Source organism: Rattus norvegicus, chromosome 14 (genome assembly GCF_021556685.1).
Source record: "Rattus norvegicus strain SHRSP/BbbUtx chromosome 14, alternate assembly SHRSP_T2T, whole genome shotgun sequence".
Taxonomy (NCBI): domain Eukaryota; kingdom Metazoa; phylum Chordata; class Mammalia; order Rodentia; family Muridae; genus Rattus; species Rattus norvegicus.
Genome location: NC_141547.1, coordinates 6,013,830 through 6,302,187, shown reverse-complemented (window position 1 = coordinate 6,302,187; position 288,358 = coordinate 6,013,830). Strand labels below are relative to the sequence as shown.

Genomic DNA, 288,358 nt, shown 5'->3' with positions numbered 1-288,358 from the left:
TGCAACAGTGGTTACCTGAGGCTGGTGGGGATCTGAGTGGGGAATGGTTTAGCGGGGAGACTTTCACCACAGGAAGAAGACGGTTCTGGGAACAGCAAGCAGCAAGGATGACACAACAGTAAAGTGCGGAATGCCGCCGAACTGCTACCGTAAACATGGCTAACGTGGTAAGCTTTGCTATGAGTAGTTTATGATGAAAATAGATTTAAATGAATGATTCAGAACTACAGTTCAGTTTAGTGCAAGGCTAACATGGCGACCTCCATTTTGTTTTTCCTGAGATAAGCTCGCTAGCGGGCTCGATATCTCCAGTCCTGTTATTTCCCAACACGGAGTATTTGCTCTGTGTGTACCTTCACTCTTCCTCGTTCCTGGCTACGTTGTGGCCTGGCTCTGGTTGCTTCTTTAAAATCAAGTATTTAAGCAGTGGGAGCCAAGAGTTGTTAAATAAATAGATTTTACCAAAGTACTGTTTCCTTCTCACACCCCTGCTGTTTGATTTTCCCACCTCTGTGAACTTCACAGCGCATAGACTCAGCCTCCTGCTCTCCCTGGCTAGAGAGCATGGGAACAAACCTCCCTGCTGTCTCCCTGTTCCACAGAGGCACAATCAGGGAGCTCAGAAGCAGGAGTCCGATACCGATACCGTATAGCTCCCGGGGTTCTGCGCGATTACTCCTCTTTCCCACTGAGTAATATTCCCTTTGTTACCTGACTTCCCAGGACGCACAGATGGTGCAACCTCTTTCTGCTCTTTGCAGTGATTTTGACTGTGTATGCCACACTTGTTTTAGATGTAACCAGGAGTTCCTGAGGGATTTTAGGAATTGCACTAGCATTGCCAATCTAAGTGCAAATGTCTCACTTTTTCTTCTGCTTACCTGAGTTCTGACAAACTGTAGATGGACCGCTTTGGGAATCCACTGAAGTCCAGAAACGTCCAGATGTGTAAAGCAAAGAGACTTCATGTAAGACAATTTTGAGCATGCCTGCTCACTGAAATGGAAGTCTCCACGGTGACATCATCCGAGTACCATTCTTTAACCCCGTGATTCACATACCTTCCCCTGAGGACACACAGCTAGGCAGTGCACTGTGGAATTCCTAGACTGGGGGTCATACCATTGATCACTGCTGTGGAAATGGAGTGAACTCCTCCGCCCCAGATCTCCCAGGACTGAAATCCATTGATAGGACACCAGCATGCCTCCGCCCAATTAAAGGAAATGGGGTTTCCTCAGAGAAACTTCTTAGAAACGGAGCAGGATGAGTGTAATATGAACCCAGGGCTTCCTGTAGTATCACAAAAGCTTAGTCACAGGGCCTGGAGCACATCAGAGGGACACAGAAAGGGCTTGCAGTGGCTAAGGCTGGGTTAATTAGATTGGTAACAGAGACAGCAGAACCTGGGTTATCAGCCGGCATTTAAATAATTACCTATGAGCTCACAGCGTTGTAAATGAATAGGTAGGAAAGAAAGAAGTGAATTCCACCTGGTAAATACTTTGTCTTCCAGGAAGGTGGGGGTGAATTCCTCACAGGCCTCCTCCTGCTTCTGTGGCTTGATTCCAAAGAATGCAACTAGAAGCATGGTCGGGACTTCACTAAGAAGAAACCCGGCAAGCAACAGGGGAGATTCATATCACCCACACAAGCATGTCGGATGCCTGTATACCTGAGAGGCTGTGAGAGAAGGTGCTTCTTTCTAGAACTTTCTAATCACGAGGAAAAGATCAGGGAATCCCCAGATCAGAGGGCTTTTGTACAAAAGACCTACCCAGCTCAGTGCCTCACAGACAAGCTAGAAACTAGGACAGACCAACAGTCGTGAGAGCTTACGGTAATGCCATGTTCCAGCTTGGGCCTTGGGACAGGAAAGGGGTATTGCTAGGAAACAAAACAAACAAACAAACAACAACAAAAACAAAACCCTAGTGAAATCTAGAGTCTGAAATTTAGTTAATAGTGATTTTTCCAGAGCCAGCTCCCTTGGTTGTTTGTGTAAGTCATATTGTGTTTGCTTCTGCTTGCACACTTAAAAAGCCTTTAAGCCCAGCACTTGGCAGGCAGATCTCTGAGTTCAAGGCCAGCCTGGTCTACAGAGTGAGTTCTGGGGCAGCCTGGTGTTAGTATTCTGTCTAAGCTCCACCCACAGTTACCTGGCAACAGCCAGGTATGCCCGACACTATAAAAGGGGCTGCTAGCCCCCTCCTCACTCTCTTGCTCTCTTACCTTGGTCCCTGCTTTCCCTATTCCCTTCCCCCCTCTCTGTCCACATGCCCATGGCCAGCCTCTCTTCTCTTCTCTTCTCTTCTCTTCTCTTCTCTTCTCTTCTCTTCTCCTCTCCTCTCCCCTCCCCTCCCCTCTCCTCCCCTCACCACACTGCCATAGAATATATCCCCCCTCTCTTTATCTTTTATAAACACATCACCTACGATACACAGAGAAATCTTGTCTCAAAATACAATGAAAACAATTAAAAAAACTTGATTGAACTCATGCTCTACTCTAAACTGCGTCGTGGAAGCTCTTCAGTCCGGACAGGTGCACACTGGTCTCTGTCCATAGAGAATCATCGTGGGGCAGTGTGGGAAACCCTTGAGGCAGTGTGGGACCTCTCCGTGGGACACTGTGTGATCTCTCCTTGGGGCAGTGTAGGACCTCTCCGTGGAGCAGTGTGGAACCTCTCCGTGGTGTAGTGTGGGACCTCTCCGTGGTGTAGTGTGGGACCTCTCCGTGGGGCAGTGTGGGACCTCTCCGTGGAGCAGTGTGGAACCTCTCCGTGGTGTAGTGTGGGACCTCTCCGTGGGGCAGTGTGGGACCTCTCCGTGGAGCAGTGTGGAACCTCTCCGTGGTGTAGTGTGGAACCTCTCCGTCAGGCAGTGTGAGACCTCACCGTGGGGCAGTGTGGGACCTCTCCGTGGAGCAGTGTGGAACCTCTCCGTGGTGTAGTGTGGGACCTCTCCGTGGGGCAGTGTGGGACCTCTCTGTCAGGCAGTGTGAGACCTCACCGTGGGGCAGTGTGGGAACTCGCCAAGGGGCAATGTGGGACCCCTCTGTAGGGCAGTGTGGGAACATTGTACCACTGTCACAATCTTTCTGTGAGTAAAGTAATTCAAACGACAACAACAAGTTTTTTAAGACCATCTGTACTTAGCATTAGATGTAAAATATGGCTCCACTCCTACAGGAGGTGTTTTCTACCCTGGAATTTATAGACCAAAACCAGACTCGTGCCCACACAAATACCAGGCTCCTTCTTCAGGGTTGGGGTACAGCTCGGCGGTAGAGCTTATGATCACTATTTGTAGAGCATCAGGTTCTGTCCAGAACAAACAATGCTGTCCTCCCACAACGGGAATTCTAGGTCTTTCCTCAGTAGTGCTCTGTGGTGAGCAAGGGTGGGAGGGACGCTTGAAATTCACTCCTGAGAATGTCCGTCAGAAAGTTGTGCCCAAGCTAGAAGAAACCAGACCAGAGAAGTCTGGTTTGTTTGTTGTGTTTTTGTTTTGGTTTGGTTTTTTGTTTATTTTAATCCTAATGTTTACTACAACATAATACTATCAAAAGAGACAGACAAAATAAAAGAAAGGAAGAAAGGCCTAGCTAGCCAAGAGAAGCTTGAAGAGTCCAGCAATTGACTTAAAATGGACAACTCAAACATCACAGAAGACACAGCTAGGTTAACAATCCATTCTTATCAACAATATACTGGCCATATGTAGTGGCCCTTGGGGGAGGCAGGCAGGTCTCCGTGAGTTCAAGGAGTTCAAGGCCAGCCTGGCCTACATAGAGCGACTCTGTCTCAAAAAAAAAAAAAAAAAAAAAAGAAGACTATATATTGAACTATTTCAAGAAAACATTGGCACATAAGGACTCTTACGGTAGGAGATTTCTATAGCCCCATATCTCTCTTACTTTTACAATAAAGCAAATATCAAAGAGAATTAATGCAAAACAATCTAGCTTTTCATATTCAGTTAGGGGATGTCGGTGTTCTCCTTACAACACAGATACTTGAACACATTTTATTAGACGTGTTAGAGACAGTCCCAGAAAATTTCTCATGAGACCTCTCTCTATCTTCTCAGGGGGGGAAGGGGACCCAAGAGAATATTGAGAGGAAGCTCACAGTGACTCAAAAGTAAAGCAGGAAGTAAGAGGTGGAGCAGGAACATTTCATTTCTTCATGTGCCCAGAGAAGATTTTTCTTTCCTCCTTCCTTCCCCTCTCTCTCTCTCTCTCTCTCTCTCTCTCTCTCTCTCTCTCTCTCTCTCTCTCTCTCTCTCTCTATCTCTATCTCTCTCTCTCTCACCTTCTCTCTCTCCCTTCCTTCCTTTCTTCCTTCTCTTCCTTCCTTCCTTTTCTCTTCCTTCCTTCCTTCCTTTCTTTTTTTGGCAATTGGAAAACCAATGCAGGAAATCTGAAGAGACTGCCTGGGTCAAAAGCATCTGCCCAGCATCACGCTGCTGCGTAGAAGAATACCGTGTACCCTAGGAAACCACTTGAAATCTCTGCAGGCAGATTCTTACGTAATCCTCGCACCAGTGAACATGCTCATGAAAAACCACGCTTTCTTTGGACGGCTTTTGGGTTCCAGTGTTTAATTTTACTTGACACACTCCAAAGAAGTGGAGCCAAGGAAGCAGCTTTTTCGTTTATTTTTCCAGATAGAGTCAGATGTGCACACGAGAGCAATCATCTCTCTGCGGCTAATATCCTGCGGTCCCAGGACCCCGGCGCCACTACCCTGGTTCATCCTGAAGCTGCCTATTTAGTGAGGAGACTTTTTTAATTTAACTTTAGACAACCCTACATTGGACGTTATACACTACCGTCTTAAGAAAAATTCAGCCTTATTTAAATCAAGGTTCTTTTAGCGACAGATGAATATAAAAATTGTTTTCATTCCTTAGGGTTATCGTCCTTCCATTTGATTCGCAAGTGAAACTTACTCAAGTTTCACTCAAGTATTTCAGTGTTGTGTATCATTATCATGAAGCTACTTACATAAGAATATCAAGAATGCTTAATAAACGATGGCTTGTCACGTGTGATGTAAGTGCTGGGGAGCAAAGCCGGAGCGCGGTGCATGCTGGGAAAGCACTCTGCCGCTGACCTACACCGGCCGGGTCAAGAAACGGATACTTAAATCTCACCGTGTGTCCACTGATGAAACAAACGATAGAAAAAATGAAATTGTTAAGAAACAGAGGCTGGGGGTTGGGGATTTAGCTCAGTGGTGGAGCACTTGCCTAGCAAGCTCAAGGCCCTGGGTTCGGTCCCCAGCTCGGGGGGGGGGGGGGGGGGGAACAGAGGCAGCCCTTTCTCTTCTCCTTTTCCGGAGTAGCTCAGTTGTGAGGCCTTAGGCAGAGATTGGAAGGCAAGGCATTGATAAAGAAGCACGGGTGCTCTAGATGAAGGCGTGATGGGCAGCCCTTCTGTCTTAGGGTTTTACTGCTGTGAGCAGATTCCATGACCAAGGCAAGTCTGATAAAGAACAACATTGAATTGGGGCTGGCTTACAGGTTCTGAGGTTCAGTCCCTTATCATCAAGGTGGGAGCATGGCAGCATCCAGGCAGGGAGGAGGAGCTGAGAGAGTTCTACATCTTCATCTGAAGGATGCTAGGAGAAGACTGACATCCAGGTGGCTGGGAGGAGGGTCCTAAAGTCCACGCCCACACTGACACACTTCCTACAACAAGGCCACACCACCTTCAACAGGGCCACACCTCCTCAGGAGGGGAAAGCACAGCAAAATGGCGCGAGTCGGAAACTGCAGAAGGGGACAGGAACGGTCTAGCTCAGGATGCTGCAAGCTATGCAGGACGAAAAGGTAGTCCCCACGAAGGGTTTAGCAGCAGGAGCCCTGAGGAGGAGGACTAAACAGGTTAGTCCACACAAGAAAACTGATCAATGAAGTTAATGTAGCAAGACCAGTGAGATCCAGGAAGAAAGCAAAATTGAATTTTATAACAATGTATTGGGATTGAAGACTGAACACAGTGACGTTCAGTATTGCTGGTATCTATGAAAACAGATAGGCATATGGATACAAGTATCCCCTAGGTTCTATCCACAACGGACAAAGGAACAATGATAGAAACCAGACTTGGTGACACCTGCAATCCCAGCCCTTGGGAGGTAGAGGACTTTCTTTTCTTTTTTTTTTTTTTTTTTTCTTCTTCTTCTTCTTCTTTTTTCCGGAGCTGGGACCAACCCAGGGCCTTGTGCTCGCCAGGCAAGTGCTCTACCGCTGAGCTAAATCCCCAACCCCGGTAGAGGACTTTCACACTCAGCTACACAGTGAATTTCAGAGCAGCCTGGTTTCCATGAGCACCTATAAAAAAAGGGGGGACAGGGGAATGTTCTAATAGTGATACTGTACGTAGCATGCCCTAAAAGAAACCAAGGTTTCCTAGAGGCGTGGCTAGTTCTAGGGTTGGAGTATGAAATTCCAAGCAGGGACTAGAGAGATGGCTCTGATGTTAACAGCCCTGGCTGCTCTTCTAGGGAGCCTGGGTTCAATTCCTAGGACCCACACGGCAGCTCACAACCGACTGCAACTTCAGGAAAAGGATCCAGTGTCTTTTTTTTTTTTTTCCTGGTCTTCATTGGCATTTCATGTACAGGGTAGATGTAGGCAGGCAAACTTTTGAAAGCTCTTTTTAAAAAGACATCTATTATGTACACAGTGTTCTGTCTGCATACTAGAAGAAGCATCAGATCCCATTAGAGATGGTCGTGAGCCACCACGTGGTTGCTGGGAATTGAACTCAGGACCTCTGGAAGAGCAGTCAGTACTCTTAACCGCTGAACCATCCCTCCAGCCCTGAATTCTGCTTTTCTAAGTCAGTCACTCATCTGGCAAGTCGGTCTTCTCTAGACCACGTAAGTGGAAAGCACTCTCTACAACCGGGACCTCTCCAGTCACCACGCTTTGACATGTTATGTTTCCTACCGCTGTGCTGTCTCTCTGCCATTTCCTTCAGACTTTAAAACTGACATTTCTTTCCACACCATACATTACTATCAATAGATATTTATAGGCAAACATAAAGACTGTTCAGCCATTATTACCTTTAACGAGGCTAAATTTATCGATGCTTTTACTGTGTGGTTTATGCTTTATGGCTGTCTTCCAAAGATTTATTCTTGGGGTACCGGTTTCCAATGGACACAGGAACAACGTAGGTCCTGCAGTGAGGCTCAGGAAACATCGCAGAGGAGGGACTCAAAAGCATTTGAGAGACAGGATGACTGTGAAGCCTCACTGCATCCCCTAGAAACGACAGAGGAGCTGAGGCTTCCACGACATCTCGACAGTATGGCTGCCTAGACAAGTGAAACTCCATTAGATGCCCTAAGGTGGGAGGGAGAGTGGAGAATTCTTTCTTACAAGGGGAAAGGAGCTAAAGAAGGAGCTTCAGGCAATTGGAAAATGCCAGGACAGGACAGGAAGAATAGTTTTCCCCAGGGATGAGTACCCTAGGTGGTTTTTTTTCAATACCAAGTGGTCAGCCCCAAAATCATATACATACAAGCAAGATTTAGCAGGTTTTGTTTATATATTTATGCATCTCTACGTAAAAGGTAACAATAAAGAAAAATACATAGGGGAAACAGGGGGATGGAAAGAGCTGGAAGGTGAAAAGGGTTGGGAGGAAATGATGCAATTTTATTTATTTCAAAATAAAATATTTTCTTCACCTTATCTGCATAGGTATGCATGTCTGCGGGTGTGCAAACGTACCCATGGAGACTAGAAAGGGACAGCATGATCCCTTGGAGCTGGAGTCACAAGCATTTATCAGTTACACTCGTAACCAGTGAGCCATCTCTCCAGCACCTTCATGGTTTTGTCTTATTCATTTATCTCTACTCCTCTTTCACACAGAAAGAGATCGTTCTGGAATGCCTTCTAAAAAGCATTCAGGCCACTGAGATGATCCAGCAGGTAAAAAGTGCTTTGCTCCCAAGCCTGAAAACCTGAATTCAATCCCAGCAGTGGAAGGAGAGACGGAACTCTTACAAGTTGTCCTCTGACCTCCACATGCACAAGCCTGTGCAAGCACTGTGACCCAGGGGCTTGCCCACCATGGCCAGCATGAAATCGGATGACGTGAGCAGGGAGGCTGCAGGAAATAGTTGTGTGGCAAGGTCAAGTCCTTGCCGGGGAAGCAGGAAGACAGAAAACTCAGTTCTCCAGCTGCAGGAAATCGCCTGGGAAGAGAAGTAAAAGAGCCAGTGGTAGGAGATGTCCCTGGGGCATTGCCCCTCCCTGTCCCCCTCCCTTCCCTGAAAGGCTATAGAACTCCAATCAAGTAAGTGCCATGGTATTAAAAAAGAAAAGAGGGGGTTTTTTTTTTGTGTGTGTGTGTGGGGGGGGTTGTGCTTTTTTTTTTTTTTTTTTTTTTTTTTTGGTTTGGTTTGGTTTGGTTTTGCTTTGCTTTAAACCTTCCTCCACAAAACTTGGAAGGAGTGCTTTCAGAATACTTACAGACATAATAAAGTAGGCTCAGAATGCCTATGGCTAATGGTTAACTTATCCCTAGGCTGTGAACCAGCCCTACAGAGAGGGGGCCAGTAAGCCACACACACCCATAGTCTTCATGGATCATTGAGATGGGTGGGTGTGGAAGGGAGCCACAGCAGCCAGCTTACTGGGGAGGATCTGAAGCCATGCACGACTGGTTCTCAGCAGCAGGGAGAAGTCACCCACCCTGCAGTCATCAGAACAAACCCTCAGGCAAAGCCCACTGAAGGGGAGACTTTACCATCTTGGAGACACCACATACCCCTCCCTAATGGTATGCCCTGGAAGTGTTTTCTGTGTTCTAAAGACTCTGCAGGGGGAGTCTAGGAAAGACCTTGAGAGGGAGCCTGGTCTTTGAGCACAATCTAGAAGGACAACCTGGAAGGGACAGGGTTGCTGCTGCACTAGGGACACAATGGCTTCAGTTAAGGGACATTGAAGTCACTCAGCACAGTGAGGTTCAAGAGGAGGACATCTGTATGTGGCTAAGGCTGATGCAGCCCTGCCTTCCCCAGAAGAAAGCAACTTGAGTCTCTGCTCCAGAACAGACCCTGAGGCTTCCAGGACCCCATCCTCCCAAGGCCTGAGTGTTTGATTCTGCGTTCTGCCAATAAAATCCTTTCCCCTGTAAATGTAAAACGGAGGCAGTTTCTGTGCTTTGAACCAACTAAGACAGCTGACACAAAATATATAATCCCAATTTTACAAATGCACATGAGAACACTGGCATAAATATGTACACACACACACACACACACACACACACGCGCGCGCGCGCGCGCGCGCGAAACGTTGTTACTTTGTCTTATGTTTTGAGATCTTTCTCTCCTGTGGATGCCGCAGCTCCTGGATGGGGCCCAATGGATGTGGGAGAGGCTCCCATACCACTCTTATGAATGCCCCTGTCCACTGGCATACCGCGTGACACAAAATAGAGGATCCTGGCAGACTAGTGGAACCTCAGAATGAGCCCGGAACAGGGTGGTGGCAGCCTCCTGCATCTTTACGGAAGTCCCTTCGGGCGTTGGCAGCCTAGCACCTCCCATAGAGCCCATGGAATGGTTGGCTACTCCAGAGCTGTGTCAATTCCCCGTTGGCCCAAAGGCTTTATAAAAACGCTCGCTGCTGAACAATGAAATAGACCTCAACGCTGGTCTCTGGAGTCGGCTTCCTTGGTGGGTCTCTGCCTCCCTCACCGGATCCCGGATCCCGGTTCCCACACCCTTCTCCCCACTTCTTTCCCGTGGTGAGGATGGAACACGGGGTTTCACCGTGGTAAGACAAGTGCTGGACCACCAAGCCGCACCCCAGCCTGCGTTTCTGGGTTTTCTATTCTTCATAGGAGTTTACATTGTAGTTTTATTTGGAATATAAATATAGAAAAATACTTGAGGGAAGTTTACCTTAAAGTAATATGTCATAGGACCCTTTGTCTTCTGTCTTTAAGTTTAGTAAGTGATGGAGATTCTCCCACAGTATCACTAACCGGCAGCCACACCCAAGCTCAGCTTCCACCTTAACATTTCTGAGATACACGCGTGACGGGATGCGTCTCAATTACCCCAGCGGATCTCTTAACTTCAGAAGACGTCCAAGCAAACACGGCGGTGGCTGCTTGTTTTGCTCCGGAGCAACATTTAGCATCACTTCGATGTTTCCCATCTTGCTGTCCAACCATGCCTGTCAAAAGGAAGACATTACAATCTGGTGCTGCCTGTCGTCGAGACTAAGGCACAGCTGACACGGGTCACTACGATCTACAGCAGGAGTCCAGGCAGTGGGGTTGGGATGGCGCCCTAGCAGCAAGGGACAGGAAGGAGAAAGACCCTTCGTGTTTAATTTAACAGTGACCTGTGGGAAATGGGGGCACTTTATCCAGGATTAGAACATGAAATGGAAACTGGGCCTCAATGATAGAGCCTTTCCCCTGCATACAGAAGGCTCTGGGCTCAATCCTCAGCACCTCAGAGAAAGAAAGCTCCTGGAGGCATCCAGGTAAAGGACACCTGCTACTCAACCGCAGTCAGGAATCCCAGGAGGCCCCAGGGAAGAGTTGCATTATCTCCCTGCTCTGTGTGTTTGGGTGGGGCTGAAGGCTGGGGAAGTCTGTGCACATAGAGGAAGCAGGACCACTAATGACTAGACAAGCAACCATTACATCTGTTTAAAGCTAACCATGATCTCATCAGACTAACTTCCAGATATGTTTCTCTTTTCTATTCTTGTATCATCTCCTTGCTACTTCCTCTGGGAACTGTGGACGCTCTGTAATCCGTTTCTGAAGGTTTCCCCTGTTTTCTTAAACGCAAACTCACCACTTATCAGAGGGATGTGCTGTGTGAAACACTGCTCACATCTAAAGAGACACCTAATTCCTCATCTAAGGCAAAAAGAAACTCAAGCCTTTCTGTTTGTGTTGTGAAAATCCACCGCTGTTCATTGAATTCACCCTAACTTCTACAAAGGGGAGAGCTGGACGTAGATGAACTGAGTGATTCAATTCTAACAAAACGGAATCTCTTAAGCACTAAGAAGAAAGAGAAGAACTAAAGTTAAAAACTGAACATACAAAAAAGATACAATTTAGCTCGCTGCAACCTTGGCAAGCGCAACCAGGGGATTGAGGGGAGGCGAGTGTGTGGGAGTCAAGCTCCGGCCAAAGAAAAGAGCAACACGGTGCTTCAGGATGAGATCTGAAGAGAGCCAATGAGTCACCAATGAAGAGGAAACCAGAGCAGAAAACAAGAGACAGCCGTGCCACCAAAAAGACATTTTAAGAAGGAGGGAGAAGGCAAGGCGTCCCTTCCACAGAACTGCAGGGAAACCTCAGCAGACACCTCAAGATGAGACCGGGAGGCAGAGAAAGAAACGTTGTCTCCTTGCCCAGGTTAATGTTGCTAAAAGAGAGAAGAAGCTGGAGGTGTGGGAGGATGAAGGACTTCTAAGGTTATCGGCTCCAGAGAATGCCTCAGAAGGGCTTGTCCATGAGAGAGTAAATCATTATACTTAATCCAGTAATGGGCCGTGCCTTTCCGGTGTTTAGGATTCTAATCCCTTCGCAGAAAAACGTTTTCGAACACGAAGTGGGGAAGCAGGAGGCTTCACAGGATAAAGATCCCTCCTATTTTAAACAAAGCAGTTGATGATGGCTTTAGTGCTCGTTCGTACTGGGCCACAAATAACCTTCTCCGGGAGGGAGGGGGAAGGAAACTCCTTCCTTCCCCAGACTGATCGGAGACTACACTGTGGTCACTGTCCACTAACTACTCTCACCAGAAATATCTTATCTCTCCCGTTGCTTAGAGCCATAAATGTCATTTTAATTCAGTGACTTGAAGTGTCGCCTACTCGCATGCTCTTTCAAGTCTTTCACTGGGATCAGTAAACACCCGCAAGCCTATTTAATAAATCAACGAGGCTCAGGAAAGCTACTTCGAGATGAGTATACTTCAGTGAGCATTTTATTTCAAGCATGGTCATTTATATGCTGTTGCCAGTGGGAATTTCTGGGAGTCTACGTGATAAGCTCGGAGACAATCAGCCCCTTGAACTGTTGAGAGGAAGTTGTTCTGACCCGATTGCTTCCTGTGAGCAGAGAGAGACCTTTCGCTGACAAAGCAGCTTCAAAGTTACAGACACAAGCCCAGTGACTAGCTGAGGAGGAGGTAGGTCCGGGCACAGGGCAGGCGGTACTTCCCCATTTCAAGAGACAGAGTTTTTGGGCTTGCTTCCTGGGGAGTTTGAGAAGGAAGAGAAGTGGCCAGGAAGGGGATGCAAGAGAACAAAGGAGGACCATGACTCTGAATGTTGGCTTGTTGTTTTAGTTTTTGTCTTTTGTTTGTTTTTTTTGTTTAAGTTCTATCGTGAAAAAGACATTAGTCAATAAGGGAACCCGGCCCTTGTATGCATCCTAATGCTTGCTGCATTTTCTACAGTGGGCATGCGCGGCACCTGGGAGAGGCGGACTGTGAGAAGTGGGACGTTATCCGAGCAGCACAAGGGACAAGGTGGTGAAGAGCTCCCAGAACGGACACGTCAGCCCATCAGACATTCGTTCAACCTCCATTCAGGTCAGGGGTGTTTAGAATCTAAATAAATCCAAAGAGACTAATCACCTATTTCACACTTTAAAGGATGTAGCTTTAAAGGATATATATCAAACTACGGAGGATCTGTAGTTCTTCCTGAGGGCAAACCGCGCTCGCCACATCAGCAAAGCAACCGTTTCAGGGATCAGTACAAAGTGAAAAATGCAGGACTTTTGATCAGAAGTAACAGTTTCTTTCTTCATTTTCCTTTTTTTTTGTTGTTGTTGTTGTTGTTGTTGTTGTTTTTGTTTGTTTTGACATTTCTTAATTGTGTGGGCGGGTGTGTAGGCGAGCTCACACCAGCGCACACTTGTAGATCGGAAGACAAGTGGCAGGTGTTGGCTCTCACCTCCTACCTTTACCTCCAAAGTGCCTTTACTTTGCTAAGCCATCTCACCAACTCCTAGAAGTACTAAGAATCTCGAGTTGACAACAACAGAAGCCAGGGGCTGTCTTAGTCACGGTTTTCATTGCTGTGAAGAGACACTGCGATCAAGGCAACTCTTATAAAGGCAAACATTTCACTGGGGCTGGCTTACAGTTTCAGAGGTTCAGTCCATTATCGTCATAGCAAGAAACATGGCAGCATTCAGGCAGGGACGGTGCTGGAGAAGCAACTGAGAGTTCTACATTTTGATTTTAAAGCAACCAAGAGAGACTGTATTCCAGGCAGCTAGGAGGAGGGACTCAAAGCCCACTCCCACAGTGACACGCTTCCTCCAACAAGGTCACACCCACTTGCCACACCTCCTTGTAGTGCCACTCTCTGAGTCAAGCATGTTCAGACTACCACGGGGGACTTTCTGAGTCTTAGCCCTATGATCGTGCAGAATGACAAGGCTGTACCATGAGACCACATGTTAGTCACTGTCACCCTATGTAAGTGAAGGTCGTCCCACCAAGTGCTGAGGTAGCCGTTGAAGTTTTGAACACGGATGCCCTGAGACATCCGTAAGTGGTGCTGCACAGCCTCCACATCCCTTAAACAATAAAATAATTAGGGACAAAAACCATGCCGTGTAGAAGAACGTTGAGTTTCCCAGCACAGTTTCTGGAGTCACTATGGGTCTCCTGCTGTTTTAACCAGTCTCTTGTATAACACACAGAAGTGGATTTCATTTTGAACATTTCACAGTTTACTTGAGAAACTAGAGACCGTAGGACCAAAACCCTGAGTGGTGCAGTAACACACGCTCAACACCAGGACTGAAGAGGCTGAGGCTGAGGCTGAGGCAGGGGGATTATGAATTGAATGTCAACCTAGGCTGTATACAGATTTCCAGAGCAGCCTGGACTATGAGACCCAGTAAACCAGAAATACCTTGAGGTTAAAATGATCAGTTATAAAGTTTCAGATAAATGAAAAACTAGTAAATATTTCCACTTCATGGAAAAGTGTGACAAAGGGCTGTCCAGAAACAACTCTATATTCATTATAAATCTTTTTAAAAATTGTAATGGTTTATTTATTTATTTTTTATTGGTGTTTGGGTGGCACGTATGTGTGTGCGAGGGAGTCAGATACCTAGAACTGGAGTTACAGAAAGCTGCCGTGTGGGTGCTGGGGATTGAACCTGTGTCCTCTGGAAGAGCAGACCTAACCACTACGCCAACTCTACAGCCCTGATTTCTTATATTTGAGAGCAGCCAGCTTGCACAATGAGGTGTCCATAAGGATGGAGATTCACACACAGAGGTAGGTACAAGACTGCAGATCCTGACAGAGTAAAATGCAAATGCTGGCCTCGTGCTAACCACCATAGACAGCTGCAAAAGAGAAACATGTTATTTTTTCAGATAGGCTGACACTGAAAATCCAGTGGTTTTTGTCATAATCCAAAACTTACCACAAAGTAAGCTGTCTCACACTCAGAAGCAGGCAGTGTGCAGTGTGTCAAAGCAGTCGCAATGCTTCTTTAAGTGGGAAGGCAGAAACCCTCCTCACAGCTCGTGAAAATGTCACTGCAAGAGCTTTTAAGGCAGGTCGCTGTCTAATGAAGAGCTCGGGAGCTTGGGAAATGAGTGGAGAAAAATCAGAATCCTGGTACTTCCTGGTCAAGGCTGAATCCTTCCAACTGTGAACTGGGGCTAGCCAGACTTCAAACAAAGACTGAAACCCTTTAGATGTACCGAGAGAGGCCTGCTTTGCCTCTGGCTTTAACAGCTAAGCCTGCCTCCCCCAAACAGAAGAGCTGAAAACAAAGATAAGACCATCACAGCTGCGTGAATACCCTGCCTTACCCAAACCAACAGGGGTCAGATTTAAGACTGCCTTCTGAAAGGAACAACTTGCTTATGTTGAGTTCAGGACCAGCATTAGGCTGGAAGACGGATATGAACAGAATACCAAGGCGGATCAATGTCTGTGTGGAAAATTGGCTCTAGGCAAGCATTGTGGCTATCGTGACTTGCCGATCAAACCGACCAATTGCAAAGGGGCTGCATGCCTCGACGAATCTTTTGACAGGAAGTTACTAGCACTGCCACCAAACCCAGACAATATTGCTGATTCCAAGAAGTGCATGCTGACAGGAGCCTGATGTAGCTGTCTCCTGAGAGGCTCTGCCAGAACATGACAAAGACAGAGGTGGATTCTAGCAGCCAACCATTGAACTGAGAATGGGGTCCCCATTGGAGGAGTTAGAAAAAGGATTGAAGGAGCTGAAGGGGTTTACAACCCCATAAGAACAACAATACTGGGGTTGGGGATTTAGCTCAGTGGTAGAGCGCTTGCCTAGAAAGCACAAGGCCCTGGGGTTCGGTCCTCAGCTCCCGGGGGGAGGGGACTGGGGGGGGGGAGAAAATCAAAGAACAACAATACCAACCAACCAGGACTCCCAGGACTAAACCACTACCCAAAGAGTACACATGGACAGACCCATAGCTCCAGCTGCAAATGTAGCAGAGGATGGTCTTGTTGGGCACCAATGCGAGGAGAAGCCCTTGGTCCTGCCAAGGCTCAACTCCCCAGTGTAGGGGACTGTCAGGTCGGGGAGGCAGAGAGGGGTGAAAGGGTGGGTGGGTGGGGGAACACCCTCAGAAGAAGGATAGAGGGGGAATGGAATAGGGGGTTTATGGATGGGAAACAAGGAAAGGGGCTAACATTTGCAATGTAAATTAAAAAATATCCAATAAAAAAAGTTACTAGCACTGAATTCCCACAAGTACATTCCTGAAAGGGCTGTGAGTGTTCACCTCCGGGACAGCTGGACAGTAAAAGAGGAAGGGATGAAAAAGTACACGGGGAGGCCCATTTGCAAATACCTACTTCAGTTTTGATCCTGGAAGACAATGGGCAGGGAAGAATCTTCCAGAAGATGAGAAAGGGGCTACAGGGCCAGGAAACACGGGCATCCCTTTCTAATGGGAACTGGGTGAGGGGCTAGAGGCTACCCCATTCATTCTCTGTTGCAGGATATTTGATCGCACTGTGATCCCCGAGATTGTGTTGTTTACTGGAAAAACCTATTTGTAGCTGTGGTTGTGGCTCAGCCTTAGCGCACACCTATAATCCTTCTGGCTGGAATACAGACGTGCCCTTAGTACCCGTCCTTTCATCCCAAACAATGAAGGTAAAGTTTGTTTGAAAGTGGTGTCTACTCTCCATTGAATTTGTAAAGTACAGGTGAGGGGCAGGTACAGGATAGAAGGAGGCCTGTCATAGGAGGAGAAGGAAGGATGGGTGGGAGATAAGTTTGAAGGAAGAGGGGGAGACTGAGAGAAAGGAGGGAGAGAGGGGCGGAGAAGCCATGGTGGGACAAGATGGCAGGTGATGTTAAGATTCTGCTCTGTGTATTTACAGGTTGTTATTAATGTTCTTTTTTTTTTTTAAGATTTATTTTATGCATATGAGTACACTGCAGCTGTCTTCAGACACACCAGAAGAGGGCATCAGATCTCATTACAGATGGTTGTGAGCCACCATGTGGTTGCTGGGATTTGAACTCAGGACCTCTGGAAGAGCAGTCAGTGCTCTTAACCGCTGAGCCATCTCTCCAGCCCGTTATTAATGTTCTTAAGGAATGGGTGGTACCAGGCTTTGTATGTTTAAGTGGGCAATTATATCTTTATCAGTTGGATCTAAAAAAGAAAGAAAGAAAGAAAGAAAGAAAGAAAGAAAGAAAGAAAGAAAGAAAGAAAGAAAGTGGTGTCTAATTGAATGAATGACAAAGTAAAGAAACAGAGAAAGGTTTGACAGAATAGGAGATGCCCATGAGATGAGAGAGGAAAGGGAAGTTACTTAAGAGAGAGCAGTGCACAGCGGGGTAGGGGTGGAGGTGGGACAGTTTTACTGGACCAGTTATACAAAGCCAGATTGCAGAGAGAACGCGTTCTACACAGGTGAAGACCAAAGGAGACAGAAGGTCAGAATAGATTGCTAGAGTTAGTTTGAGGCCAAGCAGAACAATTCAGTCAGAGCCCAAGAGAGAATCCAGATTGAATCAGTCACCTCGGAGAGGAGTTTGAGCCAGCTGAGTTGAATCAGCCAGCCAGAGGTCAGAAAGAACAAGAAAAGGTGAGCTTAATCTGCAGCAAGTCACAGAGGCCGAAAAACACTCTAGGCCTAGATTAGATTGCATAGAAGCTAGGACCAGGCCTCGGTTAGCAGATGGGGGCAGTGAGCCTCCAAGAGGACAGTTATATCAGACGAATATTCTTCCTTTTCCAAAGAGGAATTTGTCCTTTAGTTGCCTTGTTCTCGTGCTGCCACAGTATGGGAAAGGAACAGAATTCTGTAGTTTATGGGTCGCTAGACAAAGGGGACGTCAGATTTGAACTGAGTGGGAAAGGTCACACATCACCTAGAGCCTAGGCTGTGAGGTTGATCTGACAAGACTCAGAAAAATTTTGTGCATTATACTTTTTAAAAAAGTAAATAGATCATAATATGATTCCTACAGCCTTTCCAGCCACGCTCATTGTTCTTACCTACCTCCCTCCCTCTATACATACCTCCTCTCGTCTCTAGAAGCATCCCCTTCAGCATGTCCCCCATCAGATCACTAACACCCTCTATTTCCCCCACATCCACCTCCCACCTTCTTCTGCCTTTGCCTTCCTCCTCCCTCCCCGAGGAGCCCCACCTTTTCCCATTTCTGTGATCAGATTTCTTGTACCCTGCCATCCCCCCACCATTAGTCCCCAAGACCCTTATCCCGGCAATGGTTCCATTTTACTTGCTGGGTTCCAGGGCATGTACTCACACCCGAAGCTTTGGAGGTAGGAGCCCCAGAGAGAGAGAACATGAGGGACTTGTCTTTCTGCGTCTTTCTGTGGCCTCGCTCCTCACCCGTTCTGATCTGTTCTAGTTCCATCCCCGTGTCTGCAAAGTTCATGATTTCATTTTTGTAACCACCGAAGAGGACACCGCTGTGTGCGCTCGCCGTGTCTGCGTCTTCTTTATCCATTTGTAGGTTTGGACGCTTAGGCTGTTTCCACTTGCTAGCTATTGTGGATAACAGAACAACGGTAAACACGACCAAGAGAGAGCTCTGGAGTAGGAGGCCATGTCCTTTGGACACATGCCAACGAGTGGTATAGGTCATTGATCCATTTGGAGTCAATAGAAGAAATTATATTTATATAAGTAATATGTAAAATCTAATTTATATAAGACTATAGATACGTCTAACGTAGATTTTTGTCCAGCCTTTTGAGAACGCACCTTAAATTCCATCATAGAATCAGTTTGCAATCCGACCAACTGTGAAGGAGGGTTCCCTTTCGCCCACATTCCTTTTGGCATTTATTGCCAAGTTCTTCATTGACCTCTGCCAGTCTGACTAAGGTAAAAAGAAACCTCACAGGTATTTTGATTAGCATTTTTTTCTAATTGCTAAGGATCATGAACATTTTTTTAAGATATTTCTTAGCCGTTTTTTTTTTCTTTTTTTTTTTCTTCTTTTGAGAATTGTCTATTCAGGTCCCAGGGCCATATTTCAAATGGCTCATTTATGCCCTTTCCCTCCATAACTCTTTGTTTTATGAATTCTTTGTGTACTCTAGATATTAAACCTCTCAGATGCACCCCTGGCAGACAGTCTCTCCCATTCTGTGGGCGTCCCCTTCACCTGGTTGATTCTTTAACTGTGCAGAAGCATTTCCATTTTACGAAGACTCACCTGTCAATGGCTGGCCTTCCTTCTTGGACAAATGGACCGCGGTCCAGGAAGTCTCTTCTTATGCCTACATCTTGAAGGGCACTGCTTATGTTTTCCTCTGGAAGTTCCAGTGTCCCAGGTTTCAGGTTAGGTCCATGATCCATTTGGAGTCAGTACAAGGATGTATATTTATACAAGTAACATATAAAAATCTAATGTAGGGCTGGGGATTTAGCTCAGTGGTAGAGCGCTTACCTAGGAAGCACAAGGTCCTGGGTTCGGTCCCCAGCTCCGAAAAAAAGAACCAAAAAAAAAAAATCTAATGTATATAAGACTAGATACGTCTAATTCCATTCTTCTACAGGCGGACCTCCAATTTCCCCAGCACCATTTGTTGAAGACTCTTTCTTTGTCAGCATATGTTGTCCCCATCTTTGCAAACTAGCAGGTGGCTACCGTTGTGCTTACTCACGTTTGGGTCTTTGATTTTGTTCCACTGGTCTACGTATCCGTTTTTGTATCAATAACGTATTGTTTTAGTTACTGTGGCTGTGTAACATCTCCAGCTTCGTTCCTTTTGCTCAGGATTGTTTTGGCTCTCCAGGGTCTTTGCAACAGAATTTCTAGTGTTTTTCAGACCGTGGCCATCTAGAATAAAAGGCCTCTTCCACAGACTCCTTTGACTTAAGTGCCTTCCTATTCTGTGGTAAAATGTTGACAAGAAGAATGTAGACCTTTCTAGGGAGTCGTCTCAAGGGCACAGGGCAGGCCTGTGTCTGTCTATATCTTCTTCCTGGTAACCTAACATGGCGAGTGGAGCTGACTCAGCTCTTCTGCAAGAGACGTGGACCTTTAAGTAGAGGCTACAGCAGAAGCCTGGGTCTCTTATTCCATGTAGTGCTATATAGCCCGTCCTGAACATCTAGACTTGACCATTTGAAATATGGCTAGCCCAAACTATGAGCTGAGCAAACGTGTATGATAACAGACACATCGGGCTGAAAGAACATCCCAGTGTCCATTACTAACGTCCCAGTGTCCATCACTGTTCTCAGGGCTGTGACAAAATGTCTTACAAAGCAACTTGAGGCAGGGTGTTTCTCTTGGCTCACAGTCTACATAGATTAGGGGCTGGTGTTTTAAGGCAATGGCAGAATAATGCTAACTTAGTATGTACCAGGCCCTTGAATCAAATCTCAATCACACACACACACACACACACACACACACACACACACACACACACACAGAGAGAGAGAGAAAGAGAGAGAGAGAGACAGAGAGAGAGACAGAGAGAGAGAGAGAGAGAGAGAGAGACAGAGAGAGAGAGTGAGAGAGAGAGAATTTGAAAAAGCAAGTTTGGTTGACATGCATGTGCTTGCGAGATCCCAAGACCATACTCGCTTAAAAAGATTGAGTAGAACTTTACGTTGGAAGTTGGAACTGGAGAGAGGTTTTGGAATCATGAAAAGGTTCTAGAATGATGTCTTAGTCACTGTTTGATTGCTGTGAAGAAACACCCCGTAACTGAGGCAACTCTTAGAAATCATTTAATCCGGGGTGGTTACAGCTTTAGAGGGTTGGTCGATGATCATCACAGCAGGAAGCAGGGGGGCAGGATGCTGGAGCTTTACATCCTAATCTGCAAGCAGCAACCAGGCCACACCTCCCAATCCTTCTGAGCAGTTCGTGAACCGAGGGCTAAGCTTGCAAATCCAGACGCCTGTGTTTGGCATTCTCCTTCAAACCCCACAGACGTGCATGAAATCATGTCTCTAAAACTGCAGAAGGAACAGGGAGTGAAAAGATGAGACCCTGAGGAGGGAAATAAAGAGCGGAGGGCACGTCAGAAGACAGTTCACGATAGCATCACATGCTACTATAAATACTGAGTTGCAAAAAGTTGTCTGGGGCTCCATTTGCCCTTAAGAAGCTGGGTAGAAGGGACAACGTCAGTGTCTGTGTCTAATAAAACACTGGGATTGGACAGATCGGTTACCTTCTATTCCACTGTGGGAAGGTGAGCTTGGGGTTTTTAGGTCCCTATGGCAACAGGAAAACCTTGACCTTGCTTCTAATCCCCTTCCTCTTTTGTACAGCTGAGGTATGACAGCAGTGCTCATCAAGTCTGAGGCAAGCAGGGCACAGTGGCTTTGTGCTGTTAGTGACACAGCAGCTACCCGTGGCTCAACCCAAACTCCATGTTGGTGGGCTTTGGAGCCACCCAACCCCTCAGCAGCTCTGAGACTTCTTCACCCTGGCATCTTCTCCCAGCAGGGAGTAAACAGCAGGCCCGACATCCTTGTGAGACTTGACTTAGCTCTTACCGTCCAGCCTAAATATTCACAGTCATCTGCCCATAACTACTTCCCTGCTGAGTCCCAGGCAGCCACTCAGCTCCCAAGAGGCCCTTGTCTGTCAACACCCCAAAGCTATCAAATTAGCTTGCTCCATTCAGTTCTGCACATGCTGGCATGAGACGAGGCTCTGGGCCTGGGAAGAAGGACTCTGTCCCTTGTAGGACAGCGGCATGTGGTTCATGCTCCTGCCATTTCGGTCCGCACATGTCTGGGGAGCGTGGTGTGTAGCATCAACCGGGAATTTTGCACCCGTAAGGTCTGCACAGCTGCTAAGAGACTGAGCACGGCAAACACCAGCCGCTTAGAGCCGCTGCCAGACCTGCAACCTTTGTCCTGGGATGGAACTTATCTTTGTGAAAGGGAGCAAACAAACCTGCCCTCTGCTCTAGCGACAGAGATGCTCCTCATCCAAGGTTGTTCTCTCTACAAACGCCCATGAAAAGAGAATCCCAAGGGCTCAGTCGCTCTTCCCAGGGCTGTGCAGCAAAGTGAGCTCCACGGAGAACTGTCTCCCATGAAGAAAGCTTGGGCAATCCTTCCTTTTCCCTCTCTGAAACTTCTTACACACTACTCCTTTTATAGGTATAGTATAAGCCACTCACATTGATTTTTTTTTAATAAATCAATATCCCTTAATGGCAGGTTTCTAATTTTAAACTCATAAGCGTAAAATGCTGGCCCAAACTCTCATAGTAACAAAGTATTGCAGGGGAGGGGAAGCCTCCCTGCATCTCATGGACAGGCAGGAAATAAAAAATTAAGACATTGGCATTACTTCTTCTGCCTGTATTATACGATCACTAAAGAGTAGAAAACATAGGTCTTTATGAAATACAAAATACTGATGTGATCATTATTGCCCTAAATCGTGCCATCATGGTAAATGAATCAATATGCCCAAATCTCCCCAGGTAAGGCACTAATTCTTAGAGTGCACTCACAATCCCAGCACCACATGGGAGATCTTGAGTTTAAGACCAGCCTGAGCTGTGTAGTAAGGCCCTGGTAAGGAAGAAAAGAAAAGAAAAAAGAAGGAGAGGAGGGACAGAGGGAAGGATAGAGGGAGGGAAGAAGGGAGGGAGAGAGGGGAGGAGGGAGGGAAGAAGGGATGGAGAGAGGGGAGGAAGGAGGAGGGAGGGAAGAGGGGAGGAAGGAGGGAGGGAGAGAGGGGAGGAGGGAGGGGAGGAAGGAGGGAAGGATGGAGGGAGGGAGGAAAAGAGGGAGGGGAGGAGGGAGGGAGGGGAGAGGGGAGGAGGGAGGGAAGGAAGGAGGGAGGGGAGGAGGGAGGGAAGAAGGGAAGGGAGAGAAGAGAGAGAAAGAAATCCCAAGAAACTCTAAATCCTATCCATTTTATTTCAGATTATATCCAAAAATCTCACCACTCCTCACCATTTCTACAGCCACTAATCCGATTGGTCCTTTTATGACTTCAGCCCTTACTAATGCCACATCGTCCTATGCAGGCTCTCTCCCATCAGTCTCCTGCAGTCCGTCCTCTAACATTCCTCTTACAATTTCCTTTCTTACCAAACAAATATGATTGTATCTTCCCCGTAGTCTCTGATTTCCCACTAGCTGCCCTACAGAAGCCAGCTCCTTTGTCTGGGTACAGTCCCCTCATGATGTACGTCTGTTCCAGTTTCACTTCCCTTCCACTTCCCACTGCAACCCTAAACTCAAACCACAGGGAGCCTCTCACATATCTCTCCAGATCTCCATGCCTCTGCACATTTTGTTCTCTTCGCCTGAAATGCCCTTTCTTCTTCTCTGTGCACAGCAAATTGCCATCGCTTCCAGGCCTTTCCACAGCCCGGCCCTCTGCAGCCATCTCGCTTGCTGCGTCTACTTTTACTTCTGTCTGTCTATTTATTCTCATGCCTGCCTCCTTTTCTAGATTAAATCGAGTGTGGGTATCATGATAGGTCTTCCGTACTTCTATCCTGAGCTCCTAGGCTGGAATTTTAAACATATCGGCAGAGTATATGCTGATTAGCTTAACGACTTAATTTCCTATATCAAGCATGCCTTAGCCTGAAACTAAATCTTGAACAACTGAATAATGGTATTTTATACATTTCCGTGCTCTATGTTGTATTAATTTAATCTCTACATCTTTCTTACCTGGTGTCCTTCCATTCTGGTCATTTAAACAACACACAGAACAAGACCCTGGGAAGATGGCTCAGTGAGTAAGGTTTTATATCACAGACCTAAGCTTGGATCCCTGAAATCAGACATGACACCACAGCGCCTGCCACCAAGCCTGGTAACCTGAGTTCTGTCCCCAAGACCTATATGGTGGAAAGAGACATACTATTTCTGCATGTTGTCCTTGGCTCTGTACACAGGCACACAAAACAGACGCACACAGACACAGGCGCATACACACTAAGTGTAATTAAAAAGATTTCAAAGCTGGGCATGGCAGCACATGTTCATAAACTCAGACTTGACGGGCTAATTCCTGGAAACTCATTGGCCAGCCAGCCTAGCTGAACCATGAGCTTCAGATTTAGTGAGAGGCTGACTCAAAAAAAAGTAAAAGCAGAGAATGATTGAGGAAAAAACACCTGACAAAAATCCTGGGCCTCCACACGCACGCGCGCACACACACACACACACACACACACACACACACACAAGCATATGCACACACATGCACATGGACACACATGCACATGGACACACATATGCATACATACACATACACACACATGGACACACATGCACATGAACACATGTGCATATATACACATACATGCACACACACACGTGCACACATACAAATAAACTAAAATAAATGTGGATGGTGAACTACCACATGGGCAGGAAATCAGGCTACATTTTATCCTGTTTTAAAAGTGTCAGAAACAATAAAAAATAGTGAAACTGTTACCTAAATTAAGTTTAAGGAGCATCTATGAATTATCCTTGCATATTTCATAGCCTTAAGAAGTTAAGCTCCTGGCTGTTTAACTAGATACAAATGCACCAACATCACCCTTTACTACTCCTGATGCTGTACAGATGCTGGGTTGAGGAAGGAGTTGTTTTCTGTGGTACTAGGAGCTCAGTACAAGCCCTGTGCCTGCTCCAATACTGAGTAAAACCAGGGGAAAATAAGCGATTTTTTAAAAAAAGATTTATTTATTTAATGTATGTGAGTACACTGTAGCTGTCTTCAGACACACCAGAAGAGGGCATCAGATCCCATTACAGATGGTTGTGAGCCACCATGTGTTTGCTGGGATTTGAACTCAGGACCTCTGGAAAAGCAGTCAGTGCTCTTAACCACTGAGCCATCTCTCCAGCCCCCAAACTAAACAATTTTAATTTCATGTTTTCAAGAGGTTATTCCAGCCACTAAGCTTGTGTAAAGTGGGGGTTCCAGTGATTTGAGCCACACATCTTTTCATAGTTCACTGCATTGAAAAAAATTGGTCATTCTATTAAACCAGTATACTTCTGTGCTGCCCCAGACAGTTAGGTAAGGAACAAGGGACCAGAAACAACTGATAATAAAGGATGAGAAAGAGAACAAGACTATGAATCATTCTTACTCTTGTTTTGACTTTGCCTTTTATTTAAATTTCTTCTTGGTTGTTTTTCAAGACAGGGTTCCTCTGTGTAGCCCTGGCCGTCCTAGAACTCACTGTGTAGACCAGGCTGGCCTAGAACTCACTGTGTAGACCAGGCTGGCCTAGAACTCACTGTGTAGACCAGGCTGGCATTGAACTCAGAGATCTGACTGTGTCTTCGTCTGGGTGCCGGGATTAAAGGCATGCACCACCTTACCCAACTATTTCAATTTCTCCTCTGTGGATTGATGTCCAGACGCAGGCGAGGACAGGCACAAGATAAGGCAAGGCCTGTGATTGGAGAGAGGGGGTTGGAGGGAGAGGGAGGGAGGAAGGAGAGGAAGAGGAAGAGGAAAAGAAGGAGGAGAAGGAGAAGGAGAGAGAAGGAGGAGGAGGAGGAGGAAGAGGAGGAGGAGGAAGAGGAGGAGGAGGAAGAGGAGGAGGAGGAGAAGGAGGAGGAAGAAGGAAGAAGAAAGAACCAAGATGGAGACAGAGAAGGATGACCCAGATCTGTGTGGCTTTAAATGGCCACAGGTAGCTATGACTATTTCATAAGGGATGGAATTTTATTGGACATTTTGTCTTATCTAGGTTGGCAGTTTATATCAATATCAATTCATTATGCTTTTTTTTTAAAGTGCTCATTTTTTTTTGAAGGTCGTGTGGTTTTTTTTTTTTTGTTTGTTTGTTTGGTTGGGGTTTTTTTTGTTTTTTAAAGATTTATTTATTATATATACAGCATTCTGCCTGCAAGTACACCTATACACCAGAAGAGGGCACCAGATCTCGTTACAGATGGTTGTGAGCCACCACGTGGTTGCTGGGAATTGAACTCAGGACCTCTGGAAGGGCAGTCGGGCGCTCTTAACCACTGAGCCATCTCTCCAGCCCTCAATTCATTATGAGTTTATTGTGTGGATGCCTTGTAGAGTGAGAATTTACTGATATAAAATGATTGATAAATTATAAGCCTCTAGAGTTTTGATTTTAACAGGTTACTGGGAGTTGTGACTGTAACCACAAGGGGCAGATGCTGGGAATGTGAGCAGAGTTCACAGCAGGGAGTCACAAAAGGGTGGCTGCTGCTGGGGCCAGGGAGTAGCCAGCGCTGCCAAGAGAGTTTCTGGTGGTGGCTTGTGATAGTAATTGGGAACTTAATGACGAGCTGGGTAGAGACATTTTGCTGAATGAGATGAAAATACCCAGCAGATGCCATGCAGACCGCCGGTGCCGGCAATAGCCTGGGTTGGTGCATCTTTTTATTACTTACCACAACAGCCCTGGCTGTCCTAGAGCTTAGCTCTTTGCAGGTCAGGCTGGTATCGAACTCAGAGATCGGCCTGCCTCTTCCTCCCGGTGCTGGGATTAAAGGCATGCACCACCATGCCCAACTATTCGATTTCTCCTCAACTGATAAAAGCATTTACAAAAAGTTCTAAGTAGTTAGAAGGTGTAGCATTAGCGTGTGATGTTCATGGGTACACACTGGGTACGGCTCAACTGAAAGCAAACGGGCCTCTCCTCAAACATTTTTCACTGCTTTATGCTGGGAGCATCATAATCCTTCTGAACTTTTGAAACACGTACAGCACAGTATTGTCACCTGTAGTCACAATGCTAAGCAATCTTACACCGGAAAGATCTGGTGATGACAACGCCCACTGCTGGACTTTTCTATCTGTTCCCTCTCCTCCCGGAAGCCTCTGCTGCTGTTCATTCTACTCGTCCGTCCGCAGAGATCGACCTTGAGTAGTACCCGTGTGACTGAGTTCAATTTGTATCCATCTCGTTTTCCTAGTAATGTTTTTCTTTCTTTGTTGGTTTTTTTTTTTTTTTTTTTTTTTTTTGCTTTTGTTTTTGTTTTTCAGGACAGGGTCTCTCTGTGTAACCTCGACTGCCCTGGAACTCACTCTGCAGACCAAACTGACCTTGAAATCGGAGAGTCACCTGCCTCAGCCTCCGGAGTACTGGAATTAAAGGCATGGGCCACACCTCCCGGCTTGTATTTATCATTTTATGTCTGGCTTATTTCCGTTTCAATGTCATGATCTCTCTTTTTTTTTTTTTTTTCTCCGAGCTGGGGACCGAACCCAGGGCCTTGCACTTGCTAGGCAAGTGCTCTACCACTGAGCTAAATCTCCAACCCCTTCTTATTTCATCCATCTTTCACAGATGACAGAAAAAAATTCATTTTTTAAAAAAAATCAAATGTGGTATTACATTATCCTCAGGTTGATGGGATGGTAGGAAACCTGAAATCTCTTCATCAGCCTTCCTAGTAAGCACAAGTTCCTTCTACATGAAGCCTCCTTCTTCTTGAACTAAGGTGTTCCTTTTTGAATATTAATTATCAAAATCCTTTGCTTTCCCTTCACAAAATACTAGACGATTCTCTAATAAGATCAAATGACTTCTGCAGGCCGTGGTCAATTCTAACCCCCAGCAACCTACAAGAATGAAAGTTGACTTTTACTCTTATTCCATAGTAAGCAAAAATGAATGCAGAGCGATCTCTGGACAGTCCTGGGGCAGAGAAACCCACAGAGTAACCACTGACTCCATCACTAGGATAGAAAAGATAATACACGACACAGACACTGGAGAAAAGAGACTCATTTTTGTTTCACAGAACTCAGAGCCGTGATCTCAAAGAACTAGATGCTGACCAAAGCGAAAATATGTTTATTCACTCACGGAGCCCTCTCAAGTCTGGAAAAAAGGGTAACCAAACAAAAAGATAACTTGGAAAATACCTCTTAGAGTCTTAAAAATCTTTGCAACTTTGAAGGAATGAGGAAAATCAGAACCACTTTTACGTCTCATTGGAGAGAAAATCAGTTTCTGAGTTGTCTTTAAAACAAACGCCATGCTCTGCCTGAACCCTGCTGTGACCTCCTTGGCTTTTATTTTTCTGAGTAGGCTGGGCAGTGAAACCCATAAGATTCGCCCCCTGGGACAGAGCCATTTTAAATACAGCGCCCTTCCTACTCATCAGACACAAGAAAGAAGTGACTCATTTCTCCTGACCAAAAATTAAGCCAAGTAATTGTGCAGCTGTCAACCTTGACAGTTAGTGTTCACACTCGAATTTGGGATAAAAGATGAATGGGTTTTTACAAAAGAAATAAAGAAGTGGACCATTAAATGAAATAAACTAAAGTGAAATACATTCTCTCTCTCTCTCTCTCTCTCTCTCTCTCTCTCTCTCTCTCCCTCCCTTCCTCCCTTCTCCCCCTCCCTCCACCCCACCCTTTCCCCTCCCTCCTCCTCTCCCTTCCTCCTCCCTCCTCTCCCTCCTCCCCTCCCTTCTCCCCCCTCCCCCTCCCTTCTCCTCCTCCCTTCCCCTCTCCCCTCCCGTCCCCTCTTCTCCCTCCCTCCCTACTTTTTGATGGCAGCAGTAAATGTTTTAAAGATGTCTTGGTGCTTGTTTCCCAATCTGCCTTTTTCTCAACCACAACCAGCATAGGATATAATAATTCTAAAATAACAGCCTTCTGAGTTATGTTATTGTGGACTAGTTTTACAGCTCAACCCGATGCAAAATAAACACCAGTAATGAATTGTTCCCATGACCTGACACAGGACAGCCGGCTGCTGACGGCCACGAAGAGCTAGCCTCGGAAGGTAGAGCTGAGACGTGAGAATCTCATGGTCAGTGCGCGGCACCAGAGCTGGCTCAGCAGGGAGATTGCTTCATTGGGAAATAATAGCTCAAGAGGGGGCCCTTGTAATCATTTAGAAACTACTGATCAATTTGACTTCTCAAAGGTCAAGGTGCATTCACCGAGCACCAGTTGTGGTCGTTAGCGAGACTGTCGTGGAAGGGCTGATTTGGCCCAGCGGGTTTTATTGTATTAGTCAGTCCGCATCCCAGACGCTCAGTGGGCCGCAAGGGGGAGGAGGTATGATAAGAATTGTATTTCTGAATATGAAATTTCTGTTTCTGTGTACTCCAAATTCAGAGACTTTAAATATTTCTCTCGTTTCGGTGTCCTGACCTAAGTATTTTGGGAGCATCTAGAGACCATTGGTGTTTGGGTGCTGAGTGGCTACTATGACTCATGTATTCCCAAGAAACTCTAGACTCCTTCATTCTGTTACGCATCTGATTATCGCACTGACATACATAGGACAGACAAGTCCATTGCTTGTATCTTCTGCATTCTAACTCTGGCTTCCTTATGCGTGAGCTGAGAAATGACCCCAGGTCCTCCCGCTTGCTAGGCAAACGTTCAGCTACACAGCTGCCACACTCCAGTCTACCTGGCTGCGGTTTTGACTTCCAGTTTGTTCCTCCATTTCCGGGTCATTTCTTTTATTATTAGCCAGGTCTGAAATTTTTAGGCACTGAACACTTAACCAAATCGTACTATGGATCAGTTTTTTTTTTTAATTTTTTTTAATTTAAAAAAATTTTTTTTATTTTTTTTAATTTTTTTTAATATTGTTTCTATGGATCAGTTTTTATATCTGTCATTTAAGTCCGTTGTCGGTGGCATCTGTGCCCCTGTGTCTTCTGTCCAGACACTTTGTTCCCTGAAATAATCACCCTGAGACAGAATTATTATGAGTAAATGTTGGCGTTTCAATCTCTACCAGTAAATTCTTACAGCCCATCATCTTGAGCATTAGTGGTGAGACCTTATATATAGGATGGTATCATTCTTCTGTAGTTTTTGAAACAGTTAGGGGCCTTGATTAGTCTTTTTGTTTTGTTTTGTTTGTTTGTTTGTTTTGCTTTGGGTGTTGTTTTTGATGTTGTTGTTGTTGTTATTGTTGCTTTTTTTTATTTATTCATTTATTATATATGAGTACACTGTAGCTGTTCAGACACACCAGCAGAGGGCATCAGATCTCATTACAGATGGTTGTAAGCCACCATGTGGTTGCTGGGATTTGAACTCAGGACCTTTGGAAGAGCAGTCGGTGCTCTTAACCACTAAGCCATCTCTCTAGCCCATTATTGTTGCTTTTTGAGACAGGGTTTCTCTGTGTAACCTTTGATGTCCTGGAACTTGCCCTGTACAGCAGGCTGACCTCCAGATTCAGAGATCTATCTGCCTCTGACTCAAAAGTGCGAAGATTAAAGAAGTGAGCCACCCCCACCTGGGGTGTGACCTTATTTAAAGCACGCCCCTTTGAGTCAATTCAGTAATGTTGTCCTCTTTGAATTATGAAGAGACCGGGATTTCAGAAATTTAATGCAAGATTTCCCCAGCGACACAGACTAACAGCATATGAGCTACAAATGGCTCAAGAGTTGGCGGGCTCCCCTGGGTTCCTCTCTCCATTCAGTGTCTTACCACCCGCAACGGGAAATCATTCTTGCTTAGAACTGCAGTAACCAGATTCAAAGTAGATCTCTTTGGAGATCTTGTTTGTCAGAGAACGGATTTCTGGCACACCGCCATTAGATGTACAGTCTGGCTTCAAGAGGGGAATTAGAATATGCACCTTACACATGGAAATGAAAGGCGTAAGATACAGCATGGAGTTCCAGATTGCTTATAGGGACGGTCCAGGGTCTACACATGGCCTAGAAATCCTGTGGCCGTATTATTATGATTCAGCCTGGTGCGGTGAGTCATGCTGGCTTGTTCAGGCCTGTGCTCTCTGTGAACTGCCATAAACCCTGTTACAACCAGTTTCCCTGCTTTTGCCTCATGCCTCACACTGACTACACCTAAAATAACCCTGCACGCCGTTTACTATCGGAGCGCAGTGGGAAGTGTCTGCTGCTGAGGCGGAATGGAGGGAACGGGGCTGCTTTACACTTGTCCCTTGCTACAGAGCTGCAGCCGAAACCACACACACTTAACACGTCTACACCAAAGAGCCCTGGGATGCTGCGTTTTCCGTCCCCTTTGCCCATTTATTTTCCTCTTGTTGTTGTTGAAATATTCCAAGAAAAAATTTACTCTTAAGCTTAACCTGATCCAAGTCTTGGCTGTTTCATCCCCCAGAGGTCTAACATCTCTTTTTAAGAAAGTGAATGTTATCTTTCCAAAATGATCAAAAGATACATGGTTAAAAAAAAAAACAAAAACAAAAAACGGGGTTGGGGATTTAGCTCAGCGGTAGAGCGCTTGTCCAGCGAGCGCAAGGCCCTGGGTTCGGTCCCCAGCTCCGAAAAAAAAGAAAAAAGAAAAAAGAAAAAAGAAAAAAAAAAAAACACTGTCAGGGTACATATGGCACTATGGTGTAATGCACGCGCGCACACAGGACCGCGGCGGGAATCCAGAACCAAAAACCATTTCCTCTGACCTTGTCGTGATGGAAATATCTGTGAGAAGAGAGCACTATGACGGACTTTACATCAAGCTTGGATTCCTGATTCATTTTATTTCACTCACAAACAATATAATACCTATTATATTGCATTATAATTGTATATTAGTGTACATAATTATATAATATACATTTATATTATCTCATTCACACACAATATGCCATAATATATAATATGCATATAGCGTAATATACTATATAATTGTGCAATATATTGTGCATGTGTCTGTGTGAGTGCATGTGCGTTTGTGCATGCATGTTTGTAGTTTCCCTCCCAGCCTTCTGTGAGTTTGTGGGTTTAAATTCCGGTCATCGGACTTACCCAGCAGAACTCCTTCTGCAGTGGTCCATCTCTTTGGTTTTCTTATCTATATATTTAAATTATATCCAATTCTGATATCCACAAGGATTTAAGTCTGTCTCTCCCTTGGTCCCTCCCTCCCTTCCTCTGTTCCTTAGATCCACTCTAATGCATTATATGTACTATGAAGAGAAGAAAAGCTGCTGAGAAGAAAGGTTGCAAACAATCCAGTTTATTTTTGAAACCTCGCTAGTCGATTTTTTAAAAAGTTCTTTATACTAACCTTCCTTACAGTTAATTTTTAGATAGACTATCATAAACACATGACTTCAGGAAGAAATACTTTGTTTTTAAATTCTGCTACACCGATTGAGGGTGAACATAAAAGCTTTTGTATAAAAGCACATGACATTCCGTAAGGAGCATGACGAGACGTTTTAATGTAACTCTCTCAACATTTCAGAGTCAGAGGAACCGAGGTCTGTTGTTATCCGATCTCCATTGGCATCAACGTTAAACATTTTCCCAAGTCCCCCACTGCCTACCTTCCATGGTACAAAATAACCCTTTCCTCTTGCTTTTCTTCAGCCACTTTGCAAAAAGAAGAGTCCATCTTCTTTCACTATTTATTCCTTAAAGAATGGAATTCTTGTTCAAAGATTCGGATCAAATCTGTTGCATTCGTTTGCTACATACTCCCAAATATTTATTTTAGGGAGTAGTTGATAAACCTGCCAGTTCTATCTGGAATCTTAAAACTAGGCCAGCTTTACCATTTGCAGCTAAGCACCATTCATCAGCCTTATCTCTCTAACAGCTAATCCGAAGGGCTTGAGCAGTGATGTATTTGCATTCCCCGCTTTTAACTGATACAACAAACTCTGAACAGTGTTGCAAAACTAGGCAGCCACTGGAATGATCCTGACTGCCTTTTAGAGAGAAACCTTGGAAATTAAGTATCAGCTCAAAATAAAGAGACTTAAAAGTTGTTCTCCTGCTGTTAGGACATCCTATTATGTCCTGTGCAGTCTCAGGACATATAGAAAGAGGTGCAGGGCCTTCTGGCCGCTTCTCAGATCTATACCAGAAACAGAGCAAAGCACCTGAAATCTCACTCACATGAAGGACGAAACCTGTTCGATTTCCTGCATAACTTGGTTGCTGTGAGTCTTTGTGATGTGATGTGAATGACAGGAGGCCTCTTGGCAGTTGTGGCAACATTTCTTTTTGTTTCTTGTTTTTTGTTTTTTTTCGGAGCTGGGGACCGAACACAGGGCCTTGCGCTTGCTAGGCAAGCGCTCTACCGCTGAGCTAAATCCCCAACCCGTGGCAACATTTCTTTTTTTTTTTTTTTTTTTTTTTTTTTTATTTTTTCCGGAGCTGGGGACCGAACCCAGGGCCTTGCGCTTCCTAGGCAAGCGCTCTACCACTGAGCTAAATCCCCAACCCCCCCCCCGTGGCAACATTTCTAATGGCCACTCCAGCATGCCTTAGCAGTTCAGGCTCTGCTGTGCTCCCGGCTCATTTGAACTCTGTTTCAAAAGCTCTTTCTTTCTTTCTTTTTTTTTTTTTTCACTGAGAGCCAGTTACCAGAACCTCCTCCCTCTATTCATTATCAATTCAATTCTCCGCATTGGCTGTCTTCATTGTTGATTTACAGGGAAAGAGCAACTGCCTTGGTGTTATCGGGATAGGCTCTTTTCATGGAAAACTCACTCGCTGTGCTGGCTGCCTAGACATTGAGAAGGGTGAGGCAAGACACTATACCTAATGGTCTATGCAAGGCAAGGTTACTTTAAACCAGACAGCCAGCCCGGAGGGAGGTCAAATACGTAATAGAGGAAGAAATGTTTTCATCATAAAATCCTTCTTTATGCCGGTAAAGAAAATGAGCTTCGTTGTCCTCAGGAAGCTGACATTCTACTTGGAAGAAATTCAAACCCCTTCAGTTCTTTCGTTTTTCCCTCCATTTTCCTTTGCTGGATTGGTTTGGGCATCCACCACTTTGTATCTGGGTCACTGTAGCCTTGGCCTGTAAGGTCTCAGAGTGAGAGACAGCCTCTCCCCTGGGTGTGATCCTTCCTGGACTGAGTCTTCTACCCTTTCACTGGATAACTATCCTTTCAAAACGCTCAGCCTGGGTAACTATCCTTTCAAAACGCTCAGCGATGAAAATCCATGCAACAGACTTTTAATTATCATTTGACTCTCAGTTCCAGAGTTTCTAAAGTCAGATGTCCATCCATGTGTCAACTCCCCTGCCTCAGTGGCCACACAGACACTGTGCATTAGATTCTACAGCACAAGCCTCATGTATGACCCCCTAGGATGGCGTGGCTCGTTGCCTTAGATTTCCCCCTGTTGAAGTCTTACGTAAGATCAAGTTCACAGATCACCTCTAGGATGCCTACCCAGACCTTCCTTTGACTGAAACCGTTCCCTGCATGGCCCTTGGCATTGATGTCGTAGACGCTTGCAAGGTGTTGCGAGGACAGAATGCTGGAAACAGGCAGGTATGCAGAAGTGACCGTGGGTGACAGTAGAGGTCAAGAGAAGCTTCTTAAACACAGAGAGCTAACATTTCATGTTGAAAAGGACATTTTGCCCGCTTCATACTAAGATCTAGATTTATACTTTCCTTACAGGAAGACTTTCAACTTCTCACACTTACCTTTAATTCATTTATAAAACGAGGCAGTGCCAAATGTAGGTGAAGGCCGATGGGTAGAACACTGTGGAAATTCTAGGGAGGGAGCGAAATCAGAATAGATGAAAGAGAACACGTTTAGCAGTCTGTAAGCCTCTGTGTATCCACTTTTAAAAGTCTTTCTAAGCCTGCAACATGGTCCAGTGGTTAAAGGGACCTGCTACCATATCTGCCAACGTGAACTCCATCCCCAGAACCCGCAGGGTAGTAAGAGAGAAGCAACTCCTATGTGTTGTCCTTGGATCTCTGCAAGTGGGAGTGGCATGTACGCAGGCACACAGATAAATTTTTAAAAATGAAATAAAATATTAAGTCTTATGTTGTAGCCAGACAATGAACCTACCAAATCTATGTGCAGAAATAGTTGGGGGCTGGGGATTTAGCTCAGGGGGCTGGGGATTTAGCTCAGGGGGCTGGGGATTTAGCTCAGGGGGCTGGGGATTTAGCTCAGTGGTAGAGCGCTTACCTAGGAAGCACAAGGCCCTGGGTTCGGTCCCCAGCTCCAAAAAAAAGAACCACAAAAAAAAAAAAAAAAAAAAAAAAATAGTTCGCTTTTTTTTTTTTTTTTTTTTTTTGTCTTCTGTGTTTATGACATCGTGGTCCTATGAGGACTGGAGTAGCTTCTCTGATTGCTTGATAGGGCGAGCCCACGGATTCCTTATTTGCATGGCTTTGAGGCAAGCCATCTCCTGACCACTGGGCAGGGTGGCATTTGTGTTGTTTTCAGGAGCACAAGGGAAGAAGGAAGGAGGGCTGCTGTTAGTACAGCAGACAGTCCCCTGCAGCAACTGAATGAGAGGTTCTCTGTGTCTCTTCGATGTCTCCCTCCCTCTTCCGCTCTAAGATAGGAATAAGGCTGAGAGGAATGTGACTCCAACCCGGAGATAGGAGTAGTTGTGCGAAGCACTTGCCTTGCTTGTGAACAGAATGAGGCAGGGCAGCACCAGATGCACGCCATTTTCCACACCCCGATGGAGAGAAGTGTAAGCCGGGTCCCATGCAGGGACGGAGCCACATAGAATTCCCGCTTCCTTTTCTGCCATCAGTATTTGTAGCTAGATAATTTAACCCAACAGATCTAAGCAAATATCACTTAGGCTTCATTGGCTTCAGGATTCTGAGGGGTGAATTTAGATCGGGCATGACAGTCTTGGAGAAGAATTTGTCCAAGTGTACAAGGTCAGACGAATCTGGAGAGAACACAATAGAGCCTTTGCCTAAGCCTGTGGAACAGACTGTATTCGTTCATGCCAGAGCCGAGGCACGAGAGGTTCAAGGGCCTCCCACACTGGAAACTGTGCATTCAGACTTGCCACCCTGAAGTCTTATCCAGAAGGTCGGGAGGAAGCCGAAACCTAAAGTGTGCTTCTGTACAACTCTTCCACTCCTGTTGAGAGGAATACATGAGGTCCCCTGTGTTCTCTCGGAACTTAAGGAGGTGGGGACAGGAGGGAAGATGGGTCGACCTCCTACCTGCACTGACATGTCCGTGAAGCCAACGCTTGTGTGTGATTTTGTTTCTAATAGCTCAGAGCAATACGTTTAATGACTATTTTCAGGGCATGCATGTCCACGTTTCTCACATGTGTCACAATGAATGCCTGTTAGATGATCTACAGGTTTTCAATTCTGACATTTTTTTACTGCTTTGTCATCTGGGTTTTGAAACAGTCTCAATATGTAACTCTGGCTCCGAACTTACCATCCTCCTGCCTCAGCCTCAGACATGCTGGAATCACAGGTCTGTCTCACCACATCTATCTGTATTGATTTTAGAAGTGTAGACATTATAATGAATCTTCAATGTCTAAGATTTTAAGATACTCCCTAATGACAGTGGACTTTGAAGATGTTCTCAAGCAGCAGATCTTTCTCTAATAGCTAAGCATTACAATTCACCCAATACACACACACACACACAAACACAACACACACAAACACACATACAACACACACACAACACTCACATGCAAACACACACAAACATACACACAAACACACAAACATACACGCACACAAACACATACACATGTGTGTATGTATATGTATATATATATATGTGTGTGTGTGTTTATATATATACACATGCAGATAAAAAGACAGACAGACAGGGTTTTAAATGTGTGGGAAGAGACAATTGTTTGCCAAATAGAAATAATCTTTTGGAATTTCTGGAGCTAAACTTCTGTTTGATTCTCTGAAAACAGCTCTAAGAAAAATAAAAGACAATGAAGGTAGTGTTTCTATGCAGCAAAAATGATTGTGGTATTCAGAGCTTCTGCCCGGGAGTGACTTACTTGCCTCTAGAGTCTTACGGCGGGTCCCTTCCTATCTTCTGTCTAAAGAAGCCCATTACTGCCTGCATCAACGGCAGGCTCTTCTCCTTGTTCTTAAGCGCCTTCCTCCCGCCATGCCACATGTATCTTCATCTATCTCTCTCCATAAGACTTCTGCTTCGGGGCTGAGAGATGGCTCAGTGGTTAAGAGCACCGACTGCTCTTCCAGAGGTCCTGAGTTCAATTCCCAGCAACCACATGGTGGCTCACAGCCATCTGTAATGAGATCCGATGCCCTCTTCTGGTGTGTCTGAAAACAGTGTCTGTGTGTACAAATACGTAAAATAAATAAATGAATCTTTAAAAAAAAAAAAAAAAAAAAAAAAAAAAAGACTTCTGCTTCGGGTGAACAAGTAAATCCATTGTTCCTAAACACAGCTACACATTTTGAGGCCTTTCTAGTGGTGCCTAAGCCGTTTCCCAAGTGTTTTGCCTAAACCGGATCCTTTTTTGAATATAGCTTAGCTCTTTCCTCTTCTGGGAGGTCTTTCCAGCCATCTTCCTACCAAAACATCCACACGCGTTCACGTACGGCAGAATGTGCTTACTCTGCCTCCTCGGCTACAGGCAGCTGCACTGCGTGGGCTGCCGCTCGCTATCGGCTTTCGTCCTTTGACCTTTCCTTGCTGGGCTGTGTATGTTTGCTGTCTTACTCTACCCAGAGTCAAAGATGAGGCCCACTTCTTCCACCCTTGGAAAATAGAACCGAAAAGTTCCCGATGGAGAGCGTTGCTATGGTAAACAGTGTTGACGTGGCGACCCGCGGATGAAATCTCTCAGAGCACCAAAAGACAAGCAGAAACCTAACTGATGCCTGAGAAAATGCTCATCTCTGGGCCCACCTCTCCCGCTGAGGGAGAGTTGTCTGCCACATCACACAGGCACACGCGCAGGCAGGCATCTGCTTTGTTTTGATTTGTTTTTTCTTTTTTCCCCGGAGCTGGACCGAACCCAGGGCCTTGCGCTTGCTAGGCAAGCGCTCTACCACTGAGCTAAATCCCCAATCCCGCAGGCAGGCATCTGCATCTGTCTCTTTACTCTCCGTCTGTAGATGCCCTTTCTTCCTCCGGCAAATCCTGCAGCAACGCGAGGCCTCCTGCCTTCTTCTTATTTTAAAATAGTTTCGCCTTTACCAGAGCCTTCACCTTTCCAAATAAAATTGAAAATGCACTGTTAATCGCTACCATCAAATCTGCTCAGGTTTTGACTGGATTGTATAGACTATGGGTACGCGTGAGTTAAATGGACATTGTCCAAAGAGAAACTTAGTTTATGAACGTAGCGTATCTCTGCCTAATCCACCAGCACTAGGCAGTTTGCAGTATAGAAACCTTCCACACGGCTTAGATTTGTCTTCAGTATTCCTGGTATTTGATGTCGTTTTTTCCGTCTTTGAAATTTCAATCTCTAATTATTTCTTACAAATATACAGAGATATAATACGGTAACCCTCCAGTCAATAACCTGGTACAACTAAATTGTACTTCTTTTGGGGGGGGGGGCTTGTGAGGAGGGACAGGAAGACAGCACACATTTAAGGACACTGACAGTCTGTCTTCTTTACAATCTGGATGCCTTTCATTTCCTTCTCTTGCTTTGTTGCTGACCAGGTTGCTCCTTGACGTACTCACTGGTCTCATGTTATTTTTTTTGTTGTTGCTGGATCAGGATACACGAGAGGGATGAACTGTAAGGGAAGATGTTTATTCTGCTCACAGGAAGGGCATGGTGCCCCACCAACGCTACAATCTGACATGTAGCGTGTCTTCCAGTGAGGGCCTCATGCAGAAGGGTAAGAAGGGATGTGCAAAGGAGAAAAAACAAGGCAGATCATCTTGCGTTGTAACGACCGGTTTTCATGGTGACTAGTCCAATCTCATGAGGCCTAGAGCTCACTGTGGGAGGAAGGTATGAATGCATTTACATTGGATCTTCTCATGACAGGAACATTTCCCAGTAGGCTGCAACTCCCAGCACTGCTACGCTAAGGACTTAAGGTCCCAGAGCATAGGTCTTCAGGGGACACACTCAGGATACAGCATTATGTAAATGGGACCATTAATTTTATGTATCTGTTTGGTTGTGTGATAGGAACATAAATTCAACAATATTCCTCCATGTGTCTGTGAGTGTGTTTCCAGATAAGACTAGCATTTGAACCTGTGGACTCAGTTGCTTACCCTCCCCAACATGCCGTCATTCAAACGTTGAAAGAATAGACAGACCTAAGGGTGGAAAAGGAGTTCCCTTTTCCTCAGCTTCCAGACCATGATTTATAGTTCTCATTTACCTTGTCACAGGCTGTTGGACTCAGGCCAAATTATACTGGAATTAAACTCTGTTGTCTCTAGTGTAGAGATGGCACTGTAGGACTTAACCTTCACAGCAACTATTGTCTCACCACTATGACAGAAAAATCATTCCAGCCTCTTAGTTCTGTTTCCATGAAGAACCTTGCCTGTATGCAGGGTGAGGATTTTACCCTTTGTTCTTGATTGGAGGAAGAAAGACATCTTTCACCATCAGGCTGGATGTTAGCTGGAGAGTTCTAGTTATCAGCACCAGCTCGTCTTTCATTACTGTAGCAAGATAACCAAAGGATCTGCTTATAAAGAAAGGAGGTTTGTTGGGGCTCAAGGTGGAGCTTTCTGAGAGGGTAAGTACATACTCTGGAACATGGGTGACGCTGGAGCTCACTCAGCCTCTGGTAAGACAGAGGGCACCATGAGGAGAGAGAGAGAGAGAGAGAGAGAGAGAGAGAGAGAGAGAGAGAGAGAGAGAGAGAGAGAGAGGCAGAGACAGACAAACAGAGAGGGGGAGGGGTAGGGAAGGGAGAAGGAGAGGGAGAGGGAGAGGGAGAGGAGGGACTGAGGGAGAGAGAGGAATGTCCCTTTTCAAAACAGGAAGTCAGCCAAGCACCCCCAGCTGTCCGGGAGACTGCACCAGTTCTTACAGGTCCACACTATTTCACAACTCTACTACGCTAAGCACCAAACTTTCAACACACCAAGCCACTGAGAAGTGGACACATTCAATATTCAAACAATACAATGTCTTTTCCCAGATTGAAAGTGTTACTTTCTGCACCTAATTTGTTGCCTTTTAAAAAATAATGAGTGGAAGGTGGTCTATTGCTCTAGATCCGGGGCATCTGACACTCTCCTCTGGCGTCTTTAGGCACTGGCCCCCAACAGGTGTGCACATCCATACACAAACACGTATACATGCGTATAATTTAAAACATACATCTTTAAAAATCGTGAACGGATATTAAATTGTTTAAAATTTGTTTTACATATATGATCGTGTATTATTATTTTTGTCTGTTAACGTGGTGAATTACACTGATTTCTTTTTCAAGTGACTAACTCTGCATTCCTGGAATACCTCACTTGGTTATGATGTAACTATCTCTCTCAAACAAGGACCCTAAGAACTCAGAAAGTTCTGTGTAATGAAACATAAGATGGCAATGAACAGAAAGAAGGGTGTGTGGAATAAAATGAATGGAACGGTTGGATAAAACCTTGACAAACACCACTGTGTGTCACACAGATGACACAGTCTATCTCATGTTTGGAAACAGAATGCCATAAGTTTTTACAGGATCAGTCAAATGACCAGCGAGAGACACCATACATTTAAGATACAAGCTATATCAGTCCTGGATGTATAACGAAGAAACAAAATCAGCAGGTAAAAGCAAAGCTGGCACATTCGTCTCTGTTGCGGTACTGTTCACGGTAGCTGAGTAGCTGAGTGACGGAATCAACGTGGGTGCACCTCAGCAGGTGAATTCATACAGAAAACATGGCGTGCGCGTGACACAAGTTTATTCAGCCACAAAGGACAACAAAGCTGTGTCATCTGTGGGAAAATGGATGGAACTGGAGACCATTGTGGTAACCAAAAGAAGCCAGACTTTAAAAGAGAAATAGGGAGGCAAAGCAAGCTACTCTCTTGTGAGTTTGAGGGCAGCTTGATCCAGACCTGCACAGTAAGACCCCGTCTCAAAACACACACACACACACACACACACACACACACACACACACACACACACACACACACACAGAGTCTCACACTCTCATTTAAGAAAAACAACTTTGAAAAGCAAGGAAGGACTGAGAGAGGGAGGGAGAAAGAAGGAGAGAGGGAAGGAAGAGAGACAGAGAGACAGAAAGACAGAGAGAGAGAGAGAGGTAGAGAGTGAGTCTTAGAGCAAGGGCCTGTAATTGAAGCTTCTCTGAGGTGGAGGAAGGAAGGCTCAAAGTTCAAGAACTGTCCCAGTACCTCAGAAAGATCCCAATTCAAAATAAAATGTAAGGCATGGGCTTGAGATGTAACTCAAGCTTTGGCCTAATGGGAGTGAAACCCTAGAGTCAGTTCCCAGAACTCAGGGAAATAAAGAGAGTTGAGGAAGGGATCTAGGAGGAAAGAGGAGAGAGGAGGGTTCTAGAGGGGTGGATACAAGCAAGGCTTACATGCAAGGAAATGTCACAATGGACACTACACGGTGACAGAGAAAATAGAGCACAGGTCACATAGCTGAATGATCTTTTTTTTTTTTGGTTTTTTTTTTCTTTTTTTTTTTTTTTTTTTTTCGGAGCTGGGGACCGAACCCAGGGCCTTGCGCTTCCTAGGTAAGCGCTCTACCACTGAGCTAAATCCCCAGCCCCTACAATTTTAAAAAAATGAGTAAAATGAACAGAAACCATGGCTGGGGGAGCAAATCAAAGCCTTAGCGACTCTCATGACCCTGCTCTTCTCTCCGTTGGAGTCATTTAAGGATGTTAGAAACAGGAAAGAAATTACCAGAAAAGAGAGCTGAAAAATCCAGACCTTCCCCTGATGGACAGATACCCTGGGCTGGGGAAGGAAATCCCGGGTTCTGAGGCCTTGCTTAATTTTTATGGGTTTTTGTTGCTGTTTTTTGGTTATTCTCTTAAAAGACCCCAAGAACTGTTAGTGTTTTATAAGATGCTCTAAGGATGCTATAAGAACGATAGCACACTATTACAAAATATCACTGTGAACATTCAGGTCACAAACCACTTTGGGCTCATCATTTCATACACTCAGGAGGGTTTATTAAAAATACAGTTTATAAGACTTATCCCTCCACAAATATTTGGGATAAATGCAAGAAAGGGGAAATGTTCGTGGAGAAGAGTGTACACACAAAAAAGAAATTCTTGTCTTGATTGACATCTCACCCGTCAGGTTCCAACTTGCAACATAATGAAGCAGTTCAGACACAAAGTCCTGGAGATCCGGCCTTGTGGAGAGCGGCTCCAACCGTGGAACAAAAAGCAGCCTCTGAGGTAATGACAGGTTACCAGCTCTATCATTACACGGCTGGAAACCTTCACACTGCAGGGACAAGGACATTGTTTCTAAAAAAAGACAACAGGGCAAACAAGTTAAACCTTTATTCTTAATAACTACTTTTAAACATGGAAATATAGCCTTCAAAGGTCTATAGAGAAAATACAAATCTAAGAAACTCTTGTCCAAACCCAATATTATCTACCTGTAACAATGTATCCTTAAGTAACAGGAAACATCAAATAGGAAAGCAGACACAGGTTCAAGGCCGTCCTAAGCAGTATGCCGTTTTATTCTTTATCCTCAGAGAAAATAACGAACCCCACCCCCCAGTCAATCTCCTGCTGTTGTTTCCATCCCTCTCTCCCTCTCTCCCTCTCTTTCCTATCTTTCTCTCTTGAACTACACCTTTATTGGTCAAGAACACAGTGACAGGGGTTGGGGATTTAGCTCAGTGGTAGAGCGCTTGCCTAGCAAACGCAAGGCCCTGGGTTTGGTCCCCAGCTCCGAAAAAAAAAAAAGGAAAAAAAAAAAAAAAAAAAAAAAACACAGTGACACACATTTTTTTTTTTTTCAGAGCTGGGAACCGAACCCAGGGCCTTGCGCTTGCTAGGAAGCCTTCCTTTACCTAGGAAGCGCAAGGCCCTGGGTTCGGTCCCCAGCTCCGAAAAAAAAAGAACCAAAAAAAAAAAAACAAAACAAAACAAAAACATCTCAATACAGTTTCCTTATGTTATAATAACTTGTTTAAAATATGCATATTAATAACATGTAGAGATAACACATAATAACCAATAAGGTTGTGTATGTAAATTCAGTAGTAGTTGAAAATTAAGTTGTTGGCTTTTGAGAATGTGATGGCTGTTCCCAGTCGCCAGCTTGACTGTATCTGGAATGAACTACAGGCCAGGAATGGAGGGCACACGGGTAATCCAGATCCTGAGGCACAGTGACCATGAAAAGTTTAGGCCAGGCAAGGTGGTGCACGCCTTTAATCCCAGGAGACTGAGGCAAGCAGATCTCTGAGTTCAAGGTCACCCTGGGGCAGAGCAAGTTCCAAGTAAAGAACAGTTTAAGTCCAGGCCTGGTGGTCACACCTTTAATCTGGGCCACACCTTCTGCTGGAGGCCTACATAAGGACAGTGGAGGAGGGAAGGCTCACTCTTCTCCTGCTTGCACTTGCTGCCAGCATCTCTGCTGGAACCTACTTCAGGATTCCAGCGTACACAGAAGAGCAGCTGAGACACCCAGCCTTGTGGGACAGAACAACTACTAGGTTCTTGGACTTCCCATTCACAGCTGCCCACTGCTGGTTAGTTGGCTTGCAGACTGTAAGTCATCACAATAAACTCCCTTACTATATAGAGACATTCCATAAGTTCTGTGACTTTAGGGAACCCTGAGTAATACAGAGAAAAAAAACTTTTAAAATATTTTTTCTGCATTCTTTTGTTTATTCACTTTACATAATGATCGTGGTCTCTCCTCATCTCCCAATCCCACCCACACTCTCCCTCTCCCCATTCGCTCCTTAGCTTCTCCTCAAAGAAGGGGAGGTTGGGGGTTGGGGATTTAGCTCAGTGGTAGAGCGCTTGCCTAGCAAGCACAAGGCCCTGGGTTCAGTCCCCAGCTCCGAAAAAAAAAAAAAAAAAAAAAGAAGGGGAGGCTGCCCACTTCCACGGGTACCCACCCACGATGGCACATCAAGACACAGCAGGACTAAGATCATCCCCACTGAGGCCACACTCAGCTCGGGAAAAGGGATCCAAAGGCCCACCACTGAGCCCCATTTAAGGCACACTGTGCACCGTCTATTTTTTTTTTTTTTTTTTTGGTTCTTTTTTTTGGAGCTGGGGACCGAACCCAGGGCCTTGCGCTTCCTAGGTAAGCGCTCTACCACTGAGCTAAATCCCCAGCCCCCTATTTTTTTTTTTTTTTTTTTTGGTTCTTTTTTTTTTTCTTCGGAGCTGGGGATCGAACCCAGGGCCTTGCGCTTCCTAGGTAAGCGCTCTACCACTGAGCTAAATCCCCAGCCCCTATTTTTTTTTTTTTTTTTTTTTTTAACTTGGTAATTGGACAGGCTCAGAAAGCAGGAAGGTATCACCTGGGTACAAAGGGAAGTCTTGTGACTGCTCTGTCCCCATTCTCTGCATCTCTCCTTGTCACTCACAGCCTTTGCTGCCCTCAAGGTGGTTGTGGGGGAGGGACTATGTCAAGCCCAGGGAGGACCGCAGGTTGTGAGCCACCATGTGGTTGCTGGGAATTGAACTCAGGACCGCTGGAAGAGCAGTCACTCTCTTAACCGCTGAACCATCTCTCCAGCCCTCATGTTTCTTTATATTAAAAAAACTGGGGATATAAATACATATTTTTCTTACATTTCTTGTAAACTATTCAATATCTTTCACATGATGTTTTAGAATGAATTCTAATATTAATTGGAGTCTGGTCACCTTAGAAATATTTATTGCTTATGTACCGAGAGATTATATCCATATTAAAATAATAATTATTTAATTAAAATGTCTTTGTTGGTTTATTTTAGATAACCTGAGAGATAAATTTTTAATATTTTAAAATACTTTTAGAATAAAGTTGCTGGACTTAGAGGCCTGTGTCTGTTCTCCCAGCTCTCAGGCGGTGGAGGCAGAAGGATCAGGATCAAGCCAGTCTGGGTGCCATCCCTCTGAAAAACAGTGGGGCATATGCCATGGTTTTTAGGATTTTAAAAAGTTACTAAACAAGGCAAACCTAGAGAAGAATTCTCACTTTTACAATAGTACATGTGGAAACAAACTCAAAACAAGACCTGAAGCTATCGCTTGTGTGAAATTAATCCAAGTCTTTATTTGGGTTGGTTTTGTATTGTTTTATTTCCAAATAGTAAATGCTTAAAATTTAAGATCGTAACCTCAAACTAGATTTTAATTTTTCACATTAGAAACTTACTGCTGGGGCTGACAAGCTGCTTGCATGGTTAGCAGGAGGACCTGACTGAGTGTGATCCCCAAATCCCTGTAAAGAGAAGCAGGAGGTGACGTTGTGCTCATGGAAGTTTGTTCTGGGGATGCAGAGACAGGTGGCAACTCGGGCTCACTGGACGACAACCTAACCTCCTTGGCGTTTGCAGGGCCAATGAGGGAGTCTGTCTCAAGAAACAGGCAATATGCCCTATGGTGTCTTCTGTCCTCCACACATACACACAAGTAGGCACAACATACAAATGCACATCACACACATGAATGCACACACACATGAATTCACACACACATGAAAACACACATGTACACACATAAGCACATCACACACACATGAATATACACACACATGCACACATACATCCACACACATAAGCACATCACACACACACATGAATACACACACACATGAATTCACACAGGAATGCACATGCACATGAATGCACACAAGCACACACTCACATATGCACACACTCACACACGCATGCACAACATGAAAACACATACACACACTCACACACACGTGCATATGCACATGAATACACACAAACACACACAAATATATATACACACATATACACGCATGCACATGCACATAAATACACAAAGACACACATGCACACACTCACATATGCACACACTCACACACACATGCACACACATGAAAATACACAAACACATACACACGCATGCATATGCACATGAATACACATATATACACACATACACACACATGCACATGCACATAAATACACACAAACATACACATTCTCAGGCACACACAAATTAACAAAATACACACAAACACACACACACACACACACACACACACACATGCTTCTGTCATTGTCAAGTTCATAAAGCAAATCTTTTGTTGTTGATTTTTGTCTTTTTTCCCCCTGAGACAGTGTTTCACTGGGACTGGATTTTTTACCAGGCTGGCCTTGGACTCAGATTCTCCTGTCTCATCCTCCCAAGTAAGTAAGGGATGAAAGGCACACTCCCCCACCTCCGGCATCCGTAAAGCAAATTTGCCAACTTAACCAAACTGAAATCAGTTTATTTCTGCAAGATTTTAACGGGAAGCTAGGAAGCTAGGTGTGGTGTTACCCAACTCGGATCCTAGCACACGGGATCTAGATACAAGGTCAGGAGTTTGAAGTCAACCATAGCAAAACACTGCCTGAGGGCGAAAAAAACAAAACCAAACACAAAACAAAGCAGAATGCAACATTCATTCTCTAAGTTAAAAGAAAAACTTTTTATATTGTTTTTTAAAATATATTTCTTATTTATTTATTTGTGATTGAGAGGTACATGTACGGGCACTGGGCACATGGGGAAGTCAATGGAAAACCTGAAGGGAGTCTTTTCACTCTGGGGATTATATCCAAGTCATCAGGCTTCCCAGCAAATCCCTTTAACCACTGAGCCATCTCACGAGCCCATTACTAAGTAATGTTTTAACTGGCACTATGGGGCTTGAGATTATGTGGATAATTAAACCTCTCCTTACTCCCACAACTTGGATAGCAGAGTTGGAACCCATCTCTCTGTGTGTAGTCCAGACTGAACATTTGACAGAGGAGAGGGAAGAAGAGAGAGAAAGCTCCAGCAAGCACGTGACAAACACCAAACACACACCAAGCTGACCCAGGAACTTCCCCTTCTATCTATCTATCTATCTATCTATCTATCTATCTATCTATCTATCTATCTATCTCAGAATTGACTTATTTCCTGAGGCACCAAGAGAAGACTTAGCTGATGAAGGGACACTGTGTCATGTGTGGTTTGATTTCTTAAGGCTTCTGAGCATGGCCTTATCTACAAAGGAGAACAAAGAAACAAACAGCATCAGTAACAAAAAAAAAATATTCTAAAACGAATTGGGAAAGCCAGCTCTACAAGGCAAGACAGAAAGAAATGATTTCCACATATGTGGAATATATTGAAGGAATTCAGTATGTATTGAAAATTATTACAACCAAAGTAAGATGATGAAGAACATCTCTTCAGACTTCTAGAGCCTGGGAAATACTGTGCTACCAGAGATAAGAATAAAGGGGACCAGTGAGATTGCTCAGTGGGTAAGGACGCTTGCCCCACAAGTCTGCTGACCTGAATTGAATCCCCAGAACTGACATTTCAACTCTTGAAATCTGACCTCCATGTGCACATGTACACACACACACACACACACACACACACACACACACACACACTAATAAAAATTCCCCTGATAAATTTATAAATAGCCAAGTGTCAGCTCTCAAGGATGTTAAATAAAGACTACTTCACAAAGGTCATTTGTGTTTACAAGCTTAAAGATTAAAAACAAAAGAAAAATACTTTGTCTAAACTTACTTGGTGGTACTTTAGCCACACTAAACTTTCCCAGGGGTGTTTGGTTAGAACAAACTTGCTTTGTTCATTCTTGTTCAGTTTTATGTAACCAAGTTGTTTCTCAGTTGTCTGTTAGGGGTGAATGCACGTGCACCACATTTTTTTGGTGAGCATTAGATGTAAGAACTAAAAACCCTTAAACATTTTTAAATGGACATTGTCCCTAAAGTAATAGCTAGCATTGTTCATGGAACTTTCTGAACGACTGTCAATCACTCATATGTATTATCAGGCACTTGAGGTAGCATGTGAATTATGTGGTCTGGACAACAGTTGTTCACTGGGGAATCACCAGGGTTGGAGATCAAACTCTTGACTTTATGCTTCACAAGTAATTATCCCACACTGAGTTATATTACACACACACACACACACACACACACACACACACACAGAGGCAGGAATTTATTTGCTGTTAAACCCTTATTTGTTCAGCTGGGCATAGTGGTTCAGCACTAGGGAGATTGAGGCAAGAGGATGACTGCAAGTTCAAGACCAGTCTGGGTTATATAGAAAGTTCCAGGCCAGCCTAGAACACAAAACGAATGAATGAGTGAATGAATGAATGAACCACCACTTGCATGCTAAGAGTGTTAAGAATTTTCTGGAACTTCAAAGTAACTGAATAGCACATGTGCATGGAAGTCCAGGGTGGGACTACTGGAGACATAAATGTTTAAGTGGGGACAGAGGCAAGGGTATGTGGAAATGAAGGGGCTGGGAAGAGAGAGTTCAGCAGATCTAAGGACTATGAAGGACATATGAAAAGATACCATTTTGTAAGCTCATTTTAAACCAGAACGTAATAAAAGAAGAGTTTGACTCCCCCTCCATGGGTGGATGATTCTGCATCCAGAGGTCAGAGAGTGTTAATCGTAAATCTTAGTGCTGGGATGAGCTACCTCCCTATTGGTTGTTGGCTGGGGAGGTCTAGAAAGCCCCCCAGAACAACACAGCACTGTTACTGCTCTTGGTCGTTCTCTAGAGCTAGACCATGAGACCCTGTCGCTGAGGACATCATACACTCTGGAGACAGGAGAAAGAAGTTGAGCAGGAACTAGACTGGAAGAATCACCTCCCTGATGGCTAGCCTTCACGACGCCAGAAAGCGCCAGGCAGGCAGCTGCTGGAGAAAAACCCTCAGCACCCTCACTCAGATACAGACCTCCCCCGTGTGCTGTAGTACCAACCTGCCAGGAACAAGTGCCCATGGTGCAGGGCTGCCACTCTAATATGAGGGTAGTCAGCTGGTCTCTGACTGGATCTGAGCTCTTCTCTCCTAGAGAGAATTTAGGTGGGTTCGGTCCCCAGCTCCGGAGGGGGGAAAAAAAAAGAGAGAGAATTTAGGAAGGGCTAGCACAACCTTCTTCCCTTTTCTTGCAGACGGAAGTGGCTACAGGATATAATATTAACAGTGACTAGGTGAGCATGCTTGAGAGAGGGCCTTGGGGAAAAGCTTTAACCTGCAGACAATTAGTGCCCAGAACCATGGCGTCCCTCCCACAGTCGTGAGAGGGACTCACGGTTTCCCCTCCCCCACCTCCTCCCAGATCCTCCCCACCTCCCTGCTCATCCCACCCCAAGCCTTCTTTCTCTTAGACAACAGGCAAACGAAGCAAACAAATCGGAATAAAACAAAACAAATAGAAAAAAGAAAAGAAAGCACAGAAGAAACACATACGGACGAGCCACCGCCCGCCCACCCACCCACCCTATGAACACAAAATCAGAAGCTACAGCATATAAGCAAAAGACCAGTAAGGTTTAAAAAAGAATCCTAACAAAGCACGAGACAAAAAAATTAATAGTAATAATAATCTCCGAAAATACCATGAGTTCGTTTCGGGTTGGCCGTCTACTGCTGCGCGTGGGCCTGCCCTTACGTGCACCACCTACCACCATTTTAAAGGTTAATTAATTTATTTACTTACTTTGCAACCAGACTGCAGCTTTCCCTTCCCTTCTTTCCTCTCAGTCCTCCCCCTTCCTCCCTTTCTCTTCAGGAAAGTGAGGGAGGGCTCCCATGAATATTAACCTACGTTGGCATTTCGAGTTGCTGTAAGACTGGGTGTATCTTCTAATGAGGCTAGACCAGGCAACCAGTAAGGGGAAGAGGTCCGTCCCAAACAAAGGCAGGCAACTGTGTCTGAGACAGCCCCTGCTCCTGCTGGTAGGAGTCCCCCAGGAGCTGCACAACTATAACATACGCAGAGGCCCTAAATCATCAGTTCCATGCAGGCTCCCTGGTTGGCAGTTCAGTCTCCGTGATCCCTTATGGGCCAAGGTTAGTTGATCCTGTCCGTTTTCTTGTGGTGTCCTTGACCCCCTGACTCTTAGGATCCTGATCCTTCCTCCCCTGCTTTCCGATGGATTCTGGAATGTCCGCCTAATGTTTGGCTGGCACCACCTATCTCTTACAAGAGACAAGGCCCCCTCTAGATAAGCCGGTACTCTGCAGACACCCCTACTGTGTTCAAAGAACTTGAATACTTGTGTGAAAAACACAATCAGGTGAACAAAGGTTACTATGTTTCAAATATATCCTCTCACCTTGTTTTCTCAGTAACAAGTCCTGGGGAAGTTCTCTGCTTCTGTCTACTTGGTGCTGTGTTCGACCTCCTGTACTTGGATGGGCGGCTCTTTTTCAGGACCTCCTGGTTAGGTTTTGTGTCCATTAGTCAGAGTCATCTGACAAGAGAAACCTCAACTGAGGAAATGCTTCTACCTGTATCAGTATATAAACTCGGCTTAGCATTATTTTACAGTTTTTATATGTGCTAAGCCGTACAGGTAAAAATTTCCCCAAAACAAAAAGGAAGTTCTATTAAGTGATCTCTTCTCAAACCAAGTTTAACCAATGCTCCCTAAAAAGCATCCAGACAGTTGCTATGGCCTCTTGTAGGACAGCGCACACTCCTGCTCGCTCCGGTTCAATCATCGGAGCCAAGGGCCCTTCGTTTATTTCCCAAAAATGTTCTGAAACTCATTGTGAACACCCTTCTGGGAGCTAGGGATCCAGCAATCAACAAAAAGATAAAATCCCCGTGTTTATGATGCTGAAATCAAAACCAGCACGTTTCCCAATAAAAAAAATCTAATAAAATCTAATAAAATCTTAAATTGTATTTTAGCTTCCCTCCCTTACATATGTGTGCATGTGCGTGTGTGTGCGTGTGTGTGCGTGTATGTGTGTACTCGCGTGTGTGCATGTGTGTGTGTTTATGTGTGTGCATGTGTGTGTATGTGTGTATGTGCATGTGTGTGCGTGTGCATGTGTGTGTGCATGCGTGTTTATGTGTGTTTTTGTATGTGCGTGGGTTACAGACAATTTTCAGGCGTCAGTTCTTTTGGTCAGTGGTTTGGGTCCTGCGTCAAATTCAGAAGACAACTCGTCAGGTTCAGTTCCTTCGTCTGGTGAAGCATCTCACTGGCCGTAATCTCTCTTACTCTGTTTTTCTTTGAAGATGTAGTGTTGGGGCTGGGGAGATGGCTCGGAGGTTAAGAGCAGTCAGTGCTTGTCCAGAGATCCTAAGTTCAATTTCCAGCAACCACACGGTGGCTCACAATGATCTGTAATGGGATCCTCTTCTGTGTCTCTGAAGACAGGGCCAGTGTACTCATGAACGTAAAATAAACAAATCTAGAAGAAAAAGATTTGTTTTTGATTTTTAAAAAGATTTATTTACTTATTTCATGTATGTGACTTTACTGTAGCTGTCTTCAGACACACCAGAAGAGGGCATCGGACCCCATTACAGATGGTTGTGAGCCACCATGTGGTTGCTGGGAATTGAACTCAGGACCTCTGGAAAAGCAGCTAGTACTCTTAACCGCTGAGCCATCTCTCCAGCCCTTGTTTTTGATTTTATGTCATATGTCTAAGTGCTTTTGCCTGCTTGTGCCTAGTACCTGTGGAAGCCAAAAGAGGATTAGAGATCCCCTGGAACTGCAGTTACAGAATGTTGTAAGCTACCATGTAGGTGCAGGGAACTGAACCCACGAGCCATGTCTTCCTCAAGAGAAGCAAGCGTTCTTGAGCCATCTCTCTTGCACCCGTATTCTTTTCTAATATAACATTTTAAATTTCTCGTTTGGTCATATTGACCAACCCCTCCCAACTTCTCCTAATTTTATCCCCCCCCCTTTTTTTTTAATTTTTAATAACCCTCTGAATCCAGTTAGTGGTTCCCATGTACACCTGGGGTGGGGCCGTCCACGGGAACTACCTTCCTAAAGAAAACTGACTTTTCCACTCCTCCCCAGTCTGTGATGGAATGCGGACTGGCTTGATCTGTGCAGGTAACCACAGCTGTCATGAGCTCAGCAGTACAATGGTCCTGTCTGTTATGTCTAGACGGCATGGTTTCATCTCAGTCTTCCTTAGTTTCTTGCTCTTACAATCTTCCCACCCGGGTGTTTCCTGAGCCTTATGGGAGGGGTCTAATGTGGATGTGCCTTTTATAGCCGAGCACTATAGACACTTTGTTCTCTGACCAGTTATGAGTCTCTTCGATAACCACCGTCCATTGCACAGTGAAACTTTTCTGACGAGGCCCGAGAGTTGCCCTGATTTATATGTATTTAGAAAGCGGTTAGATATTATGTCCATTTTTGCAAAATGATAGCAGTAGGTTTCCATGTGGAACCTATGAGGTACCTGGTCGTGGGCTCTTGGCCAGATTTACAGAGCCAGGCATGAGTTTCCTTCTGCAGATCAGGCCAATAAAAAGCTACCAGTTGCCCCTGTAACATTCATGCAGTATCCGTGGTTCTATCTTGCCAGGACGGTTGCTATAGCTGGCAGGGTCCATGGCCACGGGAGGCTGTCAATGACTGTTCTCTGGCAGAAGTGTCCATGTGCATGGTCACCATCATAAAAGTGGTCAGGGCGGATGCCTCCAGGTCACTACCAGCTTCTTTTTTTTCCAAATTCTGTCACCAACCTGTGTCTTCGGCAGTCGGATCTCACCAGCAGGTTGTGGTCACCCAGAGCAACTGGAGCAGTCTGCACTGATTTTTGGAGAGGTCCGAGGAACTAACAACAAACTAACTAACTAACCAGCCACTCAAGGAGCTGTGTCACACACCTGGCACTGAACTTCTTATTGGATGGCCTGTAGCTACTCCCTAAGTAGATTAGCTCCATTTAAATGTGTATGCGCACTTTCTGTAAAACAATCGCTTTCCATAGATCCCTCTTGCTATTTATTCCCTTTGCCATCCCCCATCTCCCACCCCCACCCCACCCCACCCCCGTTCCCCATAGTCAAAACAAGTTTTTCTTGCTAATGTAAACAGGTAATTTGATTAGTATGTACTTAAGTGAATGTTGGTGGGAAAGATAACATTTATTATAAATGATTAAAGTGGTAAAAAAAATATGTCCTGCATATTATTTTCTTGCAAGAAACCGACCACTGTGGAAAGGGTCCCTCCATCCATTAGCAAGGGCAAGAAAAGCGGGATGCATTCCTCAGGGTTAGAAGCATGCTAAGTCTCTTGTGCTCCAGAAGGTTATCCATTCCCTTTAGTAAAACCAAAACAGAACACAGTAGATTCTGCATTCTAGAAAGAAAGACAGCCTTTTCAGCACAGGGCCATGGCCACACGGCCTGGGTTAGAACCAGAAGGTTGGCTAATGAATGTTACGATGGGTTATTAACAAAAATAAAAATAGTTAAGCTGGGCATTGATTAATTTTAGCGTTCTCTCCATTTGTTTTTACCTGAAGGACCAGCTGTGGTAGCAATTTCAGCTCTCACTTACTTTGTTTCAAATAAACAATTGTTGTGTAAGAGTTTCCTCCAGGTTGAAACATTCCAACCTGCAGGAAACCTCCTTGAACAGACTTAACTCAAAATAGCTCCCAGACCCTGCAACTGATGGGATCCACGCGGCCCTCCTTGCCAGAGTTAGCACTAAAAGCTAAGACTTAGTTTGAGAGAAGCCAAGCTGCAAAGAGACCTGACCCTTAAGTGGTCAGCTACTGCCTGCCTGGGAGAGGCTCAGACCTGAGTTACTTGGACAGGACACTCTCCAACCTGTTGAACTGCCTGCAGGCTGTGTGCAGTTTGCTCCAGGTTTCCTAACTTTGTGAGCTGTCACCCATGCTGGGTGGCCCTTGGTGATTCAGCTGTACCAAGTCATTTCTGCTAATGTAGGTAACCCCTCACCATATTCCTGTAAGTAATCGGTCCCCTCCCCCACCAAAAGCCCACATAGTTCACCAAGTTGAACGTTGATTGTTAGCAAAGGGTTGGAGGTTGGTCTGTCTTGTTTCCTAGCTGAGTAGATGTGTGTTCCGTCTCCCCAGGAAAAGTTTTGTCACACAACGAACATTAATTTTCTCCACGTATGTGAATATCATAAGCCCAGGTTGGCCCTGAAATGTTAATCAGTCTCTATATGAGACAAGTTTCATTCTGAGTTTTTCACTAGACATTATTTATGGGGGAAATAGAAAAACCAAGACAATCAGCTTCATTTTTTCCCTAAGAAACCGACGCCTTGGTTTATTAAACCCCACCCAGCAAAGCCTTTAATGATCAGCTTTCTGCCGGGCCTTGCTCCCCTCACCATGTCTGTTTTAAAATAGATTGGAAACCAGAGAGCTTCCCTGTGTCTCTGTCTCCACTCGGGAGGACACCTGCATCCGAGATCAGTAGCCACGACCCATAAGGCTTTTCTGTACGGGTCCATGGCGATGACAGAATATTCACATTAGGTGGCTTTGTGTATGGTCTAGCCTTTTGTTTAAAACAAAAGTAGAAGGGCTGTGTTCCCTTGCCAGTGCTTCCTCCAACCAAACTGAAGGCGGTTGCATAACCTGCCAGGACGAGTTGTAGAATGAGTCAGGACGGGACCAACCCCAGGAAAAATTGTGAATCAGGCAGTTTGACTTCAGTGCCCCACCTATAGAACTACACACACCTCCTTGATCCCTTCCCATGGTATCATTAGCCCCCAAGGGCCACCAGCATACCACGGGCCTCTCCCCCAACACACCAAATTCCTGTCTCCCAGCTTCTCATCCCTGAAACCGACTTCCCCACCTGCCTCTGCACTAATTAAAATTTACTGCTCCAGTATCTCTCTCCCTCAGGGTTTAAAGTGACAACGACCTAATCTGATAATGCTATCCACACGAATGTACGGAGAGAAAGCTAGAAGAAGCTAAAGCAAATTTTAACCATGACCTAAAGATAACACCTTTACAGTTGAACTCATTAGCAGCTTGCAGTGAGAATCCCCTCCTCCCAGCCCCCCAAGGAGTGTGGGTGAGGAAAATGTTGGGGAGCAGGTACAGGCCCCAGCACTGGCAGGCCAAGTGGAAACAGAGGGGCCACATTAGCCAAACATATGGCCTGCACTAACCGAAGGTGAGCAATCCTTGATCGAGTGGCAAGTGAGGGACAAGCAGAAGAATTAAGTATCCAGAAGCAGCTTGAGGGTAAAGGGATGGTTGAATTTGAGGTGTGCCACAATTAAATTTTTCTTTCACAGGGCCCATCAGTCCTAGGACCTACTAGGCATTTTCTTCCAACGTTTTTCTTTAGGACCGAAACTTACTTCCAAAAAAGCATCTCCCGTAAAGCATTTATTCCCAAACCTTCTGGCTCCCGCTGTTGTCTGATGGTTTAAACCCCTCCTTACAGTTTACAAACAATTCTCAGACAGAGGAGTGTCTCCATTTGATCCTGTGGTATGTTTCCAATCTCCACGGGTTGATTTATTTCCTTCCCTTTCTAGTAGGAAAAGGAGGGTCCAAGAAGCCAGGTGTCTGGCCAGGATCTGTACAGGTCTTCTCAGTACAGGGCTGTGTTCTTTTCACCTCTGAGCTGACAGGCTGCCTCTCGGCATGTAGATTTATCTGTGCCTTTCTGTCATGTAATTCTTGCATCCTAGGGGGATTCTTGTATTTTAAAGAGAGTTCAGCTACTCCCCAGAAGAAAATAACCTGTGTGTTCAGTGGCCCCGAGGGTACTTGTCGTCCTATCTGATTTCCGTTACCACCCCACCCCCTCAGGTAATTCTTCATTCCCTTGGAAGTGTGAGTACCTGCATTTCACAAAGTCTTTCTTGAGCTCTGGTACTCCAGTTACCCGCTCATGTCTGGGTGGATTGCTTATCTTGCTTCTGCTGCTCACCTGGGCTGGCTTCCCATCACAGTTGTCTGTTTAGCAAGAAGGAACAATATGTTTCTGGGCTGAACAGGGAGAAAAAACACAGCTAGTTGGAGCCAGAATGCGAATGTTTCACACCGAGAAGAGCACAAGAAACCAGCTGGGAAAACAGATGAGTATGAACTCAGAATTCATTTCAGCCTTTAAGGTAAAACAAAAAAAAAGGGGGGGGGGGAGGAGGGCATGTGAAAGTGAAAGTGACTGATAGTTAAATCACTCCATCCTGTACAACAATGTCAAGCAACCAGAGCTTCCAGGGACTAAGCCACTACCTAAAGACTATACATGGACTGACCCTGGACTCTGACCTCATAGGTAGCAATGAATATCCTAGTAAGAGCACCAGTGGAAGGAGAAGCCCTGGGTCCTGCTAAGACTGAACCCCCAGTGAACTAGACTGGTGGGGGGAGGGCGGCAATGGGGGGAGGGTTGGGAGGGGAACACCCATAAGGAAGGGGAGGGGGGAGGGGGATGTTTGCCCGGATACCAGGAAAGGGAATAACACTCGAAATGTATATAAGAAATACTCAAGTTAATAAATAAAAAAAAAAATCACTCCATCCTAACATTTTAGAGAGATGGAGACCGCCTTTGTGGGTTGGTTGGAACGTGGAGATGATTTCCTCGGAAACAAAATTTAATCGGGTGCAAAATGTCATGTGGGCCTTGGGTTGTTTATCCCCCAGAGAACATGTTTGGGACACACCAAGTTCAGAATAGTCCAGGTGGAATGGGAAGACCACCCCTGCAGCAGACCCTCACACTACGTTTTAAGTACGAGTAATGATGGACGCAGAGAACTACTCCCACAGAGCTTTCCTTTGACTTCCACATGTATGTGCACACATGCACAATGTTGGGATGGAAATCTCGACTCGGGTCCAGACAAACCACACCAGTTCCTGATACCAACAAACAATAATAAATAAAAAGTTTTGAATGAAAAAGAATAAAGTCTGATTTAAAAAAAAAAGTCCACAGAAATTTTAGAAGAAAACATGAGAGACATTTTTTTTTTTTTTTTTTTTTTTTTTTTGGTAACAGGAGGTGAAGTAGCACTTGTAAGCACTTAGCCTGAAACCACATAAGAGAAATTCTGACTAACTTGCACTAGTCTATTCAATTTCTCAGTCACGTTTCCTATCTAAGGGCACTGGCTATCAGTCTCACTGTTGCTTGTCAGATGGGAGCGTTCTTGCCTTGTTCCTGTCTGTGGTGGGAATAAATACAGTGTTTCATTACAATGCACATTGCTGGCTTTGTGGTTGAACAGCCATTTCAAAATTATCTTTTCCAAAGTAAAACTTTTATTAAGAGTGATGCTGGATATTACAAAAATTATCAGCCTCACCTGAAGTATATTATTTATTTTCCTTTGACCTAAGCACATAGTCAACCATATAATTTTTTTTCTATTACTGGACTCTTTCTATATACCTGAAATAATTCCTCTTAAATTTGTTATGTCACTTGTAAGATGGTTCTAGGTCCCATTTGTTAATATTTCATTTCTTTGTTTAAAAAATACAAAGTACAATATGTTCAAACAGAGATTAGGTTGTAGGTTTCTCTTTTGTGTTTCTGGTTTTATTTTTAAGCAAGCTTTTCGGCTTCTCCCAAACAGGGGATTACTGTAGAAAGAAGCCTGAGGGCAGCCACCTGAAGTGGCTTCGTGCAAAAGGAAAAAGAAGCTCCCAACAGTAGAGCTTGTCTTTTTTTTTTTTTTTTTTTAGGAATTTTGCAGCCACTGTTCTCCCTGTACCGTTCTACCTTCTTTCTGACAGATCGCAAACCGGTCTCAAGCTTTACAGATGGTTCCTTTTTTTCCAATAAATGTATCAATTTTCTTTCAGTGGCAAGCAGGCAAATGTTCTCTGTTTTTGTTCTTCCAAACAGGCCTCTCCCTATCTTACCTCCCTGATAAATGAACCGGAACATTCAAAACTGGGGGAAGGGCTCCAAGTATTCGCTGTCTCCACTCCCACAGGCTGGCCCTGCTAACTGCTGTTTTCTGACCCGCTCCATTCCTCCTGCTGCTCTCTGGTTTTATGAGGTGGTTCCCCTCAGCTGCTTTCCCTCAACTTTGCTCCATTCATCCAGGTACTTAGCCTTTCAAGTCCAGATTAAGTTCCCTTCCTCCATTAGTATTCCTTTGCTGTTGTATGAAAACTGGCTAAGCCTTTTGGACCTAGTTTTCAGAATCTTCCTAGAATGCTAGCTTTCTCTCTCGGGTTCCATGTTCGACTCCTTGAGGACAGGGACTTGGATGTCTGCTGTCGTCTTCCAGGAAACTAGAGGGATGCCATTCAGTGCATACTTGCAAGGCATAGTTGAAGACATCCATCACAGCTATTCATTTAGTAAATGAGATAATGAAAACTCAAATAGTAGCCAAAGGTAAATCGTTAATTAATTCCCTCATTCATCACACCTGTACCAAAGCCTCAGGGGCTGGGGAACCTGGGATTGCAGCTGGCCTGGAGAAGCCAGATGAGCCTCCTCTCCATTCTGAGGAGATCCTTAAAGTAAATAAAGACCCATTTAGGATCTCAGACAAATTTAACCCTGTGTGCGTTACTGAGTGTATAGTGCCTAAGAGAACAACAACAAAAAACTCTTTAAAACTCAGATCACAAAATGCTATTCTGCTTTGAATTCTGCAAAGGCTTCCTTGCAGATAATTGGAGTTAAGATGTTTTAGCTTGCAGGAAAGAAATCGCTATGAGGATACACCTTCGCCCACCCGTGGTGTGTCCAGAAAAGTGGTTTATTAATTATGTGCTTTTACCGTAAAAATTTAAACGCTGGGGTTGCCAATTTCACGAAATTAACAGGACAAAAATCTTGTTTTCCACGAAAACACGAGTATTAGAGGTTTCCAGGGGACCTTTGAGGCTGTGCTGTCGCAGCACACCTTTGAAAGTCTCTTCGCAGCTGTGGGAACCTCGCGGGGCCGTTCCCCTGCCCACACCATTTCTCGGTTGCTCTGTAGCTGGGGTAGCTGGCAGGGCGACGCTCCCTGTCTCCACCTTCTTTCAAAGCCCGGGTCGCCGGGAGAGAATCTGGAAGCCAGGCTGCGAGGAGGGGGAGGGGCCTGCAGACTCTCGTCTGTCACTCTCCCGGCGCGCCTCGGAAAGTTCTGGGTCTGAAGTTGGGGGAGCCCTGGAGGCTTTATCTTCAAGCCGGTGCAGTGGAGAGTGCACACAGCAGAACCCTGCCCAGGCGCCAAGGACCCGAGCGCGGTGCTAAGCCAAAGAGTGAGGAGCCCGGGCCCAAGGCACCGGTTGTCAAGGCAACTAGGGCGCAGGTCTCCCCAGAGACTCCGTCCCCAGGGAGGGGGCGGGGCGGGGCTCCAGGCGGACCAATGGGGAGTGCAGAAGAACAGGGTCCGGGACCCGCGGTCCTGTCGGCGCGCGGGCGGGGTTGAGTGACAGGGCAGGAGGCGGGGTCGGCGCGTCTGTCCGAGGAGGAGCTGCGCGCCGCGAGGAGCTCGGCCGGGCGCGTCGCGGCGAGGGTGACACACCATGGTCACAGTTCTCGGAGGTCTCCGCGCCGCTGCCGAGCAGCGCTCCCCGGCTCTCCCGTCCGCCTCAGCCGCCTGGACAGCACCGCGCACCGGCGGCCGTCGTTGAGACGCTGCGGAGTCGCGGCGGGCCGGCGGGAGCTCGGCGGGGGTCGCCGCCCGGCGATGCTACTTCTGTCGCTGCCGACCCTCTCCGCGCACGCCCGAAGCAGCTCGGGGAAGAAGAAGCGGCGGCTCTCGGCGCCCGCGCGCTGCGCTCCGGTCGCCGTACCGGGACTCCCCACGAGCCGGTAAGAAGCACGCGTGGCCGGGCCTGGGTGGTGGGATGTGCCGGCCTCCCGGACGTCTCCTCGGCTCCCCTCGCTTTGGGTCGTGGAGTCTCTGGTGCGCCGAGGGTGGGGAGCACGAGCTGCACGCAGTCTCACCCTGGCTGAGACCCCCGACTGGGAGCGACGGGGTGTGGGTCACAGCGAGTGACACTGCCCGGTGGAGCTGGTGCGGACAACCCTACGCGGAGCGCGCGGTGGGAAGGGCTCCCGGAGTCTGTTTCTAATTTCTGTAAATGATTGTGGACATGGTGTGGTTTGAAGCCGCCCAGAAGAATGTGTCTGTGTAAGGGCTCGGAGAAGGGGGTAGGGACGGGGACAGGCCTTTTTTTTTTTTTTTTTTACTAGTTTGCTTCTCTTTGCTGCCGGCCAGGCTTCCTTTCTCCACTCTGCTCGATAACGTGAGCGCGGAGAGCTGCAAAGTTAAAAGTTAAGCCGAAGTCAAGGAACTTTGGAAATTTAATTTCCTTCTGTTTGTGTGTTGGAGAAGCGAGGATGGGGACACAGGAGCGAGTTACAGCAGTGCAGGTCTCTTTGGCCTTACCTGTGTGTAAGATCGACACCTCCCCATACTTGCGACCTAATCTTTTCGACAACCTTCTGTCATTTTCGCTTAATTGCATCTTTGAAATAACAAACGCGGTGACTTCATAGGTAGCTGCCTGGAGCTGAGTTTACCTCTCCGAAAATGGGGCAATCGGGTTTGTTTTCAAGGCGAGACCTACACAGAATGTGGGACACCTGATCTGTGGGTTGAAGGACGCAGCCTAACTAATTAGGAAGATTTAAAAAGGTCTATCTAGAGACCTGTATTAAAGTATGGAAGGGGAAAAAAAAGTACCTGTATTATGAACCAGGCGTTGGTATTTTCCTAAATTCTTGAACCGGGTTGGCAGGGTCGGAGTGAAAACCTGCTTCATTCTCATTGGCTGCATGTAGTGGTGACGAGGTACAAATTATTTTTTCACTTGCATTTTTTTTAAAACTAAGTTCATAAAGATAGTGACTCAATAAATCCATAAACTGTCAGATAAGTATCATATCATCCAGTCCCACGTGTTTTTGGAACATCATGTTCTAAATTTGTTGTTCTCCAGGTTTTCTGGGAGTAACCCATGGGGAGAAGGGAGATGCCTATTAGGATTTAAAGGTAGAAGCCATTAAGTCTTCATTAAGAAGGGTACATTTTATGGTGTGTTTCACTTTCAACATTAGAGAACTGTGGCCCCTTTTTACCATTACATAAATTTATCTTTGAATTTACCTCATCCCAACATTTTCCTTGTAGTATCCAAGCCCTCCTCTGCTACCTTTTGAAGATGATTATCAACATCCAAAAATAAACAGTTGCTTATAAACACACACACTCCACACATACACCCCATACTACACATATACACACATACCCCCCACACCACATACACACACATACCCTCCACACCTACACCCCCCAGACACGCACCACACATACCTCACACCACACATACACACAGCACACACACATACACCACCACACACACCACACACACCCCACACCACATATACACACACTTACCTCCCCCACACCACACACACCCACCCCACACCACACATACACACACACACACCCCCACACCACACACACCCCAGATACACACACCCCACACATACACACACATACCCCCCACACCACACACACACTATACACACACCCCACACACACCCCACACATACCCCACACACCACACATACACACCACACAGACACACACCACACAGACACATCACACAGACACACACACACACAAATACACACCACACACACCCCAGATACACACACACCCCACACACATACACACACCCCACACATACACACACATACCCCCCACACCACACACACACACCCCACACACCCCCACAAACCCTCCACACACACACACACACACACACACACACACACACACACACACACCACACACACCACACACACCACACCGCACACACACCAGGGTCAGTATGAAGAGCAGATTTGAATAACACAACAGGGTGTCCAAAGTTGTAAAACTCATTTTATCTTCTTTTTGTTTGTTTTTAGAGATGCCTCTTAAATGCAGGATTTCACCAGGAGAATTGGCCAGCCGATTGTTTGGGGGTATTTAATAGGTGTTCACATGGGGGAGGGAAAGGACTGGGGGTTGCTCAGGCTAGGTGGGTGCTCCACACAGCTGCATACCTGCCCCTAGGCCTTTGTCTTCCTTATCTTTTATTTAAGAGAAATGAGCGCAGCCACAGCTCACCTCCAACAGATTAAGAGCTGGGCGGGCGAGCACTGTTCGAGACTTCAATGGCTGGCTGCTTTTATATCTTATCTTCTTGCCTAGTCCCAGATCTACTGTAGAAAGGGAGTATCTGAGGAAACTTGTTCTTTTTCCTCTTTTTTCTTCCCCCTTTCTTTCTGCCGCTTAAAAGAAATAAGATGCAAATCGCTTTTATAGCGTAATCAAACGATAATCATATTTAAAATGGAAATGAGACACTAGCGTGGGCTAGTCAGAATTTCAGCTCTTTGGAGTGCGTCTTGGGAAGTCCTGCCTCTTTAGAATAGTATTGTTATGAGGCTTCGGATGGGACCGGATGACTCCTTTGGGTTCCTGTCACTTTAAAAGGCAGGAGCCTGGGAAAGGAGGAAAAAAATGCTGCAGCCTAGGGTAGAAAGCTCCTCTGTGGGGGGGGGGTGTGTGTGTGTGGAGGTGGAATATTTGCAACTCAGCTCTCGGTTCTCCCCACCCAGCCCTCTTCCTTTCCTGAAAGTTTTTCTCCATTTAAAACTTTAAGTGGGTCTTGCACATGGGAGCTATAGTTTTAAAAGATAGCTTTTCATCAGTAGGTGGCTGTCTGATTTTTAATGACCTAAATTAAAGTTACAAAGTTTTGTGTGCCGTAACAGAACTGTGTGCATCCTGCATCGGGAGAGGAGGCCTTAAAATAATTATTGACTCTGGGGGAGAGCGAGTGCTTTCTTAAAGATCCTCTGCCTGTTTTGCTTTGTTTGAGACAGGTTCTCTGCAGAGCCCCTGCTCTGAGACTCGATTTGTAGATCAGGCCAGCCTAGAATTGACAGCTTTAGGCAGCCTCTGTCTCCTGAGTGCTGGGACTAAAGGTGTGTGTCACCACGCCCAGCTCCAGATCTTTATTCCGGAGTCATGAGCAACTTCTCTCTTCTCCCTACCTACCCTCATTCCTGAATGCTTGGCCATCATTGATAGCTTGTGAAGCAGTAGGAAACTAATTGTTAAGTTATTTACAAGTTCCAACAAAACAAAATAGAAACTCAGAAACTCCTCAGCCAGATTGTATGAGCCACATCTTGTCGATGTGGCCCTTAGACTTAATGTATTTCCCTCTAGGTTTGATGTCTGACAAACAGGAGCTGGTCAGTTACTTGTTTAAATGCTCAGCCAAAGAAACGGGCCTTTCTATTGTTTTGTTTGCACAATGGAAATGTGTGAAATGCTTCCAGTCAGCTGGAGCAGAGTCCGTAGCCTGACTGACTGGCAGAGGTACCCAAATGCCAGAGACCTCCTGAGGTTTTTCATCTGTCAGATGTCAATAACCCGTGTCCACCATCAGCTTAGTCTGAAGGTGAGATGAAGATGTGCAGATGTGGGGAAGTGCAAGTCGTCGTAGTCTTGTTTAGCCTCTTTGCCTCCTTGTTAACCTTTTCAGAATGAAATAGCCTTCTTAACTTGAGAAGCTTGTGACCGTCATCTCAGGTCATCTCTGAATGTCTAGAGCGGTGGTTCTCAACCTTCCTAATGCCGTGACCCTTTACGGCAGATGTGGTGACTCCAGACCGTGAAATTGTTTCATTGTTACTGCATAAGTAATTTTGCTACTGTTCTGAATTGTAATGTAAATACCTGATAGGTAGGATATCATATATATGAACCCCCAGACCCACAGGTTGAGAACTGCTGTTCTAGACTCTTAAGTCATTGAGTTTAGCACCAGAGGTTTTTTTTTGTTTGTTTGTTTTTACTTGAATCTGAGTTGTGAAAAGGCCAGCAGTGTCTACCTCACGAGCACCCATGTTTCCCTTCTGATGTTCTTTCTAGCTTAGTGGCACCCAGCTGTGCTGTACCTTAGAGTCACTTAGATTTAAATACTTTGTATTCTCAGACATTGCCCATATTAAATAAAACAGTCCTTGGGGTAAAGTTCAGGCACCCGATTACACCTTACCAATACCTTGGGAACCAGTGCTCTGGCCTGGTTTCTATACCCAGTATAGAAAATCTGATTCTCGTAAAGGCAGTGGGATTTCAGTTCCATAGTCTTCTCTGTGTGTACGTGTGTCTGTTCATGAGAGCACCTGCGTGCACATGTACCCACTGGGAGTCATTCTTCCTCAGATCTATCATTTCAGCTGTGCAGTTGCTGTCTTCTCCATTGCTGGGGGTTACCCCGGGGGCTTGTTCATGCTAGGGAGCATGCTGCTACTGACTTCACCCTGGCCTTCAAGTGTTGTATTTTAACCTTAATTTTATTTGTGTGTGAGTGTTTTGCCCACATGTATGTATGTGTGCCATGTTGATGTCAGGTCCGTGGAGTCCACATGCAGACCCTGGATGCCATGAAACTGGGATCCCAGACACTTGTGAGCTTCTACATTAGTGCTTAGAACTGAACCTGGCCCTATGCCAGAGCAAGAAGTGCTGTAACCACCGAGCCACCTCCCTAGCCCTCCAGGATTGTTCCTTTTTTAGGGGGGTCAGGAATTGTCACTTTATGAGTACATCCTGTTCTCCGTTGATTCCGCTCGCTGTCTATAATGCGTTCCAGTTACGATTCCCTCCCACACCTGCCAACCTCTTCTTCCTTACCAACCTCTTTCCCGTATTTGTGACTTTTTGTTTTATATCTCTCAGAGTTTAAGCAGGGCGGTCCATGTGACCACGGGTTTTTATCTATCCACTGGAGCCCGGTGTGCCACCACTGTGCCTTCCCGGCTCCCCACAGGTTTTAACTTGACTACCTCTGGAGCTAACTAAGACCCAAATGAGGTGGGCACACCTTTAAGGGATGGTTTTTTTCCCCCTTGGTTAAATCATTTTAAGTGGGAAGACCCTATTCTAATCCAGATCTTTGAGGCGAGGAGATCCACCTTTCATCCTGGTCACATGTTCTGATGATAGTCTATATCAAGGATGTGGGGGGAGGGGTTTGCTCTCTTTGCTTGCTGTCAAGTCCCTTCCTTTACTAGCATTAGAACCTACTTCGTTAGACTGTTGTGTACTGAAGACCAGCTGAGACATTCAACCTAATAGACTGAGGAACTTCTGGATTCTTAGACCATTTGTTGGTAGATGCCAGTGTTGGATTAGCTGGACCACAGCCTGTAAGACGTTCTAATAAATCCTTCACATGTGTGTGTGTGGTGTGTATGTATATGTAGGTATATGTATATGTGTAATTTCTCATCTTTATGTTCTGTTACTCTAGAGAACCATGTTGCAGTAAAAAAAGAAAAAAACAATGGATTGGCGGCTACCGGTACCCTTGGGTTCCTACTCTGCATGGATCTCTGCCAGCCACATTCTTACACGGTCCCTTTGTCGGGCTGTTTCCATGCCTGAAACACACATCGTGTTCGGCAGCCATTCAAGCTTGGCACCACCACACCACGCTAGCCCCAAGCCTTGTATAGCTGCTCTCTCCAGGCTGTCTCTCTGCCTGCCAGGAACTTAGCTCACATCCCCGGTAGCCCAGTAAAGTCAAAGTTCTAGAAACTTGTAATTTATCAGTCAGATTTACATATTAAGTTCTTTTTTTTTTTTCTTTTCTTTTTTTTTTTTTTTTTTTGGAGCTGGGGACCGAACTCAGGGCCTTGCACTTGCTAGGCAAGCGCTCTACCACTGAGCTAAATCCCCAACCCACATATTAAGTTCTTTTTTTTTTAAAATATTTATTTATTATATTTACATGAGCACACTGTCGCTGTCTTCAGACACACCAGAAGAGGGCATCAGACCTCATTACAGATGGTTGTGAGCCACCATGTGGTTGCTGGGAATTGAACTCAGGACCTCTAGAAGAGCAGTCGGTGCTCTTAACCGCTGAGCCATCTCTCCAGCCCACATATTAAGTTCTTAACCCACAATACATCCACACAATAAATTCACTGCCAGTTAATAAAGATATAAACTGCCCTCCTAGACAAGGTAAAACTGACCTAGTCCACCTGGATCTGGATCCTCTCTGTCATCTCCATCTTGATTTTCTCCCTTCCCTCCTCTTCTCTCCTTTCTTGACTTTTTCTCCGTCAACCCTTCCTTCTCATCCAGTGATAGGCTCATCCTGGACCCGCCTTGCTGCCTGATGACATCATCCTCCAGAGCCATGCCTAATAGGTTCACAGTTAGCTTTAGGGCTGCGTTACTCTGTCCTCACCCACCGCTGACTGTCGGTGGCTGCACTTTGCGTGGGCCCAGTGTCAGTAGGTGCAGCTGCCATGCCATGGTTGCCTCGTGTGGAACTTCTCCTTATCTTCAGGATTCCCTATGCTTTGTCCCCTGTTATGCAATGTTCACTGGGCCTTGGATGGGTGGTGTAACTGTTTAAGCTGAGTCCTCAAGTGACCCTTATTATCAGCGTCCTGTGCAGCCATAGTTTTCTGCATTTCTCTCTTTTCATTGCAAGAAGAAATGACATCTGAACGAGACTGTCCTTGTATGCTCAGGTGTTTGGATATGTGCTTTCTGTTTGGTGCCGTTTGGGTCGGTATAGGAGGTGTGATTTTATTTGATGCTGTTTGTTTTGGGTAGCTATAGGAAGTATGACCTTGCAGGAGGAAGCATTCCCTGGGGAGCAGCCTCTGAGGTTTCAAAGTCATGCGCCATTTCCAGTGCTTTCTCTCTGCTTCCTGTTTAAGATTCAAGATGTGAACCCTCCTCAGCTTACTGCTCCAGCCACCAAGCCTCCCTTTGGCATGCCATGATGGACTCCCTCCCTTTCTGCAATTGTAAGCCAAAGCAGACTCTTTCTTTTTTTTTTTTTTTTTTTTTTTGGTTCTTTTTTTTCGGAGCTGGGGACCGAACCCAGGGCCTTGCGCTTCCTAGGCAAGAAAGCAGACTCTTTCTTAAGCTGCTGTGGCCTCCACAGTGTTTTGTCACAGCGATAGAAGAGTCACTAATACAGGACGTGTCTCTGATTAAGGCTGAATAGCCTTTGTAGGTATAAGCATTAATGTTTTGAATGTGATTTGAAGGTATTAAATTCAACTGATCAGCAATACTGGTTTCCCACCCAGGGCTTAAGGCCTCCATCATCATTGCTTTTGGACTGGGTGTATAATACTAGGGCATGGACTCCCTCTCGTGGAACAGGCCTCGGGTACGCTCATTAAACTGTGGACTACCCTGTAACAGCTGTACCACTATTGTATCCACGGGTACCCCTTGCCTGGTACCTCCCAGGCCGGTTTTGTACTGCCTAAGGTTCCTATCGGATACCACCACTGTAGCCTGTACAGTACAGCATCGTGCTGCTCTATGAAAACTAGCTGTAGGGAGAGAGTTTCTAGCTCAGTTCCAGCCTGACATCTCTGTACCTTACATCCAGGGTGTGCGCTCATCTCAACCACCCACAGGTTCGCACGAACCAGTTCTGGTGAGTAGCTTTCCTAGTGAGCTCTTTCCTGCTGTGGTGTAACAACACACTGACCAAAAATCCCACGTTGGAGGAAAGGGGTCATGTGACTTAGACCTTCCCAGTTCATCACTGAGGGAAGTCGAGGTAGGACTGAAGCAGAGGCCACAAAGGCATGCTGCTTAATTGCTTGTTCAGCAGGTTTCTCATACAACTCAAGGCCACTTGCTCAGGAGTGTACCACCCCCAGCACGCCCTCCTACAGAATTATTAACAAAAAAATGCCCCAAGACATGCCCACAGGTCAGATCCTTGATAGAGATACACTCTTCCCAGGTGACTCCAACTTGGGTTAAGTTGACAAAAATGAACCAGCGCAGTAACCAAGAGGAAAGGCGAGACTCTGTACTGCTTTCGGGAGTCTTTGGGACCCACTGGGGTATCCTGCATTCGGCACTGGGTATATTAGTGACTCATTACCTAGAACTAGCATTGCCTCTTCCTTCTCCTGCCTTCAAACTGCCTGTGTTTTTTAAATTGGGTTTCCAGCCTGAGGTTACTGAATGGTTTTTCATGCCCCTTCGTTTTGGTTAACCCTCCCAATCCTTTAGTTTCTCTACTTGACTCTTCCCCCAGCATTTTCTCTCTCCCCTCGTCTTACCTACTACTGCTGTGACTCTCCCTGGAGGCAACTCCCTACAACACGCATGTTGGACACCAGCATTTCCGCTGTATCTAGCTCTAATGATGGTTTTCTGAGTGCTCTAAATCCAACTGAATAGCTTAATTCCTCTCAGATGCTAAGCTTCACATGTGGAAATGCAGTGTCCCAAGCACCAAAAATAGAAACTGTCGTCATTCTGCTCCAGAACTGGGAACAGGGAACATTTAGAGATTTTCCTCTCTGTCTCTCTCTCTTTTTTCTAATCATGCCCAGGAAGACTCTTAGTTACCAAATGACATGATCAGATTTTCAAAAGGAGTCTCTCATTTGGTGTTAACATGAGCACACAGATTCACAGATTTAAGAGTGATTTTGTGCCCTACTCCAAGAGCCTTCCCTTTAGAGAAAAAAGATTCCCAAAGGACTTTAGGAAGTTGGAAGCAGACACCAAACCTTCGAATGTAATGGTGACTGCCACGTGTCCCCTGCTGATGCCCAGCTTGAAAGAAGCGGTTTCATTCAACCTCCTGCACATATACTTGGAACACCTAGAAGGATGTCCTTTTGTCAATGTTTCATTGTTTTAATGTGATCTCAGTGTAAGTGAAAATAAACTGAAACTCTGCTTTCTTGGTAGGCCATTCTTTTTTTCATATACTGGTAACTGCCACCCAGGTGATACAGTGTTGCACACAGAATATTGGGTCCCAGAGATAACTGTTTACAGTCTAGCCCACAGTGGCTACAAATTCAGTCTGTGTCCTCCACTGACCTTCACCTGGTGATTCACCTGCCTCAGTGATGGTGCTACAGTGTACATACACTGTACCCTAGTCATTGAATGAGAAAGACTCATTCTTTTTTTTTTTTTTTTTTTATCCTTTTTCTTTTTTTCGGAGCTGGGGACCGAACCCAGGGCCTTGCGCTTCCTAGGCAAGCGCTCTACCACTGAGCTAAATCCCCAACCCCCGAGAAAGACTCATTCTTAATGAACTGGGCTAGAACAGTTATGCACGTGACATTAGAGCACTTGACGTTGCATTTTGCTTTGTGTTTTGTTGAAAAAAATGATACGGGGATCATTTAAAATAAGAACTTTTTAAAAGAAGCATAGTTCCCCATTTACTGTGTTGTTCCCCTTCTACAGAAGTGTAACTTGGAGATCCTTCAGCTGTCCACGGAAGTGAATAGTTTAAAACATTTACCTGAAAGTCCAATGCCATCGAGCTTTTAAAGGAAGCGGATAATTAGTAACCTGCAAGAAGCATTTCAGCTTGGGTAACCCATGATCCTCTCTGCATCTTTCACATTCCTGACCTGTGAGCTGATTGTAATCACAGACTCATTTGAACACAGTATTGATTAAAGTCAGTTCTCACACAGGCTGCTTTATTTTTACGCTGCTTTTTATGTCTAGCTCAAGAAATGGGTTTACGGCAAGGATTCGTGAATAATATAGTCTGTTTTCTCAGACTATAAAAACGTATCAAAACTTTAAAAATCCCCCTTTTTCTGTAATTCATCTAATAGGTTGGAAAAAAAATTAACGTAACAAGTCAGGAAGCCTTAGTTCAGGGGGACCCAGATCTCAATGGAACAAACCACACTGTGACTTGAAGTGTTTAGCCGGGCTAAGTGGGTGTCCTATGTAAAAGTGAGTGACCGGTGTTACCACACAGTTCCCAGTTATGCTGGTTATAACTCAAGGCTGGTGTATTCTCCCATGTTTACAGCACAGAATTCCTAGAGTCACGGTGAACAAACGTCCACCCAGGGATTCTGAATAGACCCTCAATATTAAGGTACAAGTGGGAATTTACTTGAACTTTTTTCTTGAGACTGTCTCTGAGGCATGGTTGTCCTGGAACAAAAATATGTAAAAGACCAAGTTGGTCTTGAACTCACTGAGATCATCCTACCTCTGCCTCCAGAGTGCTTAAATTAAAGGCATGTGGGCTACCCAGGCCTAGCTACTTAAACTCTTAAGCCAAGTCTTTTAATGTTGTTACATAATACCCCAGTATACACTCTGTATACAACTAAGAAGCAAATGTAGCAATTTAAAAATAACATTTCCTATAAACCTTCCTTGAGGTTTACTTGAGCACACCAAACCTCCTACTTCAAAGGAATTCTCAGATCCAAGTAAGACACAATTCAGGTGTAATTCGTAAAGATTACATTGGAATAGGGGCATCGTCCTTCTGCCCAACTGGGTTCTAGACAGTGGATGAGTAGTAGCCTTTTAGGGTTCTCTAGAGCAGTCGCTGTGCTGTGCAAGGTGCTGGGCTAGCCGTGCAGTGGTCTCACAGTGCCCCACTGTTAAATGTTCCCTTGCGCATGGACCACTGTTCCTGTTAGGTGCCCTACCAGCCTCTGCTGATAGCCAGGAATGCTCTTACTGCTCTGTACTCCCTGTGCTCACTCTTCTCAAGATCCTTTTCAGTGAACTGCAGTGGGTAGCAAATGCAAGGAGCCTAAAGTAATAATGGGCTAGGGAGGCTGGGCTTTTTTCTTTATTAATCACAGAATCTGGGCATAATCCTTTGGACTGGGTTTGGCAGCTTCTGAATATGTCATCGACTCTCTTGACATCTGCTTTCCTCTCTGTTTCTGTACTGCATAGCTTTCATCTTCAAAATGGCCTCATGGCTGCAAAATGGCTGCCAGCATGCTACTGGAAATGTTAAATGTTAACCTTGCGGGCAGATGCTGTTCGGATGAAATGGGAAATCTTATGTACTATGCCTTTTCTCATCCAATGACTTCCATTTCATTTGATGACCTCTACCTGTTAGGGAAATGAAAAGTTGTAGTTTTTTTGGTAAAACATTTGGTTGTCCTAAAACAAATGATAGTAGCTATTCTCTCTGACTCAACATCCTGCATGCCTGTGTCTGTTTCGTTTTTGAGAGAGATCGTCTGGTAGCCCAGGCTTGCCTTGAATTCTTTGATCTTTGTGATCTCACCAGAGCTGGGATTACATGTGTGGGACCACACAGGTCTTCCAGGGGAGACCTTGAACCCTGCACCTCTCGGGGGTTTGGCTTGTGGCTGTAAGGCTGTTTGGCAACTTTGTCTCTTGCATTATTTGGCATCTCATTCATTTTTGGAAATGTCTCATTCATGCCTGCAGCTGATCAGTCAGCGCCGGGCCTACACTGCCCCACTGTATGAGTTAGTGCTAACATTTTAAGTCAGTGTCTACTTGTAGCCATCCATAAACGTTTAGTTCTTGTGGAGATGGAGGCTGGAGTGTAGCTGGGAGCTGTTTCTGAGTTTCTTTTGTAATGTGGAAAACATAGTATCTACTTTGGTAAAGTTTTGTAAGCTTTATTTTTGAATGACAAATCTAGAAATGGTTGGCCAAGCCCACCAGTCGGGCTTGTAAGACTGTACATTTCATTCTTCTGTATGCCTGAGGAAATGGAAGCCTAAGGGACCAGGCCACAGGGCTGAGCCCGAGCCTGGTTATCTCTGTCGCTCAGGGTTTAGATCTGGTTTACCTTGTTCTGAGCAGGCGTGCGTGTGCTTTTTCTATCAGATTGTTGGTCCTCCCCCCCCCCCCCCCGTCCCCTGTGTTTTTTTTTTTTTTTTTTTAAATTTTTTTCTTTTTTTTTTTGGAGCTGGGGACCGAACCAAGGGCCTTGCGCTTGCTAGGTAAGCGCTCTACCACTGAGCTAAATCCCCCCGCCCCCTTTTTTTAAATTGCCTTACAGCTGTACCTAAGCAACTTTAGGATTAGAAAGGAAACAAGATGTGCAAACTTTGAAAATGTGACTTAAGGCCTCCCAGACAGGAGAAAATGCTCACAGTGTCGTTTATAGCTAGGACAGCAACAGTTGTAAATGTTTCTGTAAACCATTTTGTTCTTTAGGTAATCAGTTTACAAGACTGAAGACTCTCATTGGCCACTTTGTCTTTAGGATTACTTTATTTTGAGAAATACTGGAGAGAGAGGGGTGGGGAGAGGGAGGGAGGGGAAGGAGAAAGAAAAAAAAATGACTTCTTTTTTTTTTTTTTTTTTGCCAAGAAAAGATAGGAAAGGAGAAAGAAAAAAAATGACTTCTATTCCAGGAGTGTAGTTTTTTTTTTTTTTTTTTTTTTTTTTTTTTTTGCCAAGAAAAGATAGGAAACCATTGTTTATTGTACAATCGTAAGCACAATAAAAGTTCTTCCCAATAAAGCGTGGGCTGATGAGAAGAGAGGACGCACGTGGGAAGTGGAGCTTGGGGAGCTGGTCCTTGAAAACAGCACTAGCCGCCCAGGAATGAGCTTGCTGTGTCCTAGGGCAAAGCAAGAGAATGTGAGAGAAAGGAAGTGTCAAACCGGAAGTGCTGGGGGCGGGGAGCTCTAGAAAGGGAAAGAAAAGGCCAGACCCTCTGGCCATAGTGCCTGTGCCTTGGGGAGTCGGGTAGGGCAGTGATTCCCCAGCCGGGGCTGCTTGTGAGGTCAGAGAGTGGAGACCAAGGACTGCGGTGGGCCGAGGCTGCCTCGGAAGAGGGAGGAAGCTGGAGGAAGCAGTGAAAGAGTGTGTGCCCCGAGGAGAGTTGAATGATCTGGGAAGTTGCAGTAGATAGGAACAGCCTTATCACAGAAGTGCTAGAAGAACAGATTCTGAGAGATTGCGGGGAGAAAGGCTCCTGTGCAGTCCGCCCCGCCCCGCCCCCAGGCTCTGTCTGGAAGGGAGGGAGATTTAGGTGCAGGATTCCTGTAGTCCGGACATCTTTCCGCTGTGAAGTGAAGGGAAGCCTGCCCGCGTAGGTGTTTTGAGCGAAGTAGAAAGTGCTTTATCCAGCACTTTGTAAATTTGCACAGTAAGCCAGCTATTGACTGAATTAAATTTATTTACCCTGGTCTTCTGTCTGCCAGTTGTCAGAACAGACTGGCAGAGGATCTGCACTCTTGATAAAATGTGTGAGGTATTTTGTTGCGTTGAAAATACTTTGTGATAGATAAATTACCGCTTAATTTACTTACTGTAGGCCCGGAGCTTGTGTTTAAAACGAGCCAGACAAGCTATAAATGCAGAAACAGTTAAAATGAAAACAAATTCCTCTCTGTTGTCCAACACCCTGCTATTGTAGCTGGGTTTAATTTGCCGTTAGGGCAATTGTCCTGTCAGCCTGTCTGCTTATTTATTGATGACGATAATCACTAGGATTCAAATCTTAAAAATGATCGATAATGCTTTCTGGAAATTGTTTTGACTGCAAGAGAATTTTCCTCCCTCTTAGAGATTAACATTGCCCTTGGCGTGAGTCTTCTAAAAGTTTTGAGGTGAATCCTAACTTTCAATCTAAATCCAGCTAAATGTTTTTTTCTGGTACATCATCAAATTTGATTCAATAAACACTTTGTTTGCTTTTAAAAAGCTTTTTAATTTATTGTGAGTGTGTATATATGAGTGTGAGTATGTATGTATGTTTGTGTGTGTGGACACAGCATGTGTGGAAAGTCAGCTTTATTGGAATTGATTCTTTTTTTTTTTTTTTTTTTTTTGGGTTCTTTTTTTCGGAGCTGGGGACCGAACCCAGGGCCTTGCGCTTCCTAGGTAAGCGCTCTACCACTGAGCTAAATCCCCAGCCCCCTTTTTTTTTCTTTTCTTTTTTTTTTTTTTCCGGAGCTGGGGACCGAACCCAGGGCCTTGTGCTCTACCACTGAGCTAAATCCCCAACCCCGATTCTTTTTTTTTTTTAAGACTTATTTTATTTATGAGTATACTGTAGCTGTCTTCAGACACACCAGAAGAGGGCATCGGACCCCATTACAGATGGTTTTAAAGCCACCATGTGGTTGCTGGGAATTGAACTCCGGACCTCTAGAAGAGCAGTCAGTGCTCTTAACAGCTGAGCCATCTCTCCAGCCCTGGAATTGCTTCTTTATACATGTTGTCACTCACACTCACACACACACATACACACACTCACACATACACACACTCACACACATTAACACAATCACACTCTTTTTTTTTTTTTTTTTCCGGAGCTGGGGACCGAACCCAGGGCCTTGCGCTCGCTAGGTAAGCGCTCTACCGCTGAGCTAAATCCCCAACCGCAACACAGTCACACTCACACACTCACACATACACACACTCACACATTCACACACTCACACATACACACACTCACACATACACACTCACACACATTAACACAATCACACTCACACTCACACACTCACACACACTCACTCCCATACACTCACACACATCACAAATGGACATCTGTTGACTTTGAAACTACCGCTGTTGAAATGGACACAGCAAAGGTTACAATGAGATTATGGTAAACGATGGGTAGGTACTGTGAGCCAAGCTCATCTGTGAGAACCTGAGCTAAGCATGTAATCTCGTGCTTGGGCAGAGGCAGGGGAATTCCAGCAATTCTGAAGCCATCTCCAACCAGGGTTACATGGGGAGTTTGAGGACAGTTGTGTGTGTTTGTGTGAATGACAGCAGGCTATTTTTGTACCTGTCTTGTGAGGTGGCTGCTTGGCCTGGTTAGAGTCATCTAGGAAGAGGAGCCTCAACTGAGACCGTGTCTTCATCAGGTTGCCTATAAGGAAGTGTGTAGAGCATTTTCTTGATAAATGATTGGTGTGGGAGGGCTCAACTTGTGGGCGGTGCCAACCGTGAGCAGGTGGTCATTGGTTGTATAAGAGCACGCTGAGCAACCAGTGGGGAGAAAGTCAGTAGTCCGCTGTGGTCTCCGTTTCAGTTCCTGCCTCCAGGTTTCTTCCTTGAGTTCCTGACTTGGCTTCTGCCGATGGACTGATCCGTAAGCCACCTCCCCCCCCCCCCAATCCTCCCCCCCCCAGGTTGCTTTTGCTCATGGCATTTTATCAGAGCAATAGAAACCAAGCTAAGATACTGCCGTTAATCCTATTTCATAGATGAGAACATAGGCTCAGAAGTGCTTAATTAGCCCCCACAGCCCATACTGCTCATTGACAGGGATTTGAACCCAAATCTCTCTGATTCCCCAGCCAAGTGTCTTTACCATAACTTATCTTATAATTAGTGTCTTGAATTGAGCAGTGTGATGGAGTAGGGTCAGAAAGTGATCTCAAAATTTGCAGAGATGGACGGGATCTGGGCGCTCTTAGAACCCACCTTTATGAAACATTTCGCCAGCCTTTCACCAGCTTGTTATCTGAGTCGTGTGTGGTGTGCTTTTCATGGTCTTGACCCACTACCACATCATGTGTGGTTGAATGCCTACACAGCTAGGAAAGCAAAAAAGCTGGTGAAGACGTTGCGAAAACAATAGATATCCAGGCGCTCCTTACAGTGCTTTTCAATAGGGGGTCTAAAATTAGCAACAACATAGTGTGCTTACAGGAAAGGAACCTTGGAAGAGTCTTTAAATTCTTACGTGAATTCTTGTGATCAGCAAGAATTAGTAATAAGGAACTTTGCTTAAATGGAAAGTTTCACGAAAAGGTTAGAGACTGGGGGAGATAATCAAGGTGGTGATTGTGTAAGAGAGTATTAGATTGTGAAGAATCTATTGAACCGAGAAACAGATTATAATATTTGACCCAAAGATTCCTTTTAATTGTGAAGTGGGGTAATTTATTCCTGTGTCTTGTATGATTCAGGCAAAGTATTTTTTTATTTCTTTTTTTTTTAAAGATTTATTCATTTTATTATATATAAGTACACTGTAGCTGTCTTCAGATACACCAGAAGAGGGCATTGGATCTCTTTACAGATGGTTGTGAGCCACCATGTGGTTGCTGGGAATTGAACTCAGGACCTCTGGAAGAGCAGTCGTGTGCTCTTAACCGCTGAGCCATCTCTCCAGCCCCCAAAGTATTTTACCATATAAAACAGGAAGTTATACTTGAGACTGGGCGACTGGGTGTAAGTTTAGACGGTAATATTATCATCGGCTTCTGAAATATACTACTTAACGTAAAACTTTCATCCCTCAAAGCAATGTGTGGCACGTGGTTCTGTCCTCCTTCTTACAGATATGGAAATCGAGATGTCACTATTAATTTATAAAAGCAATACAGAAAATAAGTGGGAAATCTCACACCGCGTGTCTGCGCAGTCTGGTTCCAAGCCTGTGCACATGAATACTGAACACGAAGGATTTCAAGGGAAAATCGTCTCTAACTGGGTCGGGGGCTGGAGATAAGGAACGAATCAAGATAACACCTAACAGCGTTGGCCAGCTCCCCACTGGGCACTTCATGCATCTAAAATGGCCCCTGGTTGGTTTGGCAGCTGTTTGCACTACAAACAAGTTTCCTTTCCTTTTGTGTCAGTTCTTCTGGGAGCTCAGCTTCTTTCTCTGTGCTTCCCTGGATGGAGAGGTGGAGCCTGCGTTGCTCCGAATCTCTCTTAACAGTTCCCTTCAGCCTTTCATTTCTGTTCTGAGGAATCATGTACACAGGCCGCTAGTTCACACGACCGTGCTGTTTCTCTCTCAGAGCAGCCGGCTCCCTTGCCCTCAGGAAGGCAGGAGCCGTGCAGACTTACGAGTGGCAGGCATTCATCCTGCAGCATCCTGACCTGTAGGCATCTCCAGAGTAGATGAGACCTGCGTACCGCACCACCCCTGGTGACAGCAGTGTCATCTTCTTCCTTTACCCTGAGCTCCCTCCCTGAGGTGACTTTCTGCTTCTAGGAGGAATCCTTGCTGCTGGGAAGGATTTCCGCATTGGAAGCCTTACTTCTGTTTTCTTCATGGGATATCATACATTTCTCTTTTCTCCCTGCACATTACATAATTAGTCAATTCCTGACACTTTTGAACTATTAACCACCACCCCCAATCTCAGTATTTAAGTTGGAGAATTCCTTTTACTGGTGTTGCTAAATACTGTTATAAAACTGAAGCTGGATCATTTATCTGAATATCCTTATAGAGAATTAGGGAGCAAAAAAAAAAAAAAACCAGATAATTCTCTCCTATTTATTTATTTATTTATTTATTTATTTATTTATTTCCTTCCTTCCTTCCACCTTACATATGCGTTCTCATTGCATTCTCACCCGGCTGGCCTGGAACTTGCTCTATAGACCGCACCCCAGTTCTCAGAGATTCTGTCTGCCCCTGCTGGTGTGCAGGGATCTAAGGCACACATGCCGCACCCAGGCTTTGTATTTTTGTATTAAAGATTAAAATGATATCACTGTTAGTGTGTGTATGATTCGGATTGTATGTATGTGCCTGTGTGCTTACTTGCCATAGTGTGCATGCTGAAATCAGACGACAGCTTAGGGTACTTGGTTCTCTCCTTCCATAGAGGATTCTGTGGATCAAACTCAGGTCAAAGGGCTTACCCGGTAGCCGCTTTCCACACAGAGCCTTCTCACCAGCCCTGCAATTTCTAACACCATGTTTGTTTTCCTACTTTTGCTGGTTTAAGCCTGAATGCCAGTACTGGAGACCGAGTCTGCACTTACCTTATTGTGTGCCCGATTGAGAAGGATACACCTCACCGTAATTTTCTGATAACATCATTTCAGGTTTTTCTACGTCCTCTCCATCGTGACCCTTCTAAACAGGCCTTATGGTTTCCAATTATAAGCCACATCCAAGTTACCTTTTCTGTTTAAACACTTTAGAATGCTCCCTGGAGTCAGGAAGCAGGTCTGCCATTTAAACCTGTGTTCCAGAGGCGGCTTCTCTAGACTGCCGGTGGTGTGTGGTTCAGTAGGCAGAACCTGCTGGGCATATCTGAGGCCCTGGGTTCCATCCCCAGCTCTGGGTTTAAAAAAAAAAAATCCATTTTAAAACCAAATGTGGCTTCCCTTTTCGTGTAGAAGCGCAGTACACACAGAGCACATCTTTCTAGGGATTGTCTATTTTGCTTATACTTTTGTGTAATTCTCTAAGTTAACAACGTATAGCTTAATGTGTTGGGACATTACCATGCAGTTGTTTTTCTCATAAATGTCATAAAGGCCTGGCACCTGAGTAGGACAATGCTACCAAGAGGTATCAATGACTGTGAACGTGGGCGCCCTGGCCGCAGCTCACCCTGGCCCTGGTTTTTCTTGAGGCTTACCATAACTCTGACTCTTCTCTGGGATGTTTGTATGAAATCTTTCTTAATCTGGGGAATCTTCTATTTATATTATATTAATATAATATATTATAATCTATTAACTTATATTTAAAAATATGAAGCTCTGTTAAATACGCGTGGCCAGTTGCCCTGCATGCGGACCACGGCAAGCCTGAAGGCCAAACCAAGGCTGAGGCTTGGCAGCGTGTGTAATATCATGTGTCCTGACCTCTCTCATGTGATTCACTGTGTATACATTTTTGGCATTTATCGGGGGGGGGGATAGTAGTGACAGTAATGATTCCAGATGGCTGATTAATATTTCTCCCTTCCATATCACTGAAGCAAATACCAGTTTTGTGTAGAAAAACCAGGATAGTCCTCAAACAAAAGGAAGCTATCTCAAGTGTACATGTATTAGGGACTTAGATCCCAGGATTTCTCTGTCGTCAGTCTTCCTCAAGGCCAGCCATCCTTCTGCCTGTACATTCTTCTGCCTGTACATATCTCCATGCTGTTTCTATGAATGTTCTTTTCATCGGCAAGAATTGTAAAAAAAAAAAAAATGCTTCTTAGAGAAACTGTGAAGAAGGAAAGTCACGTTGTAATTGACTTTAGCTGCACAAACTTCCAGACATTCTTCCTCACAGCATTAAAATTCCTTAGTCTTAATACTCTTCCTTTCAAATGTGCCTTTTAAACAGAAGAATGGCCGGCTTTAAGACCGTTCATGAAAAGACCCACAGACATAATCTAAAGGGCCAGCCCCTGAACCGTGTGAGATCTGACCCCAATCCATCAGGGGAGACTGAACTGAGAATGCCGTTTACCGTTCACCGTGACTTGGTTTAGAGCAATGAATACAATAATCCTGTGAGTTCTGCTTCTACCAAAGATGAAGTAGCAGGAGTGGGCTTTACCCAACTTCCTGCAAAAACTAGAGTCCAGACAAACTCCCGGAAAGAATCTTTCATACAGCGAGCATCAGGTAACACAGGGCGGGCGTCCCCAAGGCGAGGGTACAGCTCGGCCTGCGTGATTCTGCAGCTTACTACCTTGAGCGAGTTTCCAGGATGTGGCAGCAGGGAGGAGAAGCCTGGTACACAGTTGACTGTCTGGGTTCAGCAACCTGAGCATCAAGGCACTGACTCCTGGGGAGCCCCACAGGGGAACCTTTGAGTTTCCAGCTGAGTAACCAGAATCTCGTGTGTGTGAGGAAACTGCCCAAGGTTGAAAAGGGAACCAAATGAAAGAAGTAGAAGAAATAGCATTTGCCTCATATTAGGCCAGTGGTACCCATGTCCACAAGAAGCAACCTGGGAAATCTCAAGGCACACAGGTATGGGGCATGCAAGGGGCAAGTTGCCGGGTAGGAAACAGTTGTCCTCCCTCTCCCCCCTCAACTGAGCCTCGACCTGGATGAGCTTGAGTCATCTTTAAGGTGAGACCTAAAAGAATCAAACTTCCAGTTCCTCCAACAATTTCACTCACAATCAAACAGTATAACGACATAAAATTCATTAAAAATAATGCCAGAGCTGGAGAGATGGCTCAGTGGTTAAGAGCACTGACTGCTTTTCCAGAGATCCTGAGTTCAGTTCCCAGCAACCACATGGTGGCTCACAACCATCTGTAATGGGATATGATGCCCTCTTCTGGTGTGTCTGAGGACAGCTACAGTGCACTCATATACAATACATACATACATACATACATACATACATACATACATACATCAAATAATTCTTTAAAAAATGCCTGGGGAGTCAATAAGCAGAAAAATAATGAGAACGTAAATCAGTAATCAAGACTGACTTATAAATAACAAAAAATGGTTAGATAGATTAAAATATATTTTATGTATACCAGCTATGCTTCTGTATAAACGTTCAGAGATCCAACTGTTAGGGACATTAGGGTTTTGGTATAAAATGTCCCCAACTGACTGATTTTACTATTGAGATGACCACATTTTGAGGGTACTAAGTTCAGTGGTGCCCTAATCCAGGGTGCAATTCTGAGCAGAATTAGCTACTAGAGGGTGTGGCCTAGTTGGGGCTGTGGGAGCATAGGTCCTGAGTTCTCCCTCTCCCCCATTCTTACCTCGTCTCTTACCTGTTCTCCTCACCCCTCTCTCTTTCCCTTCATTCTCCTTCCTGCCCACTGTGAGGTGAGTCACATCGGCCCAGCCTGGCCTCCTTACCTGAGCTGTGCCTGACCACGAACTGAAACCATGAGCCAGAATCAGTCATTTCCTCCTTTACCTTGTTGTTTGTTGTTGTTTTTGTATTTTTGCCATAGCAACAAAAAGTTAACAGAACAACAATTTTACAAAGATTGAAAATGAACAGAATATCAGTGAATGTGAAAACTATGTGACCTAATAATTCATGTGGAATTTGATTCCTTGAGGGAGAGGGCATGAGGCATGAAATAAAATTTGAGAAGACACTGGCTAAAATTTTCTATGTATTGCTAAAAATTCAGAATCTTCATGTGTTAGTCAGGATTCTCTAGAGGAACACAACTATAGAATAGATGTATACATACATGTATACACATATGCATTATGCATGCATGTGTGGGGCATTTATTAGAATGGCTTGCAGGTCCAGCTAATCCAGCAATGGCCGTGACCATCCAAAAGTCCTTCCTCCCTGCCCTTTACATGACTGCCAGCAGAGGTGTGGCCCAGGTTAAAGGTGAGTCTTCCCACCTCAAAAGGTCTGGATTAAAGGTGGATCTCTCAGTTCAAATGATTTCTTTTTTTTTTTTTTTTTGGAAGCTTTTTTAGCTTATTTTACCCTCAGAAATTTGCATATCACAGCAGAACATCAAGTCACCGTAGAGCTACTCCTTTGGCTGTTCAAATGATTTCATTAGGAAAAATAATCCCTCACAGGTATACCCAGACACTTCAGTTTTCGTTGGTCCCAGATGTAGCCAGATTGACAGCCAAGAATAGCCATCATCCTCCATGAACCTAAAATATATGAAAACGAAAGGATCACTGAGGTACATCTCTGATTAAAAAGACAAGACAAAGAAGTCACCAGTGAGAAGATTTATAAATCACGCCCTGATTTATAGAGGAACAGTGGTAAGGATGACAGGGTACCTTCTGCTGGGGGGAATCCAAGAAGACAGTGAGGGGCTGGAGAGATGGCTCAGCGGTTAGGAGCACTGGCTGCTCTTCCAGAGGTCCTGAGTTCAGTTCCCAGCAATCGCATGGTGGCTCACAACCATCTGCAATGGGATCTGATGCCCTCTTATGTCCTGCAGGCAGAATGCTGTATGCATAATAAGTCTTAAAAAAAAAAAAGAAAGATCGCGCATCCAAACCTTTGAAGCACTAAAGAATTTCTGTCCATAGAAAATAGCTTCCATAAACAAAGCTCTAAGAAGCTGTTTTGCAGACACAGTAGCTTAAAAGAGTTAACCATAAGCATGTTGTTCAGAGAGAAGGGAGACAACAGTCCCAGATCGATATATGCCACAAAGTGAAGAACTGGAAATGATTACACTGACACGCATGCACACACACACCACCCACAATCAATAAAAAGAGAAGACAAGGAGAGAAAGTTATGGAAATCGAATTTTTTTTTTTAAAGAGTCTAATTTGCTTGCTTCCCTGCCCCACTGTTGCTCTGAAATGTTATCGTGAATTTGTTCTGTTCTATCCTCTGGTGGTTGCAGTAAATATGGATGCCACTTTTCAGGCATTGCCTATAGATATTATTCTAGCTAGCATTAAAGGTCCCCAAGGTTAACCTCCTGCTCCTTGGTTTACTGAGAGGAATCAGCACAAAAATTTAAAGGACAAAGAGCACAAGGGATTGGGAAGAGAAAAAGCAGCTGGGCGAAGTCTGCAGGAAATAGTCACAAACGTCTAGAATTCTCTCCCACAGGGAGTCCCACCGGATGTGTTTAATTCCCAGCAGTGAGTGGACAATGTGTGTAAATGTTCTGGGAATGTCACTGAGAATCAAACCCCAGGTTTCTACTCATAGTGGACTACGTGGGTGCACTTGGTCTAACACATTTTAAATCCTAGATTCCCAGGAGTGCTGGCGTCCAGCACAAACCACCTTGTTTCCACAAGCCATTTAGACACAGCAAACCTCAAAAGAGTTCCAGTATTGTGGAAGTGGTAAAGACCCCCCTGAACTCTTTCTTAAGTTCCCAGAAGACCGGCTTGCTTTTTGAGCTCTTTTTTGTGTTGCTGTTTGAGTAATAAATATTTTTCCTGTCATGTGTCTAATTAGCAGGAAGGTTTTTCACATTTTTTCCTTTACTAGATGCTATCTCACTACCATTAGTTAGAGGTAATGACTGTGGAATGTTTATTTGTTTATGTTTTGGGTTTTTTTGAGACATGGTTTCTCTGTATGGCCTTAGCTATCCTAGAACTCTCTCTCTGTAGACCAGGCTGGCCACAAACTCAGAGATCTGCCTGAGTCTGCCCCGAGTATCAGGATTATACCTGTGTGTCAGGCGTGCGTGCGTGCGTGCGTGCGTGCGTGCGTGCGTGTAAGACTCTGTGTGAATTACATGTGTGTAAGACTATGTGTGTGTATGTGTGTGTACAACTGTCTCTGTGTGAATTACATGTGTGCGTGTGTATAATAGAAGACCGTCTCTGTGTATGACATGTGTGCATGTGTATAGAAGACCGTCTCTGTGTATGACATGTGTGCATGTGTATAGAAGACCCTCTCTGTATATGATATGTGTGCATGTGTATAGAAGACCATCTCTGTATGAACGTAGGTCCTATGGAAGAGCAGTGAGTGCTTTCGTCTGCTGTCCAGCCATTTCCTCTGGAGACTTACTCTGAATGAAGGTAAATGTGGCCAACAAGAGAAGGGGTGTGGGAATATCTGTTAGGAAGTGTGTGTATGTATGTGTTTAGATATACGAGATAGATTATCCTGGGCTTGGCTTGCACTTCCCATGTAGCTGAGGATGACCGTGTACTCCTGATCTACGAGGCTGCACCATACTGACCTGATAGCGCGAGCCTGAACAACCATGCCTGGTTGATGTGGTGCTGGGGATTGAACCCATGGCCTTGTGCATTTTAGGCAAACCCCCTTCCAGGTCACCCCCTCCCACAATCCTCTGCCTCATCCTCTCTCCCCTTCTCTTCCCCTCTGGGTGTCTTCACTCTGGCAAGTCAAGTCTTTGTGAGGCTAGGTACCTCCTCTCCCACTGAGGCCAGACAAGGCAGCCTAGCTAGAAGAACATATTCTGCGTGTCTGTACTGCTTTTTAAATGACTATCTTTTGTTAACACAAGACATTCATGATCTCTAAGTCACTATTTCTTGGTTTGACCTTTAGGAATTATCTGTTCTGATAGATTACTTTTGGTATAGTCAGTTAAACAAGTAGTCAGTTAAAATTAAGCCAAAAACCAGTTGTGCTTGTCGGGTATGTCTGAAATGTCTAAAATTGCCAGAGATAACGTAAGTGATCAGAATCCACCCCTCACAGGAAAGTTATGCCCCTGCTGGTGAGTGTACACTCACTGTATTTCTCAGGTCCATGTGGGATGGCTTAAGGCTTCTGTTATTGATTTGATTTCATATCATTTAACCTAATACTTGGGTGACTCCTCTAACCGTGCAGATAAAGGAAAAACAGGTACCTGTCCTAATAAAAGCTACAGCTTGTTTTTTAAATAAAATCACGAACACAGACAGGTATTGTCAGTTTTCTAGGTCCGTCTGTTTATGTGGCCGGTTTTACAAGCACAGTTTCTGCTCGTTCCCAATTATTCCGTGGAGTATTTTTTTTTTTAATCTTTTTTTTTAAGATTTATTCATTTATTATATATAAGTACACTGTAGCTGTCTTCAGGTACACCAGAAGAGGGCATCGGATCTCTTTACAGATGGTTGTGAGCCACCATGTGGTTGCTGGGAATTGAACTCAGGACCTCTGGAAGAGTAGTCGGGTGCTCTTAACTGCTGAGCCATCTCTCCAGCCCCCGTGGAGTATTTTTTATTTAACCCCTTGCTTTCCTACTTTAGTTCCCTCTTGCCAAACTTGAGAATTCCTACCTGAAACAAGCAGAAAACAACTGGCCAGAAAATGACTGATGTATTATCAACTTGTATTAATTACAGCATTTTATGGATAATATAAAATTGCCTTGAAAAACCTGTTAGAGATCCTGCAGGAAAACCTCTGATAGTTCCTGCCCATGGTTTTCTCCCCTTTCTACTTCTCTGTCGGACAGCAGCTCCGGTTTCTCTGTGGTATAAGAAACTACACTGAGCTGAAGACACGGGCTCATCTCCACTCAGCAGTCTGTCAGGAAGGAGTGCATGGGACTCACCACTGTTTCTAAATGGAAGATGCTCTACCACACTAAAAGACACACCTCAAGCCAGGCACGGTGCCAGATGTCTCAGCCAGGCACGGGGCCACATACTCGTGACCATAAAACTCAGAGGCTGAGGCAAGAAGCCCAGGAGTTTAAGCCAGCCTGGGCTTACATGTTGGCATGCCAATTTCAAGGCTGCTTTTCTGTTTTAACTGAATTAATTCACGGTCTGAAGAACTCTCAGGGGAGTTCAGCGTTGATCTTCTTTATAAGGTCTAAGCTGTTTCAACCTCAGTTCCACACGATGTCTAACGTGGGCCCTTCAGATAGCACTGCCTGCGTACGCGTCATATGAATGCAGGAGTAAGCAATTACTGGTGTTTGAATTTATTACCATCCAATACATACGTACTAAGAATCTATACTAAGAACAGTCCTAGGCACACGGGGTCAGTGTTTAATGAAACAGACTGTGCACTCTGTGCTTGACACTTTGTCTTTTTTTTTTTTTTCCGGAGCTGGGGACCGAACCCAGGGCCTTGCGCTTCCTAGGTAAGCGCTCTACCACTGAGCTAAATCCCCAGCCTGTGCTTGACACTTTGATGTGAAAAACATTCAGTGAAGGGTCTGTAACATTCAGTGAAGGGTCAGGTATTGAAAATGCTGCGAAGCCCTAAGTAACTGGATAACAACGTGAGAGAGACCGGGGTTGGATAGTGCGGCTGCTTTAGACTGAAAGGCCTCTTTGTGAGGAACAGCGGATCTCACATTACTGAGTGAAGCAAGGGGGGCCCAGCCAATCTCTATGGCTAGAGTTGAGTGTGTCAGGACCAAAATGGAGAGAGCAGTGACTGGTTGCAGTGGAGAGAAGCCTGAGAACTGTACGAAGAACCATGTAGGGAGCTGTAAACTAAAGCAGGGACGAGACTTCACGGAGCAGAGACACATTGTGGTGAACCAACACTGATAGAGGATCCTATGGTGCGATGTGGGTGAGGTTGGTGAGAGGAGCAGAGGCCTGCAGTAGTCCTGGTACCATCATGTCTGCATTCTCAGTGGCCGCAGTCGCCTTTCAAAGGCTTACGAGCCATTCGTATCCTGGGCCTGTTCGAGCCGCACAGGCGCATGTCAGGCAGCTGCTCTAGACAGGTTAGAGTCAAGCACTTGGTAGTGTAGCATAGACGCATGGAGTTTTATCGAAGACAAATTTGGACGTCCAGCCAAGCAAAGATTCTAACAGACTGCTTGTGGAGTGCAAGGGAAAAGAACAGTTGAATGATGCCAAATAAATTACTTTAAATCCACCCAAAGCAGAGGAAGGCTTGGCAGTTGGTGCTAGAGACTTGATTTTGTTTTGTGTTTTGCGTGCTGCTGGAGGACGACCCTTTTACATAGGAGGCAGGTGCTTCCCCACTGAGTTAAATATCCAGATCTAATGCTGTGTTGGACCCACATCCCTGGATGCCCGCTCTTTTCTGAAGGGAGGAAGGATCTGGTAGGGCAGGGCTGTGGGGAGGGAAGGGAGGGGAAACTGTCGTTTTGCTATAATGTATGAGAGAAGAGTAAATTTAAGACAACCTCTACTTCGGGGTTTGATAAATGACATTTGTTAGACCGACTGTCAGATGAGTATCATTAGATTCAGCTACGCGGGACTTAGTGCTGTACAACTCTCAGTTACGGACTTTGCAGTGGCTGTGTTCACTGTAGCACGCCAGGGCTGCACATTATAGACTCTTCTGTCACCTGAGGATACAGCGATTCGGTCTGTAAATACATCCGAAAAGTCCCCAGACTTCCAGCCACCTAACAAGGTTGGGCAGATTTATAAGTGATAACGTAGAAACTCATAATTAAGAAGTGAATCAACTGTACTTTATCTAGACACTTTGAAAGCTTCCTCCGTGGGCATGAGGGGCAGCCAGGAGTAAAGTAGAGGGAACCAAGCACAGAACGTGCAGAGTGAGATTTTTGACGCATAGAGAATGAGAGAAAAGCAAAAACAAGCACAGAATCGCACCCACTTCGTTCACAAGAGGCTTTGATGAGCAGCATCAGGCATGAGGGACATCACGGGTGGCAGATGTTATTGGGAAAGCCTGGCATGGTAGCCAATACCTGTCGTCCCAGTTCTCAGGAGACGCAGACTGGAGGATAACTGTTAACATTGAGGCCAGCCTGCTGTGTGTAGGGCATGCTAGGCCAGCCAGAGCTACACAGTGAGACCCATCAAAACAAGAATTGCTTCTGTAAGGTTGTCCTGCGGTCATTTTGTGGGACATTTTCTTGATCAACAGTTGGTGTGGGGTGGTGCCACCCTGGGCAGGTGGTGCTGGGAGGTCTAAGAGAGCAGACTGCGAGCCAATCAGCAGTGCTCGTCCACAGACCCTGTTTCAGCTCCATCCTCCAGGTTAGGGGCCTGAGTTCCTGCCCCGACTTCCCTTAGCAATGGGGCTGCGATGTAAGCCACATAAATCCTCTCCTCCCAAGGCGCTTTCGGTCACAGTATTTTATCACAGCAGCAGGAAACCAAACTAAAACACCCCACCCCATTGGTGAGAATTATGGAAGAGGGAATTGCCATAAAATATTCAACATCAAAGTCGGTTCCAAGATTTCCCTCTGCTGCCTCCTAAGGAGCTGCCCGTGGGACCACATGGGACATCCGCTGTGACCCGTCATCTCCTTTTTCTTTTATTCTTTCTGTAATTCCCAGTGGGTGGGATAGGATAGCCTAAAATCCAACCGTTTAGGACCACCGGAAAGCAGGGCGACTTAGCGACAAGTGCACCATGACGTACTCTTTCATTTGTTAAGTAAGGAAGTAGAAAATGTACACAAATCAAGCAGACTTTGTGTAGGAAGTTGAAATTTAACTGTGGTTGAGGTCTGGGGCATATGTCCATGCTATTGGCAGCGTGGGCTGTATTTGGACGTGAGGTCTCGATTTAGTTCTGGGTCGTGACCCTTGGAGAAAGGATTCCCTGCACTCCTCTGCCTCAGCACACACGCTGCATCAGTGCACCATCCTGCCGTCTTTATCTGGTCTTAAGAATGGGGTTTTCTTAGGCTGTATTTCATGCACAAACAACATGTATTTGGTATTTTTGAAGTGACTCATTCATACACTTGAAATTACAGTAAAAGGACTTCATAGATGTTATTACTCTGAAGGCAAAGGAAGTAAAATGTTCCGTAAATAGACGGTAAGCGCACAGTCATTACCAACGCGATCCGTGAACATGCAGTCCCATAGGTAGATGTGAGCCTTGGGAGGGGAGCCTGTCTGTGCAGCACCACTCTGACCTGGACATGTCTGCATTTGTTCAAAGAGGAGATTAGCAACAGCAGCCGAAAACTGGGAGTTCCACTATTACCCAATCAGAAGACCCAGGAGGAATTAAGAGAGTAGCTTGCTTATTGTTGGCAAGCTTGTCTAGAATTTAGTAAGAAATGATCTCCCTTATCATTAGTATCACTCTTAAGAAAAATTTTAGTTTAAGCCAAAGGTGATAATCATACATGCTAGAAAAATGTAGTGTGGCGATAAGAATTTACATTTAGATTTTTCCCCTTTCCTCTGCTTCTTTTCATTCCGTAGCATAATAGTCTTCTCCCAGGAAGCTCCTTAAGCAGAAAGGTAAACAACTCAAAATAGCTTCAGGAAGTCCCCGAAGCTGAGCAGATTTACTACACCCTGACAGAGTAAGAAGTAAACGCTGAAAGTCTCTCTCAGACAAGCCAAGATGCAAAAACTCTGAGACCAGACCAGCTGCCTGGGAGAAGCAGAAACCTGCCGAGCTGTCTGGAAGAGTTGTGGGCACCTGGAAAGGATACTCTCCAACCCGTTGGGCTGCCTGCAGCCTATGCAGTGTGCTCCCCCTCCTCAAAGAAAACCCCCACAGTTTACCAAGTTGGACTTTGATGGTGTCTTAGTCACTGTTCTGTTATGTGAAGAGATACCACCTCCAGACAACTACTATAAGAAAAAGCATTTGATTGAGGACTCGCTTACAATTTGGCATTAGAGAAGCAAACAAGAGACTAGTGTATTAAGTTCTTATAACAGGACAGAGGAAATACAACTACTTCCTTTCCCTGTCCATGGCAGTACTGGGAAAAGAATCTTCATCAGCCTTTTGGAGTAGTTGGTTCTCTTTGTCTGCCTGTCTCTCTCTGTCTCTGTCTCTGTCTCTGTCTCTCTCTCTCTCTCACACACACACACACACACACGTATGAGTAAAGAGACCTAAAGTTTGGCAGTGGGCATCTTATGAGTTTCTGATTGTAACACAGGTATACATTTTCAAAAACCAATGTTAATAATTCTGTATATGATCCTTGATAAACCAACTAACAAAATTAAGACTAATAAATATGCCATTTCTTTCTTCCCCGTTTTTTTAATGTGTGCGTGTGATGTGTGAATGCATGTGTGTATGTGGAGACACGTTGTTCATGCATGGATCATGTGTGAAACAACCTTGGGCATCAGGCCTCACCTTCTTAAGGCTTGGTTTTAAGTGAAATGTTTGGATCTGAAATGGAGAGACCCTTGTATTGACACCCTTTCGCTTTTGCACGATTCCCCAAACTGCAAGTTAATCCACGACTCAGCATTTCATACATCTAGAATAAAGTCCCTGCTCGATGTGAACACGGGTGTGTCTCAGGCTGCTTCCTTCATGTAGGCTCTGCTGCTCACGTCGCATAGACTATAACGTGATTACTGGGAAGTCCACTTTCCTGGGTCACGTTTCTTTGTGCTCATCCATCAGATTCCGATGGGTAAGTTTATTTCCACAATCTAGAGCAGTAAAGAAGGGCTTGGAAATAAATGCCAAATAATGATAACAGTCACCATTGTTAGCATCAGCTCTGTTTCTTTCTAAGGACCCAGTGTTCATAGTGAATTGATCCTGGGTAAAGGTTCTTGTCTATTTTAAAGAAGTTTCTTGTGAAACTTCCCCATTTCTCCAGATCGCGTATAACAAGCCTGTTGTGTTGTAATGATACCTCTAGCTGGATGTGTACATCTAATTTCTCCTTGTCTTACTGGATCCCGGGCACCCAGCAAGCATTGTGTAGGTTGCAGCACAAAGAAGTCCCTCGTGGGAAAGTAATCACGTTAACAAATTTGGGATGAAAAACTCTTGTGTTCACTGTAGGGAATGGAGTGCTTAATTAAAAGTTGTATTTTCTGTCCCCAAAACAACCTCTCAGGATCATCTGCTTTACCACATAAACGTTCATTGGGCTCAGTCCTGGCTTCTCATTGCTTTATGATTTTATTTATTTATTTTTTCTTTTCTTTTGTTCGGAGCTGGGGACAGAACCCAGGGCCTTGCACTTGCTAGGCAAGTGCTCTACCACTGAGCTAAATCCCCAACCCCTCGCTTTATGACTTCAAATGTGATAGGATTTCCAGCCTTCTCAAACATGGATTCAAGAGCAGCTAGTCATTCATTCGAGTCCCATTTAAAATATTTATTTATTTGCTGGTGATAAGACCTGACCGAACTGATAGAGAGGAATTGTTTGTCCCGCTGGCTGTGAACGGCATCTCCTTCAGAATTGACGAGGTGGATTATGGCATGCGGCCCAGAACTCTGATGGGTTCGTGCTGTCTTTATAATCCAAGGAACTGTTACTGCTGAAGCGCAGACACTCCCGAGTTGTCTTTAGCAGTGCTGTCCTGTCTGGGAAGAAGATTATATGTGACATACGTGAGGCTGCATGCATCTCCTGTTCTTTGATCAAGCATTCTTTTAACTGTACAGGAGAGTGGGTTTTGTGAGGACATTCTCACGCATGTGTAACTGGTTCCTGACTGTATCCGCCCTTCACCACCTCCTCTTCGTCACTTTTTCTGCCCAACTTGCCTCTTCTACTTTCATTCTTGAGTTTCCACAAATAAAACATGAGATACTTGGGATTATTTCCCCTTCACATGATGATCTCTAGTTCTCTTTTCTTGAAAACAACATACCATTGTTGTTGTTGTTGTTGTTGTTGTTATTTTTCCTCCATCTTTATTAACTTGGGTATTTCTTATTTACATTTCGAGTGTTATTCACTTTGCTGGTTTCCAGGCCAACATCCCCCAGCCCCTCCCCCTCCCCTTCTATATGAGTGTTCCCCTCCCCATCCTCCCCCCATTACCGCCCTCCCCCCAACAATCACCTTCACTGGGAGTTCAGTCTTGGCAGGACCAAGGGCTTCTCCTTCCACTGGTGCTCTTACTAGGCTATTCATTGCTACCTATGAGGTTGGAGCCCAGGGTCAGTCCATGTATAGTCTTTGGGTAGTGGCTTAGTCCCTGGAAGCTCTGGTTGGTTGGCATTGTTGTTCATATGGGGTCTCAAGCCCCTGTTGTGTTTTTTTTTTTTTTTTAACAAATTGGAATTATTTTTCTTTCACGTGTATGAATGTTTGACTCGCACATGCCATCCATGTACTGTGAATGTGCAGTGCCTTCAGTGGCCAGAAGAGGGTGTCAGATTTGCTAGAACTAGAGTCACAGAGTTGTGAGCCTCTGTGGGTGCTAAGTATTGAACCAGCGTCCTCTGGACGAGCAGCCAGTGCTTTTAGCCACTGAGCTATCTGCCCATCCCCAATTTTGTCTTTGTTTTTAATTTCTTATGATGGCTGAGATGGAGCCTCAGTGTACTTTTGCACTACATTGCTCTGGTGGCTAAAGCTGTTTAACTTTTCCCATTGCATGTTAGTCATTTGTAATATGTTGGCATTATTTTGTGTATGTGCTTGTATATGTGCACGTGTACATGTATGTAGCCATACACATGCTTCAGCAGCGTGCATACAAAGGTCAGAGGATGACCTACACATTCCCCTACTCTGTGGGATCAAACTCAGATTGCGAGGCTTGGCAGCAAGCTCCCCTACCCATCTTGCTGGTTTTCCTATGAGAAATTGTTTCTTTTTTTTTTTTTTTCACCCTTTTATTGGTAGCCTGATTCGTGGTGCATTTAGTCTTTGGGTTTTTTTGTTCGTCTGTTTGTTTGTCTGTTTGTTTTTAATAGAATCTAGATATTAACCTTTTTTCTTTTTAAAATTTTTTCATTTTTACTTTTTGACATTTGTATGAATATTTTGCCCACATGCATGTGTGTGTGTGTACCATTTTGTCGTGGTCTCTTCACTGTCATGGTTCCCCTTGCTGTTCAGAAGCTGCTAAAGTTCACACAGTACCATTTGTTGATTCTTGTGGCTGTTTTTTGTGTTCCCTGATCCTTTTCAGGAAGACTTTGAGCAAGTGCTCCCTACTGCTGAGCTAGCTCTCTAGCTCCAGTTCACAAACATTTTGTTGAGGAGTTTTATGCCTGTATTCATGAAGAGTATTGACCTATAGTTTTCCTTATTGTATCCTTAATACAGTTCAGAATGGAAGTAATGTAGACTTGAGAATGATTCAGACTTGTTTCTGCCTTTTTCTTTCTCAGGGTAAGTTGAGAAGTGTTGAGGGTAGTTCTTTTCAGGTCTGGTAGAATTCAGCAGTGATGAAAATTGGTTGTTGAAGTTGCCAAGTTACCACTATGTTTGGTCCTCTCTCTATGGTAGTGTTTGCCCCATAAAATGAGTGCATCGGTATTTGAAGCTTAGATAGTCAATTATTTTATTGGCTTGTTGTCTTCATAATGCAGTAAGCCTTATCAATTTTAATTATGGTTTGAAGTTTGATTTGGCAATATATTTGTTCCTCCATGCTTTAAGACTTCACTTACTTAGATATTTTCTGTCCTTTCCTTCTCAGTCTATATGTATCTTTACTCAGGAGACAAGCTCCTTGAAAACAGCAAATACTTGGATCTTGTGTTTGAATCTGTTCAAATAATGTCTTTTAACCGGAGAGTTAAAGATTATTTACACTTAGTTACTGGAAGGTCTATATTTCTCTCTTCTTCATTTTGGAGATTTGTTGCTTTACTGAGTTAATAATGTCTAGCTTTTTCTTAGTTCTTTTTCATTTATTTCTTCAACTAGTGAGATTTGCTCTTCAGCAAACTTTTGAGATGATTTGTTCTCAACTCCTCTGTAGGCTTCCCTTATATGTCATTTGCTGTGCTCAGGTAATGGCCATTAATTGCTTTGGTTATGCTCATCATCATCATCCTCTTTTAACTTTTAAGGGATATTTTTGTTGGGTATAATAGTCTTCATTGAGGATGGGATTTTTTGTTGGGTATAATAATCTTAGTTGACAGTTACTTCATTTCAGGGCATAAAATATATTGGTCTATGTTCTTCTGGGCTTCATGTTCTGCTCTACGTTGATAGTTTTTGTGAGTAACTTGACAGATCTCTACTGTCTTGTAATTTTTATTGCTCATGGTGGCATTTTCATCTATAATATGGCATGAATTTCCTATCCATGCTAAATGCTTGCTGTACTTAGATGTCCATTTCTTTTCCTAGATTTGGAGAATTTTATGCTAGTTTCTATGATTAGGTTTTCTATGCTTTTAGTTTATATCTCAGTTCCCTCTCTTATAACACAAAGTTATAAATTTAGCTTCTTAAAAATTTTTGGTTTGGGAGCTGGAGAGATGGCTCAACAGTTAAGAACACTGACTGCTTTTCCAGTGGTCCTGAGTTCAATTCCCAACAATCATTTGGTGGCTAACGACCATCCGTAATGGGGTCTGATGCCCTCTTCTGGTGTGTCTGAAGACAGCTACAGTGTACTCACATGCATAAAATAAATATATAATTCTTTTTAAAAAGTCTTAAAAATTTTTGGTTTTGTTTGTTGACTGTTTTTGAGACAGGGTCTCTGTTATCTCAGGTTTTGTTTTGTTTTATTTGTTGGTTGGTTAGTTTTTTGAGACGGAGTTCTCTTTGTAGCCTTCAATGTCCTGGAACTTACTTTGTAGACCAGGCTGCTTACGTTCTGGTGTTTCAGCCTCCATTCCCCATGTAGGATTGCACGCACACTACTCTGGTTTTTATGTAGGTCAAATTCAGGACTTGACATATACACGACAGGCATTCTACTACGTGAGCTGCATTCCCAGCGCTTTCCAGAGGACTTGAGTGCTCGTATGGGTGTGATCTATGTGTTGTTGCTCAGCTTTGTCTTCACTTCCTGGGACTCCACGGCCTTCTGCGTCCATCTCAGTGACTGCTTTCTACTGTCGATTTGATCTATCGAGCTTTTTTGTTCACAGATTTTTATAGATGTTGTTGTTGAGTCTCTTTAGTTCATTTTTTTCTGTGCTCAAAAATCTTCCAGTTGACAAAAATCAATCAAGAGAGTACCTTTTTGTTTGGAATTACCTTTTTCGTTTTTGTAACGAATGACCTCACATCTGTGGGGCCATTGAGAATTTTAAAAACTACATAGCTTTGGATTCTTTGGAATTTTCACCATTTCTCTGTTTTGGACTTAGATTTTGGAGAACTATAAACTTCTGGAGAAGTCCAGTTGCCTCAATTATTCATGTATTTTGTGTTTCTGTGTTGGTATTTGTGTGGTTGAGTTAGGGTAGACTTCTGAGGTTTCATAAGGTTGTTCTTGGTTAATATTCTTTCTTGAGAGCTAATTCTCCTGTGCCGCCTGGAGAGAATTAAAGCAACAACAAACAAAGCAAACACCAACATTGTAGCTGTCATGTACCATATGCCAAGAACATAAGTGAAATAAAATTGTTTTACTTATGGGAAAAGAGTACCATAGGAAAATAATGGCAGTCACCTACATGTCCCTGCAGACACTCACCTACATGTTCCTGTAGACACTCACATGTCCCCACACAGTGTCTAACACCATCTCCAAAGGTGATACTTGAAACGTCAAACTTTACATTTTTCCTAACTGATTCTTTTCTTCAGTTGTTGACTGTATTAAAAGTTTCCACAACATTTTATCCTCAGACTAGATGACCAGGTGAGGTAGTTATTAAAAAAAATCTTAAATCTTTTTTTTTCTAGTAAAGATGTAAACTAAATAAAATCCAATGAGTTACCTTAATGGTACTATTTTGAAAATCAAATATTTTTGTGGTTTTAAATTTTAGCCGCAAGAATGCCTAGAAACTTTATAATGAAAAAAACAAACATATTACTTCAAATACAACTTAACAGATGGTTAATATAATATAGTACCCACTGGGTCAGCATCAAACCAAGCACTGAAAAAGTTCTGTTGCATGAAAAGTTATCTTTTGTTTTTTAAATTTTTCTTCTATATAAGGAATGTTAAGTTTTTCAAAACAAGTTTCTTTAAAAGTATAAACAAAAACTTTAAGATTTTAATTTTGTGCATATACACTACAAATACATTACAAGGGCAGTGGTATGCCTAAGGTAGGATCATAGGCAACTTCGTATAACACTACTTCTCTTTGTCTTTATTTCTCTGCCTCTCTATCTGAATCCTCAGGTCCATCTTCCTCTAGTTAACTCTTTGATAGCAGAAATAATTACAGTTACTTAAGTTAAAAGACTCGGTGGAGCCCCTAATTAAAAGCGCCTCCTCAGCGTATCACGGGTCAACGTTTCAATCCCGCACCACAGGCTTGAGCTTCTCTCTCTGGTTAGATTCCTGTGTTGGCAGGCAGTGCTGACAGCAGCTGTTGTCCCCACTGGTTGGTCGTCTGTCCACATCACACTTAAAACTGAGACCAAGAGAGAGAAAAGCAGGCAGTCTTCCCCTCGGACTCCTTGGTCCTGAACTGGGTCTGTGGTCAGGGATGAACTGTGCTGTTTCAAATGGCTTTTAAGAGTCTTTCACTGGAGCAACAGTGTCTGTGACAGTGCAGAAAGTTACCTCTCTCTCCAGCTAGCCAGTCTCCTGAGCCTGCAGGCCTTCAGCCTGCCTCTCTCTCAGGCCACTCTGTAATCCTGGTTCTCCCTCCTCGTCTCCCTTTACCCCTCTCCTTGCTCTCACCCAGTTTTGGTTCTTCCCTGCACGCTTCTGTTCATACTTGACCCTTGACCCAGTGGCAGGGGAGGAACCTGTTTCATTCAACAACTTTTTGACATGAAATTCACAGACCATGCAATTCACTTCTGTACTATAGCCCCTCAGTGGCTTTAGTTCCTTTGGGGGCTGTGTAGAACAACTCCAGAGTTCTGCAAACACACTCACTGCCTACATCCTGGGGCACTCTCACCCTCCATTGTGTCCACTGTGCAGATTTGCTCCCTGAGTTCTGCTGCCCTGCCTTTCACCTCTCCCACCCATAGAACTGTGGCCCCGCTTTGATACCGAGTGCCCCTCCCTCTTGTGGGACCTCAGGGTGATAACCAGGGTCTTTATCAGATACTATCTAGCTCCAGAGAACACGTCAAGCACTTCAAGTGGTCCAAATGAAACCTCTTTCACTGCCTTCACGTTGAAAGGAAGGCCTCATCCCACACCCCTGTAGCTCTAGAGGAGACATGAAAACCAGCATAACTCCCTTCAAAGACTCCCTGCTTGTGCAATGCCTTTATTCGGGGTGTGTAGGCTCAGGAGTCATCTAACCGGTTCTCAGGCACTTCGGAAACTTGCTGCAGGGCATTCCCTCTCAAGCCATGCTGGTATCTGATTGCTAAGAGGATCCTGATGCCTCTGTTGAAACCTCAGTTTATTAAAACATCTCATGAGAACGATAATCGCTCACATATCTCTTAGCAGTGCGTCCCCTATACTAATGATACGCTGCTGTTATAATGAGGCACACAGAAACCTAGAGACAGCGTCGGAGTAAACAGCCTCCTTTCTTATACGAGCGGAATAAAAACTCGAGCTTTCTCAGCAGACTCTTCTGTCTTCCCATTTACTTCCCACATTATACACTGTGGATAGACTGCCGAGAAGACGAGGCTGGCCCTTCTTGTAGCCGGAGTTGCTTCTTTTCAGGCAGGATTATAAGTCTACATTTTTGAATATTTTTGAGGCCCTTGCGTTCTCCACCCTCCACACTAGCAAACTTGCGTGGCTCGTGTTTAAGCATCAATGTTGGTGGGACTTTCTGAGTGTAGCTTTTCTGACACTTGTAAGAGACACAACCTCACACAGACTCCCTGTTCCTCTCCTCTCTGACCCTTCGCCGCCTCTTCCACAGTGATCCCTGAGCCCTACTCTTTGTACAGGCGTCTTGTTGTAGAGGTATCAGCTGGGACTGATTCCTCCACCTCCATTCCGATCAGTTGTGGTTGAGTGTAATGAAGTCTGTTTGCTGCAAAGAGAAGCTTCCTTGATGAGGAGTGAAGACTGCACTTATCTGTGGGTACAGGGACAGATCGTTATAGATTGTTGTTAGGATTATGTTAGTCTGGTAAATTAGAGGTTGCAAACTCTGTAGTACCCATGACTTCACTAGCGCTTGGCTGGCTAGATTTCCAGTACCAGGCATGTTTTCCTTCTTGTCGAATGTGCCGTAAGTTCAATTATAGAGTGGCTGGTTACCAGTAAGGTACGTGTTACACTTCTGCATGCACCCTTATAGGGTATCATGCCATGCTAGCTGTTGTAGATCGTGAGCATCGAAGCTCGGTAGGACCGTTGGCTGCTTCCCTCCTTTGGAAACTTGCATGGCACCTTCTGGTATCATGAAAGTTGGTTGGTTGTCAGGGAGGAGGCATTCATGCCAGATCCACCTCAGGGTCTCTGGGACTTGTATCCAAGGTGCACAGCGTCTTCAACAGTGGCGACTTGCCTTCCATCTCTGGGAGAACACCAATGGCAACTGCACTAAGCTGTGTTTCAGGAGCCTCTTGGACAACCCTGTCCAACAACTCCATCGAGGACTTCTCATGCCTGGTATTAGGTTCTGACTGGATGGTGTGCAGCTCTTGGGGGGAACACAGTCAGACCAGGTGGAAAGTTTTATTTAAACCACATGTGTCTATCTGTATACCAACTTACATGCACTGTAGGTAGTTCTAGGTACATTAGTAATGGTGTGATGGCTTACAGCTTTTTCAGACATCCTTACTGTTATTGTAATCTTTTCCTTCCTAACTTCTCTTCCCCAATTAGAGCCTCCCCATCCCCATTTTTTTCCATTGGCTCCTTCAGATCACTTGAGTGTTTTCTTGCTGGTTGGGTAAATGCAAGTTGCCTGTCTAAACCAGATGCCTTCGTGGGCTAATTTTTGAAAATGTAGTGAGTGTGGTTAAGATAACGACAATGCCTGACACATGCTGCTTCCTTTAGAAAGGCCCGCTGGCTTCTGTCTACCACCCGACACGCTCCTACACTGCAGTAGTTATCAACAGCTTCCTTCAGTCCTTACCGGGCTTCTGTCTACCACTCGACCACTCCCACAGTAGTATCATGGTTTAGCGGACTTGGGGAAGCACAAGTCTCAGCTGTCGCTGTAAAGGACCCATTTCTCTGAGATGTATCAGCTCAGGAATATGCACATGGGAGGATTTTAAGAAGTGATATTTTCTCCTTCCCAAATTAAAGTAGAATTATTGAGCCCAATAGAACATCTTAACTTTTATAAATATATCACCCATAGAAACACTAGGAAAATTGTGATAAAAGTATGGCCTCAGAGAAACTTTTCTGGTCTTTTGTTAATTTAGTTTCTGTATGATGTTAAATTACAAAACAGTCTCAGGCATGCACTCTTTTCTTGTTATAGATACCCAAAGGGATATCACCACCACCAGCACCACCATCTTTCCCAGGCCACAGATGGGAAACAGGTGCTGAGGGGCAATGACTTTCCTAGGAGCAGGCAGGGCATTCGCAGCACAGCTGAGTCTAGGGATAGCTGACTACTTTCAGTGTAAAATTCCCATGATAACACATGCGTCAGAGATTATAGGAAACAGTTAATGAGCACAAGCAATGGGCTTTTTCTTATCCCCACTTCCTCTTGTGTAGCTGTGGGGTCTTCCCTCTCTTCTTCTCTGTGTTTGTTACAGAAAGAACAGAGCTTGACCTGAGTGCTGGGAAGCCCAGCGACTTGCTCTGTGCCCCCTTCCCTCTGCCCTCACAAAGTACTCCCCAGTACTTTTCCCAAGAGTCTTTTTGGCTAACACTGTTACACAGACCAAGACATTGTCCTAAGGGGCGTTTGTCCACTTCCTTCACTTTCTCAAGTTTAAACCTCTAGGTTATATTTAGATTGAAAGGCCACACTAAAGAATTAGGTAGATGGGAGTGCGTTGCTCGCCCTGATGTAGAGCTTTTACTGATAAACGCATAGTTAAGATGCTCCTGAATAAATCTTCTCCTACTTTTGTTTCCTAGGTAATATGCATGTGTCACTAGCAGAGGCCCTGGAGGTTCGGGGTGGACCTCTGCAGGAGGAGGAAATATGGGCTGTATTAAATCAAAGTGCTGAGAGCCTGCAAGAAGTATTCAGAAGAGGTAAGTCATTTTTGAAATTTTGCATGTTGAGTAGCTGAAAACAGTAGTAAATTTGTTGTCTGTTTCAATATTCCTCATTTTGATAGAGTGTAGAAAAAAATGCCTTACCATATTTCTCAGGGTTGGAAAAATTCAACTGCCTGAATTAATATGAGCACAATACACGTACCTGTCACGGGAAACAGTGATTCTCAAAATCAAGCACTTGGTATTCACTGGGAGCGTGTGTTTCAGTGTGCAGAGTAATTATTAATAAAGTGCTGATATAGGCAAATATAACAGCAGCAAGGGCCCAGAAGCCAGGCCCTTCGGGGACTGAGATCCCATGGCAGGAGGGTCTGACTTGGTGCAGAGAGGGAACGAAAGGCTTCTGTGCATTACGTTGGCGCAGAGCTCATGCTGGAAAGGAAAGTAGTCGAGTAGTCCCTCCCTGTGAGAGGGAGCAAAGAGAACTTTCTGGCTGGAGAGAGGAGCAGACACTGGGCAGCGCTGACGGAATGAGTGGTTCTGCACTTCCCTCATAGGTGGTCGATTGGCCCAGAAGGTCGCCTTGCGTTGGGAGCTCGAAGTTAGCCTTCAGTTGTCTGAACTGTTAGCTGAGGTGTTGTTCATCCCACACGGTTGCCACCTCTCTGGACGAGGAGCTTAGCCTAGTGGGAGACTCGGTCTTTAAAACCTGGTCGAATAAGTAAACCAGGCACAACAAACAAGACAGAACTAGTGACATTGAGGGAAATAATAGCCTTCAAAGTGTAGGCCCAGTAGAGCCTTGGCCGTACGCAGGCCCACACCACAGACCCACTAAAGTAAGAGACTCTCAGGGCAGCCCGGAGTTTGTGCATCTCAAGCCCCTGACAACACTGATGCACGCTGCAGTTTGAGAATCGTCTTAGGGCAGAATCGCTGACTATGACTTGGGAACCTCTTGGGAAGGATGAGCACAGGTGAAAGGAGGGCCCAGAGCGGATGACCAGAATGTTTGGAGCCAAGGGCTCAGGACAGATGGCTGACGCTTCATTGCTGATACATACGTTGATGATTTACAGTCTAGGGAGGAAGCACTTGAACCAAAAGTAGCTGGGCCCAGCCATCGCTGCTTGCCGTCCAGGGGTTTGGAGCACTGTCCTGAAATGCAGGATGTTCTGAGTAACAGAACTCTTTATCTTTACTTTTCCAGAAAATTCAGAATTATAGGCAATCCAGAGTGTAGAACATACAGCCCTGCTTCAGAAGTATCTTAGTCAATTAGCAGGTAACAATAGTCAATTATGTGAAGAAACCTCTCCTTGTGAGGCACCGTGGGAGGGGTCCAAGAATGCAAGGTGTCTTTGCTGCCCTTCAGGCATTGATTCGGATCAGACAGATGCGTGTGAGAGGCTTACGGCTTCCAAATGGTGCCAGAGGAATGACAGACAGTGCACACTACAGATGTTCAGGGAGGGAGCGATAGCAGCTCTTTATTACACCAACTGGCCATGACTCACAGAGTATGAAGCATCTTGCCCACTCTAAGTACCCTGGAGGGGTTTCCTTCTTTCAAATTTCATAATGCTGTTAAGAGATTGAAAGCTTGTATTCACAGCCCTCGTCACCGAGCAGTGGTCGTTGCATAATATATTGGCATTTTACAATGAAGATGTATTAGATGTGTGGAAAATTAGACATATGAAGCAGCTGTGTCTCATATACCCAAGGGAGTCGCTAACTGGATGTCCCTCAGTGTAAGGAGCAGAATAATAGCAGTAGTAGTGGGCTAGAGAGATGGCTCAACGCTTAAGAGCACTGACTGCTCTTCCAGAGGTCCTGAGTTCAAGTCCCAGCAACCACATGGTGGCTCACAACCATCTGTAATGGGATGCCCTCTTCTGGTGTGTCTGAAGACAGCTGCAGTGTACTTATATATAATAAATCTTTTTAAAAAATAGCAGTAATAGGAACAAATTAAGTTTGGCTTTGTTGACTGTCGAGAAGTTACCAGTGATCGTGGTTGCAACTTGGGTAGGAGGAGCCCGTGTTCGTTTGATCTACACCGTCTTCACGTTTGATCGTGCAGTGACATTTTCCCACAAGCTTTCATCCTGACCCCAAAACAGCGAGCTGAAGGAAAATGATTACTGTCTGGTTAGCTCAGGATGGACTGCGTTTGATGTGATGTGTGAGTGAGTGACCCGGGGAGGTGAGCGGGAAGAGCTGCTGGAATGAATGGCCTCCGTCCGTTCCTTTTTCTGAAATAATGTCTCCCACCTTGGCCCTCTTCACCTCCCTCTGTCCTTGTATACACCTTTCTCTGGTTCTTGGTGGTGGCTTTCCCCCTGTCACCTTGAGCCTGTCGCTCAAGGGGCACAGTCCCTGTGAGGACGGAACTGGAAGCAGAGCTCGTCTGGGGATTGTCGAGCAGAAGGTCAGAACCTAACGGAGCTCTCCTTCCTCGTCATCCTGGAAGCTTAAAGCCGAGATCTTTGTTGCTGGATAGCGGTGCCCAGGCACCATCTTGCTGAAGGAGAGCATCTTCAGAGGCGTTTGTCCTCGGAGAAGGCCAATCGGGGATCGTTAGCACTCACTTCTGACACACAGCGGCGGTAGCCTGTTCTCCTTTTGTTCTGTTTTCTCTCCTCCCGCTCCCTGTGTGAGTGCTGAAAAGGTTTCGAGCATTTCCTGTGGTCGCACATACCATCCAGCTTTGTAAGTATTCTGAGGCGATTTGAAAAGAGCGAGTTCTTTCAGCCTCTGAGCTACAACTCGGGGTTGTTAACAATCGATATTAAAATGGTTTGTCATCTTCTGACTTTGGATGTGTGAACGGTGATAATTCCTCAGGATAGTGAATGATATTAACGGTCTGGAACTTTCCTCTTGACTGTGCTGCACTCAGTCCTGACAGTGTCACCTTGTGGCCCTTTTCTTTGCCATCTGCTGCAGTGCATTTCTCCCTCCATCGTTCCGTGGTCTGTGCCGTAACTGTGATTTTTTTTTTTTTTAAAGAAGTAGCAGGGAACACAGTTTTACATCAGTAGTTGTTATTCTTTAACTTGAATGTGATAATTGAAATGAGTTTTCTGGAGGAATTCCATCTAGGGTCACAACACGATTGTGTCTTCCTAATTACGTGCACCTCAGGAAGCAGAACTCTATGTGCAGGGGAACACATAATTTTTTTTTAAAAAAACCCTCAATTTCTCCTGCGCGTTGATATACAAAATAAAAGTATCGCTACGTAGTAGAAATGAACACTTAGAAACTGAAGTTTTCAGTTACCATTTTATAGAAAACGTAACAATTAAAATTTGAAATATGAAAAAAATGCAAAATAAATCTGAGGAAACAAGTGAGTGAGGACCTTAGTAACGAAGTTAGAGGCAGAGTAAACAGGTCTGTGCCTCGTTTCTGGGTGAGAAGGCGCATCACTAAAAGGCCGGCAGGTTTCTCTGAGTTGACGGTGGATATAGTTGCAACAGGCTGTGGTTTTGCACAAAGTGAGAGTGGCCTAAAATCTACCATGCTTAAAAGTAGCCAAAGCATCCTCGAAGAGAAACAAGCGAGTGTTGAAGATCGAAAGTCAACCAATCAACATCACAGAGTATAAAGACCAATCCTCGTTGATAGCGAGCTTGAACTTGGCTTGGGACGTTTTCAAAGCCTTTATGGTAAAATGTAAGGAGGTCTTATGGACTGAAATGTTTTATATAGTAGTTCAGCTTCCAGAAGACCAGGCCCTACCTGCTCACCTTTTATTGCACCCCTGTTTGTCTGCCATCGAAAGTTAGCACATTGAGAGGACTCATCAGTTGTGGTCGACGTGCTGCGTCTTGCCTCGTGTTTGTTGGACCAGAATTAACAGGTCCTTCAAGTCAAATGTGTTTGAACTAGATGAAATTGCCCCATTTGTTCCCTGGAGACAAACCAGAAAACACGAAACTAAACTTAATATTTGACATTCTGAAAATAGTGTAGGTTGCCTGACAAGTGTACGAAGCCCTTGTGGAGAACAGGCCGTACCCTGCAAACAGAACTGCCTGTGTCTTCCCATTACTTTGACTCTATGCCCTCTAACCAGGCAGTTGAATACATGCAGAGAGAGCTTACAGGGAGAGGATGCTGGTCTCGAGTCCCTCCCCAGTGAGAAACGCCACATCGCCCACAGGGCTTGTTTCTACCTTTACACTTAGGAGGACTTTTAAAATGTTGGCATAATTTGTATAGTAAATAGTATTGTTCTTAATTGTAACAACTAAAGAAGAACAATTTAAATCTCATCTCTCACCTGAACTTAATTCTCATACCATGTTAATTCTCATACCATGATTTAATTATAATTTGGTTACACTTACTAGTTACACTTTCTGACTTGCCTTAGCTCTTGTTTTTGTCTTACGTGTAGCTTTATGAATGGTAACAAAAGCACACAAGCATTATGGAGGCACATAAAGCCATATGCACTCTAGCCTCTGATGAATTTGTCAATCATATAAAGTTAAGGATAAGAACACGAACAAGTCAGTTGAGCCATGGAGCCATCTTTTGCTAACAGTGACATCCTGCCCGTAAAGAGCAGTGGTTCCCAGTTGCGTTGGGGAGTTGGCTGGTGTGAACAGTGAAACCCTGTGCTGTGACCTGTACCCCTTCTTCTGAATTTGCAAGAAAGCTCTCCATGCTCAGAAACACAGGCCCATGTTTTACAATGACCTGAAGCTCCGAGAATCATACATTTTATAAATATGTTTGAGTCACAGTTGAACATCAAGCCTACCAAATGGTAGCCTCTGACACAGACACAGTGTTCTCTGCTTGATTCATTTAGTGTCTTGGCGTTTGAAGTTCAAAGGAGCCAAAGTATTCTTTATGGAGAAATTAAAAAACACACTCCCCCTCCCACCTTGTGACCCGAAAAGTCCAAACTGAGGAGTTTCAGAGCAGGGATGCAGGATGTCACAGAGCAGGGATGCAGGACACCACAGCAGGGATGCAGGATGTCTTTAAAAGCTGTTGGCCTGTAGAATAGAGCTAAAACTGAAGACAGATCGATTTCTATCAAGTGTAAGCTGCTCTCCACATGTGTGAGTTCCGCCCCACGAATTCTGACAGCCTTGGATTGAAAGTGTGAATAGGCTGGTGGCCGTGTCTACACTGAACAGAGGGTTTATCTTGTCAGGATTCCTTGAACAGTGCAGTATAGAACTGTTTACAGAGCATTCAGAATTGTAAGTCATTGTAAAGATATGCATAGCTTATATGTAAATGACATGGCGTTTTATGTGTAGGATTGAGTAGTCCTATGTTTTGGTGTCCATAGAGGGTTTACACTGACAGACAACATTTTTAATAAATAATGATGTTGTACCTGCTGGTTAGAGAATTCAGTTTCTATCCTTAACCACTTACAGCCGTGGAAGAACTGTGTGAACTAGAGTTGCAAAGCATTTTATTCATAACTTGTCATAACTTTTGGAGGTGTAATTTTATTGGTAATGAAGGTTGTTGGTGTCATAGTTTGATTTCTGTGGTCGATAAAACACCATGACCAAAAGTCACCTGAGGAGGGAAGCAGTTCATTCCATCCTACGCTTTCAGGTGACTTCCGTCAGGGTGTCAGGGCAGTCAGGTGACTGCTGTCAGTTAGGGTGTCAGGGCAGTCAGGTGACTGCTGTCAGTTAGGGTGTCAGGGCAGTCAGGTGACTGCCGTCAGTTAGGGTGTCAGGGCAGTCAGGTGACTGCCGTCAGTTAGGGTGTCAGGGCAGTCAGGTGACTGCCATCAGGGTGTCAGGGCAGTCAGGTGACTGCTGTCAGTTAGGGTGTCAGGGCAGTCAGGTGACTGCTGTCAGTTAGGGTGTCAGGGCAGTCAGGTGACTGCCGTCAGTTAGGGTGTCAGGGCAGTCAGGTGACTGCCGTCAGTTAGGGTGTCAGGGCAGTCAGGTGACTGCCATCAGGGTGTCAGGGCAGTCAGGTGACTGCTGTCAGTTAGGGTGTCAGGGCAGTCAGGTGACTGCTGTCAGTTAGGGTGTCAGGGCAGTCAGGTGACTGCCGTCAGTTAGGGTGTCAGGGCAGTCAGGTGACTGCCGTCAGTTAGGGTGTCAGGGCAGTCAGGTGACTGCCATCAGGGTGTCAGGGCAGTCAGGTGACTGCCGTCAGAGAGGGTTCCAGGGCAGGAACCCGAGGCAGGAGCCCAAGCAGAAAGCACTATGGAGGAGCACTGCTTACAGCTCCCGTTTACTCAGCCTGCGTTCTCACATAACCCAGGCTCACCTGCCCGGGGTGGGCCCACAGCAGGCAGGAAATGAAATGGTCCACAGGCTTGTCTACAGTATATTTTTTTTTTTTTTTTTTTTTTTGGTTCTTTTTTTCGGAGCTAGGGACCGAACCCAGGGCCTTGCGCTTCCTAGGTAAGCGCTCTACCACTGAGCTAAATCCCCAGCCCCTACAGTATATTTTTTTGGAGACTCTTTTTTTCATTTTTGGTTCTCTCTTCCCAGATGATCAACTAATGGTCAAGTTGGAAACAAACAAACAAACAAACAAACAAACCAACAAAACCCAAAAAAACCTAACCAGGACAACTGGGAAGCTGAAGGAAAATTAGAGAGGAATGTTTTATTATGTCAAAACCCAGAAATGTTCCTGGTAACGTGATGGGCAGGGAGAGGGAGAGAGAACCTCTTCTTAGGCTGTTTTAGTTAGGCAGCCAAGGAAGAAACAAACCCTGAGACCTGCTTCCGTCTATCCGTTGACAGACATTTAAGCCCTATTATTTTAAAACAATAATAACTCAGAATCTCTACTTTTACATTACCAAGTTGCATGATTCCACTCCCCCTGAAGAATCTTGTAAATACTTGAACACAAACTACCAGATGCCTCATTGGTTAGAAGCCACACCAAGGTTACAGTGGTTGTGGCTTAGGCTGCAACTTGCTTGTTTGGGAGCAAAGAGATGGGAAGAAGAAGGGGAAGGGGAGGGGAAGGGGAAGGGATGGAAGGTGTGACTGCCGTTGTTAGGAAATAAAATATTTTAACTGGGCAACCATAGCACATGCCTTTAATCCCAGCACTCAGGAGACAGGCAGGCAGACCTCTGAGTTCAAGGCCGGCCTGGTCTACAGAGTGAGTTCCAGGACAGCCAGGGCTACAAGACAGACCCTGTCTGGAGAAACCAAAGAACAAGATGAACAAAGAACATCTTACTCTAGTGAGAAAGACTCACAAAGTAGGTCTGTCAGATTGGAGGGACAGTGTCCTGTAATTTTTGTTACCAGGCCTCTACAACTTCTATTATAAGTAAAACAAATTCCAAAGCCGATACCATGGTGATTTACGTTCAAATAAATATTTGCACGAACTAAATCACGTTATAGTTCAAGCTAATTGCTAGGTACAGTAAAACATCAATTTGGCAAGCAGTGTAATTAGCCGTCCATGTACTAATTGGCTTGATTGTCAAACCTTAAATCAAGTGCTCTAGCTTAAGGACGGTGCTAACTAGGAATGCTGTGCCTTAGGTAGACTGCTGAGAGAAGAGACACTCTCCAAGGAATTTAGTTTTAATTGAAGAACACATTCACTGGGGCTGGAGAGATGGCTTAGTGGTTAAGAGCACTGACTGCTCTTCCAGAGGTCCTGAGTTCAATTCCCAGCAACCTCATGGTGGCTCCCAACCATCTGTGATGGGATCAGATACCCTCTTCTGGTGTGTCTGAAGACAGCGACAGTGTCCTTTGATACATAAAATAAATAAATCTTTAAAAAAAAATTCACATATCACAAAACTTCATTCTTCTAATTGTATTTCTAATATGACTTGTAAGCAAAGGGCACAAAAATAAAAAAACTCAGAACTATTCCCAGGCACTGAGAACACAGTAGTGTGATGTGTTTTTGAAACTGCAGAACCTGTCTGTGGGGCACTTGCTGCTTTCTCTGGGGGAGAACACAAGTCACCAGCTGATCGGGACAGAACCCGAGGTGTGCCGTGGCCGCCTTTGATGGAAGTGTTGTCTTTCCCCAGTAATCCTCACAGTAGCTTTATGGGTTCAGGACTGCATTACAGATGTGGAGTGACAGACGGATCTATTTGCTCTTGAGACCACAGCTGTGAGGTCTGCACATCAGGCCAAGGCCTTGGAGGCGACTTATGCTTCAGTCTGACCCTTGACTACGTTGTATTGCATAGGAAGTATGGACTGCACTACGCAAGGGGAATTTTAGAAGGATGGAAAGAAGCAGGCGGTTTCTCTGGTGGTTTGTACACTCCTGGATAAGCTTGTGGATTTGGGTGGTGTCTTTGATCTGAGACCAACTATAGCACGTGCAAGTGCTGAAGACTCTCGGGCTTATGGGAGCTTATGTGAAATGCTTTGTCGTGACTGGCTATCTCAGCTAACTTAAATGACATCAGTGTCTTCTAGGAGGCCATCATTACGAGTTTGCCTTGTTGCAGGTACAATGAGATCATTGGTAGAGTTTTTGTTGTTACAGGCACAGTGAGAGTGTCGGTGTTACAGGCACAGTGAGAGTGTCAGTGTTACAGGCACAGTGAGAGTGTCAGTGTTACAGGCACAGTGAGAGTGTCAGAGTTACAGGCACAGTGAGAGTGTCAGTGTTACAGGCACAGTGAGAGTGTCAGTATTACAGGTACAGTGAGAGTGTCAGTGTTACAGGCACAGTGAGAGTGTCAGTGTTACAGGGAGAGTGAGAGTGTCAGTGTTACAGGCACAGTGAGAGTGTCAGTGTTACAGGCACAGTGAGAGTGTCAGTGTTACAGGCACAGTGAGAGTGTCAGAGTTACAGGCACAGTGAGAGTGTCAGTGTTACAGGCACAGTGAGAGTGTCAGTATTACAGGTACAGTGAGAGTGTCAGTGTTACAGGCACAGTGAGAGTGTCAGTGTTACAGGGAGAGTGTCGGTGTTACAGGCACAGTGAGAGTGTCGGTGTTACAGGCACAGTGAGAGTGTCGGTGTTACAGGTACAGTGAGAGTGTCAGTGTTACAGGTACAGTGAGAGTGTCGGTGTTACAGGCACAGTGAGAGTGTCGGTGTTACAGGCACAGTGAGAGTGTCGGTGTTACAGGTACAGTGAGAGTGTCAGTGTTACAGGTACAGTGAGAGTGTCAGTGTTACAGGCACAGTGAGAGTGTCAGTGTTACAGGCACAGTGAGAGTGTCGGTGTTACAGGCACAGTGAGAGCGTCAGTGTTACAGGTACAATGAGAGCGTCGGTGTTACAGGTAAGCTCAGAGCATTGGTCCAGTTTTCTTTTCAGAACTGGAATTTTTTTTTTTTAAATATCTATTTTTATATATACATCATGCAGCTTTCTGCCTGCTATGCACCTACAGGCCAAAGAGGGCATCAGACCTCATTACAGATGGTTGTGAGCCACCATGTGGTTGCTGGGAATTGAACTCAGGACCTCTGGAAGAGCTCAGTGCTCTTAACCCTGAGCCATTTCTCCAGCCCAGAACTGGAATGTTTATTTTAGCCTTTTTGTTAAGGAAAGTGACATTTAAAAAGCAGGACCAACACTTAGGAGTAAATAAATTGTCGAGTTATAATTAATCACCCTATAGTATCTACTATAATTTCAGAAGATTATAATTTATCACAAAATCCTACTATACAGAAAGGGGAGGGGAGATACGGTGACGGAGGGGTGGGAAGGGAGACAGTGGAGAGGATGATGGGGATGGAGGGATGGGCCAAGATGGAGAATAGCTGCCCCAAGCCGGTTTTGTTTCAGTTATGCAGCAGCACATTTATCAGTGAATTGATCCTAACGGACTATGAAAAGAACTGAACATTCAGAGAATCCTGTATGATGAGTAACTATCAAATTCTTCAGCGTTTTGGACAGTAACCTGCGTAGATTTTTGTCAGCCACCCTAATAGAATGCAGAACCAGCGAGTCTGTAACTTCTCTCCTCGAGCTACTTGACCTCAGACAGGAGCTTGTGCATGAAATGGTTTATTCTGAATTCCTATATTAGTCTCTGTTGCTTTTGCTGACTGTTCCCTTGTACCATGTTTTCTAACCCGATTATAATCACTTACCCTTTTATTTTATTTATTTACTTTTTGGAGACGAGAGTCTCGCTGTGAAGCTGTCCTTAAACCACTCGGTTGTCCTGGTTGTCCTCAGGCTCATGCCCTGCCTGCCCTCCAGCCTCAGCAGCCTGAGCGCTGGGCTTGTAGTCGCACAGCCCAAGTGGAACTCTAAAGGAAATGGCAGGACCCAGGAAGAAAGAATCGCTGTTAGACTGTGCGTGGGTTTTTAGTTTGCGAAACGTGCTCTCAGTTGTTTCTTTATAGATCACGTGTGTGTCTGCGTATTTCTAACTTCACCCCGGCTGCAGAGACTCTGACCAGCGACTCTGCCCATGGAGCGTCGGGAAAGGCTCCAGAAAGAACCACGTTGGCTGCCGGAATTGGTTCATATCAGATTTACTTCTTCATAATAATAGCGTCCTTGGAGTGTGGTCAGTGCACGACTGAAGCACAGGCCTCGGCGCTCGCTCTCTCGAAGCTCCTGGAACCTGCTTTTCCCAACGCTCTCTGCAGGGTTTTGAAAACATTTGCTTTCAGATCCTTCCGCTTAGCTGTCAGGAAGTGGGAATTAAAGACGATTCCAGCCGCAACTCTTAAATCCCCTCACTTTTAGGTTTACATAAGCCTTCATAATTATTTAACAATATATTCTGCGGTTTGACTCCACTACCTCAAGAATCCAGCGCTTAAACGTCACGTATGTGTTCTGGGAATTGAGAGCAGAGCGCCTGTGGTCACAGAGCTCTGGGCTCATTACACAGTACTTTAAAGCCACCGTGAAAACATCCGTGACATTTCTGTGCTCTTGAAAGAGAAAAATCATGCCTTGCCCCCCCCCCCCCCACTTTATAATTCAATTTCTGCGCATTCAGTGCCATTTCTCTGCCAAAGTTCTTGCTAGTCCCTCGCCAGACTTAATCTCCTGACTGCCTTTGAGTTCCGCTCGCTCTCTCTGGAAGCCAACCGTCACCCATGTTTGACTGGTCATCTTCCCTTTAAAGGGCCACGTGTAGTTGAGAAAGAAACGTGTTGTCTGCATTATGGTTGTTTTTTCTTTTTCTTTTTAATCCATAGAACGATCTTGTGTATTGTTTTCTGTGTCTCAGATGCTCTGTGCGGTGTCTTCTGTTTGTCTGTTTATGTATCTATTCTGTCTCCCTGTATACTTTGGAGTCTAGTAGCCAGTGAGCTGCACTGCTGCTCGTATTATATGAAAGTATTAGGCTTAAAGTCACTAATACACATTAGCTACTTTGTAAGCAGCACATGTAAGCAGCAATGGTATAAGGCAGAAGTTAAAATTCTTATTTTCTCATAGTAATGGCCGTAGGGACCTTGGCTGTACTGACAGGTTTCATTTCCGAAAGATAAGCGATAAGGAATTTTTAGAAATCATTCCGTCCCGTGTTCATTTATCTAGTTTTAATTTAATGTGCGTGGACCTGTGCATGCAGAGACACAGGTGTGGAGGTCAGAGGACAGCACTCGGGAGTCTCTTCTCTCTCCACCACGGAACTGAGATTGAGGCCAGCTCCTCGGGCTTGGTGACACCCGTTACCCTCTGAGCTATCTCACCTGCTTGGTAACGGAGTTTTAAATTTGGTTTTCCTGCCTCGGCCCCCTCCCAGCCACCCCCGTTCCAGCACTGGCAGTGGCTGGTTTCGTCTTCGGTCCCTTTGAGTTTATACTGCACTGAAGACAGCAGAGCTGATCTGTGCTCAGAGATGCAGAGTGAGGAAGGCAAGCCCTCGTCTGCGAGTGTGAACCCGGCATCAGGATAGCAAGACAGCACATGGACTTCTGGGTAGCTAGCATTCATGCATCTGCATTAGTTCTGATCCTCAATAATCTTTTAGTTCAAAATGGTAGCAGGCATCCAGACATTATGAGGACTGTCTCTACACTAGGGGTGGTCAAGGACTGACCCTGGGCTGCAGGTGGGTTACCCATGCCTCAGTGGATGACCCCACACCACTGGTCAGCACTAGCTGGGGTTAAGGCTAATGATTGTAATATTAATGGGGATAATGGTAGCAAGATGAAAGAAGGCATGAGGTAAGGGGGAGACAAGTTGGTGGGTTCCAGAGCGTATTGGATGAAGCTGGGGGCTTAGGTAAGACCACAACACATTGTTTACATGTATGAAGATTCCAAAGATAACAGTATTATCTCAAAGTAGAATTGGCCTTGAGGATTAGACTCCCAGTTTCCCAATTCACGTTCAAGCCCAGGTACCATGGACAGAAAGGCCGCTGTGAAGAACTGCTTGTGACGGCTCTTTTCCAGGAACTGTTGGAAAAGTGGAGAAGGAACGGAGAGTTCATGGTGGGAAGACCCCAAGACTCAGCCCTGGGTCTTCAGCTTCCATCTCACTGCATTTTATCACCGTTCAAATCTCAGGACTTTCAGTTCCATGCTTTCTGCCAGCAACTCCCAAGAAACGTCTGTCGAGCCCTGACTCTATCCAACTACCTGCTTGAAATCCCATTTGAATGTGTCACACGCCTTGAAATTAAGTCCACCGGAGAGGTCTCGTCTCCCCACCACCTTCCAGGCCCCACCGCAGAGCCTGTTTGTTACCGGTCTCCGGTCTCCCCTGTGTTAAGGTTGAGCAACACCATTTCTCAGCCGCTCAAATCCAAATCGTAGCATCGCCCAGACTCTGCTCCTTCTCTCTCATCTTTCAGGAATTTCTGTTATCACTACCTCTGAAATACACTCCATGCCTGTGGACTGCCGCTGCCGCCAGCCTGGCTGCAGGGATCCCTGCACACAGCTTCCGCATTGGCTTCTCCCCGCCTACAGCTTCTCATTGGCCCCTCCCCGCACACAGCTGTGCATTCAGCCACTGGCGTCTTGTTCCCTGAGTAGGTGATCTGAAGAGAATTACTTAGACTGCTTTTATAGCGAGTGTCTCCAATATCTAGCTGGGGTGTATACTTATTGTTCACACCAAAGAGAAAGCTTTTAACAACAACAACAACAACAACAAAAGATGTGTACAGCAGCTTGTATTTTTTTTTTATTTTTAAATTACATTTTATTTGTGGGTTTATATGTCCGTGTAGAGCTTGCGTGTGCCACAGCCCGTGTTTGGAGGTCAGAGGATAACTTGCAGGAGTTGGTTCTCTCCTTCAGCCAGGTGGAACCCAGGGATTCACTCAGGTTGTCAGGCTTGGCGGCAAGTGCCTCTACCCAGTGAGCCGTCTCACTGGATTAATTTTCACTTATTTATATGTAAACATTTGTGAAAAGCAACAAAATATGCAGATATCCTTGTTGCTTTGAAACACGGGAGCATGAGAACCCGAGTTTCGATTCCCAGCACCCACGAGAGAGAACATGCGTGCAACATGCATCTCTAATCCCCACGCACAGGAGAGCCCTGGGGCGCACTGGCTAGCCCTCCCAGCCAGTCGACAAGTTCAGAGCTCACCAGGAGGGAGGAAGGGAGGGAGGGAGGAAGGGAAGGAGAGAGAGAGAGGGAGAGAGAGAGTATTAGTTCAGAAGTTAAGGTGGAGAGAGCCACCGAGGAAGATGTCTATCCACTTCTGCTCCCATCCCCACACACCCTAATCACGTACCCAAAACCAAGTGTTCTTAGTCCTCTGATGTGACATCCACATATAGGTGATTGGAAGAACTTAAAGAGTTGTATGTATGTAGACAGTGTCTGGAAACTATAGTTTCCACTGAGTACTCAAAAGAATCCATGGTGGGCAAGTCCTGAGCCTTCTCCATTTCCTAATTTATATTAGTATAAAACCTGGGTTAACTTGTAGAATTGTTTCTAAGACCTGCCTTCCAGATGTTAAGTGATGAAGCCAAATAAAGGCACAGCTGTGAACAGCGACCGTGCCCGTATGTAGGTGACACTGAAACCGTGTATTAATGTCTGCACCGTCAGGCTGGGATATCTGTTGAGGTGCTTACAGATTCTTTGAATCTTGATCTTAAGAGTGTATCATTTCTTCTTTTGGTGTGGTGCACGTACAACCAGTGAGCATTGCTGACCCCGCTGCTCTTGGCTTCATCATCTCTCCGTGGTCGCTGCTGTTGCTGCCGTCTGGCAGTGTGTCCTTCACAGATGAAAATGTCTGCAGTCAGGACCTTCGAGCATTCACCGCACCCGAGGTTCTTCAGAGCCACTCGCTGACGTCTCTCTCAGATGTAGAAAAGGTAAATGTTAAGTCTAATGGTTTATTTTCATTCTGTTTATTTTTTTACAGAAGCAAGGCAGGTCAAAACATTACTTAGCCCATGGAGAATTCCTTTGAAATTCAAATAACCATATGCTTTAAGATTTTATATATATATATATATATATATATATATATATATATATATATATTACATGTAATTCAGAATTTCACCATGTTTTAAGATTTTACATATATATATTATAATTCAGAATTTTATATATAAAACAATTATACAAATACATGTGTATGTACAGATACACATTTGAATATTTTTATATGTAAACTTAATACACAAATTTTCTATTTATTTTATATAATTATAATAAATTGTATATTTTATATTATGATTATATTATTTGTATATATATAAAATTCAGAGTAATTCCAGGAAACCATATTGACCTAGGAAAGATACTTTAAAGTTGAATCACTATTAATTTATTACAAGTAGTTACTAACTACCTGCCTTCTATGAAACAGCGCTTGGGGGAAGCTACAGAAATAACTGTGAGGCCGGCCTTGAGTAATGGGCACGGAACCATCTGTGTTACACGGCAGGATGAACAAATGCAGAACAGCAGAGGATGCATTTGCGAGTCTGTAACCGAACCGTCAAGTTTTACTCCCAAAGTATACTCCGTAGCGTTTGCTATGGAGAATAAACCTAATTCAGATAGATCAATATGTATTAAAAGGGTGTGTCGTTCAAGGTTAGGGGCATGGGTTGTGGCAAGAGAAAAGAAGTTGTCCGTTGCAGTTGGAAATGGCAAAGCGGACCAGGCAGGTGTTTGCATCGGAAGGGCCCTGTAGGCCAACACGAGCCCGTGGGGTTCATGGGTGTGTGTATCTGTGTGTGTGTGAAACAATGTACCACTTTATAGTGAAACCTGACAGGCACTGATACTCTTGAGAACTACACCATTTCTGTGCATGTTTTGGGGACGTCACAATCTTCAGGGAAAGCATCATATGCTGGCTCTATACAGAAGTGGGAGAGGGACACAATGGAGGCAAACTTGGGGAGTCACACCTCATTTAATGGCACAGTGAAAACGAAGTTTATGAGAGAAATGTATGGTGATGTCATTAACGAGATCAAATCTAATTTCAGTGACTTGCACATTGGATCATCCAGCAAACTCGTTAATTCAGATCTGAGACGCTGGGGATTCTAGATTAGCTGGGAACATACTTTCTCATTCATGCCAAGTGTAAAAATAACCGAATAACATTCTGATCATAAAACTCTGAGAATATCTACATCTTGATACACACTTGTGATGGAAAAGAATTGTGTATTATCCGTTCTGCTGATTGACCCCCAGGAGAGGGGAAAGGGGGGTTTCAGTAGGAAAAAGCAAGAACGGAGCCCTCTTGATAAGGCTTGGTGGGTAGGACTTTAATGTCCTAGGAGTTCTTTAGGGAATTGGCGAGAGTCAAGTGTGCAGAGATGAGAGATTGCAGCTCTGAAGCAGAGCTCTGGTGCCTGAGACAGTCCGCACTGTGTGACGTCAGGCCACACGCAGTGTCCACAACTGTGGACAAACGTTCAGGCATACTGAAATATTCCTTAGATGATTAGTATATACGTGCTCATTTTTACCTTATTCTCACGGTATGCAGTCATTAAGTTATTCATGTAGTTTTAAAAGATTCAGCATGATAAATTCAGATTATTTAACCCTACGAGGCTTCTGGTTTAAATCGATCCTGAGGGCCTAAAACCAGTGACGTGGCACACTTCAGGGAGAGGGCGTCCCTAGCATCCATAGTCTCTTAAATGTCTGCACTGACTTCAGGGAGGGATAAGGACCGTATTACCATGAACAGTGTGTAGTCCTTGAAAACTCTTCCAAATTGTAGGAGGCTTTCACCCTTTAGTTTTCAATAGTTTTTGTAGATATCTCTGACTTTGCTCAATGAAAGTTTCAGGTACATGTTGGGGACATAGTTCCTTCAGTGGATGCCTGATTACCACGGCTGAGGTCCTCGGTTTAATTCTCAGCTTGACATACGCAGGTGTAATGGCGCACCTGTAAGCCCAGCACGTGGAGGCAGAGGCAGGCAGCTCCAAGACTCAGTGCCGTCTTCAGGTCTGGTCTGAAGCTACACGAGACCCTTTCTAAAAGAAAAGGAAAAACGAAGTAACAGTTAATGAAAGAGAGGCCAAGGAATTGAATGAGAACAAAGGAGATGTACAGGACTGTTAGAACGGAGGAGAAAGAAGGGAAAATGATGTTATAATATAATCTCAAAAATAAAAAGTAATAATAACAAATACAAAACCAAATAAAAATTCCAAAGTAGGAAAAACTGCCGCGTATTAGGGATCACACTCCAAGCACTGCCTGCAGTGTGCTCTGTGCTGGGGACAAAGGGGTGTGGGACGGTCACTGTCACCCTTGAAGCCTGTGAGACTAGCTCAAACATCTCTCTTGTTTATTACTTCAATTTTAATACAAAAAAAAAAAGGGCAGATGTCTTAGGGTTTTATTTCTGTGAAGAGACACTGGACTGGCTAGTTTTGTGTGTCAACTTGACACAAGCAGGAGTTATCCCAGAAAAGGAGCCTCAGTTGGGGAAATGCCTTTCATGAGACCCAGCTGTAAGGCACTTTCTCAACTAATGGTCAAGGTGGGTCAACCGGCCCATTGTGGGTGGTGCCATCCCTGGGCTGGTAGTCTTCGGTTCTATCGGTTCTATAAGAGAGCAAGCTGAGCAAGCCAGGGGAAGCAAGCCAGTAAGTGACATCCCTCCATGGCCTCTGCATCAGCTCCTGCTTCCTGACCTGCTTGAGTTCCAGTCCTGACTTCCTTTGGTGATGAACAGCAGTGTGGAAGTGTAAGCTGAATAAACTCTTTCCTCCCCAACTTGCTTCTTGGTCATGATGTTTGTGCAGGAGTAGAAACCCTGACTAAGACAGATACTATGACCAAGGCAACTTTTAACCAAGGAAGGCATTTAATTGGGTCTGGCTTCCAGTTTCAGAGGCGCAGTCCATTATCATCATGGAGGGAAGCATGGCAGCCTGCAGGCAGACACGGTGCTGGAGAGGGAGCTGATAGTGTTACATCTTGATCTGAAGGCAGCAGGAGACTGCGTTATCCTAGGTGTAGCTTGGGCATATAAGACGACAAAGTCCCCTCCCCCAGAGTGACTGACTTCCTCCAAGGCCACACCTCCTAATAGTGCCACTCCCTATGGGCCAAGGCTCAACCACATGAGTCTATAGGGGTCATCCCTCTTCAAACCACCACATTCCACTCCTTAGCCTCCATAGGCGTGTGACCATAACATAATTCAGAAATGCACATACATACATATATACACACATTCATCAAGAAATACTGGACCAAGGAAAGACCAAAAGCAGCTGGAATTTCTCCAAACTCTGCATCTCTGTTTCTCCATGTCAAACGTTATTCAGGTCTCCAACTCCTCTCATCTTTGTTGACTGCAGCACACCTCCATCTCTTGGGCTGGTTCCACTTTCTGTTAGCAGCTTTCCCAAGCAGGTATCTCATGACCCCGGCACCTCCAACATCCTGGGGTCTCCAGGACAGCCCAGGCTTCACTTACACAGCTTCACACCATGGCCTCTCCGGGCCTCCATGCAGCGACACTTCTACAACTTGCCGGTTGCAGTAGCTTGCCTTGGTCACAGAGGGAGAGTCTTGAGAACCCCTTTCTTCTCTCCTTGACTCTAAAGCCAGAACCATGTGGCTGAAGCTGCTTACTGAGGATGAAATACACCCTCCCCCCGACTCCACCCCTGTTCAATCATGTCTTTACCAGCTTCCTAGTTTTAATGGTTTCCTTCACTGCCTAAGCTCGGATGTTCTGAAAGTTGCTCTGCATGCTGTCTCCTGACTGCTAGGATTAAAGGTGTGCAGCACCACACCTGGACCTAAATTGTCTTTACTTCCTTTTTCACGAGGTGGAAGCTTAGCTGGTAGGGATCTTGCCCTGAGGTCACCACTCCCCATATTTAAGCTGTTTATCTCTTTAGTTTCATTATACTTCCTGGTGCCCCCTTTCTTCTTTTTAAAAAAGATTTATTACTTTATTTATATCAGTACAGTCGCTGTCTTCCGACACACCAGAAGAGGGCATCGGATCCCATTACAGATGGTTGTGAGCCACCATGTGGTTGCTGGGAATTGAACTCAGGATCTCTGGAAGAGCAGTCAGTGCTCTTAACCGCTGAGCCATCTCTCCAGCCTGCCAACCCTAACCCTTTTCTTTTTTGTAATTTTTCTTGCTCAGATTGCTCTGTTTCATGAAAACACATTTCATAAGAGTGAACCACAGGACAGAGTCTATGCTAGGCTGTTTTGAAATTTTTGCCAGTGTAATCTAAACGTCTTCACTTTATAAAGCTTCAGGTAGACTCTGGACAAGGGTAAAAAGCAGCCACATTCTTCATCAAATATCAATCTCAAAACGATCTCTAGGCAATATATTAAAATTGTTCTCCTCTGAAGCCTCTTGAGCCAGGCCTCCACAGTTCAAGTCACCCTTAGGACCACTCTCTTCCATGTTCCTACTGGTATGGCCCCTTAAACAGTGCTGAAAGCAATCCACTGCTTTCCTAATCCAAAATCCCAAAATCCACATTCCTCCAAATAAAAGCATGGCAGGCTATCACAGCAGTACCCTAGTCCTGGTACCAACTCTCATAGTTTTATTGCTGTGAAGAGACACCATGACCAAGGGAACGCTTATAAGGGCAGACATTTAATTGAAACTGGCTTACAGTTTCAGAGAGTCAGTCCGTTGTCATCATGGTGTGGAGGGCAGCGTGGTGGCACACGGCAGACAGAGCGCTGGAGAAGGAGCTGAGAGTTCTGCGTCTTCGTCGTCACTGTGTGCCACACTGGGTGTAGCTTCAGCATAGAAGACCTCAAAGTCTGTGCCCCCACAGTGACACACTTCCGCCATCAAGGCCACATCTCTCAATAGTGCCACTCCTTATGAGTTCAAAGACACGAGTGTCTACAGGGGTCAGACCTATTCAAGCCACCACAGCAGGGCCTGCTGCTTGTTTTGTTTGTCTAAGCTTCGTCTGCTTCAGAATAAACACACATGCTGATCAAGGGAAAAACTGGTCTTTTAGCCATCTGGACTCTGTAAAAGTCTCTGTAAGCTTTGTGATGTGTGAATTTCCACAGCTACTGATTCAAGTACCTCAGGTTGAAAATATTTAGGGAGAAAACTGCATCTTTACTGAACACATGTAGATCTTTTCTTCTTGTTATTTTTTACACAGTTTGGTGTATGATCCATATACACTTTGCATTGTATGAGGTATTCTGAAGAATCTGGAGTGAGTCAAATTACATGAGAATGTCAGTGTACACGTAAGTGTATCTTAGCCATGCTTGGTGAATGCCACCGAGTGTCCACTGGAGCCTTACACAGGAACATGATCCTTACATCCAAGAGAATTATCCTTGGAAGTGTTGATAGATAAATAGGACACTTACCATCCCTATGAAACGTTTACATAACTACCAGCTACGTAAATAGGCATTTTCACATTTTTACTTAAATTTTACTTTTCATGATGATAATGTTCCTTTGGATAACTAGAAAGTCGCCTTAAACTTTTTGATTCTCTGACTTTTTATCTCTTTTTATGACTTTTCCCCTTTTACTGGGTAACCTTCTACTTCTTAATGTAGTTACTACCAAAGAACCAGAGGTAACCAAGGACATAAAAGGCCGAATTCCCATGTGATCCTTCAGAATTTCAAAGAAATACACACACGCCCATGGCTACTCTTCCACCGTTCTTGATCTCCATGAAGTGAAAGCAGTCACATGGCTGATGAAGAGGCCACACACACAGCGTACACACACACACACACACACACACACACACACACACACACACACACACACACAGAGTGAGCATTGTGTATCCTGTAGAAGAAATACGAAAACCTGTAAGACAGGCTGTCTGTGGTACAAGGACGTACCAGTTAACTGCTTCACTCGAGATGGAAAGGAAACCGATTGGCGTCTAAGGGAGAATGCATCATCCTGTGTAAAATGACTTACAGCATGGCTTGTCTCTAGTGGCAGACTTCAGCTGACAAACACAAACCATTCTTGGTAAAATGAACAGCTTAAGAGAAGTTTGGTCCACACACACAAGATAAAATGGAAACGAGGGAGAGAGGAGCAGAGGCTGGGCCGGTGCTGCAGTGTTAGGTCCCAGTGCACACGGCAGGAAGGAGGGATGAGGTGGGCTCAGTCAGGGTGTGCTAAAACGTCATTAGAAATAGTTTAGAATTAAGAAAATTGGAAGCGCTGCAAATAATTTGAAATTTTTTTCTAATAAACCGGGAACAACTTTAAGTAGCAATATAAAGACAGATGGAAATGCCGTGACATAGTAAAAACATTTATTTGTACATAGATTTTTTTCCCCACCTATTTCTAAAGAGAACTAAAGACATGTTATAGAATTTTAAAACAAAGTTTAAAGAACAGGAATCAACTAAAACACATGTGATAAAAATTAGAAAAAGTCGAAGGTACCCCCCCCCCCAAAAAAAAAAACAAACCCACACAAAAACCAGTAACCAAAATAATACTAGAAATGAAATCCCTCACATGATGTCAGGTGGGGTCTCTGGACAACAGGACTCGTATGATGAGTGTTTATTAGGAAGCAGACTTCTAGATTGGCTTACAGGAAGTAGAGGCTGGGACTCTAATAATGGGCATCTGTGCACTGGGATGCAGAGAACTTCGTAACTGCTCAGTCCGTAGCCCAGGGTTAAAACCTGGACGTCCTCAGGACAGTCCCTGGTATGTGGAGTGTGTTGGGGAATCCCCGGGCAGTCGCTGGTATGTTGTTTGTCTTGGGAGATTCCTGGGCAGTTGCCGGTATGTAGCGTGTGTTATGTTCCCTGGGCAGTCGCTGGTACGTCATGTGTTGGCAAGCCAAGGGCGGTGACAGCAGCAGCAGGACACTCAGGCAGGCCTTCCTTCAGGTCCCCTTACCAGTGCATCTGTGTGAACTCCGGCAGACACCACAGGCCTAGGGTCAGGAGGATCCCAGGGCCCGTCCTCTCCAGCCCTTCTACTGTTCCCCCAGGAGCATCTGCCAACATCACACGAGGGTATTTTAAAACCAATGACAGAACAGTACTTTGATCCTCCTCTTTTATCCTTTCCCAAACCCACAAATGATCTGTAATCAGTCCTCCGATTAGATTTCCCCCTCAGTTTTCACACTGGCAAAAATCTAAATCCTACGTGGGAACTTCTATGTCAGAAGTGAAAATAGGGGGCTGGAGAGGTGGCTCAGTGGTTAAGAGCACCGACTGCTCTCCCAGAGGTCCTGAGTTCAATTCCCAGCAACCACATGGTGGCTCACAACCATCTGTAATGGGATCTGATGCCCTCTTCTGGTGTGTCTGAAGACAGCTACAGTGCACTCCTATACATAAACTAATGTATAGGGAGATGTCAGTCTTTCACTTGGTTGGTTCATGTGTGTGTGTGTGTGTGCACGTGTGTGTGCACATGTGTGCATGCATGTATGTGCATGTGGGGTGTGTGTGTGTGTGTTTTAAAGATTTATTCATTTATTATATATAAGTACACTTGTAGCTGTCTTCAGATACACCCGAAGAGGGCATCAGATCTCTTTACAGATGGTTGTGAGCCACCATGTGGTTGCTGGGAATTGAACTCATGACCTCTGGAAGAACAGTCGGGTGCTCTTAACCGCTGAGCCATCTCTCCAGCCCCCGTGTGTGTGTGTGTTTTAGAGGTTGTCTACAGGTCTCTCATAATTTTGGAGTCAACTTAAGAGAACTATCTGCATACAAACAGTGTTTGCTGAAACACACATCACAAAGTTTGGAAAAACCCTAGTTGTCTATTAATAACAGATGGACTGCTATTAGACATTAAGACTGCAATAGATGATATAATAACGGATAAGCTCTCCACAGTTAACACAGACAGCTCAGCTGGCAAGCTAAGGAAGCAAGGCCAGAGCACACTGTAAATGGCATGTAGAAGAAGGATCAGGAACATATGTCCACATCTTCGTAAGTTCATATAAACAACTAAGGAAAAGCTAGCAGAGTGATTACTCATTGCTAGGAGACTGTGCATTGCTGGTGGGGGTGGCGCATCAAGTCTAACCAGCGCCACTCTGATTTCTTATTTTAATCTCTCTGTATGTTTTTATGTAAGATGTGCAAAATGATTTTCCTCAAGTTACACGTTATACTTTCTTTGGAGCAAAAAAAAAAAAAAACTATACTTGTTAATTTTTTAAATCTTACCATAAAGTGACTTTTATAAAAATTCCCTTCCCAGGTCCATATTTATTCTCTCGGAATGACATTGTATTGGGGGGCCGACCATGAAGTACCTCAGAGCCAGGTAAGTCATCTCACATGTGCGATGCTTTTACACTGACGCCTATCTATACCGTCTACAAGGCTCTTCCGTGTGACTGCGTGTATCCTACAGCATGCTGCCCGACACACGGGTGCTTCTTACTGGTCGCTCACGTATGCACTGTCGGAGTCAGCAAGAACTAACAGTGAGTGCTCATGAGACCACTTTAAAGGTGTCCTAAGGACTGTGGCAGTCACTGCCCAGGGGTCAGTGACTGCGCCTGCGAGAAGGGTGACGGCGTGCTGTGTTAGAAGACTTTATTTCTCCCCGTCTACCGGTGTGGGATCTAAATGTCCTCTGATGACAGTGAGTACTGTCATTCTCTCAGTGACAGTACTGATGGAGCAGTTCTGTACCAGTACGTTAGGGGAGATGCCACCTCTGTCCCAGCCAGCCTGCCGTGGGGGAGACGGTGCCCCCACCGACTCAGAGATGGTGCCTCTGTCCCAGTCAACCCGTGGTAGGGAAAGCCGGGGCTCTGTTCCTGTCAGCCTTTGAAGGCTGGGGAAACTTTGATAACGTAGTGCGCTTGGGATGGCAGAATCCTGTTTCAGCACTCCTGCGTAACAGGCGCACACCTGAGCTTAACTCTCAGACCCTGGACTCTGGTGAGATCATTAGGCCAGTTTCAGTATTTCTGTTCTAAAGTAATTCTGCTTCCTGAAGTCTCAATGTGAACATAGTAGAAAGCAGGAGTGGAAGCATTCAAAACAACCTTGTAACGTTTAGCATGTCGCTTAGGCCTGGGGAGGTGGCTCAGACAGTAAGTCGCTTGCCCCACAAGCATGGAAACCTATCTTGGGATCTCAGTCACACACACAAAAGCAGGGCATGGTAACACCATGTGCCTTGGGGGTGGAGAGAGGCCTATTCCTAGAGCTCACTGGTCAACCGGATTTCTAACGGCTGTGCTACAGTTTTAGTGAGAGGCCTTACCTCAAATGACCATGTGGAAAAGGATAGTGGAAAACGTCAGCCTCTGAGCTCGTGCACATATTTGTGTGCATATCTGTACATATACCTACATACCTATGAGCAGTCACACAAAGCTCTCGCACACGCGCGTGCACACATGCACACAAAATAAAATGATGAAGAAGAAGAGGATGAAAAGAGGGGGACTTTTTAGTCATTTATAAATAAAAAACAAAAGCAGTTGCAGTTTATTGAATACCAGAAGAATTAGATACTTTTAAATAACTTTTAATCCAAAATTTATACATCTTACAATTCATGAGGTGAATGATATTATGCAGCATAGCTGATGGAAACTTTTGTCTATTTTCTTTGTTTCCTTAGTTTTAATTTTGTAAATATAAACAGGAAAATCAGTTGTTCCCGGAGAAACTGAGGTGATTTGTCATGCAACCTAACTGTCACGTAAAACGGAGCAGTCTACAATTACATTTTACATTCTTTTGTAATAACTGGAAATAAAGTCAATATAAATAATGCCAAATTGGAGAAGTAATATAATTATACTTTATGATCATAAAGACTTACCAACTTAGAAGTACTTTAACATTAATTATTTATTAAGTATATCTTGTGTCAGACCGAGCACTAGACTTTAGACCTGCTGATGGGCTATACCTCTGGCGTCTCCTGGACGATACAGATAGCGAAGTAGATTATGACAGTATAGTGTAATGACCTCTGTTAGGGCAAGTGGAAAAGCCAAGGTTGGACTGTTGAGGTCAGAAATAGAAAGCAGCAGAACGGTTCCTGCGTGTGCCCTGGTGGCCACGCTCTTGCTAGTTCCAGCTCCTTGGGGCCATTGGAACGAGCGCTAATCTATCTCGGTGGCTCCACACTGCCCCCAAGTACTCTGTGACCCAGGTCACTGCCATGCTAGTTTCATACCGAGACCGCCTATCTCTCGGCTCTCCTACTGAGGACTCTGCTCACATGCCCAGCATCCACCCCTGGTCTCAGTGGCAGCTACCATCTCGTAAGTCTCTGCCCCTGCCCTGTTTACATTCCCAACATCCGCCCCCTAATAGTTATGGTATAAACTCCCAACGACCTGTTAAAATCCACAAACTGTAACCCAGCAACCAGATTTATATGTTAAATTCTCAATCCACAGTACATCCACACAATAAACTTAGAACCAATTAATAAGGATGTAAACTGCCCACCTAGATAAGTAAGTTTACCTACAGAAACTTTGTCCCCACCTTATTTTTTTACTGTCCAGTCATGGCCTTGATCCAACTGTGCCAGTCCTCACCTGCATATAGACATCAGCCTACATTGGACTTCTGATTAGAGCCCAAGGGTTTGAGAGAGTACGTTTGTAAAGGAAATTGTGTCTACTGTGACACAAGGGGAAGGTGGTACCTCAGAGGACGAGTGTCACATGAAGCTGTTAGTTAGACCAAATGCATGTCAGAGCTTACACATCCACAGCGACTGGCCAATATGTACTGCTACTACCTTTTAATTTGTTAAATACATTCTCGGGGTGGTGGAGAATTGCGCCTAGGACCTCCCGAGAGCTAAGCAATAATCCTGACAGAGAGCTGTACTCCAGCCCAGAAGTCCTTTCTTACGGCTGCTTTGTATTAATGAACAGTGATCCTAACCACCCTTCTTTATGCTTGTTGGCCATTTCGTTGTAGTAACTTAAAAGTCTATGTTAAATTATTTGTTAAAATAATGTCACATTCTGATCTATCTCATCAGAGTACTCAACATTTCATTTAACCGCTCTCATGTTATTTGAACATCTAGAATCTCTCACCTTATGCTACAAATCCCAAATTATAGAGAGGAGATCTTTCTGAACAGTGAATGTTGAAACACTATCTCCATTCTCAATGTTTTTGAATAATCAAAGAATTCCACTTCTGCCAGGCATGGTGGGAGGTGAGGCAGGAGTCTGTGTGAGTTCAAGATCAGCCTGGTCTATATTGAGAGTTCCAGGTCAGCCTGAGCTGTGCGGTGAGACCCTCTCAAACAATCAAACAAACAAACAAACAAACAAACAAACAAAGCCGAAAAGGCCACACTTCTTCATTATAAAATCCACAGCTTTCGCTGTTGTTACATTTTAAATCTAGGAAGACATAATTAACTTCCTTCTGTTACGGTTTTTTGAAAGAAATAGGTCAAGGAGATGAAATTGCCAATAGAAAATAATTCATTTCCTGTGAACATTCGCTGTTCCTGAGACCCCCACAAAGGCCTTTTATGTACTTTACTGACGTGGCTTTTCCATTCGTTTTAGCCCATCAAGCTGGGAGACCATCTCAACAGCATTCTGCTGGGCATGTGCGAGGATGTTCTTTATGCTCGGGTGTCCGTCCGGACCGTGCTGGACGCCTGCAGCGCCCACATCAGGAACAGCAACTGTGCGCCCTCCTTTTCCTATGTGAAGCAGTTGGTAAAGCTGGTTCTGGGAAATATTTCTGGGGTAAGCTACAGTTCTGACTCGGAAGCACAGTTATGCTTTGAAAATCAGTAATCCCACAACCTCTCTTTAAATGTCCAGTGCAGCTTTTCAGGATAAAGAATAAAAAGTGGGATTCATTCTTTTATTGTTGATTATTTACTATAAGCAGTACTTTAAAAATTAGAATTCTACTGCAGTTAATTAGGCTCCCACATTTCATGAAAGCCTCTTTTTTTTTCCCCCCTCTATTATATATAAGTACACTGTAGCTGTCTTCAGATACACCAGAAGAGGGCATCAGACACCATTACAGATGGTTGTGAGCCACCATGTGGTTGCTGGGAATTGAACTCAGGACCTCTGGAAGAGCAGTCAGTGCTCTTAACCTCTGAGCCACCTCTCCAGCCCGAAAGCCTCTCTTTTAAAGAGCTTCATTTTAGGGGTTGGGGATTTAGCTCAGTGGAAGAGCGCTTGCCTAGCAAGCTCAAGGCCCTGGGTTCAGTCCCCAGCTCCGAAAAAAAAAAAGAAAGAGCTTCATTCTAGGAGAGACCATAGAATGGTCACATTTTCAAGCTTCTCACAGTCTGTCCGCCATACTTTCCTCCACTGATCCTTCCCAGAGATCTCTAAGCAGACGACGGTGAGAAATAGACGCAGAGGTGTGAACTGTCTTTCACTAAACTCGTGCGGGCACCGTGATGGTCAAAGCACGCACTTCAGATTAACCAACCATGTCAGCAAGCCACCTCAAGTGCCTTGGTTCCTCTAGTCCTACAGTGCCTTTACCTCAGTTTTGACTAACTGTAACCCATGGTTATTACTAGACAGCGTCCACCCGTGTCTCCAGGCAGCTGTGAAGGTAATGGAGTTGCTTCTGGTTCTCCACACGGGTTGGCACTTCAGAGCATCTCTAATAGTCACGACAGTAAGAATGGTGTGCACCACACCAGGTCGCTTTGAGAATTAGTGATGACGTTGATAACGCACTGTGCAGGGCCTGGCATGACCGCTAAGCGGCAGTTGTTACTGACAGCTGCCTCAGAGCAGGAACTCACAAGTATCTGTAATAGTCACTCTTTTCCTGTTACTGTCGATGCAGTGTGACTGATGCCACTTATGCAGTTCAAGGACAGCATGGTTTCGGAAATGCTTCTTTTAACGCTACTTTTAAGTAGGAAATAAAATGCTTTGAACCACGAATTTGTCACCCGAGGCAGAATTTTGATCTATACTCAAACCTCAGTACTGGAGGCTTATTAAATGTGTGTGCATAGATGCAGGCGTGCGCCCATGCCTTTTGGACTACACATAGCCTCACTGTTCTCTTCAACTTTAATCTGTATTTATCCTGGGTTTTCTCATCCAAGTAGACTAGTGTTCCAACTGTCATCCTGTATAGTAAGAGTCTGACCCAATTTGACATGGCTTATTTTATATAAGTATCTATGGTTAAAGTCATTGAAGTTTCAGACTACTGAAACATGCTGTTATAAGGAGGATCCCATACAGCATCGATATAAATTATCACCCCCCAACATATCCAGTTTAAAAACTTAGCAGACGATGCAATTCTGGCAAGCAGTATCTAGGAAATGACTTCTGAGGTAGTGTATAGTTGCAACTGAGAGAAAGTCTTCTTATACAAAAATTATTCTAATTTGAGAGATTACAGCCGGGTTGGGGATTTAGCTCAGTGGTAGAGCGCTTGCCTAGCAAGCCCTGGGTTCGGTCCCCAGCTCCGGAAAAAAAAAAAAGAGAGAGAGATTACAGCCAGACGGGGCGTCTCCTTACATGGTACTAAACCCTCGTGGTTGGGTAATGTGCTGTTCCGTGGACAGTCACTGACAAAAAATATCTATGTTTTATTTTATCAAACTTGACTTTTGATCACCTGTGCACAGACGGATCCGCTTTCCCATAGCAGTGAAGAAAAGCCTGACCGGAGCCAGGCCATCCGAGACCGACTGAGAGGAAAAGGATTACCCATAGGTAAGGGAAAGGGTGTGGGTAGAGCGGGGCTGGGCTTTACTGCTCTCCTCTTGTCCGTGGAAGTGTGCTAGCCTGCCTTAGAAACCTACGCTCGTGACTGCGGTTCTGAGAACCCAAGGATGCAGAGTGGACGCCCAGGGTGGAGATAAAGATCAGGCACAATAATAAATAAACATTGCAGTTGTGTAAAATGTTCACTACCACAACTCCCACACGTGCTGCTGCCCTTCCCAAGGCCCCTTTATCAGGACCACCGTTCACCCATCAAGGCGGTTTATATCAAGGTTAGATTTACAGCGTGACCAGATGAGCATGTGTATTTATAAGCATCAGGACCCCTAAGGGAAAAGCTCCAGAAAGCACCATCATTCTTTTTTTTTTTTTTACTTTTCTATTTTTCAGAGCTGGGGACCGAACCCAGGGCCTTGCGCTTGCTAGACAAGCACTCTACCACTGAGCTAAATCCCCAACCCCAAGCACCATCATTCTTACTGCTTATGCCCTGGTGTTTTCCCTTTTAGCTTCCTTTTCATATTAGGCAGGATCCAATGAATTGATCTCATGGGGAAATATTCCCAGACTTGCACTTGTCAAACACTGCCATAGTTTATTTTATAAGTTATACTTGTTATTGTCTTTTCACTTATCAGGAGTTGTTGAAATTCAAGGTAACAAACATTAACAAGAATATTTTTGTACAAAGAAAAAAATAACAAATATATTCAAATATGTCCTGATGTATATAATTGTCTAAAATAAATTAGAAGATTAGCTTTTCTAATTTTTAATTTACTCAGACAACCGGCATATTTAGAAAATAGTCTTATTTTAGAAAACGAACACCAGCCAAAAGGAAACCCGTGGGAAACCCGTGAGAAACCCTTCGTGTAAAACTGAAGCGTAGACCGGTGATTATCTGCACTGTTGCAGAGTTCAGAAACCTCTGAAGCAAAGAGAATATATTCTTAACCAGGGTTCTGTTTCTCCTGAAGTCAAGAAGAGCAGTGCATGTGTTTTATGAGGATTCTGTGTGGTGCCCTCGTTGGTTAGATGTCCATGTGTTTTGTGGGGATTCTGCTGTGCTCTGATTGGTTAGATATCCATGTTTTGTGGGGACTCTGTGCTGTGCTCTCATTGATTAGATGTCCGTGTGTTTTGTGGGGACTCTGCTGTGCTCTAGTTGGTTAGATGTCCGTGTGTTTTGTGGGGACACTGCTGTGCTCTCATTGATTAGATGTCCGTGTGTTTTGTGGGGACTCTGCTGTGCTCTGGTTGGTTAGATGTCCCTGTGTTTTGTGGGTATTCTGCTGTGCTCTGGTTGGTTAACTGGCCATTTTGGTGTTTTGCTTTACCTGTTTTAAATAAAGATTATACTGTTTCTGAAAAAGTATCTTAGTTTTCATTTCAAGATACTAGAGGGTTCTTTCCCAGTATATATTATTTATATGTGGATAAAAGTACAATGTAAGGTTCGTCTGAGTTAGTTCTTAGAATGTTTTTATAGCAGTTATTTTTAATACCTTCTTGTAAGTCCTCATGTCCCTTGGGTATGTGACACACTATGGATAAATGTCTGCTTCTCTTTGTACTGTACCAGGATTTAAACTCTGACAAGGTATGCTCTTGGTGCAAAGAATCCATCAGTTTCAATCACTTTCCTTTTTAGAACAGAATAATCATGGGAAATTATTTATGAATGTCAGTAGCAATCTACAGTAGCCCATTTTTCCAGAACTCAAACTGAGCATTTGAATAATGAGACATGAGATTGGCAACTTTCTTTCCTGTCTTTCTGCTCCGCTTCCCACTCTCCCCCTCCCCCACTGCATGTTCTCCCCCGTGGTCCCCTCACTCCTGTCTTCTACACCTCTTCCCTTGTGTGTCCTGATCTGTCCCCAGCCCTCCCGGAGTGTCCCACTATCCACTCCAGCACAATTAATAATTATAAATTTATATATTAATGATTAATTCTTTTAAATGGTCTAGGTTCTTACAAGACCTCACAAGAGTGACGTGATATTTTTGTTCTAGTGATCCATCGAGAATCTATTTCGGGGGGGAATCACCCTGCCATGCCACGTTTAGTGTATGAAGTCTTAAAGGCTGTGAAGTGTTAATGTGATATATTTAATTACTTTTGGTGGCTTAGAATTTTAGTGTTTCAGACAATAACTGTTATATGATCATTTCAGAAGTAACAACTAGAGACTGAATTGAATGTATGTCTACTCTGTAGGCATATCCAAACTAGTAACTTATGTGTTTTTAAATAAGAAATTATGTAGTTTTAGCTTTCTGGATATAGGGAAAACCTTTTGATATATTAAGTGCAATTGGTTGTGTAAATGTTTAGTGAATATCTTTTGATTGCATGAGCATGAGAAATAATTTTATCAAAACGATAGGCATCCTGGTATCCTGTTTTCATAATACAGCTTTTCGGTGTTCCATAATATGTGGGACTCCTATTATATCACTGAGTTGTAAACCGTGAGTAAAACATGAGCGAAAAGTTAAGCAGAGCCCTCACTGTCGTGGCCTATCTTACTTGACTTCTTCTGTAACGATTTTATTTTTATCACTTTCATGTGCACTTGTGTTTTGTTTACATGTATGTCTGTGTGATGGAGTCAGATCCCCTGGAACTGAGCAGCCACCGGCTGCTGGGAATTGTGAGCCACCATGTGGGTGCTGGGAATTGAACTAGGGTCCTCTGGAAGAGCAGCCAGTGCTCTTAACCACTGAGCCATCTCTCCAGTCCCTGGCCCTTTTCTGACTGTAGCAATAAAAGCATTGTAAGTTGTTTGACAATAAATTTTAATCCCTTTTAATTTATGGCTTTAATTTTATTCTAAAAAGACGCAGCAGTGTTGCTTAATAGTTCCTAGTAGTTCTTTAGGCTTGGATTCATGGGTTATTTCAATACAGGTAATGAAGGAACGCCATGATTTTACAAACTAATAGACATCATTTGTAGTTGGGTCACCATAAAATCTCTCCTCTCTGTAAACTGAAGAGATTTTTGTAAAGAGATAACAATGTGCTGCTCGGGTGGAACCAAATCAAGCATTTCCTACCATTGTATTTGGGCTAGAAATTGCACCCTCCTTTGGTTAAGTATAAGAGAGGAAGAATCCTGGGTTCTGGCCAGTGCTTGCATGGTGGTAATAATGCTGTACACGAGCCCTTTACAGGTTCTTTTTCATTCCTACAAAACCTCAACAAAACTGAAGCAAGGAAGTTGTGCTAACTAAGGTCTCCATGAGGAGAAGCAATTAGCAGCCAGTTGTCAGTAGCAGATACTAAGTCAGAAGCTTAAAACTGGAAAAAAGTTAACTGTTAACTGGAGCTAGGCAGATGGCTCAGTGATTAAGAACACACCAGCTGTTCTTTCAGAGGTCCTGAGTTCGATTCCCAGCACCTACATGATGACTCATGGCCATCTGTAACATGATCTCCTCTTCTGGCATGCAGGTGTATGTGCAGATAGAGTATTAATAGTACATTAATATACATTTAATATACATCATCAACATAGGCATCCTTCTAGGATGATGTTCCCTTGGGGCAGGCTAGCTCACTTTCCAGTTGTGGGGAACCAAGTAGCCTGAGCCCCAATGGCTAGTGAAGTAGTCTCCTTGCTACTCCCCTTGGCAGTGTCCATGGCAGGCAGCTTCAGTGTGTCCGATCCTGATCGGAGTGTTCAATAAAGAAAGCAGCAGGACAGACGGGCAGAGAGATAGAGTCAGGTTGAAAGAAGTCAGTCAATTCAGGGATGATGACAGCATCTGTTGTGTGACTAAGTCCCTACCATTCGCTGTGTCGTGTGTGAGTGGATGACTTTGGAGGGTGGCTCTTGCATCGTCTGAGATCTGCTGCCATACCTGATAGCATGGTTTCCTTGCACATGCTCACAATTCTTGCCAAGCATTAGGGGACACCTACACGACCCTCAGAGATCGGTCAGTATGATGGCCTCAGAAGCCTGGGCGTGTGGATGCTGCCCTGTTTCTTCTTCCTGTGTCCTTGAGCATAATTTTAAGGAGAGCGGAGGAACTGAGGAGCTTTGTTAATACTGAGATGCCATTTCCATTCACAGAGATGCTGTGTGTGAAGAGGAAAAGAGAATGGTGGTACCCATCACATATTAACTGACATATAATAAAAATAGCTAAAATACATACTTTACAAGGAGGTTCTTTCCAGTTTAATTGAAATAAATGGGGGCACACTCTGTTAAAGCTTTTTATATTCTTAAATCTTTTTTTTTTGTTTGTTTGTTTAGTTTTCAAGACAAGGTTTCTCTGTGAATCCCTGTCTATCCTGGATCTCTGTGGACCAGACTGACTTCTAACTCAAGCAATCCACCAGTCTTTCCCTCCTGTGCTCTGGATTAGAGAGCGTGCCGCTTCTGTCCTGATTTTCTTAAGTCTTTTATCTGTAGCTCTTCACTCAATGTTCATTCCTCTGTGTTTGAATTTGAGCAAACTGTGCCTTCTCCAGAAGGAGAATATTTGTGTCTTCATTGTAAAATTGGATGCTTACGATTGGTGACAGTCTGAGTCTGTGAATGGAGCTCAGAGCCTCCTGAAGAGATCAGAAAATCTCGTAACCATTGCCTTTTATCCTATTAGGAAAAGGTTGATACTTTATTAAAAAGAACGGGTCTAACTTATGGGACACAATGAAAGCAGTGTTAAGAGGAAAACTCATAACTCTGAGTGCCTCCAAGAGGAAACTGGAGAGAGCATGCACTAGCAGCTTGACAGCACACCTGAAGGCTCTAGAACAAAAGGAAGCAAATACACCCAAGAGAGTAGATGACAGGAAATAATCAAACTCAGGGCTGAAATCAACCAGGTAGAAACAAACAAACAAAAACCTACACAAAGAATCAACAAAACCAGGAGCTGGTTCTTTGAGAAAATCAACAAGATAGATAAGCCTTTTTTTTTTTTTTCTTCTTTTTGTCAGAACTGGGGACCGAACCCAGGGCCTTGCGCTTGCTAGGCAAGCGCTCTACCACTGAGCTAAATCCCCAACCCCGATAGATAAGCCTTTAACCAGACTAACCAGAGGGCATAGAGAGTATATCCAAATTAACAAAATTAGAAATGAAGAGGGAGACATAACAACAGAATCTGAGAAAACTCGGAAAAATCATCGGATCTTACTACAAAAGCTTTCAGCAAAACTGGAAAATCTGGGTGAAGTGGAAAATATTTTAAACAGATACCAGGCACCAAAGTTAAATCAGGATCAGATAAACCATCTAAACAGTCCCATAACCCCTAAAGAGATAGAAGCAGTCATTAAAAGTCTGCCAACCAAAAAAAGCCCAGGACCAGATGGGTTTAGTGCAGAATTCTATCAAACTTTCAAAGAAGACCTAATACCACTACTCTTCACAATACTATTCCGCAAAATAGAAACAGAAGGACCACTACCCAATTTGTTCTATGAAGCCACAATTACGCTTATACTTATACCACACAAAGGCCCAACAAAGAAAGAGAACTTCAGACCAATTTCCCTTATGAATATCGATGCCAAAATAGTCAATAAAATTCTTGCAAACCAAAACCAAGAGCACATCAAAAGGATCATCCATCATGATCAAGTAGGCTTCATCCCAGGCATGCAGGGATGGTTCAATATACGGAAAACCATCAACTCAATCCACTATATAAACAAACTCAAAGAAAAAAAACACATGATCATTTCTTTTGATGCTGAGAAAGTATTTGTCAAAATTCAACATTTTCATGGTAAAAGTCTTGGAAAGATCAGGAATTCAAGGCCCATACCTAAACATAGTAAAAGGAATATACAGCAAACCAGTAACAAACATCAATCTAAATGGAGAGAAACTTGAAGCAATCCCACTAAAATCAGGGACATAGACAAGACTTCCTGCTCTCTTTCTACCTATTGACTATAGTACTTGAAGTCCTAGGGGAGCAATTAGTCAACAAAGGAAAGTCAAAGGGATACAAATTGGAAAAGAAGAAGTCAAAATATCACTATTTGCAGATGCTATGATGGTATACTTAAGTCACCCCAAAAATTCCACCAGAGAACTCCTACAGTTGATAAACAACTTCAGCTAAGTGGCTGGACATAAAATTAACTCAAACAAATCAGTAGCCTTCCTCTATTCAAAGCATATACAGACTGTGAAAGAAATTAGGGAAATGATACCCTTTACAATAGTCACAAGTAATATAAAATACCTTGGTGTGACTCTAACCAAGCAAATGAAAGATCTGTATGACAAGAACTTCAAGTCTCTGAAGAAAGAAATCGAGGAAGATCTCAGAAGATGGAAAGATCTCCCATGCTCATGGATTGGCAGGATTAATATTGTAAAAATAGTCATCTTGTCAAAAGCAATCTAGAGATTCAATACAATCCCCATCAAAATTCCAATTCAATTCTTCACAGAGTTAAAAAGAGCAGTTGCAAATTCATTTGAAATAGCAAAAAATCTCAGGATAGCAAAGGCTATACTCAACAATAAAAGAACTTCTAAGGGGGAATCACCATCTCTAACCTCCAACTGTATTAAAGAGCAGTAGTGATAAAAGCTGCATGGTATTGGTAGCGAGACAGGCAGGTAGTTCAGTGGAATAGAATCGAAGACGCAGAAATGAACCCACACACCTGTGCTCACTTGATCTTTGACAAAGGAGCTAAAACCATACAGTGCAAAAAAGGTAGCATTTTCAACAAATGTTGGTTCAACTGGTGGTCAGCATGCAGAAGAATGCAAATCGATCCATTCTTATCTCCTTTTACAAACCTCAAGTCCAAGTGGATCAAGGACCTCCACATAAAACCAGCTATTCTCCAACTAATAGAAGAGAAAGTGGGAAAGAGCCTTGAACACATGGGAACTGGGGAAAATTTCCTGAACAGAACACTAATGGCTTATGCTCTAGGATCAAATGGGCCCTCATAAAATTGCAAAGTTTCTGTAAGGCAAAGGACATTGTCAATAGGACAAAATGGCAACCAACTGATTGGGAAAAGATCTTTACCATCAGATAGAGGGCTAATATCTAATATTTACAAAGAACTCAAGAAGGTAGACTCCAGAAAATTAAACAATCCTATTAAAAAAAATGGGGTGTGGAGCTAAACAAAGAATTCTCAACTATGGAATATTGAATATAGCTGAGAAGCACCTAAAGAAGTAATGTTCCTTAGATCACAAAATAACACACATGGTATGCATTCACTGATAAGTGGATATTAGCTCAAAAGCTCAGAATACCCAAGATACAATTTACAGATCACATGAAGCTCAAGAAGAAGGAAGACTAAAGTTTAGATGGTTCAGTCCTTAGAAGGGGGGCCAAAATACTCACCAGAAGAAATAACAGAGACAAAGTGAGGAGAAGAGACCGAAGGAAAGGCCGTCCAGTGACTGCCCCTCCAGGGCATCTCTCCCACATATAGTTACCAAACTTAGATAGTATTGGCTGATGCCAAGAAGTGCATGCTGACAGGAGCCTGATATAGCTGTCTCCTGAGAGGCCATGCCAGAGCCTGGCAAACATAGATTCAGATGTGTGCAGCCAACCATTGGACTGAGAACGGAGTCCTCAATGGAAGAGTTAAAGAAAAGATTGTAGGAGCTGAAGGGGTTTGCAACTCCATAGGAAGAACAGTGATATCAAGGAGCCAGACCCCCAAAGCTCTCCGGGACTAAACCACCAACTGAAGAGTACACACGGAGCGACCCATGGCTCCAGCTGCGTATGTAGCAGAGGATAGCCTTAGGGGGGCATCAATGGGAGGAGAGGCCCTTGGTCCTGTGAAGGCTGGATGCCCCAGTGTCGGGGAATGCCAGGGCAGGGAGTTGGGAGTGGGTGGGTGGGTAGGTGAACAACTCTTAAAAAAAAAAAAAGCAGGAGTCTAGGGTAGGATATTGGGTTTGGAGTGGAAAGGGGATAACATTTGAAATGTAAAGAAAATATCCAATAAAAGAAAAGAAGAAGAAGAAGAAGAAGAAGAAGAAGAAGAAGAAGAAGAAGAAGAAGAAGAAGAAGAAGAAGAAGAAGAAGAAGAAGAAGAAGAAGAAGAAGAGCAGACTTCTATGGGAAACTCCTGATCTTTGATTTCATTATTTTTCTCAAGAGAAGTTAAAAATCCTCTCTTAAGTAGGTAATCATATGCCTAGGGAAACAAAGCAGATACAGAAAAGAGAAAGAAAATTTGATTTATTCTGTTTTTGAGAAGAGCTCAGGAAAGTTCAGATGGGTTAGCTTACTGATCCTGTCATCTCTAAACCAGGGGACATTGAGTCAGACCCCTGTGTTGTAGAGGGAGGAAATGTGAAACATGGAGATTGACCGACCGGCCCGGCTTATGGGCTGATCTCTATCAAAGTCTCTTGATAGTAGTCTTTCTGCCACATGATGCCGTCTAAGCTGGACTTTTAAGTTTTCTAATCAGTCCCCTCGACTATCACTCTCTCAGAAGCTATTTTATATGAAATTATAAATTTGAAACAAATACGAAAGTCTCTTATTGTTCTGCTACAGAGTAAGGTGTGCAAAGCTAATGAAGTGCATATTCACACACATAAGTACAGGTATATCGTGTAAGGGATCGTCTTTATAGTGAGACAGTGTGCTAATGAGGGCAGGTCGGTGTGCTCTGCTAGCACAGTGGAAGGAGAAACTGTCAGGGTGAGGAACTGTGCCCCAGTGACAAGGCTGTCATGCTTCATTGGTGGCTGCAATGCTATTTATTGATAGCTGAGAAAAATACTGTCAGTAACATGCACACGTTTGGAAGCATTGGGAAAGCAGTCAGCTGGTGTGCATTTCACTTAGTCTCAAGAACTGACTAGCAAATGGTGCTGCTGTTACCAGCACGTGCTCTTTGGCCAGCAGACATGGGCTCTAAGAAGCCTAGCATGCCCGCGTTTTTTCTCACTCATATGGTAGGTTCTAGATTTGAACTCACATTTTAAATTACTAGATTAGTGAATTTTCCCCTAGTGCCTTAACATCATAAAGCATATGTTGCCATGTTATGTCCTTTATTTAGTAAGATTTACAGTTTTTCAGGATTATTATTTTATACCACATCTTGTATTTTACATGAAGAACCTTTTATTAAAAACAAAACAAACAAACAAACAAAAAAACCCCAAAAAACCTTTCACCCCATAATGGGTAAATGAGGCACCTCTGTGTCTGGTTGTGCAGTTGAAGACCTGGAGAGCATCGTTAGCATGACAAAGTGTGAGCATCGTCTGGCCAGACAGGAAGGAGTATTTACTTTAAAATATTGGTTTAAACCTTTGGTTTAAAAGATGACGTGTTTGGGTCAGCCGACATCTGCTTTTACCGTGTGCTGTTTCCACCCTACCTCAAGGACATGTCTCTGTTTCATTCTGAAATACAAATAAAAGCAGTCAGGGGCAGAGCACTGCAGTAACAACCCCTTGGCTTTGTTGTACTTAGCCGCAGTGGGTTCTCCCCCTTTGACATTTCCGAGACTCATAACTTTGTATCTCTTAGACTTCTGCATCAGGTCATTTTGTTACACGGATCTCCTGCTTGCTTCACACCTTGTTCGCAGTCTTTGCCCAGTGCCCTCAGGTCTGTCACTCCTCTCCTCATCTTTCTTCCTTCTCAGACCTTCTCAGATTCTGTCTCACTGTCTTTTCCATGCTCCCACTGCTCACCAACAATGCTTCAATCATGAATTGATACCGTCTTTTATATGGAATCATTGTGTGAGACTTTAAGTCTGTGACTGTCAGCAGATAGGATTTGAAAACTTGAAGAATGAATTACACCAGAATTAAATTTGACAGATTTGTAGAAACAAAATTGTGACTATCTTTTAAGTAGTTTTTTTATTTTCCCTGTGTATTTTAGTGTGCTTTTAAATACTTACCTTTATCTTATTCATACGAATGTGTTTTGTTTGATTTGAGACTGTCATATTTCATCTATGCCACTCCTGCCTCCCCCCCCCCACATTCATGACCTCTTTCATTATAAATACTGTTACATACATACATACGTGTGCATGTGCACAGGCACAGTCTGCTGAGTCCCTGTAGCATTGGCCATCTTTATGTGTGTCCAGGACTGACTACTTATAATTGGATGGTTTATTTGGGACCCTGTCACTGGAGGAAACTGATCCCCCAATTGATCGCCTAGAGTTCATCTCAGGACAGGATTTGTGGATTTCCCTTCCGTCCATGTTGCCATGTCAACCAGTATTGTCAGGAGGCCAGGATTAGTCAGACAAGCATATGGCTGGGAGTTCATGGTTATTTTCTTATGATGTCTAGGGACACTACCTAGTCGAGTGGTGGCCTTCCTGGTTCCTGGCTCTTACTATATGTCTGCCCCTTCTTCTGCGATGCTCCTTGAGCCTTAGGTTAAGGGTTGACGTGTCAGTTGGGGGCTGGACGCCTCACAGGCATACCATCACCACACACCTTAAGAAAGTAAGTTTGGAGTTTTTAAATCCCAGTTATCAAAAAGTTACTATTTAAAGAATCGTTAGTAAAAATTTATAATGCAAACACAAAGTGTGGGGTGGGCGTAGTTCTGAACCTGATACTCAAGGAAACCCAGCCTTTGGAAAACCATTGGAGGATTAGGGAAAATCTAGAATAGGTTGAGTAGCCTAAGCAGGGAAGACACTAGTTATGCTTAGTGAGGGCTGGCCAGGCACGGCGTGGCCAGGCGCTGACCCAAGCAGGGGAACGAGTGAATAAAAAGTAAGGCATTGCAAGACAGCGGTCAAGGGGAGTGCTGATGGGAGCAGTCTGTCTTGGTTTGGTTTGTCTTCTGAGAAAAATTTGATGGTATTTCTGTGTTAATGGCAAAAGTTCAATAAAAGGGGAGAGATACTGGCACTGTGTGTGCACAGCAGAGAAGTTAAGCAAAAACAAACACTTTTGGTAAAGTAAACAGTGAGGGAATCTGAGTAAACTCAGATTACATGCTGGGGCTTGGCCTCCACTGTTGGGAAGCATCATGCTTTGAGACAAGAAGGAAAGTATTCTTATGTGAGTGGGTGGGTAGCCAGAGCCACAGGAAGGTGCTGTTGCCTTGGCGGGAAGTGAGGTGGGATCACCAGCTAAACGACAGTGAAAGTGGCAGTTTGAAGAAGACCATTGTAGAAGTGAGTGAGTTTACTGTTAACACGTATTACCAAGCGACGGAGTGTTTGAGCACGAATTTGTGGTGTCCTTTTCCTGCTCAAATTTTCCAAAGTGTGTTTGCTTGCCTAGACTCTAGGGACCAGAAAGAAAGAGGACGGCTGCATTTATGTGTGGCTTGTGACCCAGAGTCCTCTCAGTTCTTTTATTTTTTAGTTCTTTTCTGTATTTTCACTAGGTTCCAAGAATGTCTATTTTGCAGTCATTACAATTTTAAATTCAGTATGTGGTTTGTGTAAGAATTTCACTTACCCCTAAAGGACTGTGTCACAGCCGTACAGAGAGCTTTCCAACTTAGATTAGAAGCTAGATTTTATTAGAACTGCCTGGGTGAGCTGTAGTATCTTTCCTAATGTCCTCCAGTATATCAAATAGGGAAGCCATCTGTTGTTACATTTAATTAGATCCATGTTCACAGAGATGTGAAATAAACAGCATGATGTTTGTGTTATTTACAAATGTGCTTTTAAATTTTTAGGGCAAATTTGTTATCAGATAATTAAAGCTTACAGTTATTACTGTGAAGAGACAACTGATTGCTTCAGATGAGTTTGCAAACTCAGAAAGATCTAGTCATAATTATATAGCATATTTGTTTGCGAAAAGAATCACAGAATATACCGGAGACAGTTGTCAGGGTTTTAGGTTGTAACTTTAAAATATTTTCTACATTTTTTTCCAGTACTGACTGGATAGATCCATTTTGAGTGCCGAATGTGTGGATTTAGGTAATTAATATAGCTGGATGGACATTTCTGGTATGTCTCAAACACCATAAATACCTGGCTTTAACTCTACTGAACTATAAAGGTGAAGCTAAATTTAGTATTGCAGCTAGTGTTAGTCTGCATGATAATCTGTCATGAAAAACTGGATTTCTTCAACAATTTCAATGGAAATGATCTGGGTTTTAGATATAGTGAAGTTTTCTAAAAACATATCTAGTTACAGTATAATCTTGAACTCAATAATTGCATGCATTACAAATTTTCTTCCTATGCAGAACAGAAGCAATTCTGGTTTTTTTTTTTTTAAACTTATGTATTTAAAAGGTCAGAATGCACCAGGACTTCCTACTTTGGAAACACATGTTTAAGTATTTAGAAACCGAGAGCCTATTTCAGGCATCATATTCTCCTAAATCATTTCATAAATAATTGTGTTCTACAAAAGTCGCTGCCATTTACAACTTAACTTCATTTTAAACCCAAATCGTTTACCTTTGGTGGTAGAAATACTACTTCAGTGTCACTCACGTCGTTTCCTAGGAGGCACTGTGGCACAGTATAGCTCAGTGGCTGTCTTCTTGCATGTACAAGGGCTTGGGTCCAGTCCCCGGTATCACAAAAGTACAGCAGAAAGAACCATCGGCCTCGGGGATGTGTGTGTTCAGTGGCCGTGTTCCCACCCTCGGCATCCCTGAGGCTGTCTGTCTCCCACCCTCCATTGTGGAGCTGGCAGCACTCTCCGTGTCAGCGTGGGTTTCGTGCTGGCTGATCTTCTATCGATTCTGCGCATACATGATAGATTCTTATCATTCCAGGAAGAAGCTCCACTTCTGACGCACTAGACACACACAAGGCTCCACTCTCTCAGCAGACCTTTCTTAACAAAGGGCTTAGTAAATCTATGGGATTTCTGTCCGTCAGAGACACACAAGAGGAGGAAGATTATTCCAAGGAAATTCCCTCCGATAATAATTCCAGGCATGAAGACTCTGAGCCTTTCTCCTCCCCTTACCAGTTCAAAACTAGTAGTCCACACATTGACGTACTCTCTAAGAAGAAGACCTGGGCTTCGTCCATGGACTTGCTCTGTGCGGCCGACAGAGACCTTTCTGGAGAGATTGGAAGGTACCAACACTGTGACCCTGAGACAGTGATGGGACGGACGTCGATCACTTCTAGGAAGAAAGAAGGACGGTACTCTGACGGAAGCATTGCCTTGGATGTCTTCGGCCCTCAGAAAGCAGAGCCAGTGATCCACAGCCGAGAACTGCCGGCTTCCTCCGCTGTTTCGAGCGCTTTGGACCGAATTCGAGAGAGACAAAAGAAACTTCAGGTTCTGAGAGAAGCCATGAATGTAGAAGGTTAGTAATTCTCTGTTTGTCTGAGAGATAAATGAATTAAAATATTAAACTATCCCACCAGTCTGATTTCCATGGCCAGGTCTTTACGTCTAGGTCACTTTGACTCCTGCCTGTTTCTGTTCACTCTCTGATCAAAACTCCAACCAGAGTGAGTGCTACAGAGCCCTGTAGCTGGATGCTCCCAGGCCCCTCCCAGCGCTTTAAATCTGCACTCCTCAAGGGTCAGGCAGCTTCAGGTATGTGCTGTCTCTTTGGAGGCTCCTGGTGCTGAGAGGCTGTGGATGGCATCCAGCCATCAGCCAGCTAGGCTCTCCTAGCTAAATAGCATGGCATCCAGCCATCAGGGTGAGCGAGCTGTGCACTAGGAGGGCTCCAAGTCGACAGCTTCTAGACCAGGACAGGAAGAGCTGGTGTGAAATAACCTTTGAGATCGACGTTTCCCAAAGCATGGTATCTCTGTGTGTAGATCTGAATAAAGTCAGTCTAGACTTTTCGTGTCTATAAATCGAATGATCTTCCCTAGTCTGAGTTATGCCACCTTTAACGTAGACCTAACAAAAATAGATTAATTAGATAATGCAGGCACGTGATTAAACAGGTTATTTTTAGTTTGAAGAGTGTAAGATTAACTTGATAAGTTAGATAATGGTCTCACCATGTTACCTTGGCTAGTCTGGAACCCGGAGATAAGCTTGCCCCAAGGTGTGCACCCCCACACCCACCACATGTTAGATCTGGTCATTCTGTGGTAAAGCTGTTTCCAAAATATTCAGGTCACAGACAAAAAGAAAATCAGTACATTGAATTGAGTTGAATTATGTTTGAAATATGTGGGTAGTGGCTATTTTGGCAACCTTTATGCAAGAGAAAAAGTGGGTAGGCAATTAAACATCCATACAGACACACGCTCATACACAAGGACACATAACACACACACACACACACACACCTGCCCTGGGACTCTTAGGCAGATCAAGCTGGCCAAATCTGGAATGCATTTGAGTATGAAAGCTTTGCAGCTTTCCCTGTGTCTTGGTCATAACTGTGTTAGTCTTTGTCATAGACATTTGAAAAGCACTTTAGAATAAGGAGTGCCATACTTAAAGGCATAGCTGTCTTCTCTGTGTGCAGAGGGGTGCTTGTTCATGTGTGTGCAGATGCATGTGTATTTGTGTGTATCTGGAGGCCAGAGATCAACCTTGGGTGTTGTTCCTCAGGAGCTAGCTACCTTTTCTCAAAAAAGACCTCGATTTTTAGCTTCATGTATATGTGGGGAGTGTGGATGTCATAAACTTGAATGCAATACTCAGAATCCAAAGGTGTCAGATCCCTTAGAACTGGGAGCCATTACATAGGGGCTTGGGGCCAACTTGGTTCCTTGGAAGAAAGAATGTGCCCATAAGGGAACCATCTCTCCAGCCACCACCTTGTTTTCTGAGACAGGGCTTCTCACGGGATCCAAGGCTCTCCAGGGGAGAGGTCTACTGGTCTCCTTGTCCTCCCTCTTCCTCGTGCCCAGGACCCCTGCCCACACAGAGTGCTGGGACAATACGTCTTGTCCCCAAACCTGGCTTTTACATGGTGCTCATGCGTGCACAGCAAGCACTTGACCAGTTAGCTGCCTGTGCCCCCACCCCATAACCATCTCAGGCAGTCAGTTCAGTGCAAGCATTCCACAGACTGCCTTCTTTCTGCTAAAGGCCATATTGCAGTATTTTTCTTTAACTTAGAAAGTACTAATTAGTAAAGAATCTAGAAATATGGAGGAAATAATGGCTATTTAATTGATGTTGCAAGCTTGTGTGTAATATGCATCTTATAAAGTACTAGCCAACTTTATGAGGTAATACAGTACATTCTTTACGTGTTTGTGTGAGTGCTTCATGTATGTTTGCCCACCATGAGTGTGTCTGGTGCCTGTGAAGGCCAGGAGAGAGCATCAAGAAGCAGAGGTACAGACAGTTGTGAGCTGCCACGTGGGTACTGAGAACCAAACCCAGGTCCTCTCAGGAGCACCATCGCTCCTGCCTGGAAAACTGTCCTTCCAGCCCTGGTGCTATGCATTCTTGATCTGAATTGGTTTTGAATCTTTCAAAGATGGAAATTAAAATTATAGGTTTGCTCACTATATCAGTTTTAGCTTTTAGGATTGTGACAGCACAGAGCGGGCACCTCCTGTAGCTTAAGAGGCTGGGCTGTGCCTGAGAATCATTGCCACCCCCTCTCATTGGTCCACAGCAATAGCTCACACGGGACTAGAACTGCCTTTGTGCTCACAAGACATTACAACTGTTAGTCACACAGATGGAGCTACTACACGCAGCCTACAAACGGTGAAGATACATACCTGCAGATGAGTATTTCTGACACTTAGGATGAGCAATCATTTCTCAGTGTGAACATTAAAATAAAACCATATTATTTTGGATATGATAGCTCAGGCTTTTAATCCCAGCATCTAGAAAGGAGAAGATGGCAGATTTCTGAATTTGAGGTCAGCCGGTCAGCCCTGTCTACCTAGTAAGTTCCAGGCCAGCCAAGGCTACCTAGTGAGCCTCAGTGTCAATAATAATAATAATAATAATAATAATAATAATAATAATAATAATAATAGTAATAATACCACCATGGAGCTGAGATGGCAGAGTGGCTAAGAACATTTGCTCTGTGTACAAAGAAACAGATTAATAAAAGCAGATGTTGTAAGGAGCTGGGTGTGGACATGCATGCCTGTGACCTCAGTGTTAGGGGGCAGAATCGTACAGATCCCGAAGCATGGCCAGCTTAGCTGAAGCAGAAAGCTTCCAGTGTGGCCAGAGACTCTGCCTGAGGAAAGTATGGCGAGAAACAGCAGAACAGGCACCTGTTGTCTTCCTCTGACCTACCCATGTGCAGGCACACGCTCACATACCTGCCTGCATGCACTGCATACACCCTCCCCCCACAGACACATGCAACGTGCGCCCATGCACACACAGACAAGAAAAAGAAATAGTGTCTATGTATTGGCTTTCAAGGAATATTTGCCTTAATATTTTGCAAGTTAATATTAGTATGGATTAGTAAAATTATTTATCTTTGAACCTCGGCTTGAGAGTCAAAGAGATCAAATATGAATGGGATGAGAAGTCTTAAATTGTACTATGGTTATCAGCATAATATATTCGTTTGAGTAAGTGACTTTTAATTTGACTACCTATATAGTAAAATGTATCCAGCATGCGATCTACTTGTGTCATCATGGAGTATGTCATGCTTTAGTAGAACTCAGATACGCCAACTTGAGTCTAAAACAGGTATTTCCTTGAAGATAACTAGCTATACAAACGTATAAGTAGCTAATCCATTCTACCCAGATCTTGAAATTTTATGTTCCTTAGAATATATAAACAGGAAGAACAAGCTTTCTTTCTTAAAATTACAACATGCTTTGTTTAATAACTAGACGTTTTCCATTCTGAATCTTTATACTGTGAACTGCTGTCACGGAAACCCTGCCTGTGTTTTTCCAGAAGATATTTTAAAAACCCCATAAACAAAACCTGAGACTATGGGTTTGTTATGCAAATGCTTACATCATCGTGAATAAGCCGCTAGTATTATATTTGGAAGTAGCAATAACTGACGCCTGCTTTACTAGCACGTTATTTGTGGGAACATTTGAGGTATAGCATTCCAGAAGCTAGAATCCTGACTGGTCTTTGGTTTGGGGCCGACTGGTTTTCGACTGGGCTGTTTCTCTGCAGATGAGGTAATGGACACAGCTAGACAAACAGAAGTGCAGAGGATGTTTTAACTAGTGCACAAAGAGAGAGGAAAACAGAAATCAATCCTGTTTGTCTCGCTGAATTCTCAGGAAAACGGCGGCTTTATGTGTGACAAGCCAGGCAGAACAGTCTGTGTTGCTAATGTACACACTATTTATATTTGTGTATTTCTTCCATAAATATTCATAGTTTAGGGCATTTAAAAATAATCTATTCAGTCCTTTGTGGTCTTGAAACTGACAGCTGCTAATGGATTTCAGTAATTTTAGGATTAGATGACGTCTTAGGGTACATCTTTATTCAAACACTGTTTGGGGCTTTAATAGCATACCCAGTATCCCAGATCTGACTAATAGCTGAGTTTCTGTCAGTTTCTGTCAGGTGCTTATTTCTTTCACGGATTTCCACAGTTCTGGCTTGAGATTTTCTATTGTTAGTCCACTTAAGAAAAAAAGTCCTGGGGCTGGCAATAGAGTGGCGTCCCACACCCACCTTCTTAGGTTTGGTCTCCGGTACACTCAAAGGAAAAGGACTGAAACATAAACAGAAAGATGATTTAGAGCAACCTAACAGAAGTGAAATTGCCACATTTACATTCTGTTGCGTTGTAAGGAGGATCACTGAACTGACAGTCCACACAGGACTCTTCGACTGCCGCCCTTCTTTGGTGCAGACCCATCCTCCGGAAAGGGGTCTTTATTTACCTCAGTCAGCTCCGTAGACCTCAGCGGGGTTGACCATTCAGCTCGCCTGTGGGGTTTGATCTGCAAAGAGTCTGGGTGTATTTGACTCTGCTCATTGCCCAAGGCTCATACAAATGACTAAATAAAAATGACTTGACAAAAAGAGATACATGATATACTTTTTACAGTCAACCTGTTTCCAACCTGGGTGTCTTGAACCTGGTCATAAGATTCTTCCATTCCTCATGCAGATTTCAGGAAGAGACCAGATACATTGTTAAGAATTGTTATTGCCTGGGAACTTGGACCCCTAACAAATGACTGTCTCTCCAAAAGTGGATACAGTTTAATATAATGGAACAGGGTAGCATTGGGAAAGAAAGGCTGGACAGGAGACTGGGTTTTGCCCGCAAGCTGCCCTCCTGTGCCAGGGCTGAGACCCCATGGTGGCTGTGCTCTACTGTCCTGGGTATTCCATGAGGTTCTGTCATGGAGGAGCATTAGAGGCTAGTCCTGTAGCTGAAGCAACGAGGAATGGACCTGTCAAATGCAGTGTTTGACACTGAGCACTCCAAATTCTCTGGGAACAGTGAGAATGTTAGATTCAACAAAGATCCAATGAAATTATAATCAAAGTTTAAAGATCATAAGTTATCACTGTCAGGGCAACATTTAAGCTTTCAGCTAGCTGTCTACAGAAAGAAAGCCAGACAGAAGGCCCAGGGTTCTGTGATTAAAAACCAGTTTTAAATTTCATGGCTTTTTCTTTACTTTTTAAAAGGGTGAGCTGCAGAGCTGGCTCAGTTCTTGCTGGTCCTCCCGAGGGTCCAGGTTCATCCCCAAATGCCCACACAACAGTATGAAAACGTAGCTCCAGTTCAGGGGGTCCGATACCGACTTTTACTTGGTGGATAATGCACACATTCATGTGCACGTAAAACACAGACACACATAACACAAATAAAGGGGTATTAAGCTTCCTTACCTTTATTTTATGTTTGAGTGTTTCCCCCGCTCGGATGTATGCTTGTATATAGCACATCTGGTGTAGTGCCTGCTGACACCAGAAAAGGCCATCGGCCTTCCTAAACCTGAGGTTCCTGGTCATTGTGAGCTGTCCCATGGGTGCGGGAAACCCACCCACACACATTCCTCTGTCAGGGCGTCTGGTCTCTATCCCCAGGCTCTTGTCTTCACTTCTGCAGGAGACTGCTTCTGATCTGTCCTGGGGTCTTCCTTCCTTAGTGCCAGAACATTTTCATTTCTTTTTTTTTTTTTTTTTTGGTTCTTTTTTTCAGAGCTGGGGACCGAACCCAGGGCCTTGTGCTTCCTAGGTAAGCGCTCTACCACTGAGCTAAATCCCCAGCCCCACATTTTCATTTCTACTTTCTGGACTTCGCCTTAATAGCTGTGAAGTTGTCTAGTTGTCACCAGGACTCTCTGACAGACATCTCTTGTGTTGTGATTACCATAATGGATTCTTCACTATGGGAGAGCGATAAGGAAGCTGGAGTGTGAAGTTCTGCCAACAGTCAGAGCCACACTGCAGTTTGCATAATACACAGTGTAGAGTGGTTGGGGATTTAGCTCAGTGGTAGAGCACTTGCCTAGGAAGCGCAAGGCCCTGGGTTCGGTTCCCAGCTCCGAAAAAAAGAACCAAAAAAAAAAAAATACACAGTGTAGAAAGGACAGATAATTCAGTCTTCTACAGAAGTGCCAGTTAAATATCATTATTTAGCGAGCTATGTCATCAGTCCACTTCAAAATTAGTCATTGTGTCTTTCAAGTATCACGACCCCTGGTCCTGGCCCAGTGTTCCTTGTCGATAGGTCCGACATCTGTTGGGCAGCTGGAATTCATAAGCACCTAGTGTTAATTTTGAGGTTTCAACATTTCATTGGAAAAAGTTCAGTTTTCAGTCTTTTACTTGATACTTACATTTAAGAAAACCAAAGGGATGAGTTCATAATGCTGTCATCCCCAGAATGAGAATTATTGTTTGCCTAACATGTTCTTGCTGGTATCAAAATGCTAGTTATGAACTATTTGTTTCTCTACCTTATTTCTAAGTAAAATAAAAAGAAAGTAAGTAAAAAAACAAAACAAAACAAAACAAAAAAACACACAGATTGTTATCCCAAACCATTCTGTGAGGTAAAATAATAGTTTTAAGCCCCTATTGCACTGGTAACTGGTCCATAAGAGTAAATGCCAGCAAGCAGGAAAGTTATATTAGTAAGTAGCCCATGGATTCTAGATACCAATGACATTACTAGTAAGTGGCCCATGGGTTCTAGATACCAATGACATTACTAGTTAGTGGCCCATGGATTCTAGATACCAGTGACATTACTAGTTAGTGGCCCATGGGTTCTAGATACCAGTGACATTATTACTAGAGTTCTCCTGTTACAAATGGGTGTCATGTATGAATGAACATGTCGGTTGGAAAGAACAAAGGGTGAGAGGTGTTTCCAGGGGCTGGCACATGGAGCAGGACGGCCAAATGCTGGAGATAGTGTGTCTGCACGTTCTACCTTAGGGGCTGAGAGCCACATGAGGCCAGCCTGCGACTGCCGTGTGCTCAGGAACTGCTTTATCTTCCTGACACAGCCACATTGGCCAGGGGCCACCACAGGCCAGTGTGCCCACATCGTTTTATGGGTATCAGAAGCATTTATGGGGCAGGAAGAGCAAAATTACTCTTTGGTATAAGTCACGATAAACTGACCATAGATATTTCTCTTAATTTATCAAATGGGGAAAAGCATTTTCAAACAGTGGGAGCGGTGGGAATGCAAACTCTCTTGAATCTGTATGGCTAGTAACCACCAAAACAGAACAAACTGTTTTGTTCAGAGAGCAAGTGTGGACATCAAATCTAGCCTTAGAGATTCCGGATATCCTTCTTCTCAAACCTTATCTCCAGGGTTAGGCTTTGCACTTCTCACGATCATCTCTCAGGGGCTGCTAGAGCACATTCTGTTTATCAGAGCACAGTACGGTGCAGAATACTGGGACCCAGGAAGCTCACGAGAGACACACACGGTCTCTGGTCTCAGACGTCACTCCTGACGTGTAAGCACAGGTTCAAGACCCAGCAGGGCAACTTGTGCTTCTCTGCTGATGGATTACTGAACTATTTCATTTTCTGGGCCTTTTTCTTTTAAGAGGGGGAGGAACTAGAAAAGCAGTCACCGTTTGTAATCGTGAGAACAATCAAGTGAAAGAGTTTCATGTGAGCCCAGAATCATACGCAAATCTTCAGACTCAGCGTGTGATGCCACAGTGTTCACGAGGGCATGTCAGGGATTTCAAGCACTTAAGTCACGAGGTGTGCTATTGCACTAGCAGAAATTGTGAGTCTTTCTTGTAAAGAATGAGATGCTGCCTGTTAATTGCTGTCAGTGAAGTCAGTGTGACCATAGAGTGGCTATCAGTTCTGTTCACAGTATGAAGCTGTCAGTAAAAGGTAAAAAATATTCATACTATGCTGAAGCCTTGTGAGCAGTTCAGGACACTCTTCCTTTTGAAAAAGTGCTGTATGCAGGATTACAAAATACCAACATTCTCAAAGTCCTTCTTCTCTAGTGCCTATTTGTCTCAGCGTTTCCTACTGTACAGATGGTGTGTGTGTGTGTGTGTGTGTGTGTGTGTGTGTGTGTGTGTGTCTCACAAGCACACTTTGGTGACTTTGATCTCGTCGTGTGCCTTTCACTGTTCTTAACACTGTGATGACTTCCAGAACTTCATCTACTGTGTCTGGAAACTAAAAAGGAAGCTCTCTGAAGGATGAGATAGTTTAGAGGAAATGGACCCTTGAATACCAGTTTCTTCATTGAACGTTTTGTGTGCACATTTTAGTAGGTGACAGAGATTATAAACCAACAGATGAGGTGCAGAGCAGTTTAACGCCCCGAAGGTGAGCACAGAGTCCTGCTACAGGGAGAGTGTGGTGAAGATGGTGGTCACATGGGAATCTATAAAATGCTATCTAGTTGTGTATACTGTAGGTCCCCGGCATAGGATCACAGTTTTCATTCAGAAGACTTTATAATATGCTGTAAATAACGTTTTTAGAAGGATCTTTTGGTTTTTTGGTTGTGAGCCTATCCTTTAACGCCTGAGCCATCTCTCCAGCCCCTTTTGGCTTTTTAAAATGGGTTGAGGTTCAGGGATGTAGCTCTGTTGTTAAACATTTTGGGGCATGAATGACAATTTCAGTTCAGTCCCAGGAACCCAAACAGAAGCAGGACATCGTGGTGCACGTCCACATTCGCAGTGCTGGGAAAGTGGGGACAGGCAGAGCTTTAGGCTCACTGCCACCCAGCCTAGCCAGATCACCGAGCTCTAGCCTCTATAGGTGCATGTGCATATGAGCACATATATGTGCCTGTGAGCACATACATGTGCATATGACCATGTACATGCACATATGAGCACATACATGTACATGTGACCACGTACATGTGTATGTGAGCATGTACATGTTCATCTGAGCACAAACATGGGTATGTGCACGTATATACACAAACACAAAATGGTCTGATACCAGTTAAATTCTGGTTGGTATTAAGAAATGTATATATGGCATTTATGTTTTTTTCTATATATTTGGAGAATCTCATAATAATTGGGCTTTTTTTTCTTAATTACCCAATTAATACTACACTCCTAGGATCTGAACCAGATCTAAAGTGCAAGAATTACATGGACAGAAAACATCTCCACTTGCAGTGGTGCACGCCTTTAATCCCAGCACTTTTGAGGCAGACTGACCTCTGTGAGTTTGTGGCCAGCCTGGCCTGGTCTACACAGCAAGTCTGAGGACATCCAAAGCTATAGAGAGAGACCCTGTCTCAAATACTGAAAAAACTAAAACACAAACAAAAAACCCCAGAGATAAATATTAGTAGCATTTGGGTCATTTAAAAACAAAGTGTTCACCGATGCTAGGAAGCCTCACCAAAAATTTTGTCCTACCTGCTACAGACCAGAGCAGAGAGTGACACCGGCATCTTCCCGGTCCACGCCGACTGAAACTTCTAGGCATGTAGATCATCACAGAGCCAAGAAGTGTTATGGCCCAAGTGGACTGTAAGGTGGAGCATGGGCTTCTCCATTCCTTGTAAGATGGCCTTGACAAAGGACATGTAGTTTTACATTTCTGGAATGGTTAATATTGTATTTAATTTAGAAAGGGGGAAACGTGCTTACAAAGGTCACAGCTTTTTACTGCTGTTGTAAGCGAATATCTGGTAAATTGTGATTTATAGCTTTAATCTATTACAGACCTTTTTTTTTTTTTTTTAAATAAGCATGGCTGAGTAGATTATATTGTGTGGGAATTTTAATCTAGTAATATCTAGCATGTTATTACATGACAGAGACGTGCCTGACTTGGGTGACACTCGGAATAGAAGCTCACCGAATTAATCCCTTCCATTTCAGCTAATAGAGCTCTTGCTAACTTTCCCCCTAGTTGCCTTACCAGACAAAGGTAGTCATCTAGAAGGTTTCTAGAGAGCCAGGCCTTCAGCCATATTCATCACATAGCGTCATCCCGTCCCCCCCTCCCACCCCCCCAGCACCTGGGTGGGCTCCTGAGAACACATTTATGGGCAAATGCCTATGAAGAAGTTTTCAGGAGGGTCAACAGAGTTGCTTTTGTCTTGTAGAAGGACCTGTGGCTGAAAGGAAAGACAAAGCAGAGACTATAAGCTACAGGAAACAGACACAAAACGGGACCCAGCAAAAGGAACTCAGAATAGAGATTTCTTGCGGCCATACCCACATTGCAGAAATACTTCAGAAGCTGGGAATTCAAGGGCTGCTTTAGATAGCTCAGAAGCTGCTCCTGTCTGAGGCACATTGTTTGAGCGTGAGAGCCCTCTCTGGTCAGTTTATTGAACAGGTTCATGGCTCCTTCCTCCCTCGCTTTGTAAGATAGAAGAACTGTATCGTCTCTAAGTCTGGGTCCTCTCCTTGGCCTTGCTGGTTTAGCTGTCCTGAAACTTGGAGCTCTGGATTTATGATTTGCTTCCGGTTCCCTGGAAAATTCCACAAGCTTTTAGTGTGAGAGGTTGTTAACAATAAAACAAAAGGACTTTGGTGCCTATGAATGACACAGTTCTTCTTTCATAACTATTTAATATATGCACAGTTTATCATGTTATTAAGTATAAAGTGGTATTAGGTGAAAGTTGTTTCCGTTGAAACTGCTGGTTTTGTTTGTTGTTGGTTTTGTTTGTTTGTTTTGTTTCGTTTGTTTGTTTTGTTCCTCCACGGCTCTGACAAATCACATTCATATTCAACCAGAGAGTTTAAACTCTTATTTTACCACGAGATTTCTCTGTAGCAGGATGCCATCTTTTACAGAGGATTAGGAAATGCTTCTCAATTCTGAAACCTTTCATATTGGTTACAGTATTATTTAATACTCATGCTGACTACACGCACGGCTGGACAGTGTCCTCATCGGCTATGGCATGCCTTGTTCTTCAACTGTCTGTATCCTAGGAATGCCCGTTTTAGTTAGTTTATGGACAGTCATATGTCTTCCTCTTATTTGTTTAAGGTTCTGTCTGTCTGTCTATCTGTCTGTCTCCCCTTCTCCTTCCCCCCCTCTCTCTCCTTCCCAGCATTTTGCTCCTGGTGCCACAAGCCTGGTGTTCCCTCTCGGTTCCGTTTAACCACTCCATTATTAATTAACTTTGTTTTCCTTTAATGTCTCTTGAACATCTTCCAGCACAAACAAGACAACTGAGCTTCACTAAAATCCTAGCCCTAGGGCCACAGGAAGATTTTCCGTGGGTTTCACCGTCCCTCATCACAGTCACAGGATAAAGTGTCCCTGGGATCAGGATTCTAACCACTGTGCACCCAGGACACAGCTAGCTCTTTGTTACCAGGCATCGTGCATCCTGAGATTTCCTCCTTATTTATTTTTACCTTTTCCCTAGCCCTCCAGTTCTATTAAGATGGACCTGTTTCCTTTTCATGAAGCCTCTCCCTCTGTGGTTTTTCCATCTCTCCTCCCCCTGGCTCATTTCCCATCATCAGTCTTTCTGACAGTCATCTGCACCTTCAAAAATGGGCTTTTCGAGAACCACCCGAAAACCACGGGGCCAAAAATGCTCACTTTCCTCCTAACCTACAAGACACAGCAACAATGGGCTTCGCCTTCTCAGTCCTTACTGTCCCTCCCCCTCTGACCCTATCGTTCAGTTTGTGCAGTGAAAAGTGACTCTTTTAAAGGTCCCCTTCACGTGACCCCTGATTTCATCCATTGACTCAGAAAGTGTTCTATGCTTGACGCACACTGGGAATACACTGGACAGAAGAGGAAGCTCACCTGTTTCTTGTGAAAGGCTCAGTAAGGGAGACAGTGGGGATGGAGGCCCAGCGGGTAGTTAAGTGTCCAGTTCCTGCTTAGTTTACAGAGTAATAAAGAAAAGCTGTAATGTAAAGGAAAGGGGGAGGGGTGCATTTCCAAAAAGAGGGACGCCAGGTGGTACCCAGCATGCACTTGCAGGAAGTTCCTAAGGGCTACCCAGCATGCACTTGCAGGAAGTTCCTAAGGGCTACCCAGCATGCACTTGCAGGAAGTGCCTAAGGACTACCTGGCAGCAGGTTTGGTGATACAGGTGAAGGATTTGTTTGGGGAAAATGTGATGAGCTTTCTATATGAGTTTAGTTTCTACATTTTGATACAGATTCTTGAGGGATAAGTTTGGGACTGTGAACAAAGCTTTGTACTTTCACGTAAATTCTCACTAGCGGATCCCCACCTTCAAAATAGGAAGAGCGACTGCTACACAGTCTGACATGGAACAGAGGAGACAGCCTTTGAGTAGCAACCTGGGGAAATTAGGAACTGTCCTTTGAAGGACTTGAGTTGTAAGGAATCTGAGGTTTTAGATTAAACGAATGGAAACATCAAATTAAAGAATTTGGGTGCCATGCCCAGGTTTCCCGATCTGGTAAGCCATGTTTTGCATACTGAGTTACGTGTGAAGCAATCCCGCAGAAAGGCTGTTAGAATAAGAGAATCCGGACATGATGGATAGCGCCCTCACAGGACAAGGGGATGGGACTGAACATGGGAGGATAATGCCCATCACAGGGACAGTGAGGACGAAGAACCAGGAGTGTGGCAGGTCATAGCTGGATAGTGCTTGCCACAGGAACAATGGGGATGAGGGTAGGATGGGACCAGAGTATTGAGAAAGCAGGGTGTGGGGGCCAGAGAGAGGGCTCAGCAGTTAGGAACTCTAGCTGCTCTTCCAGAGGACCCTCGGTCAGTCCTAAGCACTCACGTGGCAGTTTACAAATTATCTGTGTAACTCCGCCCCTGGAGTTATACGCCTTCTTCCGGCCTCTAAGAGTTCCAGGCACACATGGCGCACAGATATGTATGCAGACAAGACACTTATACATACACATTAGGAAAGGGTTTTTTTAAAAGCGGGATTTCCATTTCAGTCCACGCTTGCCTCTTAGGCCTTACTTAGCCCCTTTCAGGGCGCGTCCTCTGAACACAGGAGGCCATCTTGACTGCTCTCTCCTCACTCTGGCAGAAGTGAGAATCCTGTCTTGCACTGTGCCGTCGTACACATATGTCTTCTACATAGTAAAGTCTCTTAGGCCGCGCCCTTTGGTGTTTGATCCCTTATAGTAAGCACCTAACAGAAACTACATGTGACATCCTAAACACAGTCATGAATGTTGCTCCTGTAACATCCAGTCTGTCCTAAGAGCTTTGAGTGTAACCGCATGCGCTGTTCCTGTGGCCCTCCCACAGGGCTGGGTCGCTGGGATCTTGAACTGCTTTCTTACTGGCATCCGAATCTGGGCAGTGTGCTCTGGAATGGTGGATACTCCTCCGCAGAGCGCCCCGAACCAGAACCTTCCTTCTCATTGTTCAGATGCAGTCAGTCTAGTCGGTGGTAAAGTTAAAGCAATATGTAAAAGTTCAAGACTGACTATGTCCTTTTAAAAAATCGTGCCGCATGTCTAATAAACTTCCTCACTTTTAAAAATTGTTTTAGAGCCAGTCCGAAGATACAAAACTTACCACAGCGATCTGTTCAGCACTTCCAGTGAAAGCCCGTCTATTATTTCCTCGGACTCAGACTTCAGGCAAGGTAAGAGTCATCCGGTGCGAGCAAAGTACCCTTTCTAAGAAGTAACTATTATTGCTTTTTTAATGCCATTTAATGTTGTGGGATATTTGATTACACTATGAACCCCGAGATTGTGTTACTTACTAGAAAAACCTGATGCTTGGTTGTGGGGCTGCTCAGCCTTACCGCACACCTTTTGTCTAAGAGCTTTCTGCTTGAATATTGTAAACAGGATTAAATAAAGTCAGCTGGAGGTCAAGAGGCAGAGCAAGCAGCCAGTTATCAGGAAGCGAATGTAGGGTGGTTAAGAAAAACCATAGAGAGTAAGAGGGAGTCAGGAGAACAGACAGACAGACAGACAGACAAGGAAGTAGAAGAGAGGGACATTCAGTTTAGAGGGAGTTTTTTTCTTGTTTTTGGGTTTTGGGATTTTATTTGTTTGTATTGCTTTGTTTTGTTTTGTGTGAGAGATGGGCGTTCTTGCTTGGGATGTCAGCTGAGAAGGAAGGCCATCTGGGTGCTTTCTCTGCCTCTCTGAGCCAGCAGCCTCCCACCCCAACATCTGACTCCTGAGTCTTCATTGGTAAAATCAATGATCGAGAGTTTGTTTAAAAAAAAAAAAAACCCACAACTTAAACAAAAGTTGTCAAAATGTTAAGATTGCAAAATGTTTCCTTTTAAAAGTGTTCTATCACGTAATAAAATTTTTATAAACAGGGACGACATTATTTCATCATATAGGGAGGAAGTCACTGTCTTTAAAACTTAGCGTGACTAGCCTGGCATGGTATGGGGAGGCAGAAGCAGGCAGATCTCTGTGAGTTCAAGGCCAGCCTGGTCTACAAAGCAAGTTTCAGGACAGCCAGGGCTACACAGAGAAACAACATCTCAGAAAGAAACAAGAAAACAAAGAGCAAGAACAAAAACTAACATGAGCCAACCTCACAAGACGTGTATACCCTGTCACTCATTTGAGACTTTGAGTCGTACAAGTTCCTTTGATGCTAAATGCCTGAGTTTTAGATGAGATTGCTTCCATATTTTTATCACTTCTACTGTTGTTATATTTTTATTCACAATTAGTGAGAAAAAGCGAAGCTTCCAAGAGGTTTGAATCCAGCAGTGGTCTTCCCGGAGTAGATGACACTGTCCAGTCACGACCCAGGTATGGCTTTGGAAAGTGCTAACTGCTAGTCCCAGTCGGTTGGTTTTGGTTTCGTTTGGTTCTGTCCTGTTTGGTTTGGTTTTCATTAATTACAGTTGGCATGTGACTTCTTAAATTGTCAGAAAAATAGATATATAACAATCGAGGTTAAGACATGGTGCTAAAAATCTGTGAAAACTGTAAACCTTTGTTTCTAAAATGCAAATAACTGATTTCTACCTTGAAAGGCGGGGGCAGCCTCGGGTATTCAGCGTGAAGTGGTTGAATGATAATTAGATAACCGCTGTGTGAACCATTAAGTAAGACGTTAATTACTCACTGGTTGGCTCACCGAGGCTCTCCGCCATATTTCTGATGCCCCTTTGGGCTGTGTAGTGCTCAGCTTCGAACTGAAATACTTGACAAGTCTCTTATGAGATGTTAGTGTCTGTGCTAGATCCAGGGCAGTTGTGTAACAGTCACGTGAACCCCACTTCGTTGAAACCGAAAGAGCTCTCAGGCAAGTGCTCGGCGTATCAATGTATATCGTGGGCACATGGACACAGCTGCCTAAACACAGAACGCTGACTTGAGATTTGTGAAATACACTTGAGATCCAACATTGGCCTGGAAGTGTATTCCCGAAGCATGAGAACTCTAAACTCACGGTTTACTTCAGGTGCTTTTGATTCTAGGGGAATCATCCAGAAAATTTTAAATATGTGTCCCTTAGCTAATGAATATGCCAGACACCGTCCATACCTGTAAACTATTAATAGACCATGTAATCCTGGCCGTGTGAGTAAAGCAGGTAATCATCGCTGTGGTTCAGATCGTCACGCCCATGTACTAAAACAATTACTACTTAATGGCCCACATTCTTTTCTTCCATTCTTTGAATTATCTGTAATAGTTTTTCTTCACAGAAAATAATTTTCTATGAACATAATGGCATTTTAATTACTACTTTGTTATGATGAACTATTATTATTATTATCATTATTATTACTATTTTGAGACAAGGGGGAGGCAAAGATAGTCTGTAGTCAGTATTTCATGCTTTCTTGAAGAATCCCAAGCATTGGAATGTGTAGTAAGAAGCCAGGGTTAAATTGCATTACACTCTGCCCTGAGCCCAGGGAGACTTTTTTTAGGACTCTCCTCTTTGATAATGTCTGATTTAGAAAAACTAAATACTCAGCATCCCCTTTTGGCTTCAGTGAAAGAAGTAATAGAGATAACAATTAGAAAAAACACCGAGCTTGCGTATTGACTCAGATCCCAGCCTGTTATTTAAGGAAACATTTTTTCAAAACAATTAAGTCATCTTGGAAACTGTGTCTGTTTTCTCAATAACGAATCTGAAACCCGTGAATCATGAGAGACTTGATTTTGCCCCTCTTGAGTTTTATGTAAGAAAATGTGAACAGTGTAGGGCCACCTTAATTTGCCAACCCATGTTTTAAGGGTAAACTGTCTTTGGGGGACAGGCTCTATCTGGTGCTCACAGGAACCAAATTAGAAATAAATGTGGGGGAGAGAAGTCTGGGGCAAGGTGGCCCTACAGTGCACATGGGCTGTCTCACCTCCTGCCCACAGAAGTACACACTGGCTGAGATACCGTCAGAGCCCCTAGAGCGCAGGCTCTCCTGTGTGTGGGCCAGCATTTCTGATGACACCCTCCCTGTGTCAGCACACAGCCACGAGCGCCTGATGTGTTCTACGGGTGGCACTGTATCTTTACACGGTGTATGAGAAAATGAACATTCCCTCCAGCCAAAGATACCCAGAGCTGCTTGCCAAGGCCATCTCCTCGCCTTTTCACGTGCTTTAGCTGAGGTGATGTCACAGTGCCTTTCCCCCAGTGCTTTGCACCTCTCTGCTGTCGGTGGGACTCCTCCTTCCCCTGTATGTCACCACACCTCTCCCTGAGTGCAGCCCACAGTGGACTTACTCTCCAGCCGCGAATCCCGGCCTGCAGCTCCTTGTTTCTGTATCTCAAGTGCTTCAGTTCTTGATGAGATGTTTCTCATCTACAGGGAAGAGACAAACTCTTAAGTCTTTTCTGCTGTTAAGAGTGGTCCTAGTTAATGAAATCCACTTAATGAAATGTATTATTGGAGTTACAACGCACAGACTCCAGCCCTTCCTTCCTGCCACGAGTGAGACTCCAGGCGAGGTCAAGCACAGGACCACATTCGCTCACACACTCAGCAGCTGCTGGGCACCCACCACGGAGCAGACGCTTAGGAACCAGAGGAAGAGCTGTGAACTGCACAGACACAGCTCGCCCTGGAGATCACTGGAGATGAGAGGCAGCCACCAGACAGCATGTTGAAGAGCAGCAGCCATGTCAGGAAGGGGTTTCTGAACCCTGCTTCATGGGCTCGTGTGATCAGAGCAGGTGTCCCTCAAGGGGTGACACCAAGCATAAAACTCAAGTGACGGAGAGGGCGCAGAGGCTGCAGTAAGGGAGGTGCTGGGTAGTTAGTTCTATGTCAGCTCAGCACAAGCCAAAGCTGTCAGAGAAGAGGGACCTCAGTTTAAAAAATGCCTGCTTCAGACTAGGCTGGAGGCTGGCCTGTAAGACATTTTCTTAACTAGTGATGGATAGAGAAAAGTCCAGCCCATTGTGGGTGATGTCATCCTTGGGCTGGTGGTCCTTGGATTCTATAAGAAGCAGGCTGAGCCAGCCATGGGGTGTAAGCCAATGAGCAGCACCCTCCATGGCCTCAGCTCCTGCCTCCAGGTTCCTGCCCCTTGTGAGTTCCTGCCCTGACTTCCTTCAGTGATGAGCTGTTGCCCACCTGGCTTTTGGCCATGGTGTTCCCCATAGCAATAACAATGTTAGCTATGAGAGGGAGTCACCTCTACTGTAACAGTGAAGAAGCAGTATGCCCGCAACAAAGTGAACAGAGGACGTTGTGCACTAGGGATGGTGGCCAAGGAGTCAGGGCCCCAGTAGGTGAGCATGTCATAGATGCTAAGGTAAGGACTCAACATGTTGGGGAAGCCATGGATCACTGAAAGCACAAAACATCAAGATGTAACTTAACATTAGTGTCTTGTTTCATGATAGGAGAGCAGAACTGCAGTTGGAAAGTAGGTAATGCAGATGGCTCGCAGTCAGTCACTGCCGGAGGGAAGCCAGATGTGGCTCTTACGGGCTGTGCCCTCAGGATTCGATGCCTAATGAGATTGGTGGCTTATAAGGAAGGAGAAATAAGAATGACACTTAAGGTCGTGTCCTTAGCAACCGGTAAATAATTGCAGGAAGGTTAGACCCTGGAAGAACGTAAAATGGCTTTGGCTTAGAAATGGTGAACGAAAAGTATATGTTAATATCCAAGCAGGGCAATTGCTTTGCTCTTTGTTTAGTGAGAAGAGTGAGGAAAAGTGCCTTTGAGAGGGGGAGAGAATACTGGAGCTTTAAAAGACAAGAGAGTCAATGCTGAAGGGAGGGCCAGGGAGGCCAGGGAGCCTGACTCTGTACTTTGATGTCTGATGAGGTCATACGCAGAGTGGTTGTAGAGATGGACCTTAGGTTCCTCAGAAGGCAGGCGAGGAGAATACTGAGAGGAATGGCACCGCCTTGAGCCAGTGGAAGTCAATGACTTATGTCACAGTAGACAATTACAGGTTATAGAGAATAGGGAAGAACAGAAGCCAAGAGAGGGGGTCAGAAGGTCAGAAGACTCCTCAGATCCACACACCATAACCATGAGTAGCAATGGGAGAAACCCTGAGTCACACTGACGACTTTAATGAATGAAGGGAGTGAACAGTAGGACGGAAAACACCTAGAACACTAGTAGGAGTTGCCCCATCTCCTGCTTACGAGGAGATGGCTGTTTGAAAAGGAGGTCTGGAAGCCAAAATCAGAATTAAGCACATGGGTTGAGGAGACAGTTCAATGGGCAAAATGTCTGCAGTGCAGGCTCAGGGACCTGAGTTCTATCCCAAGAGTCCCTGACAAAAGCCCAGTGTGGCAGATGCTTGGATCTCTGGGGAGTAGAGACAGGTAGATCTAGGCTCACTGGTCACCCAGCCTCGATAAGCCAGCCAAGCCTGGGTTCTGTCCAGAGACCATGTCTCAGAAAACATGATCATGGTCTAAGGAGCAGTACCTGAGGAAGACCTTGGGCTTTCACCCACATGTGCACTCACACAGGTGCAAATAGAAGAGCTAAGTAGAATTCCATTGACCTTCAAGGCTAGGTTTATAGGAACAAAACAGTCCCTGACTGAGAGAACTACAGGGAAGGCCGTTCTTCAGAGGACTCTGGGGAGTTCCTCAGGAGAGACTAGGGGCATTCATGGAAGTCTCATTCCATAGGTAATCAATCTGGACATCTTGGGTCTCTTCTCTTCTCTTCTCTTCTCTTCTCTTCTCTTCTCTTCTCTTCTCTTCTCTTCTCTTCTCTTCTCTTCTCTTTGAGATGTGACAAGAACCAGATTCAGAGACCAAATATCAGAACAAAGATTCTCTGATCACTCTTTTCTCTCAGGAAATTACAAAATATTGCTATCATTTTATCAGTAGCTGGGCAAACATATAATAAATATATATAAATAGATATACACTTTATAAAAGATTTTGTATAATATTTCTCTTACTGTGCCATACTGTATAGTTCAGTTCCTAGGCAGGCTGTTCATAACCTCCTACAACCCCAGTTCAGGAGATCTAGTGCTCTTGGCCCCCAGAGACACATCTGGTCCACATCAAACCCACATAAGGACACAAATATATATAGTGATTAAAAATAAATGTGTCTTTAGAAATAATAAGTAAATGTTTCCATTCTCGATGCCTTACTTGCCATGGAATGCCCTGTGTTAGCCTTCAAACAGCTAGGGTTTGGGGTTTTTTTGTTCTTTGTTTTTTTTTTTTTTTTTTTTTTTTGTTTTGTTTTGTTTTGTTTTGTTTTGTTTTTTTTTTTTGTTTGTTAGCCAGACTTTCTCTTTTCTTTTTCTCTTTTCTCTGCAGTAGACAATATGAAACATCCCTCGAAGGCAGCTTGATCAACCAGGAGATGATGCTAAGGCGACAAGAGGAAGAAATGATGCAGCTGCAAGCCAGGATGGCTCTTAGACAGTCACGGCTGAGCCTGTATCCCGGGGACACCATCAAAACTTCCATGCTTGATATCTCTAGAGATCCACTAAGGGAAATGGCCCTGGAGACAGCCATGACCCAGAGAAAGCTAAGGGTGAGGCGGTTTCACCCACTGTGTCCACACTCACTCTCTGATGGTCGGTAGTAGGTTTTCTTCAGTGGAACAGCCACAGCTAAGCTACCCGTCTTGTGGTCAGTAGCCTCTCACACATGCTCCTGTCTGAGACCCTCACCAAACTCAGCGGGTCACAAAGAACAGGTTTTTAAAAGGAACTGAGGGGTTGGGGATTTAGCTCAGCGGTAGAGCGCTTGCCTAGCGAGCGCAAGGCCCTGGGTTCAGTCCCCAGCTCCGGGAAAAAAAAAAAAATAAAAAATAAAAAATAAATAAAAGGAACTGAAAGTTGAAGGAATTCTGGTTGGGAAGAGGACGGGGGCTGGGGAGGGGACAGAAGACAGTAATCAACTGGAGTTCTGGCCAGTCTACATCATATACATGTACAGAAATATCCCGATGAAACCCGCTGTTGTTTAAAATTAATATATGCTCACAAAAAGCTGCGATAAATATCCTGCAGGTGAGATTGAGATTACAAATTAGTCCTCATTGGGATCAGACACTGCGCGATATTAAAATCAGTGTTTAGCTGCTTACATTATTTCCGACTGAGAATATCATTGGGTGGATGGGGCGTGGCTTAACTGCTTTTACAAGTTTTATGTGTACCCAGGCAGAGTCAGTCATACATGCCTGTACTCTCTATGCCCAAGTCGGGGGGATCATGAGGTTGAGATTAGCCTGGGTGACATAGAAATTCCATGGCCAAACTGGGCTTCACAGCAAGATCATATCTTCAAGAGGAAAATGGACATATATCTCCCGGTATGGTATATCGTCCTTTTAGTCTCGGGAGGTGGAAGCTAGCTCATTGCCCAGCATTGTGAAGGATGTCTGGGCCGCAGAGCACACCCATCTCAGGAGAAACAATTGGAAACAAAACAAAACAAAAATACGAATAAAGTACACATGATCCTTGAGGGCAGCTGGCTTTATTCAGTATAACAGGGATTACTTTTTATAGTAGGAATCATTAGCCCATAAATCAAGAGCCGAGCTATGGAGTTCAAGGCTAGGTCAGCAGCAGGAGTGTTTTCTAAGTACATTCCATGTCTCTGCCCAGCCCTTCAGAATCTTGATACTTGAGTCTTTTTCTGTAAAGTTCTGTCACCATCATCATCATTACATCATCCTATGTATATGACTGTTTCCTTCCGTACTTGTCTGCGCACGCATGCGTGCCTAGGTCCTGTAGAGGACACATCGAGTCCCCTAGAACCTGAGCTTCCAAAGGTTATGAGCTGCCACGTGGGTGCAGGGAGCCGAGCTCTATCCCCTGGAGGAGTGGCCTGGGTTGACTTCTGAGCCCTCTCTCCAGCCCTGCCAGATCCCGGAGAGACTGAACTAACACCAAGCCACAGGTTCTCGCCACAGTACCAGGGCAGGAAGGGAAACGCTGCATCTCCCAGTTTGATCGGGGCTGGCTTCTGTTTGCAGTGTTTTTCTTTAAGTACCAGACTGTGAACATAACAGTGAATGAAGTAGCACTTCTCTCTCATGGAGACTGCGGACAGTTCATCACCCTAATGTTTCGTATGTGGAATTAATTCCTTAGACACTATACCATGCCAAAGTTTTAGACTGACAATAAAGTATAACTAAATGTATGCTAAGCTGAATGGAAGAAACTTAATGAAAGCTTGCCAGTTAAATACTGTAGCCAAACTTGTATCAAAATGGTGATAAAGCAGGATGTCATGCGGCATAGTGTGAGCTTCAAGGGTGATAATTCTCACATGTTCGGACCTTCCCCCCAAGCCTCGGTTTCAGACACCCACATGAAAACGTAGGACACAGAGGTGCAGGCACCGTAAAAACCTCTTCGGTAAAGCAAGCTCCACTTCTGTTCCGAGCAAAACCTAGCGTCCTCGCTGAAAGTTTCTACATTTGTTCTGTAGCCCCTCGTTCTGATGCGTGATTAATTATTGCTACACTGTTTCCTTTTAAAGAATGGCGTAGGGTAAAGAGTAAAAACAGTGTATTCTGCTTCTGTGACTTGCAGAATTTCTTTGGCCCCGAGTTTGTGAAGACGACAGTTGAGCCATTTGCATCTTTGGATTTGCCGCGCTCCATCCTCGTAAGCAGTAACTCCAGCCTCCACCCCTCTAGGAAGTGTGTCCAGTGATTCCCTAAGGCAGCCTAAACGTTCGCCTGCTTCGTTTCTTTTTCCAGTTGCAGACCAAGAAGGGGAAGAGTGAGGAGCAGAGGAAGAAAGTAAACATAATGCTTTTGAGTGGGCAGAGGCTCGAGCTCACCTGCGACACCAAGACCGTCTGCAGAGACGTCTTCGACATGGTCGTGGCTCACATCGGCCTGGTGGAGCATCACTTGTTCGCTCTCGCCACCCTCAAAGGTATCTACCTCCGTGTTTGGATTCAGGGTTCCCAGTGGAAAGCCTGGCATCCATGGCATCCTGTGCCCCTTACCAAGCCAGGCTTCATCTGGGGAAAGAGGCAGGTCGGCCGGCGCTAAGAAACAGAAGGGACTTGGGGACTTTTCCTTCGTTGTGTTTGTGAGACTTCTTATCTATGGAGATTTTTTTTTTTAATGCTGGTGCCTTAAAATGAATAATTCATTCTGTAGAGTCACCCATTAAGAGTACAATTAGTGCCTTTTTAAAAAAAAAAAAAAATCCTGGTTTAAAATAAAGAAAAGTAGCCCCAGGGGTGTGGAAAGAGCTAGGACCTAGCTCTAGGGGCTTGCTCACTCCCGGCCCCAACCCCATCCCTAGCCCCATCCCAACAAACAGATAGTGCGGTCTACCAAAAGATAGTTGTTTTTTAAACATTCTATACAAATCAGGCCTTGTAGAATAGCCATTCAATTAGTAAATAATAGTTAATACTTACTGCAGAACCGTGCTCTAAGGGTTACCTTCCCGCACACTTCGTTTTGTCATTTGATTATTCTAACAACCTGTAGTGCAGAATCCAGCATTATCCTGGTCTTCCAGACAGGGGGGTGGATGTCTGGGGTGCAAAAGGAATTTGTTCTCACAGGCAGTAAAGATGTGAGTGGGAGCTCAGTCCAGGGCTGCCGAGCTCAGCCTTGAAAAGGCTGGTCCGTGCTGAGGCCGGCCGTTTGGAGCACTCAGCCCCTGCTGTGTGCTTCTGACAGACCTTGTTCTTTTTTTAAAACATTCAACAGAAATGAAGACATCAAAGGAAAACCCTCCATGCTTTCTGAATGCCTTTCTCATTCTGTTTCAGAGAATGAATATTTCTTTGTCGATCCCGACTTAAAATTAACAAAAGTGGCCCCGGAGGGATGGAAAGAAGAACCGAAGAGAAAGGGCAAAGCCGCTGTTGATTTTACTTTGTTTTTCCGAATTAAATTTTTCATGGATGATGTTAGTCTGATACAGTGAGTGCACAAAGGTTTCTCTTTTGCTTTGCTCTTTCTGGGCCCTCTCCGCTGACCTCTCTAACTTCCTGGCACTGAACCCCTTGATTTGGATCCAGGACGATTTCTTCTTCATTTAAAAGAAATGCAGCACTCCTCCTTTATTTGTGTTTTTGCCATCGCCACCATTTCAGTCACTAGCACTCATTCATGATTAGAAACTACTCTGGAAAATTCCATCAACAGTTTTCATTTGCTTTAAGTTATGTGGAGCTCTGAGGGTTTTCGTGCAATCTGTCACCCTTTTACACTCTGCCTAGGGCACGAGCTGTCCCTTCATCCTGGGTGCCCATGCTGTGCTCACCTTCTGCCTATTAATTGCTAACTGCCTCGTGTCCTCAGTGCAGTGACACTGCTGGGCTTACACTCATGAAGCCACTACTTACTGGTGGATCCAAAGCCCAGGAGTGGTGACGGGCAGCTCTGGCAGGCCAGGGCGCAGTACGGTGCTTCCTTAAAGTGAGCAGGTAAACGCTGTTGACTTGGTAAGAAAGTGGGACACTCTGTGGGACTGCAAGTTCCCTGTCATCTGTGCCTAGCCTCTTACTGCACCTAAACTGTAAGGATCCTTCCCCAGCAAATGTGCGCTTAGTGAAATGCACTGTACAGGGTCTGCCGCTTTCCACAACACCATTTGTGCAGGTCATGGGATGTTCGTACTGCAAACTAAGGGAGCTGTAATACATTCTGATCACATTTCCCCTCCCTACCTCCCCCAGATCCTCCCACTTACTCAACTCCACATCCTGCTCTCTCTAGAATAACAAAGCAAATAACCAAGAAAAAAAGAAAGAAACGCACAGAGACCCACAAAACCAGAAAGCAAAATACACAAGACAATGATGGCCAGTAAGACAAAGAAGTAAATAGACAGATGAAGTTAAAAAAGCCCAAACAAAGTAAAATGAGGCAGAAGGTCTACAAACCTGTTCTTACGTATGGGCACTGCGCTCAGTGAGACTCGGTTGCAAGGGCATCAACTGCAGGTAGCTCTCTGGTTAGTGGTAGGGTGTCTGCTCACCATTCTTAGTAACTGGCGCCTGTCAGGCTTGAACCTGTGCAGGCCCTGTGTGTGCTTCCAGTCTCCATGCACCAGTCCTGTGTCGTGCGTGCACAACGCTGTTCTCCTCATTCATCTGACAGCCTTTCACCTCCTCTACCACAGAGCTCCCTGAAGCCCGAGGGCAGGGTTTGATGGAGACATCCCTTTGAGGACCGAGTGTTCCAGGGTCTCTTACTCTCTGCAGACTGTCCTGCTGTGGCTTTCCACGTTAGTTCCCATTTCCTGCAAGAAGAGGCTTTCTGAGGATGGCCACGAGGGGCAGTGGTCAAACTCACACTTCCGTGAGTGCCCTGCGACAGCTTAATAACAACCACAGATACAAATCCGAATAGTAGAGACGGTGCCCATGATCAAGGTCCCCCCGCCCTCCCCAAGGTTCGACCTCGGAAGTCAAGGCCTCTGCTTGTGTGTTTTACAGACACAGCCTAACCTGCCATCAGTATTACCTTCAGCTGAGGAAAGACCTCCTGGAGGAGAGGATCCACTGCGACGATGAGGCATCCCTGCTCCTCGCCTCCTTGGCTCTCCAGGCCGAGTATGGAGATTATCAACCAGAGGTAGGGTCGCTCTTCCTGTCCCAGGTGAAGTGCGCATTGGTAGATTCGTTCGTTTGTTTTCTATCCGTGGTTTGCTTAGCTTGGCTTTGCTGCTGGCAGTCAAAACCAGCGCGCACCAAGCAGGCATTTCCCACCACGTTACGTCTTCAGCCTTTGAGTTGTTCTTGGGGAAATCCTGCAATTACCTCAAACTCCTTTGGTTCCTCAGAGTGCCCTGGCTCACTACATGTAGTCCTGATTTTTTTTAAAAATATTTATTTATTATGTATACAGCGTTCTGTCTGCATGTATGCACCTGCAAGCTAGAAGAGGGCACCAGACCTGATTACAGATGGTTGTGAGCCACCATGCGGTTGCTGGGAATTGAACTCAGGACCTCTGGAAGAGCAGTCAGTGCTCTTAACCACTGAGCCGTCTCTCCAGCCCCCTGATTTTTTTTTTTTTTTTAAATTGTCTTGTTTTGGAGATTACGGCTATCTAATTCCAAACCCTCCATCCCCCATGATGTGAGCAATAGAGGAAGAGACTCAGTAGAGGGCATGGGCTGGAAAGCCCTGCCTGCCACACAGATCCACACACAATGGCCAGCCGTGAGCCAGGCCAGAGGTCGTGGTGTGGAAAACCATGTTCAAAGCCCCATGTTCTTAAACGGAAGAGACCTGTCAGGAAGCAGATGACTGGAGCCCACCCCCCATAGCAGCATCTTTCATTACCGCATCACTCTTTGGCCACAGTGACACGAGGCCCTCGGTGTCCTCTCTTGAGACTTGCCAATAAGCCCGGCTTTTCTCCCTCACCGAAGAAGAGAAAGATACATTCTGTAGAGGGAGGTAAAAGATTTCTTCTCCTGGCAGAGACAAGAACTGTGAGACAGGAGGAGGCTTCGAGTCGGCGATGGGCAGGTGGGACCGTTCACAGCGGCTTCTTCCTCCTAGGTTCACGGCTTGTCCTACTTTCGCCTGGAGCATTATCTGCCCGCCAGAGTGATGGAGAAGCTTGACATGTCCTACATTAAGGAGGAGCTACCCAAACTGCACAACACCTATGCAGGCGCCTCTGAGAAGGAGACGGAGCTCGAGTTCTTAAAGGTACAGAGCGCAGGATAAGCTTGAACAGCTTCAGGATGAGCAGGAGTTAGAGGAAACATCTGGAAGCTGGCGGGGTAGTATCTGACCCTCTTCAGTCTCTGGCTGCTTGCTTCCTGCCTGAAACCATAGTATTCTAATTCTCATTTGTGGAAGAGAGAAAACGGGGCTCAAAGAGAACGTGATACTTTACAGTTAGGAGCACTGTGAGGGCAGAGCTCTTATTTGAACCCACATCTACCTGACTATGAATCCCATGCCTTCACCCCGTTCTGAACTCTGAAAAATCGATCTGCATCATAAAAAGAAAAAGTCGGACTTGATGACTGGGTACGTGTGAGAGGCAAGTTCACGGTCATTCTAGAACTGCTTGCCCTTGTTCTGAACATGCGAATTGGTCTTTGTATGAATGATAATTAATTCATATAGATGCAAAAGGTCAGAAGAGATGGCTTATGGTTTGAGTTTCGTCAGCAGCTCCCTGTTAGCCTGCAGGTAAATAAAGTGTGTGTGTGTGATAGGAAAGCTAGAACTAAGTAAACTCTCCACGTAAGAAACTTTTAGGATGTTCTCCTGGTCCAGCAGCCACAGGGAGAGTAGCTCTCCTGTTTGCTGATCCACAGTGTAGAGCGCCAGGTTCCTCTTCCCACACGTGTCCAGGAAGAGGTGTCATAGCATCTCTGTGTAAGTAAAAGGTTTGGAGCTTTTCTTTCTCCGCTTCATCCAGAATGAGTGTTTCTTTTTTAGTTTCCTCTCTTCTTTCTTTCTTCCCTCTTCTCTCTGGTTCTCGAAGAGTTAATGAACTCTGAACCTCCCAGGTTCCCAGTGAGGGGCCCTAAAAGCCAGAAAAAAAAAGGAGACAATTAGCTAAACCTTGTTTTCTTTCTTTTTCCTCTCTTCCTTTTTTTTTTTTTTTTTTTTTTTTTTTTTTGTGTGTGTATATGTGTGAATATACTGTAGCTGTCCTCAGACACACCAGAAGAGGGCATCGGATCCATTACAGATGGTTGTCAGCCACCACGGGGTTGCTAGGAATTGAACTCAGGACCTCTGGAAGTGGTTCCAGTTCCCTTAACCGCTGAACCATCTCTCAAGCCCAAGACACCCCTTTTTTTCTTATTCCCCTGCCATGAACAGCAGGAGCTAATTACCAGAAGCCAGTGATTTTTGGTCTTAGAATAGCAAAGAGTTCAAGGGAGAAAAATAGTCAGCAACTTTAGCCCCCCAATCACTGATACCGCCCATCACTTCCTTTCGTGGGAAACCCTGTGATGGCGGCCTGGTCACCAGCCACTAACTTCTCCTTTTAATTGTTACTGCCGTGACTTCTTGTGCCTTCCTGTAGTGTGCCAGCCTAGCACCCTGGGCCTCATCCACCCTAACAAGTTCTTTAAGTGTCAGACGCTCCTTCCTCTGTTTAGGCTTCTGATGCGTTTTGGGTTAATTTCATTTGTCACTTACAGTGAGTACAAGGGATACTTCTTTGGGATGTCCCTGTGAAATGCTACTGAGTGCATTGACCCAAGTACACCCCACCCTGTACACCACTGTTTATGCGCCTGCAACACTGTATCTGTTCCACAGGTCTGCCAAAGGCTGACAGAGTACGGAGTTCATTTTCACCGGGTGCACCCTGAAAAGAAGTCACAGACAGGAATACTGCTGGGAGTCTGTTCCAAAGGTGTGCTTGTGTTTGAGGTTCACAATGGAGTTCGCGCCTTGGTCCTTCGCTTCCCATGGAGGGAAACAAAAAAGATTTCCTTTTCAGTATGTCTATTTTAAACTCTCTTTGTTATGTTGTTCACTGGTGTAACCAATTTTAACTGTAATAGATTTACTGACTTTGCGTAGTAAGCTGTAGTACTACTTAAAGCTCTTCTCCTTTTCAGTTACAGCTGATCTGAGTGAGATTTTGTTTCTGGGTTTTGATGGCGTTTTGTTTTTCTCAAAACATAGGGATGCATTCCTGACTGGTTATATGCTCAGTTAACTCGAGTTAAATTACAACTAAGTTGAACTCTCTGTTAGATGGAAGATTATTCTACAGCCATAATCTTCTCACAAAGAGAAGTCCCTGTGATATTTTTAAGATAGATAGTTGTCTCCCTTCCTGTCAAGCTCAAAAGTGAATCTCTCAGACCTGTTGTTTTGAGTGCAGAGGTCCAGTGACCTCTGAATGTTATAAACTAGTCCCATGACTTTCTGCAGTTTTAGATTTTAGAGTCTACCCTCTGTAATTAGAAGAGTGACTTTTAGGGGGAAAATGTATTCTAAAAGGTAGTTATCTCTAAAAACGTATTCTGATTTTCAAATTGGAGTATCTGAACATTGAAGTGTCATCTGGCACACCTCAGAGAACAAAGAAATACTTGAGTATTTATGTTCTAAGGATATTTCATGATTACTGATATTTCAGCAGACATAGGTTCTCACAAAAATAATATTCATAAGAATGTAAACATTATGCTGTATTCTGAATAAGGCACCTTTAAAATCAGCTCTATATCTAGGGGTTGGCTGCTCCCTATGAGATCTAGAGTTTCTCCTGAGATTGACAGGTGATAATTTATTCATCCAGGAAAGCCTACACTGCCTTCATCTTCCCCAAACTGTTGAAACCGGGAATTACCTAGATTCGATTTATTTTTTTCAAGTGGGAATTGAGTAGGAACAAGTTTGTGAAGGAAAGTTAGATAACTGTTACCTTCCACCCCTCTCAGCTCTCACAAGCCCTCCCTCGGATGTGTTTCCTGTCCATTCAATCAGCTAACAGAACCAAACATTGTGCTAATTTCTCTCAGACAGCACATTGTATGTAGCGAGGGTAGCCTTTTGCAAGTACTCATGACCTGTGAGTCCCCTCTGGTGAGCTCTGCCTTTCTCGGTTTATTCTAGATCCCAGGCCTGCAGCTTTCTTGAAGATTGTCTGAGTAGATTCTCCTTTTCACGTTACTGCTTTGATCACTAGACTTACAGCTGTGAAGTTTAGTGTCTTTGAGAGCTATGTCGCAGTAGTCAAGGGGTACATTTGTTAGGGAAAAAATTGCCAGCTGTCTGAACAGTCACTAGTGAGCCCATAATCAGGATTCTGGTTAGGTCACTGTATTCTAACCTAGTCTAAACTGTGCTGGGCTTTACCTTTAACAAAGTGAAATCGGGTCCCACCCAGAGATTCTACAATATCTACCTAGGATTTCAGAATGCTGCTCTAATTTATTATATTTATTATAATAAAAAATTTATTATAATGTCTTTATCATTCACTTTTATAGTTGCATTTTGTGAATGGGATTAGTATTGGTTTCTGATTAAAAGTATAAAGATCTTTAATGTAAATTTATATGAGTCTATTTAAAATTTTATACATCAGTAAAGCCATATTATATGAACATCAGTGTTTTAGGTAATATTCTCGTATTATAGTTTTGGGCTTTTATTAAATTTGACTTTTTTGTGCCTGTGTTTGAAATCAAGACAACAGACTGATTTGCAAGGTAGGTAATAGTTGGGATGGAATCTAACGGCATTGAAGTAAATAAATGCCCATTATTTGCTGCATCCCCGGCTTCTTAGATGCCATCATTTTTAAGGTGTAGGGGCTGCTTCTGCCTGCAAGCTTCAGTGCAGACCGCAGGTTCTAGGGGGCACAGACCATGGGTTCTAGGGGGCACAGACCATGGGTTCTAGGAGGCGCAGACCACAGGTTCTGGGGGGGGGGGTACAGATCACAGGTTCTAAGGGGTGCAGACCACAGGTTCTAGGAGACTCAGACCACAAGTTCTCCTCCTAAAACTTATTTTAATTTAGAAGGAACATTTTCAAAATATATAAATCCATGAATACTGCCTTATAGTAACCATGATACTCTTTTAAAGATTTGTTTTTATTTTATTTATGTCTATGGGTGTTATGCCTATGCATATGTCTGTGCTACTTGTGTGCAGTGCCTTTGGAGGCCAGAAGAGGCTGTTGGGTCCCCTAAGCTGGGATTATACGTAAGTACTAGGTGCTAACAGCCAGACCCTCTGTAAAAGCAACCATTGCTTTAACCATTGATCCATCTCTCCAGCGCCCCTGCCCCCAGTATTTTAAAATTTCCCTCGATGATGAATGGAGTTCAGGGTGATTGAAGCTACAATTGCTGAAAGTAGCAATTAATAATAATTTATGTGTCAACTTTGTTTAGTTACAGAATCACAGTTTTTATATATGGTATCAGTCGAAGGGCACTTATCCTAATTGGAAATATAAATATCTCTATGTATTAATTATAGGTTAAAATATTTGGTCATATAGAAAGTCATAGGAAAACTTCCACATCACAAATACTTCTGGTTACTCTTACAGAAAAAGAAAATCACGTTACAAAATACATCAGACGGAATCAAGCACGCATTCCAGACAGACAGCAGCAAGGCCTGCCAATACCTGCTGCAGCTGTGCTCCTCCCAGCATAAATTCCAGCTACAGATGAGGGCGAGACAGAGCAACCAGGATGCCCAAGACTTAGGTAAGGCGGTGTGGCCTCCTTCGTGTGGCTGGTGCCAGAACGTGTGAATGATTTCTACCACACATTTTTGAAAGAAACTGCTTATTGTTCAGGATGAAAGCTCGCAGGGTATCCCTTTGCCTAAATTAAGTCTATAAAGTTGTCAAGCCAGCATCCTGTTCACTTGGAAAACAGTTCTGCAGAGAAACATGGACTCTTTACAAGTGCTTAAGAGGTTTAACCATGCTGGAGGTTACAGCTATGAAATGCTAATATGCAGAGAGTTTTTAAATGGTCCTATTTCATACATGGGAATGTTTTGCCTGACTCTTATATCTGTATACCACATGTGTGCAGGGCCCACAGAGACCAGAAGAGAGAATCGGGTCCCCTGGAACTGTAGTTACAAACGGTTGTGAACCATTTTGTGTGCTGTCCTACGGAAGGGCAGCTAGTGCTCTTAACTACAGAGCCATCTTAACGGGTGATACTGTGTGGGCTCTAGGATCCACAAAGTGGATCTAAGAGGAAGGTCTGAGCTCTGAGAGGTGACAGTTTACATGGGTAGGAAGGACACATGTTAAATAGTTTGGAGATCAGTGTGGGAAGGAACATGGTAGACAGGATACAGGCAGGGCAAGTGGCACCCCAGCAGTGAGTCATCCCTGTCTGGAGTCTATGATAAGTAACCATAGCAGCCATGGGAGGCTGTGATAAGTAACCATAGCAACCAGGACAGGGGGTTTTTCAGCTGCGAAAATAACCCAGCTCTAGGCAGGAATCTCTCAGACAGAGCTGAGATTTAAAACTGATTATGCACGACCACATGTTGAGATTAAAGTGATTTGAAATTGCTTCTTTCTGGTAAATCCTTACAGACTTAAGTGGATCACTCTGAAGTATGTGAGTTAAAGTGTAATAATATACACAGGTGACCTATGTTTCTAAATTCTTTTCTGGAACTTTCTCATTCTGAAGTCTTAGAGGAAAGGTTTTTCCTATTGCATAGCCTGGGGGAAGACAATTGTGAGTACATGTTTCTCACCTCTCAGGATCAAAGTGGAGGTCATGTGTTCCCCTAAGGGAAAGATTCTAGGGGCTTATGGAAACCTGCAAAATTACAGTCTTTGGAAGTTGGGTCCCCAGGATCTGCATTTTAACCTAATTGCCTAATATATAATTTTAAAAAATATAATAGCCATGACATTTAGCAAATTACCTTTTACTTTCTTACTTTGCTAAAAATTGTATGTGCTTTTATATATTTTTAAAGTACAACAGGATACCAAGCCTATTGAAGCTATCCACATTTGTACTTGGATCAGTGCTCAATACAAAGCAGATGTGAACAGTAGAGAACATACCTTTAACATGTGATAGAGCAGGGAGGACAAAGGAAAAAAGTCTGAAGCAGAATCTTGTTTAGCATTTCGCAGAAAGTACAGCTTCGGTGTCCCTGATAAAAATTTTTGGAGAGACCAAAAATGTTTCAGATTTTTAAGTTTTTAAGAATGTAGAATATCTGCAGACACATGAGGAGGTGTATGTGAAAGATGAGACCTAACACTAAAGAGAATCTGTCTCTGTCGTCTTCACATTATATACGTGAGCCTACAGGTCATTTTATGGGCTCCTTTTTGTGCTCTTACTAAGAGAATATCAAAGGAAGTCAAGCACTGAGCTTCCATTTGAAAAGTCTCTTCACTCAGGGTTTCAGCTCTTAGACAACTTTGGAGTTTAGATTTCACATTAGGGGAATGCTTCGCTAGAGTCAAGTATGACCAGACTGTTAGAGACTCAGAAGCCTCAGTCATACTACAAAAGTTCTGTGTCTTGGTTCTTCAGTCCGTGAAATTACTGTTACAGTGATGGTCACTGTATTAAAGGGTTGTTACAAAGTAACATGGACACCTATGGATGTTACAAAGTAACACTCACTCCTAGAGTTGTCACAAAGTAACACTCACTCCTAGAGTTGTTACAAAGTAACACTCACACCTAGGGTTGTTACAAAGTAACACTCACACCTAGGGTTGTTACAAAGTGACACTCACACCTAGGGTTGTTACAAAGTAACACTCACTCCTAGAGTTGTTGCAAAGTAACACTCACAACTAGGGTTGTTACAAAATAACACTCACAACTAGGGTTGTTACAAAGTAACACAACTAGGGTTGTTACAAAGTAACCCTCACCTATAGAGCACTTCAAGCATATTCAGCAGACCAGGCTTGGCCATACATTGAATGGCAATGTACTTGTCGCATATGTGAGGTCCCGGGTTCAATCCTCACCAATGTTTTATCAGTCCCTCTACTACTTTTTTTTTTTTTTTTTTTTTTTTCCGGAGCTGGGGACTGAACCCAGGGCCTTGCGCTTCCTAGGCAAGCGCTCTACCACTGAGCTAAATCCCCAACCCAGTCCCTCTACTACTAATTGGCAATATGGTGCCACAGGTTCCTGTAGTAATTGTGGCGGCAGCAGCAGCAGCGGCGGCGGCGGCGGCAATAGACGCTACACTGGTACTGTGCTGTATGCCTCTGTGTTGTACACTGCATACCACTCAGTAGGAGCACGGGTGTGCACAAATGACCTTAGGAAAGAAACTGAATTTTCAGAGTCTCATTTTCTTTCTCCACAATAGAGAGCACAACCCACAGGAGGTTGGTGGACTATCACATGTGTGTCACCTGTTAATATTAGAGAATGTTAATTCTTTAAAATCCCTAAAGCTGTTAAGTTCCAGTTTTACTAATAAGGAAATAGGTTCCCAGTTAAAACTGCCTCCCCCAACTAGATGGCAGTAAGAGTCCAGTGTAGGGTGCAGCCTTGGTCTCCTCACAGCTAGCAGTGCTTCTCCTGTTTAAAGAGTTTATTATATATGGCTGATTTTCACGGAACAAAGGAACAGACCATTTATTGAGCACTTACTGTTAGGTAGCAAGTACTAAGGAATAGCAGACTAAATTGACTACTCTCAGAATAGCCTACAGGGATGCCGACAGTGTGAGGGATGTACAGAGTGCCGGAGGGACTGACAGAGGCAGAGGCAGATTGGAAGGTATAGATTGCAGCTAGCAAGGCTGCAAGCTTCGGTCTGAAGCACAGCACTGGTGTGACACTTGGGCTCCACTGTCTTTAGCTGCTGTACGAGCTGACACATGGTCCAGTAGAAGGCCGTGGATGGATGAGATCAGCAATGGTTATGCTCCTTTCCTGTGTCTCGGAGGCAGGGAGCTGAGGGTGCATTTGAAAGGGACAGTCCTTGCCATGCTGGGGAGACAAGGCCTAACTGAACTGATCACCATTACAGCTGCTATCTTTGGTGTTCCCCATCTTTGAACTGATTGTCTCCTTCTTAGATTAAAGAGTCTCCTCATAGTAAAAGAGAATGGAAATGACGTCAAGGGCTCTAATGAAAAACCCCACATCCTACGTTTAAGGGGATTGGGAATCCTGTGATATGAATGAAGATCTTGAATTCTGCTTTGGTCCTGGATAAGGACCACTGCCCCTGGTGATAATGGAACGTGTTAAGTCAAGGCTCATTTCGACGGACAAACATTAAAATCACAGTGCTTGTCTCCCCATTGTCTACCTAAAGTTAAATGCTATAATCTTGGAGGCAGTAGGAGATAAGAGAGATGGTATCTAAGTTGTCTGTCTGACACGACATCACACCTCACTGTAGCAGAGTGCATCACTGCCCTGCACTTCAGTGGGGCCCCGAGAACCTAACCCATGACAGGAAATCCCCCGAAGCTCTGCTGCTTAGTCATCCGCGTATGATGATGGAGAAGAACCAAGGGCCTAACCTAAAAGTTTTCTAAATTTAACTTCTCAGAGCAGGCTTTTTGGTCTTTATGGAGCAGTAAACAAAATTTAAGTATACATAATTCCGTGTTTATAGATACGAAGGGGGGGGAAGACTGGGGCTCCTTGACTGTCCTCATTCATGTAGAAGGTGGTGGAGATGGGAAGGTGGGGTTGGCATAGTGGTGAACTAACGTGGGAACTCATCCTAATGGCTCATCCAGCATGGCCGAGCTTCAGCTCGTATGACATACACTTGAGGTGTATTCATTCAAGGTTCTATTGTGTATTCCCAGAAGCTTTTAAAAATATAACACTAGTGAAGGACTTCTGGGCAACTCTCCTCCACAGAGCTGCCTTTCCAGACATGGCAACCCATCTGGTTTCATCTCCCCTTCTCCATATTCTTAGTTTGCTGGTATTTTAGCAAAAACACTATGAGTGTTCAATGTCCCCTGGTCATGCGGAAGGTCGTAAGGGATTTGGGGTGTGCCGGCCTAAGTCTCAGACATCATAGGATCCAAGAGAGTTCATAGGTGAAGTAGGACTGCTTAAGCTTAGGCTGGTGAACACAAAGGATGGAGAGGTGTGCAAGCAGGACTTGTAACTCTTTCCAGAACCCTCAGTTGCCAGCTGTGCAGCTACCAGCTAATGGTAGCAGCTGAGACGATTAAAACCTGCATGCTGTACCTCGCCTGTTGCAATAACTCTTCTCGTAAAGGTGTTCCCATCATGTAAAGAAATCCTATTTCCTTGTAGAGAGAGCTTCGTTTAGGAGCCTGAACCTGCAAGCAGAATCTGTTAGAGGATTTAATGTGGGCCGCGCCATCAGCACTGGCAGTCTGGCCAGCAGCACCTTCAACAAACTTGCCGTCCGACCCCTGTCAGTGCAAGCCGAGATTCTGAAGAGGCTGTCCTGCTCAGAGTGGTCGCTTTACCAGCCACTGCAAAACAGTTCAAAAGAGAAGAATGACAAAGCGTCCTGGGAGGAAAAGCCTAGAGGGATGAGCAAATCGTATCACGATCTCAGTCAGGCCTCTCTCTGTCCTCATCGGAAACAGGTCATTAACATGGAGTCCCTACCACAAGCCTTTGCGGAGCTGGTGGGAAAACCATTGTACCCGATGGCAAGATCTGACACAGAGTCACTGGCAGGACTCCCCCAGCTTAATAAGTAAGAGCATGACTGCCTACCCCAAAGTAGATCCTTCTCAGTCCCTCCTGCCATGCATTTGTTGTCCTTTAGACGTTTTATTATTCTCGCCGTGTTCTTTTTGCATTGACACCTTCCCCTCCTGCCTTCCTCTTCCCTCTGTAGTTCAAAGTCTGTTGCCAGTTTAAATAGAAGCCCCGAAAGGAGGAGCCATGAATCAGACTCGTCCGTTGAAGACCCTGGCCAAGCATATGTTGTAGGTCAGCACTGCCAGCTTCCCTCCCTTCTCCCGGAGCTCACGCACTAGCGAGGCGAGCAGAGCCATGCCCATTGCCAATCCGTTGCCATGGGTCCTGTCTTCTGCTCGCTCAGACTGTGAATGCCTAAAATGCTTCAAGTACAAATCTGAGTGAACTGGGACTGCCTCATGCCAGTACTCCTTAGCCTGCTCCTGTCAGGGAGGCCATGAGCATCCTAGAGAGGAGAGCACCTGGGCCTCGAGCACGCGCACAGCGCACAGCGCACAGCGCTGCCTTCCCTTGGCTGTCCATAGAGGCCTGTGTGGGTAGGCTCTGATGGTGCTGAGCTTGCTTTTTGATGATAGGTCAGGTTTCTTTTAGTTTAAAAGCAGGTCAGTGGCCTCCAAAACCTGTCCCCATTCAAGGGGTAGAGGCTGTTTCTGTGAAAGAGTATACCCACACTTGTGTGCGAATAACTGAATAGCACCATTAAGTCGAAACAGTTCTTTGCCTCATGCACCTTGAAAAGGAAACCCCAGGGAAGACCCAGCCCAGAAAGCTAAACTACCACTCTGAGTGTGAGACAGGACCCCTCCTATTGTGTCATCCAGTTCTACTCACTTTTCTCCTTAGACGCAAGTTGAGCCCTAATTATCTGAAGTTAAAACTTGCTGTAGGCTGTAGTTGGATCAGAGACACAGACAACAGGGGGAGTCACACACGGTAGTTGAGAGGGATCTGTAGTGTGCAGCACGACGTCGTGATTGGATGGAAGCATTCACATCTTTCAGAGATTGTGCTGCCGCCAACTGAAATAGAACCAATGGCAAGGACCGGAGCCATTACCAGGCATAGCTTTACCCCACAGGGTCACCTTACTATGCTAACCTAGAACGAGAGCTCACCAACTGTAAGCTGCCCCATCTGTGTGAAAGGTCTGTGATACGTCCAGAGAGTTAGAGCTCTTCCATAAGAAAGCCTGGGTAGCCTGCTGTGGGAGTGCATGGCATGCAGTCCCAGCACTTGTGAGGTAGAGGCAGAAGTAGAAGTCAAGAGTTTAAGACAGGTCTCAACCTCTGGAGTGGGTTTGAGGCCAGCCTAGGCTGTATGAGACCCTGTCTCCAAAAAATAAAAACACAGAGACTCAGAGATTAAGTGAACCTATAAAATCTGCTTAATTTTCTGAATTAATATTTTATCCATTCTCATTTTCTTTTAACATTTGGACAAGTGTTTCTGAAGTTCATCTCATCATAAATGTTTCACATTTGATGTATCTCATTGTCAGAAACAGCACATTTGAGTTTAAATTTATGGGCCCAAACAAGTAAATATTCAAAAATATCCCTTGGGATAAGACATTCCCCTCAGTGCAAATCAAGGAAAACAGTGCTGCCTTTATGTTTCATTGGTTCTTATGAATTTTTCAGAAAAAAAATTACTTCTATAGTTTCTGGCCATTTTATAAAATGTCTAATAATTTAATTTGTACCACAGGAATGAGTTTGCCTAGTTCTGGAAAGTCTTCATCCCAAGTACCCTTTAAAGACAATGGTAGGTGCACAAGCTGTTCTCATTTCCATCCTACCCTCTCTGTTCTCGTATCGTACGTACGCAGTGATCTGGGCGTGAGTGTGGAGACCGTCCCACGCCAAGGGTTTAGGCCCGCGTCACAGTAAAGGGGGCGAGGTGTGTCCGCATCACAGCAGTGCATTGGCACCTGTGGCTTCGCTTCTGCTGACCAAGGAAATGAATGAGAGGTTAGGGAGGGACATTGCTGGGAAGGTTAAGATAGCAGTCGGCGGAGAGAGAGTCTTGAGGTAATTCGAAGGGGATGCTTGATAATCCTTTGTTGTTGTTGCTGTTGCTGCTGCTGTTGTTGTTTCAAATACCAAGGGAGTATACTCACTGTCCTGACAGGAGGGTTTTCTCACAACAGCAGAGCTGAGCATTTCAGACCAAGGGCACAGCCTGATTAGAGGCTTGGAAATACAAGCAGCACTAGTAGAAGCCCATGGGGCAGCATGAGGTCGGACGACACACTGGGAGCAGTTCTGAGTCTCATCCTGAGTGTTAGAACTGAAGGCTTTAAACATGAGTCTTCTCAACTCAGACCCCGAGAAGCAAAGCTGGAGGGGAGGCCACATGTGGACAGTGACTTCAGTCTGTAGTCAGAGTTTTTATCATTTAAAGAATGTTTATTGCATCTTTCCAACAGCTTTATGGGTAGGAAAAAAAATACTCCATTAATATCTCTCTGTACATTACTTTATTCCAAGTCTTACCCTTAAATTCTGAAAGCTGAATTCCTGAAAGCCTGGTGAGAGTGAAGAAGGCTGGCAATGAAAGTTGGTGCTGTCATTGGCTGGACAGACAGCTCAGTGGTCAGAGCACTTGCTCTTGCAGAGGACCTGGATTTGGTTAATTTTAGTTCTAATTTTCCTGATAGGGAAGGCAAAAAAGGAAATTGTGACGTTAAACCATATAGAACTGGTGCTGTGATGTGAGACTGGACCATGTAGGATTGTGCTGTGAGGTGAGGTTGGACCATATAGAATTGTGCTGTCAGGTGAGGCTGGACCATATAGAATTGTGTTGTGAGGTGAGGCTGGACCATATAGAATTGTGCTTTTGTGACCACGGCTTCCAGTGTGCTCACACGTTTCATTCTCCCGCAGAAATCAGTCAGCGTGCTAGTTACTCAAGAGAGTGAAGTCTGTGTTGAAGATAGTTGCTTCAGAGACTGTAACTGTAGATGCTGTCTTCAGTACTCTCGGGGAATGAAGAGGGGGCGAGGCTTCTTCGTATTTTCCTTCCCCGTTACCAATCCTCAAAACAGCTGGAGCCGTAAGAGTCCAACTAAGCAAGCATGTGCGTGGGCCAGGGGCCGGGTGCAGCCGGCTGGCGATGAGGCTTCTTACCTGGACTGAGTTTGGCAATTGTGCATCTTGCATAACTTCACTTCAGCTCGCCCACAGTGGTACTAATATGCATTAACAGCCCCCGAGGGCTTGCTGTGCCCTCCCACCATTCTGACTTCCAATGACCTCTTGTATCCTGGCTGGTGGGCATTGACACCACGTCCCTTTCACAAATGAGAGACCAAAGATGAGCTCTGCAGAAGGCTGTAGAGCGGGAGAGCTGCTGAGCCATTGTCTGATGCAGAGTCTGTTCCAGTCCACTCCAAACCCATCCCAGCATGATACTGGGAACTGTTAGTAAAAGGGCTAAGCTCTGGGAAGGCTTGCTGGTAGTCGCCCTGTGATGATAGCACACATGCGTTCTGAGTTAAATTCTCATGGACAGGGACGTGAATGTGTACCAACTGTCCATGAACTGCAAGAATTTTTTTCCCCTTTAAATCTCTAGAGCCGCCTTCTCACCAGCCCGCCTGGCTGTGGGGGGACTCAGGCAGTCTTTCTCTTTACAATTCCTTCTGAACCTGCCCAAGCAGATAGGATTAAAACTTTATGGGGAATTAAAATTTCTGCTGCTGACGGTGGTGGTGCATGTCTTTAATCCCAGCATTTGGGAGGCTAAGGCAGGCAGCTCTGTGTGAATTTCAGGCCAGTCTGATCTACAGAGCAAGTTCCAAGACAACCAGGCCACACAGAGAAGCCCAGTCTTGGAAAAATAAAAAATAAAAAACAAACCAAAACCAAACAAACCAAAACAATGACAACAAAAACCAACCACCAGCAACAATAAAGAAATAAAAGTACCTCTGGTCCAGAGTAACAGAATGCAGGCCCCGAAATTACTTCATCTAATTTCAATGCTAATTATCATGGCCAGTGCCAGGTATGTGAGACCACATAGTGAGACCCTAGCTCAAGACACACAAGAAACATCCTAACAGAGCAAGAACCTGGTTTTAGACCAGTGTGGTGCCACTGCCCGTTAGGCTCAAGGCGTGAGCTGGGTCACCGCCCTGGAGTGACCAGCAGTGTCTTCTCACCCAGTCTAAGCCTGAGGCTGCCCAATACGGGCTCAGGCATAGTCTACAACTCAAAGAAAGCACTTCTTGCCATGCTTAGAAAGTAATAGAAATCTTGCTTACTTACTAAACCCTGCCCCATTTTCTTGAAGATGTGATCTCCAGGACAGTTCTTAGCCTTGTCGAGGACAGTTCCACTGTTTCTAGGTAATGCCAGGCAGGCTGTCTGAAGGCCACACCACATTCACAGGAGTCCTGCGAGACAAGCAGGTCCGAGTTCAGAGGCCTCACACACAGCTCCGTCATTCTTTCCCACCTGGGAATGGCACAGGCTTGCTTTACGTAAAGAGCTGGACATTTCAGGTCAAGGTTTTCGTTTTCACTTCCAGGTAACTGAAAAGACATACATACAGTACATATTGGGAAACAAGAATCATTTCCAGGGCCTTGGAATGAGTCTGCCTGATAACTGAACTTGTGGTGGTGTCGTTGAAGGCCTCAGAAATGTCTTTGTAATTAAAGTGTCTACCTCACAGAGATTCTCCAACCCTCTTCCTTGAGTACACTGTAGCTGTCTTCAGAAGAGAGCATCGGATCCCGTTACAGATAGTTGTGAGCCACCATGCAGTTTCTGGGATCTGAACTCAGGAACTCCGGAAGAGCAGTCAGTGCTCTTAACCGCTCAGCCATCTCTCCAGCCCCTGTCCTTGAATAGACCTATGGGCAGGTAACTTGAAATTTGTATAGATGCTCCCTCAGGAACTATTCCCCATTAAGAAAAAATACAAGTAACAAAGTATTTCGAGCATCTGTGTGCAGAGAACTGAGGAAAGACACTGCTGGTGTTTATGCCAAAGTACGGGCACCTGCATGCGATTCCCACCGGCTGCCCTGACCCTCTGACTGGGGACAGAACTGTCATGTGGATGCTGGGGAACATTCTACCCAGTTGGTCACCTCCTTGTTACCCAAGGAGAAGCTGTCACCCACTGCTGTCACTGCTGTCAAGGCTGCAAAGTACTTCCTAGGACCGCTCCGTAGACGTGATACCAGCTTTGGGAACGCAGCCATTTGATTGACATTATATTTTTCTTTCAATTATAAACTTGGGTATTTTTCCGACATCATTAGCAGTGGTCTGGCACCATCACACTTGCTGTCCTAGAGCTCTCAGAGCCGGAGCCAATGCTTGTTTATTCCCCCCCAAAGCACCTGATGATAAACAGGGACAGGAAAGCTCCCCAGCGCACGGCTGAAGAACAGTAGGATAACTAATAGAAGCAAGAGCTGAAGTCACAGTCAGGAACCTGAATGAGCCAGCCCTGTTGCCTCTAATTAGGGAGAATGTGTGAACGTGCATGTGCTCGCAGACAGACAGACGCACACACACAGTTAACCAGATGAATATTATAAAGGCTTAATCCTGTTAACACCATATTAGAAATAGAAATGAAGAGACTTGTCTTCTTCCTCTCTGAAAGAAGCCTTCGTGACCTGTCACAGACACCTCATGAGAGCAATCATAAAGCTGAGGAGAGCAGAGAGACCATGACCCAGGTGGACTGTTGCCTTGACAACTGAGCCGAGTTTCCATTCACAACCCAGCCAGGTTAAACGTCTATCTGTTCTTAACCAACCAGAGAGTAACCGCACCTCCACCTAGTCTTAATTTTTATTTTATTTTATCCTGCCCTTACTGACGAAGAATCTGACTTCCCACTAAGTGCGTGCATTGGGACATAACAAGTACCATGGGGTAATGAACTGCATCAGTTCCTAAATCTCCCAATCTCTGGGCACTAAGAGTTTTAAATCGGAAACTTGGGGAGGGTGTGAAAAGTTCAAGCCACTGTCACCATCTAACTGCTTTGCAGTACACTTTAATTATATCTGTCTTTCCCCTAACCGCCTCAATTAAATCCTTTTTAAATTTCAGCTATTAACATGGCCTCACTTCTGTTTGCTTTGTTTTTTATGGGTCCTCTTTTCCATTGTTTTACGTCTGTTCCAGATGAACGACTGGTGCTCGTTACCTATTTCAGGAAGAATGAGTTGAGAGCGTGTAGACAATGCTGTAGAAGCTGCCCATGAAACAGACAGTGCACTTTTCCTAGTACTACCTGTTAAAGGTGGAGTCTCGAAACCTTATCCAGTAATGCGGTGTGTAATTTCACCAAAACGTCATTGGCGATACCACATTGCTATGACTGTTAGCGATCGCCAGTGAGTTCCAGTTCCGGCAGACCGTACGAGCCACAGAGAGCATCTAATTTGTATTAAGCGAGACACGAGGCTAAATTCACTGCTGATAGGAAATGAGGGTTGTCTCCTCAGAGTAACAGAACTCGTTTCTGGGCGTTGAGGCTTGCTTCTTACTACACAGCGTGTGCCAGTTACCGGCTTATTAACGCTGATTGATACCCTTGCATGGTCTTAAATGTTGAAAACATACAGCCAAAAAATGTCTGCGTTGACAGTGGTTCTGGTTATTAGAAGAATGTGTGTGGACGTTTAAGAAAACTCCAGTTTATGCTTTAGTTAAGCCAGAATGTCTGGGTTTGGGTTTTGGATTTGGTTTTCTTTTTTTTCTGTTTTTTGGTTTTTTGTTTTCAAAAAGCATCAATACGCTTAAGAACACTGTAGATGTAATTTGGAATTTTAATTTATAAAAGTAGCTGGTTTAAAACTCACCACCATGACCACCTTCTTATGCAGACCAGTCAGCATTAACGACTCATTTCTGTATGCAAATGTCTGTGTGTCTGCACGCATGCCTGTGTGTCTGTGTGCTCAAATTGTCGAATGTGGCAGTGTCTTGATTAATGTGACGATTCAGTGTTTTATGTACCGGTTTAATTAAGATCTCTGGAAACAATAAAAAAAGACAAGGAGGGATTAGAAAAAAGCAAATCATAGCTCAGTTGTTGAAATTCACTTAGCCAATTGAGTTAACTTCTCTGAACTAAGTATGTTTTAGTCATAATTCTGGATGGTGGATATCAGCTCTCAGATTGGAAACGTTAAACTGTTTATGTCCATCTGCAAACTGGGGTCGGAAGTCTTCGGAATTTAGACATGCTAGGCAAGTTATTTTATATGAAATCCAAGCAAGCAGAGAGAGGATTTTAAAAGCTGAATCCAGTTTATCTTCTTACTCTTCTGTTCAGGAACTTACTAGTAATATCTCACTGATTTATAAATAAGGTGTCAAACATACTGGAGGGGGGGGGTTCTTTTTCACAGAGTTCTCTCTTTCTTATGAGTCTGAGTGTCTTTACCTGCATGTACGTTAGCACGCAGTGACCCCAACAGCTGCCGTGTGGGTGCTAGGAACCGAGCCCAGGCTCTCTGCAAGAGCAACACCGTACTCTTTAGTATTTGTCCATCCCCCCAGGCCCTGAGAGAGAATTTTATTGTGATAATTATCAAAGTGAACCAATCTCTTATGATGCAACAGAAAGATGAAATCAGGAAACCTGTGTCTGGAGGCCCAGTGCCCTGCAGTGGCGGCCGGCTGTTAGCATGGCCTGCAGCATCCGTGCCCTGGTGTCGATTAATAATATTGTTCGCTATTTTTTAAATCAGAACAAGCTGATAATCTAGATGCCTAAATTTATTTATTTATTTATTTATTTATTTATTTATTTATTTTATTTATTTGCTTGTTTTTATTGAAAACTCTTACTAGATTCATTGCACAAAAGATGGAGCACTGTCTCTTCACCAGAAAGGGAGATCACACTGGTGAACCTGAAGAAAGACTTGAAGCATGGCTTAGGTGAGTTACCATGAGTCACAGGAGAGAGGGAGGCGGCGCTCAGACACGGGGCCGCTGGCCGTCACCCAGCCATGGCCGTCGCTGTCCCCTCCTTTTGTGTATTTACTTACCGGTTAGTGTAGAACCCAGGGGCTTCACTGTGCCGTTTGCAGACGCATGCACCTCTGTGGTGTGGTCCTTCTTGTCCTCCCCTGCCCTCACCTATCTCTGTCTCCTTGGGTCAACTCTAACCAAGATGCCGACTGTCCACCCCAGTCCACCCCCGTCCACCCCCGTCCACCCCCGCTCATCAAAGGCTAAGGATAGAGGAAGTATCAGACCAGACAGTCACTCCTGTCTCCCATATTAATCATTTTATCTTAGTAAATTCGTTTCAGGCAGAACAAATCACGAGTCATGAGAAGAATCGACACCATTAAAGCCCCTTTTAATGTACTGTTTTACAGGATTTCAGATTGTCGGTGGGGGGAAAATGGGAAGGCTGGATCTAGGAGTGTTTATCAGCGCCGTTACCCCTGGAGGGCCTGCTGACCTGGATGGATGCCTAAAGCCTGGTACTTGACATTTTCATAATTTCCTAGGTGCTCTCTAATGGATGAATTTGCCCAAAGGACAAAATGTAGACAAAGCAAAATAATAGTAATAGTAATAATAATAATAGGTGATGGTGGTGGTGATGATGGTGGTGGCAGTGGTGGTGATGATGGTGTTGTTGATGATGGTGGTGGTGATGATGATGATGATGATGATGATGAGAAAGAGTCGAATGTGTAAGGTTGAATGGGTTTTGCTTTGTTCTTGAAAATACTGGATGATGTATTTTCCAGGAGACCGTTTGATATCTGTGAACAGTGTGAGTTTGGAAGGAGTCAGTCACCATGCTGCAGTTGACATTTTGCAGAATGCACCTGAAGATGTGACACTTGTCATCTCCCAGCCAAAAGAAAAACCAACCAAAGGTAATGCTGTGCAAGCCCCATAAGTGCCTGGGTGCGTCCGTCGGCCTGGTAATTGGAGTGAAGCTGTCTGTCTCCTCCCCAGCGCTCAGTCCCACGCCCGTCTAATTGTTGTAATTCGTACATCAGTGTAATGTGCACCTCCAGTAATATGAACAAAACTGGACTTAGTCGTGTAAAGTTGAGGTCACTTACATTCCAGTATCTCAGTGTGTCCCCTCTCCTCTCACTCCCGCAGGAATTAAGAGCTTTTGTCATTACTGATGTGTTCTATAACACTTACCTGTGATGTCCAAAGGTCAGCTTCTGAGAAGGGAAATAATAAACCAGACATGTAGTGAAAGCAAAAAGATCATGTTCTTGCTGCTTTAAAAAAAAAAAAAAAAAAAAAAAACAGACAATAGGGGCTGGAGAGGTGGCTCAGCAGTTAAGAGCACTGACCGCTCTTCCAGAGGTCCTGGGTTCAATTCCAAGCAGCCACATGGTGGCTCACAACCATCTGTAATGGGATCTGATGCCCTCTTCTGCTGTGTAATAAATAAATCTTTAAAAACAAAACAGACAGTAGCCTCCAATAGCCTCCATCCTGCCTGCTTCCTCCTGCCTGCTTCCTCCTGCCTGCCTTCCTCACACCAATCCTGAGGACTGGCGAGGACACGCCCTGGAGTATGCAGCCTGTGTGGTAAAGAGAACCAATAGCCAGGCACCAGTCCTCAGCAGTCTCTGCCACCCAGACATACCGCCTTGGCCAAATGCCCTGAGCGCATGAAGCCTAACTCTGAGAGCAAAGGATGAAAGTAATTTATATAATTAGTACATCTCACATACATGTCAAGAACCTAAAATGTCTGTTGTGACTGTCATTATTAATTATAGTTTTCACAGATAGCACAATGCTAGGGGTTGTGTAAGTGACTTTAATCCTTGAGATACTGGACATGTTAAAGAATTTAACACTAGAACTAGTATCGGGCACATACCTGTCTTCCTACCATTGGAGAGGATGAAGCAAGAAATGTCACAGCTTTGAGACCATCTTAGCAGTCATCAGACCATACAGGGCTACGTGCAAGACCCCATCTCAGGAACTTGGGAAAAAAGTAACTAAAAATGCACTGAAAAATGGTTTAGATAGTAAATCTCAGGTATAATTTAGATGCTGGGGTAAGAGTTGCAAAACCAAAGCTTCCTGTGCTGTGCTACGACGGCATAAAGTCTCTTAAATTTTACACCATTTGTCTCTGGCTTACCCCTGTATTTAGTAACTATTAAACGTGAACATATGCATATGTATGAATATATATCATGCATTCTTGTAAGTGTTACATCAGTATGTGTCTGTTATAAAGGCTGCACCCCCCAGCACACTCTTAAGCCTACTTGTTTTTTTTTTTTTTTTTTCCGGAGCTGGGGACCGAACCCAGGGCCTTGCGCTTCCTAGGTAAGCGCTCTACCACTGAGCTAAATCCCCAGCCCCAAGCCTACTTGTTTTATATGAAGGCTGCACTGGTTGGAAATCTGTAGCATGCCTCTGAGTTTCAAGCTGCCAAAATCGCTCTCTTTTTAAAGTCATGTCATTCTCTTTTGCTTTAGGAAGAAAATACATGAGTGAATTCAGAGTAGATTCATTCCCCTAACTCCTCCTTAGAGGATTTTAATTTCCTTCTAACAGATGTTCTATAGAAAATCAATCCATTTGTTCAGAGATACAGTGCATGCGTAGAAAGCACAAAACACAAAGCCCTTACCGTCATGGAAATTAAATCTTTATCAGAGGAGACAAGCACTAAACACCCAGTGAGGAAATGTCTGGTTATAGTTGTGCTATGAGAGGTTAGGGTGATAAAACTGCTCATGATGGAGGAATGTCACCTTAGATGTTGGCCAAAGAAGGATGTCTTGTTTTCCTAAATCGAACTGGGATTATGTAAATTGTTTTCTTCAGGAAGCTAGATTAATTTTTACCATGATGTGTAACTATTCTACAGTCTTACCTTAAAAAAGACAAAACTCAAATAAGTTAGAAGCTTTACCAGCGTATACTCCAGGCTTCCCCTCTCACTTACCTTACTAAGGAGGGCGGGGTTTGTCCTGGTCCGTTTGGTGCTGCTATAACAGACTACCCCCACCCAGTTATCCAGTGGCGGATAACTGTTTCACTTTGTGGCCCATGTTTGCCTAGAATTCACTATGTAACACTGTAGGCATATTTTTTTTTTTTTTTTGCAACCTACTTTTCATAAGGGTTCAGCCTCTCTAGCCCACCACCCAGCAGAGGTGGTGGGAGAGAAAAGTTATTAGGATCTGGGGGAGGTGGACCTGTTCAGCAGTAGTTCTTTGGGGAGAGCTCGATCTTCTTGGGCAGCAGTTCAGTCCCATAGCAAACACCAAATAGAACTCAGCAGCTGCAGACCGGCCCTCTAGGCAGGCAGACACCAGGCAGCTGTAGTTCAATCCTGAAGAGAAACCACCAGGCTCGCCAAGCAGCATGGAGTGAGACCACAGAACCAGCACGCTGCCACAGGGACGTCAGGAGCAGTTCTTGAGTAAGTTTCTCTCAGTGGCAGCGTTACCACAAGTTGAGCTCAACAATGCTATGTAAGGCAAATATGTGTGTCAGTGAAGAATAACAAGGCAGAGCAAACCAATGCTCCGTGCTCGTCTCCCGCTGTCTGTGGAGATGTTTACACTCCTTCATCACAGGTGCTTTCACGTGTTTGTTATATCCAAACACCCTTTCACCTGTGTCTGCATCAGGAAAACAGCCTTTCACGTGTTTGCCTTAGCAAGACATCCCTTGACCTTTGCTCCAGCAGAACGTCATTTGACATAACCAACTTTCCAAAGAACTAGAGTTCCCACTTCATAATGTAGGCTGGCCTGAAACAGCCATCCTCCCGCTTAGGCTCCCGAACCTGGCATTACAGGCATACACCACCATGCTAGGCATGGGGACGGGTGATTTAGACAACGGAGTTATTTCCTGCAGCTGTGAAGACCGGAAACGGAAGGTCAAGGGACTGCATCGTGTGCTGAGGACCTTCTCGCTGAGGCGTCGCGTAGCAGAGCTCGTGCACAGGAGACACCCTGCTCGCACTGGCTGTGACCCATCCATGAGGATGGAGCCTTCTGGTCATAACACCTCCATCCTGAGCTGTGGCAGTCCCCTGCACATGCATCTCAAGGGAACATTCTGATTATAGCAGTTCTCTCTCCGTCTCTCTCTGTCTCTGTCTCTGTCTCTCTCTCTGTGTATGTGTCTCTGTCTCTGTGTCTCTCTCTGTCTCTCTCTCCGTCTCTCTCTGTCTCTCTCTGTCTCTCTCTCCGTCTCTCTCTGTCTCTCTCTGTCTCTCTCTCCGTCTCTCTCTGTCTCTCTCTCTCTCTGTGTATGTGTCTCTGTCTCTGTCTCTCTCTGTGTCTCTGTGTCTCTGTCTGTCTCTGTCTCCCCCCCATCTCTCTATGTGTGTGTCTCTGTCTCTCTTTCTCTCTGTGTGTCTCTGTCTCTGTCTCTCTCTGTCTCCCCCTCCCCTGCTTTCTCTTTTCTCAGCCAAATATGGGGAAGGAAGAACCTTAGAATTAAACTGCACGACCTTGAGAAATACAAAGATGTCTTTTCATAGACTTATTTCCAAGTTCCTGTAGATTCCTGTCCGTGTGTTATGTCTGTTCCCGAGATGTTTGGTTGTTTTCTGTTGTCAGTTGTTATCAGTGCATAGAGACCGCGATACCTTTTAAATCACAGCTGTCATTTGCACATGTGACTTCGGTACAGACTGTGTGTGTGAGGGTTTGGAGACGGCTCCGGTGCAGCGTCACCTGGAGTCCAAAGCACACAGGCTGAGACTCTGTGGGAGAGACGTGACTCACATTCACCAGGCCCTATGTTTGAGGCCCAGTACTCTCAAAAATAAATGAAATGAGATGGAACAAAAAGACAAGAGCCAAAAAAAGCCCCCCAAAAAAACCCCAAAACCCAAACCAGCCTGCCAAGATACTACGAAGCAAGCAGCGATGTGAATAGGCCCATGGGCTTAGGGAATCAGCTCAGGGGTAGATGATCACAGAGCATGTGTAAGACCCTGGGCTCGGTCCAGTTGTGCTTCAGTCAGTTTAATGAACAGATAATATTTTAGAGACTCAAAGGAACTGTAAGTTATCTCTGAAACCAGGAAAATCTTCAGCGAGGACAATGGAGATGGCAACATCTCACATAGGCTTAAAGCAGAGCCTTGTGAGGAGGCGGAAACAAAAGCAGCTCACAGCCTGCCCTGCGTGTTGTCAGTGTGATTTCTTTGTAAAGTCTTCCTACCTGTCTTCATAAGATCTCCTGCATGTGCACGTGTATGTGTGCATATGTATATATGTATGTGTATGTGAATTTGTGTGCTTGTGTGTGCGCGTGCCTATGCACTATGTATGTATATGCATGTGTATGTGTAAGTTTGTGTGCTTATGTGTATATGTCAGTATGCATTTACAGGCATGTGTATATATGCCTGTGTGTATATATCTGTGTGTAGCAGTGTGTTTACAGGCACGTGTGTCATTGACTTGTGTGTGTCTATGTGTGGGTGTGTGTTTACAGGCACATGTGTCATTGACTTTCTAGTCTCACTTTGGATTTTTACTTTCAGTGCCTTCTACTCCTGTTCACTTTGCCAATGGAATGAAAAACTACACCAAGAAACCGTCCTCCATGCAGGACAGTGCTATGGACCCATCAGAGGACCAGCCCTGGCCACGGGGCCCTCTGAGGCACGTCCCAGAGAGTCCCTTTGGTCTCTCCTCGGGCCTGCGGGAAGGAAGCCTCAGTTCCCAAGATTCCAGGACTGAAAGTGCCAGCTTGTCCCAGAGCCACGTCAATGGCTTCTTTACCAGCCACTTAGGTGACCGAGGCTGGCAGGAGCCACAGCACAGCAGCCCATCACCACCTGTAACCTCCAAGATCACCGAGAAGACCTTCTCTGACAGTTACCGCAGCCCGGCCAGGCGGCAAGGCACCTGTGATGTGACTGAGCTCCCTGGCTGTGCCGACTCCGACATAGACGATCCCACTTACAGCAGCAGTCAAGACCGTCAGGCACCAAAACAGGCATGGCTTAACTCTAACCCGCTGTGTCTTCATTTCGCAGGGTAGACTCTGTTAGAGGCGGGTGGGACCCACTCAACTGCTCATGTGGCTGTAGGACAGAAGAACAGCTTGCGTCTTCCTCTCTGAACTGCTGTCGCTGCTGCTGCATTTGCTGCTGACTGGCAGTCAAAGACCTTGAACACTGACCCTCAAGGGCTGTGCTCAGACGACGTCTCATCTCCAACACGTTCGAGCACGGGTCAGGGGAGAACTTGAATACCTGAAAACCTGTTCCTGCAGAGTTCATAGTGTGGGCAGTCTGATTTGCCGTGGCCCACCTGCATTCTTAAGGGGGAAAGCCTCTTTCTATCAGATAGGAACGTGAGCTCCCATTCAGAAACAGTTTCAGAGGGATGCGCACAGCAGAGCTCTCCTTCTTGGAGGCTGTGCAGTGGTCCTCACAGAAGCTCTCTGCCCTCGGGAAGAGCGCTTAGCTGATCTTTAAACCGCATTTGTACACATGAGCAGAGTGATCCCGAGGCTGGCTAGCTTAGACAGTCCAATTAGTCTGTTCCTCCGTACACAATGACCCCTAAAGAGAATGGGCATACGCCAAGCTCAGAAACAGGAAGCACAGGCAAAAGGCTCTTCCGAAGCTAAGTTCTGTTTCCCTCCACCTTGCCCAGCTTCACCTTCTGGGTGTCAGGTTCTAAACAATCGAATCAGTGTGCCCTGACCTGGCAGTGCCTGGAAAGTCTCCTGGCCTTCACGGTTTTGATATCCTCAATTCCTTAATACCTTGCTCTAGAAATTTTTTTTTTCCTGAAAAGTTTTGTTTCCACCGAGAGTTCGTTGGGCTCTAATGGGAAATCCTCCTGCCTGTCTGTTTCTCTTCCTCAAGGAACCTTCCTCCCCACTGAAAGCATCCGACAAAATGAGCTTTGCAGCCTTCCCTGGGCCATCCCCTGAGCCGGGAGACGCGTTTGAGGTCGAGCTGGCTAAAACCGATGGCAGCTTGGGGATAAGTGTCACGGTACTGTTTGACAAGGTTCCACACCTTCTCTTCTTCACCCCCAGTAGACCGCTGTAGCCCAACCCGTTAGATGAGTCATGGTGACATGGATGGGACGCTTGCCAAATGCTTCCAAGAGCTAGAAATCGACAATCTTGAAAACTCGCTTAAAATTTGTTCACTATTCACCCACCCCCCTGTGGTTTTAAAAAATTTGGGAATTGCCTGTTCTCCATACATTTCATACTTGCTTAATTTAAGCATATCATATGCAGAATATGCAGTGTATGGCTACTTTTTGTATATATCTAATGGTTTCTGCACGTGTAAAATCGTGAGATGATAATCTCTTTAGCCCATGAATAATTAAAGAACGTGAATATTTACGTGCTAGTTCTCTAATACACATTCCCTGGTAACACATTTAAAACCTTAAAAGTAGAGGTTCCAAAACTGCCCACATACCTTTAAGATAACAGAGATATGAATATAAACTACTCGATAACATTATCTTAGAATTCTATAATGCGTTATTCCAGAACTGCAGCTTTATCAGTTGTCACAGTCTAAGGTCCCTCCCTGGTCATTGCATAAGCAATTAAAGGTGGAGGTAAGCCAGCGCGGGAGATGAGTCAGGGGGTTCAGGTACCAACACCCACATTAAAAACAAACCAAACAGGATACACAGTGCACGGGGCAGCCCTGCACTGGGGTGACACAAGGCTTCCAGGGATTGCTGATCATCCAGTCCAGCCCAGACAGCAGGCTAGGTGTTGAGAGACAGACCCTACCTCCAAAATCAGAGAAGCAGTTAAAGAAGACTCCTGCATCAGCCTCTAGACTGGCGTGCACACGCACATGCACACATACAGAACCTTTTTGCCAAAGCCTTCTCTTCTGTTTTTATTTTGTTTGTTAGTTTTTTGTTTTCTTTTGTTGTGTTTTTTTGAGACAAAGTCTGTCCACGTATCCCTTCCTGGCCTGCAACTCACAGAGATCCACCTGCCTCTGTCTCGTGCTTGGACTAAAGGTGTACTCCACCATTCTCAGCCTCCTTTAACATAAAAGAAAAGCGGCGTTAGTCCCGCACAGGTGAACATTGCTGTCTGCTTGGCTCGCACTGCGGGGCACAGAAAGGGACAGCAGTTCCCTACTAGCCAAGATGTGGCTTACTGATCCAGTGAACAGGAGAGACAGACAGAGAGGCAGAGAGGGGAAACAAAACAGCAAACTGCCTTCCATGTGGGGATGCAGTTAACAGTGCTGCTGGGCATTAACTGAGCAGCTGATGTGGAGTCAGCTCTCTCTGGGAATCGAACCCTCTCTAGCGCTCGCCTTTGAAAGCGTGCAAATACTTTCATGTCAATCCTTGCCGCTCTGTCTGTTCCATTTAGGGAGGTGTGAATACCAGCGTCCGGCATGGTGGTATCTATGTGAAAGCCGTTATTCCCAACGGAGCGGCAGAGACAGATGGCAGAATTCACAAAGGTACAGTGTCTATACGAATGCAGAAGTCACACGTACAATATCACGGTAAATAAGGAATTAAGACCAGATGTGCTGCACGAGTCTAACCCTGGTACTTGGGAGGCTAAAGCAGGCAGATCTCTTGAGTTTTCAGGCCTCTGCAAGGTGAGTTCGAGGTTAGCCAGGGCTGTCCAGAGAGACCTTGTCTCAAAGAAACAAGAGAGAAGACATTACAGAGTTTTAAAGTCATGAGGGAATATGCTTATCTATAAAGCAACATAAAAAAATCTGTGGCTTGGAGAGTCGGCCCAGTGGTTAGGAGCAGTTGTTCCTGCTAAGGACCTGAGTTTGATTGGCAGCACCCACCTGGAAGCTCAGCGCTTCCTCAGGGAGCTGGCGTGCACGCGGTGCACAGACGTACGTGCGGGCAAAGCACTCATGGAAAAAGCAAATCTAAAAACTATTAAATTTTATTTTAAGAAGTAGGACTTGACGCCACAGCAAAAACTCATCTTGCAGTTTATCCCTTAGCAGAACATGGCTAAGGCTTTCCGAGGCTCCTTACTGCGCTCAGCAGCACAGTGCTGGGCAGAGGAGAGACAGTAAGCGAGGAGCCCCTGACTGAACGTCACAGACAGCTCGCTAGAGACGTGCTGCCAGTGTGCGCTCAGCCGCTCTGTGTTCGTGATTTAAGCCTGTTGGTATAAATTCACATTTTTCCAGCCAGACGGGTGGTGCATACCTACTGTCCTGTGCTTGGGAACGTGGGGCAGGGGGCTCACACATTGTGGCCAGCCCAAGGACGGCAGGGTCTCATTGCCACATCCACTGGGGTTAATAGTGTTTCCTTTCCACATTCTTTTAGATTATCAGGAGCACTTAAGCAATATTCCGTTCTCTCCAAAATCCATCCGAGTCTCTCCCCAAATCAACATGAAATTAACCCCTGAGCATTAAAAACCCTGGATGTTTATTTTATGATTTCACGTCTTCCAACACAACTCCCTACCTTGCAGGTGATCGAGTGCTTGCTGTGAACGGAGTCAGTCTGGAAGGAGCGACCCACAAGCAGGCTGTGGAAACGTTGAGAAACACGGGGCAGGTAAGAGGCCATGATATCAACCTGCCGTGACAGTTAGAAGACAGTAGTGGGGGGATAATAATAACCTTTCTCATTGAACCTGTCAGTCAGGAAGCCAAGGCCATCTCTGCCGTCACGTCAGGAAGCATGCGTTCTGAGGAGATTGTCCACCAAGGAGGCAGACCCTCAGTGCCATGTTTAGCCCTGCCTTAGCAAGCGGCCTGATGGAAAGTGGTGGACACTGCATCTGTAAATGTTTCCCAACCATGGATGACTTTCTAATGATTTCTCACTCCTCCCGTTCTTCAATCCAAAAGCTAGATTCCTTGTGCTCAAATACCCTTTCAACCAGGAGTCGGCTAGATTGTTCATAAGGATATTTGTAATTACTGCCTGGTGACTTCCCCCAGACACACACACACACACACACACACACACACACACACACACACACACACATACACACACACAAGTACTGGACATGTTTGATATGTTTGATAATAGCTTCTTTTTTCTCCTATTATCTTCATACAGAAGATAATGAAGTTTTATTTCGAGACCTTCAGTTCCATTCTTCTGTGCCTGTGTCATTTTTCTCTCTGCCTGTGCTCTGGTGGAGCAAGCAGTTAGGGACTGCGTTATACCTCCCGCGGTTCAAAGTCCTAAAATGTCGTTCTTCGCAGCTAATGATGCACTGTTCCATTTTCTCAGGTGGTCCATCTGTTGTTAGAAAAGGGGCAGTCGCCAACATCTAGAGAACGTGATCCTGCAAGCCCACGGTGTCCCACTCCAGACCAGGATGCCCAAAGTCAAGCCCCAGAAAAGATGGAGAAGCAAACAGCCCATGTCAAAGACTACAGCTTTGTTACTGAAGGTCAGGCCTTGAGGCTCAGGTCATGTTATTAAAATCTTAGCCTATTCAGTTTTTTCCGTGTTGAATAGGAGTTTGTACTTCGCTATCTCTGCCCTTGTCAGTTACAGAGCTCAGGTAGCATCACCGTGACCAGCACACAACATCCAGGGCCATGGAATCTGAGTGCAGTCACTTAGCACTGTAAATACCTGTCAGCTGTTTCCACACACACCAGTAATTTATTCAGAAATGGTCGTTTAGCTTCTCGAGACACAATTCACGTATCATTAATGAACAAGCAACCCTCACACCTCGAATAGCAGAATGCTAAACGGCAATAGTATACAGTTGTTAAATGTTAAGTGAAATTTGGTATGGATGAACTAAGATATATAATTAGGTGGCTTCAAATCCACTTGCACCTTAAATTTTGGTTCATTCTGGTTCATTTGATTCAGGATCTAACAGCTTAGCCCAAGTTGGCCTCAGTTTCCCGAGAGCTGGTATTAACAGGCACATACACTCACACCTAGCTGCTAACATTTTATATTTCTATTTGGGGTTACCCTAAACAGGAATCTATTTGGTATTTCACAAATGCTGTGGTCTTCTTAGAAATGTGCCAGCCGACATAGACTCAATAGTAATTGACAATTAGCAATTAGTAATTGACAATACACCAAGAAATGACGGCAGGTGTCATGTGAGCTCTCATGAGGTTGCTGTGCTTCCAATCCTGGTGTGCCCTTTGCTCCCGGGTCCCTTAAGCAGTTCACACGCTCTTACTAAGAATTGCTGGTACACGAGATGTTTTCTCTCTACTTAAATTTCTATTTCACAGATCTTACTAAACAGAATCAGCCCAGAGCACAGACCAGCTGTGTTTCTGTTCTGACATTGACTTGAAATAGGATGTTCCCACTCAGTTGTATTCTTCTTTTCTTCCTTCTTGAAATGTGTACTTTTTCCCCCCTGGTTTTAATTCTATTATTGAATTGAATTTTGTTGGAATGTCCTTATAGCTTACCCGGATGAAATTAGGCCTCGCCAAAACATTGCAATATCAACTTATTTTCCCTCACCCCACGCTAGCTTTAGTTTGGGCATTCATAACACCTCTCTTCATTGCATTGAATTTTCTTGTAATTCTCCTCTCCCCTTATAACTTGTTCTTCAAAAGCACGTGACGTTGAAGCATAGCTCCCCTTTGAGAACCCTGTTTATAAATGCCTCCCATTCTATCATCTTACTTCAGACAGTTAACTCAAGTTTATTAATGGGGTTGGAAAGATAGCTCAGTTGGTCTGGTGTCTGCGAAGCATGAGGTAAGTTCTCAGTTTGGATCCCCAGCACCCATGTGGGCCCATCTGTGTCCTTACAGGCGGCTGGGAAAGAATCAGTGAGCCCCGGGGACCACAGAAGACCCTGTCTCAGAGAATTTATTAGAATAGAATAGACGACAGGTGTTAAGAGAGGCACTTGGCACCAACATCTGGCTTTTGTTTACACACTCACACAGACAGGCACACACGCTTGCTCTCGAGCTCTCTCTCTCTCTCTCTCTCTCTCTCACGGGCACACCCACACAAACACATTACACAGAGAATGAAAAGTAAGAAAGGTTTCCTTAATGGTAGTAAGAGAGTGTGCGAGAGTGTAGAACGTGCTGGAGAAACTGCCATACCTGAAATGGGCTTCCTTAAGAGCATGTCTAGGGCTGGAGAGATGGCTCAACGGTTAAGAGCACTGACTGCTCTTCCAGAGGCCCTTGAGTTCAAATCCCAGCAACCACATGGTGGCTCACAACCATCTGTAATGGGATCCGATGCCCTCTTCTGCTGTGTCTGAAGACAGCTACAGTGTGCTCATATACATCTAATAAATGAGTAAATCTCTTTGAAAAGCATGCCTAAGAGTATGTGTGTTTGTGTGTTCATATGTACAGAGCTTAATAAAATTTAACTTTTTCATTTTTTTTTTCTCTAGATAATACATTTGAGGTCAAACTGTTTAAAAATAGCTCGGGCCTTGGGTTCAGTTTCTCTCGAGAAGATAATCTTACACCAGAGCTAATAAATGGCAGCATAGTAAGGGTTAAAAAGCTTTTCCCTGGACAGCCAGCTGCAGAAAGTGGGAAAATCAATGTTGGAGATGTTATACTGAAAGTTAACGGAGCCCCCTTGAAGGGACTGTCTCAGCAGGTGAGCCGGAGCCCGGGCATAGCAAGGAAGGGCCAGTGGGCGGGCTGGCTCTTTACCCCCTGTGGCTTCACCCATCTTCCTGTGCTATCTTTCCTCATGTGCCTCCAGGACGTCATATCTGCTCTCAGGGGAACAGCTCCAGAAGTGTCCTTGCTCCTCTGCAGACCCGCACCTGGTGTGCTGCCAGAAGTCAATACTGCACTTTTGGTAAGGTCTCGCGATACGAATTTCTATTTTTATAGAATAGCGGTTTGCTAGTTCAGCTGCAAATACTGGGGTTTGCACCTCGGCATTTAACTAGGAGGTGTCATCTTGTAGTCTGATGGTGTCTTAGGGTTTTACCCCTGTGAGCAGACACCGTGACCAAGACAACTCTCATAAGGACAACATTTAATTGAGGGCTGGCTCACAGGTTCAGAGGTTCAGTTCATTACCATCAAGTCGGGAGCGTGGCAGCATCCAGGAAGGCACAGTGCAGGAGGAGCTGAGAGTTCTATCTACATCGTCATCTGAAGGCTGCTAGCAGAATTCTGGCTTCCAGGCAGCTAGGAATGAGGGTCCTAAAGCCCACGCCCACAGAGATTTGATATTATCATTAAAGCTATTTCCAAAGCTTTCTTTCACAAAAGAGCTACAGAGGTAGCTCAGTAGTTAAGGACACCTGCTGATCTTCTGTAGGACATGGGTTCAGTTTCCGAGACCCAGGCCTTGCTCCTAGCACCACATCGGCTAGCTCACAATGGCCTGTAACTCCAGTTCCAGAGGGCACCGGGTCTGGCCTCTGTGGGACCTGCGTACATATGGTGCACCATGCATGCACTCAGGCACACACGTATTTATAAAATAGTAAACCTCAAAATATATATTAACTGTTTAAAAAGTCGGGAAGCATTCATTATAGAATCCTAGCATTCGGAAATAGGCTGCAAAGTACAATATATAAATCCAACTCTAACTCTGATGTGAAAGTTTACGTCGGGGTTGGTAGGACGGCTCAGTGAGTAAAGGTGTTTGCTGCAAAAAGCCTGACATCAACTGGATCCCTGGAAACCACGTAAAGGTGACAGGAGGGAACTGACTCAACAGTTCCTTTCACCTGCACACATGGCACGGCATGCACAGACACACAGAAATAAGTAAAATACAGTTTGAAAAGATAATGTTAGTCAGCCTGTCGGGATGGCTCACCAGGTAAGGGAGCTTGCTGTCAAGCCCAAGGACCTGCGTTCAAGACCAGGAACCCCCTGGGTGGAAAGAGAACCATTCTCTAACCTTTACGCATGGACTGTGGCATTTGTACACTGATAGACTGATACTCCAAAAAAATTAATCATTGTAACAAATAAAATGTAACTCCTACAGTGTTAGCAACTGTCATTTTGTATTTTCCTTTAGAGAGCACAAATTACATTTGTTGTCAGAAAGTTCCTATTTTTATATAAAGTACAGCTTCTTAGCAGGTTCGTAATGAGCTGTTTAAAAGAGTCGAAAGTTGATGCAATGTCCTTCGTTGTGTCCCTTTCAGACCCCACTGCACTCCCCAGCACACGCATTCCTAAACAGCAGGAAAGAGCATTCCCAGCCGTCACCCTTGTCGGTGGAGCAGTGCGCCAGCTCAGACGAGAACGGGTTGTCCGGCCAAAGCAAAAGACAGTGCAAGCCTCCGTCCCGGAGAGAGAGTTACAGCGACCACAGCGACAGTGGAGAGGAAGAGTCCGTGAGAGCTGCAGCGAAAATGCCGAATGTGATCCCACTGTCAGCCTTTGCACCCGAAGCACTGAGAAGCCAGGGAGAACCCGCAAGCACCATGTTTTACCTCCCTCGGAAAATCCCCGGCAAGCCGGAGTCAGAGAGCAGGTATGGCGGGTCTTACAGCGTCCAGAGCCCCTGGGGGTGTGTATCGAGGCACCAGCAGCATAGACTGCTCTAAGAAAGCAATATGTGGTGGACTCGGGGGTTAGAGAGGACTCGGTTCTGTTCCTAGCTCATGACCTCATGTAACTCCTGCTCCAGAGGGTAGGGCAGCCTAATGCACACGCATACACAGAACAAAGCATTTTCTAAAGAATAGGATCCTGTGGATTCACAGTGGTTAGCACACAGTAGGTGCACACAGTAGGTCAGCAGAGGTCCTGCTGTTAGGACTTACAGTTTTAGTAAACTTGAGAGCTCTTGGGCCAGACAGTTTAACCCCTTGTTTCTCTCTTGAGCATATCTATTCTTAATTAAGAAAGCAGTGTTTCCATACAATATTTAACCAAAAAGAAAAGAGAATTACTTGGGTGATGATACCCTGGAAGATTAGAATTGCTAGAGGAGACCGAGGGGAATTCACAAACTGCAAGACCTGGGAACCTGGAAAGAGAAAATGTTTGAAAGCATAGGAGCCGCAGTAAAGACACAACCACGCCTCTAGCAGCTGCTAGAACTGTTGCTGTGTGTGTGTGTGTGTGTGTGTCCATCCAAACATACTTGTCTACATACATGTTTTCTCTCCTCCTACCTTCCTTTCTTCCCTCCCTCCATTCACTCCTTTCCCCTCCCTCCATCTGTCCATCATCCATCCGTCTGTCCATCTGTCCGTCCATCTGTCCATCATCCATCTGTCTGTCCATCTGTCCATCCACCTATCCTCTGTCCTTCCTGTTATTTCATCCAGAGTGACCCTGGAACCCATCTTACTATCCCAGGCACTTGGAAGACTGAGGAAGGAAAGAGTTGACAGCCAGCCTAGAACCCAGAAAGAGCCTCTCCACAAACAGTGGATAATGCAACCCTGAGTTCAATCCCCAATTTTGGAAAATATGTACTAAGTAATAAATGACCACAAGAATAAGACGTTTGTTCTTACTTCTCCTTGTCTTACTGGGTCGGAGTACAATTTAGATCCCGATCACATTAGCTTCCATGTTGAATAACATCTAGGAACAGAAAGTACACTTCCAGCCTGCCTTACCGTCCTTAGGTAGCCTACAGAGCTTATGCAAAGTTGAACCTGCACGGAAAGTAGTTAGAAATAGTAACCCACAGTAGACGTTGAATAAATCGATCGTCTAAATACAGATGAAAGCCAGTGAGGGTCCAGTGAGAAACCAGGGACATCTGTCAACCATTTTCTGCCTTGGCACAAACTAAAGATTGGCCCTGAAATGTATCCACAGATGGTCTCGTTTCTTGTCTCTGTAGCCGTCTTCCTCATCCACTGGACGTGAGCCCGGGACAGATCCGCCAGCCCCCGGCAGAGTGTGCTCCCTCTGACTCCCCTGGGAAACACCTTACACATCTCGCTTCTCAGCTGCACAAAGAGGAAAACATGACAGCTTTGAAGAATGACTTGGGAAACCACCTTGAGGATTCTGAGCTGGTAAGCTGCCTTCTCTGTGTTACACACTGTGAACCAACTTGCGTTTTTCTCAACAAAGTTACAGACATGTGCCTTTTCTATTGGAGAAAGAGCTGTGCTGTAGACTAGCTTAGAGTACACATACTAAATGAATGATACCCCTCTCTGACGTTCCCCCGTGAGAATAAGGGGACGATAAACATGACTGTGTGTCACCCTGACCCTCTCACTGCCTTGCTGCCATTTTGGCAGACGTCCACAGACAAATGACCCACCTCTTGTGATTCCTGGGGCTTTGGCTGTCCAGTGGGCTGCCAACTTCAGAAGACTGGGAACAAATGTGTGTGCATGTGTACACATGTGCACGTGGAAGAGTGTTCGTGCCAGTGTGTGTGTCTGTGCACATGCATGTGGAGACCAGAGGTCAGCCTCAGACAGTGTTTCTCTATTGCCATTCATTTGGACTCTTTATTAATCTTTATTCTTTGGATATTTATTTATTTATTTATTTATTTATTTATTTAATTTAATCAATCCTGGTTGCAGTTTCCTCTCCTCCCCTCCTGATGCCTCCCTGAACCTCTCCTCTCCCCGAGTCCTCTCATTCTCTCCTCCCTTTCTCTTCAGAAAAGAGCAGGCCTCCCACGGTATCAACCAACCTTGACATAGCAAGCTGCCTTAAGACTAGGCCCCTCCTCCTCTCCTATGAAGGCTGGATGAGGCAACTCAGTAGGAGGAAAGGGTTCCAAAGGCAAGCAACAGAGTCAGACTCAGCCCCTACTCTCACTGTTAGAGTCCCACCAGAAGACCAAGCTACACAAGTGTACTCTGTGTTCAGAGGCCTAGGTCAGTCCCATACAGACTCCCTGGTTGGTGGTTTGACTAGAGAGATGGCTTAGCCATTAAAGGCTCACAACTAAAACTCGAAGAGGACTTGATACACATGTGAAGTATATCCTAGCCACAGTCACCTACCCTCATTCCTCACCCCACTTTCCACCCAGACCCACCTCATTTCTACCCAAGCTCAAGTGCCCCTCTTTTTTTCTAGATAACCCACCAAGTTCCACTTATGCACCCATTTACTCATGGATGTGGGGCCTCCCATTGGAGCACGGTTGACCCACCAGTTGCCACACCCTTAAAACTGACTCTCCCTCCCCCATCACCTGCCAATGACTTGGGGCCGGACACTCACGAGTCCCTCCCTCCATGCTGCGGGGCGGCCTGGCTCGTCTTGTCATGGGTACCACAGATGATATGAATTCATGAATACAGTGGCCCTGGAGTGCCCAGAAGGCACAGCTTCACTCTGGTTCTTCCCGACCCCTAGCACACCCTTCCACAGCGTTCCCTGAACCTTGGGGAAAGGGCCGTATAATATAGATGTCCCATTTATTTCTGAACAGTCCACACACATAGTCTCTGTAATTTGGCCAGTGGTGGATATCTGTATTAATTACTTTTCACAGTACAAAGAAACTTCTCTGATAGGGTCTAAAAGCTATGCCGACATTTAGGTATAGAGGTAACAAATTTAGAGGGCAGATTGTCCGTTTACCAAAATAACAGTCGTAGGTTGATGCCTGGAGGCTGTGATGGCTCCAGCAATGTGTTCCTGGTCTGACCTACAGCACTGGGAATGCACTCTTATTGCATGGGCCCCAGATCTAACCAGAGAGCATTTGGCTGCTCCCATAACACTTGTCCCACTGTTGCACCATGGTGTGTCTTACCTTGCCAGTCACTGTTGTAACTTACCAAGTTCCCAGCTGGATAAGACTTTTGGTGTCGTTAACCCTGGCATTCTGCCCAGCACCCCTCGGTTCCGTGAACGCTCCCCAGCAGGGAGGAGACTTCCTGGGCAGTAACAACCTGACTTCCATGTCCTGTGTCTAAGTATGTGGTGTCCTCAGCAGTTGGTCTGACCATTAACTTCTGGTACAGAATCAAGAGCAATGGCCATAGCTTGTGTTGTTTGGTTTGGGGGGAGGGGGGTTCCTCTGGGACATGCATGACTAACAACCAACTCATGGGCAGCCAACCCCTGCCAACCCCCACACTTGGCACTGAGCTTCTGACGGACTATGATTTCTGGAATTCCAATTAAAACTCTTCTCATGGAAAAAAAAAAAAACATGCACATATGAACTGCATAAAGCAGCAGATTTCCATATGAGTTTTTAACATCCTTAATGCTAGTTAATAGTTAACCCTGTCCTACCCCCTCTTCGACCCTACCCTCCCACCCCAGTTTAACCCACACAGACTCATTTTATTAAAGTCTTAAACTTTCTAAGCCTGCAAATCAAGCTCAGGAAAAAATTTCAAGAATGATAGTTCCTTTAATTGAACCAAAAGTCAGCCTTTTGCACAGTTTATTAGCTGCGTCACGAGTGTTTATGTCATAACCCCATAAACCAGGTAAAGGGAAGAGGAGAGGCACCTGTGATCTCGTCACCTCAGGCTATAAATACCTTGGACCAAAGAGCCCTTCCATAATGTTCATTTTCAGATAATCATAGGCGTGCATGTGTCAGACAGACAGACAGACAGACAAGATGAGTGGGTATGCATCTTCATCTGAGCATTTTCAGTTTCATCCGTAGCAATAAACTCTGTCATTGGCCACATAAGCATCGTCCCCCTCCCAACTAAAGTCTTTTTTTTTTTAAAGATTTATTCATTTATCATATACAAGTACACTGTTGCTGTCTTCAGACACACCAGAAGAGGGCATCGGATCCCATTACAGATGGTTGGGAGCCACCATGTGGTTGCTGGGAATTGAACTCAGGACCTCTGGAACGCAGTCAGTGCCCTTAACCGCTGAGCCATCTCTCCAGAATATAACTTTATACTTCAACATATGTATGTTACATGCTTGTAAAGAAAAGAACTTTATATCTAGAGTTGAGAAGACTTTTCACTTGGCTGAGTTATAAGATTTGGGCTTTCTTGTCTCTTAACCAAGGGCAGAAATATTCATACGTGTTTGTCTGGGGGAGAAAGAGGACAACCTTAAGTCGATCTGTGTTCTTTCTCTAGGAAGTAGAGCTTCTCATTACCCTGGTTAAATCGGAAAAAGGAAGTCTGGGTTTCACAGTAACCAAAGGCAGTCAGAGTATTGGCTGTTATGTCCATGATGTCATACAGGATCCAGCCAAAGGTGATGGAAGGCTAAGGCCTGGAGACCGGCTTGTAAAGGTGAGACACTGAGGGGCTGCAGGCATCATGCACACAGTCGACACACAGGCGTAGATACATGCAAAACACTCAGATGCTCAAAGTAAAGTAATACGTTTTAAAGCGAGACAGTTGAGGGGGATGGAGACGTTTTTACAATTGTGACCGGCTGTCTTAATCCATTTTTTTATTACTATCATGAAATAACTTACAGGAGCTAACTTAAGAAAGAGAAGTTCGGTTATCTCACAGCGTGGGAGCTTTAAAGACTTGGTACCAGCAGCTAGCCCAAGTGAAGGCCTCATACCCGTGTGAGAGGAAGAGATCACATCTCAGGAGGATGCCAGAGAGTCTGGGGTCCCGCTGCTCCCTCTGCAGGCACACCTCCAGGCTAGTCAGTGGCTTCACTGTCACACAGAGGACCTAGCCTCTAACACGTGAGCCACATCCAGACCATAGCCATGACCAAAAGCAAGTCAGCACTGGGAAGGAAGGCAGCTGAGTTATGACAGTTTCCCTAGTTTGATTTCCTTCCCCACCACTTTAAAACTAAAGGCATTGGCGAGGCACAATGCACTCGCCTGGCGTCTGCCTCAGCACTTGGCGGGTAGAGACCGTCGGATCAGGAATACGAGGTCACTCTTGACTACATAACAAGTTCAGCGTGAGACCCAGTCTCCAAAGGAGGTGGCAGGGACTAGGGATGTGGCTCAATTGGTAGTTCATGTGCATGCATAGCTTGCACAGAGCCCTGGATTCTGGCCACTCTGGAAAACTAACATGGTGGCACCCACCTGTAGTCCCAGCAGTGGGATGTGAAGGCACAGAGGGGTCGGATCCTTTTCCACTACAGCCTTTATATACACAGATTCGTGGGAATTGCTGCAAGTTGCTTCTTAAACTGAAAGTCCTCTCGCCAGTTCCTTAAATTCTAGAGGGCAGTGAAATATGCATTTGTTAGCAACTTGACCTCATTCATAATGGCTTGATCCTTGCTTCTCTCATCTCTGCGGGGAAAGAGATCCTCATAAATTACAGACTGCCTCACCGTGAATCTCTCACTGGCTACTGTAGGTTATAATCACATGGCCTTTTCCAAGAATCAACTCTTAGCTTGCCCCTCTATCCTTCTGCAGGTTAACGACGCAGATGTTACAAACATGACCCACACCGATGCGGTAAATCTGCTGCGAGCTGCGCCCAAAACTGTCCGACTAGTTATAGGGCGGATTCTAGAGTTACCCAGGATGCCCGTGTTTCCCCATTTGCTGCCTGACATCACAGTCACGTGCCACGGAGAGGAGTTGGGTAAGAAAAATCGCCAAGTTCGGTCAGTGCGACTTTGGCGCATAATTTAAAAGTAAAACTCCTGGGACTGAGAAATAATTGTTTCTTGGTCTTTGAAGGATTTTCTCTCTCCGGAGGCCGTGGCAGTCCCCACGGAGTGGTGTATATCAGTGATATCAACCCGAGGTCAGCTGCAGCTGTGGACTGCAGTCTCCAGCTGTTAGACATCATCCATTATGTGAACGGAGTCAGCACACATGGAATGACCTTGGAAGAAGCAAACAGGGCCTTGGACCTCTCCCTTCCTTCAGTGGTGCTGAAAGTAACAAGGTACTGGGCTGTAGTCCTCAGCCTTGTGGTGTGTAGCATGCACAAGGTACAGCATTGGTGTGTAAGCGTGCAGTTCAGTCCTTGACTGTACCTGTACTCTCATTCAGACATTACAGAATACTAATTCACAGCCAACAAAAGAGTAACCTTAGAACAGAGTTCCTGACAGTCTAGAAGCCACCTGGGGAAGTGCTAATAGGCAATTAGCACACATCAGAATGTCCTCAGTTGCATGGCCTGGAAAGTGGACTTGTAGGAGGCGTCAGGTTGCCCTCGGCTGTTTGCCGTTATCTCTGCTGTAGCTTTGTTCTCTGTGGTGGCCCGATGACTGCCGCTCCAGCTGTGTTTCTCACACCGCTCTCCATCTAGAGCCACCCTCAAGGAGGGATCCCCACTGCCACTGCTAGTAAACGTCTGTGCCCAGGCCTACCATACGGCCAACCCGGGAACTACAGGGGAAGACAGGAATAAACCGGGTGGCTTTGGGTGGCCACACCTCAGTCCTAGAACTCGGGTGGAATCTGCCCTCTTGGAGCTCACATCAGCTGGTGAGGCACAGAGGAGCCACACCCACAGCACCAAAGGCCAGCAGCAGCTTCCTTCACTTGTACAGAAGAACCGTTAGGAAATGTGGGCATCGATTTCCTGTGGCTCCTCTAACAAATCACCGTAAACAACACACGATGATCATCTCTGCGGGTTCGGAGATCAGAAATAGAAATGGATCTTCCTGGGATAGTCAGGGTGTCCGTTACGTTCCTTCTGTAGATTGTGAGAAGACTCCAGTTCTTGTGCTCCCCACTTTCCTTGGCTTCTTGCCCACCCGTGTTTAAAGGCAGCGCCTGCCGTACTCTTTGCTTCTGTTGCTCAGTCTCTGCATCGGACTTTGACTTTCCTGCCTATCTTTAACCTTCTAGGGCTCCAGCAATGACAACAGAATCCTCATAGTCCAAGCTAAGGTCTTATTTCTCGTGCTCTGTAAAGTGGCGTCTTCACAGCTGTCTGGACTCCAGCATAACCCTACGAGTCCAGACATCTTTGGGAAACATTCACCTCCCACAGTGCCCGTGAATCTAGGCTTTTGGAGACTAAACCGAGCTATGGAAGGGAAATTTGGCAGCTGTGTCTGAATATGGAAACCATTGATAAACTGCTTGTTCTTTTTAGATAATCCCTGCCCCGAATCTCCATGTGGATTGACACAGTTGTTTTCCTTAGCGACTGATAATAAGTTGGGGAAGGGAAGATATTTTGTGAAAATGAACCTCACTGCCAAGCCTAGTTATAGACTGAATGCTTGGCCTCAAAACCTTGGCTCTTGTCTCTACAAATGTCATAGTTAGGTCTCCACGTTCTTTCTTCCGCTCTCCCTGTCAACCTCCGGGCTTTTCCACCAGGCTTCTTTGTTCCCAGAAATAACAACTCTGAGACTAATTGTTTACCAAATGCTTAGTCCATAAGCTTCAGCTTGTTCTCTGACTATCCCTTTTATTCTAGCCTGAGTTCTACTATTGGTTCCCTCTCTTTGTCTTCTTACGTCCGTCTCCTCAGCGTCCCTATTTCCCAGACTTTTGTGAGATTGTTTGCTCTGACCATCTTTATAGTCCGCAATAAATAATGACACGATAAAGAAGCACGGACATTTGTGGTGACTGTATATCTCAGGAACTAAAAGAAGGTAGCATTTTCCTCAGTTAGTTGCAAGCTAATGGCCTGGAGCAGAAGATGTACCACAGGAAATAGACTTAACTGCCAATGGCCCAGCAAGCACATGATCTTGGTGTGGGTTCCACATGTGTCCAGAGGCCCTAGAGAAGGTGTGCTTAGGTCTGATGGAGAGCACAGGAGGGGATTATTGTTAGAGTGACCTCAGGAAAACCTCATTTCATAGCAGCCTATGAAGACAGCCTGGGTTGGTTGGTTGGCTTGGTTTGTTTAGTTAAAAGGATTCTCCATATCTCAGGATTGCTCCCTGCAAACATAACCTTGAGGGGTGACCCATGTCAAAGCTGAAAGGAGCTGGCATTCTCCAGCAGCCCAGCAACAGCATACAGGTGATGAGAGGTGTGGTATGAGGTGTCTGCCAACACAGTGTCCTTGTAGGTTTCCTTGAGTACACACAAGATGGCGTACTTCCCCCTATTCCCAGTGTGCTCGCTTTGGGGCTACTCTCAGCCTTAGGTAGTATTGGTTCTTAGAGTATAACGGTTTATTTCACCTCCATTTTCACTCTGAAAGAAAAGCATGTTCGCATCAGGCCTTACACATAAAATCATGTAAACTCTGCCTCCTGAGCGAACTCACCTTTGAACTGTCCACTGAATGACAGTGATGTAAGCTGTCAGTCATCACAGCCACCATGTTCCTAAGGGGGAAGGGCACTAGGCTGATGTGCTGGACTGACATTCGTTCTCAGAGCAGACATAAGTTGAGTGGTCGGGGCCTCCAGTCATTGACACTAGCAGTACTCAGCACTTGCTGGGTGTGGTTTACTCGCCTGTAACTCCGCATTGGAACCAAAAGCAAGAAGATTGACGGTTCACACAACCCTGCTACACAACAGACCTAAGGCCAGCCGAGGCTGAATAGAAGAAAATAGAAAAGGGAAAAGAAGAGAAAAAAGCCATCCCTAATTTTCTTTTATTATTTTCTTAACCTTTGTGAGGAGAGGCTGGGGAGCTGTGAGTGCGTCTCGCGTGACTGTAGATCACCCTCACTCTGCACTGTGTTTGGGAGAGGGCTTCTTGTTCACTGCTGCATACATCAGGCCAGCCTGCGAGTTTCCAGGATTGTTGGGATGTCCTCCATCCGCCCTCCATCTCACTGTGGGGGCGCTGGGGGTACAGTCACGCATGAAGAGGTCATTAAACCCTGTCCACACTTTGTGGGGTTCCCGGACTCAGCCCCTGTAAAGTGAAGCTTCTAAAACGTGGAGCACGTTTACAACATGGTCCAAAGGGTGTTTAAGCTATTTGAAACCCTTGTGATTGTTTTGGTTTTCCATTGTAATTCCTGTGTCTGTTGTACAGAGACGGTTGTCCCGTGGTGCCTTGTTCAACGAGATCTGCCATTTCTGCTCTCAGGCCCCTCGAAGCCAACGGTATGAACATTATTCTCACACGCTTTATGGAGAGGTGACTTTCTTCTTGGACAGCTGGTCAGATCCCATCATAAGCTGTGTATCTACCTTTCTAGGGTATTCTATAAGATCTGAGGGAAAATGCTCTCTTTAAGTGTTTACTTCGCTGAAACGCAGTGTATATGAGAAAATAGGAAAACACTGTAAACCACGAAATGCATGAGGGGCACTGAAGCCATGTCCTCAGGAGGTCCCATGTCCTCAGGAGGTCCCCATGCTTACAGGAGACTCCAGTTCCAACCAGTACAGCTCTAACGAACGGCAACCTAACGAGGCTGTTACAGCACAGCGGTGTCCCAGGGACCCGTCTGGGCATCGTGGATTTACCAACATAGAAACAACTCTCTGCCTCACATCGCAGTGCGGTGACAGGCAGCAGGAGAGCCGTAGCAGCCATTTTACTTAATACTTACTCTCCACAGAGCAGTCCTAGAAGTGATTTCATCCCCGTCATACCTGGGTAATTCTAGAGTTTCTGTTTGATCACTTCATAGAAAGAGAAACTGAGGCACCAAGAAGTTTGATAACTTTGCCGAAGCCCACAAAGTCAATACAGAACAGCAAGCCCAAAACGTAAACCCAGAAAACATGATTCCCACCTGTTTATGTAATCGGCACCTACAAACATAGCTTTTATTGCTCGCACACAGAGGGTGTGTGAACTAGGGCTTGGTACTTTGCACAGAGCGAGTCTTCCAGGTTTGCAGAGAGCAGCTTCTGAAGGCTAACGGCATGCTGGAAACCGTGCGGTTTGTCTGTTAGAGCTAAAGCTCCTGAAAGCCAGAGAGGTCCGTCCCCTGCTCTCGGTCAGTTCACTTTAGACAGACTAGCTCCTGCAACACCGAGACAAACATCTGCTGCTGCTTGCCTTTCGAGGGCCCCACACCTTTTTCACACCTCTGGATAGCACCTTGGGATCTGCGTTCTCTGACTTGGGTCCCACGTGACTAACTTCTTTGTGATCAAGAGGGTAAAAAGAATTACAGAGTAGGAGGGGGGAATTGTAAATAACCTGTCTGTGATTTCTTACAGTGTGTGGGAAGGATGGTTAGATCCAGTAGCTTACTATCAATAGGCTTTTAAAATTATTTTCCTAGAGTTCTGAAATGCTCTCTATATTGCTTTCAAATAAAGTGAAAAGATTCTTAGGGTCTTGATAACATTAATCATAAAGTTATAGAGATATATTCATAAGAATTCCACACCCTCCATCTTCCTGCCAGAATTACCTACAGGTCATTCTCAGCTAGAAACCCTAGAACTCATGTGCTGCCAAGAGGGAAAAGTCAGTATTGACCTAGAAATCCACTAAAGTACTTTTCCACGTGTCCACCCCATGGTGCCTGTGCTAAAGTGCTTTGTGAAATGAACAGAGTCCCTGCCACTCAGTAGCAGTGAGTGCAGTTCTGCACTTGTGACATTGTAATGCCAATCCCATGCAAGGGGAGTAGTTTCCATTCAGTGTCTCCTACCTGAATCATTCAGTTCCAAATGGCTTGTTATGTTTTGTGAGATATGGTACAGGATCTCCTTCTGAGGCCCAAGCTGGCTTCAAATTCATAGCAATCCTCCTGCCTCTCTGCCTCTGCCTCCCAAGTGCTGGAATTGCAGATGTAAGCAATACAGCTAGCTACAAATTTGTTGGTTGGTTGGGAGTTTGTTTTTCAAGACAGGGTTTCTCTGTGTAGCCCTGTCTATCCTGGAATTCACTTTGAGTTCAAAGCCAGCTTGGACTACAGAGAGCGACACCTGCCTCTGCTTCCCAAGCGCTAGGATTAAAGGAGTGCGCCCCCACCCCCACCCGGCTCCCAATCAGCTTTCATGTGAACCATTTTCTCTCCAGAATTTGACTCCCCTCCCCCTGGTGTGGTGGTACGCACCCATTTCCAGACCTTGGGGGATGGAGCGAGAGGGTGAGGCACTCGGGCATCCTCGTCTGTGCACGCTGAGGCCAGCCTGGGCCATGTGAGACCCATCTCCATGTGTGTCCGGTAGTTTCGGTTGTCTCATACCACCCTGTGCTCTTCCTTTCAGGTCTTAGCAGCATGGAGCCTTATGGACAGCCCGCACTCACGCCTAAGAAATCCTTCTCCAAGGCAAGAACGAAAGCTTTCTTTCATGTCGCATCTACTTTTAATAACCAGTGCGCTTAACGTTTCATACCAAATTGACTTCATAGTTAAATGTTCTTCAGACACACATGCTAATAGTAGGAATCTACTGTGATGAACTAACAGGCTTTGCTCACACTGTAAGCTCACACTGTAAGAGCCTTCGCACTGCACCCTCTGGCCTGTGGGCTCTTTCATGGCTAATGACTTTGATAAACGAGAGCCAGCATCTGGACGATCCCTTCACTTGTCTCTCGGAGTGTAGGAAGAGAAGCGTATCATTAAAACCGGAGTTGCCCTTGTGCACTAGTGTTAGCACAGCGGCCTGAGAAGGCTAAACCCATGACCCTGGTAAGGAGGGACAGCACGAGCCAAAGAAATGGATGCACGCATTCTGAACCACTCAGGGTCAGCACACAGACACCTGGAGTGATTTGCTCTGTGAGTTCCGCTCTGTGCTGTCTTTGCAGGCACTTGTGTACCCGTAAGCTCAGGTGATGTTTATCCTTATGACTGTCTTCCTTCCATGTTACGTGAGTTGTCAGAGGGGATCACGGCCAGCTTTTATTACGTTGAACCATTTTATCCTTTGCTGAGTTCATGCAGTCCAGTCCGCCCTTACTATCCAGGTGTGTGCACGCCTGACATCTAAAAGGCGTATCTTCACATGCGAAATGCTTCGCTTTTTAATAAGCTGAAAGAAGCCACGCCATCGCAACATGCTGTAGACATGAGCTGGGTTTGAACAGTCCGCAGAAGCCCATCCTGTGCCTGTCAGGCAGCACGTGCGGCCATGGTACACATACACATTCTAGGTAGCTGTCCCGAGACACATCGCAGCTGCAGCAGGAGCGCTGTGAGGGCAGGAAGGACTTGACCCAGGGTCGTCTGTGCTGTGCACGCTTCTCGTGTGCACCGTGCTGTAGCAGAGCTTGCCTCCCTGCTGATCCCGACCTCCAGCTTCACAGAGCTGCAGCAACTGAGTCTTCATGTTGTCCATGCCGGATGCCGTCGGTTTCCTTCTTAGATATCAGCGTGTGGAAAGAAGGAAGTGTAGAGTGTCGTTGAACCAATATCAAACCCTGGGATCGAGGACTTTTATTATTTGTGGGTGCCAACATTGCTGTTGGAATTAAAATGTTCCAAGAAGTCTCCTGGACAACATTCTGTCCTTGAGCACTAATGCCCCAAACGTGAATTTCTCATGAAAAACGGGATTCCACAACCAGTGATACTGTGGGTGTTACATCACCAGCTTATAGAATGTAATTCTGTCGTATCTAACTTCCTAGTAAAAGGAGTTTGGCCCTCAGAGCAAACCACAGCACATACTTACTAAGATTTAGTTTAGTCGTTCAATTTTACAGTTTATCCAAATTTACCTCTTTTTTTCTCTCTTTTTTTAATTTAAAATTTTTATTTATTTTCATTTTCTTTTATTGACCACAGATTTTGTTTTATACTATATATTCTGATCATTGTTCCCCACCCCCAGCTCTTCTGAGAGGACCCCGCCCACCTTCCCTCCTATCAGAATCCAATCCATCTGTCTCTCACTAGAAAACAAATAGTCCTCTAAAGAATAATAGCACAATAAGATAAAACAAAAACAAGCCAGAGTATGACAAAACAGAAGAAAAATAACAACAAAAAAAAAAGCATGAGATGCACACATAGACACCAAGGCTCACGGGTTTGCATACACTGGTATGGTTTAAACTCAGAAACCTGTAAGCCATGATGTATATAAAAAGAACGTGTCAGATAAGATAAGATAAAATAAAATAAAAATTAACAGAGCCCCGTCAAACCCTTATCAGACAGAGACCTCCAAAGACGCTGCTGAGTCCGTTTGTGTTGAGATTCTGCCGGAGTGAACCAGTTTTTCACTTGTGAGCAGTTATCACTTGGACATAGAACTGGGGGGCAAGATGGCCCTGGGACTTGTGGAAAAACTCAATACCATTGTTCTGCTGAAGGAGCGTAGCCATAAAATGACCCCTAACAACATTCTACAGAGCTCACAGACCAGCTCTCCTCAGCCATCATCAGAGAAGCTTCCTCCTGCAGTCACGGAGACACAGCAGGCAAGACAGTGAGAAACCTAAGAACGTTTAGTCCTAAGTGGGATGTCTCCAGGAGATCCCTCCCCTCGGGGCTCAGGGAATCCTGGGAAGAGGAGGGGAAAGAGCCAGCGGGATGGAGGGCACTAAGGAGACGAGGTCCTCTGGATGAAGCAGACCTACAGACGTATGCACTCACAGATGTATGCCTACATGGATCTGCACCAGACAGGGCCGAGAGAAGGGGACTTGTGGCACAATCCCTAACTTAAGCTATCTCTCTTTACATTGTCCTGGGGTTGGACCTGCTGTGCACACTGGGCCCCACGGCTTGCACTGTCCTTAGAGGCTGTGCTCTGGAAGTTCACCACCACCTGCTGCTGCTCCAGAATGTTCCTTCAGTCCAGTGAATATAATAACCGCACGGTCATCAAAATCACCATATCCACACACTCACAAAAGGGTTAAACTGCATTGGGAAGTCTAGGGATGTTGGTTCACGTATAACCCAGCACTAAGGCAACAGGATGGTGAGTCTGCGGCCTCTCAGTGCTGCACAGTAAGACCCTGTCTCAAAAGAAAGGACCGAAAACAGTTTTATTCCTTTCTCTCAACTTCTAGGGTTAAACTCTCCTAAAATGCTCTCTGGAAGACAAACCTCAAAATAATGTCTCACGTAAGGGCTTTGCACAGTCCAGTTAGGTAGGAAGGTGGACCGTGAGTGTTAAGCTGGTAGAGGGAGGGGCCGCGCCCAGTCCTCCAATTGCAGAAGTTAGCAGAGCAATGACCTGGTGGTTCGCTGTGGTCGTGCATTTCAGGTTAACGGGGATGGAGCGAGTGGAGCCATGTGTCCTGGAGGAAAAGGCTTGTCCTCTCCGAGGAAGAAATCAGCAGACCTGATGGAAGCCAGAGGTAGTTTTCAAATAAGCCGTCCTGTTACCATACATGACCTAAGGTGTGAAAACAGACATGGGTTGCTAGCCCCCTCCCGTCACCTCATGTGCTAATGTCGCATTAAAGGGGAAGATTGCTTGAGGAAATGAAGAGACTATAAAGCTAGCATTATTGGTTGCCTGTGCTCAAGTACCCAGCATCCCCTCCCATCCCTAAGGCCTCAGAGACCACCAAAAAAGGTTTACAGATTTTACACTGAGGGCATTTTATACGACCTGTTACATCCTTAATCTTCAGACGATGACATCGTTATTTCTTTCATAAATAAAAACTTGACATTAATTTTATGAAATAGGCATCAAACTGTTAATATTTCATAGAAAGCTATGTCTCCAATAGTGATTTTCACTAATTGCTTCTAAGCGGCATCTGTCCTAAGCTGTGGTTGGTTGTCACAGCAGCCAGCATACATCTAGACTAAAAGCACTAGGCGACCATGTCTACCCTTCAGAGGAGACAGCGCGAGCCTCAAAGTACCTGGCATGTTCAGACTGAGACTTGTCCCTTTCTCACCTCAGTACTTTTAAATAGATTTCTCTTTTCAAGAATCTGACTCCCGGGATGATGATGTCTATGACGATCCTCAAGAGGCTGAAGTCATCCAGTCCCTGCTGGATGTCGTGGATGAGGAAGCCCAGAACCTCCTAAACCAGACGAAGGCCTCCAGAAGAGCCTGTTCTCCAGGTGCGGGAACCAGGAGTGAGCCAGTGTTAGCCGGAGCTCAGGCTCATGGGTGGGGGGGGAGGGACCAGGGGAGTGAGCAGTGTTAGCCAGAGCTAAGGCTCATGGGTGGAGAGAACCAGGGGAGTGAGCAGTGTTAGCCAGAGCTAAGGCTCATGGGTGGGGAAAGTTCTTGCCTAAAGCTGAAATATATTAGTAACATCTTCATCAGTTTCTGGGCAGTGTTTTCAGAAACGAAACAAAGTAACATTTATTGTCTGTTCCATGTGTTTGAGGGTGAGTTGCTTCATTAATGAGATTTTTAAAATGTATCATTAGAGGGTGTGGATGTTCAATGCCCAGAACCATATACACCATGCATCGTGATACCCACCTATAATCCCAGCATTTGAGATGTGGAGCCAGGACTGTGAGAAGCTCACTGTCATCTTCCGCTACATAGCAAGTTCAAGGCCAGCCTAGATTACATGAGACTCTGCAAAAGCAAAACGTATTTAGCTTTTATGAGTACATTATCGTAACCACCTTCCCCCCAGTGACACTAAGCCACTGTTAAGAGCATGGCAGCTTCACAGACAGGCTCTACAAGTCTTTACACCATATCCTGTTGTCACGCCCTCCTGGCTGGCCCCGTTAGAGCGCTCACACTCCGCTGTGCATCGATCTGTTTACCCTTTGTGAGTAAACACGGCTCTACGCAAACTCAGCTGCCATTTAGTTATTCCTCCCCCCAGATCCACTGAGGACAAATGGGGAGGCATCAGAAGACGGAGAAGATACTGACTGTGATGGGTCTCCGTTACCTGAGGATGTCCCTGAGGTGAGGATGGTACCTGTGTGAACAGCCATGACGCTGCACTTTGCTAGATTTCCCTTTAACCCCAAAGGGGAAATAAATGGTGGTGTGACCTGTTCGACTGTTAGGGAGGGGGAGGGGGAGGGTCGCAGTTTTATTTTACTACATTGGGTGTCTGAGCTGCTGACGTAGGCTCACGGTTCCAACCGCCCGCCCGCTTGTGTACTTAGACACCACCTCAGACACACAAGGTCATGTCCCTTATGTGCTTACAGATACATAGTATGGTGGATGCCAGTAAGCGTGTGTGTGTGTCTTCTGAGCATTTCTCAATGTATAGAAAGTATATGAACATTGACGATCTCAAAAAATGCCTTTCTCTTGAAGGTTTATTTATTCTTTTAGACATTCTTAGCATTTACTAATGTTATTCCACAGGTTCCTTGAGGGGTTTCATGGCTCTTGTAAGTCTTAACAATGTAACTGTATTTTTGCTACAATATTTAGAAACTGACATTTAATAGGGGTATTCTAAAAGTCCCTTTTAGCTACTGATAAATTAAAAGCCTTGCCTGCCACTTTAAAAATCGCCATCTAAAATTTATTTTCTCTTAAACAGGAGAGAAAACACATAACGTAGATTTTTCATTATAACGACCTGTAATAACAGACACTCACGTCAGAAAACTTTTATATATTGATTTTTAGGATATATTTTCATTATAAAAACCACTTTAAATGTAACCATTTATTAATGTAAATTCCTTTTTTATATTCTGTCCACACTTGTCTTTTCCTCTTCCATGAAAAAATGTCCTGGCCCCGGCAACTCACAGGGGTTTATTTGAGCTCATGGTTGCAGAGTTGAGGGTCAGTCGTCTTGGAGAAGAACCATGACCGCCAGCGTTACTATGGTAACTGGAGCAGGAAGCTGGAGGGCTCCCTTCTTAGACCTCAAGCAGAAAGAGCAAACTAGAAATGGCAGTCTTTAAACGCCAAAAGCCACCTCCAACAAGGCCACACCTTCTAAGTCTCCCCAAACCATGCCACTGGTGGCCAAGTATCTAAATGCCCCAGATGTGGGGGACATCTCTTTCAAACCACTGTGGATAGTTTCTATCTATCCTCCATCGTGCATGGGGAAGCAACTGTTCTGTTCAAGAGTGGTCAGGCCCAAGGTCAGTAGGGCTCTTGGCTCAGCAGTGTGGCAAGGGCCCGGGTGTCATTTTTTTAATATACATCTTTTTCCGCATTGGTAGAAATTTCTTTTTCATTTAACAACTGTTTATGCCCTCTTCCCATACGAATACATACAAATTTGCCTAATTTTAATATTCTGTTGTATGGATATATCATAATAGATTAAATCAGCCATCTACTTGGAAATTTTACTTTCTGTTTCTGGTATTAACAATGCAGGAAAGATTTCTGTGTCAGGACTATAAAACGTGGCTCAACATGTGTGGGCACACCTGATGTTCCACCAGTTTCCTTATGTACTACTCTACCTGGCCAAGCGTTTCCTAAGTGCAGTGTTTAAGCTGTAGCCTGTCTGTGTCTTTAGATTGTCCTAACAACATACGATACACTGAGTAGCTTACCCAACAGAATTATTTTCTCATAATTCTGAAGGCCACGCTGACAGAATTGGGTTCTTTCTCAGTCTCTCATTGACTTGCAAGTGACCAGCATTCTTAGCTGTGGCCATCCCTTTGTATCAGCTCCCGTGTGGTATCTGTGTGTCTTCTTTAAGTCACCAGGTTTATTGATCAGGAAGCCCACAGCTCCTCCCTCACCACGCCTGAGATCTACCTTACCTATAATTGCCATGTTAAGGCACCATCTGCAAATCCAGCCACAGTGAGGGCTAGGACTTTGACTTCTATGAAACATTAGGAAGACATATTTCTCTATATATGCATCTGTGTACATGTGTGTTACACAAATTATATTTAGCCAGTTGTAAAATTTTATTCACAAAATATATACAAGTTCTAGGCACGAGCTCATTTTAAAAATGTGCAAGACCTGTATTGTATAAACTGAAACTTTACAAAGGACATGAAAAGTATAAAAAAAAATTTGTTGTTCTTTGACGGTAAACTCTAAAATTAAAATTCTTTGCAGAGTTATCCATAAATTAAATATGGCTCTTTAATTTTTAATGGAAGACAAGGTAGCCAGGAAAAATGATTATAAAATTCAGGTGGAAAATCAACGTGTAAAATTATCTGGGTCAGATATAAAAATTCAAATTCATGGCAGGAGAATATTTCTACTAATTATCACAAAAATGTTACAAGTCATTTTCTCAAAATACAAATGACTCCTGGGAGTCTGTGCTCTGTGAATACATGATCCCCAGGGCTAGGGACACGCTCGTGAATTGTCTGTGAAGCAAGCACAAAGCCCCACCTTCAGATGCCCAGGAGCTGCATAACTAGCAGTACACCTCCGTAACCCCAGTGCTAGGGGACAGAGAGCCTTTAGAGGGGAGGGAGCACAGCCCAACATCCCCGGAGCTCACTGGGCAGCCAGCCCAGCTGAATCGATGAGCTCTGGATTCCATGAGCCCCCATCTCAAAACATACGAGGGCTACCGACAGACACAGATGCAAACCCACAGCCAAACATTAGGCAGAGCTTGGGGAATCCTGTGGAAGGGGGGAGGAGGGACTAAAGGAGCCAGAGAGGTCAAGGACACCACAAGAAAACTCAGAACCAACTAGCCTAGGCCCACAGAAATGTTATGTGTTCTCATCTTAACTCCAGATATGGGGACATGGGGCTGCTTCAAACGGTCCGTTAGTAGTCATGCTCCACGAATTAACAGAAGGAAAGACGTCAGGTTCAGGGTCTCCCACCCCTCTATGCTTCTTTCTTTCTAGTGATCTGGGCCGAAACAGGGGTGGGGGTGGAAAAGGGTGGGGAAAAGAGGAGCCTACAAGGCTGCAGAAATCATTTCCTAAAAAGAATACCTTTAATTATAGGTGAGTAAAGAAAGTAACTACCATTAACCAACGAAGTGTCACAGGCCACTGCCGATGTCTCAGACTCTCTTTGTTGTGTGGTAATTGAGTGTCATGTGTGATGAGAGTAATAACAGTAACAACATAAGAAGTAACTCACAGAAAGACAAGCTTATGAGATCGGCTTTGTTACAGTGAACTGATCTGATTTTTATTTCTCTTCATCACAGTCAGTGAACGGCGGGGGAGGAAAAGCATGCTTTGCAAGGTAAAGCGTGTGCGAGATGGATGCTCTGTCCTTTTATCTTACGGAATGATTATTTTTGTTTCCAATAAAACATTAATTAAATTATAGAGCAGTGGGTAAATATAGATAAGTCTTTTTTTTCTTTTTTCTTTATTTTTCTTTTTTTTTTTTAATGAGACAAGACATAATTCTAATTGGACTAGAACTTGCTATGTAGACCAAGCTGGCCTCAAACTCACAGAGATCTACCTCTGCCTCCCAGAGTGCTGGGATTCAAGGTGTGCACCACCACACCCAACCTGAATATTATTTTCTAAGTGTGTTCTAGGTATAGTCAGTCTCTTGACATCTTTTTCCTATACCAGTTGTTCAAAAAGACAAAACCGAAAAAACAAGAAAGAAATGAATGGGTCTGAAAGAAAATGTGCCCAAATGGTGATTCTTCTGGGTTTTTTTTTGTTTTTTTTGTTTTTTGTTTTTGTTTTTGTTTTTTTTTTTTTTTGTCTGTTTTTTCGTACTTTAAACTTTTTTGTTTTTTATTACTAAGAAAATGAAACCAGGATCAGCAAGATGGCTCACTGGATGAAAGGGCTTGCCCCAAAACCTGATGACCTGAGTTTAGTTCCTAGGACCCACATGTTTGTGCACTGTTAAATAGTTAAATACAATGCAATAATAATATTTCAAATAATGTGAAGCCAAGGATGTTAGGAAGTTTTTATTTTTTATCTTGCTTTTAAGAGAAGGTCTCACTATGTAAGCCCCAGCTAGCCTGAAACTTGTCATGGAGACCAGAATGAGACCAGAAACTCACAGAGGTCTGCCATTCTCTGCCTCCCTGGTGTTGGGATTAAAGGCATTCATCACCATACTTGATCTAAATCCCTTTAAACACCACAAAAAAAAAAAAAAAAAAAAAAATCTCTCTTTGAAAATAGTTCCTAAGTAAGGGCTGGAGAGACCGCTCAGAGCGCACTGGCTGCTCCTCCAGAGGATCCTGCTTCAATTCCCAGCAACCACACAGCAGCTCACACGTGTGTATAACTCCACTTCCGGGAGGGTCTGACACCCTCAACCCAGAGATACCACAAGCAAAATACCAATGCACATAAAAAAAAATAAATAATATAAAAAGAAGAAAAGGAAGAAGGAAATAATAGTTTCTGGCGCCCGTCGAACCAGCACAGGGTTCTGGATGGTTCAGCCAAAGGCTAGGGTTGATTCCTAGCATCCCCAAAGCAGTTGACACCTATGTGTGACTACACTTCCACATTATCTGCTGTCTTCTGACCTCCACAGCAGCAGGCGCGTGCCTGGCGCACACAGACACAGGCTACACTCAGACCTAAACAGAACATAAGTAGACCCTATGCCCCGTCTGTGACATTTGGAGAGCATCAGTCTGTGCTTTAGTGGTGCACTGGACAGCTCTGCTGGTCTCCCTGACCATCACAAGGTGAGAAACAACGTTTTACCCAGTCCTGTTTCCCTCACCTACGTCTGAACACTAATGTTCAGCCTAGGTTTCTTTTTCTCACCACTTACCTCACCAAGGGCGATCTATGGATTAGCTTTCCATAGCTACAACAAACTATGTGGAATAAATTGCACTCAGGGTGGAAAGGTGCGGAGGGGCCATGCCATCACAGGTTTCTGTTGATCTTGCTTGGCCCTGTTGCTCCTCCGTGACAGGGTGGACTATCACGATACACAGTGTGTGGGGCAAAGCTACCCTGGTGGTGACAGGAAGTGAAGAGGCCAAGGGGAGCTGAGGTCCCTCGAGCCCCTTCAGGAGCACATTTCCAGCAACTCACTGAGGTCCTAGCTCCTGAAGGCCCCACCAGACCCCATACACTGTTGGCCGTGGACCAAGCCTTCAGCTCATGGGGATAGACTTAAGATTCAAATCCTAGCAGATGGCATCTTGTGTGTAGCCCAGAACAATGAGAACTTGAGCTAAGCTCTCAACCTACAGTTGTAGCCACAGACTGTGTCCACATGCACACATACACACGTATACACACACACACACACACAAATTCTCTCTCCCTCTCTCCCCACCTTCCCCTGCCCAATGTAGTAACAGAAGCTTCTTTTTAAAAGTGAATGGGAGGGCTGAGGAGATAGACAGCCCTGTGAGTAAAGTACTGTGTTTTCAGGCATGAGAACCAGAGTTTGAGCCTTAGAACCCACATTAAAATAAAGCTGAGAGCCGTGCTCTGTTCTTGTAACCAAGCACTGAGGAGGTAGAAACAGGTGCTTACTGACTGGCCAGCCTCGAATACTTGATACTTGGCCAGTTCCAAGAACTTGAGATATCTCAAAAAAAAAAAAAAGTGTACTGAGAAGCAGTTCCCAAGGTAGGTCCCTGCTCTAGCACACGCAAGTGCATGCATCCCCCACACATATGCACACTGATACCTGCTCCTGCACACACAGCTGCATGCATCCCTCACATATATATGCACACACATGGAAGGATGAGTTAGGTATCAATAATGCTGTGACATCCGTGTTGGCACAGAACCGTCCCCAGGGAGGCTCCTTCAGTCTAAGATTCAAAGAGGTGGAGTCTGTCTGTCTTCAACCAAGGCTGCTGCCGCTCACTCCACCTGCTCCTTTAACACCTACCATGGTTTTAGGACTTAGGGACCTTGCTTAGATTTAGAGGTGAGAGTGTGTGGTGTGAGTGTGTGTGTATGTGATGTGAGTGTGTGAATGTGTGTGGTATGAGTGTGTGAGTGAGTGTGAGCGTGTGTGTGTGGTGTGTATGTGATGTGAGTGTGTGAATGTGTGTGGTATGAGTGTGAGTGAGTGTGAGCGTGTGTGTGTGGTGTGTATGTGTGCGGTATGATTGTGTGTGTGAGTGTGAGCATGTGTGGTATGTATATGTGTAGTATGAGTGTGTGTGTGTGGTGTGAGAGTGTGTGTGTGTGGTGTGAGTGTGTGTGTGTGAGTGTGTGTGTGAGTGAGTGTGTGTGTGGTGTGTGTGTGTGTGTGTGTTCACACACATACTGCATTGCAAGTATATTGGTCAGGGAGCAACTGTGGCAGCTCTTTTCCTTCTATGTGACGAGCCGCAGGGACGAACCCGGGTCATCAGACATGACGGCACCTTTGCCCACTGAGCCATCTCACCAGCTCAGGAAGTATAACAAGATTGTAGTTAACTATAGCAAAAATAAATAAGTGACTTTAATCGTGATATTTAAAATTATGCTGGAGACAAAAATATTTCAAGTATGTTTGTTGGCATAGCTTAATCCAGGCATCCCAAGAAGAGAAGCCCGTCAAAGAGGAAGCCACGCAGGAAAGCAGAGAGTCGACAACGGAGACAACAGACCGTGAGGATTCCAGCAAAGGCAAGGATTTTAGTTCCGGTTCTTTCATTTAAAACAGCAAGTAGGAAAATCAAAGTTTAAGTGATGATTTCACAATAAATGGATGTATTTGCTGTACATATATGCTCTTTGGTTTTATGCTGTCTTAGTTAGGGTTTTACTGCTGTGAACAGACAACATGACCAAGGCAAGCCTTCTAAAGAACAACAATTGGGGCTGGCTTACAGGTTCAGAGAGGTTCAGTCCATTATCATCATGGTGGCAGCATGGCAGCGTCCAGGCAGGCATGGTGCAGGAGGAGCTGAGAGGGCTACATCTTCATCTGAAGGCTGCTAGCAGAATACTGGCTTCCAGGCAGCTAGGATGAGGGTCTTATAGCCCATGCCCACAGTGACACGCCCACTCTGACAAGGCCACACCTTCTAATAGTGCCACTCCCTGGGCTGAGCATATTCAAACCATGACAGATACATAAAGCTAAGTCACAGAGACATCGGCTTTGGTTACCGTAACTAAATTATTTGCATAGCTAGAACCTAAAGCTCTCAGTGGCTTAGAGGAAAGCACAAAGTGTCGTGACTGAAAACGGAAACTAAAAGTCATGATTTTGCTATGGAATAATGAGAAATAAGGAGCTCGCCTTACCTGGAGTAAAACTGATGGGATGACTGAAATGTAAGGGAAAAGTTGTCCTTGACTAATGGCCTTTGCTGGGTGTGCTTGTCGGTCCTTCTACCATTTCTTTTACAACTGAACCAGTGGAGAAACACTAGTGTCTCAGTTAGGGCTTCATTGCTGTGGAGAGGCACCATGAGCAAGGCAACTCTTAATAAAGGGAAACATTTCACTGGGGCTGGCTCACGGTTTCAGAGGTTCGGTCCATTATCATCATGGCAGAAAACACAGCAGTGTCTAGGCAGACATGGTGCTGGAGAGGGAGCTGAGAGGTCTACGTCTGGACCTGAAGGTAGCCAGGAGATTATCTTCCTCAGGCAGCCAGGAAGGAGCTCTCCTCCGCACTGGGCAAAGCTTGAGCATGAAGCCCACAGTGACACACCCCCTCCAACACTGCCGCTTACCACAGCGTATTCAATCCACCACGACCAGTGTTCTCGTTTCCTATTTTTCGATGTCATGTTAATGTCATAAAGGGTGAACTTTTGCTGTCTGAAGTGTGTTCCAGTCGGGTTCTCTACTGCTGTGAGAAAGTGTCTTGACCAAAAGCAGCCTGTGGAGGAAAGGGCGTATTCACCTTACACATTCTGATTACAGTCAGTCACTGAGGGAAGTCAGGGCGGGGAACTCCAGGCGGGACCTGAACCACAGGGCTGCTGCTCACTGGCTTGCTTCTTACTGCTCAGCCCGCTTTCCCACAGAGCCACCTGCCAGGAGTAGCCCTGCCCACCATTAGTTGAGCCCTTATACATCAATCATTAGTAAAGAAAATGCCACACAGACTTGCCTACATGCCAATATGGTGGAGGCATTTTCTCAATAAGTTCTCTGTTCCCAGATAACCCTGCTTGTGTTAAGTGAACAACAACAGCAAAACAAAAAGCCACGAAGCACTAAGTCTCGGTGTTTTTGTTTTTCTTCTGGTTTTGTGAGAGTCTCACTGTGTTCCCCTGGCTCACATAATGCTACATAGGCCAGGCGGGCCTTGAACTCCCAGAGATCAGCCGGGCTCTGCTTCCCGAGTGCTGGGATTAAATGACTGCTTACTGTTTTAAAGGGAACTAATGGCCCGGGTCCTTTTTCTGCTCTGTAGACTGTTGTGCACAGTGCCCCTGTGGGCGTCTCTAGCACCCACTCCTCCATTTAGCTTTCCTGCTCCTATTGTATTCACGTTCTACCTCAGAAAGAGCTAACATATCTCAGATGAGTAAACTGTGGATCCCCACTAACCGTGCCCCAGCCAGACGCTGAGCCTCTTGACAGACCTCGTCCAGCCCTGTGTTGCTCACGGCACTCAGTGTTACTGTCACCTGCATGTTAGCTGCACCACCACCGTGCCCTAACTGCTGGATGAGTTGAGGAATCTCCTACATTGTCTGGGATGGTAATTGCCTTGTGTTATAAATAATCCAGACAGCGGGCACCTACTCAGACCCAGGCTCTTCCAGGGAACCTGTTTAATTGGACTCCTGAATAGCCCAAGAAAAGTACTCTTTGCAGGAAGGGCACTGCCAAATCCAGGATTTCAGCACTGAGGGCCAAGAGTAGGCAGGGAAAAGGGAAGCCCTAGTCTCTAACAACAATCTCCTGATGTGTGGGATTCCTGACCTCTTTTCTCGGTCTTCCCCAGTACTTAGAATCCAGCGCAAAGTAACGGGGAAACTGGATAGGTTTTCCTCATATAAATGATGCCATTAAAGTCAAGCAAAAATGAACGCATGCTCCTTTCAAAAGCAAAACAGCTGGGAGCCACAAACGTTCCAGACCTGTGGTCAGTGGTGAGGCAGCTCCTTCAAGGCTGGGTGAGGTATCTGTGTAGTAGCAAAGCCTGTGTGGGCTGCAGTCATTGGCTAACTGCCAGCCAGCCAGGCTGCTGCCCCTTAGGGTGGGACAGTGGGAGGGAGAACAGGCCCAAGCCTCGAATGTTTATTCATTAAGTCAGCACCAGAGAGAACTGAAGAGCCATCTGGTCCTCTCTGACAGATCCCCTCTTTTTGACGAATGAGGAGCTGGCGGCCCTGCCAGTGGTCAGAGTCCCTCCCTCTGGCAAGTACACGGGCACACAGTTGCAGGCCACCATCCGCACGCTTCAAGGCCTGCTTGACCAAGGGATCCCCTCTAAGGAGCTCGAGGTGAGTGATCCCTGTGTTTATTTGAATGGAAAAATGCCCTCAAGGTTAGGTAAGACTTCCAACCCTTTGAAAATAACAGTTGCTTTCTGTCTCCGTGTTCTGTTGCTGCGAAGAAACAACATGGCGGCAGCAAGTGTTGAACAGCATTTAACTGGAGCTGGCTTACAGTTCAGAGGTTCAGTCCGTGGCAGGAAGCATGGCAGCACGCAGGCACACGTGGTGTTAAAGACGCAGCAGGGAGTTCTACGTCTGGATTGGCAGGCAGCAGGGAGAGAGTGAAACACTGCATGTAGTTTGAACATCTGAGACCTCAAAGTCCTCCCAACAGTGACGCACTTTTAACTGCTTAGAACTTGACAGATTTTTCTAATGATATCCTGCATTCCTCATATGTAAAACTATCATTTTCTTTTTAATAATAAAAAGCATCTGGTCCTAGTGGCACATGTCTATGCTCCTAGCCCTTGGGAGTGAGGGCATGAGCGTCAGAAGTTCAAAGTCTTCCTGGCTTCTGCAGTGGGGTGTGTTGGTACAAGCTGCCGCTGTAGGAAGACACAGCCCCTCTGGGGTATGCGTGCCAGGTTGCAGCCCCTGCTCCTGCGTTGCAGCCCCACTGGGCTTGGGGGTCACCTTGTCCCTCTCCCTCAAACCACCTGCTTCACCGCTCACTCCTTCCTTGCTGCTGAAAGGAGGCGCTTCTCTGAGGGCTGCTGCTGTGTGCCTGCACTCTGAAGGTTCTGTGCACCCGCTCAGTACCGGGGGCGTGTGCCCCCTCTCCGAGACTCGCTTTGTAGAAGTGGTTGTATGTTCTCTAAGGTTTGGGGACAAACATCATTATCACAGAGGCTCCACCACAGCGCCTCCGCCCGAAGCACACACAGCTCTGCTCCCCTCCCCCAGGATCTCAGTCTCTAAAGGGCAGGTCACCATGTTCCCGACACGTCCAGCAGTGCCTTCCAGTGCCTTACGTATATGTAGAAGCAGTCATGGAAAGAAGAATTGACTATTTGCACAGTGGACTGTCCACGACAGTAAAACCACTCACCGTGGTCTGAGAAAATACTCCAGATGTTGCCTAAGCCAGACTTGCTTTTGTAGGTTTTTTTCTTTTAGGATTATACACAGTTTTAAACTGTGTACTAGTTAGCTATGCTGTATATTAGTTAGCTGTGCTGTATACTAGTTAGCTGTGCTGTGAATTAGTTAGCTGTGCTGTGTACTAGTTAGCTGTGTTGTGTACTAGTTAGCTGACTGTGACCTGTCCAGTCAGAGGTTCTTGCAGTTAATTCATTCGGCAACAGCTTACAAATCTGTAAGCAGCCCAGCCCTGCTTGGTGCAGTAGAAGCATTTCTCTTGACTAAATTATTGCTTTAGTCGACAAATTTAACCTTATGTCCATTTCGTTACTTTGTAGAACCTTCAAGAATTAAAGCCTTTGGATCAGTGTCTGATTGGGCAGACTAAGGAAAACCGCAGGAAGAACAGATACAAAAATATCCTTCCCTGTGAGTTCCAGTGTGGCTCTAACTGAGTGTGTGTCCCAGTGAGTTCCAGTGTGGCTCTAACTGAGTGTGTGTCCCTGTGAGTTCCAGTGTGGCTCTAACTGAGTGTGTGTCCCAGTGAGTTCCAGTGTGGCTCTAACTGAGTGTGTGTCCCTGTGAGTTCCAGTGTGGCTCTAACGGAGTGTGTGTCCCAGTGAGTTCCAGTGTGGCTCTAACTGAGTGTGTGTCCCTGTGAGTTCCAGTGTGGCTCTAACTGAGTGTGTGTCCCAGTGAGTTCCAGACCAGACTAGACTACAGAGAGGAGTCCTGTCACGATGCAGCATTAAGTAGATAGGAGTTGTTACATGAGTCCGAAAAGCATGCAGATTTGTATCTTAAAGGCAGAATGGGGCACACTATAAATACAAAGTAATTAATTTATTTTTAGGAAACAAACTCTGAACTAAGAGATGAAAGTCGAGGAATAAATTGGTTACCACCAAAACTACTTATTAAATTTATAAATATTTAAAATAAAAATGAGGCCAAGTAAAGAAAGGTACTTGCCACTAAGAGGAGAGAGACAACCCCGTTAAGGTGTCATCTATCCTCCACACTTGTGGGTGGCAGCCACAGACACACAAAAACCACACAAATAAATAATATGAAGTGACAAAGTAATAGGTTCTCATATATACACAAGACTTAGATATGCCAATATTGTCCCTCACAGCTGCTTTGACAGGGCCATTTCAGAGCGAGCTTTTGTTCTGTGAAAGAGTTTGTCCCTTCATTGAGAACCCTCCTCACCAAATACTGACAGAGAAGTAACAGTGTTATTTTGTTTCTCTATTTGCTAACTATCAGTGTTTGTTCATTTTACTTTGTTACATGTTATCACATTAGTAATGCATACTTACTCTATATTAGTAAACCCAAGTATCATAGAAAGCCACCAAGCTGACATTTAGATAGTGTGTAACAACAAAAAGAAAGAAGATACAACCTGGCCTGTTGCTGGTTGAAAATGCACCCCATCAAAGCACGTAATGACAGGTCCAGGAGGGCTGTAGGAGCCATTGTGGTCCTGGACTCCAGCTTTTTGTGAAACTTGTGGTAACAGTACATGACGGTGACATGTACTGTGGACATTCACAGATGACACCACAAGAGTGCCTCTTGGAGATGAAGGAGGATACATCAACGCCAGTTTCATCAGGATCCCGGTGGGGACGCAGGAATTCGTGTACATTGCTTGCCAGGGGCCTTTGCCCACCACCGTGGGGGATTTCTGGCAGATGGTTTGGGAGCAGAACTCCACGGTGATAGCGATGATGACGCAGGAGGTGGAAGGAGAAAAGATCAAATGCCAGCGGTACTGGCCAAGCATCCTCGGCACAACTACCATGGCCAACGAGAGGCTGCGCCTGGCCCTCCTGAGAATGCAGCAGCTGAAGGGCTTCGTGGTGCGGGTGATGGCCCTGGAGGATATTCAGGTCAGTCCCTCGTAAGCTCTGTCTCCTCTTCAGAAGCAGGCCTGCACGCTCTCTATGACGTGGGAGCAGGTCGTCTACTAGCTTTTTATTTTTGTGAGACCAGGTCTCATGTAGCCAGGGCTGGCCCAGAGTCACCATATAGCTACAGCAACCTGGAAGTCCTGATCCCCCTGCTTCTTCCTCTTGGGGACTGGGATTACAGGAGTGTGCGATCCTGTAAAACCACACCCAGCATCCAGTAGTTTTAAGTATGGCCCTCTTACAGTTACCTCTGGTAGATGCTGTATCAGAACAAATCATGGGGCTTCTGACATGATCATCAGTCTGTGCTTAGGAATAAATAGCCCAAAACAGTTCCTAAGCTGTAATTACATAGAAACTTCTACCACTACTACTCCTCTACTTACTACTACTACCACCACCACCACCACCACCACCACCACCACTACTACTACTATCTTTGTTTTTTCAGGACAAGGTTTCTCTGTGTGACCCTGGCTGTCCTGAAACTCACTCTGTAGACCAGGGTAGGCTGGCCTTGAACTCAAGAGATTGACCTGCTTCTGCTTCCCACGTGCTGGAATTAAAGGCGTGTGCCAGCACACCTGACAAAACCTGCTTTGTCTAACACCCACAAGGTCCAACATCTAAGTAGACTAATTCAAGCTGTTAAAAAGTCTGTGGCTAACAAACATGTCTTGTGAAGGCAGCTTACATATTCCAAGGGTGTGCACAGTTGTGCCACATCAGCTGCAATTTACGTGCTTCTGTCCACACATGTCAAACTCTCCGGATAAAGTCAGTACATGTTAGCTAGTGATCGTCTCTCAGACAGCCAGCTGTCTGTTTCTTGAGAGTCGAGTTCCCTCACCTGGTACCCGTGAGCTATGCAGAGCCACTGAATCTTTAACTTTCTTTAGTGTTTGTTTTTCTGTGTGTACATATGTGTTCATGTGTGCGCACAGATGTGTAGGTCAGTCTGTAGGTTTGAATCTTCCTCCGTGGCTCTCCCTCCCGTGAGAAAGACTCGCTGAACAGGGAGCTGGCAGAGTGAGTGCTCTGGCTGGCCCTGAAGCCCCAGGAATTCTCCTGCCTCCATCCCCCCTAGCACTGGGGTTAAAGGGCAATCCTGATGCCTAGCTTTTCCTGTGGATGCTGGGGATCCAGACTCAGAGTCTCATACTCATGTGACAGCATTTTACCCACTGAACTTTCCTTAGCTTTTCTAGAAAAAAAATTTAAAGTATACTGATTCACTTCTGTTGGCATCGTGTAAACGTTTTGTGAGAATTTCCTTTATAGTTTATTATTTACAAAGTGTTTGCGGTTTTAGTCTTTTATGAAGCCTAAACATTTTAATTGACACATAAAAATTGTTCATGTTCCTAGGCACCAACCACCATGTGATGTTTCAATCCACACGAGCTTACCCATTGCCCAGATGAGTTTATACCCATTGCTCAGATGAGTTTATACCCATTGCTCAGATGAGCTTAGCTGCTCAGTGTTCCCCAAGTAACTTGGTCATATCATCATACAGGTGGTAGAGAAGTCAAACCCTGGAGTGGAGCCCAAGTCCAGCATTTTAACATCAGGCAAGAAGCCGTTCCGTACCCCAGGGAGCTTGCTGCCTATGTGTGGGTGCTGGTGTTAAAAGTGCTGCTGAGGAAAGGAAACAGAAAGAAATGATTGCTGGACACTGAGGTGCAGACTGTGGGTTAAGGGAATCAGGACAGCCTAAGAGGCTGCATTTAAGGAAAACAGAAGCAGATAATAAAGCCACAGAGGATCCTGGGGGAGGAGGCGTTCTAATGGGAAAGAAAGAATAAAGGTTCTGAGATTGACATTGCCATACATTTAATTTAAATGAGCCCTCAGGAGTTAGGTATGACTTTTGTCTAGTGTACCTGAGGGCCTGGATACCGTCCCCAGCCACTAGGTCTGGGCCGTGGTGATACAGTCCGCATATTTCTTTCCTACCTGTTGTTGTTGTTGTTGTTGTTGTTGTTGTTGTTGTTGTTGTTTAGCCACAGTCTTGCTGTGTACCCTAAGCTAACACTTCGTCCTCCTCTCTTGGTCTAAAACTGGAAATGAGGCATACGCCACCATGCCCAGTTTCGTCTGTTTTTGATACCTTTTTATCTCTTCCATTTTTTTTCTTTTGATCTGATCGAATCTGGGTATACCACCCAGATTCGAAAGATGGAAATAATGCTAAAAGGACCTGACTTAGGGACAAGGTGACATTGTAACTCACTGTTTTACACCTTCAGACAGGGGAGGTGCGACATATTTCTCATCTGAATTTCACTGCCTGGCCAGACCACGATACGCCGTCACATCCAGAGGACCTCCTCACGTTCATCTCCTACATGAGACATATCCGTAGGTCGGGCCCGGTCATCACACACTGTAGTGCTGGCATTGGACGATCAGGAACCCTCATTTGCATAGACGTGGTCCTAGGGCTAATCAGCCAAGATCTCGAAGTAAGTACAAGATTTGACCAACTGTTCAGTGATGTGGCTATTTAGATGTGTAATAAGGCTCTGCAGGCTCTGTCTGTTTTTACCTCACAGCTTCTCTGAGATCAAGTCAGTACTGTTGCCACGACTACAGGAAATGATGAAATACCAAAGTCCAAAAGACAGTTCACTTTATAAAAGAAAAATATTGGGCTTTGTCCTTGTTATCTATGGATAAGAAATGAATATTTTTTGTTTGAAAATTAATGTTAATCTATTACTCTAAGTAGTTACTCTTAATTTTTAAATATTTTAAAAACATTACTAAAGCAAGTAACAGTGTAATCTTACTTTGACTCTAAATTAGTATGAACCCTCCTTAATTGCCAAAATATCTTGCATTTAACTATATATACACCAATTAAAACTACTGTCTCTTAAGGGGTTTCAGATGAAGCAGTTGTACCCAGTGTTTGATACTATTATGAACTATGATAATTAGAGTGGGGCAGACCCAACAGTCCATTGTGCCCTCGTTTCAGACTGTTAAGCGTCAGCTAAATTATAAGGTTATGGAATTCTATTCTGGACAGCAGTGTGTGAGGAATATTGCTTACGTTAACTTTTAGTTAAGAAATTAGCTAAATTTCAGAGGAGGAGAACTTGTACTAAAGATTTTCAAACACGGGGTTGGGGATTTAGCTCAGTGGTAGAGCGCTTGCCTAGGAAGCGCAAGGCCCTGGGTTCGGTCCCCAGCTCCGAAAAAAAAAAAAGAACCAAAAAAAAAAAAAAAAGATTTTCAAACACAGTAGACTCCAATTCTTAGAAACAGTACATCATAAAACGTCAGTTGAGGAAGTCATTGCGTACTGGAGAGTTTGCAGAGCGCTGAGGAGGGGCGGGGTGGAGACCCCAGGGGAGCGCCTTCACAGCGCCCGGCTGTGTCTGATGCTCTGCTCTGTGCCCTGGCAGTTCGACATCTCTGACCTGGTGCGCTGCATGAGACTACAGAGGCACGGCATGGTGCAGACCGAGGTGAGTGGACTTGTTCTGCGACTAACTGTTTAAGAGTTGTTCTTACACTCGTATTCTCTCTGTCTTTTTTCTCTGAGACGATCTTACTATGGCCCAGGCTGGAACCGAGGCTCGAACGTCCTCTCGCCTCAGCTTTCAGGGAACCGGAGGATCGAGGAAGGCCCCAGCCTTTGCCCAGTGATCTCTTTTTGAAGGTTTCCTTCCATGTTATGATGTAAAACCAACATCTCTTGTCATAAAGGACCTTTCTTTAGCTTGAGGACTAATTCAGAAAATCAGTATTTTAGATGCTACCTTAATTTTTTTTTTTAATGGAAAATATGACAGGAGCTGGGTAGATTAGCCCCTCAGTGAAATTCTTGTCATGACCGCATGAGGTCCTGGGTTTGAGCCTCAGAAGCTACATGAAAATCCAGGCACAGGCTGGGAGGGCACATTCCTGCATCTATGAGCTCCAGCCAGTGAGAGACCATTGAGGGGGGGAGGGAGGGAGGGAGGAAGGGAGGAGAAGACACCTAGGAAACAACAACCAAGGCTCCTCACCCATGTGCACATACACACATGGTGGAGATGGGGGTTGGGGGAGAGGGAGAAAGAAGAAATGCAGTGTCCCCACTTAGCTGCTCACAGAGAGAGGACATGTTGGAGGCTCAGAGTGTGAGTCATGTGAACACTTCCTGTTCAGCCCGGGGAGGCCGAGGACTGCAGGCACTGGCCCGGAGCTCCCACAGCTGTTACTGTTGTGTTCATCCCTCTTTCCTAAAACTGAACGTGGATGGCATCAACCGACTCCAGCTGAAGCACCGTCGCAGGAAACGCACTGTTCTAAGATTAGCCTAGCATTGCTAAGTCTTTCCGCCTTCCTTCCTCCTATCTATAAATCTACCATGAGGTAGATTTAAAACAATAATTTTCACTTGTCCCCAGAGTCACATTTATCTGCCTCTTAAAAACATGCCCATTGCCGACTTTAACTTGGCCACTTTTCCAGTCGTGCTGAGTTTTGATTCAGATCGAGGCTCCATAAACATTCAGCTGTCTCTAGCTAAGGAAGCCGGGCTGATCTGTATAAGTGGTGGTCTTGTTGCCGGAATGTTCTTTCAGACATTTGAGATCTGTGCACCAGAAGTTTCTCCCAGTGCGTAGGGCACATCATTGAGTCAGACAAACCCTGCCACAGAGTCCGAGACACTCCATGGGGTGCTGAGAATGACAGGCTGTCATGCAGCTCTGAAAGTGATAAGCACTTTAGAGGAGTGAAGGAAGCCAGCCAGCCTGGGAACTCAACTCAAAACACAGGGACATCGATAGGAATACAACTCCAGCCAGGCCTAGTGCCTCATGCCTCAGAGTCTGAGGCCAATCAGTGTTCAGTCCTTTGTCCACAGGTGAGCCCCCGGGGTTCCAGGGGATAGTCCCAAACACGGGATCACATACGTGAATCACAAACAAGAAAGATATGAGCAAGAGAGAGGGACTTATAGGGAGGAGGAGGTAACAAGGGTGTGGGCGTAAGAATGGTTGGGGAGGGGACAAAAGAAGAATCAGAGCGCGTTGTGTACATGGATAAAATTGTGGAAGAATACATCTATTACAAAAGACGTAACATTTGAGCTGAGATCTGGGAGTCCTCGGCAGAGTCCACTGCCTTCGGGGTGAATGAGCCTGTCTGGTGTGGTGTAACTGGGCTGGAGAAAGCTGAGAGGAACTGAGACCAGATGGGAGGCCAGATGGGCTTGTCATTTCCTGAGTGAGAGGCCAGCTGTCACAGGCCTGTAGCCTAGAGTGATAAGACTACGCTCATTTTTTTTTTAAGATTTATTTATTTTATGTATGTGAGTACACCATCTTCAGACACACCAGAAGAGGGCATCGGATCCCATTACAGATGGTTGTGAGCCACCATGTGGTTGCTGGGACTTGAACTCAGGACCTCTGGAAGAGCAGTCAGTGCTCTTAACCGCTGAGCCATCTCTCCAGCCCTGACTACACTCATTTTAAATGATTTAAATGATTGTTTTAGCATTAAAATAGGAGCTCCTCTGCAGAGAGACACACAGGGTTCAATCGAGGCCGGGAGGGAGTTACTAGGTAAGCAAGATGACTGCCTACAAGGCGGTGACAATGGAGAGACTCGGGAAGGGACTTCCCATGGTAGGCAGTGTGAGAGAAGTCTGTGTGAGCATGGCGGTACATGAAAGCTGAAACCGAGATGCACAACAGGAATCCCAAAGGCAGCTAATGTCCCGTCTCCCGGTAAGCTGCTGATGTCATAGTCTGCACGGACTTCTCACTCACATACGTGTGTGCAACAGCCGTAACTGAGTTACTTTCCATTTAATAGACTGCAGGGTTCAAGATCTGCTGGAGCCGTGCTCACAGGCAGCTGTGAGCCAGGAACCACCCTGATGCGCTATAAGAGCGGCCCGTGTGCCCTTAACTGCTGAGCCATCTCTCCAGCCCATTTGATTTCTTCCCATTTATTTTCAGATTCATTAATTCCCTGTCAGATTAAAAAACCCTCAGATCCCACTATCGTCAGCTTAGAATTAACTTTACCATTACGACTCATTTATCAACGTCTATATTTTATTCTATATTAAAAATATTGAAAGAGAAATTATTTTATATTTAAATAATACCTAAAAGATTACATATTAATTTTATTTCTATATTTTTTTGCTCTGAAATACTTAAAGAAATCTGTTTTAGTAGATGGGTGGCTTTTAACTTTTTCACATTTTAAAACAAGATGAGTTCAATAAAACTAGAGAAATCTAGGTTTCAGAGATTGGGGATTTTAGCTCAGTAATGGAGCGCTTGCCTAGCAAGCCCGCAGTTTGGCCCCCAACACCAAAAAACAAGATCAGAGAGAGGGAGAGGGGGAGGCTTCTTAGGAAATGTATACGATCCAGGCTCACTGTCCACGTAACCCCTTGGCTCTTCCTTCCTCTCACCAGTTTTCTTGTTTATAGTTTCCATGGCACTACACAGTTCTGCACACTGACCCTTACATTCAGCATTTAGACAGAAAGTTCCTATTTCTCAAGCACCTACTGTGTATGAAGTTAAGTCATTCGAGTAACTCTTCTGTCTCCCGCCCTCCCCACAGGGTCAGTATGTCTTTTGCTATCAAGTCGTCCTCTACGTCCTGACTCACCTCCAGGCGGAAGAACAGAAGGCACAGCCAGGGCTCCCACAGTGACGCAGCGCAGCCTCTGAAGGTTCCTCGCCTCCAGCCGGGACGCCTCCAGCCGACGCCTGCTCTCCACTCCACGAGAGCAGCAAGGCCAAGCCGCACCGCCATGTTTAGTCCCTCGCGCTTGAAGGACAAGCGCTCCCGTCAGATGCGAACGTCAAGATGCTGTGTTTTTACAGCCGCTTTGACCTCCAATGGTTATGAAAACTCCTTTATCATGGACCGGACAAAGCAGGTCTTAGGGCTGGAGACAGCATTTGATCATAGTGGATGTTGTTACAAAGACACACTGAGTCTATTTTTAATGTACCAAATCCTGTTTATAGCAAAATTTTTCCAGTATTTTAATAAAGTAGATTTATTTTATAGGGGGATACTTGAAGCCAGTATTTAAGCTTTTAATGACAGTAATATTGGCATAGAAGAGAAACTAGCAATGTTTACTGTATCCGTTTCTAATGTTTACTATATATAATTTCCTGTAATATATTTATATACTTTTCACGAACATGGAGTTATCAGATACTGTTTGTACCTGTGTCATCTCACTTTGTAAATAAAACTACACCTTAAAACATAGGCAACCAACTCAGACATCATCAGTGTTCCATGACTAACGGCCGTCCCCCATTTAGTCAAGTCACAGTAAACTTGAGCAAAGGTAAAGTAACAGGTATGTCCAAAGCCCTGAGGGATATTAACAAAGGCTGGCATGGAGTCATCTGACTTGCTTCCCCTACCTTTGAGTGGCATCACACTCCCAGCCTCCCCGTCAGATGTTCATGATCCACAGACAACCAAGGCACAGTCAGCGATAGGGATCTGCTCCCTGGGGTTTGATTTTTGTGGAGCAGGAAGGATGAGACTCGTGTTCCAAGATGGTTGGCAGTGATTCTCTGAGCACCTTGTAGGCGGATTTCACCAAATCCTGACTCAGGCCCCACCCCACCCCTGCCCCATTCTAACACCCAGGTCTCCTGCTCCACCTCTGAGCGGTGTCTGATTGTACAAGTACAGCTGTTACTGGGTTCTTACCTGAGGAGATTAGGCTCCAAAAGCTGCACACAACCCATGCGGTGCCTCTCACTTCCTCCCTAACAGGGAACAGATTTGCGTAGTGGCCCTGCCTCAGAATTGGCTTCAAAAACCATCCTCACCTGGTTCCTAATCCGAAGCCTGTTCATAGGTTAAGTTGTAACACCATCATTGTTAAGTCGAGGAAGGAGGAAGGGAGGTTTATTGGTGTCGGAGGATGCCTGGGCCTCAGAGGGCCAGGAGCCAGCACAGCTGGGGGCCATTAGCCTGCATAACCCAGTGAAGGCAACACTGGAGGAGACTTTTCTAGAAAGAATGTAGCAAGAATGTAGCCAGGAAATAAATGGAAACTGGGAAGATACCAGTTGAGGTTTCTGGCTGAGTCCAAGTGGGAGGTTTTCAATGATGTTCCCCAAGCTAATCTGGGCCCCAGTTCCACCCCGTGGAATGGCAGGGTCGCCATGGTTTAAAGCGCCAGGAACTTGGATGCCAAGTCGTGACCTAAGACAGCCCTGTCCTTTCTGTGTTCTGGAAACATCGGCCAAAGCATACAGTGGTTCAAACAGTGATTGATTCTAGATCATATATACCAGTTCTGGGAAGCAAACAGCCCAGCAGTATCTGTCTCCCCACCTCTCCGTATTCCCTCTGTCTTTAAGAACCCAGGCTGGGGGCTGCTCTGAATGACAAGTAGCTCTCCAGGTCGTCCTCGGAAGAGCACAGGTGTCCACATGCATAGTAGATAAAAGCACCAGTCAGGCCCAGCCACACATCCCATCACCACCATGCGGTCCATCAGGGAGAACAGAACAGGTGACTTGAGGCACAGCCACTCCCTGAGACAACTCTGCTGTGGAAAGGGAGGCCCCGTGATGAAGAAAGTTCTTAGAAAACTGAAGTAGATTATGTCATAACATAAACGCTGGAGAGGACAAAACGTGGAGAAAATGGAAGTCGTGCAGTGTTGGTAGGGAGAGAAATTGGTGCAGCCACTGAGAGGAAGTAAGGTGCTTCCTCAAACATCTCCACTTGGGATATGCACACCACCAAAAGAAATGCCTGCACACCGGTGTTTACTGTAGCTCCTGACAGAATAGCTGTGCTCTAGAACCAGCCCAAGTGCAGCAGATCCATGGATTCTGTTAAGTATGTATACACGGAGCTGTTATCATTCAGCTATCAAGACCGACATCTGCCACTGTCAGGAAGATGGATATAACCAGAGATACCCTTTCAAAGAAAGAAAGACAAGTTCTCTCTCACATGTAGAAATACAAGGAAAAGACCTGAGAGGTATTCATTACTGGGGTAGGGAGGAGTTTGGGGTGCAGGGCGAGGGTGGGAGGGGATTGCCTGGATATGACCAATGCTGGCATGAACTCCACTCACATGAATGAACATGTGTGTTCATTTTAACCGCGTGGCACTGTATAGGGTCATGAGAGCTGCAGAATGAGAGCCAGGCATTGTGGCTCACATTTGTAATCCAGGCACCAAGTCAGGATTGCCGTGGGTTCAAGGCCAACCCAGGCTATGGAGTTCTAAGGCAGCTTCGTGAGGCCTGCAGCTGACTTTGGTGGACATGCCTGGTAGAGATGCTTCGAAACCGTCATGATGAGCAAGAGAGAACTGGGCACTGAGGAGAGGTGGTTTTCAGCTTTGTCCCGAGACAGCCTGCCCGATCTTCCCGTTTAGAGATGACCCGTTATTAAAAAGTGGCAAGACAAAGCCAGGAAACTCAGAGCAGCTTGCAGAGGCTGCTTCAGTCACAAGACAGGGTTTCTGGCTGTCTTGGAAATCACTCTGTAGACCAGGCTGGCCTCACAGAGATCTGCCTGCCTCTGTCCCCCGAGGGCTAGCACTAAAGGTAGGCACCACCACTGCCCAGCTTCAAGGTACCTTCTTAGGATGGGGACGTGTTTGACAAATAACAGGGTTAACCTCCAGAAAACTTGAAGACAATAAAAATGCAATGTACCAATTTTAGTTTGTATTTTAGTGCAGATATCCAAAAGGTACCCAAGCATGCTGACCCAAACAGGACATCTGTTCTCTCACCTTAAGGGAGCAAGTTCAGAATGTGAAGGTGACTTGCGATGTGTCTGTCACCCATGGGTCGCCAGGGGCGGGAGTTGGGAGAGAATTTGGCTGACGTAGCTGACTAGACCAATACTCCCTCCCTCCCTCGATTCTCTATCTCTGTCCCTCTAGAACTTTGGTTGTTCAAAGAGAATGACCTCTGCCAGTAGAGGTCAAGGGTATATGAGTAGGTGAGTTCGCCTTCCAGAATCTACAAACAAGCTCAAACAAACCTTCCCCGGGTTCGTCTGTCTAGGTCAGAAATGCCAGCTGCTGCTTTATGGAAGACTCTGGCCTTTCTTCACGGTTTGGAAACGGTTGCATCAGTTCCTGATTCGGTCCGAGCTCACAGTATCCTAGATATTTGCATGGGAAACGACCAGCGCTCAGCAGACAGCGCCCTTCCTTCCCACCCATCGCCAGGGCCATGCCGAGCTCCGCCCATGCTGTGCCACATTGACCCTCTGGTCCCACCTCTGGGTGCCATGTGAGGCCCCGCTTTTAGTAGCCTGTGCATGGTTGCATCAATCACAATGCATTCAGACCTTTGGAGTCTTAGTTTGCTTTCTATCTCTCTGATAAAGACCATGACCAAAAGCATTTTGAGGAGAGGGTTTGTTTGGCTTGCCCACTCAGGCCATACTCCATCACCGAGGGACATCGGGGCAGGGACGGTGGAGGAACACTGCCGCTTCCCATGGCCCACTCAGTTCACTTAACTCCAACCCAAGACCACTGCCCAGGGGTGGCACAGCCCTCAGAGATGGGTAGGGCCTCCCACGTCAATCAAGGAAATGTCTCCCACAGACTTGCTAACGGGCCAGTCTAATGGAGGCATCTTTTCAGATGATGTGCCCTCTTTCCGGATGACTCCAGTTTGTATTGAGTTGAAAAACAAAACCTACTCAGCCTGCCAAGTCTTACCCTTTGTTCTAAGAACCTGGTGTCTCGGGGAGTCAGATGCAGTCTTCAGATGTTTGGGATGACTGGTGGTTCTGTCTTTAACAGCAGCCTTTCACATGCTCCCCTGCCTGGGGATGTCCCAGGTAGCGAGCACTGACAGTATTGCTACTCCTGAACAGGGTTCTGTCCATGGAAAGAGAAACATGGAAAAACTTCCTCATGAATCCTTTAACTCTCGCAGAGATGTTCTCTTTGGACCACAGCTCTCCTGCCCATGTCCTGCTTCTCTGTCTGCCTCCTTTAGGCTATGGACTCCCAAGGGAAGGAACCTGCTCTGTTCTCTCTCTGTTCTGCTCTGCTCTCTGCTCTCTGCTCTGCTCTGCTCTCTCTGCTTGTCCTGTGAGGCCAAACATGGCCGACCAGCTTCAATCTGAACATTTATCAAGTGGAAAAGCAACAAAGGTCCCCATGCAGTAAAGCAACAACTAAGAACTAGCAATCATGTCACAAACGTGAGTATTTATTACTCTAAATCTGGAGGGGTCTGCCCACACTGCCACAGAAATACTCTGGATTGGAAAACTGTCTTAGTAATCCCTGAAGTCATACTCATCCAAAAGGTACAAGACAAATGGGTAAAACATTTAACCCCAGATTACTCTCCTACATTACAAAAATTTACAAATGCAAAAATGTCCAAAATTAAGTCAGGGTCCTGATAAGGCACACATTGCACAGAGGACTGGATGTGTGGTTCCGTGGCAGGGTACTTACCTGTATATTTGAGGCCTTAGGCTTAGACCCTACCACCACTAAGTAGATAAAATAAATAAAATGTATAGATGAGGTTATGGGATAAAGGAAACAGTTCAATGTGCATAGAAGAGATAAATGGGGGGCTGGAGAGATGGCTCAGTGGTTAAGAGCACCGACTGCTCTTCCAGAGGTCCTCAGTTCAATTCCCAGCAACCACATGGTGGCTCATAACCATGTGTAATGGGATGTGATGCCCTCTTCTGGTGTGTCTGAAGACACTACAAGGCACTCATATGAATAAAATAAATAAATCTTTTTTAAAAAGAGAGAGATAAATGATTGAATATATGATGATGTGATAATTAACCTACACAATGTCCCAAAAGTTCACTGGACGGCCACCCCGGCACACCCAGTGACCAACATGAGATCCCATCTCAAACCAGGCAGAAGGCAAGGACTAACACATGAGGCTGTTCTCTGACCTCCACATGAATGCCATGACATGTGTGGCCCCCTAACACAGGAATACACACAGAACAAAAGAAATAAGAACAGATTTTAAAAATAGAATTCTAACACACTGCACCAAGAATGAGTTTTAAAAAAAAACAATGGGGATAGCCACCCACATATTGCGTCCATAGAGGGAGCAAAAGAGCATACGGGAAACTGTCTTTAATGGTGTCAGGATAGAGAGGGGGCAGATTTTTACTCCCTGCCAGGCACCACCTACCACGTGACAATTACCCACCCGTGAGAGCCGGAAGTCCCAAAACAATTGAAAAGGCACTGCACAAATTCTTTACAGGGGGGGTTACGATAACATATAACCTACAGAAAAATTAACATCCCAGTTTCCGGCCTTCACAATGTTTTCTAAAAGACTGATAAAGCCAAAGTGTACGAGAAATAAAGCTCTCAACAGTCAAAGATGCGAAAGTCAAGAGCTGAGAGAATAGTGGATTTTTGAAAGCTTAAAGCCACCCTGGGCTACACTTGTGAAACCCTGTCTTCAAGAAAGGCAATAGAAAAACATTGCATTAAAAGAAAAAAGGCAGGACAAACACACGGAGAAGTTAAGTGACCATAAAAGTGTTCTAGTTGGTAATTCTGAGATCATGATTTTAATGAGATGTTCTCTCAAGTCAAAACGAAGAGAAATCACTTCTTAAGACTGGTGGGAGTGAAGCACAACGCCCCTCTGAGGCAGAACAGTCTGTCCGGGATTCTGAGGAGCTGTGGGCCCACCCACTGGAGCGGCAGGAAGGAGCGAGCCTACTGGGACACGGAGTAAGGGCCAGGGGTTCACAGCAGCCCTGAGCTGGAAGGTATCTGAAGACTAAGAAAGAAGCCTTCAATAAATTACAGTCCTATATTATGCAACACTTGGACTCAGTCACTGTTCTAAAGAATGAGGTAGGTAACACAGAAGTGTAAAAGGGTTCTGAGACAATCACTGATCGACTATCAAAACACACAGGAAAGAAGCTGCAGGCTTTTCTGGTGATTGGGTGCTCAGAATACTTGAACGGACGCACATGTGTCTCTTCTTTTGGAGACTCGGGCACATCTACAGTTTGGAGATTCTGGGCACCTGTCTGTTTCTCTCAAGAGAAAGAGCTCGCCCGCTCGCATTATACACATAATCAAAATTAAATGAGGCTCGATCCCTTAAGAGTCACATCAGTGCAGCTAATCTTAGTGTCTCTTCCCTAGTTCTCCAGAGCATCTGCCTGAAGTCAAGAAGCCCGTGGACGCTCTGTCCCGCAGCGTGAGTGATGTCTCCTCTGTACGGTGTTCTCTCTCTCTCTCTCTCTCTCTCTCTCTCTCTCTCTCTCTCTCTCTCTCTCTCTCTCTCGGGTTACATTCCACAACGGGAGCACAGTTTTGCGGGGCGAGGCCTGCTGCTTACTGCCAACCACACCTAGTCTTCACTGGCTGCGGAGGAAGATGGAGGACCAAACAGTTCCGGGTCTCCCACTATTCACATGAAGGAACGTGACTGGTCAGTTCAGCGGTCCTGTGGCGCTGCTCTAGCCCCAGAGTTACAGCAGCCTCAGCCCCTTTATCCAAGAAGGCACTGGTCTCTCTGGGCTGCTTCTCAGAGCTGATGTCTTGGCACTCCGGGTGCTGTCTCCTATATTGACTCTTCTGCCTCCTCTTGTATGCCTGATATGCTGGGTGTGAAAACAAACAGCGTTAAGATCACCTTAGAGAGCACAACTGAGGGACACCCCACATTCATCCATACTCCGGGGAGATCCATGTGCGGGAGGGAACAGGGGACGGAAAGGAGAGGATAGATCTGCAGAATGAACGCGTGTGGTATAGCAGAGTGAATCTCTCTATCCAGAGTTGGGATTAGTTTATCAGCTCTCTCGGAGCTTATTCACTCAGTCAGTCAACAAACCCTTGTGAGGTGCTCACTGTGCATCGGGTACTTGCCTGAGTGCTAGGGCGCAGCTACAAAGAAGCTCAGCCTGGTGTTTCTCTAAACCTTAGGGTCTCGGAACCAGGAGTTTGTCCCCTGGGAAACCCCGGGTCCCAAGTGTTCCTCACATCATTGCTGCTATACCAATAGCATGTAACAATCAGTGTACGTGGTGGTTTGTATGAGCATGCGCCCCACAGGCTCATTGGTAGCCAGTGTGGAGTGCGGTTTACAGGCATTCAGAAAGGTTAGGAGACAGACAGCCTTGCTGGAGGCAGTACTTCACTGGGGCAGTTAGGGTTTTATAGCCTAGCCCCACTGCTATTCTCTCTCTCTCTCTCTCTCTCTCTCTCTCTCTCTCTCTCTCTCTCTTTCTGGAACTGTAAACCAAAATAAAATCTTTCTTCTATAAGTTGCTTTTGAGCACCGCATTTCATCACAGCAACAGAAAAATATGAATATAGAGTGCATAATCAATTTTATAGGTAATCACTAAACTTACTCAGAGTGTATTCCTAAGCCAAAATAAATAAATGTGTGTGTACATACGTGTATTCACACCTTCTTGCAATTTCCCTTCCATATATAAGGATTTACACACACACAAATAATGCATATTTGGCTGACCAGATAAAAAGTAGCATGTTTTGGGTATACGTGTCCATAAATTTTCACTGTCTACACTTCTGTATACGTGTTATGTTTTGTATTTGAAAAATACTTCGCAGCCACTCAGCCGAAGTTTTAGTGTCTGTGGCACAGGAGTAAGTGAGCATTTGGGAAAGCAAATCTCAAGGCTCTGAGTAAGGCAGGACAGAAAAGCTCTCGAGATAGTTTGGTGCGGTGATTTGTTTCTGCTTACAAGATCTCACTCAGATGGCTTTGAAAGTATTTTCTGTGAAACGCCCACTGATTGAAGTACCCCGGCTTTGTACATTATAGCCCCCAAAAGTATCAGGCTAAAAATCTCACAAGAGCAGTAACCTAAGCTCACTTGAAACTGTTACTAAATGAGTTACTGGTGTAGGGAGGGAATCCATGCACCTGCGACAATGAGCAGCCCGTGCAGCACTTGGAAGAGTCCGTAGGCCAGGGCGAAGTTTAACAGCTGGACCAGGTACTCAGCAGAGAAGGACAGCTGCATCATGGCAATGCACAGCTGGATGTTCTGTGCTCCGGTCTCTATGGAAATCGTCCTGCACCTGGTGGTGGAAATAGTCAAGAGATACAAACTAGCAAAAGGAACCATGCTCCAGTGTTCCCTTTGCATAGGGGACAAGTACAGGCTAAGGCAAGTAAAAGGATGTGTTCCTTGACAGTAGTGGGGGGTCCTCGTGTGTATACAGCAAGGACGCCCTGTGGAATAGGACCTCAAGAATGCTGACCAAGAACTCAGGGTAGGAGGACTACAGACACACCAGAAAACAATGCCCACCAATGATCAGGCCCAGAAGATGCTGCAGAAAATCAGCCGAGTGATAAAAGTGACCCCAGAAAGCTCTGCAGTGACTGAAGCTACAGAACGGGAAGAGGTGACTCCAATCAGGAAGAAGCAGAAGGAAAGTTGCAGGCACAGTGTGAGCATGGCTTCCTGAGGAGGCGCTTTTTTTTTTTTTTTTCTTTTTTTTTCTTGGTTCTTTTTTTCCGGAGCTGGGGACCGAACCCAGGGCCTTGTGCTTCCTAGGCAAGCGCTCTACCACTGAGCTAAATCCCCAGCCCCAGGAGGCACTTTTTGTACTGCAAGCCAGTACGCTTGCAGAGGAGAACTGGAGGAGGCAGAATGGGAAACTGAGTCAGAGGCTGGAAACTGAACAAACTAAAAAGCACCAAAAACTAGGAAAAAACAAATGTCAGAAAAGGTTGCTTTTTGAGAAGAGTTCGATAATAAATTTCCTTCATTTCTACCTTTTTTTATTTTACATTATTTTGATGGTAGAAAATGGAATGAGTCCTACACGAAGACGGGGGAAAAAAATGAGAGAAAAGTGAAACAAAAGCAGTGTGGAGTGGGGGTCAAGCAACTCCATTTGTCTCCAATTTACAAGAAGCTCACAGCTGGCACACATGAAGTGAAAGGTTAAAGGCACATCATTCGGCTGGAGCTGGGATTCCACTTGGAGGCAACAGGGTATACAATGTGACGGTAGGAAATTTTTGAGTGGTAAGGTCTGTGCCACATTGTATATTTCTACCTTCATGCAAAGTACACTTCCCTCAAACTCCCTAGCTCAGCTTTATAATGCTACAAGGTTGCAGCTCACCTGGACCATTCACAAAGCAAATGCAATTACCTCTGGTCTCATCTTTGTCTCGCTATGAGCTATGAGAAAGACCAGAGAGGGGACAACACCTTGTCATAGAGTTCTTCCTTCCTCTGCAGACCAAGTCATCAGCCTCCGGCATTCAGCAGTCTATGACTTTGACCTGGAAACAAACCCAGGTTCAAGTCCAGACTCTACCACTTTCTAGCTCTAGGAACTTGGTTCTGTTCCTAATCCTCCCTGAAGGGTTTGCTCATCGGTGGTGGAGTAATCATAGCTACCTGTCAGGTCCAACAAGAAGAAAGCAGGGTAGACGGGGTGGGGCCTCACCCAGTGCTTGTGCAATGCTTGGTGTTCCCGGATGGAGTGGAAACAGCGACCTAACCCTTCCTTCCCAACCCTAGCACTTTCCTGTAACCCTGTCCTGATTTAGAAATAAACCTACTTACTGCGAAAGAAAAACCATTCCCAGGAAACAGGGAAGAAAGACTTGGAATCAACCTTAACTTCCCTGCCCAAAATTGCAATTTCTTCCAATATTGTTCCATATTCTTTTTGCTTTTATTCCTACAAAGCAGAAATCAAAAACTTTTTAAAGATTTATTTATTGTATACGAGTACACTGTAGGTGTCTTCAGACACACCAGGAGAAGGCATCGGATCCTATTACAGATGGTTGTGAGCCACCATGTGGTTGCTGGGATTTGAACTCAGGGCCTGTGGAAGAGCAGTCAGCACTCCTAACCGCTGAGCCATCTCTCCAGCCCAAAACCAAAATATTCAAACAAGTTTAGTTCTGCAGTGTTGTCCAGACTTGAGATTTGATGTTCCATACCCATCACGGGTTGCTTCATAAACAAACACGTCCCTATTGTTAGATATTTAAATTGTTTCCATGCTTACCTTTATAATGGGCGTCGGAATTAGCATCTTATCATATCAGCAGTCAGGTGTCTATCTGATAGAGCAAGCTCCCGAACAGACTACTGCAGAGTGCGGTGACACGCACCTTTAACCCCGTGTCACTCAAAAGGCTGAAGCAGGTGGATAGAGTTCAAGGCCACCAGGACTACATAGCATGACCCTGTTCTCGACCAACGTAAAAGTACTGAGTTAATAACCACGAACAGGCATAAGGCTGTGAATGCAGCACACATCGCCCTTTGGAAAGTTTCTGCCGCTTGTCAGCATTCCTCTTCATCAGGGTATGGTTGCCTCGTGTCGTGACAGGCATGTCAACAACGGGCTCTTACCACCTTTAATATTTTACAGTGTTTGTGACTGTATATGCCCCAATCCAAAGGACAATATTTAAGGCAAATTCCTAATAAGTATTATTCATAAATAGTGATTCCTTCAAAACCTTGAGTAATCGACAAGGATGTAATTCCTTTAAAATCTACTCACTCCCTACGATGATCTCTATGTCGAGCGAAACAAGTTCACACCTCCTGTTTGGGATTCCCACACCACCCTTCTCGGTTTCATAGTTGAGACAAGGTCTTGCAGTGTAGTTTCTGGCTGGCCTTTACTGTTCAGAGACCAGAAAGACATACTAAGGCCCTAATCCTGACGTAATAAACTACAGCTCTGTAGTGACTAGTTTCACGTCAGCCTGAGACGAGCCAGAGTTGTTTGAAAGAATTAATTGGGGAAATCTCAATTAAGAAACTGCTTCCGGGCTGGAGAGATGGCTCAGCGGTTAAGAGCACTGACTGCTCTTCCAGAGGTCCTGAGTTCAAATCCCAGCAACCACATGGTGGCTCACAACCATCTGTAATGGGATCTGATGCCATCTTCTGGTGTATCTGAGGATGGTGACGGTGTACTCACATACATTAAATAAATAAACCTTAAGAAAGAAAGAAAGAAAGAAAGAAAGAAAGAGAGAGAGAGAGAGAGAAAGAAAGAAAGAAAGAAAGTGTGAGGGAGTTTTTAAACTGGTGATTGACAGAGGAGGGCCCAGCCCATTGTGGGTGGTGCCACCCCTAGACACAGGGTTCTGGTTCTAAAAGAAAGCAGGCTGAGCAAGCTGGTACACAGCACTCCTCCATGGTCTCTTCTCTACATCAGTTCTGGCCTCAAGTTCCAGCCCTGAGGGGTTTTTTTTGTTTTTGTTTTTGTTTTTTTTTTCCATCCTAACTCCCTTGGAAGATGAACAGTAGTGTGGGAATGTAAGCCGAACAAACCCTTTCCTCCCCAGGTTGCTTTTGGTTCAAGGTGTTTCATCACAGCCATAGTAGCTCTCTCTAGGGCAAACCCTATCCATGTGGCTTTTGTCTGTGTAAAAGATTACCACACCACCAGTGAAGCCTGGCCCGGCAGTGTGGCCAGTGCACCTGCCTCAGAAAGTTTATGGAGCTGAGTAGGAGTTAAAGAGATAGACTTTGTGTCTCCCATACACAGGTCTGAAAGTCTGAGCCCCAGACATGCACATGCACATACACACACACTCACACATATAGGCGCCTGCACACGCAGACACACACTCATACACAGACGTGCACAGTGTGCACACACACTCAGACATGCACACATGCACACACTCACACAGGCACACATGTGTAGTTGGGCACATGTGTGCATGCACTTGCATACACACGCACACACACATGCATGCGCACACTTGCACACGTACTCGCACACACACTCACACATTATAGGTTACGCGACTGTACCTTTGCCAAGACTGGTGGGTGAGGAACGCCAGCAGGAAGCCCATGACATGGCCGACCAAGGGAAAAATACAGCTGATGACCAGAAGAGTGACATCTATGTTCCAGCCCTTTGCCAGGACCACGCCGGTAACTGCCACCACCAGGAGGAGCATGCCGCCAACAGCAGCCCCGACCTACAGCAAAGTCACAAGGTAAGTGTTTGTGAGCAGCATCAGAGTTCTTCCCTCCATGAGGCTGAGCTCAGCACAGGTATAAGAGGTTTGACCATCAGAAGTTGTAGAAGAACTCAGAGGGCTCACACCCAATTACTTCCTGTTAACGTCGCCTTCCTTTTCTTGTGCACGACGAGTGTGTGCCACAGCGCCCAGCGAGTTCCCGAACTCAGACATAGTGATTGCTGCTTGCTCTATAATACCCAGGCTATGCTCTTGCCGTGCGGGCATAACTATGATGAAGTAGATTAATGACCAGGACCCAACTAACAGATGGGTTGTCCCTGATTAGGACCTGTTGTTGTAAAAATATAAAAAATAATAAAAGTATGGTTGTCTTTTACCTCGCTAGGTTCAGCACCTCAGTGCCCCAAGATATCTGCTGGATGTCTTAATTCTCAGTCGGCAAAGCCTCTCACCCGCTCTGCTCCATCCCATATCACACTGCCGAAGGCCTCTCTCTGAGCCGTCAGCACTCTCTCTACCCATCTAGTTCCCAAGGCAGGTTTCCATGCCAGAAACACACATCCCAACTCCGTGGCGGCCCAGACCAGCCGCCCCACACTCCCTTACACTTAAATCTACACATGAAAGAACACACAACACAATAACCTTTGACCCAATTGATCAGATATAATTGCCCACCTAAACATACAAAGCCCAGTACCATCCATCCCTTAAAAACATTCGTAACAACCTGTAAATACACAGAGCAGAATCTTAACATCACCTGCCATAGCTTCTCTCCCTCTCCTGTCTCTTCCTCCTTTCCATTTCTGTCTCCTCCTCTTCCTTCAAACTCTTCTCCTGCCCATCCTTCCTTCTCATCCAATGACAGGCCTCCTTCTATCCTGTACCTGCCTCTCACCTGTATTTTACAATTTAAATGGGAAGAACAACAACAAGGACCCTTGGATAGTGGTACAAAAAAATACACAGACTTAAGGCATGTAAATAATAAGTAGGAACTAATAGAAATAACAAAAGGTCCCTGGCTAGCTAACATTGTCACAGTCTGCCTTCCTCCCTCACTGTGATAAATCACCCCAGCTAAGAGCAACTTCGAGGAGAAAAGGGTTTATTTGGCTTATATTGCCAGGGCTCCGTCCATTACTGAGAGAAGTCAGGGCAAGAACTGGAGGCAGGAATCACAGAGAGATGCTGCCTGCTGGCTGGTCTCAGCCTCGTGCTCACCTCGCTTTCTTTTCTTTTTAACAAGTATTTTTTAAATAAATACTATGTAAATACATTACATATATTCATGGGAAAATGTTGACAACTTTAAGGTGTTTTTTTAACTAATCTTATTTTTATTCATTGGGAATGTCAGACATGCGGACAATGGGCCTTACTCACATCCCTCCCCCGTGTCCTCCTCTTCAGGGCTCCTCTATCTCACTACCACTGTTCCTGCCCAACTTTACCTGTTCTCTTTTCTTACACTCTTGGGGTTCAATTACAGCTGCCAGCGTGTGCATAGGGACAGGGCCATTGATAGGAGCATATGCAGCCTCTCAGGAATTGACTCCTTAAAGCTCCTCCCAGCTTAGCTAACTTTCTCATAAAACCCAGAACCGTCTGCCTAGGGATGGTGCTGCCCACAGTGGTTTGGGCCCTGCCTCACCAATCAAAAAGACTAGTCATTCCACAGGTGTGCCCAGAGGCCGATCTGACCAGAAAACTCCCCAATTGAGGCTTTCTTCTCAGACAGCACTAGACTGTGTCAAGTCGATGATTAAAGCTAATTAGATGCTAAGGACATTGACGTCAGAGATCTTCTGGCCTAGGAAGGACTCTCCTGACCTGAGGCTATGATAAAAACTTCTTGGACACCTTTAGAACTTGTACCTGGTGTCAAATCATCACAGCATTTACAGACTGACGTGACAGACAAGGTGAAGGGACAGCTCATGTTGTAAAGAGGACAGTGCGAGATTTCATCACGCTAAGTACCAGGCTGCCTGATTTAAAATAAATGAGTTGTTTGTTTCTGGAATTTTTCCATCTAATATATTTTTCTGTAGTCTACCTGAGGCAGCAGAACCTAGAGAAAGCAAGACTGAATGGGGAAGTACTGTACCTAGGAAAATCCCAGTTCCAGAACAGTCAAGAGGCTAAACCGTAAGAAATTAGCTAAACTATAAGAAATTAGTAGGGTTGGACAGAAATGATAAGCCTCCTTATTTTAGGATCAATGTATTTCCCTTTCAAGTAGAGAAGTAAACCGGAGGGCTTGGCTTTCATAAATGAGATATTATAAACTAGTCAGACCCTGACAATGCCTCCTCGGTCCGTTTCTATTGCTGTCAGAAAATACTCGGACACTTTATATAGAGTTCCTTCAGCTGTCTCCTTACCTGTCTCCCTCTCTGCTGCCGGTCTGCTGAGAGGTGACCAGCTCTCTTGTACCATACATTCCTGCCTCGGTGATGTTCTGCCTTAAACAGGCCCAGAGCACGTTGCTCAGTGAACACAGACTGAATGAAGACACTGTGAGCCAAATTTCCCCTCTTAAGTTCCTTAGGTCAGGCATGTGGCCACAAGTATGCAAAAGTAACTAATGAACAAATAAAACAAGAAATGTATCGTGGCTTGGAGGGTGACTTCAAATACCAGGACACTCAGGCTCTGGCCTGGTAGGGAAATGCTAAGTTACATAAAGCTCTCACTGTCAGAATCTTCCTCTATCAAAAGCAATGTCAAAGTAAAATCCTGCAGAAGCATGTTACCTGGAAAGTATGTAAAACCCAAGGATAAGAGCCGATACATTGTATCAGGCCAATACGCCGTATTGGCACATGGCCCTGATCTTAGCTACTTGTGAAACTGATGTAGCAGGACCATGAGTTTGAAGCCAGCCCGTGCTGCACACTGATGCTCTCCCTCAAAATAAATAAAAATACTAAAATAATGATTAAACTGTGGGGTCTAGCTTTCCCATATTATTTAACACACTTTAATATAAACCCCACAGAATTGATGAAAGAAAGTGTTTGCTTGGGGGAAAACAATAGGGCCTTGTGTGGGCCAGGCTGGGCTGGAATCTGTTATGTAGCAGAGGCTTCTCCTACTTCTGTGCCCCAAGTGCTAGGATTCCAAGCCTGTGGCACCATGTTTGTCTTAAGAAAGGAATTTTTAAACCTGTTCTCTACACACAGCAAAACGGACACACAGAAAATGCATCTGGTTTCTCCACTAACGCTGACAAAAGTCACAAATACACAGAAAGGCTAAAATAAGATATTCTCTCTCTTTTTTTTTTTTTTTTTTTTTTTTGTTCTTTTTTTCAGAGCTGGGGACCGAACCCAGGGCCTTGCGCTTCCTAGGTAAGCGCTCTACCACTGAGCTAAATCCCCAGCCCCAAAATAAGATATTCTTAATTGTCGTCATTGAATGCTCTTTTAAGAAAAACAATGACAAAGTACTTGAAAGTTTCCATGGTCACACTGTCCTCTTGCTCTGTGAACATTTCCCACTGGGAGTGTTCCACTTTTAAAGTGACAGTGACAAGCCTGGGAAAGGAGGGTCTTTGTCCCATGAGTACAGCCCAGAAAGAGTGAAATTAAGTCTTCCAGTGTGCTCCGTGCTCCCTGCACACAGCCTGCCCTGTCCTGTCTGGCTCTCACTGGGCATTGCTCAGCTAGGAAAGGAGCCAGAGACAGAGTAAGCTTAGGTCAGACTAAGCTTTCAATCTCAAACTGAAGTGAACAGATAATTCTGCCTAACCTCCAAGGAACCCCCACTCATCTCTTTATAAAGGTAAAATTAGCTGAGATCCCTTTTCAGCATTGAAGAAATTCAAAACGTATGTCTTCTGAGGTGATTTTAACAGTCATCTGGCAAGGACAAGCACTTGTTTCTTAAGCAGACCAAAGACAGCACTGTGAAGCAAGGAAAGGTGGGATGCCTGGGTTCCCACCATCCCATGGCCACCCCTCAGCGCTTTCGGGGTGATTTCATCCACACGGTGTCATGAGGTCAGCAGACCTTGCTGGGTACACCAATTACAAGTCTAGTAGTATGTTCCCCGGGAGTGTTTCTGCAAGACAGCCCTTCATCCGTTCTAAGGAACCTCCCATGTTCCCACACACTGGGGCTCCATTGTGCTCACTGCAGGGAGGAGCCTCACCTTACAGGTGCTTGTGGGAAGCCTAGGGGAGGGGCAGGGCCAGGCATTCTCAGCCCATGCCAGGCCCTAGTGTTTCTGTCTCTAGGAACATCACGTTTTCCAAGATGCCACAACCTGTGTGGGCCGGTGGGAGTGACAGAGCTCCAGGCCAAGGACAGGAAGGGGCTGTACTGCCACAGCTCATTGGTTCTGTCTTTTAGTCTCTGCATCTGGTGATGTGCTGTGCGTGGGAGGGGCTTCCTGACCTTGAGAATGAATGTTGCTTGCTTTGGCCACCTATAATTCACATAGATGCCGGAGGCCACAGGAACAACCAGGGACACAAGGGTAATTCCTAAAAAAGAAAGAAAAACCATCAGACAAGAGTCCCCTCTTCCCCTGATGCCTCTGAGATTCCCAGCAATTTCCATTTCAGTTAGTTAACAGCTTTGAAATACAATTTTTTTTTTTGAAGAGTACGTGCTATTAATACATGTCGTCACGCCTGGGCCACCATTTCTCTCAGAATCCTCCGTCAAGGGATCACAGGAATTTTAGAGGCAACGGAAATATAATGGTTAGGAATGAGAACGGTCCCTCTAAGTCGATGAAATTTCCAGCCAGGGAAGGGACTCTCAAGGACTTGTGCCATGCCGTGTGGATGCCTAGCCATTGTGAGACACAGCATGTGAGGCACAGTATGAGCTCAATAAACCTTCTTCTTCATAAATATCACACCTTGGGGCTCCACTCCACCTATAAAAACTAGCACATGGGGGCTAAGAGTCCAGATGTTAGAGATGGATTCCTCTCAAAGTGTGAAAGGATGAGAGGTAGAAATAGAGACTAAGAGGGTCGATTTAGGTAACGCTAAAACCCTCAGAGAGCTCTGCCATCCTCTACTATCTGAACCATCCTCGTTGCCGTTTCTGCTCAGTTACCCAAGCCCCGTACAGACCTATGCTCTGGTACGGGATGGTGAGGCTCTGTGGAAGAGTCCAGGACCGGGTGTAGACGTAGAGGCAGAGGGGCATCATTCCCAGAGCAGCCACTGTGGAGCAGGTCGTCATGCTGATGCTAGAAGTAAAATGGAGGAGCTTAGGAGGTAAAGCCGGAGACTGAGAACCTGGTCCTTACTTTAGTGATGTATTCTTGGGCCAGATGCCATGGTGCCCATAACCCCAGCACTGGGTAGAAAGAGACAGGGGGATCTCTGTGAATGTAAGGCCAGCCAGGTCCACATAGTGAGAACCTGTCTCAAAAAAAATTAATTACTTAATTAATTAAGAATGTAGTCTTGGGGTTGGGGATTTAGCTCAGTGGTAGAGCGCTTGCCTAGCAAAGGCAAGGCCCTGGGTTCGGTCCCCAGCTCCGAAAAAAAGAAAAAGAAAAAAAAAAAAAAGAATGTAGTCTCTACCAAAAGCAACTCCTGGACCCTGCTTCTCAGAGATTGCATGGGATGTACTACTCAGAGCTCACTGCTCTGAGGTCCAAAGAAAGCATCCTAGCATTTCTAAAACCACTTTGGTGCTTGGATAAGACAAATTAGAATACCAGAAAGCTGACTTACCACCTGCCTGGGGCAAAGTATTACTAAATATCAAAAAGCTTCCAAACACCTTTAACAGAACTCCCCGTGGATACAAAAGAACCTGCGTTTGCAGACTCCTGACAAGGGGTGTTGGAAAGCAGGAGTCGAGAGCCAGAGTCATGAGAGGTGGTCGCCTGGGTTAGAAATTCTCCTCCAAATGGATTCTGTGTAACCTTCTGACTAGGAAGAGGTGTTCACTTGAAATGACTCTGCTTCTGTAGCAGGGCTCCTCCCACATGGGTTCTCAGCACCAAAAGCCTGGAATTTTCTATTTGCTAGGTATTTGCCCAAAGCTTGGATTTGCAGTGTGGACTCTGCCCCTTTGACATCACCGGAGAGTACTGAGAAACAGATCTCAACGCACCCTTTTCACAATTTACTTCTCCCAGGCCCACATTCTTTCATGCTTCCGGCCTCTTCTATGCCCTCCTCCATGGACGATCTGACTTATCTGAGCTCTTCTTCCTACCCAGAGGGAACTCTCAAAATGTATGACTCAAGACTTCTCGATAAACGTACTGCTTATCTTTGACTTTGCTCATGATGTTTATCATAGCTAAAATGTATGTGGGTAAAGCTGTTGAGTTTTTGGTTTTTGTTTTGTTTTTTTCCAGGTGTGATACTGTAGTCCTTTAATCTCAGCGCTCTAGAGGCAGAGGCTGGTAGATCTCTATGAGAATGAGGCCAGCTTGGTCTACAGAGTGAGTTCTAGACCAGTCAAAATGCTACATAGTGAAACTATGTCTCAAAAACAATAAAGGGGGATGGAGAGATGGCTCAGTGGTTAAGAGCACTGGTTGCTCTTCCAGAGGTCCTGAGTTCAATTCCCAGCAACCACATGGTGGTTCACAACCACCTGCAATGCGATCTGATGCCCTCTTCTGAGGTGACTGAAGACAGCTACAGTGTACTCACATACATATATAATTAAACCCTGTAAGAAAAACAATGAAGGGTTGTTGTTCTTTGACGGCCTCTAAGCTGTTCATCCTTGTGAAGATGTCCTCCATTCCTGCCACATTCAGACAGCACCCCTGAATTTTACTTGTTTAAGGCTTGATGCTCTATGTTTATATTTTTCAGCCCATTTAAAGTTTATTTTTATATGGTATAAGATCTGAAAGTATCTCGTTTTGAGAGGCAAGTGCATGAATACACTTTTCTCACTGAACCGAAGGGCTTCCTTTACACATCACATACTAATCAAATGCCCAAGTTTACTAAAACATTTTTAGGAAGCTCTCATCTGGCCCATTGGTAAGTAATTTTGGTTTTTCCTAAACAAATACCAGACTGTTATAACTAAACTGTCTCCATAAAAATAGGGTCAATGTTTCCACATAAATTTTTCTTTGCAAACTTTTTCTTATTAAAACAAAAATCTTGGCATATCTTTCACTCCATATAAGACCTAAAAGTATCTTATCTTATTCTGAGGAGGCTCTGGGGTTCAGTCCCAAAACCAAAACCCAAACACAGATATCTTCCTGCTAAGCTAGAGGAAGATTTTGCTGCCACTCTAAGCCTGTTTCTGTAGAGATGGTACCTAGGGAAGTTTTCCAAATTCTTGACCTATGCTGTAGGCCTTGGCTCTCTGTTTACCAAGTCCTAGAAGGATTCTCCATTGCGTCAGTTTAATCTTGAACTATGGAGTCCGGAATGCTCCCTGCCACCCCCGTACAGTTTTGGCTCCAGCAGCAAAAGGCTGAAATTCCTCACTATAAAAAGCCAAGTGTTGGTGGCTCACTGGTTGTGAAACCTCAAGTCCCCAGGCTGTTGTCCCCAGCCCCCACAGAATCGCCCGATCCCATAATACATTGAATGATGTTGGCAGAGGACAAGAGACGATCTGGCGATCTGCCGAGGGCTGTAAGCAGCCACCGAGCTGGAGAAGCACAGAAACTGTATGATGTACCAAGCGAAGCCACGCCTCCCAGTGTCGGCCAAGAGATTCCAATGTGGCATCAACAGAGGATGTGGCTAGCTGGATCCCTCCACTGCTCACATGGTGGAAACCACTGGCATTGTCAAGATTCCACTCACACGAAGAAGAATGGCACCATCCACAGCTATTGCAGAGAGGGAGACAGGTTTAACAAGACTGGGCAAACAGGTAAATCCTGGGCTCCCCCACAGCAAGGCAGAGCACACATTCCACTAGAAGGCAGCCAACAGCATTCTGTAATTGGGGCTTAAGTTATTCAAAGGTTATTTTGATTTTGAGTCCATAAAATCAAAGAACTCCAATTCTCCAGACTAAACTGTTTCTCCGTAAAAGAAGAAATGATCTGGTTAGCCAAATGGACACCAGTTTGCCGTAAGATCACATCCACAGAAACTATCCCAGGACGGAGTTCACAGCCTGAGTCTCCGTCCCCACATAGAGATGCTTCCCTGGGCTCCCTCCAGTAAGGGCAGCGAACATTTATTGAGATGTACTAAGTGTTGAGTACTGTTTGCCACGTTTCGTGCCTCAAACTTTCATATTCTTGTCTTTTCTATTTTCTTTTTGCTTCTCACTTTTACAATAACCGCATACGTAGATGGTATCTTTATCTTGATAACAACGACGTTAAGGTATTACTTGAATCCGGAATGTACCCCCACAGGTTCATGTTTTGAACACTCAGTCCCCAACTTGTGCCACTAAGCTAAGTTCCGTGGAGCCTTGGGAAGATGAGGTCTGGGCTGGAGTGGAGTTCGATCAGTACAGTGTCCACGTAGCGTGCTAGAAGCCCTGGCCTGGATCCCCAGCTCTGAGTGAAAATAGGAATGGTTTCCCATGCCTGTAATCTCAGCACTTGGGAAGTGGAGAAGGGGAGATCAGAAGTTCAAGGTCGTCTTCAGCTACAAAGCAAGTTCTAGGCTGCTGCAAGCTTCTATCTTAGAAAAGAGGACCTGGCAGTGGGGCAGTGGTAGGTCAGTAGGGGAAGCCTTTGAAAATGCTATACCCGTCTCTGGTTCCCACCCTTGTCTTGGTTCTCTGGTCTGCACCATGTGATCAGCCAATGCCCCGTGTTCCTGTTGCTTTCCCTGCAATAAAGGACTGCAGCTCCTGACTCTGTGAGCTGAGGAGAAGCTTTTCTCCCTCACGTTGCTTCTGTTGGCATTTATACCAAGGTTTCAAAACACCCTAACTAACACAGGTTCGATCTTGCTGCTCTCTCCAAAACCGAAGGCCAGGCCAGATCTAAAGAATCAGGTACTATCTCTCAAGTCTGCCAAGGACCAAGGAGCTCAGAGGAGAAAACCAGGCGTGCAATGCACTCCTGTAATCATGGAACCTGGGAGGGCGAGACAGGAGGATCAGAAGGTCAATGCTGCAAGGTTGCCCCCCATCCTGGGCTGCGTGAGACCTGTCTCAAAATAAATAAATATAAAAATGGAAAGAAGCCCAGGAGAGCTTGGTGGATCAACTGAAGTACACAGACACAATGACTCATGTCCAGAATCCTGTAACCTAGGATACACATACAACATCCTCAAGACATTCCCTCTCCAGGGCTACCAATAGGCGGTGTGAGCTGTCCTGAGTTGCGTTAACAAACAGCTTTCATTTTGGCTACTGTTTTACTGTAGTAACACTGACCAAAGACACTGTCTCTGTGTCAGTCACTCACCTAGCAAGGCCCTGACACCACCAGGTTGGCACTGAGTGTGCATACACAGACAAAGCCTCAAGCGATTGGCACACCTGAGAAGTGAGGCTGGCAGTCATACAGGGGCAAGGCCTTCCGGCAGGACACCAAAAATATGTCATCATTCACATGAGATATTAAAATCAGAGTAGGGCATTCTGGAAGTAGAGGCAAGGGGATCATTAAGAGCTCGAGGCTAGCCTGGTCTACACGCTCAGGCCATCTCACAGCGTAGGGTAGGGGAAGGAGAGGCTAGGGCTTTCTAATTCACTTCTCGTCCTGTTTCCATGGTGCTCATAAAACAACTGCTCAGATCTACTCTCGAGCATACACCTGAGCTGGAACGATGAAAACAAGCACACAACTATATACCCCCATTTCATGCCATATTATTTATAGTCGTCGGGAGATAGCACATGCTACTAATCCCGGTACTCTGGAAGACAGAGGCAGGAAGAGCCAGATCAGCCAGGACTATGAGGAGTGGACAGGCAAAGCAGGACACACACGATGGAAGGGCATCAACAGGATGCTCTGAGGACGATGACCCCACAAGGTGTTGCACTCGGTTAGGTAGCCAGACCCCAGAAGACAAATATCATGTGAGTCACATATACATATGTGACTTACAAGGCATCTGAGGAGCCAAGCATGAGACACAGAGCAGAAAGGCTGGGTAACTGTGTGAACGTTCTTAATGGTACATTTTATTGTGTGTGCTTTACAATGGGCCGAAGACAAAAGAGAACCTCAGAGTCCTTTACCAGTACGGGAACTGAGAGCCAGGCACGGTGGCCCATGCTGTGAGTTTAGCACGTGGGAGTCAGAGGCAGGAAAATTAGGAAGTGAAAGGCTTCTTTAGCTATGAAACAAGTTTGAGGCCAGCCTAGGCTCCGTGAGATCCTGCCTCAACACAACAAAATACATATGGAAACTGAGGTACAGTGAGATCCATGGCTCCAAGGTGCTCTTCCCTGAACAGGTACAGTGCCCTGTTGCCCGACTTGAAGATGACAAGTCAGTTGGTAGATTGTGCTAGGTAGGAGCCCAACTTACACACACACACACACACACACACACACACACACACACACACACACACACACACAGGGAGAGGGGAAAGGGGAGAGAGGGAGAGGGAGAGAGGGAGAGGGAGAGGGAGAGGGAGAGGGAGAGGGAGAGGGAGAGGGAGAGGGAGAGACTCTCTTTTTAGGACGATTAAGGAGAGTCATGACTGGAGGAGACAGATCAGGCCAGCTGACACTGAGGGGTATTTGAAGAACATGGCCAATAGGAGTGACAAAACCAGGGTGTGTTTAGGGAACAATGAGTAATTCATTTTGACTGGAGTCCTCTTGCCTCTGAGGAGTTCATGGGAAATAAACGTGGACAGGTGGGGTAAACCGATTAATCCAGCAAGTGCTAGGCTACCGCGTACATATGACACAATACCATGACAGAAGTATTATAATCTCCATTTACAAGAATGGAGGCCAGATCTCTGCTCCTCCTCTCTCTGTATAGTGCCAGGCTCAAAGATACAATGTGGTAAGCGTTGGATATAATGTATAGTTTTTTTCTGCTACCCCACTTTAAGCTCCAGACATACAGTGCTAACAGCCCAGCACAGCTTAACTGGGTAGGAAAAACCACACATTACAATCAGAGGGAACCGACTTGGCCATATTGGGGTCCTAGTCACCAGAGCTGTCTTCAACCCTGGCAAAGTGGATGTTGTTGCATTAGTGAGCCCTTCCTGACCTCAACTACAGGTTCTACATATTTCGGTAGGATTCCACACACAGCGAGGTCCATGGCACAGTCAAGGCTGAGAACAGGAGCCCTGCCATCAGTGGGAAGGCCACCTCGATCTTCCAGGACCCTCCAACAGCAATTGGAGCAAGCCTGGTGCCAAGTACGTTGTGAAATCTACTGTTGTCTTCACAGCCATGGAGAAGGCAGGGTCCCCTTGGCAGGTAGAGCCCAAAGGGTCCTCATCTCTGCCCCTTTGGTTGATGGGGTCCCCATGTTTGTGATGACATTCAAGGTTATCAGCAGCATGTCCTGTGCCACCGACTGAGCAGGCCTCTAGCCAAAATGACAACTTAGTCATCGCCCTCAAAAACCACTTTGCCAACTCCTTTCCTGGTATAACGAGGAATCTGGCAACAGCAACTAGGTGATACACCTCACAGTCCTCATGACTTCCAAGCAGTAGGAATCCTTGGGTAACCCAACCCCAGCGAGAACAGGAGAGAGAGAAAGTCCCTGCCCCAATTCATCCCCGAGTACACCGAGCACCCTCCTCCCGGTCTCCATCCTGGATTCCCAAAGAGGAAGAGGAGCTGCATTCTGAACATCATCAATAAGGTTCACCGTGCAAAGAACTCACTAGGGTGTGACCCGAGGAAGCAACAGAGGGGTGGATGACAGGAAGCCAGAGCGGTGAACAGTTCAGTAAGAGGGCTGGCCTGACAGTCAGCTGAGAAAATGAATGGAGGCAGGAGCGGGGAAACGAGTCGGGGGAGCAAGAGAAGACTAGGCAAGGAGCACAGGATGCTGGGAAGGCCCTGGGCGTTGTCATGCGCAGTGGGTAGACACCGCTTAAGTCGGAACACCTGCTTAAGATGGGTGCATGGGTGGATGAAAAAAACCACCCCCAGGACGAATAAAGCAACGGAACTATACCTGGGGCCATCGCTAAGAGCTCTGCCTCAGTTTCCCCACTTGTGAGATAAAGATGTGGGATGAAGCACACTTCGATCTCATCCAGCACTGTGGACAGAGTGCCCATCCAAGACCAGCCACTGCGTTTTACTCTCTGATTTCTGTAGGCAGTCACTGTGAATCAACTCACTGTAATGAGGACATGGTTTCACTCATGAAGACGGGATATTCTTTTCCTGAGATTTAAGCATTAATTAGCGTTATGTCCATAAGCTTTTAAAAATCTAATTTTTAGTACCCACTTTAAAATTTCACCTCTGGAGCCGAGCAGTGGTGGCACATGCCTTTCCTCCCAGCACTAAGGAGGCAGAGGCAGGAGGATCTCTAAAGACAAGGCCAGCTGGATCTACAAAGTGAGTTCCAGGACAGCCAGGGCTACACAGGGAAACTTGTCTCCAAAAAGAAAATAATCTCTGGAAAGATTGCTAGCAGTTCAATGCCAGTGTAGTCTACATATTGAGTTTGAGACCGACCTGGGCAACACTGAAAGACCCTATCTCAAAAATACACAAACAGATTGTGTTTAAGAAACTCAAAATCAAAACTTAGGGATAAGGAAAAGCACAGGATATAGGCACTCAGTAGTAGGGGGCTTGCCAAAGAGAGTACCTATGTTTACTGCATGCCTACTATGTGCTGTCTCTGTGTTACTGCATGCCTACTATGTGCCAGCTCTGGGTCATATACATCCATGTGTATTTATTCTCAGGCAAGTTACTTTGATCAACATTTAAATGGCAGGGCTAAGAAATGGCTCAGTGGTAAGAGCACTGGGTGTTCTTCCAGAGGACCCAGGTTCTATCCCTAACACCCATCTATATGTGGGAAACAGCCATCTATAACTCCAGTTCTAGGGGATTCAATACCCTTTTCTGGCTTCATCTGGAACTGGATATGCATGTGGTGCACAGACATACATGCAAAAAAATACCCACACACATTAAGATATATGAATTGGGTTGGGGATTTAGCTCAGTGGTAGAGCACTTGCCTAGCAAGCGCAAGGCCCTGGGTTCGGTCCCCAGCTCCGAAAAAAAAAAAAAAAAGATATATGAATCCTTTTTTTTAAGTTTAAAAACTGATTAAGCCATGAGTGATGTCACACACCTTTAATCCTAGCTCTAGAGGCAGAGTTATCTCTGAGTTCGAGGCGAGCCTAGTGTACAAAGTGGGTTCCAGAACAGCCAGGATGACACAGAGAAACCCTGTTTCAAAACAAACAAACAAACAACAACGAAACCCCACAAAAACCCAAACCAAACAAAAACAACCACAACAAAGTCAACTGAGGACAGAGTTGGCGCCCGACATGGTGTACACGCCTGTAACCCCAGCACTAGGGAACTAGAGGCAAAAGGACGGGGAGTTCAAAGCCCTCCTGGGCTATGAGACCTTGTCTCAATAAAACAAAAGCAAAATAAACAAAAGTGATAGTGTTGGTAACAAGAAACAAAAGGAACACTCAATTCCACACCCTTTCTGTTCATTAGTGTGTCTGTGATGAACCAGGGGTGATGTGATGATCTGTTCATTAGTGTGTCTGTGATGAACCAGGGGGTGCTGATGAACCAGGGGTGCTGCTGATAAATACTCTCTTACCCAGAGTGTTTCAAAACACTGCTAAAGGTGTCTGCTCCCACTCCAGATGATACAGTTGCATTGCCAAATGTCCTGGGGAAAACTAAGTTACAAACTGAGAGAAACCAGACGTGAAGTCCAGCGTGAGCTCTGTTGCTGTCTTTGTAGCTATTGCTGGGCTACTGAAGGGACTTGAATCGTTTTCTAGGAATAATGAAAAGCCCCTTACAAGGTGACTATGAGAACCCAGGCGAGAAGAAGCCCAGACCTCCCTGGTATCTCTGAACACTGGTTTCCTTTCTTTCCAGAAATCCTCAGGACCTGGACTTTATCACTGTCATTCGAGTGTTGATGGACAACTTCACTGAACTTCAAGTAGGAGTATATGAGTGGAGATACAAGATGATCAAGAATTTCCTTTCCAGTCTCTTGTGAGTGAGTGACTAAGAGACATTACCACACAAGAGTTGATTACCTGTCTGTGTGGTGTGCACCTATTAAAATATATAAGCGAAATCTGTTCGATACACTAAATACTCAGTATATGTAAGAGAACTAGAAACCAGACCCGAAGCTGACTCACTGACGTCAACTCCCATTTCAGTCAACATTTCTGACTCCATTCATTCATCACAGAGTAAATCTCAAACGGCGTGTACATGCAAAGATTTAAATTTATATTCTGTATTTTCTCTAGGCAGGATTTAAGCACATTTATAAGGGAAGAACCTAGAAAGACCGTGGTTTTTAACACTCCATCCCCCTCCCCCAATACTGACTCATCTAATGTTTTGTCAAAGGTTCCTCTATTTCCTATCAAAATATTTGACTTCAAATTGCGATTCATTCACCCTTGTTAAAGTGTGAGTGAATGACGAAGCTCGATTTCCTCCTGGAGCATTTATCTATCCCATAGTAAGAATAAACACGGCTTAAACCAGAAAGAGGCGAAGTCAACAAGGTGTTTATCATCCTGGGAACCCCAAGTGCTCCCTGACTCAAGTCAATTGTGTTTATCAGGTACCCCAATGTCCTCTGCGCTCTCACCTAAAATGTTGCTTCGAAACAAGGATGTTCTAGAAACGTTGTTGAGATCAAAGGGGACAAAAAGAGACCAAAAGAAAAAGAAAAGAGCCTGGTGGGTTCCGATTTGGTTGTGCCCCTTGCTGCCACCACCATTGCTATCACCAGCTGTGTGCGATTATTGGTGATGTCCTGGGAAATTAGAGATGCCAACAGGCGTAGGATGAGCCCATGCTTAGGAAGGACCCTTACTGCATGTGAACCAAGTGTTGCTCAGGACAGAAAAGGCTGCCACAAAAGCAGAAGCTAATCACAGCCTCTGACTCCCAGGCAGATACTGGGAAACCCTGCAGAGCTTCCCGACTGTGACGGTGACTTACCTGAGGTCCATATCTCCATCAACCCAGAAGGTGAGGACATTAGAGACGGTGCCCCCAGGGCAGCTCCCCATGATGAGGACGGCAATAGCTTGGAATGGTTTCAGACCGAAGCCAATGGCTAGCAGATAAGCTGTCAGAGGCATGAGCCCAAACTGGCAAAGCAGGCCCACTGCGATGCCCCAGGGTCTTCTGAGGTGCAGCCAGAGCTTCCGACTCTCCACTGAACATCCAAAGGAGAACATGACCAGACCCACCATCACAGCCGACAGGACTGTGAAAACAAGCTTCAGGCTCCCCTGTCCCTCCATTCCCACGGGTGGGTCTTCCTCCGTGCTGTTGGCAGGGCAGGTGGAGTTGCCCTCGCAGTCTGCGCTCATCTCGACTCATGAATTAGAACACGGGAACCCAAAGAAACATCAGCAGCCAGCACTGGGCAGGTCTATCCAGCCGTGTTTCCTAATAACGAAACAAAGGGACACGTGGAGAGTCCTTCCAGCTGCTATTGGCTAACCTCATGCTAATCTGATCAAGCTATTCCCAAGTGACATGGTAAAAGTAATGTGCTCAGGCAGGAAACTCAGCAAACGCTGACAAGACAGGCTTTCCCCTCCAGTCTCGCTAACTACTGAACTTTTTAGTGCTGAGGGAGACAGACAAGTGTATTGTCAAGTGGAATGCCTGGCCCATGTCAACAGTGGCACATCGTGTTCTAGGGAAGTAGGCCAGATGCCAAGACATCACTTCTTCAAATGCAGCAGGGATTTCAAACAGCCGGCACGCAATGTTATATGCAGCCTGAACGACTAAGTCAGGAAAAAACAGGGAGAGCCGTGCCAAAGCCACGGCCTCCCAGCCGGCATTCACAAGACTTTGTTAGATCTTAAAGTAAATCGGCTGGCCTGGAAAATGTCGGAGGCTGAGGATCATTTCAGGAGACTTTAAATTGGCCCTTTCTTTTTCTTCTGTTATTTCTCCGAGGATTTGTGTCTAAGCCCAATAATTAGACACCTGCGAGAATAAAATGGGATTAAGCACTAGGTTGTGTCTCCTAAAACGTGTGGAAACTTGTTTCCCTCCCAACACAATTCGAGAAAGCAGTCTTTTTCTTTTGGAGACTTAAGTCTACTTTGAGACACACACCATTGGGCCACCTAAGGAAGTCTGGGAGTCTTGCAAATGTCCCCCCTGGAGAGCTGAGTCTGAGGACCACTTCTGAGGCTGCACCATGGCCTTCTACACATTCTAACCTGAGGCAAAACCAGACTGCAACAGTATGGTTCTGGAAAACGAAATTTCAAAACTGTCAGCTGCCACCCTCTTCCTGCTGACAGAGGGGGTGGTTTTGGTTTTGTCTGTTTGTTTGCAGTGTGCTGAGTGGGAACAGGGCACATTCTGTCAGCCCCTCCCCTGCCTTAAGAGAGGTGTTCACTGTGCTTGTTCTTGGGCTAGCAAACCTGTTCCATGACAAAATGGCCAAGGCATGCTGGCCACATTTGTACACAGGTTGAGTGCAGGTAACACATAAAGATAAGCTATAGCAGCTCTGTCAGGCCCTGTCTCAGCCCACTACACACACAAGAGAAAGTCTACCGGTGAGGAGGCAGACATAGGAAAGTTCCTGGAGCTCAGTGACCAGCTGCTCTTGCCAAATTGGTGCACTCCAGGATTGTTGAGAGATCTTGTCTCAAAAAAAAAAAAAAAAAAAAAAGGTGGGGGTTGGGGATTTAGCTCAGTGGTAGAGCACTTGCCTAGCAAGTGCAAGGCCCTGGGTTCGGTCCCCAGCTCCGAAAAAAAGGAAAAAAAAAATGTGGAGAGCAGCTGAGTAAGACACCAAGTATTGACCTCTGGCGTCCATGCAAGCATACACACACATGCACACACACACACACACACACACACACACATACACGCACACACACACATACACACACATATCACACATACACACACACACACACACACACACACACACACACACACACACACACACACATGAAATAAAATCCCATAAACTCAGAAAGAGCTCAGGTAATGGCCCGCTGTGGTGGCACATGCCTTTAATCTTTAATCCCAGCACTGGGGAGGCAAAGGTAGGTGGATCTTTCCTGATCTACAGAATAAGTTACTATGGCCACTCAAAAAAGGGGGTGGGGGGAGAGACACAAAGGTAAACCTGTGGGAGAGAAATCTCAAAACTGGCAATCACAGAAATTTTGGGCTGTGTAGGTGTATAGGCGTGACACAAGGTAAGAGGATTTATTCAAGATCTTTTGAAAATACCCCACAGGAAAGAGATAAAATACTAGAAAAGAAAATCCATCAACACCAGCCTAAGGGGCTAACTCAGTGACACAGGACCTCCCCAGCCTGCCAGGCCTGAGGGTCTAGCTCACTGGCACAGGGCGGCACAGGCTTCCCTAATCTGATAGACCCTAGGATGTTCCCCAGCACTGAAAGATAAGGTGAGATGGATATCACCTTCATGTAGGTTTTGAGGGAAGCAAGAGATCCCCCTGACTTGATTTCAGATCAGGCTCAAACTCCTCACAATGTTTCTGGGAAGGAAACACATGTAGCAACAGACTTACAGTAACATGGGCCTGAGACGGTATCTAGTAAATAAGTTTAAATATTGGCAAAGGCAGACGTGGTCTTCTCTGGGGACAGACATTCTTACTGGCAGCAGTATTGTTTCTTAGAAACGTGATCTTAATTATAATAACATTGTATTTGTGAAGCAGAAACCTAGAGACAACGTACAAACAGAGACCAAGAAGATTATAGCACAACTAATTGTGAGGTATTGTGGGCTATTAAGAGGTAAACATTTCATACAAAGAAGAAATGCTATGTTAGTTAAACAAGAAGGGAGGAGGATCACAAATGGTATGAAGAGAAGACTCCCAGATAGCCTAAAATAATAAACTGAAGATATGCTGGAGGTATAGCTCAGAGGTAGATGTCAAAGTTAATCTGCTCAAGACCCTGGATTTGATTCCTCATAACACACACACAGAATACATACAACATACATACAGACAACACAACACACATATACATACATACATACATACATACATACATACATACAAACTGCAAACACAGACATATACAACACATACAACACACATATACAACATACACACACATACCTGTACAGAACACACACACACACAAAATGTACCCACATACAATGCAACACAGGCAACATACACACACATTCCCACACACAACACACACAACCACACACAACACAACACAACACACAACAACATACATACACACAGAATATATACAACATACATACACACAACACAACACACATATACATACATATACATACACACAAACTGCACACACAGACATATACAACATATACAACACACATACACACATACAACATACACACACATACCTGTACAGAACACACACACACACACAACGTACCAACATACAACACAACACAGGCAACATACACATGTGTACCCACACACAACATACACACACATACCATACACACAACACACATAACCACACACAACATACACACACATACATGCACATACACACAACACACATTCATATACAACACACACAACATACACACATGTATCCACACACAAATATACACACACACATAAATGCACAGCACACAGCATAGACACACCCACAATTATCATTGTTGTTAAATAAACAGAAAGAAAAGTCATGGTGATTGCTTCTACCTAAAGGATATATGCTTTTTATTCCTCTTTGCTTTGTTTACACCACTTCTCATCTGAGAGGTCTGATGATCACTTGTTTTGAAACCAAGAAGAAAGGAAGCCTGAAGAAAACGGGGTGGTTGAAATGAGGAAGCCTCATGATACTGGCTGTCTCCAGTAACTCTGTAAGGATGACCACCTGATGGCCTATGAACAAGAAGAACCAGACTGTCACAATGTCACAATGTCCATGTGTTCTTAACTTTACACGGGGGTGCGAGGGCAGCAAATGACTAAAACTTCCGGGTGGTGACACCTGCAGACATGGCGGGTCAGCCAGGTCTGGAGAGGGGCTGGCCTGGCAGGTGACGGACAGCAGAGGTGGAGAATGGAATTGCTGGGTACTTCACATGAACAGCACAGGAACCATCTTCGGCGTGCACAGTGGAAAAAGAGCAGCTGGGTAAGGAACCCTGCACCTGCGCTCTGTGTAGACTAGGGCTTCTATTCCTCTGCCTGGCTGTCTTTTCTGGCCTCAGTTTCCCGGGGTGTATGTTACTTAGATTGTAACTATCAATTCTCGACAGATGTTTAAGTGCTGGAATTATGGGAAGAAAATTCATCCCAATTACGGTAAAAGGAACATATCAGGTTCGACAGCCTGAGAGCGAGTTCTAATACAGATGCTACATGAGAACAGCCACATTCACTGAGTGCTCTGTGCCTGAGGCCCCGTGGCGAGCACTGCACGGCTCTCGCTCAGGCCTCCCTGCAACCCTGTGAGGTAGACACCATTGTGATCCATTTTTACCCTGAGTGTGATGGCCATGGCAGAAATGAAACAGCCTGCTGGGCTGGTTAGGGAGTGAGGTGAGATGTGGAAGCCACAACAAAGTCTAGACTATGAAAATAAGTAAAGCCACATGAGGCACGCTGGCCCGTACCTGTAATCCCAGCATTCCCAAGGCAGGTGGATCTCTTAGCCTGAGGCTATCCTGGGCTACCTAAGGAGTTCCAGGACAGCCTGAGGACCTCAATTTAATTACGTGTAAGTAAACTAAAATAAATAAGACTCTCTGGGGAGTTATTAATAGAAATAAGTAAGACAGAAGTGTGAAGCTTTATTGTATGTTATCTTGCCATGATATTCACAGTAAATGCCACGCCCTCTCAGTACCATTTACTTTAACCTTTGGCCACTGTTACATACAAGTCCTAAATGCATGTGTGCAGTAACTAAGCTAATAGACATCCTGACAGAATACGCTGGGAAGGCTAGCACCTGACTTGATTCTCCAGCCTGAAGTAATTACTTGGTCCAAAACTCATGATCCTAAGCACAAAGACTGTTTCCTAGCACTCGTTACGGGTTCTAAATTGATTTACAGGAGCCCCGCTAAAATATGTAAGTAATCTGGGTGTGTGGCTGAGACAGGAGGATTGCCATGAGTTCCAGGCTACCCCAGACTACAGAATAGGGACCCTGTCTCAGAGCGCCGTAAAAGAGGCATTCATTCTTCCTTCTACAATTTCTTTTTAGTGGACTCGATTTCCCAATCGAGAGATTGGCTTGTTTTATAGGTATTTTTTTGTTTGTTTGTTTATTTGTTTGACAATTTCATATGTTTAAATAACGAGTGGATTTTAGCTACTTTCTTCCCTACTTCCCTCCATCATCAACCTCCCTCCTCTGCTGAAGCTCTCTCAGGTCATCGTTTCGTGTGTGTAACCACTGAGTAATAAGTTACTCGCCGGACCCGGGATCTTCCTTCACTACAGTGTTGCGGACATCGAGGGCAAGCATCATAGGAACGTCCATGGTGCCACCATAAAGGCCAAGCATTGTGTCACCGGGCAGCGGACAGGAAAGGACAAAAGCTTCAGGCTGTCTGACACTATGTCCCATCATACCTTGCTTCCCAGGGGGTTTGTATATTGTGGTCCTCCCTGCCCCCGCAAGGGAAAAAGGGGAGGCTGGAGAGGGGAGGGGAGAGGGGAGTGTCACGTGATGAACCTAAGTCTTTAAAACACTGCAGGCATTCTGAGAGAGCACATTCTTTTCTCTTAGACCTCAGACCCCACCGCTCCCAGTAACCCAGAGAAGAAACTGAGGTTGGAACAGGACAACGGAACCGGGAGGCAAACCCAGACCTACCGCGTACACTTGGTTCCCCCGCGTTTTGAACCTCCTAGCTTTCCCTACACCAGCCTAACTGTCCTGGGTCTGCCCTGGCCCTCCAAGTACCCAGAGGCCCCTGCATCTGAGATACCTTGTATGGACCAAAAACAATAAAAAAATCTTCTGGGTTTTTTGTTATTGTTGTTTGCTTGCTTGGTTCATTTTTGTTTTGTTGTGGGTTTTTGAGACGGGGGTTTCTTTGTTTGACAGAGCCCTGGGTGTCCTGGACTTTATTTGTAGACTGGGCCAGCCTCCCTGGAGGAGCCCAGAAGATCAAGAGTGAATCCCAGATATTGAACATTGAATTTCAATGTTTTGTTTTGCTTTGTTCAAGTTGTAACTGTGTCCTGGTTTTTCTGTCTTTTTTTTTTTTTTTTGGTTCTTTTTTTCGGAGCTGGGGACTGAACCCAGGGTCTTGCGCTTCCTAGGTAAGCGCTCTACCACTGAGCTAAATCCCCAGCCCCCGGTTTTTCTGTCTTGAAGTGAGAAAGATAGGTTCTTTTCTATTATAGGAGCCCATAGTTGAGAGACTTTGGATTTTGAAAAGAGATTTTGGATTTTTTACAGAGACTAAACTTTTAAAGTGTTTGACTTGGTAAAGTCTGTGGGAATTTTGTTTGTATTATGTTTGTGTTTGTAGTATTAATCTGAGATCTCAGGGAAGAAGGGGGAAAAAAAGGAAGAAAAGGAAAGATATGCCTTTAAAAGTATTGTTTGCCAAGTTGACAAGGGGTCAATCGTGCTGGCTAATTCTTCATCATCCTGACACAGGCTGGAGTCATCATCTGAAAAGGAAGAAACCCCGATTGAGAAACCGTCTCCATAAAACTGGGCTAAAGGCAAGGAGAGCATTTCTTAGTGATTGGTGTGGGAGCGCCCAGCCCATTGTAGGAGGGGACACCCCTGGCTTGTGGCCCTGGGTGCTATAAGAAAGCAGGCTGAAGCGGTTGGTAGTTGCACACGTCTTTTAATCCCATCACCTGGGAGACAGAGGCGGGTCTGGTCTACAGCTAGAGTTCCAGGACAGCCAGGGCTACACCGAGAAACCTGGCCAGAAAACAAAAACAAAAACAAAAACAAAAACAAAAACAAAAACAAAACAACAAAAAAAAAAACCCAAAAACCTAAAAACACAAATCAAACAAAACAAAACAAAGAAGCAAGCTGAGCAAAACCATAGGAAGCAAGCCTTAAACAGCACCTCTCCTTGGCCTCTGCATCAGTTTCCCCCTCCAGATTCCTTCCCCTTTTGAGTTCCTGTTCTGACTTCCTTTGTACTGTGGAAGTGTGAGCTAAATAAACCCTTTACTCTCCAAGTTGCTTTGGCCATGGTGTTTCCTTGCAGCAATAGGAGCCCTGACCAAGACAGTTAAGTAGCCATGCACTATTTCATTGGAGAGCATAGCTTGGACAGACCCACAGTAAGATCGGAGGCAGCTCGTTCCCTAGCAGCCCACGTAGCATCTTCTGGGTGGGGTAGGGGCAGCCCCTACTAGGCTGGCTGGTAGGCAGAAGGCTTCCACTGCCTATGCGCATAACTAAAAGGAACAGGACCTTATCAAGTCCCAGAGGACAGCCAAGAGCAATGTCAGCATCCTGAATTGTTCATAGAAACTTCAGGATTTCCCTGGCCAACAATTTATAGGAAAATGTCCCACGCCTGACATTAAGATTTATTCGCCGGTTGTGGTGGCGCACGCCGGTAGGATTTGCTGAAGGAGGCAGAGGCAGGAGGATCACGAGTTCGAGGCCAGCCTGGGCTACACATTTGGGGTTGGGGATTTAGCTCAGTGGTAGAGCGCTTGCCTAGGAAGCGCAAGGCCCTGGGTTCGGTCCCCAGCTCCGAAAAAAAGAACCAAAAAAAAAAAAAAAAAAAAGATTTATTCGATAACCCATAGCTTCTGGGAGGAGCATTCTCTATCCACAAAAGATATCTCCATTTAAGACAGGTTTGGTTTTGGGGCTGGAGAGTGGCTCAGTGGTTAAGGGCAGTGACTGCTCTTCCACAGTCCTGAGTCCTGAGCAACCACATGGTGGCTCACAACCATCTGTAAATGAGATCCAATGCTCTCTTCTGGTGCATCTACAGTGTACCTCTACATAATTACATAATAAATAAATATTTTTTTAAAAAACCGGTTGGTTCTGCATTTCAAATAAGCTTTGAAAATAGATTTCCGTATGCTTTTCTCGCATTCCTGTAATTGAGAAGGGAGATGTCTTTTCTAGTGTCTTCGTCAATGTCTTTCTCCTGTTTTCAGGTTTCGTCGCGGGGTCCTTTCCCTCGGCTGTATATCGAGGCACACATTTTAGGCTTTTGTGAGTGGGGTTGATTACTTTCTCAGCACGTTTGCCAGTGGCATGTATGAAGACTGGTGATTTTTAGGTGCTGACTTTGTAACCTTCCACTTTGCCAAACATGTCTTTCAGGTCTAGGAGCCTCCCAGTGCCTGCTTTAGGCTGTCTCAGGTAGAATCACGTCATCTACAAGTAAGGCTTTGACTTCTTCCTTCCGATTTGTCTCTCTCATTTATTTCTTCCACGGTGCTGCTCGAGTCACGGCTGCTGGCACTGCGTTGTGTAGTGATGTGAGCGAACATCCTTGTCTTGTCCCTGATAGTAGAGATGCTTTGAGTCCTCCTCCCTGCAGCAGAATCTGCCCTCTGTAGCCTTAATCACTCTGGGATGTGCTCGTTCCATTTCTGGGGCTTTTATCATGAAGGGATGTTGGATTTATTAAACGTGTTTCTGTATTTGCCGAGATGCTCATGTGATCCCCATCGTGTGACCCACGTCATGTGACCTGTCACTCAGATCACTTACATGACAAATTACATTTGCCGACTACACTCATCCCTGCACGCCTGCAATAAAGTCAGCTTGATCACGGGGAAGGAACTTTCTGGTGTGTTGGATTTAGTTTGCTAGTATCTTAGTGAGAATTTTATGTTCACGGGGGAGACCAGTCTGCAATTTTTGTTTTGGCCTCGTCTGGCATCAGAATTAGAATGCCAGTTTCATGGGGAGTTTGGAAGCGTATCCCTCCTTCCCTGTTTTGTGGAGTCCTATGAGGACCTTCTATTATTTCTTTTTGTGTGACTGGTAGGATGCTGCGATCGCCCCTCTGGACCTGAGCGTTTTCAGCTGGGAGATTTTAAGCCGCAGCTTCGATCTCTCTACTACAGATCTTTTAGGTTATTTACTTCACCTTTGTTAACCGTGGTAAAGTCATGTGCCTTCAGCTTTTCCACTTTAGTGCAATGTGAGCTGTTACGGCACGGCCCCATCATTTTCTGGATTTCATTGGTACCTGCTGTAATCTCCCCCTTTTCGTCTCCATTGGTATTAATCGGGGCTTCTTCATTTCAGTTAATCTGGATGAGGGCTGGTCAGTAACATGCCAAATGTTGTCCTCAGGCCTCATGAGTCACGGCATGTGACTCTCCCAAAGCACCCACTCGTAAGAATAAGTCAAACACGCTGAGGACAATCATAACTCACAGAGAGAGGACAATCATAACTCACAGAGAAGCCATGCTCGTGGTGGGCTAACGACCACCTCAATAGATAAAGGGGTTAGCTGTCAACTCTTGCAATCTGACTTCGCTCGCCAGGACCCAAATGGCAGAGAGAACTATAAGTTTCCCTCTGACCTCAATACGAGTGCCAGGGCACACTCGTGAAAAGAGATGTACGTCATAAACACACAGAAGCATGCAAACAGTAATAAGGAGTGGACTTTTATTATTTTAGCAAGAGAAACCCAAGAGCTAGCTAGCGCCTTCTGTCTTTGGCAACATAGTAAGAGGTAGAATCTAGGAACCAGAAAGTGGGCCTCACCAGATGCTGGATTTTCTTTGTCTGAGGGAAAAAGTTGTTTATAAGCCAGTTTGGGGGGATTTTTATCATAGCAGCCCAAATACAGCAACAGTATTGACTGAGAAAAATCATAATACAGTCTAACTCTATTTTAGAGGGAAATAAAAATGTTACTTTTGAGTTGAAGTTGGAGCAGAGAGAAACTACATATTTTTTTTCCTACTAGTAAATCAATATATCGGCCTGGAAAAGGAAAAAAAAAAAAAATCTCAACATCACAAAATCATGTTGTTTGGACACATGAGAGGTCACAGAAGAAGAGTGCGCAGGCAACGTCTCCTGAGCGGAAAGGAGGAGGAGAGGGAGCTACTGTCTCCAGAAATAAATCTCTGTTTGACCCTTTAAGTTCACACTGGTCTGATGTTTAACTTTTCAGGCTAGCAGTGAACAGCGCATGACATCATCATGAGTTAGCACAGCTTGGGCGTGTTTGTACCTCCACTGCAAGATACACCGGGAGCAGTGGGTCCATAAAGCCTGCCTGGCTTGTTACTGAGATGGGTGGATCCATAATGCCTGCCTTGTGCATGATCTTAAACCCTAGCCTGACATTATAGGCTCACCTTCAATCCTAGTGCCACGGAGGCAGAAGCAGGTGGATCTTTATGAGCTCCAGGCCAGCCTGCACAGTGAATCAGAACAGTCAGAGCCACTGCGTGTGTCCCAGAAATCAAACCAGGGTCATAAGCAAGAACCACAAGTGCTCTTCACGTCTAAGCCATTTCTCCAGCCCTTGGGATTAGTTCTCAAAAGAGTGGTAGTTTGGATGCAAGGTTAGAGGCTACTAAGAAAAGAAGTAAAAAGAACTCATTTCTGCATCAGGGACTGGCTCTGTTTTTAAATGCCTAAGTTTCAAAAGAAGTTATAAGACACTCGAAGAGTAAGAAAAAAAAAAATAAGGTCCAAAAAAAAAAAAAAGTTGATGGGTGTGGTAATGAACAACTTTTAAGTTTGAGGTTAGCCTGGTCTACAGACTGAGTTCCAAGACTGGTGGGGCTACACAGGAAAACCTGCCTCGGTGGTGGAAGCGGGGAGGTAATATTCAGAAATTAGCCCTAGAGCAATACAGATTATCAGCTGCCTAACAAAGGATTCGAAATAGTCACCGTGACAGTGCTATGAAGCTGTGATTTAACAAGGAACCGAGACAATCAAGGCAACGTAGAGAAAATGAGATCTGGAGATGCAGCTCAGGTGAGAGAGACCTTGTCTAGCATGCACTGAGCCCTGGGTTCCATCCCCAGCATCACACAGTCTGGGAATGATGGCGTATGCCTATGTAATGCCACCCCCAGGAGGCAGAGTCGAGAATATCAGGAGCACAGGGTCATCCTCAGAAAGGTATTTAGTGTAAGTCCAGCCTGAATACAAAAGACCATGATGCATGGATGGATGGACAGCGGACAGGGCAGGAAGGAAGGAAGGAAGGAAGGAAGGAAGGAAGGGAGGGAGGGAGGGAGGGAGGGAGGGAGGAGAGAAAGAAAGGAAAGAAGGGAAAGAAAGAAAGAAAGAAAGGAAGGAAGGAAGGAAGCAGACAGGCAGACAGGCAGACAGGCAGGCTGGGCATGACAGCACATACCTTTCATCCAGCACTCCAGAGAGTTCTAGGCCAGCCTGATCTAGAATAAGTTCCAGAACAGCCAGGGCTCTACAGAGGAAACCCTGTCTGCCAATAAACAAACAAACAAATAAATAAATAAGGAAGGAAGGGAGAATATACCATCTTCAGTAATAGTGATAGGCAGTGTGTGCAAGGGGGTGGGGTGCTTTGGGCCCTCCAAACACACAAACTTGGCACTGAGCTTTCTGATTGATAAGCTCTGGAAGGAACATTACCTGTGCATAGGCTAACTCCAGGATACTCTTTTTTTTTTTTTGGTTCTTTTTTTCGGAGCTGGGGACCGAACCCAGGGCCTTGCGCTTCCTAGGTAAGCGCTCTACCATTGAGCTAAATCCCCAGCCCCCAGGATACTCTTAAGAGAAAGAGATATGACAAGAGATTATCAGGGACTACACCTTCTAAACAAAGGTAACCTAGAACTGCCATAAACAGAGTATGCCTTGGTCCTGGAACCCTGCCTGGGGGCTGCAAGGAAATGAGAAAAGACAGACAGATAGACATGAGCAGAAAGGCCTGGGTCTTGTGAGCAGCACACAACACAACCAGGAAGCCCCGTGTGGTTTCTATGTACAGAGAGGAGGAGGGCTTAGGTAGTCTCAGGTGTAGGTCTCTGGAGGCAGCAACTTTGGGTCTGTTAACTGGGAGGAAGAAGATGAAGTTATGATACCAGTTTTGTGCACACTGGTCAATAGCCTGCAAATGCTTGTACTTAAATTAGAGGAAGAAGGCTTTGGCAATTTCAAACCAGATCCATAAGGGGTAGGACTTTGACAATTTCCTTTGGGCTGTGAGTCTTTTGGGTCTGTGGCCTTGACCTGTGTCAATAATACATGTTCATCCAGGGAGTCAATCAGGGCTCCTGTTTGCTCTCTACAACAGTGTCCTGTATTTGTCTCTCCCTCCTCTGTGTGTGCACTTGTGTGAGTGTGTATGTAGATTAAAACATTCTATCTTTTAGAAAAACTCCTTAAGTATGAAGGTAAATAAGTTAAAAAAAAAAAAAGCTTCAGGAAGTCCCTAAAACTGACTAGATTCACTGGACTTCTTCCTTCCATAGTAGACAAGCCAAAGTGCAAAGACTCTGAAACCAGACCAGAAGCCCGGAAGAGGATTAAACCAATTGAGTCACTTGGAAAGGACACCCTCCAATCTGTTGAGCTGCCTGCAGGCTGTGTAGTGTGTACCAGGTTCCCAGATTTGTGAGCTGTCACCCATGTCAGGGTGGGCCTTAGTGATGCAGCTGTATGTAAGTATTTTCTGGTCCTATAGGTAACCCTTCACCCACTGTCTTAGGGTTTTGTTGCTGTGAAGAGACACTATGACCACAGCAACTCTTATAAAGGAAAACAGTTCATCGGGGTCGACTTCCAGTTTCAGATGTTTGACTCATTATCATCATGGAGGGAAGCATGGCAGCGTGCAGGCAGACATGGTGCTGGACAGGTAGTTGAGAGTTCTACAGCTGGATCAGCAGAAAGCAGGATGTGAATGCCACACTGGGTGCGACTTGAGCATCTGAGACCTCAAAGCCTGTCCTGTAGTGACACACTTACTCCAACGAGGTCACACCTCCTCCAACATGGCCACGCCTCCTAATATTGCCACTCCCTATGAACCTATGGGGTCCATTTTCTTCCAAACAACCACAATAATCCAATTAAAGTCCTAGTTCACCAAGCTGGACTTGGGTCATTCTGCCCTTTGGTCAACCATGGGCTCCCTAACATGTGTTAAGTGTCCATAGCAAAAGTTTTGTCACACAGTAGTGTATTTGTGTGACTATGTATGTGTACAGGCATGTGCATGCCATGATGTATGTGTAGGGGGGTCAAAGGACAACTGGCGAGAATCAGTTCTCATCTTTCCCCCACGTGAGTCCAAGGGAATGAGTTTAGGTCATTAGGCTTGGCAGCAAACAACTTTACCAACTGAATGACCTCACTGGTCTAGTTTTGAGTTAAAACAACAGGTTACATGACCTGAGTATGCTCACACACATGTGCACACACAGAGAGACAAAACTCTCAAGATCTCACTCTGTGCCCCAGGCCTCAAACTCGCAATCCTCCTGCCTCAGCCTCCAGCCTCCTGCATGTTAGAATGGTAGAGAGACATACCACACCTGGCTTTGAAACCGATTTTCTAAAAATTCTAATAGTTCTGGATTCTACAAAGGTTAACAGAGTCAGCTGAATATCATGTTTTACACCTAGATTACAGTAGTTCAACCGGGGACTGTGCTCGCGGCATGGCTTAACACCAGAGGAATTCTCCCTCTGTTTCAGGCAAGTCATGCAACCCCATGACCTTCTATGAACAAGTTGCTATAGTTTGCACATAGACTCAGAGAAAGAGTCACCTAGCCCAAGTCGCACTGTTGTGAGCAATTCGAGAAAAGCAAGCCTAGAGTCTGTTTCTCTTCGGCTTCTCAGTGCTGGAGACCCAGTCCTACCATCTAATCTACCCCACCCCCCATGTATCACACCAGCCCAAGGCTATACACTTAAATACCACTACATCATGGCACCCTTCGTGAAGCCAGGAGAGGAGAGGATCCTAAAGACTCTGTTGAGTGTCCTTTAAGAAACAATGCTTAAGTAAAACACTAGTATCCAAATATGCTTTATTGGATTCAAATTCTAGAAAACTTTGTTCATACAAACTCAGTTCTTTCTCTTTATTTGCTCATTCCCCAGCCTCTCTGCAAATATAAATTTTCCTCACAGTGAGGCCGTCTTTGTCCCTCTGTGTCCCTTTCACGCACACGTGCCGCACCTGCTCCAGGTCCGTTGCAGAAAGAATATTAGCCAGAAAGAAAGCGGCTCAACATTTTTTTCCAGAAGAACAAAAGCCAAGTAAGTCTTACTTTAAAGTACCACGTGATAAAAAAAATTAAACATGAAGTGGCACGTGAGAACGATTAAACGAAACTTTACCAAAAATTGGTAACTGAAGAGTTGACAGAAAGGAAATCTTAATCGTTTTTCTGTTTTTCTTAACCAGAAAAAAAAAAAAAAAAAAAAAGAAAAAATGCGGTTTCTCATTTTAAAAGGACTTCTTTCTGACTTCGTTTTGAGAAGTCTCCTTGGGATCGCAAACGTCTCTTCAGAGCGCTGACTCTCACAAGAACTGTCCTCTTCCGCACGCGATCTTACAGACATTGAAACGAGCGAACACAAAACGACTCAACTCCAGATGCGTTCTCATCTACTTACAGAGAGGGCTGCTGTGTGGGGCACAAAGAACAGGAGTGTGGCAGGAACCCGGGGGCTCTGTCAGCGTTCGCCGAGCCAGGTCTAGCAACATTGGCCCCATCGCCCATAGACACAGCGCTGTGTCTACTTGACACTGTGGAGGAATCCGAAAGCTTCGCCGCCCGTGGATGCCGGAAACAGGTTCAGGTTTGACGCTACGTGGTCGGGTCACTTGGGCTGAAGTGGTCTTCTCAGGCCGACACTCTTTTCCCTCAGTGAAACCTGCATCTCCTTACACGCGTTCTCCTTAGACTTCAGCTTCGCTAGGCGCTTTGCTTCATACTCCTTTTCAAGTGCCATGGCTAAAAAGAAATAATAATAAAGCAAACAGAGCCATCTGAGTGGCGTTTCCACCTGGCACCACCTCAAAGCCCAGTAGCGCACAGCAGGTGAGCAGCGTTGAAGAATTAACTACACTGAGAACCCACAGGAGGCATGGGCGTTGGATGACAAACTTAAAAAGGTCTTGTGTTAACTAGTCAAGGACACAATCGCTAACGTATTATAGAGGAACTTCACTTACTTTGCATTGAAGGGAGCGGGCAGTCTTGTTTGGTTTGGCCTGCCAAGAGATTCATAGGGCTACCAAATGCGATTTCTCCCAAGAACGGCAAGTTGATGTTCGTCAAGTTTGAATACCAGGTCTTTGTGAGCTCCGCAAGGTCCCATGGTTCCTGTCTGAGGCAAAATTTCATAAACTTACTCAATCAGTTTTTACTGGGCATGCTATGCAACGTAGGGACAATACCTTGCTGTCTGTCCCTCTAGAGTTACCATCCCAACAAGGAAGAATATCCCACTAATTAACTCAGTAAAAGTCACTGGTGAAAGTCCAGAAACTGTGCCATGGTTTGTCCAGTGCAGCAGCCTACAATTCCAACCCATCTACAAAGGAGACTGTGAACAGGAACCATAAACTACAATGTCTGTCTGTCTTTATTTATTTATTTATTTATTTAGACACAGGGTCTTATTGGGACAGCCTGGCTAGCCTTGAACTTTTATGTAGACCAGGCTTGCCTCAAATTCACAGAGATCTACCTGCTTCTGCCTCCCAAGTGCTGGGTTTAAAGGCGTGCACCACCACACCCAACAATGTCTTTCGTGGCTGATCAATAATGTCCCAAGCTAGACATAGTAGTGTACACTTATAATCCCAAGAGTGGAGGGACACAACTGTAACGCCAGTACTTGGGAGGCAGAGGGAGGAAGACTGAGTTTGAGGGCAGCCTGGGCTGTAGAGTAAGTTCCAGAGCAGCCTGGCCCACGTGGTAGAACCCTGCCTCAAAGATCAACAAAGGGGTGGGGCTGGAGAAATGGCTCCGTGGTTAAGAGCGCTTGTCGCTCTTTTAGACAATCCAGGTTGAATTCCCAGCACCTACATAACAGCTCACAACCATCTGTAAACCCCAGTTTCAGGGGTACCAAAGGCACAGAAACAAAACATTCATATACATAAAGTAAAATAAATAAATATAAAAAAAATAACAGTAAAGGAAACAGTGAAGGGCTCAGTGGGTAAAGGTACTTGCTGCTAAGTCCAACCACCTGCAATCCACTCCCCACCCCCAGGATGCAGGAAGTCATTGCTTCCTGAAAACTGTTCTCTGACCTCCATGCATGCCCACAGCATACACACGCACAGAGTATACGCATGCCCACGGCATACACATGCACACAGGCATACACATGCACACAGGCATACACATGCACACGGCATACACAAGAATATGGCATACAACTGCCCACAGCCATACACGCGCACACAGGCATACACATGACCACAGGCATACACATGGCCACAGCATACACATGCACACAGGCATACACATGCACACAGGCATACACATGACCACAGCATACACATGCACACAGGCATACACATGCACACAGGCATACACATGCACACAGGCATACACATGCACACAGGCATACACATGCACACAGCATACACATGCACACAGGCATACACATGCACAAATAGACGTAAGTAAATGAATAATTTATTTTTAAAAGAAAATATATGTGTATAAGAATGTAAGAGATAGGAAGATGAATAGATATAGATGACAGATGACAGATGACAGATATAGATAAGATGATATAGACAGATCGATAAATAGATAGATAAATAGATACATACATACATACATACATACATACATACATACATACATGGATGGGTAGATGGATGATAGGTAGAGGAATAGATGGATAGGTAGATAGAGTATATTCACAAAAGGAAGGGGCCAGAGAGATGTTTACTGGTAAAGAGCACTTGTCGCTCTTGCTAAGGACCAGGATTCAGTTCTCAGCAATCTCACGGTGGCTCATAACCATCTGTAAAGTTGGTTCTAGGGATCTACTGCCCCCTTCTGACCTCTGAAGGCTCTGCATACACATGTTACACAGACATGCAGGCAAAATATTTAACACAAAAAATAAACCTAGGGCTGGAGGGATGGCTCAGCGGTTAAGATCACTGACTGCTCTTCCAGAGGTCCTGAGTTCAATTCCCAGCAACCACATGGTGGTTCACAACCTCCTGTAACGGGATCCGATGCCCTCTTCTGGTGTGTCTGAAGACAGTGACTTATATATAATATATATATTATATATACATACTTATATATAATATATATTATATATAATAAATAAATCTTTTTAAAGAATAAGAAAGTTAACCTAGAGAAAGTAAGACAGAGCATCATCTGCTGAGCAGGTGTGTGGCTCACGCACAGGCTTTCGTGTGTAATCTTGAGAAATAAATGAACCCACATTAAAAGTGATTACTATGAATCTTAATTTTGCCTAATTCTGACAAACAACAGCTACATGTTTGTCACATGCAGTCCTTAATACTTCAGCCCCATTTGCTTTAGTCGGAACGGGGGAGATGTTCTGCGATACCTGTCACCCCGAGTTTCTGCCTCCAGTGTCACTGATCCTGCAAACTTAGGGTGTGACTGGATGGTGTAACATTATTACAGAAGCAGTTGAAAAAGTCAAAGATGTATTTATAAAAATAATCTGGCTGTTTGAAGAACAGACTTTGAGGTGGCTTAGGCAGTAAGAGTGCTTGCTAGCAGGATTAATAACCCAGGCTCGACCCCTGGGATCCCTTGTGGATGGAAAGAGTCAGCTCCACAAGTTGACTTCTGACGTCCAGCATACATGTGCTGTAGTATGTGAACACGAGTGTGCATGAGCACACACACGCATACACACACATGCATACACGCACACACACAAATACACACAGGTTTTAAAATAAACGTCATTAAAAACACAGACATCATCTCAAAGTCTATCAAGAAAGACACACGTAAGGATCTGGGAATATAACTCAGTTACTAGCCAGTTCACCAAGCATGCGTGGTGGTCTGGGTTCCGTTCCCAGCACCGAGTAAAACCAGTATTTCCTATTTTCTTTCATACGGTGTCTATACTGTGTTGGTGGGGTTTCTGTGGGTTTGGGGTGTTTTGCAACTAATGTATTTATTTTGACTTAACTGCCTAGGCAGATTTATAATCTCCCTGCCTCGCTCTCCCAAGAGGCTGGGTTTACAGGCCATGCCACCTGATCTACAATTAAAATGATACTTACTAGAATGGTACTTCCTGTTGTCCACGGTCTTAACCGCGCCCAACTGTCAAAACCGAACCGAATGTAATGAATCCTAATTCTTGTGTGTAGCCCTTGATAAGGAGCCACACCAACATCTTAGAACACTGTTTGAAAAGGAGACTTTCTTGACTCACGACAGCAAGTGTCATAAATAAAAGCAGAGGGGTTAAAAGGTAAAAGCCAAACGTGGTTGTGAATGCCTTTTAGTTCAAGCACCAGGGAGGCAGAGGCTGAAAAACAGCCTGGTCTCCCTGGCCAGTTCATGAGGCCAGCTAAGATTACACAGATAAGACCCTGTATTAAGGGGCTGGGGATTTAGCTCAGTGGTAGAGCGCTTACCTAGGAAGCGCAAGGCCCTGGGTTCGGTCCCCAGCTCCGGAAAAAAGAACAACAACAACAAAAAAAAAGACCCTGTATTAAAAGGGAGGAAAAGGGGGTTGGGGATTTAGCTCAGTGGTAGAGCGCTTGCCTAGGAAGCGCAAGGCCCTGGGTTCGGTCCCCAGCTCCGAAAAAAAGAACCAAAAAAAAAAAAAAAAAAAAAAAGGAGGAAAAGGAGGGGGAGGGGGAGAAGAATGGGGGGAGGGGGGAGAGCAGGAACTTCTGCATAGTGAGGCATCCATTCTGTGTTCTCAGTATTCCAGGCAAGCAGCACTTCTTAACTGTGCGTGGTTTTGTTTGCAAGCCCCGCCACAACAGACAGACATGCATTGTGTCACAGACACAGGCATTAAAGCCAGGACTCAGTCTGCAGAGGTGCCAAGCTTGGAGCTCAGGGCTTCAGACCGAAAAGTCCATGTTGCTAGAAACTGCCTGCCAGAGAGGACAAGGAGCTGACTTGATGCTTTGCACCAGCTAAAAAAGTGTGTTGTCAGTACATTTGTACGCTATACAGAGGTGTTTTAAAATAGTAGTAGTAAAGGTGTTTTTGAATGACTGAAACTAAAGAAAAATGATACTCAGGCATAAATATGTATATGTGTACACACACATATATATGTGCAAATGAAACCCATTATTTGACATGCTAACCTAAAAAGCTAATTTCAGAATGTTTTTAAACAAGATGACGCAGTGTCCTCCAAAACATGCGGTTTGATCAGCCTAGAAACCTCTTTTCTCTTTTCAAAATACTGTCTCAGTATGAAGAATGACTAGAACTGTCTATTGGCTTGAACTGTCCACTTGACTCAGCCCCAAGTGGCCTAAGAAAGGATCCTCAACTGAGGGGTTTCCCAGATCACAAAGCCTGTGGCCATATCTGCAGGCTGTACCTGGAAGGTGGTCTGGAATAAGGCTAGTTAGGCATACGCCCCTGAGCCTACCAGCAAGCAGTGTTCCTCTGTGGTCTCTGCTTCAAGCTCCCGACTCAAGTTTCTGCCCCGATTCCCCTCAGTGGTGAATCCTTCCCTCCTCTGAGTGCATATCTTAATTTTTCAGATTATTTTATGTAGCTGTTTTGCTTGCATGTATGTATGCATTTCATGCACGCTTTGTGCCCATTTGGTCCAATAGGGGGCGATAGATCTGATGAAACCGGAGTTAGGGACAGTTGTGAGCCACTCTGTGGGCTCTGGAAACCAAGCTCAGGTCCTTTGCAAAAGCAGCACACTCTTAGCCATGAACCACGTCTCTAGCCCCTGTTCATATAAGTACCATTCGGGAAGTTGGAAAGACGGATCACCCTTTAAGAGCATTAACTGTTTTCGCAAAAAGGACCAAGGTTTGGTTCCCAGCCTCTACGGGGAGATGCTGTAACAAAACCATCTGTAACTTCAATACCAGGGGATCCAACACTGCCTTTTGGCCTTCATGGGCACCTGCTCAAAGGTAGTGCACACACAGAGGCAGGTACAAACACAAAATAAAAATAATTTCCAAGTAGCGTTTTAAAGACAAAGTCCAGATCCATTGAAGTGCCTTCATATACTCCAGTAACTTGGTGAGAATAGAAGTGCCCAGCCCCTGTCCCAAGCTCCAGCCGTGTGTGTGTGTGTGTGTGTGTGTGTGTGTGTGTGTGTGTGTGTACTTACATTTTATAACAGCTGCCCTTCAAAATGTTTTGCACTGTGTTCCTTCTCGGCAAGCCATACGCCATGACAAATGATCACAATCGTTTCCTTACATAGAAGCCCGATGTAACATCTGCGCCGCTCTATTCACTATGCCTGAAAGAACAGCAACAGTCCTAATTAACAGCTCTCATTTGAATATTTTTATGGCCAAATTATCAAGGGCCAGGAGAAAACATTTGGGACTGTCAGGAAATGCATCCTAAACATTCACTGGACCTGAACCATGAACATAAAAGCTAGTTCTGTTCATTTCCAGGAAGTCGCTCAATCAGTTCAGCCACCTTCTGAGAGGGAAAGCCTGGTAGGCAGTCATTGAGTACGCCTGAGTCCCGCCCAGGTCTCATAGTTGCGCGCCCTTATGGCTGTGATGGGGTCAACAACTCGGCCGCACCGGCGTGGAACGCCAGGGGTGCCCTGGCCACGGTAGGGCACGGCCCTTTTCTGCTCGCAGTTCCAGACAGAACCCGCTGGGGCGCGGTAGCGAGTGCCACCCTCGCCCTCCCAGCCCGTGGCGCTCCCGGAGCCTCTGTACCCCGCAGGTCAGCCGCGCGCCGGCCGCGGCCCCGACCCAGGGCAGCGCGCCCTAGGTGCACATGGCCGCGCACTCGCAGCGGCCCCGCCGCGGAAACGCGCTTGCTTGCTTGCTCCTGCTCCTGCTTGCTCCCGCGCCCGATAGCTCAGGCGCCCAGTTCACGCGGCGCCTACCCTGCGTCACCTGTCGCCTCAATAAAGGGCTTTATGCACGCGCAGGGCGCAAACCCAGCCCGCTCCATGGGAGTCACTTTGCTCTAGTGGGTGACAGTCGCTGGCCCACGCCCACACTCGAGGCTCCGACGACAGCTCCGTGTTCCTGTGAAGAACAGATGGACTCCATCTCTTAGGGTCCCAAGCAAACGGTGGCACTGTGCTGTGCCGGAGGGTTTTGCTAGAGTTGCCCCTTGCTAACACCAGGACCTTCCCTATGTCCTTCCTCCGAGCCTAAATGACTTCATAAAGCAAAGAGGACATTGCATGTGTATGTTTCATGGGTTATGAGAACTGAAGACTAGGCCTGACAGCCTCTAGCCCACGGTAAGGGCCAGATTACATCATTGCGAGTTTAGGAACAACGCTATGGAAACAGGTAGAGGGTTCCGTTGAGAGGGGAGGAATGAAACTCAGTATATGTAGTGAGTTCAGGGCGAGCTTTTAAGGTTAAATACTCTAATCGCTCTACCTGTCGCTGTTCTTTTTTTAGTTCTGTTGAAATAGTCCAGACTGGCCTAGAATCAGCCCAGGCTTGCTTCCAACTTGCAGCAAGTCTATTTCAGCTTCCCAAGTGCCAGGCTGGAACTCGAGGAAAGGACCACCTGCTCTGCCTAGCAAATTCTCCTAGGGTGAAGAATGAACTCACACACACTCGCGCGTGCGCGCGCACGCACGCACGCACACACGCACACACGCACACACACACACACACACACACACACACACACATCAGGGTGGTGATCTAAAATGTCCCAAAAAGCATGTCCAGGTTTCCTCCGTTATCCAAAAGAAAAATAATAATAATAAAAGTTTTGAGAAGTGGGGAGGGGGGTTGTAACGAGCTGCATGATGGGATATCCGCCAGTGACTGCCAAGCTGGCTTATCTGTAGAACATGCTTCTGTGCCTACAAGAAGGTACAGAGGCTTGACTCATCACATCTATAGTCCAAATGGGAAGTGTGTGTGCCATGGGGTGAAGCCCCCGATGGATTATGTGACCTGTGTAGTAGATTCAGCCTGATTTGATTTTAATTGGCATAAGACAGTTTTAGGATCTAATTCAGTTGTCTGGTGCTGGGGGTTGAACCCAGGGGCTCTGAGTTCAGTGCCCAGCACCAAAGTGACACTTGCGGTAGCATATGTCTGCGCTCCCAGCACTCGGGAGGTCGAGACAGGAGGATCAGAATCGTGAGGTAATTCTTAGCTACATAGCCAACACTAGACTAAACGATATGAGACCCTGTCTCAGCCACAAAGATAGCGTCCCTTGTTTTAATCCATTAACTGTTGGAGTGAAGGTTACCCAGCAGACACTGTTGCATATACCATATCTTATTGTGAGAAGAGTATCATTTATAGAAAAAAAATACCTTTTTACATTTTTAAACTTGCATTTGTTCATCCGTGTGTGTGTGTGTGTGTGTGTGTGTGTGTGTGTGCCTGTGTTTGGGAATACATATGCTATGACATGAGTGTGAGAGAACATCACAAGGCAGCTTGTAAGAACCAGTTCTCTCCTTGCACACCACTTGGGTCCTGAGGACTGGAGTCATCTGGCTTGGCTGCAAGCCTTTAACCCCTGAGCCATCTCGTCAGCCTCACGTCATGTCATATTTAGGGTTAATATTGAGTGTTTACTCAGCAGAGGAGGTACCATGGTCTCAAGGGTGGTTTTCCCAGGGTGGGGCTTACCCATTGTCCTCTGGACGTGCTGACCCGGGTGAGTTCCCCACTGTGAGAAAGTAACTGCATTGTTTATGGAGTCTGTATTCATATTTTCACCTAAATTAGAAGAGGAGGAGAAAGTAAGATAAAAATGAACAGAAAACACTTTTACAGACATTTGCTGTAAGTTGATCTTGAGAACGCTCACCCAGAGCCACTTAAAACCCTTAAACACTATCAGCAAACAGCATAGATGACACCTTCGCACTCACACTGTTCCAGGAGAAAGAAAGCTAAACCTCCTAGGAGGTGGAAGAAGGCTGTCCCATAAAGATTTACAAACAATAACCACTTTCTGAAATTTTCTGAAAATACCAAACCTGGGCTGGAGAAATATCTCAGTGGCGAAGAACAGCTTTTTGCTCTTCAGAAGACCTGGCCAGTTCCCAGAGTCGACAGGGTAACAACCACCCTAACTCCAGTTCCAGAGGATTCCACACCCTCTTCTGGCCACTGAGGGCACTGCACATATAGAGTGCACAGACATGTATGCAGAAAAAAAAGACCCGAACCCAAAATACAAAATCTTAAGGCCTTGGCTCAGCAGTTAAGAGGGCTGGCTGCTCTATGAAAGGACCCAGGTTCGAATCCCAGCACCTACATGGCCTCTCATAGCCCTCTGCAACTGCAGTCCCAAGAAATCTGATGCTCTCATCTGGTCTCTGAACATGCTATATTCACACATGGTGCAGACATGCATACATGCAAGGAAAACACCCATATACATCAAAATAAAGTGAAATAGTCCTTTAAAAAGGAAGGAAGGAAATACCAAATTCTAGAGGGAAGGATACATAAGCAAGGGCATTAAGAAAAGATAATGAACTAGATCAAAATGTAATGACATGCTTATGAAGGAAGATCCTGGGAGGAATCCCATCATCTGTAAGCTAACTTAAAAATACCTCTACACCTCTCTCTCCCTCTCCCTCCCTCCCTCTCTCCTCCCCCTTTCCCCCTTTCTTTTTTTCTTTTTTTTTAATTTTTATTATTTTTCCATGTTTATTAAATTGGGTGTTTCTTATTTACATTTCAAATGTTATTCCTTTTCCTGGTTTCCAGGCCAACATCACCCCAACCCCTTCCCCTCCCCTTCTATATGGGTGTTCCCCTCCACATCCTCCCCCCATTACCGCCCTCCCCCCAAGAATCCCATTAACTGGGGGTTCAGCCTTGGCAGGGCCAAGGGCTTCCCCTTCTGCTGGTGCCCTTATTAATACTAATATTCATCGCTACCTATGCAGTTGGAGCCCAGGGTCAGTCCATGTATAGCCTTTGAGTAGTGGCTTAGTCCCTGGAAGCTCTGGTTGGTTGGCATTGTTGTTCATATTCCCCCTTTCTTTTAAAAATAAAAATAACCAAATTTTACCCCCCCCCTCTCTCTCTCTCCCTCCCTCCCTCCCTCCCTCCCTCCTCTGCATATCAGTTTCCCTGTTTTGCTGTTACCTCATCCTCTTCTTACAGTTAAATAAGATTATGTCAAGCCCAGAAAGTGAACGCTGCTGCCACCTAGTGTTAAGATGAAGTTACAGAGAGAAATGCAAAAGAGATGTGACTGTCCAATCACAACCAAACTGAGAGCGTTTACCATGCTCTAAATGCGGTTCAATAGACTGCAGGCATTGGCTCATTTAATTATCACATATTGATGGCGTTATTAATTTTATGATTTTGTGGTGCTTTAATATTTATTTGTATTCTCTCTCTCTCGTGTGTGTGTGTGTGTGTGTGTGTGTGTGTGTGTGTGTGTGTGTGTGTGTAAGTGCTGGTAACTGAATGATCAGGTCCCCTTGAGTTAGTAGTGAGCTGCCCAGTGTGGGTGTTGGGAATTCCATCCCTGCAAGAGCTTTCATTATGTGTTCCTAACCAGCAAGCCCCCGGTGATGGTATTTTAGAGAATTCTAGATGGCATTTTGAGATTCACTAACATCGAACGTCACAGGACTTGAACCCAAGACCACCTGATTCTGATCTTTTTCTTTCTGCACTGTACCTACCACACTACACAGTCTCCCCAAATGACACTCTGGGAAGGAGGTTACGACCCGATGTAAGTTCTGCTCCGACTGTCCTTTACCGTCGTGAGACTCTCATAAGTGTATACCCATCCTAATTTCAAAGACATTTTACTTCTCTTAATATGTAAATCACAGATTCGGCTTCCAAGTTTTAATAAATGTTTCTAAAACTTCCCGCGTATTAATTGCCTAACTTTCAGAGATAATGATGAAAAGGTGAAGCCCATAATTTTAAGGTTCTTTGCTCCCACCTGGTCTTCTTCATTAAAAAGAAAAAGTTGCTTGTTTTTAATGAATGAGTGCTCCGTCTGCACGTTTGCTAACATGACAGAAGAGGGCGCCACAACAGACAAGGGCATCGGATCCCGTTACAGATGGTTGTGAGCCGCCATGTGGTTGCTGGGGATTAAACTCAGGACCTCTGGGAGAGCAGCTAGTGCTTTTAACCGCTGAGCCATCTCTCCAGCCCCCTCATTCTTCTCTAAGTCTTTGCATGCTGCGCCTATGTCAAACCTCCTGCTTCCACGCCACTCCTCCTGGCCCTCCTCTCACGAGGGTAGCCATCATTTTCTGTGGGTCAGTCCCGAATAGGATTCCCTAGCCAGCCTGGGCTTCCTGGTTGGCTTTCTATTCCATGCTCCCATCGGGTGGAGGAACTTTCCTGTTTGTACCACTTTGTCAAAGATTTCAACAAACTCCAAATATCTACCCTCCCCATACCCCACCGCCATTCTTAAAATGATTCAGCGGCACCCGAGCCAGTCTTGGAGCAGAGGCGTCATTTTTACATCATTGCTGACTCCTATTCCACGGAAGCCATCATTCTGGTCCACTGCTCGTGATGTCGTGATCTTCACGGATTAGTGGGGAAGAAGATGATATTTCACCTGGTGTCGGTAAGGAAAGAGAATTTAAAGACCCCATAACATAGCATGAGGACTATTGGTTGGTTCTCAGAGTGGCACCTTCCTCTGTCGTTGAAGTTGTTCCTTCTCTGGAATGGTGCATCATGAGAGCTCAGTCCTTGATCTCTCTCTGAGCATCAGGTCTGAGAACGGGAAGAGCCTGCCTTCACACAGCTCAATACGTGGATTTTCGGAGACTCATATTTCCCCAAGACATATGGATTCAAAGGACTTGTCTGCCTCAGTATAGGTGAAAATTCCGTTCATGCTAGCTTATGAATTAAGACAAGCTGGAGGCGAAATCCAGTTGCTAAGAGCACTGGCTGTTCTTACAGAGCACACAGGTTTAGTTCCCAGCACCCCCATCAGGCAGTCCATAACGGTAACCCCAGCTCCTGGGGATCTGACACCTTCTGGCTTCCAAGGGTATCTGCATGTACACACAAACGCTTACAGACAGTGGGCGCTGGAGGCAGGCAGATCTCTTTGAATTCAAGGTCAGCCTGGTCTACAAAGTGAGTTCCAGGAGAACTAGGGGCTGTTACACAAAGAAACCCTGTCTCAAAAAAATAACCAAACTAACTAACTAAAAATACATTCTAGCGATAAACGAATCAATCAGTAGCTAGATCTTTAATGAACTTACTAAGAAAGTAGTTAGAAAATATCCCGCTGACGATGGGGGAAGGATAAACTAAAGTAACCAAAAAAGTTAAAGATGTCCCATGGGAACTGTTTTGTTTGAGACAGGGTTTCTCTGTGTAGTCCTGGCTGTCCTAGAACTCATTCTGTAGACCAGGCTGACCTCAAACTCACAGAGATCTACCTGCCTCTGCCTCCCGAGTGCTGGGATTAAAGGTGTGAGCCATTACCATCTGGTACAGTGAAGACTTTAAGACGATGGGAAAAAAAAAAAAGAAGAGTAAAATATTTGGGAGAGAATTCAAGTTTGTTGCAGTAAATATTAAAACAAAACAAAACAAAACCCTCAAGATCCATCATCAAGCCATATGGCATTAGCGGGGTATTTTTGTCTCAGCAGCGGCTGGCTCCTGGGCACCACACATGCTACCCCCAGCTATTCTCGGTCCCTGGCCATCTCTCCACCCCTACTGCCGCCCTCTCCTGGCTGGCTCTGGCTAAACTCTGCTCACATTCCCAGCAGCAACTCCAGAGGTCCCAGCAGCTCCCTGCCTCGGACTCTGCTCACATTCCCTGCAAACGACCACCCTCTGCAGTCACTGTCACAACCCACACCAGCCCGACCAAATCAAAACTCCAGAAGCTTATAATGTAACAATCAGATTTATCTCAGTAATTTATTTCAGTAAATTTACACTACACAAAACGTCCACACAATCAACTCAGAGCCCATATTATTGATAATGATATAAACTGCCCACCTAGATAAGATAAATTAACCAACAGAAATCCATCTCTTGGGGCTGGGGATTTAGCTCAGTGGTAGAGCGCTTACCTAGGAAGCGCAAGGCCCTGTGTTTGGTCCCCAGCTCCGAAAAAAAGAACCAAAAAAAAAAAAAAAAAAAAAAAAAAGAAATCCATCTCTTAAGAAATGTTGGGGGGCTGGGGATTTAGCTCAGTGGTAGAGCGCTTACCTAGGAAGCACAAGGCCCTGGGTTCGGTCCCCAGCTCCGAAAAAAAGAACCAAAAAAAAAAAAAAAAGAAATGTTGGGGGGCTGGAGAGATGGTTCAGCGGTTAAGAGCACTGACTCCTCTTCCAGAGGTCCTGAGTTCAATCCCCAGCAACCACATGGTGGCTCACAACCATCTGTAATGGATCTGACGCTCTCTTCTGGTGTGTCTGAAGACAGCTATAGTGTACTCATATAAATAAAAATAAAAAAAAAAGGTGGATCTTCTTTTAGCCTAGTAAGAGCACCAGTGGAAGGGGAAGTCCTTGGTCCTGCCAAGACTGAACTCCCAGTGTAGGTGATTGTTGGGGGGGAGGGTGGTAATGGGGGGAGGATGGGGAGGGGAACACCCATATAGAAGGGGAGGGGGAGGGGCTAGGGGGACGTTGGCCCGGAAACCAGGAAGGAGAATAACAATCGAAATGTAAATAAGAAATACTCAAGTTAATAAAGATGGGGAAAAAAAAAAAAAGAAATGTTCGTAACTACCTGTGGCCATTTAAGGCCACACGGATCTGGGTCATCCTTCTCTGTCTCCATCTTGGTTCTCTTTTCTCCTCTCTCTCCCCTTACCAAAACTCTGTCCCCGCCCCCTTTCTCATTGTCCAATCACAGGCCTCGCCTTAACTTGTGCCAGCCCTCACCTGCGTATAGACATCAACCTACACAAGTTCTCTGGAGTTGGCAGAATTAATACTGTGAAAATGACTAGTCTACGGGTTCTATGGAAGCCCGTCAAAATTCCGATGCTATTCGTCCTGGGGCTAGGAAACAAAACCGTAAAAGTCACACGGAGACAGTAAGGGCACAGAAATCCTGAGCAGAAAGAAACCGCCAGAGATGTCACAGTGCCTAACCTCATACTGTACACATTCACAGTGACAGAGTGTCAAACACAGGCCACTGGAACTGAACAGTGAACCCTGAAATCAACACGCAGTTACGGCCATCTATTTTTAATAGAGCCTGTCCAGCAGATAGTGCTGGGAGAACCTGTGTGTCTGTCTGTAGAATAATTGAACTCCACTCAGCTTTCTCTTTCTGCATTAAAAAAAAAAAATCAATTCAACACAGATTAAAGACCTCAATTTGATGCTAAAGCTCTGAAGTCACTAGAGGAAGATGCTGGGCATTTCAAGATACAGCCACAGACAAGGGGTTC

At 45.2% G+C, this 288,358-nt stretch overlaps 3 protein-coding genes and 3 long non-coding RNA genes across 18 annotated transcripts; 3 read left to right on the top strand and 3 right to left on the bottom strand.

The window, feature by feature from the left end:
• Positions 1-9,989: 9,989 nt before the first annotated feature.
• On the top strand, positions 9,990-28,079 carry LOC134481699 (uncharacterized). 2 transcript variants are annotated; one of them, XR_015636846.1, is made up of 4 exons: positions 9,990-12,202; positions 12,473-12,607; positions 16,040-16,197; positions 26,533-28,079. It is a non-coding gene; the product is annotated as an uncharacterized LOC134481699 (long non-coding RNA). The 2 variants fall into 2 exon arrangements; XR_015636847.1 differs by lacking the exon at positions 16,040-16,197 and having other exon boundaries at positions 26,533-26,664.
• Positions 28,080-44,573: 16,494 nt separating this feature from the next.
• Positions 44,574-48,314, bottom strand: LOC148001201 (uncharacterized). The gene is made up of 2 exons (XR_015637692.1): positions 48,199-48,314; positions 44,574-44,639 (listed from the first exon to the last, which is right to left on the bottom strand). It is a non-coding gene; the product is annotated as an uncharacterized LOC148001201 (long non-coding RNA).
• A 10,378-nt stretch (positions 48,315-58,692) lies between these two features.
• Ptpn13 (protein tyrosine phosphatase, non-receptor type 13) lies at positions 58,693-232,987 on the top strand. 11 transcript variants are annotated; one of them, NM_001100789.1, is given in 48 exon segments: positions 58,693-59,004; positions 97,907-98,026; positions 112,058-112,236; positions 120,606-120,671; positions 123,922-124,107; positions 125,988-126,075; positions 138,822-139,367; positions 152,868-152,963; positions 154,026-154,107; positions 159,077-159,299; positions 161,323-161,397; positions 161,493-161,673; positions 162,530-162,683; positions 164,204-164,342; positions 165,278-165,430; positions 167,012-167,194; positions 169,775-169,937; positions 174,489-174,903; positions 175,048-175,142; positions 176,619-176,675; positions 182,747-182,836; positions 183,283-183,390; positions 183,664-183,795; positions 188,427-188,884; positions 189,765-189,896; positions 191,270-191,363; positions 192,359-192,444; positions 193,135-193,297; positions 195,263-195,477; positions 195,586-195,684; positions 197,003-197,334; positions 198,664-198,841; positions 201,869-202,027; positions 203,143-203,314; positions 203,413-203,623; positions 206,653-206,723; positions 208,797-208,858; positions 211,755-211,848; positions 212,437-212,574; positions 213,306-213,391; positions 216,567-216,604; positions 219,842-219,945; positions 222,583-222,731; positions 224,147-224,237; positions 225,372-225,709; positions 227,983-228,198; positions 229,147-229,209; positions 232,322-232,987. In NM_001100789.1, coding segments are annotated over 47 exon segments (7,368 nt in total). In that variant the 5' UTR covers positions 58,693-59,004; positions 97,907-97,911; the 3' UTR covers positions 232,415-232,987.
• Positions 232,988-238,289: 5,302 nt separating this feature from the next.
• Slc10a6 (solute carrier family 10 member 6) lies at positions 238,290-260,242 on the bottom strand. The gene is given in 6 exon segments (NM_198049.2): positions 238,290-239,361; positions 240,660-240,817; positions 244,555-244,727; positions 249,141-249,229; positions 249,833-249,951; positions 259,812-260,242. Coding segments are annotated over 6 exon segments (1,113 nt in total). The 5' UTR covers positions 260,189-260,242; the 3' UTR covers positions 238,290-239,164.
• A 3,514-nt stretch (positions 260,243-263,756) lies between these two features.
• LOC102546534 (uncharacterized) lies at positions 263,757-265,832 on the top strand. Its single transcript, XR_015637253.1, has 3 exons — positions 263,757-263,978; positions 265,215-265,441; positions 265,584-265,832. It is a non-coding gene; the product is annotated as an uncharacterized LOC102546534 (long non-coding RNA).
• A 7,968-nt stretch (positions 265,833-273,800) lies between these two features.
• C14h4orf36 (similar to human chromosome 4 open reading frame 36) lies at positions 273,801-281,107 on the bottom strand. Of its 2 annotated transcripts, none has more exon segments than NM_001017495.1 (4): positions 273,801-274,750; positions 274,972-275,126; positions 280,107-280,241; positions 280,854-281,107. In NM_001017495.1, coding segments are annotated over 3 exon segments (354 nt in total). In that variant the 5' UTR covers positions 280,172-280,241; positions 280,854-281,107; the 3' UTR covers positions 273,801-274,616.
• Between the last annotated feature and the right edge of the window lie 7,251 nt (positions 281,108-288,358).

What these genes read in the sequence shown, in the direction of transcription:
- Ptpn13 (XM_087584010.1), top strand. Translation starts at nt 97,912, where the DNA reads ATGCATGTGTCACTAGCAGAGGCCCTGGAGGTTCGGGGTGGACCTCTG. An exon ending in CTGGAGACCGGCTTGTAAAG is followed by an intron (nt 202,028 to 203,142) that starts GTGAGACACTGA and finishes ATCCTTCTGCAG; the next exon opens with GTTAACGACGCAGATGTTAC. An exon ending in ATACAAAAATATCCTTCCCT is followed by an intron (nt 224,238 to 225,371) that starts GTGAGTTCCAGT and finishes GGACATTCACAG; the next exon opens with ATGACACCACAAGAGTGCCT.